We start from the raw sequence: 269,385 nt of genomic DNA on the forward strand, positions 1-269,385 counted from the left end.
CATCCCTTCCTTCCTTCCTTCTGGAGCACCTACTATGTGCTGAGCACTATTGGCGACATGAGATAAAACAGTCACACTTCCCTACCCACACAGAACCACATCCTGGTTTGGGGAGCGAGACAATAAAATAAGTAAGAATCAGCAAGATGGGAGGTGTGCACTGCTACGTGCTAAGGAAAAAAATAAGAACCAGGGAGCAGGCTTCATGTTTTAGGCAGGGTAACCCAGGATGAGGTCCTTTAAATGCCACCCCCACCCCAAGTGGAACACTCTGTTACTTGATCCCATTTTTCAGATGAGGAAACTGAGGCAGCTTGACCAGGAAGTGGCAGCTTGGTGCCAGAGGGTGTTTTCAGGGGTTGGGGGACAGAGTGGAGACACCATGGAGCCAGGGGGAGTGAAGGAAGGGAAGTCTTTCTCCACTTAAAGGTGCAGCCTCTGCCTTGGGCAGATCGGTCTCCTCCTCCCTAAGGGAAAGGCCAGGTTGGCTCATTCAGCAGTTCCTGGTTCCTCCATTCACTAACTGAGCCCCCGGGATGGAGTGGGGTGGGGGGCAGCCTGCTCACCCCAAGTCCCTCTGCCACACAGACATTCCTATGGGGGGACCCCTTTAAGGCTGGCCCTGGGGCAGGCAGGATGACTGCCAAGTTCATTCATCCAGGGGCCCCTGCTGACTCACGCTTATGAAAGTGATTTTCCTGGCCCCGCCCACCGCCCGCCTCTTGAAATACCCTGGCTTGCCCTGGCCTTTCACAGCTTCTTGGATCCCTAAAGGGTAATGAGCCTCTTCCCTCGCCGGCTCTCATAGTGTCCGACCAGACCAGGCCCAGCAGTCTCTCTCGTCCCCTGTAGGTCAGGTGAGTGGGCTGGGCAAGGCATGGGGGTGGGACATGGTAGCAAGTCCTGGGCAGGGGTGGCCAGAGGGCCCTGGAGCCAGGCAAGGGAGCTCCCAGGTGGTCCTGAGAGGAGGCCCACCCTGGCTTCCCAGCCGGCATGCTGCTCCCCCCACCGCCAGGTTCCTCCTGGCCATGCCCACCTCCAGGTGCCTGGCAGCCTCAGCAGGACAACTGCCCTGCTGCCCGCAGTCGGAGCTCACCCTGCCCATGTGATGCTGCTCTTGGCAGGAGAGAGGGAGGTGTGGCCAACTCCAGGCATGCTGCCCAGTGTCTCCAGGCCACTGGGTTTTGAAGCCAGACTGGGTGCTGCCCCTGGGGTCCCGCCTCTTCTGTTCAAGTGGGGCAGCATCCCCCCACCCCGCCCCTGGTACCCGAGCAGGGCCCCGGGTTCCAGGGCCTTGGCGTCTCAGGGCGGGCGAGGGAGGTGCTGAGATCAGGAAGTCTGGGGACCTCAGAGCTCTCGGGGCTCCAGGTGGGGGAGGCTCGGTGACAGAGCGCCTCTTCATCCTCCCCGGCCACAGCTCATGTCACCTCCTTGGTGGCACTGACAGGTATCAAGGGGCTGGATTTGTGTGTGTGGGCCTGGTCTCAGACATCCCTGGGCGACCTAGGCAAGCCACCTGCTTCCTGCTGACCTCCGAGCCTCCCTCTGGTTAGGAAAACCCACCCGGAGAAGTTGCTGTGGAGTCCAAGGGTTGGGAGCTCCAGGCCACCAGAGGTGCTCAATCCACGCAGCCACGCGGGTGTCCCAGGGCCTCGGAGCAGCTTGAGGTCAGTGACCTCCGAAGTACCGGTGCTGCAAACGTACTGGACACACTCTTTGGAAGTGCATGGATTTCCATTTTGTTTATGCTTATCTGTGCTGGTGATTTTGAATCCATTTTTAATGTTAACATTTAAAATCTTCATTTATTCATTTTTTGTTGCTCCTCGCCTGAGGATATTTTTCCATTGATTTTTAGGGAGAGTGGAAGAGAGAGAGAAAGACAGAGAGAAACATCGATGTGAGAGAACCACATCAACTGGTTGCCTCCTGCAGGAGCCCCGACCAGGGCCCAGGAGCCTACAACCCGGGCACGTGCCCTTGACCAGAATCGAACCTGGGACCCTTCGGTCCACAGGCCAGCGCTCTATCCACTGAGCCAAACCGACCAGGGCAATGTGAACTTCTTTTAGATGACATCTGCCCTCTTCAGCCAGAGGGACTGAAACAAAAAGCTAACATTGAACACTGCCCGCCTTGGCTCCACAAGCTGAGAAGCGTGGAAAGAATGGAAACAGGAAAACTTGCAGATGCACTGCCGTGCGCTGGCGGCGTGCCTTCCTCTGAGGTTATGGGAACTTGAAGCTGCTCAGGTCTCTGGGACGTCCGTATCGCTGCACAGGAAATGACCCCTCCGGTCGGCCCTGGGCGGTGACCTCATGTGCACGACATCCAGAAGCCTCTGGGAGTGAGCACTGGAGCTGGAGTCCAAAGCCCTGGTGGTAACGGGGCGCCTGCGCCTCCTGTGACGGGTGATAGGGGTCATCGGCTCCTCCCTGGCGCTGGGAGGATTCAGAGACAAAGGAGGTGAGGGGTGGCCTGCGTGGGCGTGCCAGGGGGCTCGGAGCAGGTTCACATACTCATGTGGGGGGGACGGGGTGTCTAGGTGGTCTCAGCTCTTGGAGAGCAAACTCTAGCTCCATCACCACAGGCTCTGGGACCTCAGGGGCATAGCCTCCCCTCCCCAAGCCTCCGTTTTCTCGTCTGCAAAGCAGTGACTGTGAGGATTGAAGGAGGGAGCATGTAGCAAGGACGACACAGGTGCCCGCTTTGCTGTTACTCCCCCCGGGACAGTGAAGACCAGGAGCGGTGCCCGGTGCCCGGTGCCCGGTGCCCGGGGCTGTTCAGCTGCACCAGGAGAGTGAGGGGAAGAGCTCTGGAGCTACAGCCCTTGCTCCAGGCCGCGGTGGTTACTGAGAAACCTGCCCGCCCAGCTGGGAACGCGGCCGCCTGGCTCCCTCCCGCACCGGCGCAGGGACAGGGCAGCAGGGTGAGCAGGGATGGCGCGTGCGCTGCACTTTCGGCCCGGCAGGGCCTCGGGCAGCAGTGCCACACCCGGTCCCACTGCATTCCGCAGGGAGGTGGCCTGGGCTCCCTCCAGCTGGGCCGGTGTGAGCCAGGGCAGAACTCCTCGCACCGTACAGGCTGTAAGAAGCTTGCTGGGCCTCAGTTTCCCCGTCTGTAATATGGGCGTGATTGAGAGTACTTATAAAGCCCAGTTAAATAAGGATTAAACTAATTAATGGACACAGTGTTTAGAGCATACTTGGCACCAAGCCACTCCATAGACGTACAGAAATGGTAGCCTGTTGTTATTATGAGTGGCAGTGATGCACCCCAAATCCTCTCCTCAGGCACACAGGGAACCAGGCATGGAGACCATGCACCCCAGCGTCAGCTGGGTGCTACCTTTTGTCTCCCCAGGGAGATGCTGGGGGCCAGGAGGCTCACCCCGACAGGAGAGGGTGGCTGTGCCCAGCCCGAGGCCCCAGCTGAGGCAAGGAGCCCTGGGTCATACCTGGGGACAGGCCTGGTCACAGGCAAAGCCTGGGCACCAGTTAGCCCTTGTTTAACATGCTGCTGCAAGACACTGAGAAGCGTGTGCAGCCTCTCTACGCCCTTGTTTACACACCTGTTACACGGGATGGTAGCCTTGGCAGTACTTTCTGCATCCGGTCAGTGTGAGGAGGACTTGAGAAAAAGTCTGCTAAACACCCAGTAGATAGCAAGTGCTAAACGCCCACCCGTTCCTCACACACTTACCTGGATATTGCTTTGTGGCCTCAGGATGGCAGGGCTGCTGGACAGTGGGTAAGGCGGGGCCTGTTAGAGAGGTTGGGGGATGTGAAGTGGGTCTGGATTCTCCAGCACCTACAGCCCTAAGAACTGGGTTTAGGTCCCATTGACTGATTTTGGTCTGTGGCCAGCAGGGAGCGCTGGTGCTCCAGAAATGTTCAGGTTTGTAAGCATTTTCCCCAAACCAAATTACTCTAGGCTTCCAAAGTTCCCCCACCTCCAGGCCAGCCCCTAGGGTATGAGCTCAGGTCTTTCCCTAGTGGCAGATTTTCTGCGAGCAGGAGCGTCACATACCTGACCTCACTGTGTCCCCAACGGCCCATTTTATAGATGAGCAAACAGACCCAGGGAAGTCCAGAAATGGGCCGTGGTCAGCAGCGAGGAAGTGCCTTGCTAGGGCCACATAATGGCTCCAAAGTCCAGCAGCCTACACTCAAGACCTGCAGCTGGATGGCAGGCTGGCGCTATGGCCGCCACGGAAGTGCTGTGCGGGCTGGCCCTCCAGGCTGGGCAGAGGGGGCCTCATGGAAGGTGGATAATAGGCTTCGGGTATTGTTGCTGCCCCATTGGTGAGGTGGGGAGAGTGGATTGAGGCTCAGAGAGGCAGAGGTGACCCTGAAGAATTGGGGGAGGAGAAAGGGCCTGGCTGGAATGGAGCAGGTGTGAGGGAGCCTAAAGGGAGAGAGACTGGCATGTTTATATCTCCTGGGAGGACTTTGGACTCGACCCTGAGGGCCACAGGAGGACACCCTATACTGCAGGTGGGAAGGGACCACATGACACCCAACACTCACCCAATGGCCCCTCCTTCCCTGTGCCTCCAGGTCAGCTGCCAGCGCCAAGCCCCCTATCAGCTGCAGCCATGAGTAACTGGAGGAAAGACCACCTGGGTGCCAGCAGCTCAGAGCCCCTCAAGGTCATCATTATCGGTGAGTGTTGCCCTGGACAGGGGAGGGGCTGCCCTGAGCTCTCCAGGTGCCTCCAGTATCAGCGGTCAAGAGCCAGGCAGGGCCAGACCCGGCCTTTATTTATTTATTTACTTATTCACTTATTGTTGTCTTTAAAGTTGGCCACTGAGCATTCACTCTGTGCCCAGTGCTATGCTTACAATTTTTAACATATACATATATATATATATATATATATATATATATATATATATACACATACATACATATATATGTATATATATACATATATATACATATATGCATATATGATTTTGGAGAGGAAGGGAAAGGGAGAGGGAGAGAGAGATAGAAACATCAATGATGAGAGAGAATCACTGATCAGCTGCCTCCCTCATGCCCCACACTGGTGACTGAGCCCACAACCCAAGCATATGCCCTGACGGGGAACTGAACCATGATCTCCTGGTTCACAGGTCAACGCTCAACCGCTGAGCCACGCCGGCTGGGCTATGCTTACAATTCATGCAGCATCATTCCATGTAATCCTTCTAAGAACCTGCAAGGCAAGGGCAGCGAGGGGTGGGGGCTTGGTCCTCAGTCTGTGCTCTCCCATACCTGGCACCAGGCTGGGTGCTGAGTGAGGGGGAGCACAGCCGAAGCATGTAGTCCTGTCCTCAGGTCTGCAAAAATGGAGGACAGATGGCCCCTCCACCATGCAAACGTCAGGTTGAACCACATGAAATGTGTTCATTTTTGTAAGTCAAAACAGTTGAGCATCAGCAATTCCAAGCCGTTAGTCCTTTCATAGTGTTCTACATCTGGGTACTATTCTGAATAGTGCAAGATAAAGAAAACGGGGAAGATAAGAATAGAAGCGATGTCTTGAGGTAATTGCCCAAGAAATTCCACAGATAAGCTGTGAGATTCATTCAGACTCAGGGGCAGGAGGCCCACAGTGGCTTAGCACCCCTCCTGAGCACCCAAGGCCCCTGAGGCTCATCCCCGCAACCCCTGAGCATACAGCAATCTGTACTATAATATCTCACTTGTCATCTGACCAACAGACAGGACTAGTTCTTAGTTATCTCAGACTCTGGGGGGTGTTGCTGTGTGGCCACAGGCAAGTTAATTAACCTCTCTGTGCCCCAGCTTCCTTCAGTATAAAAGGAGGAAAAGAGTAGCATGTACCTCGCTAAAGTCATTGGGAGAGCTCGGTGGAATAATGCAGACACGTCAGGGACTTGGTACGGCAGCAGCATCTGTCAGTTTATTATTATTTTATTATTAAAATCCCTTAACACAAAGCTTGGCACACAGTAAGCACTGAATAAATGTCAGCGGCTATTACACCTTTATTGTTGCTTAAGTAGTACTGCTCCTAACAGCACCGCCATTGGCACCTGGTAGGCTCTCAACAGTTGTTATTACTTTGTTACTGATAGTCAGTGTGCACGGTGCCTGGCACATGCTAAGGCCTTAATAAATGTTTTATTTTTATGAATGAAGAGTAATTCAGTGAACAAGTCAGATCAAGAGGTAAGCCCTAGGCAGCAGTGACCTTCCATCCCTCTCTCCCCAGGCAACGGTCCCTCCGGCATCTGCTTGTCCTACCTGCTCTCCGGCTACACCCCCTATGTGAAGCCCGATGCCGTCCACCCACACCCCCTGCTGCAGAGGAAGCTCTCCGAGGCACCGGGGGTCTCCATCCTGGACCAGGTGGGCCAGCGCTCCGGCGGGAAGGCACACCCCTCTGGGGAAACTCTCCCAGCTTTCCCATGGCAAACACCAAAGCATGCATTTGTTAGACACAAGCCCAAACCCGGAGCGTGAGAGGCCACAAAATCAGCCGTGGAAACTGTGAAAGAGAAACCAGGGCTATCCTTCGAGACCTACAAATGCCACATCAGCTTGTCTCACCACCCCTAGACCACTGGTCCTAAACGGGGGGCGATTTTGCACCCCAGGGGACGCTTGGCAATACCCGTGGACAATGTCAGTTGTTGCAACTGGAAGGATGCTACTCCTGGCGTAGAAGCCGGAGGCTAGGGATGCTGTTAAACATCCACAACCACAGGGCAGCGCCCACTATAAAGCATGATCCAGCCCCAATGCCAGGAGTGCCCCAGGCTTCCCAGTTCTCCCGCCTCCTGCCCAGCGGGGCTCACAGATCTCCTCCTGGCTCCTTGCCTTCCTGGAGGCCACACATTACCGCCCCCCTCCCTCCCCACTTCAGGCAGCATCGATGCTCCAGGTCACCAACCACCCCACCTGCCACCCTGGCGCTGGTGGATGAGGAAGTAAGCTGGCGCTTGGTCTAGACCAGCGTTTTTCAAGACTCTTTCTCAAAACAGGACACTAGTTCCTCAGTATAATATGCAGAGAAAATGTTCCTACTCACGTACATCTGAGACACTGGATTCGGCAAAGTTAAACAGGCAGAGGGCAGCTGCAGGACTCACAGACCCTGTAACATATGGAGAGGCAGCATTTCCCAGCTTCCCTGGCCACCCTGACACTAGGGTGGGAATGCAGAACCGGCGGCCTTCCTCTGGTGGCCTCTGACCTGTGCCACTCCCTTCCAGGACCTGGATTACCTGTCTGAAGGCCTCGAAGGCCGGTGCCAGAGCCCCGTGGCCCTGCTCTTCGATGCCCTCCTGCGCCCAGACACAGACTTTGGGGGAAACACGGAGTCCGTCCTCACCTGGAAGCTCCAGAAGGAGCGAGCCATCCCCCACGTGGTCCTGGGCCGGAACCTGCCTGGGGGAGCCTGGCATGTAAGTGGACCAGGAGGGGTGCAAGGCGATTTGGGCCGAATCTACACGAAGTCTTGCAGAGACTCCCTCCCTAAGTCAGGGTTAGGACTGTTCCATTTCCCAGCTTTCCTATTAGCTTCCCCCTCCTCCAACCCCCTCCCCTTCTCCTCCTCCTCTCCCTCTTCCCTCTCCCAGTGAGCTCAGGCCCCATGTCCTCCACCCCAAGTGGGTTGGGGGCTAGCAGAGGTCTGGACCAAAGAACCCTTTTCCACACAGTCCATTGAAGGCTCCATGGTGACCCTGAGCCAAGGCCAGTGGATGGGGCTCCCAGACCTGGAGGTCAAGGACTGGATGCGCAGGAAGCGCAGGTGAGGCAGCCCTGGACGCCCATGTGGGCAGGGAGACCCAGGCCCGCCCCCCACATTAGCCCAGGAGCCTGAGGTAAGGGGGCTCCAAGGATCATCTAGTCTGCCTTCCTCTTACTCCGGGGGTTTGGGTGGGGAGACCGAGGCTCCAGTGGGAAGGGACCTGTGCAGGAACACACAGGCAGCGATCTGCAGCGCTGGGTTCACCCCAGGCCTCCTTGTCCAGTGCTCCCTCCCCTCTCCCATGACCCCCTGACTTGGCCTTCCTATAGCATCCCAGTCTCCCAGGAGACAGCCTCCCTTGCCCCCACGCCCTGCCCCCACCCTCCCCAGTCCTCAGGCCTCCCTGAGGCCCCTCCCACAATTCTGAGCCTGGCCTGGAACAACTTCCTTCCTTCTAGGTCAGCTAAAAGGATGCACTCCTTTATTTATTACTAGAGGCCTGGGCACAAATTCATGCACCAGTGGGGTCCCTTGGCCTGGCCAGCAATCGGGGCCATTTGGGGTGGGCCGGTGGGGGGTGAGGGGGTGGGGGTGGGACCACAGGAGGTTGGCTGTGGGAGTGCACTGATCACAAGGGGGTAGCTCCTGTGTTGAGTGTCTGCCTCCTGGTGGTCAGTGCACGTCATAGCGACCGGTCGACCAGTTGTTTGGTCATTCGGTTGCTTAGGCTTTTATATATATAGACTAGAGGCCTGGTGCACGAAATTCATGCATGGGGGTGTGTGTCCCTCAGCCCAGCCTGCACCCTCTCCAATCTGGGATCCCTCTCACAATCCAGGACTGCTGGCTCCCAACTGCTCGCCTGCCTGCCTTCCTGATTGCCCCTAACTGCTTCTGCCTGCCAGCCTGATCACCCCCTAACCACTCCCCTGCCAGCCTGATTGATGCCTAACTGCTCCCCTGCCAGCCTGTTTGCCCCTAACTGCCCTCCCCTGCAGGCCTGGTCACCCCTAACTGCCCTCCCCTGCAGGCCTGGGTCCCCCCCAACTTCCCTCCCCTGCAGGCCTGGTCACCCCTAACTGCCCTCCCCTGCAGGCCTGGTCCCCCCCAACTGCTCTCCCCTGCAGGCCTGGGTCCCTCCCAACTGCCTTTCCCTGCAGGCTTGGTCACCCCCAACTTCCCTCCTCTGCCAGCTTGGTCACTCCTAACTGCCCTCCCCTGCAGGCTTGATCACCCCCAACTGCCCTCCTTTACAGGCCTGGTCCCTCCCAACTGCCCTCTCCTGCTGGCCTGATCGCCCACAACTGCCCTCCCTTGCAGGCCTGGTCTCTCCCAACTGCCCCCCCTTGCTGGCCATCTTGTGGTGGCCATCTTGTGTCCACATGGGGGCAGGATCTTTGACCACATGGGGGCAGCCATCTTGTGTGTTGGAGTGGTGGTCAATCTGCATATTACTCTTTTATTAGATAGGATAGAGGCTTGTGCACAGGTGGGGGCCAGCTGGTTTGCCCTGAAGAATGTCCCGGATCAGGGTGGGGGTTCCCTTGGGGTGTGGGGCGGCCTGGGTGAGGGGCCTGTGGTGGTTTGCAGGCCGGCCACGTCCCCTGGCGACCCAAGCAGAGGCCCTGGTATCTGGGGTTTATTTATCTTCTACAATTGAAACTTTGTAGCCTGGAGCGGAGCCAAGCCTTCTGCTTGCTCAGTGGCGGCAGCCATTTCTGTTGGGATTTATGTATCTTCTATAATTGAAACTTCGTAGCCTTAAGCGAGGCCTGGGCCGGCCAGGGTGTGCAGAAAGCTTGGCTTCCTCCATCGCCAGGGGCAACCCTAGCCTCCTGCTCTTTCCAGCTCCGTGGCTGCCACCATTTCTGTTTGGATTTATGTATCTTCTATCATTGAAACTTTGTAGCCTTGAGTGGAGGCCTAGACCGGCAAGGGCAGGCGGAAAGCTTGGCTTCCTCCATTGCCGGGGAAACCCAAGCCTCCCTCCTGCTCTCTGTGGCCGTAGCCATTTTGGTTGGGTTTATTTGCATATTCGCTCCTGATTGGCTTGTGGGCGTGGCTTGTGGGTGTAGCAGAGTGATGGTTAATTTGCATATCACTCTTTTATTAGATAGGATTACTATTATTTTTTTTAATGCTCTTGCATTAGAAGCACAACCACACTACAGAAAACTGAAAACTGAGAAAGGAATGACTTCTATCCATTGCTGCCACATCTCGGCGTATTTTCTCCCATCTTGTTTCCTCTCCTAAAGCCCAGACTGCACACCTCTGACCGCCCTGGAGGAGGTTAAATCACTGAGTAAATGCATTCCCGCCCCTGCTCATCCTGGGGCGTGAGGCGTAGAGCTGCCCAGCGGTCCAGGCAGAGGATCCCCCGCTGTGTGGGGTCTGCCCGCTTTCCTCCACCCTCAGGGGCTGTGACAGGGCACACGTCACTCCCACCTAGCAGGCACCCAGCCTTCCAGGATTCATCTGGTGGGAAAACACCTAACACACAGTGATGTTTTAACAGACAGAAACTTAAATTTCACTTGTAGGCATGGCCTTTCATATCCCACTTTCCAAATTTAACATTATGTGATAGCATCTCATGTGGCGATCACAGTACTTGCAGCCATCTTTCCACATGGCCACATAACATTCCCCGGGGAGTGGAAGCATCTCCATGGGCTGTTCCGACGTGCGGGGCCTTGTGCTTAGATGGCTGAGCCAAAAAAGCAGGCAGACGCCTCCCTGCCCTCTGGGCTGCCCCATTCCTAAGCTACCGACCACTCATGGAGCTTTCATTCCTTCGAATGTGCCAGTTCTGTAAGAAACACCGTCTTAGGACAGTGCTCTAAACCAGAGAAAGGGAGTAAGAAAGCCCAGGTACAAATCCCAGAGTTCCAGTTTTAGTAGCGGACTAAGAGGGGGGCTGCTGGAGTGGCCTTGGGGGATGTGTTGGCTGTCACTCAGGACTCCTGCTGAGTGAGTTCATCTCTAACAGTAAGTCCACAGGTGGGGAAAGTGACTCCCCTGAGGGCTCGCAGGTAGAAACAGGGAGGAGCTGAGAGGAGCCACAGCTCAACACCAGCCACACTGGCCTGCGGCCACTGCCCCAGAGGAGGTGGTGACAGTGATGATGATGGTGATGGCGATAATAATCAATAGTCCCTGCTGGGGACTATGCCAAGTGCTTTACATGGGTCATTTTTTAAGTCAACTTGTTTACTGAAATATATACACATATAGAAACGTCCACAACCCACATGTGTACACCCGTACTCAAGAAACAGGTCCCATCTCCCCAGAACCCCCTCAGACCCCTCCCAATCCCCCTACCCCGCCCCCCCCCCCGCCCCCTGGAGGCAACCACTGTGTTGACCTGTAACTCCACAGATTAACTTTGGCTGTTTCTGAACTTTATAAAAATGGAACCCTACCACACGTGTGTATGGTATTACTTAGTCCTTAGAGGTATTCATAGTGGCCGACCCTCATACGGCACTTACTGCCTGTCAGGTTCTCTTCTAAGCTCTTTGTTTGTATCATCATGTAACCCTCTCAGCAATGGCACGAAATAGGTGCTGTCACCATTGTCACCCTCATTTTGCAATGAGGAAACTGAGGCAGAGAGTTTGAGGAAGTAGCTCACCAGTGCCAGGGTCAGGGTATGGACCCAGGCCATCTGCCTTGAGAGGCCACACTCAGCCCCACCCTAATAAGATGCTCTATCAGCCCCATTTTACAGCAGAGGAGACTGAGGCTCCAGAGAGACTAAGCCGCTTGGCCAAGCCTTAAGGCTGGTGGGTGGCACAGCCATAGTCGGCTCCAGGGCCCGATGCCAGCCCTGTCCCACCTGATCGAGCCCCGACCCCAGTCCCCTCTCTGTCACTCACCTTCCATGTCCTTCCCCCCAGAGGTCTCCGTAACAGCCGTGCCACAGCCGGGGACATCGCTCACTACTACAGGGACTACGTGAACAAGAAAGGCCTGGGCCAAAGCTTTGTGTCCGGCGCCGTGGTCACGGCTGTGGAGTGGGGAATCCCCGAGCCCAGTGGTTCTGGGGCCCAAGACCCCAGCCCCCTCTTCCAGGTGAGCGGCTTCCTGACCACCGAGGACCAGAGCCAGCAGCCCTTCTCCCTGTGCGCCCACAACGTGGTCCTGGCCACAGGCACGTCGGACAGTCCGGCCCGGCTGGGCATCCCCGGGGAGACCCTGCCCTTTGTCCACCACGAGCTGTCGGCCCTGGAGGTGGCCACCAGGGCAGGCACAGTGACCCCAGATTCGGACCCCGTCCTCATCATCGGCGCTGGGCTGTCGGCGGCTGACGCGGTGCTCTACGCACGCCACTACAACATCCCCGTGATCCACGCCTTCCGCCGGCCCGTGGACGACCCAGGCCTGGTCTTCAACCAGCTGCCCAAGATGCTGTACCCGGAGTACCACAAGGTGCACCAGATGATGCGGGAGCAGTCCATCCTGTCGCCCAGCCCCTACGAGGGCTACCGCAGCCTCCCCGAGCACCAGCTGCTGCTCTTCAAGGAGGACCGCCAGGCGCTGTTCCAGGACCCCCAGGGCCTCCAGAAGGTCTTCGGCCTCTCCCTGGTGCTGGTCCTCATTGGCTCCCACCCCGACCTCTCCTTCCTCCCCGGGGCAGGCGCCCACCTCGCCATGGACCCTGACCAGCCTCTGAGCGCCAAGAGGAACCCCATCGACGTGGAGCCCTTCACCTACCAGAGCACACAGCAGGAGGGCCTGTATGCTGTGGGGCCGCTGGCCGGGGACAACTTTGTGCGGTTTGTGCAGGGCGGGGCCCTGGCCGTGGCCAGCTCCCTGCTGAGAAAGGAGGCCAGGAAACCGCCTTAGCACTCGGCCTGGCATCCTCACACCCAGGCCCTAAAGAGGAGGGGAGATCACCACAGCCCTGCTGGACACAGAGGCCCCGTGAGGGAAGGGGCCTCTCGGAGACAGGAGTAGCCATGAGCTCATGCAACAGGCTCCTCCGATGAAGAGTGGGGAACCCAGGCTACAGACTCAGACCAGAGCTCAGGGTGGGAACTAAGGCCCAGACCTGCAACTTGGGGTGAAAGGTGCCAGTGTGCGCGGGGACCTTCGGGGCCAGCTGAGCGCTGAGCCAGGAGGACTCCAGACTCGCTCCTTCTAAAATCAGGTCCCAAATAAAACCAGCACCTGCCTCTACTCAGTGTCTGAGACATCTGTGCTTGGGGAAGATCCTGGTGCCCAGGAGCCTGCTCTAAGCTGGGGGGAAGCATATGGGAGGAGGCCCTTGTGCTGGGGGTTGGGAGACGAGGGCTGGTGCCCCAAGTGTGGCAGATGTGACCGCAGTGTGTTAGAGAGGGGAGGGGAGGGTGTGTGTGAGGAATGGGGTGCAGCACATTGCTGCCCTTCAGTCAGTCCCTCATGCTCACCATGCTTCCTTCACCTGCCACAGGGCCTTTGCACAAGCAGGTCTCCAGCCCACTTTCCCCTCCTTTCTTTAACCCTCCCTCTTCTTTCCACTCCCTCAGCATGAGAATCACCTCCTCTTGGAAGCACTTTCTGATACAAACCCTTCCATGGGCACCAGGGAAATTACCAGCTCATGGTCCAAGGTTCCACCACTTCATAGCAGTTCCGTTTTAATGTTTCATTTATTTGTGGAATCTGTCCAGCATCTGTCTGCCCAGTCTGCTGTAAGCTCCAGGAGGCCGACGACTCCCATCCCTTTTGCCCATTATTGGGACCCAAGGCCTAGCACGTAGCTTTGGAATATGAGGGGAAGAGGGTGTTCTGGGGAAAAGACTGGTTCTGGAAGGGGAGGTCTGCGGGAGCATCATGCCCCCAGGAGGGAAGGATGGGTGCCCCAGAAGTGGTGGTGGAAGCCCAGGGAGTGGGCACCGAGTCTGGGATCTGGAGCCAGCAGAGGGCGCTCGGGGCTCGTCGGACACCACGCTCCGGCCCCTGCGGCGGCGCCAAGAGGGGCGAGTAGGGGGACATGGGAAGAGGTGCAGCGGGAGACTTGGGGGGGGGGGAGAGAACCCCCCGCACCCAGACCCCCACCAACCCCGCGATCACTGGGCAGCCCCCTCCCTGGCCCGGTCGGGATTCAGCCCCCAGATCGGCGACCCCGCGGGCTACCCTCTGCCGCCGCGCCCGGCCGCTGGGGGTGGGGGGTGGACACAGGGCACGTGGCTCGGGGTCCGGGCGGAGCGCACGCCCGTCCCCGCCCGGTCCCCCGGCGCCGGCCCGTCCCCGCGCTGGCCGCGGCCGCGGGGGCAGAGGGAGGGAGGGAGAGAGGGCGGTGCGGGCGGCGGCGGAGCCGGGGAGGGGGTCGCGCGGGGGCGGGCCGCGGCGGGAAGGCGGGGGTCGGCGGGCTTCCGGGCGGCGGCGGCGGGCGCGGCGCGATGTGCGAGCGGGCGGCGCGCCTGTGCAGGGCCGGCGCGCACAGGCTGCTCCGGGAGCCGCCGCCGCAGGGCCGGGCGCTGGGCGGGCTGCTGCGCTGGGTGGGCGCCAGGATGGGGGAACCCCGGGTGCCGCTGGTCCCCGACGCCCCCGACGCCCCTGACGCCCCTGACGCCCTCGCTATGGACCCCGCCGTGGACCCCGGCCCCTGCCCGGGCCCCGCCTCGCTGCGCGGGGGCACCGCTGTCATCCTGGACGTGAGTACGCGCGGGCCGGGACCCCAAGCCCCATCCTTCCATGGGAGACCCCTAACGCCGCCCTCCTTCGTTGCCACCGGGACCCGCGGGGCCCCCTCTTCCTTGAACAGGGAACTCCCCAGCCCATCCCCCTCGGCAGCGCGGAGCAGGTACCGGCCCTTCTGCGTCCCAGAGCGTGAGCTTCCAGCCCCTCCACATTCCCATCCGTCTCCATCCCGGTCCAGTCTCGTCCCTCGACCTGAACGCACCCCCTCCTTACATCCCCTCCCTCACCTTCTAGGGATTCCCATCCTCTCGGAGCCCGGATCCTGGAGCCCCCTCGACCTGACCACCATTCCCCTACTTTGTCTTGGCCAAATCCCCATCTTTTCCCAGCCCTGCACATCATCCTTCACCCCATTCCTTCCCAGGACAGGAGCCCCTGACCGTCCCCAACCCCCTCCTGCTCTCCATCCTGGGTCCCTGCCTGAGTTGCTACTTTCCTGAGACCACCGTTCTCTTCCTAAGCCCCTGTGTTCTCATCCCCAAGCCCCTTTCACCCTGCACCCGCTCTTTGCAAGCACAGCCCACTCCCCACCTCTGTCTTTGCTTCTCCTTTCCAGAGAGTTAGAACCACCCCCAGGGAGCCCTGAGTCTGGGCCTTTCTGAGCTCCATCACCACCCCCATGCCACTCTGAGACCCCTCTGTCCATTCCAACCCCCCTCTCTCGACTTCCCCTCCCCCATACTCTCTGGAACCCAAAATGCCTTCCTGCGGGAAGCCTGCCCCCACCTCCCACTCCCCAAATGAGAGGGAGATTCTGTAGGGTGGGTGGCAGGGGATGGGGAGGTGGGGTGCCTGGAGGCCGTGGAGGGGCTTCCTGCGCATGTCCCAGCGAGGGCCCCTGGCAGGGCGGCTGGGTGTTCTGGGAGGGTGTGTGTGTGTGTGTGTGTGTGTGTGCGCGCTTGCACTTGTGCACGTGAGCACGAGTGGATTTTCTCTCTCCTTTCCTGGAACCCACAGCTGGCTCTGGGCAGAGAGGGCTGGGCAGGGCGGGGAAGGTGGATCTTTGCTGGGAGTGCTTGGGGTCCTGGTGCTGGTGCCCCCAAACACACTCCCACGTGCACAGCCCGACACACCCTGGACCTTCTCTCAAGACCCCAGCAGAGTTGGCCGCTGAAAGCCCTGGGCCCGCCCTGCAGGGTAGACCCCTCCCATTCTCTCCTCTAACAGTCCAGGGGGCTGCTCCAGGGTCCTAGAGTGCTGCCTGCGGGCTCTGAGCCTCCGTGTCCTGTCCTCGTCCGTGAACTGGGGTGATGAGCAGATTGGGGGAGGGTCCGTGCTCGTGCAGACTCTGGAGCCACAGCAGGTGGTCATGTCGTTCACTAACTCCCAGGCACCTGAGGGTGGAACCCAGCCTTGGAGCAGGAGTATGGGCCCTAAGCTGAGGCTTTGAGGGGGGGCCAAAGAGTGCTCCCTTCCGGCCCAGCCACAGTGGCTCCTGCCCAGTACCCTGGCATCGGGGTTCAGTTAAGGAAGGGGCTGATGTCTGAGAAGCCCTCCTGAGCCGCTGCTTCAGTGTGTCGGCCTCGGGGGATAATGGATGCCGCCCCATTGCTTGCAGGGTGGGTCTCTGTCCTTTATCCCAGGGAAGCACCAGAGGTGGGTGGTTGAGGTGATGGTCCTCCACCTTCTCCTTCCATCAGCAGGGCTACCTGCCCCGAAATACCAGGAGGAGGAGTTATCTGGTCTCCAGGCTCAGGCTGGGGGTGGGGGTGGGGGCGTGGGCTGGCCCCTCCTCTTTCCTACCTGATGCGGCAACTGGTTTTCTGAGCTCCTGTCAACCTGCTTCTACTCACTCCCCCGCCCAAAAGTCCCCTCCTGCCTATGGCTGGTCCAGTGGCCAAGCCTCGAGGTTCCTTTAGCAGACAACTCTGCTCAGACTTAACCCAACCTCCCTGGAGAGCTGTGAGGATGCAAGGCCTGTGGCTGTGGCCACGGGACACAAATTCGGGGTGTGCAACTAAGGGTGCGACAGTGGGTGAAGCCCCATGGACTGATGGCACTGGGAGTGCACCCCCAAGCATGTGGACAGTGTGATTCAGAGTGTCCACACGCGTGTGCATGTGTCTGTCAGCGTGGCTGTGGGCAGGCTGGCGGCACAGAAGGGAGAGTGGGCGGCTGCTTCCGCTAGGGTGGCTGGGAGGGCCTCTGCCTGTAACATCCCTCCCTCTCCCACCCTGGATCCCAGCCGGCAGGGTCTCCTCCCTGGGGAGGGAGAAAGTGGGGGCTCAGCTTCCCAGGCCACCTGGGAAGGAGGGGACATCTGTTCTAGGTCAAGAGCCGCTGGAGGGCACCTGCTCTCTGCCCAGGGCTGACTCAACCCATCTCTCTTCCCTGCAGATTTTCCGCCGCGCGGACAAAAATGGTGAGTTTCCCTCCCATGCTGGCCCCTGAATGAGGACCTGGCTCTTTCTGTCCTGATGCCTCGAGGGAAAGGACCAGGGGTAGGGAGTGGACCTAAGGGTTAAGGGGGCAGGTCTCTGAAATCTGAAGGCCAAGTCCTGGTTCTGCTCTGTGCCTCAGTTTCCCCTCTGGACAACGGGACTCCCGTAGTTCCCACACAGCGGGGATGCCATGTGGATTCTGTGAACTGATGTCTGTGATGCCAAGGTGTCTTGCCCATGGGAAATGCTTGGCGCTTTAACCCTTATGCAGCCGGGCTGGACCACCCTGGAAGGAAGCCCCCAGCCTCACTCCAGGCCCTTCACAGGCCCTGGCACACTTCCTCCTCCAGCGGCCTGGTGCGGTGGGTGCTGCATGTTCTAGCCGCGCTGTCGTGGCTCCGAGAGGTGAAGTGACTTGCCCAGGATAGCCCAGCTGCGCTCTGCTGCAGACTCCAGCCCTTTTCCCCACATCACACACCTCCCCGACATGTGAGCAGCACATTGCTTTGCCATAGAATGCCTGACGCTCCCGCCTGCGTGGCGATAACCACGTTCCCCAAGGCCCGAACCTCGCAGGTGTGGCAAAGAGCGGTATAACTTCCTGTAAACGCTGCAGTTATTATTCTCTGGCCCACAGCGACTCTGCGTGGCTTTAACCAAGGCAGTTCCCTCTCCAGGGCTCAGTTTCCCCATCTGAGGTGGGGTGATAACACTTCACCTGTCTCCTTGCCTAGGCTGGTGGGAAAATACAGGGAGGAGTGGGGATGGGTGTTTTTAGGGAAAATTAAGCCGTGCTCAGTGTTTGTTTGCTCATTTATTGAAAACAAGTTGATTGAGGATCAAGGTCTCTGCTGGGGAAAGTGGGAACAGATGGTGCCTGCCCCTCAGGGCCCCGAGCATCAGACCCAGCCCCTCTCCTTCGAAGGCTGGAGTTCAAGGCCACAGCTCTAGCCTGGGTCCCAGCACCCCCTTTCTCCCCGCCCCTGGGAGTTGACCTGCCCCCCATGGTGTGGGGGATGGAACATGAGGTCTTGGGGGGAGAGGTGGTGCGCAGGCCTGGCTGGAAGCCAGTGCCCGGGGTCTCCACCCTTGACCCCCATCCCTGGGAGTGATGGCCCCTCCTGGGCCTCTTGGACCGAAGGACCATCAGAGCAATTGCACATGGAGCAAGGAGAAAGGAAAGAGATAGGGGGCGGGGGGCTTCAGTGGGGCTCAGGAAATGGCGGTGGCATCATGGCCTGAGCAGTGTTAGAGATTAGAGAAGGGGGTTAGAGGCTTGTCCCTGTCGTGGGCCTGGCGCCCAGCACACAGTAGGTGCTTGGTAAGTGCCTGTAGATTTAGGTGATGGGTTTATTCATGGATGCGAGTGTGACTGTGTAGCCCTGGGGTGCAGCAGTGACTGGCTGTGGTCTCCAAGTGGATGTGGGTGTGCGTCCGTGCGTGCGTATGTGGGTGTGCGTGCGTGCGTGCGTGTGTGCGTGCATGCGTGCGTCTGTGCGTGCGTGGTGGGTGGCACCCTGGTCTCCAGGCACAGTCAGGCTTTCCTCACCATCACTGTTCCCAGTCAGAGGCCATGGGCCCGCCCCTGAGCTCAGCGGTGGGCTCTCCGCTTCTCTCCTGCGGGCCCCACACAGGCCCAGCCTGCTGCTCCTCTCGGGGCCTCGAGTCTCCCAGCCACCGCCGTGTGGCCGTGGGGGTGTCACCAGGGCTAAGGTGTGTGGGATGTGGAGCCGGTGGGAGGGAGGCGGGGCCCCTACTCTGTCACAGAGACTGCCTGGGTTCAAGCCCTGGCTTGGCCACTTCCCAGCTTTGCGGCTTCAGGCCAGTCCCCAAACTTTCTGGCCTCAGTTTCCCCATCTGTAAGTGGGGGTGATGGAACTAGCCCCCAGCGCAGAGGGCTGCCGCGAGGAAGGCTTCACCCGAGGAAGCGGTGAGCCCTGAACAGCTGAGGAGTGTGGAGCGCCCTGGAAATGGCCTTGGTTTGCCCACGGTGTTGGGTTCCCTCCTGTGCTGCACAGGCTGCCGACGCCTTTGAGCATCCGGCTCGGAGACTCATGGCCCTTCTCCTGTGGTCTTCACTCTGCTCCTACTGGCATAGGAAGCAGCGAACCCCTTACCGCAGCTGACAATAGCAAGGCTTGGCGAGGGCAAGGGACAGACTGCAGGTCCTCAGTTGCGGGGGGTCGGGCGGGGAGCAGATGGGTTCGGACTCAGCCCAGCACAGTTTGAAGACGTGTGGGCAGGGGATAGTGTGCACGTAGGGTGGGTGTGGGTGTAGACCAGAGACACACAAAGGCTCACGCACACCCCTGTTGATCACAGGCGCACACGGCCCTCCCAGGCACCCAGCGGAGTAAGATGCCGGCGGGGGGGGGGGGGGCGGGCGGGGGGAGATGGAGTGTGGGCTGAGGCTGAGGCTGAGTCTGGAAGGGATGGGCCTCAGGATTACGGGAGTATGAGTGCTGTCTGGTCCGTCGGTGGCTCTGAGGACAGAGATCTCAGAGATGGAGACGGGCAGGGCTCCGAGGGGCGGCCTGGGGGTGGAACCCGGAGGGCAGGCGGCAGGTGCCGGACTGCGCGTCTCTGCGGGGATGCAGACTCCTGGCATTTGAAAGGTCACTGTGACTGGAGACGGAGCTCATGCTAATTGGGAGAGATACCTGCCAACGGCCCGCTGGGTGGAGGTGCCAGGCCCGCTGGTCTAATGGGGGGGGCCTGGTTGGGAGAGGTTGCCTCCCTCGTTAGCTGATCTGGTTCATTAGGGCTGTCGGGGGCACTGAGGTAAATGTCAGCTTGGAGACTTTGTGCTCAGGAGGCGGGGCCCTCCCTGTCGCTCTCCTGAGTGCAGACAACAGGGCACCTGACAGGCAGGAGGGTGTGAGGGCAGGAGACCCCCAGCTGTGCCACGGCAGACAGGACGAGTCAATCCTAGCTCCCCTTCCGCTGAGTCCGGACTTGGCCTCGGCGTCTCCATGTCGCCCGGTGGCCGGAGCTCTTGCCACAAGACCCTGCCCCACATTGGGTGAGAGCATCGCCTCAGGAGCCAGATGGCCTGGGTTCGAGTTCCAGCTGTGGGGCCTGGGCAAGTCCCTTGACTGCTCTGTGCCTCGGTTTACAGCTCTGTGAAATGGGGGTGTGGTGAGGACTGAAGGAGTGAATACGCAGCAAGAGCCCCATGTGTCGGCCCTGATTCTGCGCTGTGGTTCCTGGTTTTATCACCAATCTTGCCAAACGGAACTTGGAACGTCTCCTCTTGCCCAGAGGACAAAGGCCCGCAGCTCAGAGTTTATTTCACAGCTGGCATCACACGTGCTTGGTTTCTGGGCCTTCTGAGTGGGAGTGTTGGGGGGACTCTTATGGTTTGAAAGTTACAAACTCATGCTCCCTCTTTGACACTGAAACCTGAGCCGGGATGGCAGAGGCATGGGGACCTTGCCCTCCCCGCTAGGCACCCCAGGCACCAGCGCTCACACAGCTCACACGTTAGTATCCTTACTCTCTTGCCCCTGACACTTGATGGGGAGGGAAGTGAGGACAAGTGTGAGGGTCTCCCTCTCCCCAGCTTGTCCTTTAGCTCCACGTTGAGCCCACACAGAGCTGCTGGGAGCAGAGACGGGAGCTCCGGCGCCTTTAAAATGTAAGGAAACTTCGCTCTGGGCTCCCGTAGGCAAGCTGTGCCCTGCACGAGGGCAACTGCCTAACCGGAATCGAGAGCCTCAGACCCAGCCTGCACCCGTTCGCAACCATGTGCCCTGACACTGGGCAAGTCCCTCACCCCCAACCAGGAAAGGGCATCTCTTCCTAGTCCACCCAGAGGTGCCAGGTGGGCCTGCTGGGCCTTGATGGCAGCCTGGCTGGAAGCCATGGGAGGGGGTCTGCACAGGGGGCTGGGGCTGGGAAGTGTTGTGGGCCTGCCGTCCTCCCTGACCGACACGGCCGCCCACAGGCATGGCTCCTTTAAGAAGAGCAGGCTCGTTGAGGGGGGTGCTGGCTGCAGGGTATGGAGAGCAGTTTTCAGGCCTTCTCTCAGCAGGTGTGCCCGGGTGGGAGGAGCTGAGGGGGGACTTGAGGGCTGTTTCTGTTGGAGCCTCAGGTCTGCTGTGAGCCCCTCCTCAGAGGCCTCTCTGCCCCCATCTCAGCTTCTCTGCCAGATGCTGTGCCAGGGGACTGCAGGTGAGAGCAGAGGTGAGGGGGAGGGAGGAGAGTGGGCGGACAGGTGGCATGCCTCAGCCGTGGTGCCCCTCACAGAGCCCGATGCCCTCCGCATCCCAGAGCCACAGCTCCCGGCCCCAGGGTGGGCGGGCCAGCGCTGGGCCCAGGCCAGGCACCTCCTTTCCTCGTGGTTTGGCACCTTTAAGGCGGCATCTGTGGCACTGGGAGAACTCATGTCAGCCCATTCAAAGGTTCGGGCCAGACGCTTGCCGAGTGGAGTGGATGGGGCACCGTGGGGAGGCGTCTTTCCTCTCCCAAAATCAGGATGTGGGTGCTGGCGTTGGAGATAATTTAAATGTGGGGAGATTATCGGGTGTTTGGACGGGAGAGAGAGACCATCAGACTGCCCGCCTTTGGACCCACCTCTTACAGGTGTGGTAGGTGTGGCGTGACTGTGAACAGTGCCAGCCCAGGTGGTCAGGCTGATCCGCTTCCAGGAGACTGCCTGGCGGGGCAGGTGCTTGCTGTTGGTTGAATTCCTGCAGAGTGAGTCCCAGCAGACAAGCTGTTTCTTGTGTGTTGGATTGAGGATTATCTTAAATAGGTGTGGGTCTGTGGTTTGGGAATTCACTGCATGAGTCAGTAATTCTCCGTGAACTGGCGTGTACTGGCTAATTGGGGATGCGCTGACCGGACTTCTCCGTTCGGTTGGGAATTGTCTGGATTTGGGGATGTCCCGTCGCTCACACCAGCTGCTCTCCTTCCTCTGCAGACGATGGGAAGTTGTCCTTGGAGGAGTTCCAGCTCTTCTTTGCAGACGGCGTCCTCAACGAGACGGAGCTGGAGGGTCTCTTCCACACCATCGACTCCGACAACACCAAGTGAGCGGCCCCGTGCTGGGCCGGTGCCCTGGGCCGGGACGAGGCACCTTCCCTCTGCCCAGGGCCAGTCCCATCGCCCACCCCTGCAGCCCCCCAACTCCTTAATCCAGAAATCAGAGGCCCAGTTGGCAAGCTGGTCTCTTCTGAGCACATGTGGCTAAGCCAAGAGAGACCCTAGATTTTGCAGAAATCACACTGGATGCCGAAGGGAAGTTGGTGGCTCCGTCGCCCTTCTGCTAATTCAGCCCAGTTCTGCCCAGACCTGGCGCTTTATTCCCGCCCCAACACGAACACTGTCATCTTGTTCTCACTGGGTCCCCTCTGAAACCAAACTCTAACTAAATGCTCATCCTAACTCTATTTCTTTATTTTACTTTATTATTTTTAATATATTTTTATTGATTTGGGAGAGGGAGGGAGAGAGAGAGATAGAAACATGATGAGAGAGAGGATCATTGATCAGATGCCTCCTGCACACCCCTTATTGGGGATCGAGCCCACAACCCGGGCATGTGCCCTTGGCCAGAATCGAACCTGGGACCCTTCAGACCGCAGGCTGATGCTCTATCCACTGAGCCAAACTGGCTAGGGCTATTTTTTTTTTTTTTAAATCCTCACCCGAGGATATTTTTCCATTGTTTTTCTTTTTAGAGAGTGGAAGAGAGAGGGAAAGACAGAAATATCGATGTGAGAGAAACACATTGATTGGTTGCCTCCTGCATGTGCCCCTATGAGGGCGGAGCCTGCAACCAAGGTACGTGCCCTTGACCGTAATCAAACCGGAGACCCTTCAGTCTGCAGGGCAATGCTCTCCACTTAGCCAAACCGGCTAAGGCCTAACTTTCTTTTCTTTTAATTACAGTTTACTTTCAATATTAGTTTGCATAGGTTTCAGGTGTACAGCGTAGTGGTTAGAAAATCATATACTTTACAAAGTGTTCACCCCAATATTTCCAGTATCCAGCATCGTTATCACAGTATTATTGATTGTATTCCCTACGCTTCATCTCCCCATGACTCTACTTCTTAACCTGAGTCCCACTTCTGACTCTGCCTAATTAAACCTCTTCATCAACTCAGTCATGACCCTGACCCCATCTCAGAATCCACCTGAACTCCTGGCCCAAGCCACCCCTGAATCAGGAGCAAATGCTGCTTCCCCTGCTCCTCCCCCGCTTAATTCCACGTCCTCCTTTCCCCTGGGTTCCCCTTCACCCCACACCCGGTCACCTTCCTCAGGCCCACTTCCGGGATGAGGACCAGAGTTCCTGGCGGGGAGGGGGGTGCCTGGGGCAGATTCAATAAGTTGGGGTCCCCGGAGGCAGGCTACAGATGTTGAAACAAGGAGCTGCCCCCAGGCTCATCTGCAAGAGACCCTGCGCCGTGGCAGCCGGGACCAGAGGCCGGGGCTGAGCGTCCTGAGGCGGAGGCCGGGGCCGGGGCCGGGGCAGGTGGAGCCGGTGTCGTGTCCAGGGAGGCGCCTGAAGGAAACAGCTTCCTACACAGACTCCAGAGAAGGGCGTTGTGCCTGGATCCAGGCGGGGGTGTCTGAGGGGGTCCTTTCCGCCCAGGAGCTTGGAAGGGCTGAGACCCATTGCTTATGCATTCTCATTGGGTCCCTCTGTGTTGGGCCAGCTGGGTGGGGAGAAAGAGGCGCAGGTTTTGTGCTTTTCACCTTGCGAGCAGGTGAGTGGGGAGCGAGCGGAGGTCTTCCCGTTGGGGAAGGTCCATCTCTCGAGGCCTGGGTGTTTTCTCTGGCGCCCCCCAGAGGCAGCTGTGGGCTTTCCCTCCTGGGGGTGCTGGGTAGGCTTTCTGTCCAGAGCCGTTCCCACAGGTCAGAAGGCTCGGGGAAATGCTAGTTTAAGCACAAGTAATCGGGCTTCCTTTCTACAAGACTTGTCAACACTTTTACTAGGACAGAGAATCAGGGAACCTCCAGGACGCTCGCACAGCCTCTGACCCTGGGTCTAGTTCAGTGGTCGGCACACTGCGGCTCGCGAGCCACATGTGGCTCTTTGGCCCCTTGAGTGTGGCTCTGCCACAAAATACCACGTGCGGGCGCACGTACAGTGCGATTGAAGCTTCGTGGCCCATGCACAGAAGTCGGTTTTCAGCTCTCAAAAGACATTTCAATCGTTGTACTGTTGATATTTGGCTCTGTTGACTAATGAGTTTGCGCCCACTGGTCTGGTTGGTCTGGACCTGGGCCTTGCCTGAGCCCCATCCCGGTCCCCTCAGCAGGCAGGTGTGCACAGGCGCCTTTCCCCGAGGCGTGTGGTGGGGCCTGGGTTGGGAGGGTTCAGGTTCTAGGCAGGCCCCCCCTCTCAGTGAGGGGACTGGGGCCCAGGAAGTGAAGGTTTCCAACCTGCACAGACACTGGGTCCCTGGGCGCCCACTGGGCACTCGTGCGTCGCATCTGTGTTCCCAGGAGGTTGCGCTGCTGCACCTGCGCCTGCTCAGCCTCCTCCTGGAAGGACAGGACCCTTCTCCATCCAGGCTGTAGGAAGGGGGTGCAGCCTGGGGTTTGGGGTTAGGGTGAGGACAGGACCCAGGACCCAGCAGGCAGGAGTGCCCAGGGCAGCGTGTCACAGGAGAGCTTGACTCAGCCTGTAGTAGTCATCCCCTCCCTTTCGCCTCCTCCCTTTTCCTGCCCCATCCCGGTCCCATCTGCTCACGATGTGGTCAGCAGGCTTTGGGAGAGGACACGGCAGGAGGTGTGGTGAGGGGCTCAGATAGACTGAGGTGCCGACGGAGCCCTGCTTGATCCTTCGGAGGGGTCGGTGCCATTGACCTGCTGCACCCTCACCGGTAAAGTGGGGCTCGCGATGCCAGAGCATGAAATGAAGAGAGAAGGCACCAGGCGTTGCACCAGCTGCGTGGGCCGGGCACGCTGTGGAGGGCGGGCAGGAGGATGGGACCCGACAGGCCGGCTTCTGAGTCCCCCTTCCTCTGTTCTCTCTCTGCAGCCACGTGGACACCAAGGAGCTGTGTGGTAGGTACCGGGTTAGGCAATGCAGGGACCAAGAGGTGTGGAGGGAGGGGAACTGGGGAGCGGGAATAGGGGGCACGGGGGGGATTGGTGAAAGGGGCAGAATCCTCCTGTGACCCCTGACCTTTGCTCTCTCCTACCCCAGATTACTTTGTGGACCACATGGGGGACTATGAGGACGTCTTGGCCTCCCTGGAGACCTTGAACCATTCTGTCCTGAAGGCCATGGGCTACACCAAGAAGGTCAGCAGGTGTGGGTGCCCCTGGGGTTCCAAGCTCTGGTTTCAGATGTTCTCTGGGGCATCTACACCCACGGGTGCCTGGGTTTGTGATGACAGGTGTTGGCTGGGCCTGGCTCTGGGCGGGCTCTGCTTGGGTCTCCTAGAGGGAGCTGAGGGACTGTGAGGTGAGTAGAGCAGCTCCATGAATGGCCCTGTCCACCCAGTGTCTCATCTGTGGTTTGGAGGGTGAGACCGTTTCCCAGCATCGGGCGTGGCCCTCGGATTGGGTCCTGGGAAGGGAGCAGCAGGCAGCCCAGCCCTCGGGCCGTGGACGAGTGTCGCGTAGCAGGGTTACGCGAGGGGAAGGGGAAGGGCGGGTTCACATACGACCTTGACCGAGGAACCGGATGGTGTCTGGTGTGAGAACACGTGCCCAGGCCTGAAGCCGTGAGCTGGGCAGAGGGACCCCTGTGAGTGCGGACCCCTCCGTGTCTCCGATGTGGCTCCAAAGTCTCTGCCTTTGGTCCTGTCTCCTCGTCTGCGTGTGTGACCTGGAGGAGGAGAGGGGCAGGGAGATCAGGCCAGGTGTGGGCTGGGGGTCACTGCGCCTTCTCCACGTAGCTCAGATGTGGAAATATACCAGTATACCCCAGCAGCCCACCCCACCCCACCTTCATTTCCTGCCTGAGTCTGTACCTCCACTGGCTGGCGGCTTGCAGAGGGGACGGGTGGGCGTGTTCTTTCTGCATTCAGGGAGAAGAGGCGCAGAAATTTCCTGAGGACCCGCGATGGCCAGGATTAAACACTCAGTTTAATCCTCACAGCGGCCCCACGGGTGGCTGCTCTCACTCCCCCATTTCATAGCTACGGAAACAGGCTCAGAAAGGTGAACCCTGCGGAGTGGCAGCCAGACAGCCAGGCCAGCTGGCTGAAATGAGAGGGGAAACTGAGTCAGGGACCTGTCAGGAGGTACAGAGCACAGCATGGGACTTCAGGCTGCCCAGGGGTGACTGGGGTGTTAGCCAGGAGTAGGGGTGGCCTCTGGGGTACACTGACCAAGGCACGCAGGGAGGGAGCTTGGAGCAGGCCATGCTCTGAGGGACACCTAGACACCCAAGGGCTTGCAGCGACCCGTGGGACCTCAGAAAAGGCCAGCCCCATCTGCTGGGTGGAGGCAGGGAGCTAGGCTGATAAAGTCAGCCAGACCTGCCTGAAGGACCCAGAGCCTGTCACTTTCTTTCTGAGCCTCAGTTTCTCCATCTGTGGAATGGGAGCATTCCCTTTGTAGGATCTTTATGAGGATTGCATGAAGTAAGGAAGGTCTCTAATTCATAGGGCCTGGCACAGAGCAAAGGTGACTAGTTTTTATTATTAGGCTCCTGTTGTATGCCCAGGCACAGGTAAGACCATCCTGTACGTTCTTCAAATGCTGCTCCGTCACCGCTCTGCAGAGTATTAGAGAATCCCTTCCTTCCCGGAGCCCGAAATAGCCACGCCTAACCCCGGGCCTCCACCACCCACATCCCAAAGTCATGCTGTTTTGAGTCTTGGTGTTTTTAAGTGTCTTTTAATAACACGTAGAAGCGACTCCTTTTCATGGTTCGTCGTGTAGACTGTGTGATATTTGAAGGTGTCAAGGCAGGCAGTGGGTAATGGGGAGCAGGGGAAGAGCCCAGACTGAATCTGAGTCGCCCAGAGAGGGCGTCGCCGCAGCCCTGCTCCCAGCAGGCACTGCGCCCATGCGGGACTCCTGCCTGCAGCCCCCTCCTCCAGCCCAGCTTTCTCACGCGTGAGGGGCCCGTTCTCCGCAGTGTTGCCGAGAGCTGTGATACATTCACAGCTGCTTCTTGGTCTTTGGTCATAACTTCAGGGATGTGACCCGAGCCTCCACTCAGGAGAGGATTTTAGCGTTGACCTGGACTGGTTTGGAGGTTTTACTCAGAAACCACGCACTCTTGTGCAGTGCAGTCCTGGGACGCGTTGTGTGGTGGTGGTGACAGCGGGTTGTTGCCGTGGTGACTGGCATTTCCTTTTCTTGCGCATTTTCTAGCCGATTCGTGTGTAGAAATGCAGCTCATTATTTCAGATGCACCCGTTGAGTTCAGTTGGCTCGTTGGCTTTTGTTGCTACGCAGCGGGAGCATCAGCTGCGAGCCGCGGCGGCCGCTCCCTTTCTGAGGCGTTCCTCCTGTGTCTCCGTGCGTCCGCTGGCATTGGCCCCAAATCCTAAAACGTCCGAGTGGTGCTACGTCAGGCACCCTCGTTTTGCTTCTGATTTCCACGTGCATCTCCCTAGCATTTCGCCACTAATTACTATATTAATACCAGCTCTTACTCTAGGATCCCTGCAGCCCGCTCAAAAATTATTTTTGCGTTCCCTTCGTTAAATACTGTCCTCGGAGGTGGTAGTGAATTTTCTGAAATGCCTTTTTCGTCTTTTAAAAACGATGGTATGCGTTTTCTTAAGCTGTTGATGGGGTGGATTCTATTATTAGCTGCTCTCCTATTGAACAGCCCTTAGCTTCCTCTGATCAACCCTCAATGAGGCATTATTCTTCTATCACATTGCTGGATCCTGTCACCAGCTGAGCATTTATCTCTGTCTCTACTGGGACTTGAGAATCGATGATAGTTTGGAAATGAACTGTAGGTGGCTTTGAATCAGTTTCTCTAACAGAATTATTTTTCTGTTCGAAAATAGAATTTATCTATGAGGCTTGGATCCAGGTACTGAACAGGAGAGGCGATTGTTTTAATAGTTAGGTTAAGGTCAATACTAGTTTTAGTTAAATTTTCTTTCCATTGAAGTTTTTAGAGAGAGTGGAAGGGAGGGAGGGGGAAAGAGAGAGAAACATGGATGTTAGAGAGACATGTTGATTGATTGCCTCCCACACGCACCCCAACAGGGCTGGGAATCGAGCCTGCAACTGAGGTACATGCCCTTGCCTGGAAATCGAACCCATGACCCTTCGGTGCCTGGGCCAGCACTCTAAGCACTGAACCACACCAGGGCAAGTTTTTTTACTTTTTATGTCCATTTTAGTATAGTTTTGAATAAAACTATCACAGACATGATCAGTTTTATGGGAAATTATGCGTTGTATATTCTTAGGATTAAAAAAAAAAAACTAAAACATTGACATAAACCAGGCACTTAATGCAGAATAAGTTGAATAAAACATCTGAAATAGCTCAGTTCTTGTTTCCATTTTTGTCCTACATTGCTACATTTTAAAAACCTATATTTGACAAAGTTTTCTGCCATATTTTCAGTTTTTATCATTTTTTTCTTCCTCCCATTTCCTTAGGTTTGTTGTTATTCTTTTTGACATGTGAACTGCAGTGCTTAAACTTTTTATAATAAAGTTTGAATTTAAAAATTTACCTTTGAATGACATTTTCACTGCAACCATAGATTTGAATGTTATTCTCTAACAGGCTGCACCCTCACTTATTACATGGTGTTAGGATAAAACTGAGTGGTAAGGTTTCCACCCTATTTTTTTAATGTGTTGTGATTTCTTTTTATTTATTTACTAGAGACCCGGTGCATGAAAATTCATGCACTGGAGGGGTGGTCCCTCAGCCTGGCCTGCCCCCTCTCACAGTCCAGTAGCCCTCAGGGGCGGGAGGTGACCCGGTGATCAGGGGAAGGCGACGCCCCCATCACACCTCTGCTGCTGCCACTGCCGGCAGCACAAGCCTCGGCCGGCCCTGGTTACCTGAGCCTTGGGTGGCCCTGGGCGGCTGGGCAGCCACCATCTGAGGCTTGCCTGCACCTCGGGCCGGCCCTGGGCAGCTGGGCAGCCACCATCTGAGGCTTGCCTGTGCCTTGGGCCAGCCCTGGGAGGGCTGGGGGGCTGAGGGGACTGGGGGACTCCAGAGGCAGGCACGTGGAATGGCCAGACCTTCCTGGGGTGGGCCCAGCCGTACTGCGCGCCTGCCACCCCAGCGGGACGGAGGGGACTGGGTGCCACCATCTTGTGGCTTTGGGCGCCACCATCTTTGAGGGCGTGGCAGTCCATTAGCATATTCCCTCCTTATTGGTTGTGGGCACCGCCATCTTTGTGAGGGCATGACAGTCAGTTAGCATATTTCCTCTTTATTCGATAGGATTTTTAATCTTCAACCATGGACATGTTTTTAATTGATTGAGAGAAAGAGAAACATCGATTGTAGTCTCCCATAGATGTCCCTACCAGGGATCAAACCCGCAGCCTTAGGTATATGTCCTGACTGGGAATTGAACCCTCTGGTGTATGACGACACTTCAGCCTACTGAGCCACTCAGCCAGGGCGTGCTGTGATGTCTTCATAGTGTATTATTTAATTTACTAGAGGTCTGGTGCATGAAATTCATGCACTGGGGGATTCCCTCAGCCCAGCCTGCACCCTCTCCAACCCCATAGGGATTGGGCCTAAACCAGCAGTCGGACATCCCCCTCGCAATCTGGGAATGATGGCTCCTAATTGCTCACCTGCCTGCCTGCCTGCCTGATCGCCCCTAACCTCTCTGCCTGCCTGCCTGATCACCCCTAACTGCCTCTGCCCTCGGCCCCCACCACCATGGCTTTGTATGGAAGGAAGTTGGACGTCTGGAAGATGGCTGGTCGACCCAGTCTAATTAGCATATTACCCTTTTATTAGTATAGATTTTTATACGTATCTTATGGATGCTTGAGAAGATGTGGCTCATACTTTCAGAATGTACAGTTTGAAAATAGCTATCCTTGTTATGAAATTTATGCTGTTAAAAGACAACTTTGCAAAAAAAGTAAAATCGTGTTTCTGGGACAAATATAAAATGCACACATGTCCAAGATCTTATTTAACTCATTCATTAGTGTGAGAACCGGTAAGATGTTACAGCTCGTTTAAAGGAAAATTCAAGCAGCACACACCGTGTATGTGGGCAGCCAGGAGCTCTGAAGGGGTCTGTGAGGAAGTGTGAGAGCGGTCAGTGTCCTCAGGGCAGCAGCCATGATGTGCTGCAGACAGAATCATGTGTTTCTGTGGATGAGAACTTATGCATCATTATCACATTTTTTTTTTTGTCTTCAAGTTTTAGAAGTAGCTCCAACCAAGGGAAGATATCGATAAGCTGGAAGGTATATAGACGAGGAACCCAGTCATCTTTTCAGCCCATTGTAGAGACTTGTACCCTTTTTCCTGTCTTTTGCATCCTATTTATTTTTGTCTAACTTATCTGTCCTGCGGGATAATGATGAGCTCATTTTTCACACTACATTGTGTTTTGTCATATATCTTTATATGTTTAATGTTTTTCTATGTTTTTGCCCATGTTGCTTGATACCTATAGAACTTTGGTACAATATTTTAATTATAAAAATGGTACATATTCAACAGGTACATTTTAGGAAGTAGAGGAGAGTATAAAGAAAAATTTCAAGTCACTTCTAATTCCCATTGTCCCTAATTATTATTAACATTTTAGTTTATTACCTTTGAGACTTTTTTCCATGTGTATTTCTTTAATATATTTAATATTGTCCTGGGTATTAAAATTTTATTTTCTGCTTTTTTTTAACCTAAGATTTTTAACACTTTCCCCCTTAAAACTGTTCAGAAGCATTAATTTAAATATTCTTATTTAAATTTACTTACTATTCCTCTTTGGTTGGGCATCTTAGATTTCCAGGTTTTGGATATTATGAATAATATTGGGACATAAATATTTTCATTATTTCTTAAGGATAGATTATCAAAAGTGGAGAATCACTAGGTCAAAGATATGAGCAGTGTGAGGCTCTTGATGCAAGGCAGAATTGCTTTATGAAGTGGTGGTACCCGTCTGAATCCCCGTGGCCAGCTGAGGGCCATCCTCTCCCACTGCTCAGGGTTTGATGCTGTGTCCTTGTTAGGCGTCGTGCCTTTTGTCATCACATGCCTTCCCTTCCGTGGGCTCCCTCCTCACTTCCGTCCTACGGCACAGTGATGTCGCAACTCCCCCTGTTCATCTCAAATTTGGTTGCAGTGTCTTAGCACAGACCTCCTGGGTTCTCTGGTCTGCAGGCGCCTCTGGGGCTGAGTCTCCACAGGGGGATTTGGCTGCTGCTTTGTTATGATCTCTCTGGTCTGACGGCTGCCAGCATCCTTTATGCTTCCCTCGTGTTTATGCTTCCTCCTTCTCTGGCATTTTACCTTCCGATGGTCCGCTTTGTTTATAGCACTGATTACGATTTCAAAGGTGAACATTCTAGTTTTCATTTCACTAGTGACTTCTAAAACACACATTTTTAACATTTGTAACTCTTTAAAAATAATTTTAATCATCGCCTGAGGATATGTTTTCATTAATTTTAGAGAGCGGGAAAGGGAAAGAGAGAGAGAGAGAGAGAGTGAGTGAAAGAAAGAGTCATGTGAGAGAAACATTGATCAGTTGCCTCCTGTACACGCCCCAACCGGGAATGGGACCCACCACCTAGGTGTGTGCCCTCACTGGGAACACGTCTGGGGTACAGGACAGTGCTCCAACAAGCCACCCAGCCAGGCCTCTAATTCTGTCTTTAAACCTCGCTGATAACAATAGTTCCTATTCTCTTTTATGGAATTAGGGAGATTTTTGGGATTTTCCATTGTTTTTCCAGACTTTCACACTTTGTTCATTTAATCAGTGTAATTAAAGTGTAATGATTAGTGATTACTCTTTTTCCTTCCTGACTTCTGACTTAACTGCTTCATTTGGTGGGTGATCACCTTCACCTCACATCCTCCCTATTGCTGCATTCTTTTTTTTCCCTTTGTTCTTTTTTTTATTTAATAAATCTTTATTGTTCAGATTATTACAATTGTTCCTCTTTTTTCCCCCGTAGCTCCCCTCCACCCAGTTCCCACCCCACCCTCTGCCCTTACCCCGCCCCCCCGCCACTGTCCTCATCCATAGGTGTACGATTTTTGTCCAGTCTCTTCCCACACCCCTCACACCCCTTTACCCCGAGAATTATCAGTCCACTCCCTTTCTATGCTCCTGATTCTATTATATTCACCAGTTTATTCTGTTCATCAGATTTTTTATTCACTTGATTTTTAGATTCACTTGATAGATATGTATTTGTTGTTCATAATTTTTATCTTGACCTTTTTCTTCTTCTTCCTCTTCTTAAAGAATACCTTTCAGCATTTCATATAATACTGGTTTGGTGGTGATGAACTCCTTTAGCTTTTTCTTATCTGTGAAGCTCTTTATCTGCCCTTCAATTCTGAATGATAGCTTTGCTGGGTAGAGTAATCTTGGTTGTAGGTTCTTGCTATTCATCACTTTGAATATTTCTTGCCACTCCCATCTGGCCTGCATAGTTTCTGTTGAGAAATCAGCTGACAGTCGTATGGGTGCTCCCTTGTAGGTAATTAACTGTTTTTCTTTTGCTGCTTTTAATATTCTCTCTTTGTCTTTTGCTCTTGGCATTTTAATTATGATGTGTCTTGATGTGGTCCTCTTTGGATTCCTTTTGTTTGGGGTTCTGTGCGCTTCCTGGACTTGTAAGTCTGTTTCTCCAGATGGGGGAAGTTTTCGGTCATTATTTCTTCAAATAGGTTTTCAGTATCTTGCTCTCTCTCTTCTTCTGGCACCCCCATAATTCGGATGTTGGTACGCTTGAGATTGTCCCAGAGGCTCCTTACACTATCTTCATATTTTTGGATTCTTTTTTCTTTCTGCTTTTCCAGTTGAGTGTTTTTTGCTTCTTTGTATTTCAAATCTTTAACTTGATACTTGCGATCCTCTAGTCTGCTGTTAGGTCTCTGTATAATATTTTTTATTTCAGTCAGTGTATGCTTAATTTCTAGTTGGTCCTTTCTCATATCCTCGAGGGTCTCGCTAAATTTATTGGCCTTTTCTAGAAAATTCTTATAACCATGGTTTTGAACTCTATATCCAGTCATTTGCTTTCCTCCATTTCTTTCATTTGTGATCTGTTTCTTTGTCTCCGCATTTTGGCTGCTTCCCTGAGTTGATAGAGTGGCTTTGTGTGGTAGGTGTCCTCTAGGGCCCAGTGGCTCAGCCTCCCCAGTTACCTGAGGTGGACACTTTTGGTGCACCCCTTTGTGGGCTGTGTGCACAGTCTTGTTGTAGTTAAGCCTTGATTGTTGTTGGTATCACTGGGAGGAATTGACCTCCTGGCCAATTGGCTGTGAGGATCAGCTGTGCCTACGCTGGGAAAACTTCTGTGCTGGAGACACCCTTATGAGACAAGACTTGCAAAAGCCTCTGTGCTCAGCTTGGATGGGGTGGAGTCTCAGGGCGGAGCAGACAGCATTGGTTTCCCATCAGCCCTGCCCTAATAGGCCCCTGTGTCTCAGTGTCCCGTGGTAATTGCTGCAAGCACCTCTGAGAGAAAGCCGCCCTCGAGTTCTGCCCACTGCCAGACAGTCCAGTTTCTCCCCGAATGAGTCTGGGTCCCCAGAGTCTCACCTGGAACTGGAGTTCAGCGCAGTCAGGAGCTTTTGTCTCCCTCCCTCTTGAGAAAGCCAGCCGCGCACTCAGTTGCCAGTCCTCTCCACGCGTACATCTCAGTACCTCTGCCTCCTGCAGCTCCTCTGAGTCTCAGTGTGCTTTTCTCTTTCCTTCTAGTTGTAGAATTTCCACTCAGCCAGCCTTCCTGTGGTTCTGGATGATGTCTGTTTTGTCTTTTAGTTGTAGTTTTGAAATTGTTGTGCGAGGCAGCAGTTTAGGTGTTTACCTATGCCGGCATCTTGGTTTCTCCTCCCTATTGCTGCATTCTATCTCTGATGCAACCTAGATGGTTTGGGAGAAATTCCTGGGCATTCTTTGCAGGAAAGGTGCTCATCTGGTCAGGTTTCATAGATCTGCAGATTTCCGAATTATCTCCCTATTACTCTGCAAATGAGGAATTTGTCCATGTGATGCAGAGTTCCTAGACCTGACCCTTCTCCTCTGGAATATGGAGCGGCCTCTCAGCTGAGACATCAATTGTGGAGGCGAAATGTGTAAAAGCTGCATTTTTACTCCTTTGAAAATAACTTGTCTTTGGAATTCATCTAACCAGTTACATTTACTGATCCCTGACCAGACACACCCTCAGTCCCTGGTCTGGGTGCTTCTCACCCACTCACTTTAGCTCATTTTTCTGTTTGATGACTCTGGCAGCCTTTCTCTGTGTTTACACTTTTTACCACGGATCTTCTTGTTCGTTTGTCCAGGGCCCATTGATCACTGGGTTGTGAATTCACTTGTCTGCCGGGAAGGATAATCAATCATTGCAATGCATTAGGCTACCAGAAGCTCACCTACTAGTACTTTCTGCCACAAATTCATTCCCTGTCAGGGCCTCTCTCCAGCGTGCCGGGTCTGGTGGAGGGTCCGGATGTCCACCCCCCACACCTCCCCATCTGTGTGCCCCTCCTTTCAGCCTCCCTGCACCCCATCCCTCTTCCCCTGCTCCCTGCCTCCATTTCTCCATCTGTCTCTAGCCATGTTTCCTGTTGTGCAATTATTGCTAATTAATTCCAAGTCAGAGTGATGGATGGTTTCATTTGCTTCCTTGTTTCCCTTGCCTTGCCTGAGGAGGCCGGGCAGAGATCCAGGGTTCCCTGGGGCAGGTGGCTCTGGAAGGTCAGGTCTGCAGAGGCGGCGGGAGAGCAGCGCCGGGGATTGGGGACCAGCGTCTCGCAGCACGACGTCATTTTGATTGTTATCGTCCTTGAGTGACCCGGCTGAACCAGAGTGCTCTCCCTTCCACTTTGCAGCCAAAAGCAACTCAACTGGTTCCAGAAACCTTGAGAAATGTCTTAGCTGCAGGCTCTTAGCAAAAGTCTCACATTTCAGAGCAAAACTTGTAGAAAACCTTCCTCACCCACCTTTTCCCCGATGTCTCTCCTTGAAGCCTGTCTCCCTCCCTCAGCTTCCCCCCGACTCTCCTCTCGCCCTCCCTCTGAGACTGAGGCTCGGGCACCCTCTTTGGGGAGTCAGTTTAAGCTCTCTGGGTGCTTTTGATTCTCATCTATCCTTTCTCTGATTAGCGGTGTGCAGGCCCAGGAGCCCAGAGAGTCGTTCTCGGAGAAGGAAGGGGGAGAGGAGGTTGTGAGTTCTTCTCCCCTAATGCTTTATCTCTGTCAACAACAACATCAGGAACAATACCACTAATCATCATCACTACCACCATCATACCACCACCACCACTGTCACCACCCTATCATTACAACCATCACCACAACCACCATTGTCACCGTCACCACCATTATCACAACCCTCACCCTCACCACTGTCACCATCATCACCACCACCACCATCATATTACCACAACCACCACTGTCACCACCATATTATCACAACCATCACCCTCACCACTGTCACCATAACCACCATCATCATATCACCACAACCACCAATGTCACCACCATATCATTACAACATCACCACAACCACCATTGTCACCATCGTCACCACCACCATTATCACAATCATCACCCTCACCACTGTCACCATCACCACCACCTCCATTATCCAACCATCACCCTCACTACTGTCACCATCACCACCACCATCATATTTCAACCACCACTGTCACCATTGTCACCACCCCTATAATCACAACCATCACCCTCACCACCATTACCATTGTCACCATCACCACCACCATCATATCCCCACAACCACCGCTGTCACCATTGTCACCATCCTCATTATCACAACCATCACCCTCACCACTGTCACCATCACCCTCACCATCATCACCACCATAACCACCACCATCACCACCATTATCATCACAACCATCACCAGTCACTACCGTCACCACCACCATTATCACAACCATCACTATCACCACCACCACCACCATATCACCACAACCACCACTGTACGATTGTCACCACCTCCATTATCACAACCATCACCCTCACCACTGTCACCATCACCACCACCATCATATCACCACAACCACCGTCACCATTGTCACCACCACCATTATCACAACCACCACCTTCACCACTGTCACCATCACCCTCAACATCATCACCACCATAACCACCACCATTATCATCACAACCATCACCATCACAACCATCACCATCACCACCACCAACTTTATCATAGTAGCTACTGTTTATTGAGTATTTGCTTCCTGCTGAGGCCCTGTGCTGAGCATTTTATGTACATGTTGTCACTTAATCCTCACCATGACCTTGTAAGATAGCTACTACAGTGACTGCTGGTATGGCTCTAGAGGTCACAGAGCTAGTAAGAGGTGAAGCCAGGGCTCAAACCTTGGCCTGAGTCCATGCCCCGGCCTTGATCCAGGAGCTCGATAGCCTCCAAGATACAGAAGGCAGTAGTGGCGTGGGCTTCCCCCTTCCCACTGTAAGGCAAAGCACGGACCCCAGGTGCCCCTCCAATTGGGCCAGACCCCACACCCACGTTCCTCCCCAACCCTTAACCCTGGCTGTCCCTTCTCTGCCCTCCACAGGTGTATGAGGGAGGAAGCAACGTGGACCAGTTTGTGACCCGCTTCCTCCTGAAGGAGACGGCCAGTCAGATCCAGTCGCTGCTGAGCTCCGTGGAGAGTGCAGTGGAGGCCATTGAAGAGCAGACCAGCCAGATCCGGTGCGTCCAGGGGCCCTTGCAGGGTCACATGGGGTATGCCGTGCACGTACCAACTTGCGACTTGGCTAGGGATATTTGTGTACTTGAGAGCTGGGTGACTTTGGGCAAGCTGCTATACCTCTCTGTGCCTCTATTTCCACGACTGTAAAGTGGGGACAATTATATACCCACCTCCTTAGTGCCTGTGAGGACTGAGTGAGATATATATGCTTAGAAGAACGCCTGGTGTGCGTGCAGTACCTACATACGATGCATACAGTTACGACTGTTTCTCAGACTCTCATCCATTTTACCACGTCCCCACACCACTCACATTATTCTTTACCCAAGACTATTCTATTGCTTGACTTACTTTTGAAAACTGGAGGTAAATTTTGGAACCTGTATGTGGTTACCATAATTGGAGAATGTGCCATAAACGAAGTCGCTGTCCAACAGCACCTGCTGTCAGCTGGAATCCTGAGGCCGGCTCCCGCCTTGTCAGAGGCTGGGACACCGTCCAAGGCACGGGGACAGGGTGGCACCGAGTCACTTTCTCAGGAGGATTGAAAGAGAGATGGAGCGATGGTTATTGAAGTATCATTTAAGGCCTTGTTTGCATGTCCTTGAAGCCATGGACAAGCTTCTGGGGGTCCCCCCCTTTCCTGGGGACACTGTGAGGTGGTTAGCCTAGAGGAGGGGTGTTCTCCTGTCTGGGCAGTGCCAGTTCTGGGCTATGAGTCCTTGCATTTACTGTCCCGAGTTGAGACAGACTTCTCTTTGCCTGCTCTTTCCAGAACAGCTGATGTGCCCGGCAAAAAGGGGAAATAAAGGCATGCAGATAGACACGAGCAAGGGCCAGGTGTCTGGTCCAAGCATCACTGACCCTTGAATTTCCGTGTGTGGCCGCGGGTTTCCCGGGCAGAGGCCTGGCGTGGCAGGGTGTTGGTTGCTGTGTGGGGTTGGAGTGTCTTACAGTCGGTTGGTGAGGAGCTGGTCCCAGTAAGGTGTGATTGCAAAGCTGCTCAGTGATACGGTTCCCGAAATGTGTCTGCTCGGAACACCTGCAGCCAGTCACCCGGGAAATGGGACATGCAGGTCCGGGGCCCCGGCCGGGCCCCCCGAGTGGGATCCCTGGGAGCTGAGCCCAGAGCTCTGCACTCGTGATCGCTCTCGCGCTTCTGAGGGTCCCGTTAGCCACAGCTCTGGGCGCCGACACTGAGAGTTCCTTCGTTTTCTGTCACTGTCCCGATTAAAACTTGCCGTCTCTGTCCTGCTGTAGAACAGATACGATTGCTGCACTTTGCTCGTTCCATCTCGTCTGCCCCCATTGGGGCCTCACTTTGGAATGTCGGTGGTGGGGTGGGGTGACACGTCTCGTTGGGAGACACATCTCCACACACACTCCCACTCTGGCCCCAAACCTCAGCTAGTTCAGCTCCCCTGGGCTGCAAGTCCCCATCCTGCTTCCGGCCCGGATGAGGTCAGTTCCCGGAACAAGCTGCGGGTTCAAACCCTGCCGCCCAGGGACTCCGCTGCCCCGTTCAGGGTCCGAGGGCCACATTTAATTGGCTGCTGGTTGTAGAGCCCCCAGGATCGGACCTCAGAGACTCCGCCAGTCTTTCTGGCACTGCAGGCGGGGGCGGGGGGGAGGCTACCCTCTGCAGGGGGCTTGTGAGCTTGCAGGTTCACAAAGACTTGACCGCACAAGGCAGCACTGCCCAAGGCCGAAGAGCTGAGACCGCGCGTGGTGGCCGTCCACAGGGAGCATGCGTGTGCTGTGTGTGGACACGCGTGTCAGTGTGTATTTGTATGCCTGTGGTGAGTTTCCCAGCATCTCTTCGCGCATGGGTGTTCGACCTTTGCCAAGCATTGGTTGAGTCCCTGCTGCTGTGCCAGGCACAGAGTTTGGTGAGCTGAGTGTGCCTGTCAGGGCATGCGGGGGCTGTGCACGTGTGGACACGTGTGTGCGTGGTGGGGGTGGGGACAGGCGGTCAGGTCCCTCTCTAGGACCTGCTGTTCTGTCATATGCCTCCTCTCGGCCAGGTCTAAGGCTCCCCTTTTCAGAGAGAGTACAAACCCAGCCCCCTCCCCCGCCGCCCCCATCTCTCTCTCTCTCTCTCTCTCTCTCTCTCTCTCTCTCTCTCTCTCTCTCTCACACACACACACACACACACACACACACACACACACACACACACAGACACGGCACCACGTTGGCTCCTAGTGAAGCAGGCAGGGGGTAGGGAGCTGTGAGCCACTGGGTGGGGGCGGGGACCTGGAACCGAACCTCCTGGGAACAGGGCCTGGGCTGAGGCCTAGAATGGGGCTGAGTTCATATCTCGAGTCAGTCCCTTGGGCTGCGTGGTCTTGGCCAACTCATTTCCTCCTAAAACAAAGGCATGAGGCCCACTTCACGGGGACGGGCTCCATGGGGCGAGCTGCACGTCTCAGCCCTCAGTGGGTGCCTATGTTTGTCAAAGTTGCAGAAGTGCTCAGGGCCCTACGGCCTCCCTCACCGTGTGTGTCTCTCCCACTCGCACTGCAGCCAGAACCACGGCAAGCCCAGCCCTGGCGTGGTGCAGACCTGGTATGGAAGCCCCAGTGCCCCCTGCGTCCCCAGCCACAAGCTCATGGCCACAGAACGAGAGAGGAGCCTGCCTTCTGGTGAGAGCAGGCGGTGGCCCGGACTGGGGGCATTGGGTGGGGTCCTGGGAGCTCCCCTGCCCAACATGGGTGTCTCTGTTCCTCTTTCTCAGTCACCTCAGACCCCAAGGAGGAGGGCCTGGAGGCCCAGATCAGCCGTTTAGCAGAGCTAATAGGACGGCTGGAGAGCAAGGTAAGGTCGCGGGCCCCCACCTCCATCTCTCCATTCCCCAGACCCCGGGAGGGCTGGGTTAGGCCGAGAGTTTGGGGCAGAAGTCAGGGAGCCTGGGAAAGGCATCACCCAGTGGAGCGTGGAGATGGAGACTGAGATAAGGACAGACCCCAGACTGTGCCCAGTGTGCAGGCTCAGGGAGAGGGGCCTGGGGGGAGGAGGAGCTGTGGGGTGGGCGGGCACAGGAGGGGCATCGCAAGGAGCAGACAGTAGCCAGCAGCAGCGTGGGTGGAGGGGACAGAGCCTCGGGGAGCTGCAAGGGCCTGAGGGATGGTGACGGCCCAGGAGAGATGAACGGTCTGAATGGCCAGCAGCGTGTGAGCTTTCAAATACGACATGGCACGTCCACAGATAATAGAAGACTCGGCCTTACAGAGACCAGGTCATGACTCAGTAGGCACTCCCAGTGCGCTGTACCAGTTTCCCGGGGCTGCCACCATCACGTGCCGTGCACAGGCTGTGCTTAAACGTTTATTCTCTCGCAGCTCAAGGCTACAAGTCTGAGATCCGGGGGTGGGCAGGGATGCTTTCTGCTGAGGCCTCTCTCCTCGGCGTGCAGACCGCTGTCTTCTCCCCAGAAGACACATGGTATCCTCACATGGTGTCCCCTCCTCTCATAAGGACACCAGTCATACTGGATTAGGGCCCACCCTGTGACCTCATTTTTACTTAAATACCTCTGTGGTGACCCTATCCCCACATGTAGTCACATTCTCAGGTCCTTCAATTTGGGGAAGACACAGTTCAGCCCATAACATTGACCATTGCTTGGAAGAAAGAAAACGGGTTGCCTTCAGGTTTACCAATGGACTCAGATATCAGACGGCCCTGTTTGAAGCCTGGCCACTCCACTTAGCAGCTGTGTGACCTTGGGCCAGTGACCTACCCTCTCTGAGACTCAGATTTCTCCTCTGACAACAGAGAAGAAAAACAGAATAGCACCCTCACAGGGTTGTGCTGAGGAGTCAAGATAACGATGTCTTTAATGCCTTAGCACAGAGCCTGCTGTGAAGCTAGTATGTAACATTAGCAATGCTAGCGTTTATTATTGGTCGTTCTGGTGCTAAAAACTATAGAGATGTATACACCACACCCATCTATCTACATAACCCAATCATCTCAGAGCCCTGGGTTGCAGCAATTTTACATTTCTCTGACTTTTCTGAATTTCTTACATCTTTTGCAGAAGGGCAAAAAAAAAGTACTTTGATGGGTTTGGGGGTTGGTTCTGAAGTATTGGTGGGGGCAGGAGGAAGCCTTGGGGGGCAGAGGGAGGCCTAGGTGGGAAGCAGGGAGTTGGAGGAAGTGGCAGCAACCCCACCTGCAGGGCTGAGGCCCAGGTGGGATCTCCCCCTCTTAGAGGGAGCTGCTGGGTGGGAGCCAGCGGTTCGGTGGACCCAGTGGCCCGGTTGTCATAACAACTCCTCAGGCTCCCGGAGAAGGAGGCTCTTTGAAGTTTATTTTTAGCGCCCTGGTCTCCTTAACAACAGGCAGGGGCAGGCTGGTAACCGCTGAGCACCTGGGTGTCCTGGAGACGGGGCGGGGCCCTGCTCGCCGGCCTCTGATTGGCCCAGGTCCCGAGTAGGAGCCAATCCAGGGCCTCCTCCGGGCCCGCCCTCTATGAGCCAACCAGAGCCACTCCAGGTTCTGCCTGGGCCTGGAGGGTGGGGCAGACGTGGGTGCCACTGAACCTCTCCCACCCTCCCCTCTCCTCCTCCTCCTGTGGCCCTGCCTGCTGGGAAAAGCCACAAAGCCAGTTACAACCCCCGCCTTCTAGGAGCCCACTTAGAAGGTTGTAAACCAATGGAAACGGATTAGCCCCTGGCGGACACCTTGGCTGCCCACTAAGGTGTACACCGCTTGTCTAGAAAGTCAGCACCCTCTCCAGGACCAGTGGTGTAATTTACAGGGTCTCGTGCAAAATGAGCGTGCAGGACCCCTTGTTCAATTAAGAATTTCAAGGCGGTACCTGCACAGGTCACAGGCCAACACATCTGCCAGTCTGTTTCCTTAAAAACCAGCGATGGCACACACGTGCTCTGAGAGAGGAAAGACGCAGCTGTCCTCTGGGGAGGTGGATAAGGATAGGCACAGAGGTTTACTGGGGTGCCCACGTTAAAGGGAGCAGAACCAGGAAGAGAGAGGCCCCAAGTTCAAATCCAGGCTCAGCACCTAGCCAGTTTGTGTGGCCTCTGGAGCCCAGGACTCTCTGCTAAGTAGTGATCACTGAGCATGCCTGAGCGTCCTGGCCCTGATGTGGACGCTAGCATGTGGCCATAAACAGCATGCACGGGTTCCTGCTCTCCTGGAGCTTACAGTGGGGCAGGGAGTCTGGGAGTTAAATAAGGTGTATTTGTAAAGCATTTAGCCCAGGGCTGCGGAAGGCCAGTGAAAACAGACACCCCATTTAGACCATTCAATTCAAGGGGCATCAGGGGTTAAGATTGGGGGCGATTTGTAAGTTGATGGGGAATCTCAGGGCTATTGCCAGCAATTATGGCAAAAGCCCGGCATCTTGGATTCGAGAATCTTGAGTCCCATTGCTCTCTCCCCCAAGGCACCCTCCTCCCCCTACCGCACCCCCCCACACCGCCGGAAAATGGAGTCTCCTTCATGGCTTCTGCAGTAGATTTGCTTGGTCTCTGTGGCTCCCAGTGCCCCCAGATGCCAGGGCCAGAAGGGATCTCCCCCACTTCCTGTGGTTGGCCTCCCAGCCTGACTTCCTGGGTCCCCTCTGAGCCAGCACTGTGCATGGGGGGTGGAGTGAGCCCTGTCCAGTGAGGCCTGGCCCCTGGAAGCTCCCACTAGCCTGAGGACTCGAGCCCCTGGGACCTTGGTGTGGAGGGGCTGGAGCTCTGCAGTGGCCCTGGGTACTCTGGTATGATCGTGGAGATCCTGGAGGCCTCCCTGATGGAGGTGGCCTTTGTCTCCAGCATCACTGTATGCTTTGTTGTTTCAGACCCTCTGGTTTGACCTGCAGCAGCACCTCTCAGATGAAGAAGGCACTAACATGGTGAGGACCCCCTCCCCTGAGGCCTCCCTTCCCGCCTGGGGCCCAGTCCCTGCCTGAACCCAGGACTCAGGATACAAGCGGCTCAAAGGCCCTGCCACCCCATCCCCAGGGAGCACATGGGGGAGATGTGGCCCAGCACTTGGGCCCTCCCCTTCCACAGGTGTTCCTTGAGATACCAGGGCTTTGGTAAAAAGGCTTGGCCTGGAACCAAGTGATCAACAGGATAGGGACATCAAAACGCTGATTTGATTGGAAATGAATGTTGCTGGTCACTGGTTTGTTGCATCTCAGCCCTGGATGCCTTGCAGGCAGCCCAGCACCTCCGAAGAGCCTCTTGACACACCCTGCCTGTTTTTCAGCATTTGTGGGCCTACTACCTGCATTTGGATTTTTAGAATTCTTGTTCCTTTTTAGCCAGTGTTCATATGTAAGAATGGAAAGCATGTGTGCATGGGGTTTTGTTTTATTTTGACCCAATTGTCCTGTCTTCTCAGGAGGGAGGTGTGGGGAGGCTGGGGTCCTGTGGGGAGAGGGCTGTTAGGGAGCCCGAGGAAGCTCACTCACCCTGCACCCCACAGCATCTGCAGCTGGTCCGGCAGGAGATGGCCGTGTGCCCTGAGCAGCTCAGCGAGTTCCTGGACTCGCTGCGACAGTACCTGCGGGGCACCGCTGGAGCCAGGAGCTGCTTCCAGTGAGTAAGCTGTGGGCGGGGTGGAGGACAGGGCAGGACCTCCGAGGACAACCCATACCCCCGGGAAAGCCTAGCAGGGCGGTTAGGAGAGCGGGTCAAGTCCTAGCTGAGGCTCTTCCCCACTGTGCAAACGTGGCGAGTGACTTCATCTCCCAGGCCTCAGCTTACTCATCTGTAGAATGGGAGCACTGACTGGACCCACTCCCTGTGGCTGTTGGAGGTGTAAATGGAATAAGGAATGGGAAGGGCTTAGGCCAGTGCCTGCTGAGCAGTTGGGGCTGCGTAACATCAGCGGCTCCTTTTACTATGTGGCTGCCCCTCAAGGCCTCACCCTCTGGTCCCTGCTGCTGAGGCCTGCATTGCTTCTCGGCAGAGCTGAACCAGGTGGCCGTGGCCATATCAGATTGGGCCACAAAAGACAACAGCCCTCACCCTCACCCTCACCGGGGGTGGTCCCAGAGGGCTGTTGGCACAAGTCGCTGGGCCCTCTCCTGTCCCAGGCCCACCCATCTGTGCCCAGGAAGTAGCCGTGGCCTCTGTGCCATTCTCTGCCCCAGTCCTCCCTGTCCAGTTTGCCTTCTGCACCCTGAGAGCACGCGCCTTCACCCTCTCCCTGGGGAGCCAGCTGGGGTGCAGCGTGAATCAGGCGCTGCTGTTATTGAACATGTGGTCTAGGTGGCGGGAGAGGACAGAGGAAGAGGGGTGGTTCTGAAGGGTGATGGGTGCTGTGGAGGCCAGGAAGCAGGGTCCTTCCAGAGAAGGAAGGGGCTTTGGGGAGGGGAGAGGCTGTGTGTGCACTGAGGCCTGCGTCTGGAGCATTCAGGCAGCAGAGTCTGAGGAAAGGCAGTGTGGGCTGGAACCAGCTGGTGCCACTGCCTGGGAGGCAGCAAGGTGCCATGTTTGAGAACAAGCAGGTATGTCTGGACAAGGCGACAGAGCGAGGGCCCGGGGTGGCGGGCAGGACGCACTCCCGCGCTGCTCGTCTGGAACACAATGGACCGTATTGGAGATGTGCAAGCAGAGTGAGACACGGGCTGGCCTCTTGTGTGCAGCAGGGGCCAGGGAGAGGCCCTGGGGTCACCCAGGGAGGGGCATGGCCTTGGCACGACATGGTTAGAGCTGGGAGCTGTTTTGGAGAACAGTGAGGGGTGTGGAATGGAGACAAGGCGGCATCTGAGATTGTCTGGCTTCAGAAACTCGATAGAGGTTGGTGTGTGATGACCTTGAGGAGTCAGGGAGGTCAGGCGTGCTGGTGTGGGAGAGTCACGTTAAATTCGAGATGCCGCGTAGGAGTGTGGAGATCCTGGGAGAGGGCGGGCTGGGAGTGGTGGGCATGCAGATGGCACCAAAAGCCACAATAGCAGTGTGCTCACGGCGGCGGGGGATCAAAGGGCCCAGGGCTGGGTGGGGTGGGGCGGAGAGGGGCCTAGCTGCCCCTCCTCTGCACACAGGCAGCACGCAGTAGGGCTTCATACTCTGTGTCCTTCCTGTACCCCATGCCAGCCTGCTGTGTTTTCCTGGCCATCCAGAGACACCCCCCCACCCCCAAAACCCAATCAGTGCCTCATTCTGCTGCAGCTACAGACTTAGACGCACCAAGCTGCTCCGATGACCTTCATCTGTCGCAAAGGCAGGCCCATAAGCAGCGCTTTCTGGATCTGGCGAAAGGCCATGGCTACATCTGATCAGTGGGCGGCTCGCATCCCCAGTCCCCCAGGCTCTCATCAGATTACAAGCCCGCAGGCACCTGTAATTTTAGCTGGAGCCTAATGAACTAATGATACTATTAGCAGCCTTGTTTCCCTCCCTGCATCTGTCCTGGTGGCGAACCTGGGATTGCCTGTAATTACACAGCAGCCGCCACCATGACAGCTCTCCTCCGAGGGCTGCGGGGTTCTGTTCTGCTGAGCGTGGGAAAAAGAGAAGCAGCTGGGGGCAGGCAGGAGGCCAGAGGGGTGGTGCTAGCGCTGATATAATCGTGGCGGTCAGCCCTCAGTGCCCCCAGCTCTGCCGCGTTCTGGGAAGCACCCCCAGTCCTATGTGAATCAAGGTGAGTGGGCTGCTGCTCTCACAGAGGCAATGCGGGAGTGACTGGGCCTGCAGGACCCCCGACCCAGCGGGGCCCTGCCCCAGCCTCAGTTGGCCAATTCTGACCCACAGGGTTAAGGATTAAATGAAGGCGATTATGAAGGAGAAAATAAATATTCAGCCTTTAAAATGACATCTCATTGTAATTCATTCAACAAACATGAATTGGCCACTGTCTGGGGCCAGGCCTTGCTCTGGTGATGGGACAGGTGCTGGCCCGCAGGCTCTGGGTTGTTCCCGTCAGAAAGGCAGCAGCACTGTGGCTCACGGCCTTGGGCGGGTGGCAAACTGGGTGCCCCAGCTTCTGCCAAGCTCTCATTTCCAGGGTCTGAGGGTATCCCGTAGCCTGGCTCTGGGGGTTTGAGGGCAGTGGTGGGGGACAGAGGGATGAGGGAACTGAGTTCCAGAGGAGGGCAGCCCAGGCTAATCCTGCCTCCAACCTCGCCCCTCCCCTTGCAGCATCGCCGCTGGGAGGCTGTCGGACGGCTTCACCTTTGTGGTCTACGAGTTCTGGGAGACAGAGGAGGAGTGGAAGAGGTAAGCACACAGGTCCACTAACACCAGCCCCTCTCCTTGTCCCAGACAGTGTAGAGGGGAGGGTAATGTGAGCCCAGTCCCAGCAGCACCCACCACCCAGAACGCTGGCCTCACGGGCTTCCTGTGCCCTGGAGCCAGTGGGAGGCAGCATTTCTCAGTGTAGGGTGTGACCCCCTCAGCTGGGTCCTGAATGCAGGGCCCTGGGATCTGAGGCCAAGACCACTCCTGTTTGAAAGCTGCTGCCCCAGCGGGAAAAAACCCAGGAAAGCTGTCTCATTAACGATGCTCACTGAGGCAAGAAACAGGCTCTTCTCCCTCCCAAACCTGCCCCTCATTCTCTCGGGCCCCACAGATCAGCCTTCCTGGGGCCTCGCCTTCTTATCTTCACATGATGGCTAAGCCCACATCAGGTGTGTAAGCCCCAGCCTCAAGGGCTCACCAGTGCCCCATGGGTTACAGGCACCTGCAGAGCCCCGTGTGCAAGGCGTTCCGGCATGTCAAGGTGGACACGCTGAGCCAGCCGGAGGCCCTCTCCAGGATCTCGGTGCCAGGTAGAGGGCAGGTGGGGGGAGGTCTGGGATAGCACTAGGGGTGCCCCAGTGCCCATAGGAGTAGCAGCCTCCGCCAGGCACAGAGGGCTAGTTAAGCAAGGGCAAGGCCCAAATCCTCCAATGACCCTTTATTCTGCCCCCTTAGCTGCCAGGAATTCTAGTCCACAGATGGGTGCTCAACATCAGTGCCAGGTGCGCAGAGGGTCCGAGAGGTGAGGAGGGCAGAGACACAGGTTGGCCTACAACCTTGGAACAACAGGAGAGGCCACAGGACAGGGCCTCAGATAAGACCGGAGGCCGAAGTCACTAGGGAGGTGGGCCCAGAGCCCATGTGTTGTGGGTCTGTGCCAGAGCCCTGCCATGGGCCCTCCAGTCCAGGGCAGGCCCCCACCTTCACAGCCCCACTGCCATCCCCTCCACAGGCCTGTGAGTCACAGCCCAGCACCCAGTGTGGGCCCGGGGGGAGGAGGGATGTGCTGCCCTTCACTGCAGCGCCCATGGGACACGGGGAAGGGGCTACAGGTCCCCAACAGCCTTCTCTGCTTAATGTCTCTCTCCTGCCCCTCACTAGCTGCCTGGTGCACGGTGGGCCGAGACTGATCTGCTCCCCAACGCCCTGCGGACGAGCCTGGCACCCTCCCTCTCTTCTTATAAAGGTCACCCCCCTCTTTTCTAGAAACTTTGGTATATGAGCGGTCTTTTCCATATACTTCCAAACAAGAATGTATTTTCCCACTGTTTGAAGTGAAGGCGAACCCCTTCCCCGGCCTCCTCACACCCCCCACTACACCGGCCTTCTCTGGCCTCACTCCTCCCAGGCCACACCTCCGCCTCTTCCACTCCCGGTCTACATTCCTCTACCTGGTAGGAGTCAACACCCTGTAGTGCCCAACCTAGGCCTGTGCCAAGTCTGCACACAGCCGTAGCGCCCACGTAGCCAGTGCCATGCTAGGCGAACAGCCGCCGCTGGGATAAGCACAAAATAAACTGCCGTTGGGAACAGTCACGTGCTGTGCTTCTACTTGTTTTCTAGTGATAACAGCTGGAGGGGTGAAGCCATTGGGATGCATGGGGCCCTCATTAGCCATGAAACCTGGTTCAAGGCACCCTGAGCCTCGGTTTTCTTATCTGCAAAATAGAGGCACTAACCCTATGTTGACAAATAAGTCTGTGCCTGGCACCAAGTCAGGGTCCTCCAGACCATCCCCAGTGCCCGCCGTTCACTAGGACTCATCGAAGCCACGAGACCACGGTCACAGATGATGGCAGCAAAGGGAAGCGGCAGGCGTGCGGGACAGGTCCAGGGCATGCTGCCTCCTCTGGCTGCCTGCAACCTTGACACCCCTGCCACCTCCTCATAAGGTTTGCTGTCGATGGCTCACACAATAGCAGTAACACAACATGGGTTTGTAGGAAGAGTGAAATGCTAATTCTGGTCCCAGCGGTGCATCTCTGAGCCAACTTTCCTTGCAACCAGCCCCTCAGAGCCTCTCTTCCTCATCTGTAAAGTGGGGAGAAGACCCCTACTCTGAAGATAAGGAACTGCCTGGCTCATGATGATGCCACTGCACTAGGCCCTGCTGGCGGCATCGGCAGGCATAAGAGCTGCCCCCAGCCCACCTCACCCAGAAGCTGGGACTGTTCCAATCAGCTCAGCTATTTAAAATACTACTCACAGGGGGCTGAGGCTGTTCGGGGTGCAACTGAGGAACACTGCCAGCTGGGCATGTTCCATTTCTTCCACACATCACACCGCCCGCCCGAGCTTTCCCCACGTTGTAGCATCTCTGCTGATTGCAGCCCACAAGCAACTTAGAGCCTCCTCGATTCCGAGTGGGTGGAAATAGGCTCTGAAGAGAACAAATTTCAACCCTAAAAGGTATGCGAGCTCCCACTTAATTTACACGACGGAGTCAGGCACTTGGGAGACAGTGACTCCCTCGGTGCTGCCTACGCCATCCTATGATCAGCAGGTGAGAAAATGGAGACGGAGAGGGCAAGCAACTCACCAAAGGTCACACAGCAAGTATTTCCAAACCCAGAGCTATCTATCCCCGATCGGGTATCCTAACCCTTGCACCACACAACATAGATATGTGGGGAGAAACAGCTCCAGATGAGTACGTTAAAATCCCAGTCAGCTTCCTCAAACAGTTAAAGACGGAATTACCATATGACCCAGCAGTTCCACTCCTGGGTATGTCTGTATGTACGGCACCCAAGAGAATTGAAAAGACGCATTAAAGCAAATGTGCACAAATGTTCCTGGCAGCACTGTTGCCAACAGCCAAGAGGTGGCAACAACCCGCAGGCTTACAACTGCAGAAGGAGAAATAAACGGTGCTCGATCCACACAATGGAATATTATTCCGCCACGAAGAGGAAGGCAGTTCTGACACGCTGCAACACAGATGAGCCTTGGAAACATTCTAAGGGAAAGGAACCGAACACAATGACCACAGATGTGTGATCCCATTATACAAAGTGTCTGGAAGACAAACCAATAGAAACAGACTCTTGGTTGCCAGGGGCTGGGGGAAGAGGAAGTAGGGCGTGACTGCTAATGGGCGTGTGGCTTCTTTGGGATGGTGGAAATGTTTGGAACTAGACACAGGTGGTGGTTACACAATGTTGTGAATGTACTAAATGCCACTGAATGGTACACTAAAGTGGTGAATTCTATGTTACACAAATCTCATCCCAATTAACAAAAAAAATCCAACCAACTCACCTGCCCAAACAGAGAAGTGTACCACCTGCATTCAGTGGCCGCTCCACACCCTTCCCATGTCCAGTCAAACCCCTAACCTTCCTCGGGAGGCACGAGGCAATCCTGAGTGGGAGGTGGGCACCCCGGGCTGTGTCCCTGCACAGTTACCTGGGGCACCTGGGCACGTGGAAAGGTGCTTCCCCAGGAGCCTCGGAGCCCCTGCAGCCCACGTCGTTCCGAGAGAACTAGTCACCTAGACTACAAAACGCCCCTTGGCCATGTGCACATTCGTTAGGAGACATGGAGGTCTCTACTCAAGCACAGGTGTGACCACTGACCAGGAACTTGTGACAGGCCAGGCTCTGTGCCATGGGCTTTGCAGGCATGTCCCAGCTCCCCGTCATGGCCATCCTGGGCAGGTGTCGGGAGAATGAAGAGGACTCAACCAAGGTTCTGGAAGGAACAAGGGAAGAGGGGGGCTGCTCACCGGGACTGAGGAAGGATGCCCAGGCTAAGGAAGAGGGGGACAGGACTGGGAAGGGGCAGACAGGCAGCTCAGGTCCTGGACTCAGAGCCCATGCGTGAAGTCCAAGTATGTCCCTCAGCCCTTCCTTCATCTGGCGGCTGTTGGAAACTTGGGGGCACCACTTAGTATTGGAGCAGGACAGCCCACGGGAGAGCCCATACCTTCTTTTCCTAGGTCTGACATCAGAGGGGGTATCCCAGCGTGCATTTCTTTGACTGCATTGTGTTTTTGCATTATGATGGCTGATTTGAGGCTCAATCCTATGAGGATCACATCTATATCTGTCACAGGAGAAACAATCGTCCCCAGTGGTAATGTTTGTCACCCCTTATACAGTATCACCTCATCTCTTTGTAGCGTTTAATGTCATTCCACTTCCTTCCTGATGTGCTTTCCTGCTTTTGGGTGAACTTAGCGTCCTCATGTTTCCCCTTTTCCCTTGGCTGCCAGGAAGCTCAGTGTTTACTTGCCTATGTCAACGTAGGTTTTCTGGAAATAAAACTACTGTTTGGCTTCCCCACGAGCTGCTGTAGATACAGTATCACCTTTAATCCTCACAGTAAGCCCACATTGCATCATATAAATAAGCATGTTCCATTTTGCTGGTGGAGAAACTGATTCTTAGGTTTGTAAACTTCCCAAATCTTGAGATATTAAATGTTTAAAACTTAGTAGTCTAACTCCAAAGCCAATTCATACACTGGCACAACCCTTACCCATCCTGCTTTGTTCTTCTCTATGACTCTCTGAATGGCCCCAGCACAGCCCAGCAGTGTGGCCAGCACCGAGGCACTTTCAGGAAGCACGCAGGGTGCCACCAGTAAGCCACTGGCCATCTAGTCTCACTGCCAGCACTGGGAGGAGAAATGCTCCTTTAAGCAGTTCTGCCCTGACACACGTCCTTGTCCGGGAGGACACGGTGGCCAATGAACACAGGCTGTGGCAGGGTGAGGGGGGATGGGCACAGGGTCCTGTGTCCCCTGCCCTGGGTCAGAGTCTCCACCAGCAGCCAGAGTGGAGGAGGGCAGAGGGTCCATCCCTGCCCATGGGGTCAGGCACAGCAGTCCCCACCCCCTTGGCCATTCGAGGAGCGAAGTGGAAAGGAAACAGATGAGGGAATTTAACCCAAAACTGGTCCCGACTGTAACTCTGTACCTTCAGGACAGGCAGCCTTGATTTTTCCAAGCCTCAGTTGCCTCACCTGTGAAATGGACAGGTTTGAAAACGTTATGCTAAGTCAAAGAAGCCAAACACAAAGGCCACATAGTACATGAGTCCATTGCATGAGGCGGCCAGACAGAAATCCGTGGAGACAGCAGATGTGTGGTTGCTGGGGACTGGAGGGGTCGGGGGGGGGAGGGGAGTGGCTGCTGGCGGTGCAGGGTTTCTTAGGGGTGATGGATTGGAATTGGACATCAGTGATGGCTACACGACTCTGCGTCAATTAACACCCATTGAATTCTACACTTCAAAGGGTGAATATTTTAGTATGTGAATTATATCTCAAAAAAATTAATGCAGGTGGACAAGCTGGAAAAACACACAAAAAAACGGTTCTATCACCACTGCCCTCTCATGGTCACATACACATTGCACGACACACAGAGAACCTACCCTGCGGGAGGTGTCCTGGGCCGTCAGCCCCACACTGCTGGCTTCCGTCAGACGTCCGAGGGGGAGGAGTGGCCTGAATCCAGCAACATGCCAGGCCTGTGCAGGGTCAGCACCTGGGGGAGCCGCTGGACCTCCCCACCCCATCTCCTCTCCCCTCCCTGGCCCCAGGGCAGGCCCTCCATCCCTGTCTTCAGTCGCAGGTGTGACGCCTCACTGAAGAGCTAGTCTGGGTTCAGAAGGGTCTGCTTGGCTTGTAGGCCCTTCAGGTCCAGCCAGTGGAGGAAAGGGCTCTCCCCATTGGAGCGTGGGCCAGGGCCAAGGCTGTGTGGCCAGTTCTGGGCATTCATCGCCTTGGGCATCTCCCACATTCCCTGTGCCCTGGCCGAGGACCAGCCTGAGTCCACCTCCATGTCTAGTGGATGCCACCAGAAATCCCTTTTGGGGCTGTGTGCTACCCTCACCCTGTCTTTGGTCCTGGTGCCCCAAAGCAGGGATGTCTGGGCCTCAGCCCCCTGAATTGAGTTGTGTATCCCAGAAATATTAAGTTCTGTCCCTGGAACCTGTGAATGTGACCTTATTTGGAAACAGGATCTTTGAAGACCATAATTAAGTAACTTAAGATGAATTAGGGTGGCCCTAATCCCATGACAGCATCCTTACAAGGGGAGGAAAATTTGGAAACAGACACAGAGGGAAGAAGGCCATGTAGAGAGGAAAGCAGAGATAGAGGGATGCATCTACAAGCCAAGGATTGCTGGCAACCCCCGGAGCTGGAAGAGGCAGGAAGGATCCTCCCCTAGAGCCTTCAGAGGGAGCGTGGCCCTGCCTACACCTTGACCTCTGGACTATGAGAGAATAAATGCCTGCTGTTTCAAGCCACCAGCCTGTGGTCATTTGTTAGGACAGCCCCGGAGACTGAAGCACCCCCTTACCATGGACCAGAGACCCTCAGACAAGCAGAAGTCTCAATGAGCACCTGAGAAGGCAGAGGTACCAGTTTCTCCAGCATCTTTATGATGGGATTACATGGGTCTCATTTGGGGAACAGGGAGCCGCACCAGGGTGGCCCAGGGAAGCCCCCACCTGCCCAGGGTGGCTGCCCCTCATAGGAGCTCCAAGAGGGCTGTCACCGTGCTCTGCCCAAAGATGAAGGTGCCGACGAGCACGGACACTACTCCCCAGACCTCCAAGCAGCACCTGCCAAGTCAACAAATCCACGTCAGCACGCATGCCTCGGGAGTTTTGCATAGACAAGCCAAGCACAAAGAGAAAACATTATTTGAAGCCCAGTAGAGTCATCAATTTGGAAAAAAGTCCGGGTATCCCTCCCCTGCCTGTAGGGATGGGTTTCTGAAACAACAGGAAAGAAAGAACCTGAGGCAATTAAAAAACCTCCACCTGTCCTCTCATAACCTCAGTCCTGTTCAGTTTTTTATCAAAGCCAAAGAAATGGGAAGAGAGAGACACTAGTCTCAAACTCCCTGTCGATCCCTGTTCCTTTTGGGGTGGGAGGGGCGAAGCCCTCAGAAATAAGGGAGACGAAGAAAGCCCTATGTCACACGGGATTGGAACAGTGGCGAGGGGATGAGCGTGCAGGAGGCAGAGGTGGTAGAACTGGCCGCCACCAAGGCCACATCTCGAGCTTCATAATGTAACCGAAAGAGAGGGCGCAACAATGAGATGAGAACGATGATAATAAGATCTCCACACAATGGCAGGGCCGCCAGAGATATTTCTGGCCCCATTAACAAAGGCCACGAGGACCCGTTGTCATGGAAAGACCATCTCTAGTCAAGCAGTGTCTCAGAACGGCAATTTGGTGCCATAAACATCCACCCGTCAGAGCGGGAGAGCGAGGTGATCATGACGGGGGCCGCAGCGCTCTCAGAGCAGCTCTGATGGATCAGAAGGCCCTAAAGCAGTTCCAGAATTAAAAATATTGTGAAAGCCCATCACTAAACTATTGTGAGCAGCAGGACTTCAAAGGGGTTACAGGAAGGGCCGTGCAGGGGCCACCAGACCATCGGGCCAGCCCTAAGCCCAGGCAGATGTAGGCACATCCAGAAAAACCCTTCACCCAGAATGGTGGTCGGCAAACTCATTAGTCCACAGAGCCAAATATCCACAGTACAACGACTGAAATTTCTTTTGAGAGCCACATTATTTAAACTTAAACTTCTTCTAACACCACTTCTTCAAAATAGACTCGCCCAGGCCATGGTATTTTGTGGAAGAGCCACACTCAAGGGGCCAAAGAGCCGCATGTGGCTCGCGAGCCGCGGTTTGCCGACCACTGACCCAGAAGAAAACAAGCCGAGCTAAGCTTTGTGACGGCCAAGCTTGGGGAGTGGGAGACAGAGCCCCGGCCTGCAGGTGGGACCCAAGGCCATGGCTGCTATGACTTACGAGCGTCTGAACTGGGCTGAATGGTGGTCCCCTAATTCACATCTACCTGGAACCTGTGAATGTGACCTAGAGTCTTTGTCAGGAAGACCCTGAGTCCACATAAAGCTCCAACCACAGGCCACAACACTCAGAGCTGAAGGGAAAGATAACAGGCCATGTGCTGCCGGCCTGGGTTCGAGTCCTGGCTCAGACTGCCTCTCCCTGTGTGCACACGGCCCTACCCCCATTGCCAACAGTTTTCTCATCTGCAAGACGAGGGGTCTCCCTGGCCCCTGCAGCACTCACATCCTCCTCACTCAGGGCCCTTCCAGTGCCCACGTTGCACCCTCACTGGGAGACACTTACTTGACTCGTGGTCCTATGGGCTCGGTGCCGATGGCACAGATGAGGCACAGACCTGCAAAGGAGAGGGGGTCCCCGGCTCTTCATTATGGAACCTAAAGCAGCCCTGAGCTCTCAGAGCTCAGCCAACACCCAGCAGGGACCCGAGAGGCCAGCTAAACTGTTGCTCAAGGCCCCCTGGCTCACCCTGCTCGGGGTGAGGGGCACAGTGCTGTGGCTGAGGCCTGCTGTGCGTCCCAGCTCAACATCTCCCTGAAACCTGGGCCCCTGAGCCTCAGTCTCACAGATGACACTGATGCACAGCTGCGTGCCAGGGTCTCTGTGAGATGTTCAGGGCCACACTCGGGCTGACACCTCAGATGAGTTCAACAACTGGCAGCTTTTCCTTCCTTTCTCTCCTTTTTCTTTGTCTCCGCTCCCCCACCTTCCCCCCGCGCCCGCCCCCCCCCCCCCCCCGCAATAATTCTGCTGGGATTTGAAGCCAGACAGCTCTGCCTAAAGCTCCATGGCATGTCCCTATCCCAAACCTGTCCCCACCAGTCCTTCCCAGCACGAGAAACAGCTGGAGCTAATGGCACCACCCAGGTCATGGGCACCGAGGCCGACGCGTGTATCTTTCAGACCCCAAATGAGCATGACTGCGGCAGCAGCTGGACCAGGAGGCCAAGGGGGCATGCTGACCGCAGCACTGTCATGTGACAGTGCTTCCCAGAGCCGGGGCAGCCGGGCTGGGTTTCCGCCCTGAGACCACAGAACCTCCGTCCGGGGCTCCTCCTTGTAGGCAGAAGGGCTTTAGGGCGATGCAAGTGTGGCCCGGAGGCCTCGGCCTCCACGGTTCACCCTCAGGACATTTCGAGATTCACTAACATTGGGAAAGTTTCCCACGAAATTGTCAGAAACTGCCTTCCAGGTCGGGGGATAAGGTGGGACAAAGATTTCATGGGTGCCTTTGGACCTTATGAATGTCATATAATTGAAAACATTTTTAAGAAATAAAGTCCTGCAGTGAGTGGCAGCAGTGGGAGGTGGACTTGGGCCTGCTACACGCTCGCCATGCCACCGGGAGGCCCCCAGGCCTCGGTCCCCATCTGCAGGTGGGAGTAACAGAGCCCCCGTCAGGAGGTCAGGAGTGTCAAGGGCACAGAGGTGTTTAATGAGGGAAGGTCTATAAAGCCACCAGCCCATGCCTGGCCAGGAAACAGGGCTGGGAACCATCCTGTCTACACAGGGCTCCTGCCTCCAGACCCCTGACCCCCAACACAGGGACTCCCTGCTGAGAGGAGCGGCGGGGGAGGGGGGGCGGGGACGGGTATGGGAGCCGGGGAGAGACAACAAGCAGGCAGGAGGCCCGGGAAGCGGCACCTCACCTGGGAAGATGAAGATGAAGAAGGAACTGATGCCACCGATGATGCCGATGATCTCGCTGAGGTCCGGCAGGAACAGGGCCATGGCGAGCGTCACGGTGACCCACAGGACAGTCAGCAGCCCCGAGGGGTTGGCCAGGGCCCTGGGCCCACAGGCCTGGCAACAGCTCCTCCTCCAGAAATCCTGCATCACCGACCTGGAGGCCACGCCAGCACAGGCACACACGGCTCCGGGCTCTGGCCCTCACCTGCCTGCCTTCGGGCGCCTAGAGCCCCACCCCATGCGTGCCCGGCACACCTGGCAGGGCTCCGGTTCCACACCAGGGGCTCTATTCCCCAGGCACCGCGCCAGCTCTCGGGGGTCAGTCCGTGTCAGGCCGCCGGCAGCGAGGGGCCACGCAGTGGGTGGTCAAGGGCCGGCTGGAGACCAGGCTCCAGTGCTGACGCTGCTCCCTGTTGATGCTGGGCCAGTGACCTATTACCTGACCCGTTTACTCCTCTACGAAGCAGAGATGATGGCCGTCCCACAACACACTGGCTAGCAGTGCCTGGCGCAGCTAAACCATGATCAGTATCCGTGCCCTGCGCCGAACACACCCACCCCGAGCCAGCTCACCTCCCCAGGAAGAGCACAATGGGGTAGACGGTCACAATGGAGATGGCGAAGAGGACTCGGGCCACGATGATGACCCCGTCGTCACCGGGGTAGGACATCAGGATGTCGGCAGAGACTTCAGTCCCGAAGGTCAGGAAGCCATACATGCCTGGGAGGGAGGAAGGTGGGGCAGGGAGCTGATTAGAAAAGGCTGGGCTCCTCCCAACTCTGATACACCCACCGGCTTCTACCACCTGTAAGGCTTTTCCTAGGAGCCGACAGAAGGTTCTGGAAGAGTTCTCTGTTCTGCCATTTCCCAAGGTGTTCCTGTCCTCAGCCTATGGAGACTCTGTTCCTCTGACTCAAAACTCCCACTGGGCAAAACTACCGCGAACCCTTCTTCCAAATAGCCCACGAGGGGCCTGGTCATGGAGTGGGCACTGCAGGGGCACACAGCGCTCTGAAAACGGTATCAGTGCCTTTCATGCCCGTCATCCCACTCCGACAGCACCTACAGAAAGCCACCGGCAGTGCACTCACTTTCCTGATGGGGAAGACCAAGACCCAAGGTGTCAACCATTGCCAGAATCACACAGACAGCACAGAACTGGGCACAGGGCACCAGGCCCCTTGCCTGCAACCCAATGCTGCCTCTCACAGCCTAGTCACCTGCCCTGCCCTGAGACACCCATCTCTGGCCAAGAGCTGTGGCTCACTTTAATCTCATGATCCTACTGGCCCTCGACCTGAGCCATCTGGATGTGACTCTCAGTGACCAGGTCATGGCCCTCCTACGCAGGGTCCACAGCCTGACAGGGACCTCCCTCGCTTGGGGAGAGGTCGCCCAGCAAGTTTTTTTTTTTTTTAAATAAATCTTTATTCAGATTATTACAATTATTTCTCCTTTTTCCCCCCCATAGCTCCCCTCCACCCATTTCCCACCCCACCTTCTGCCCTTACCTCCCCCCCACTGTCCTCATCCATAGGTGTATGATTTTTGTCCATTCTCTTCATGAACCCCCCATACCCCTTTCCCCCTGAGAATTATCAGTCCACTCCCTTTCTATGCCCCTGATTCTATTATATTCACCAGATTATTCTGTTCCTCAGGTTTTCAATTCACTTGATTTTTAGGTTCGCTTGTTGATAAATATGTATTTGTTGTTCATAATTTTTCTCTTTACTTTTTTCTTCTTCCTCTTCTTTAAGAATACCTTTCAGCATTTCATATAATACTGGTTTGGTGGTGATGAACTCCTTCAGCTTTTTCTTATCTGTGAAGCTCTTTATCTGCCCTTCAATTCTGAATGATAGCTTTGCTGGGTAGAGTAATCTTGGTTGTAGGTTCTTGCTATTCATCACATTGAAAATTTCTTGCCACTCCCATCTGGCCTGCATAGTTTCTGTTGAGAAGTCAGCTGACAGTCGTATGGGTGCTCCCTTGTAGGTAATTAACTGTTTTTCTCTTGCTGCTTTTAATATTCTCTCTTTGTCTTTTGCTCTTGGCATTTTAATTATGATGTGTCTTGGTGTGGTCCTCTTTGGATTCCTTTTGTTTGGGGTTCTGTGCGCTTCCTGGACTTGTACATCTATTTCTTTCACCAGGTGGGGGAAGTTTTCGGTGATTATTTCTTCAAATAGGTTTTCAGTATCTTGCTCTCTCTCTTCTTCTGGCACCCCCATAATTCTGATGTTGGTACGCTTGAAGTTGTCCCAGAGTCTTCTTACATTATCTTCAACTTTTTGGATTTTTTTTTTTGCTTTTTGCTTTTTCGGTTGAGTGTTTTTTGCTTCTTTGTATTTCAATTCTTTGACTTGATTCTTGTGTTCCTCTATTCTGTTTCTGGGTCTCTGTATAATATTTTTTATTTCAGTCAGTGTATGTTTAATTTCTAGTTGGTCCTTTTTCATATCTTCGAGGGTCTCGTTATATTTATCGGCCTTTTCTAGGATATTCTTAAAAAGTCTTATAACCGTGGTTTTGAATTCTATATCCAGTCGTTTGTTTTCCTCCATTTCTTTCGTTTGTGATCTGATTCTTTGACCCCGCATTTTCACTGATTCCCTGAGTTGGTAAGGTAGATATTTGTGCTAGGTTTCCAATATGGCCCAGTGGGTCTGCTTCCCCAGTTAACCTGAGGTGGACACTCTTGGTGCACCCCTTTGTGGACTGTGTGTACAGCCTTGTTGTAATTAAGTCTTTATTGTTGTTGGTATCACTGGGAAGAATTGACCTCCGGGCCAGTTGGCTGTAAGGATCAGCTGTGTCTATGCTGGGAGAAGTTTGGTGCTGGAGACAGCCTTATAGGATTAGACTTGCCAAATTGCAATAGGCTCTGTGCTCAGCTTGGATGGGGTGGAGTCTCAGTCTTGGCTTCCTGTCAGCCTTGCCCTTGCGCGCATGTGCGCTTTCAGTCCTCCGCCTTCCCCGGTTCCCGAGTCTCCACCCGAGAGTCCAGACTCCCCCCACAAGAGCGTGGGTCCCCAGGGGCTCGCCTGGAACTGGGGTTCACTGCAGTCAGAACTGGGGCTCAATGCAGTCAGAATCCTCTGACTCCCTTCCACTAGGGAAAGCCTGTGGCAACTTCCGCAGCCTTTGTGCGCACTGGCCCGCGCGCGCCTTCAGACTTCTGCCTTTCCCAGCTCGAGTCTCCGCCCGAGAGTCCAGACTCCCCCCGTAAGAGCGTGGGTCCCCAGGGGTTCGCCCGGAACTGGGGTTCAGTGCAGTCAGAACTGGGGTTCAGTGCGGTCGGAGGCTTCCTTCCCCCTTCCACCAGAGAAAGTCAGCCAGGCTCTCAGCCGCCCTTCCTCTCTGCGCGCACAAAGCCCCTTTGCCGTACCTCCAATTCTCTGTGAGCTTTTCTTTTTCCTTCTAGTTGTAGAATTTTCACTCAGCCAGCTTTCCTGTGGTTCTGGATGGTGTTCGTTCTGTCTTTTAGTTGTAGTTTTGAAATTGTTGTGCGAGGCAGCAGTTTAGGTGTTTACCTATGCCGCCATCTTGGTTTCTCCCCAGCAAGTTTTTTGAAATCATGGTGTCCAAGGCACCTGACACATTCTCTGCAGCCCCAGGGCTTCCCAAGTCAGAGGCCCCAACAGGCAGACGCAACAGCCAGGCTCTGGGCTGGAGGAAGGCGCCCAGAAGTCAGCCTGAGCCTGGACCTGGGCAGTGCCGTGGGCATGCAGTGACCTTGGGCAAATCACAGCCCCTCTCTGAGCCACACTGCCGCCACCTTTGAAGACCCTTCTGCGTATAGCACAGGTTTGTGAGCACCCGAATCCATCGAATCCATGAGAGCACTTTGCAAACTGCTACCCAGATGTAATGCGATGATGACCATTGTTATCACTGTCCCATCAGGCAGCGGCAGGCGGGGGCACAAAACAGGGAGGGGCCCTGGAGACAGCCAGGCCAGGGTTAGGGTCACAGCTTTGCCACCTTGTTTGGAGACCTTGGCCAACCCATGACCCTGCAGGCCCTGGACCTTCTAAGCCTCAGTTTGCTCATCTATAAAGTGGGGACTTTCCTAGGGTGTGTTAAGGATTAAATGAGAGAAGGCACCCGAACTGCATAGCGCTGTGCTTTGCACACTGTAAGCTCTCTATAAATACTCATTATTCTCATTTCTCCTGCCAATCCCTACCCCAGTGTCCCAGGCAGGGCCTTACCTGTCAGCGAGTAGACAAGGCAGCAGGCCAGCAAGGACAGCACAGAGACCAGGGCCCAGTGGGACAGGCGCTGGTTGCGCATGCTGCAGTAGATGGAGACGGCAGCTTCGTGACACTAGAAGACAGGCGGGTGCAGTGGGTAGCTGGGCATTGGACTCACCCAGAACAATCTCAAAAGTGTCAGTGGCCCAAAATACCGGAAACCACCGAATGTCCACCAGCAGTAAGAGGCTTAAGTGAATCACTAGATATTCATTTGGTGGAATATTACATGGCAATGAAAAAGGATGAACACACTATGCACCTCAACAAGACAGGACCCCACAGCTTTGATGTTTTTGCAAAGGAAGCCAGACACGAAAGAACATTTTCCTGTACGTGAAGTTCGAAGTACAAGCCAAAGCAGCCCGAACAGGGGCCATCCTGGGCGTTGTAGGATATGGATGCATCCCTGGCCTCGACCCACTGGGTGCCAGGAACATCTGCCCCCAGTGTTACAACCAAAAATGTCTCCGGACAGTGCCAAACTCCCACTGGGGGCGGGGCACAATCACCCCCACTGAGAACCACCACTTATGGCGACACAGGCAGAACGGTGGTGTGGGTGGGCTGGATGTTACTCGCTGGAAAATGTCTCGAGGGGCCTTCCATAAAAGCTGGCGATGTTCTCTATCCTGACTGGGGTGGTGCTGCACAGAGCACACAGACTTGTGATTCGTATGTTTCACAGTATGACTGTACCGTCATAAATTTAACATAAACTACACTTAGCCCATGCCAGGAGCCCACCTGTGCGGGGCGTTGTTCCCTGGGCAGTCCTGGGCAGGGTGTCTCACAGGCAGCCAGGAGGCCCTGACGCGCAGGCAGGGCTGAGAGGCGCCGTTGTATCTGGACGTGCCCTGTGGGTTTGGGACCTTCCCAGGCTCCTGAGTCAGGGTTCCCACTGTCACGTCACATGCTCACTCACTTCTGAGTAAAACCAAACGTGCTGATCTACTCCTGCCCACTCTCCAGGCTTGGGCCCACTCCTCTCACTCACTGAGCAAGGCCCACCTGTCCTGCGTGACCCCAGGGCCTTTGCTCCGGCCGTTTCCTCTCCCTGGGCTTCTCTCCTGGCCGGGCAGCTCCTTCTCACGCCTAAGGAAGCCCCCCAGGCAGGCCAGGTTCCTCTCTCACGTGTTCTCCCCGCCTTACTCCCCCCACACAGCAAGTTTGGGTTTGCTTGTTCAGCATCTACCATCAACTTCCTGACATCAAGGACCACGTCTGTCTTGCTCAACCCAAGCAGGGAGCCTGGCCCACCGCAGAGGAATGCTCCAGGGGTTACTCGCTGACCCATCCCTTTAAGTAACCCACCCAGCAACAGGGAGGCAAGCTTTCCGGGACTCAAATCTTATCAGTCTGACCCAGTGCAAGTCTGGGTACCACACAAACTAGCCCAGCGTGGTCCCCAGTGAGCTCACATGTACCTTCTAGGACAGACTAGCCTCGGGGCACCAGTGCATCTTCAGCTTTCTTTCCCGGGACTTCTCTGACCTCACAGGGGCCCTCAATCCCTGGGGACCCTCAACCGCGGGGTAGGGAACTCCGTGGACCAATGCTCCCCCCTCCTGTCTCCCAAACTCAGAGATGGGGAAATGCTTGGCGGGGTCTGGACGAGCCTGCCCTTCTTTCTGTTTGTCCTAAGATTCCTGGGTCACGTTTCTCTTGGTTTCATAGGGAAGCTACAACAGGTCCTCGGGGATGGGGAGGGGAGGCTGCCCTGCTGGAACAACCTGTGGGAGGGGCTGGCTGTGCGCAGGCTCGCCACTCGCCACTCGCTGAGACGGGATGCAGGGCAGAGGCGCCCACGCTGGCTAAGAAGTGGAAACTGCCTGGTGTGCGTGGCTGAGGAATGGATAAGCAAACGGTGGAATATGACTCAGCCATAAGAAGGAACAGAGCACTGACACATCCACCAGGTGGATGAGCCTCAAGGACACGATGCTGTGAGAGCTGTCACAAAGGACCAGCGTCCTGGGATTCCATTTACGTGAACCGTCCACAGCAGGCAGGCAGAGACAGCAAGGAGACTCACGGGTGCAGGGGCTGAGGGAGGGATGAGGGGGGTGGGGTGACTGGTAACAGGGTCAGGGTTCTTGGGGAGATGAAATGGCCTAAAATTGACTGTGGTGATGGTCGCACAGCTCTGTGAACACACCGCACCCCTGGATCTTACACTTCAGGTGGGTTAAATGCATGCTCTGTGAGTTCTATCTCAAGAAAGCTGTTGTTTGAAAAACAGCAATAGAGAAGTCCCAAGTGCGGCCGGGATGGCAGGAGCAGAGCCCGCTGCACCCACGCTGCTCCCGCAGGCCCCTCTACCAGCTTCGTGCAGCTGGTGGTGGGGCTGCTAAATGTGGGGGTGGTGTTTGAACCAGGCCAGGGCTCCTGAGGACAAGGAGACCTCCCCTCCTCGCACGGCCCTCCAGCCTTGCCCCCTCTCTCCCCATTTCCTGCCCTCATCCACACAGACTCTCCCAGCCAGACACTACCTCTGGCCTCTGGCCTCGGCCCCACCCCCACCCTGCAATTCACATCTTTTCCCAAATCTCCACCCTGCATCTGTGTCCCTGGAAACCTCAGCCAGGCCTCGGTTGCTAGGAGAATGGAATGCGGGAGCTGAGGCAAAGGTGAGGGGGGCACCCCCGGGGAAGCATCTGAAAAGCAGCCCCCAGTGGGAGCCTGCCACACCATATGGTGCTCAGACACTGGAGAGAGGGCCTACATCCAGACAAACAGCTGACAGCAAAATCACTGCTCTAGATCTTCCAAAATATTGGGTGTGCAAGAAAAAATGTGAGAATGTCTTATAAATGGCTTGCTAAGCCCCAGAAGTGATACCATCAACTCATTTATAAGAAAGAGAAATGGAAATGTTTCAAGATTTTTTTTCAAAAATGTTTCTCAAAGAAAATGCAAGATGAAGAACAGCAACAGGAGCCAGTTGGTGGCTAAGGGAAGAAAAAACTCAGGGTAGGAAGCTGAGATATTGTCACTCCTGAACCACCTCCTCTGCCAACTCGACGTGGCTTTGGGGTGGTTTTGCTATTGGTGTGGTGGGTAGGTTGTTAGGAGGCAAATCTTTCCCAAAATAAACAATGGAAGAATGGAGTCAGCTGCCACCTGCTAGGAGCCTGGAAAACCCAGAAGGCAGGGAGCAGAGCCCACGCTCTCCGCCAAACCCTCCAGCACCCCAGGGACCCCACCTCGCAGAGCCCTTTACAGCCCTGCAGCCCCACCAGGCATGCTCTCCCCCTCCCCCCTCTCCCCCTCAACTGTGCTGTCCCCTGTAGCTGCACCGCCCTCCCCTTCACCTGGCGCCTCCCATACATTCTTCAAGATGCCTTTCAGACATCAGTGCCTGAAAGAGGGTGTCTCTGGCTCTGCCCGCCCAGGGCTGTCAGAAGCCCCTCAGCTGGACTGCACACAGAGCCCATACTCAGTCCATGACTCTGTCAGACATTCTGCCCCGTACCCCCGCCACACAGCCCCCTGCACACCTTCCAGCCCCCGGCCTCCACGCCTCCAGAGGCAGGATGCTTCCTCGCCGAGGCCCCTGGGACAGAGATCTGCTGAGGACACGGACAACTCTGGGTGTCCTGGCATGGCGACAGTCCTGCGAGGGTTTTACAGACGGAGGGACAGGTGCTGAATTTCCACTCTGCTGCTGCTGCTGGCTGCCAGTGGGGGCCGGGTTCCCCAGTTCAACAGCAAGTCACACCTCACTGAACCCAGATTCCAACACACGCACAGTCTCCGGAAGACAGCCCATCACATCCTGGAACAAGCCTTCACCCCTCTCTCCTGCCAGGGAGGCCACACTCTCCCACGGGAGCAGGGAGTCACCACAGCCCGCCCACGCTAAGCTCGCCAACACAGAGCTGAGCTTACCTGAAAGCCAAAGCAGATGGTGGGGAAGACACTAAACACAGAGGTCCAGGAGGAAGGACTGCAATCAGACAAGAACAGGTGTTGGTTACAAAAAGCTAACTTCACAGGCACGTTCAACTTGAAGATGAGTCTTAAAGACCAGAAAGGTGTCACTGAGCATGACTGTAGAATGTATTTTTAATTATTGTGTCCACTCCCAGGAGATGGAAAGAGAGGCATGCTCTGTGTTGCACTTTCTAATTACATTTGAGCTGACATTTTGGTAACTTGACCTTCTCTGGGCCGGCAGAACTTGGAAAGGGCATGATGAGCAGGAACTCCCAGCTTCCCTCTGAGGCTGCCTGTTCCCGTGAGGTTAGGGCTGGGGAGCACAGGCAGCCTCCATCAAATAGACCCCAACAGTGCAGGGATGGTTTGACCTCCATCAAACAGACCCCAACAGTGCAGGGATGGTTTGACCTCCATCAAACAGACCCCAACAGTGCAGGGATGGTTTGACCTCCATCAAATAGACCCCAACAGTGCAGGGATGGTTTGACCTCCATCAAACAGACCCCAACAGTGCAGGGATGGTTTGACCTCCATCAAATAGACCCCAACAGTGCAGGGATGGTTTGACCTCCATCAAATAGACCCCAACAGTGCAGGGATGGTTTGACCTCCATCAAACAGACCCCAACAGTGCAGGGATGGTTTGACCTCCATCAAACAGACCCCAACAGTGCAGGGATGGTTTGACCTCCATCAAACAGACTCCAACAGTGCAGGGATGGTTTGACCTCCATCAAACAGACTCCAACAGTGCAGGGATGGATTGACCTCTTCCCAAACTCCAACAAGGACAGAGGTGTGCATGGGCAGAATTTTCAAAACGGTGGCCCTCAAGCTTCCTTTGGCAAGCAGCTCTACGTTAGGAACGTATAGTGAAGTGGGGTGTAAATAACACCTGCTACAGAATCAGGGTTTCCTGGTTGTGCCAGAATAATGGCCCCCAAAGAGGCCCATGTCCGAATCCCAGCAACCTGGGAATAAGTGAGCTGACAGGTGTAAGGGAAGGACTCAGGTGGGAGGTGATCCTGGTTATCTAGGCCCAAGGTGTCACACCAATCCCTGAGATGAGAACCTTTCCTGGGGGTGGGCAGAGGGGGCTGTGACTACGGAGATAGGGTCAGAGAGAAGGAATGCTGCTGGCTTTAAAGACGGAGGCAGGGCCATGAGCCACGGAGAGTGAGTGTACCCTAGAAGCTGGGCAAGGCCAGGAAACAGATTGTCGCCCAGAGTCTCCAAGAGGAATGCAGCCCTGCCAACACCTGGACTTTAGCCCCGTGCGGCCCATTTTGGACTTCTGACCTCCAGAGATGAGAGAGTAAATCTGTGCTGTTTAAGCCCCCGAGTGGTGGCCGTTTGTTACAGCAGCCACAGGACACTTGCACAGTGGTGACTCCTGTTCCGTGCTGCACACGGCGGACTTAACCCTGAAGGCTGCTCATGGCGCCTCTCCACCAGGCCGGGCTTCCCACACTTTCCTCAACAGCCAGGCTTCCTGTTCACCACCAGAGTGCCCAGGTAGGCACGGCCCCATATGCCTGCCTACATCCCTTGGGCCCACATGTGCAGGCCCCGGGAAAGAGACAGTCTGAGCTCTAGCCTGAGTCCCCAGAGCACAGGACCTCCCCTCCCCGATTCGAGGCTGCAGATTAGCAGTGAGCCTGGCCCTCTCCTCATTGGTTCTTCCTTCTCTAAGAGATGTCCATCAGCATAAACAGGGGCCGGGGCCTCTGTCCCTTATAACTCATGCCCATTCCTCTCCTCCCCTCCTCAGAAGAACTCTTTCCTGCCTCCTTCCTTCTCTCCTGAATCCAATCCACCTGGGCCTTCACTCCCTCTCCTGCCCTGACCAAGTAATGCCACCAGCAGCCTCCAAATCGATGTCCAGGGCTCAGTCCATTGTAACCAGGAGCAATATTTGGTAATGATCATACCAACTTTCTGAAATTTTGTTCACTGACACCTGGGACCCACCTACTATTTTTTTTTAACTTTAAACATCTTTATTCCTTTCCTGTTTTAACACTAGCTTTTTTTAAAAAAAATTTAATAAATCTTTATTGTTCAGATTATTACAGTCCACTGTCCTCATCCATAGGTATACGATTTTTGTCCAGTCTCTTCCCACACCCCCCACACCCCTTTACCCCAAGAATTGTCAGTCCACTCCCTTTCTATGCTCCTGATTCTATTATAGTCACCAGTTTATTCTGTTTATCAGATTTTTTATTCACTTGATTTTTAGATTCACTTGTTGATAGATATGTATTTGTTGTTCATAATTTTTATCTTGACCTTTTTCTTCTTCCTCTTCTTAAAGAATACCTTTCAGCATTTCATATAATACTGGTTTGGTGGTGGTGAACTCCTTTAGCTTTTTCTTATCAGTGAAGCTGTTTATCTGCCCTTCAATTCTGAATGATAGCTTTGCTGGGTAGAGTAATCTTGGTTGTAGGTTCTTGCTATTCATCACTTTGAATATTTCTTGCCACTCCCGTCTGGCCTGCATAGTTTCAGTTGAGAAATCAGCTGACAGTCGTATGGGTGCTCCCTTGTAGGTAAGTAAGTGTTTTTCTCTTGCTGCTTTTAATATTCTCTCTTTGTCTTTTGCTCTTAGCATTTTAATTATGATGTGTCTTGGTGTGGTCCTCTTTGGATTCCTTTTGTTTGGGGTTCTGTGCGCTTCCTGGACTTGTAAGTCTATTTCTTTCTCCAGGTGGGGGAAGTTTTCGGTCATTATTTCTTCAAATAGGTTTTCAGTATCTTGCTCTCTCTCTTCTTCTGGCACCCCCATAATTCTGATGTTGGTACGCTTGAGATTGTCCCAGGGGCTCCTTACACTATCTTCATATTTTTGGATTCTTTTTTCTTTTTGCTTTTCTGGTTGAGTGTTTTTTGCTTCTTTATATTTCAAATCTTTGACTCGATTCTTGCGATCCTCTAGTCTGTTAGGTCTCTGTATAATATTTTCTATTTCAGTCAGTGTATGCTTAATTTCTAGTTGGTCCTTTTTCATATCCTCAAGGGTCTCGCTAAATTTATCGGCCTTTTCTAGAAAATTCTTATAACCGTGGTTTTGAACTCGGTATCCAGTCGTTTGCTTTCCTCCATTTCTTTCATTTTTTTTTTGTTTGTTTTGTTTTGTTTTTATAAATCTTTATTCAGGTTATTACAATTGTTTCTCCTTTTTCCCCCCATAGCTCCCCTCCACCCGGTTCCCACCCCACCTTCTGCCCTTACCTCCCCCCCACTGTCCTCATCTATAGGTGTATGATTTTTGTCCAGTCTCTTCCTGAACCCCCCATACCCCTTTCCCCCTGAGAATTATCAGTCCACTCCCTTTATATGCCCCTGATTCTATTATATTCACCACATTATTCTGTTCCTCAGGTTTTTATTTCACTTGATTTTTAGGTTCACTTGTTGATAGATATGTATTTGTTGTTCATAATTTTTATCTTGACCTTTTTCTTCTTCTTCCTCTTCTTTAAGAATACCTTTCAGCATTTCATATAATACTGGTTTGGTGGTGATGAACTCCTTTAGCTTTTTCTTATCTGTGAAGCTCTTTATCTGCCCTTCAATTCTGAATGATAGCTTTGCTGGGTAGAATAATCTTGGTTGTAGGTTCTTGCTGTTCATCACTTTGAAAATTTCTTGCCACTCCCGTCTGGCCTGCATAGTTTCTGTTGAGAAATCAGCTGACAGTCGTATGGGTGCTCCCTTGTAGGTAACTAAGTGTTTTTCTCTTGCTGCTTTTAATATTCTCTCTTTGTCTTTTGCTCTTGGCATTTTAATTATGATGTGTCTTGGTGTGGTCCTCTTTGGATTCCTTTTGTTTGGGGTTCTGTGTGCTTCCTGGACTTGTAAGTCTATTTCTTTCTCCAGGTGGGGGAAGTTTTCAGTCATTATTTCTTCAAATAGGTTTTCAGTATCTTGCTCTCTCTCTTCTTCTGGCACCCCCATAATTTGGATGTTGGTGCGCTTGAGATTGTCCCAGAGGCTCCTTACACTATCTTCATATTTTTGGATTCTTTTTGCTTTTTGCTTTTCCGGTTGAGTGTTTTTTGCTTCTTTGTATTTCAAATCTTTGACTTGATTCTTGTGATCCTCTAGTCTGCTGTTAGGTCTCTGTATAATATTTTTTATTTCAGTCAGTGTATGCTTAATTTCTAGTTGGTCCTTTTTCATATCCTTGAGGGTCTCGCTAAATTTATCGGCCTTTTCTAGAAAATTCTTGAAAAACCTTATAACCGTGGTTTTGAACTCTATATCCAGTCATTTGCTTTCCTCCATTTCTTTCATTTGTGATCTGTTTGTCTCCGCATTTTGGCTGCTTCCCTGAGTTGATAGAGTGGCTTTGTGTGCTAGGTGTCCTCTAGGGCCCAGTGGGTTGGCCTCCCCAGTTACCTGAGGTGGACACTCTTGGTGTACCCCTTTGTGGGCTGTGTGCACAGCCTTGTTGTAGTTAAGTCTTGATTGTTGTTGGTATCACTGGGAGGAATTGAACTCCTGGCCAATTGGCTGTGAGGATCAGCTGTGTCTATGCTGGAAGAACTTCTGTGCTGGAGACACCCTTATGAGACAAGACTTGCAAAAGCCTCTGTGCTCAGCTTGGATGGGGTGGAGTCTCAGGGTGGAGCAGATAGCATTGGTTTCTCATTAGCCCTGCCCTAATAGGCCCCTATGTCTCAGTGTCCTGTGGTAATCGCTGCAAGCACCTCTGAGAGAAAGCCGCCCTCGAGTTCCGCCTGCTGCCAGATAGTCCTGTTTCTCCCCGAATGAGTCTGGGTCCCCAGATTCTCGCCCAGAACTGGAGTTCAGTGCAGTCGGGAGCTTTTGTCTTCCTCCCACTTGACAAAGCCAGCCGTGTACTCAGTTGCCTGCCCTCTCTGCATGCGCGCCTCGGTACCTCTGCCTTCTGCAGTTCCTCTGAGTCTCAGTGTGCTTTTCTCTTTCCCAACCATCCAGTTTCACCCCATATGAGTCTGGGTCCCCAGAGTCTCGCCTGGAACTGGAGTTAAGTGCAGTTGGGAGCTTTTGTCTCCCTCCCGCTTGAGAAAGCCAGCCGTGCACTCAGTTGCCAGTCCTCTCCGCACGCGCATCTCAGTACCTCTGCCTCCTGCAGCTCCTCTGAGTCTCAGTGTGCTTTTCTCTTTCCTTCTAGTTGTAGAATTTCCACTCAGCCAGCCTTCCTGTGGTTCTGGATGATGTCCGTTTTGTCTTTTAGTTGTAGTTTTGAAATTGTTGTGCGAGGCAGCAGTTTAGGTGTTTACCTATGCCGCTATCTTGGTTTCCAACACTAGCTCGGAGACACCTACTATTTTCCTCTATCCTGGTTGAATACTGTCCCCCCAAATTTACATCCACTGGGAACCTCAGAGTGATGCCTCATTTGGAAATAGGTCTCTGTAGATGTAATTAGTTAAATTAAGATGAGGTCACAGAGGAGTAGGTTGGGAGCTAATGCAATGATGGGTGTCCTTATAGGAAGGGAAACAGACACCCAGGGAGAGGCCGCATGACGATGGAGGCAGAGACTGGAGCAACGCATCCACCTTTCAGCCAGGGACCACTGGCCACCCCAGGAGCTGGACGAGGCAGGCAGGGCCCTCCCCTGGAGCCTCCAGAGGAAGCCTGGACTGCCCCACCTTGATTTTGGACGTCTGGCTTCCAGAACTGAGAGACGATAAACTCTTTTTGTGTTAAGCCATCAGGTTTGTGGTCATTTGTCACAGCAGCTCCAGAAAGCTAACACATCTGACTCCCCACCCCTCCGCAGCTCCTCCTCCTCCCCTGACCTCCCAGTGCCAGACAGAGCACTGTGGGTTCTGAGTATACCACCTTGCCCAGCTCCGGGCCTTAAATGCCATCTCTGGGCTGACACCAGCCACATTTCTCCCTCCAGCCCAGCCTCTCTCTCCCTGAACTCCAAACACAGGTCTGACAAGCTACCTGTACCTTCATTTAGGCATTCAAAGCCGACTCCAACATCACACCTTCTGCCTCTCCCCCAGCTACCTGCTCCTCTCTCCTCCTCTGTCCTATGATACAGCACCACCATCATCCCAGTGCTCAGGCCAAAGCTCAGAGCCATCCTGGACTCCTCTCTCTCATGCTCTACTTCCAAGCTGTCAGCCAGGAGGGGCCACATAATTTGCGGGGCCCAGTGCAAAATGAACATGGAAGACCCTTGTTCAACAATGATGAAGAACGTTGGGATGGTGGCAGCAGGGCATTAAACCAAGTGCAAGGCCCTTCTGAGCGCAGCCCTGGGTAACTTCATAGGTCACATGCCTGCGGAGTTGGCCTGTCACCCAAAGATCCGATTTCAAGCCCCTGCTGTGCTCACACCCTGAAGCAGCTGCCCAGCAAAACCCTTCCTTAGTGAAGCTCTGAGTCCCCACAGGACACCCGCCCCCACTCCTGGCCTTGCTCAGGCTGGTTGGGGTCACACTGGCCTCTGTCACTCCTGCTCCCTCTGCCTAGGCATCGGCATCTCGCCGGCCAGTTCCACTGGCTCCAGGCTGTGGGGACACTGCTGCGAAAGCCCAGGAGCCCCAGGTGGAGCAGGCTTAGAGCTGTGTTCCTTGGCCTGCCCCTGGTTCTTACTAACCACAGCTGTGTCCGTTCTGGAGCGGGAAGGGGCCTTCGCTGGGACCTCAGGCATCAGAGACACCAAGGATTTCTCTGAGAGGAGCGGGGCTCTGTGCAAACAGTGGGGGAGAAGTGTCCTTCCTGCAGGATCCCCTGCAGCACCCCGGGAAGCCATGGAAGGCCATCCCCTCAGACTCACCTCAGCGCAGGACGGGGCTCACGAGCAAGGCCCTGGGGCCCCAGGTAGTACTGTGCCACGATGACCAGGGCCAGGTAGCAGGCGGCCAGGGTGCCTAGGAAGCTAACACACAGACAATGCATGACCACAAACACAGTGGGGTCTGAATGCGGCTCTGCCCACACGGGCAAGGTGCCAGGCAGTTCTCACGGCTCTGCACCTTGGATCCCCATCTGCACAGTGGGGATGATGGAAGATCTTTCAGGCAGGAGTGTGCCCAGGCCCAGGGTCAGATTGGGCCAGTTCCTAACTGGCCGCACCTGCGAGGCTGTGATGACCACTGACACCCTGTCTCTCCAACAGCCACACAGCCTCGGATGTGGCATCTAAGTCAGGACACTGGCTATGGGGAGGAGGACCCCTGACTCAGTTGGGTGTGACAAGAGACTGAGGGCTGGGGCACCTAGGGGCTCTAGTCCCCTACCCACTGTTTCTCTGTTTCCAAGGTAAGATGTCCATTGTTGCTCTGAACACAACAGGGAAACACAAGTTGCAAATTTGCATGAATATTTTGCCAGACTCTTCTTTTTTTCTTCAAAAATATACATAAGGCCACAGATTACAAAATGAAAAACAGTATGTGTATGTCTGTCTCTGTGCCTGTGTGAACGCATGCGTGGGCATATGAAGTTTGTAATAGTTAAATAAAACAGCAGCAGCAGGTTATGCCATTATGGTAGTTTTCTCTTCTGCTTCTCTTTATTTCCTATCACACACATATGTTACTTGTGTAATTTTTAATGTTTTCCCCCTTCTCCAAATGAGAAGGCCAATGCTAACAGCTCCCCTGGCAGAGGCGGACAGAGCCCCCCCAAATACCAACACCAACCACAGTGGGGACCCAGTCAAAGCCACTGCCCTGCCAGGAAGCCTGAAGCCCCGTACCTCGTGACTTTCTGGAACCCGATCTCCCTCGGGGCGGACAGGGGCAGGATGACCAGCATGGAGAGCAGGGTCAAGGTGAAGCGCTGGTCAGCATACCAGGGCTGCAGGGCGGGCGGCGCACTGGGCAGGAGGAAGTCACACACTGGTGGGAAGGTGGAAGGAAGAGGGGGCCGCAGTGAGCCTGTGACTCTCACCCAGCAGTCAGAGCCCTGCCCGGGCTCTCAGCTCTCCATCCCTGGCAGGGGTTGCCATGGGCACTGCCAGCCCTGTGAGTCTAAAGGGATGGGACAAGTGTGATGGGGACCCCATCATGTGCCACCACGAAGGAATGATCTGGCTGCAGAAACTCATTCGACAGATGCTCACTGGGCTCCTACCAGCCAGGCACTGATCCCCGTGCTGGAATCCAGACACAAGTGAGACAAATGACCTGCCCTGAGGCACCTGGGCCCTTATGTTCTTGTAACAACCTTTGTTTCTGCTCAGGAGCTCAGTGGGTGTGTGGGTTTAGCAGGGGCCAGGGTGGCTTTTTGGTGCTGGGCAAAGCCATGTTCTCTGTCATCGCTGCACAACAAGCTACCCCAACATGGCCTGGTGCGCTCACTTGATTATCTGCCATGAGCAGGATGTGAAGAATGAGATAGGGCTGAGCTGGCTTCTGTTCCATGTGGAACCCATGGGGGTCACTTGCGGGTATTTGGCTGGTGGGAGGGCTGGTCTGGAGAGTTCTCGATGGCCTCTCCACATGGACCCCCTAGTCCATGGCAGCTGGGGGCTCCCGGAGACCCAGGGAGAAATTGCCCATCCTTTTAAAGGCCAGACCTGGAATCGGCATGGTGCCACATTTGCCATACTCTACTGGGCCAAGACGCCACAGAGCCCACCTCTCAGTGGAGGGAACACTAAGAACCTGGGACTGTTTTATTCCACCACATAAGATGGAGAATTTGTAGTTCGTATCAGAGGCAAGACAGATGGGTGGGGGAGGGGAGAGGAAAGGGGAGATGGCAAGGTGGCTTGAGGCTGGAACCTGTGGGGTGAGAGGGCCCCTACAACCCCACTGGGGGGTGGCTGAGAACTGACTACTCGCACTGCCCTTTCTTTGTCCTCACCAAATGCTCAATAAAGCCAGCCATGCAAACAAATGCCTTATGAGAATAGCTTACTTCTACTGCAATGACGCAAGGCGACGGTTCCACATCGAGGTCACTGTACAGAGATGCCCATGCAGGAGGAGGAAGCAGGTTTTCTGGGCCAGAGATGCCAAGAGAATGCATGCACCAAAGCTGCAGAGATCTGGGTGCATGTCAGAGCCCGCGTGGGCAAGCCCTTCCACTCCACTGATCTCCTGCAGCCAGAAACCCAGCTCTGACGCCATGGATACTCTGACTCCTGCCTGAACCCGCACTTCCTGGGACATTCCTTGACGCCCTCAGTACCAGTCACTTAGAGTCAACTCATCTGTACCCAATACATTCAGTGACTTCCCCAACCTCTAGGTAGTCCTACTCCTGAGAAGCCTGGACTTGCTCCAGAAAGACCCCGCACCGCCCGCCCCCCCCCCCTCCGGCCCCGGACCACCCAAATACCTAACCAGAAACACACACACAATGTCCTCTCCTCCCCAGTCTCCCCGCCCCCCCCCCCCCCCCCCCAGAACCATGTGGCCTGTATCTAATCAACTCTAATCACGCTGGGCTCTACAGCTGAGCCTGCACGCAGCTTCAGAATCTTCCTCACACGGCGTGCTACGGCCCGGTGACCCGAGGCGAAACTGATGTGGCCTCGACTTGCCACTTGGAAGCAGGGCATTCTGTACTCATTTATCCACCGTAGGCTCAGATCTACCAACCTCAATGCTTTCTGGGTAAGAGAGCTGCCCCAAACATAGAAGCCTCTAATCTCAGCACCCCAGAGCCAGGGGCCTTTTTATTCACAGTTGAAGTGACAGAGAGAACAAACCAAAGAAACATCAAAACGTCAGAGCGAAATCTAACCATATCAATAATTACATTCCAATTAGAAGTCTGTCTGAGATCATCAAGATGATTTAAAAAAAGAGCCCGACCCGACCATACGCCATCTATGAGAAATGCATTGAAAAGCCCATGTCAGTATGGTTCATGGAGCATGAACGGGAAGGGACGTACTGCATAACCATTAATCTGAAGGCAGCTGGAGCGCCTACATTTACAGTAGAGAAGGGTGATTTAGTGACCAAGTATCACCAGGGACAAAAGCGGGTATTTCATAACAATAAAAGGGTAGTTTGTGGGTGCCTATGACGGAGCTTCAAGGACCATGAGGTGAAACTGGACAGTTAAAAATGAGAAACAGATAAAATCTGCAACTGTGATTGCAAGTTTAACACCCCCACTCAGACGAATAGAATAACTAGACCCAAAAAGTCAGCAAGGCTATGAAGCCTTGGAGAACCTTGACCAGATGGAGATTTCCAGAACACTGCACCCCACACAAAATGCTCACCAACACAGAACATGTGGGGCCCACAGAGAAGTCTCAAATACCAAGAAGATGGAAATCACCAAGTGTGTTGTCTGACCATGATGCAATTAAGATAGAACCCAAAAAGGTATCTAAAAAAAGTCCCAAATAATTAGAAATCAAACCACACATCGTTAAACATCCTGTAAGTCAAAGAAATCACAGCAAAATTTAACAAATGTTTTGAATGGAACAAAAATGAAAATAGAACATATCAAAATTGATGGGGATGCAACTAAAGCTGTGCTTAGAGGGAAATTGTTAGTAGGGAACTAGAGGCCCAGGTGCATGGGGTTTAGTTTCCAACGTCCCAAAACTCAAGGTGTTATTGGTTCTTTCCCACAGGGGCTTCTTTGCAGTGGACCCCACTAGACAGCCAGCCACAGCCTGTCCCTGCCCCCCGCCAGGACTCTCCTTGTGCTGGTAATTACTAATTCCAAGTCTCCCTTCTCCAGGGCGTTAGGAGCTCAGGGGTGGTCTCGGTCTCTGCTGTCCTGCTCAGTGTCCCCGTCCTGTTCAAAACCAGGAGCCTCAGGGGGCATAAGGAGCACCGAACCCTGAGGCCACCCCACCTCCAGTGCAAGTACTTACGCTTCTCCAGCTGGTCCCCGATCACCCTGAGGAAGGCCACGGAGATCATGAGCAGGTTGACGATGAAGCAGGCCTCACACAGCTTCCCGATGGCAGGTCCACACAGCCTTCCAACCACGCCCTGGTAGGTGGCCTGGCCACTGACGGAGGCGGCATAGCCCAGGATGACCAGCCCACTGATCAGGAAGACCAAGGAGACCTGCAGAGCAGGACTGTGGGCAAGGGTGCTCCCAAACGCCACCACCCAGCCAGCTGCCCCTGGGGACTTGGATATGGCTCCCTCCACTGGGCCTCTCACCTGTAGAAGTCACGCTGCCTACGGCCTGGGGACCCTCCACCACCCTGAAACTAGAGCTGCAGGGCAGGTGGACCTTGCTGGCGGTCAGTCTGGCGGTCAGTCTGGGATTCATACCACTCTGACCAGATGGACAAATGAGGTATCAGAAACCCAGATGGTGCTAAAACTGCACGGGCTACATGTATACAAGGGTTATCACCTGAAGAGGCACAACAAATGCACCTCTATCAAGACACAGAACATTCTACCACCCTGACGTGCCCTCCTGTCTTGTCCCAGTCACTTTATGCCCCAACCCTGTCCCCAGAAACCACTGATCTAATACTTTTCTACTTCTACGTATTTTGGTATCTGGCTTCTTCCTCAGTGTCATGCTTGTGAGATCCAGCCACACTGGTGATCACATGTTGCTCCTATTTTTGCCGAGTGCCACCCTCTGTATGGGTGCAGTCACAGTTGCTTCTTCCAGCCTGCTGCTGACAGGCACCTGGTGGTTCTTCGTTTCTGGCTGCCGTGAATAAAGAGCTGAGCACCCAGAACAAGTCCTTTGGAGGACATGTTTTGTCTTGCTGGACATGCACTCAGGAGAATCGCTGGGTCATAGATTAGACCTGTTTTTGACTAAGAAATTGCCAAACTGCCTTCCCAAGTGCCTGTGCCACTGGACACCCCCATTGGTGCATGGGAGCCCCACTTGCTGCATGGACCTCAATGGTTTTGAGCCTCTGCAAGACCAATGGCTACCTGTCCCAAACTGAACTTGGTCTCCAGGCCTCCACACCCCTGCCTGGAACTGGGGAAGAAGAATGCTGAGCTGGGACATGCTCAAAGAGCACACGGCCCTGACAAGCAGATTAATTCTGTGTTACTCCAGATGCCACAACACAGCTGCTGAGGAGGAGCATCTAATTGGACTGTGGGTGAGGAACTTGGAACTTCTGAGCTGGGAGGAACACACTGCTCCCTTCGGTCCCTGAACCTTTGCCCACACTGGTTCCTCTGCCTGGAATGCCCTCACGCCTCCACCACTTCCCCTAACTGGGGAACACCTAATCTTCCCCCTCCTCTCCAAGGCCATTTCCCCCAGAAAGCCTCCCTGACACTTCACCCTAAGGTGGACTCAGCCCCCCATCTCAGGCTCTCATAGAACTATGCCTTCTTGGATACGCTATGCCTGCCGTGGGCTGAATGGTGGTCCCCAGAAGACAAGTTCACACCCTCACCTCCACCACCAGTGCAGGTGACTTACTGGGCAGTCTCTGCAGATGTACTTAAATAAAAAGGGATCTCTGCAGATGTAATTAAGGACCTTGAGATGGGGTCATCCTTGACCATCTGGGTGACCCTGAAATCCAATGACAAGTGCCTTAGATGAGACAGAACAGAAGACATAAAAAGAAGGCTCTGTGATGATGGAACAGAGGCTGGAGTGATGTGGCCACAAGCCAAGGGATGCCTGGGACCACCAGGAGCTGGAAGAGGCAGGAAGGAGGGAGCAGAGCCCTGCTGACAGACTGCGTTCACACTTCTGTGTCCAGGATTGTGAAAGGATACATTTCTGCGGTTTTAAGCCACTCAGTTTGTGGTCCTTGGTCTAGTAGCCCAAGGACATATGCTTACAACTGAACATATACTACAGGGTCTCCAACATCTCTCACCCAGAGCCTCTAAGCCAGGGGTGGGCAAACTTTCTGACTCGAGGGCCACAATGGGTTCTTAAACTGGACCGGAGGGCCGGAACAAAAGCATGGATGGAGTGTTTGTGTGAGCTAATATAAATTCAAAGTAAAGGAGCGGAGGGGAGAGCAAGAGAACCCTCTGCTCTTTCGGCTTCGCGGGCCAGATAGAACAGCCGAATGGGCCGGATCCGGCCCGCGGGCCGTAGTTTGCCCACGGCTGCTCTAAACTCTGTGAACACTGGGGCTGGGCATTTTTTGTTCACCATTTAGTCCCCAAAGAAGTGCCTGACACATAGCAGGCACTCAGTAGATAGGTACTTGAGGATGAAGGGAAGGGGGTGGGGGGAACGCCTCTGCCAGTGAGGCATTCGCGAGAGGGACCCTGATAGACAGCAAAGAGCCCTTATTGCTCATGCCCAGGCTCCGCCTCTGGAACTTCTGAGAGTCAGGTTCATTAAATCTTAGTAATCCTCCAATGCTAACGGGTCATGAGAGACCTACCACCTCTCGCACCACTGACCTCCTGGTGGTGGGAATGTTTAAATGTTCCCCGAGTCCAAGTTGGCCTCTTGCAAAGGGGCCAAGGTAGAAGTCTCCCAAGAGGATGGGAGAGGCGGGGAGGGTCTGTGTGCCCATTACCAGTCTGATTCCTTCGCTTGTCTAGGGTTTCAATTTATTCACGCCTTTAGACCACACTGTACAATGTGCAAGTCATACTAGCAGCCTCTATGTCACCAGGAGCTCATCAGGATGCACAGCCTCAGACCTGCCCAGCCCTGCTGAGTCAGCATCTGAATTTCAGCAAGGTGCCCAGGAGTGCTGCAGGGGTGTGAGGAGTGGGGGCCACAGCTCTGCTTCACAGCCCTGCCTGCCACCCTGAGACTGTGCTCAACCACACCCCTACATTAATTCCTCATTGTCTGAAAGGACAGCCTTTTGTTTTGTTAATCCTCACCCTAGGACAGTGGTCAGCAAACTGCAGCTCGCGAGCCACATGTGGCTCGTGAGCCACAGTTTGCCGCTCTGTTGACTAATGAGTTTGCCGACCACTGACCTAGACTCTCGATTCCAATAATTACAGGCTGTTGTTGTTCCTTGTGATTAAGCCCCTATCCCAGTGGTCGGCAAACTCATTAGTCAACAGAGCGGCAAACCGCGGCTCGTGAGCCGCATGTGACTCGCGAGCCGCAGTATGCTGACCACTGCCCTAGGATATTGTTTTCCATTGTTGTTTTTTTTAGGGAGAGTGGGTGGGGAGGGAGGGAGGATGGGGGGGGAGGGGGGAGAGAGAGAGAGAAAGAGAGAAACATTGATTGGCTGCCTCATGCACCAGCTCCAACCAGGCTGGGGAGAGAACCTGCAACCCAGGCACCTGCCCTTGACCGAGAATTGAACCCATGACCCTTCAGTGCGAAGGCTAACACTCTAACCACTGAGAACACTGGCCAGAGCTGAAAGGGCAGCCTTTCTGTTGCACCCATCCAAACACAGTTATGTTGACCTCTCTGCACATGGGCAAGTTCTTCCATTTCCACTAGGGCACAGTGCAATGTCACCCCCTCAGAGTCCTCTGACCACCTGTCATGTTGCCCCACCCTCTGTCATGTGACCCTCCTAACACTACCCACCATGTGAAATATCTTATTTGATATTTCAAGTATCTTGCATCCAGCCCTGTGGCCTACACACAGAACGGGACCATTAAGAACAGGACCATTATCAGCTGGCTGCCATGGAAAAGCATTTGGGATGCCTGTCAAGGAGCTTAACACGAAACACGGGCTCCTGGCAGCTAGGAAAAGAATCATTGCAAACAAAATGAAGCTGCGCTAATTAGTGGTTCTTCTCTGCTACAGCCGCTCAGCCCTCACTTCCTGGATAGGGAGCTCAGCTGGAAGGCAGGCCTCTGATACAGCAGAGGGCCTGGCCCAGCTCGGGTGGGGTTGTCCCAGCCAGTCCTGGTCCTGACCCGATCTGAATGTGGACCTGAGACCAGTGGGCAAGTGAGGTCAACTGGCCAGGCCCGTAGTCAGTAAACTCATTAGTCAACAGAGCCGCAGTTTGCCGACCACTGGGCCAGGCGATTGCTCAGAGACCGAGTGTTCTCAGCGCTTTCCCAGCAGAGATGTTAGGTTCATTGGATCCATGTGTTGCGCCTGGCAGCAGACTGGGCAGGTAGAGGATGTTGTGTGCCCAGGTACAGTTATCTTCTCCCCTCCTGAGCTCAGCGGGCAGAAAATCAAACCCCACAGATGTAGATAGTTTCTAAGACAGGCAGCTCTGCTGAGGATGCCGCCTGGATCCTGCCCGGGGAGCCCCCCCAAATCGCTTCCCAGGGTCTTACCAGCTCTATCAGAAAGGCGGGGGCCACCCCACCAGCCTTGAGGAAGGCCCAGGGGAAGTTGAGCAGGCCGGCCCCCAGCGCAGATTTCAGGAGGATGAAGACAGCGCTCAGTGAGGACAGACCGGGGCTGGCGGTCACAGGCTTTTCCAAAAGGCCTCTGCTTCCAGGAGTCTGTCCCTCCATGGCTAGAAGCAGCAGAAGGGTGGAGAGAGGAGACAGTCTTCACACTTTTTTTCCCGTTCATAGCTGGTATCGTTCTCTGGCTGTGAAAGGTCTCTCCCCAGTTGACCCAGCTATCACATCTCCCTCTTCCTGCACCTCTGCTGCCCTTTTCCTTGCTTCACTCATTGGCCCATCACTTCTCTTCCTCGCTGCTTTCCACCTCCAGAAATGTCGCCCCTGCCCCTCCCCCTCTAGCTTTCTACCAGCTTATCCTCATTCCTGCTCTAACTAAACCAAAGGACCCCTCCTCCCTCCCTCTTCTTCTAAACCTCTAACTCCTTCCTGCCCGTAACAGCCCTTGGCTCACTCCCCCCACTTCCCCCACCTCTCTGACAGCCCTAGTTCTTACCACCAAGTGCAAACTTCAAGGTGAGAGACAGTCCTTGGCCACCTTGGACTCAGGTTCACTCCAGGTGGTTCCACTGCATTTCTTGGGCCCAGAGGGGTGGAAGAAGGAAGATTCCAGCTCTGCAAGGATGGGTCATGAGTGAGTCGTGAACTAAGGGAGTCCTAAAGAGGTTTGGGTCATGTCCCAAAACCTAGGGGAGCAGGGCCATCTGTCCCAAGAACTTGCAGCTTCTGAGACTTCTGGCCTGAGGAAGTCTGAAGGCTCCCTCCCCTCCTCCCTGTAGGCGGGGCTTTACCGGACTGCAGTGGGAGAGGGAGCTCAGCTGGGAGAGATCAAGGGGCACACCTGATCTCATGCAGTGACCTGGGTCAGTTTCTCCAATGGTTCCTCCCTCCATGCCTGAGACCCCCTGTATGAGGGGGGAGGAAAGAGCTTGGAGCACAGCATCTGTCACCTGTTAGCAGTGATCTCCCCAAGCCCATCTGCACAGGTCTGTGTGTTGGCCTCACAGGGGGTGCAGGAAGCTGTAGACGAGGCAGGCAGAGGCCCAGACAGGCAGCAGGTACTCCGAGGAGAAGCTCTCCATTGACTGCACAGAATCAGCTGGGGGTCTTGTTAAAACGCAGATTCCTGTTCATCCCATCTTGAGAGGAGTGGAGAATCACATTTCTCACAAGCTCCAGGAGGCAGGTGCTGCTGGTCCCCGGGCCACCCTTAGAGTAGAGACCACCCACATGACCCCACACATTGTCAGCTAAGATGGCAGAGTATAAAAAATAGCCCTGTTCCAGAAAATGCAGGCCTAGGGAAGTCAGATCTTGAATTCAGATGTGACTGTTTATCCCTGGTACCCAAGGCTCAAAACCCTGTGTGAGGGTGTGTTAAAACACAGATTGTGGGGCCCCATCCCTAGCATTTCTGATTCAATGGGTCTGAGAATCGCCTTTTCTAACCAGCTCCCAGATGGTGTTGATGCTGCTGGGCTGGGGACCCCACTTTGAGAACCGCGGCCTCATGTTAAAAACATCTTCAATGCCAGAGCCTCACCCAATCAGCCCTTATCTGTGGGACACCAGATCCGCCCCACACTTTTTCTCCATGAAGTTTCTAACTGTGTCACTTCCTTGGGGCCCACTCTCTTCATACCTTTTCGGGCTCCGCACAACAGGTGGTCAATAAACGCTTGACCTGCAGTGTGGCCGGCCTCCCAGCATGCACCAGTGAGAAGGGAGCAGGATTTTGGCCGAGGAGCTCAGAGCTGGGCCATGTCTCTGGCCGTGTTTACACTGACTCTAGGGGAGCAGTGCTCATTGTGATCCAGTGCTCACCCAATCCCAAGGGGGTGCTGCACAGCTCACAGAGCAGGAACTGGGCTCAGGCAGGGGAAGCCAGTGGCTCAAAACGTCATCACTGGCGTCCTGGCCAGGTGGCTCGGTTGGTTGGAGCATCGTCTGTACACCAAAAGGTTGTGGGTCCAATCCCTGGTCAGAGTGCATATGGGAGCCAACTGATTGACGTTTCTCTCTCTCTTCCTTCCTCTCTCTAAAACAAAAGTAAAAAATCAATGAAAGAAAAGGTCATCACTGGCAAGTGACAGGACAGGGTTTTAGCCCTGGGTGGGTGTCATCCCAGCCTGCAATGCCATCCTGTCTCCCACACCATGCCCTGACCCTGACAGTGCCCTGGACAGGAAGGGCTGACAGAGTGAGTGAGTGAGTGAGTGAGTGAGAGAATAGATGGTGGGATGAGTACACAGACTCCAGAAAAGACAAAAGGAATATCACATACTTTCCCGGACAGGTTAATTTCCTGAGTCGGCTGTCACAAATTATTCTCACTGGTCTGGAGGCGAGAAGTCTGAAGCCCAGGTGTCAGCAGGGACACGCTCCCTCCAAAGGCTCTAGGGGAGGGACCTTCCTGTCTCCTCCAGCTTCTGGGGGTTCCACAGGTTTCTTAGCTCACTCAAACCTCTGCCTCTATCTTCAAGTGGCCTTCTTCCTGTGTCTGTACCCTTTCCTTTTCTTATACGGATAGTGGTGATTGGATTTAGGCTCCCTCAGATAGTCCAGGATGATCTCATCTCGACATCCTTAACTACACCTGCAAAGACCCTTTTTCTAAATAAGATCACATTCAGCCCTAGCTGGTTTGGCTCAGTGGATAGAGTGTCAGCCTGCAGACTGAAGGGTCCTGGGTTAGATTCTGTTTAAGAGCACATGCCTGGGTTGAGGGCTCGATCCCCAGGAGGGGGCGTGCAGGAGGCAGCAGATCAATGATTCTCTCTCATCATTGATATTTCTCTCTCTCTCTCCCCCTCTCCCTTCCTCTCTGAAATCAATACAAATATATTAAAAAAATAAATAAGATCACATTCACGGCTCTGGGGCACGAACGTAACTTTTAGGGGTCACCATTCAGCACACCATACCCCACAGATCTGGGGTCTGATTGTGCTCTCAACCATTCAGTCAGACAGTAATTCGACAAACACGGATTGATTGATTGAGCACCTACTGCATGCCAGGCCCTGGGGATTCAGAGGAGAGGGAGTGGACCACAAGACTCCAGGAGGGAGGGAAATCGGGAGGAGCTTCTTAGAGGAGGTGCCAAGAGGGAAGACATTGAGGGGGGGAGTGGCGAGTGCCTGTTCGCAGGCTCAGCCCAGGGAATGAGCCAATGCTCCTAGGAAGGCCGAGGTGTTCTGAGGTTGGGGTTCCTTGGGTGGAGACCCAGGTCAAGGCACCTGGGAAAGGACTTTCTTACTGCACCAGGGTCTGAGGCGGGCGTGGGGCATGGTAGGGAGGGAGAGGCTGTGGCAGCAGGTGGAGGCCTGCAGCAGCAAGGCTGGTATAGGCTCTCCCAGGCCTTCCAATGTAGCCCCACCTTCTACTTTCTCTCCCAAAACTGCCTCAAAGCAGAGAGAGCAGCGGCTGTGGCTTTGTACTCCTTAATCTCAGCTCCCGCACCTCCCTGTCCCTGCCTGGGTCCCTCATTAGCTGCCCATTAATGTGCATGACTTAGAAATTGGCCACTGGGCTGTGAAATTCCACTCAATGGGAAAACCTCTTAATTCTGAAGGGCTTTGATATGATCTCTCTGCCAGCATCCCAGGGCTGGGTGACCTTTTCGTAGCAGCAAAGAAGCGCCCTGTGGGGCCCATCTGCGTGGGCGGCAGGTGCTCCCGTGCACAGGAAGGCAGTGAGGTGGCATACGGGTGCCTTAGGATGAGGCAGGTGGTGGCTTAGCCCAGCGCCCGCCCACACTCAGGAGCCATCTTCCTTCTCCGGTGTCACCCTGAGGGGAGCAACTGTCATCAAGGGTTGTTCTCTCCGTCCCTCTTTTCCTACTCCTCAGAGTACGATGGGTCAGAGACAGGTTAGAAAGTTCCAGGAGAAAGTGACCTCAGCTTGTTTCCCAAGAAGTGGATAGAAAGTTCTGGAGACAGGTCTCAGGAGCCAGAGTGCCTGAGACTGAAGGGTGACCTCGTCACTCCCTGACTGTGACCGGGGCCTCGCTGGTCACCTGTGAAACGGGGTGGTAACACTGCTACCCTGCAAAGCTCATGGGAGGGTTCCATGAGAACGCTCATGACCCAGAAGTAGGCATGCCTATTAGCTGTTGTTGAAGCAAGGGCACATCACATTCCATTTCTGACACTTACGTGTTTTCCCTCTGCCCGATTCTGAGCCTCGAGAGCAGCGTTCTGACCCCTGGCCACACAAGAATGCCCAAAGACCTCTTTAACTGCCAATGCCGGACCCACCATCAGGGCTGCAGATGAAGTTGGTTGGGCAGGTGGGCTTCGAGTTTCTGTGAAGCTCCCGGGACATGCTAACGTGCTGTGCAGCACGGCAGTTCTGAGCAGGCAGGGGCCCTGTCTGACCCCGTCCCTGAGCTCGCAGTCCGCTCTTTTCCCTGCAGCTTTCTGTCCGGCCTGGCCCACTGAAGGCAGCTTAATAAAATGCTGTTGGAGTAAACCAGACGCTAAAGGGGTAAAGCCTCAAGGTCTTCAGATGACAGGAACTATGGACTTTTAAAGGCAACTCGATCTGTGGCCGTTAACCAGGAGGGACACAAGTCCTCCTGCGAGAGACATGTGACAGCTAAGGGACAGGGAAACCCAGCGTGGTCAGCTGAACAATGGCCCCTGAAGATGTCCTCGGCTGAATGGCATGGCAAACGGGACTTGGTAAATGAGAGCAAGTTAAGGATCCTGAGATGGGGCGAGTGTCCTGGATGATCCAAGTGGTCCTTAAAACAGGAATGTAGGAGAGGTCAGAGGTCAGAGAGGAGAAGGTGAAGTGATGACAAAAGCAGAGGTTGGAGTGATAATAAAGAAAGGGGTCGCCCTGGCTGGTTTGGCTCGGTGGATGGAGTGTCAGCCTGCAGACTGGGGCGTCCTGGGTTTGATTCCGGTCAAGGGTACATGCCCGGGGTTGTGGGCTTGATCCCCAGTGGGGGTCATGCAGGAGGCAGCCGATCAATGATTCTCTCTCATCATTGGTGTTTCTGTCTCTCCCTCTCCCTTCCTCTCTGGAGTCAATAAAAATATATATATATTAAAAAAAGAGAAAGAAAGGGGTCACAAGCCAAGGCATTTGGGAAGCCTCCAGAAGCTGGAAAAGGCAGGAAAACAGGTCTCCTTTGGAGCCTGCAGGGGGAGCATCCCTGCTGACACCTGATTTTAGCCCAAGGAGAATTTTTGGACTTCCCACCTCTAGAACTGTAGGAGAATCCATGTGTCATTTTATGCCATAAATTTGTGGTGATCTGTCTCAGGAGCAACTGGAAACAGACACACCAGCACCCTGAGCTCCCTACCCAGGGGACTCAACAGTAGGGGTCTCTTCTGCAGAGCCCAGTCTGGAGACTCCAGGTGAGACACGGCCCAGGGCATGGGCCTTGCCAAGTCCTGCTGTCCCCTCCCTATAAAGAGGGGCTGGTGCCAGAGCTATGACCTGAGTCCTGCTCTGGGTGAAAGAGGGTACTTGCACCTGGAAGGATAAGGCAGTGTCTTCAACGTTGCGATACTGACCTTCCTCCTGCTCACTGCATCCTGAGGACACTCCATGGAGGTTTCAGCGGCTGGAGAGGCAAAGTCATAGGCCTGGAGGAGGGCCAGCTCTGGGCACAGAGCCCCTGCAGGGGCATCACCTGGGTCCTGACCCCCAGGGAGCCTCTCCAGGTCTCCAAGCCCGGGGCTTCCATCTTGCCGGTTCACAGAATTCCCTGGGAAAACTTGGTGGCAAAATCCGTAGAACATAATATTCACCATTTTAAAATGGACATTCAGTACATTTGCAATGTTGTGCAACCACCACCACTATCCAGTTCCAAAAATCTTCATCTCTCCCAGAGGAAACCCATACCTGCAGCTATTCTCATCACCCCCTCCCCCAGCCCTGAGCAACCAGGTATGCCTGTCCTCATAGATGAGCTCATACACTGTGTGGTCTTTTGTGCCTGGCTCCTTGTACTTAGCATAATGTTTTTAAACTGGTCCATTTGACAGGTGAGCAGACACAGTGCAATGGTTGCTGGGCAGGTTCACCAATGGCAGGGACCATTCCCACTCCCTCAGGTTCCTCGAGCACAGGGCTTGTTCCTGTAAGAGCACAAGATGGACAAGTGCACGTACAGGGAAGGTCTCACACCTGCATGTCCCGGGCACTGGGTGGGGCTGAGGTGGTGCAGCACCTTCAAGCTCCTGCAGTCAGAGCCCCTCCTAACTTTCCAGGGAGAGAGAGCTTAGTGGTGAGTCCTGGGGCCCAACCTCACACCCGGCTCCTCTTGGTTCCCAGGGCCCCCATGGTCTATCTATGATTGCTATGGGTTGGTCACTTGTTTTTTGTTTTTTTTGAAGATATACTTGTTCACTAGGACAATGAGAGTACACGCCAGAAGAAAAGGTTCCCTGAAGCAGAGACTTGGCTTGGCCCAGGCCCACAGCCTTCAAGTACATCTGTCACCAAGATCTACCATTGACAGGGGCTGACATAACTGAGTGCTGGCGTGCCAGCATGTGACTGTAGGATGGCACAGGGCCTGATCAGTGAAGGCCCACGAGCAGGAAGTGGCCAGGCTGGAACTGGACCCAGGGCCACAGCTGCAGTTCAACACCTATGCCCTGCACGGTAACATCCTCTCTAGAACACTCCTCCCAGGTGGGCCAGGTACCCCATGGCAACCACCTGACAAGGCCTTTCTCCTTGGACAGCGCTCCCATGACTCTACTCTGTCCCAAGACCCCCTGTCCAGCCATCCTCCCAATGTGTCACTGTCCCTAAAATGAGGCAGACACGGACGTCATGCAGATGCCAGCAGGAGGGACAGAGGTGAGCACTCAGGCTTTGTGCCAATCCTGCCTTCACTGCTCACTGTGGATTCTGGAAGGTACTGAGCCCAGCTGCCGCTTCCTCTGTGAATGGGGCCAGTGATGCCTACTCGCCCATGTTGGCGCACAGGTGAAATTAGTGCACATACTACACGTAGCAGTGAGTCTGGCTCCCAGCTCCTAACAGTACCAGACAGGGAAGGAGCCGCCTTCGTTTCTGTTACTCCTCTATTAACACAGCCTCTTTGGCAGGCACATCACACTGCTGCCCGTTCCAGGCACCTTTTCTCTGCCCCAGGGCTTCGACACTGCACAGAGCTGCTCTTTATTCAAAGACCAACCAGCCTTTACGCATTGCTACTGAACTTCACCCTGTTAGATTATCCCTCATGCAGGTTCTCTTCTTGGAGCTGCAGTAACCACAGGTCCCTAAAAATCTTGCTATCTTAACAACACCCTTCTGTTCTTGACTTAGCCTTACTGTCTGGGTGTCTGTGCTTGTCCTTATCTGTCTTCTCCTGTCCCAACTACATGACCCTACAAATGTGCACCGGGACAAATACGCCATGAGTGTGCTTGCTCCTGGGGTTGGCAGGGCCACCTCATCTAAAGAGCAGGACCCGTCTCTGCAGTGAGCGAGTAGAGCAGTGAGCAGCCTCGGCTCAGGGAAGCGGGGAGGCAGGAGAGCCAGTCCCGAAGGCAAGTGACACATGTAGACATACACCTCGGGCAGGAACAGGGGACACCCCGGGTCCAAGCACCATCATTTGGAGGTGAGGCATCCAAGTTCGAGAGGGACTGGTGAGCCGGAGGCTACAGCCAGCAGGGACTACGAACTCAGTGCTGCATGGGACTAGAACTTCATTCCACAGTCACCCCGCTACTGTGTTTGGATAACTGTACGACAGAGATGGAGAAGCTTTGCCTACTTTACACAAAACTTTCTCTAATTCAATCATTTGCCAACATTAAAACGGGAGGTTTCACAGATTTCAGGCTTCTCTAGAAAACTTAAGATGTGCTGTCCCTGAGACAGGGCCTGGGCGCTCCAGCCTGTACCAACCCTGCAACCTGCTGTTTTACTCTGGGGCCATGTCCTCATTCCCCTGTGGGACAAGGATGGGCCATGACCCTGGCTGAGGAGGGTAAGCAGGGGGACCAGAAGGCTCCATAGCAAATAGTGTGCAAGCCCTAGTTTTGATACATGGGAGCGACACTCAGATCCACAGCCCATCTCTAAGGGCAGCACGCTGTAGTTCTCAGGGGTGTTTGGAATGGAAAAGCTTTGTGGGCCCTCAGCAATTTCTCCAAAGCCTCAAACCAATAGCAGCCACAGAGTGCACTTAAAAGTGCAAGGTCACCAACATGACCTGCTGAGGAGAACCCATTACAGGAGCTGAGCCTTAATAGTTGCTCCCTCATCCCTGGGCCTTTTTCTCCCCAGAACTTCATCAGCACCTTGATCCCACATGGCCTCTACCACCTCCTTTCCAGTCAGTCCATCCTCACCTGTGATATGAAGGCTGATGTTCAGCCAGTCGACATAAAGACTGGTCAGGCAGGGGTTAAAAAGAGGTTGCCTTAGACTGGTTTCTTAGAAATGCCACCTAGTAGATAAAATGGACTTCATCAAAATGAAAAAAATTTTATGCCTCAAATGATACCATCAGGAACGTAAACAAAACAGACAGAATGAGAGAAAAGACTTGCAGTCATGTGTCTTTGGTAAGAGATTTGTATCTAGAAAATATAAAGAACTCTTACAAGTCACTAATAAAAGAGCAGCCCAATAAAAGAATGGGTAAACGCTCTGAATACACATTTCTCCAAAGAAGATATACAAATGGCCAGGAAGCACATGAAAAGTTGCTCAACATCATTAGTCTTTAGAAAAATGCCAATCAAAACCACAATGAGATACCACTTCACACCACTAAGATGGCTAGAATTAAAAAAGATGGACAGTAACAAGTGTTGGTGAGGATGTGGAGAAACTGGAATCTTCATCCACACTGGTAAAAATGTAAAAAGAGGCAGCCACTTTGGAAACAAAGAGTTCGGCAATTCCTCAGAAACACAGACACAGGAGCTATATGATTTTACTCCTAGGTATCTACCTAACAAAAATGAAAACCTATGTCCACACAAAAACTTGTACACAAATGCTCAGAGAAAGCGTTACTCACAATAGCCAAAAAGTGGAAAAACTCAAATGTCCATCAACTGAGAAATGGATAAACAAAACAAGGTCTATCCATTCAATGGAGTATTATTCCACCATAAAAAGGAACAAAGTATTGACTTGCTCTCATGAGTCTTAAAAACATGCTAAGTGAAAGAAGCCAGTCACAAAAGCTGTATGTTGTATGGTTCCATTTATATGCAATGTTCAGAATAGGCAAGTCCATAGACAGCAAATTGGTGGTTGCCATAGGCTTTGGGGGAGGGAATAGAGGTTGACTGCTAACAGGGTTTCTTTTGGGAGTGATGAAAATGTTCTAGAATTATGGGGGTGATGGGTGCATGACCTTGTGAATATACTAAAAACTACCGAATTGTATGTACACTTTAAAGAGGAGATTTTTATAGTACGTGAATTACATTCAACAAAAATTAACAGGCTAATCACCCAAGAGAAATGGGACAGGAGAAAACAGAGCCTGTGACACAATCCCTTTTAGCTTCATACAGGTAATGCATATTTATTGAAAATTTTCTTCACCGACAATGGTGAAATCAAGACCCCAAATTACAAAACATGATGGCAGTTGAGACTTATAAAAATAAAGCGAAGGTCTATGTTTCACAGATCTGTGCAATTGCCTTCAAATCTCAGTCTGTCCTTTCATCAAAAAGGAGATCACGGAATCTGTGTTATTCCTCATGATGGAATAGTAAAAAACTGCATTCCGTTGACAAAAAAAAAATAGCTTTGCTTCCAAATAGCACAAGTCTTTAAAGTGACTTTTCCCCAACAATAAATATAGAAAATAGCCGTAATGAGCAAATCTTAGCTTGGTCAGAGTTGTGTCGTTGTTTAACAGTATATCCTCCCTCTCGGGCTGGAGACCCCGGACCGCCTTTAATGTCCTCCAAGTCTTTGGTGCATGCAGCGGCTGGATGAAGTCCACCTGAGGCTGATCCACAGAATCCCTCCTGAGGGACCCTGGCCCTGGGACACATTGAGATGTACACGAGCCTCCATGCATCACAAGGGGAAGCCTTTTTAGAACAGCCTCTCGGACCCTTGCAGCTGAAGACTAAGGCCCTGTAAGCAGGCGGCTCCTCTAGAAATATCCCAGCTCTGCCTGCCCACCAAGACTGTCAGGAAAGGCTCTCTCTGGCTCTCACAGTCAGTAGTCTGACGTCGTCACACAGAAGGGGTCTTGGGTGGATGAACCTGCTGCATGAGCTGTGGGCGCTTCACCCTGGGTTTCCTCCGCTTCGGCCTGCTTTTGGCCTTGTTGATTTGTACCACAAAGAAGGCCAGGACCACCATGGCTCCCAGGAAGGCAAAGACAGGAATGGTCTGGCCCACCTCCTGATTGTAGCGGCCAGGCATGATCCCTGTAAGGGGACAGCGGTGAATGATCAGTAACACCACAGCCTCTTCTCCCAGGAGAGGCAGGCTCATCAGGAACAAAATGCTAACTAATTTCATTAGCTGGGCTTGCAGGGCAAACATAATTTTTAAACCTTAGCTAAAGTAACCCAGGGAATTAGTAGAGAATGAATCAAAGCAACCTGCAGGTGCGTTCTCAGATTGGCAGCTTCTAAGTGTGGGTGTGGGTGTGCGTGTGCATGCCTATGGGGGAGGGGGGTACAGGGAGGTCTGTGCTCACCTCAGACAGAGACCAGAACTGTCCTTTCTCCTGTCACAGACACTCTATAATAGGGCTGCCCAGAGCTGCTTTTTGTTCAAAAACAATGGAAGATGGATAAGTATGGATGCTGGGGAGGAGAGAGGGTGCTTCCTTCCTAGCTGAGTGGAAGGAAGAGAGAGGAGGCCAGGCAGGAAGTTAAAGATGGCTGGCTGTGTGTGCCCCAGCCTCCTGGGAAAGCCTTGCATAGTTGGGACACGTGGTCAGAAACTAAGAGTGGCCACTGGAGAACCCTCGCTTTATAGTTAGAATGACTCTGTAACTCAGGAATGCTGGGGTTCAAAATGACAGTCTTCAGTGCATCCCAGGACCTGCAGGCAAGGCCCTCCGAGGCTTGGCATCACCCACAAAGCTCCCAGAGTTGAACTGAATGGGCTGTGGTGCCCCTTTCGGATCCCCTGAATTTCTGGCCAATTCCTGGAACCAGAAGAAACCCCACGTGGGAGATGTAAACCCTTGGAGGAGCACAGGCGTTTCCAGAGCGAGAGCGCCGCCTGCTCACTGCGGAAGTGACTTGGTACCAACTGTCCCAGGTAAGGGAGAACCTGTTCCAGACAGACCAGTCAGGCCAAAGCCATTATCTGGAGTGGGTACACTGGATGTCACTTAGGGTGAAGGGACAAAATCAGATCAGACCCAGTGAGGTCTGACCCACGTGGAGTAGGGCAGAGAGTTGGTAGAGACCTCTGGGCTGAGGGCTCAGGGCCCAGGGTGGATATAGCCGCTGGCTTGGACAAAAAAACCAGCTGATGACAGGCATCCCCTGCAGTATATTTTGTTTGTAGAACCTAAATAAGAATCTGCAAGTTACTCTGTTGGAAAAATTTCAAGTGTAATACTGAACTATCATAAAAGAAATTCAAATCTGAAAATCCATGAAGAGTTTTCTGAGAGAGAGGATAGTGTGCTACTTTCTTAGGCCTGCTTATGGCCTTATTGATTTGTACCACCATAGCTTTCAAGAAGGCAAAGACGGGAGCCATCCACCCCACCGCCTGGAGAGAGAGCCTTTGGACAACTGCAATGTGACTTAGCACAGTAAGGAAGCACCTGAGAACTGACCTCCAGGAATGTCCCAGGCACCACTTTCTCCGGGAGACAAGGGCCTCACTTGAGGGCGATTCGATCGAAAGTTGGGTAATACCACTTTGTCCAGGTCGATGGAGAGTAGCTTCTGATGTTTCCAAAGATTACTTTAGGAAAATGGATTAAAACAAAATAAAAATAAGCAACTGTACTACCCTAGGAAGCTTACCCAATACCTAAGAAACAAAAAGTGATTTAAAGAGAAATTTGAAATGATGTCCATCTACATCAACCTCAATGCAACTGTGTAACAGCTGTAGAGACAACTTCCAGGTTGAGACAGAAATGTCAAAATCAAGTCCATACCCATGAGGTTTTCATATCTGAGCAGGGAGCGTTTCTGCTGGGTTTATAACACTGCAGCCTGGGAAATTTAGAGCACTGGGAGAGGAAGCACCATGTTAACCTCTGAAAGGTGCTCGTAGCGGGCAGGAGCTAAACCAGGGCTTCGTGGCCACAGACAGGACTACAGGCACCTGAAGGTCTCTGCCACGAGACACTGAAGGCGAGAGCTATTTTCAGATGAATGCAAACCAACGCAGCAAAGGTGGCTACACTGGTGCCGGAGCCAGACTCTGTTTCTCCTTTCAAGGGCACCATCATCAGGAGGGAGAATAAGGCAGACACAGGAACCCAGGAGTTGAGAAAGGCTAATGGGGAGAGCATCTGCCTTGCCCCTGGACCAGGACAGTGAGGAAAGGAAACACGAGCTGTGAAATGTGCTGGATTCGTTACAGCAGCGCTACTATTAATTCTGAGATCAGAAGGACTTGTTCAGGCCAATATAACTTAGACCTGAAGCACAGAGAGGCTGACATGCTGCCAAGAGCAGTAGAGAGCTTGGGAGGACACCCAGATATAAGAGCAAAGAGTGCAAACAGAAAAATGTGAAGACTGTTCTGGCCAAAGTGAGGGACAGAATGAAATATGTTCGCGAATTATGAATTCCTACTTTTCTGCTTATTCATTCCCTTACTTTGGCCAAGTAAAAGCAAAGGTGTTCAGTTCTATCAGCAATCAAGGTGAGGTCAGCAGAAGCTGCAGACACTAGGTCTGTGGAGAGGGTTTCTGTACAGGAAAGAGATAAACTACTATCGTGTACTTCCACCTGGGTGCCTGCCTGAAAAATGCCAATGAGTATTACAACCTTTCTATTTTGTATGATATAAATTTTCACTTCAGGCTCAATCAGTCTGAAAATTAAACTGACAGTGTTAAATTATAGAATCAATGACATTTAAGCTTTATGACTCTGTAGCTGAATATATACGGAGCTGCATTTTAATTCTCACTGGTGATATCCTGTTCTGGAATTTAATTATCTGGTGATGGCACTTTATAGTTATGCAACTGTGGTAACAGTACACGACGCTACCATTGAGAATTTTACAGTGTTCTGATGGAGGGAGCTCCCAGTGGGTGTGACACGCATGCCACTGCTCTAAGAACCCCTATGCTCAGCAAAGACACGGAGAAAAAGAGCTTATGTTTCAGAGATGGACCTGAAACAGGCACTCGGCATTGACGATGGACACTGGGCCTTTCCAAGGGCTCTGGGCAGCTGTCTGACATTATCCAAATCTCTTCAGAGACTCAATGCAGGTCTAGGTCTCTGAGGACTGAGATTAATATTCAACAAGATTTGAAATGTGAGCTAAAGGTGAAGCCTTGTGAGTGTGTGAGGAAGGAATTCCTGAGCGAGAAGGTGAAAATCACATTCTAGGAGCTGCACATTATTGGCACCTTTGATGGGCCAGGTTGGCGTTGATGGATGGGCAGAGACTAAGGATGTTGTTATCCGTTTCTCAGAGCCCTGACCAGCATCGTGAAGAATAATTGAGTTTTGGGAACTTTAGCTGACAACAACTGTCCAATGAGTATGAATAGCTGATCACAGCTGGAATTAAAGTCTGGTCAGAATGATAGATAATGGTGCGTTATAAATAGATGACATGTAAAAATGGAATCTTTTCAGAAAATTTTAAATGACGGGGTGCTAACAAGAATGGAAAAGTACCAGTAATTACAGCTTCAGAAGGAAAACTGCTGATGGGAACACAAGGTGATGATGCTATCATCCCACTGTTTTCTATGGAGCACGCTTAACAAGGACATATGGTCAGTGAGTGCTGAACCGTGCTGCTGCTCATGACAGCAGGAGAGCAGAGGCGGCTCCGAGGCCTTGTACAGGCCTCCTCCTTTTGGTAGCTTGAAGCATAGATGGTGGTCCTCTGTCCCCTGCCACATGCCCCCTGGCCACACCGACATCTGTATACACCGAGACCCAAGCAAAGTAGGCAGCCTGGTGGGTGAGAGAAGGCAGAAGCCTCCCTAGAGGGAGAAGCTGCCTGAAGGGTGTGGGGGAGCTCCAGCCGCCAATGTGCGTGCGGTGTGCTGCCTGTCAGGGGAAGACCGTTTCTCACAGCACCACTCAAAGGAGAGGGAGGGGGAGGACTACCCCATGTTCTATGCCCGGGACATGGGCCCCTGTTTCACTATGCCAGGATCCTCAGTCAGGAAAAGCCCCATTCTCGTTGACAGAGCAAGATACTGTCCATGGATAACTCAAACTGGCTTCCAAAAAGAAATGACGCAAGGTCAAGTTCGACAGTAAGATAGAGAAGCAGGCAGATCAATGTGCACCACACACAGAAGTGTACCCACAATGACCCTGTTGTGGTAGGAGGTCACTTTACCAGGCACAGGGAGAACGGCACAGATGCACATTCAGCCAAGCTACAACCAAGGACCGGATCTACCATAAGCAGTCCCAGTCCCTTGGGCATGACAAAAGAAAGGACGCGTCTGTATTTCAGAATCAACATTGCAAATAGGGAGGACTCAACCCCTGAACCCCAGACCCAGAGCTTCTGTTCAAGTTAAATCACTATCGGATCACAGCTTTTAGAGCAAGAATCGACCAAACCTAAGGAAATGCTAATTACCCAAAGTACTTCTTTATGCAGAATACCACCAGAGAGCACAATTCTAAAGGTCACTAATTTAAATAACTACCACAAAGCAACAAGCTAGAAGATTTGACAAAAATGCCAGTAAAATTCCATTCTCTTATTTTAATAAAGGTAATGAATCACAAATCCTGCAGAAGGGGTGGAAAAGCACAAGAAGACACTAACCTGGGAGCTGTCTCATTTAAAGGCTGTGGCTTGGCCCACGACAGGTGTGGGCAGGCGGGCAGAGCACGAGGCTCCGGGCCTCCCAAACGGGCCTCCAGGACCTTGGAATACCGGTGCAGGTGGTTCCCTAGGTGGCGTCAAAGGACAGCAGGAACCGATCGATGTTATGAAAATGCCAGGGGAAAAATGAAGCTTCATTACTTATCTGTCTGCTTTCCTGCCAACGTGCCCACTGTGTGCTCTGTTAACCTGTCTTCCAGGTGCTTCAGAAATAAGACCTGACTGGGGCCACCCGGTGATGTGTGCTTTGCTGAAGGTGAGTAAACAGAACAGCCATTCGCTTTAAAGTGGTCACGCGGTACGCCTGCAGTGGCTGAGCAACCTTCACTAACTGTAATTACATGTACCAGGCTATACTTGAGGAATCTAACCAACAGATACTCTTCATAGAAAACTCTTTCTCTTTTGAAGTATTTAATTTTCAGGCCAAAAAAATCTGTATCTTCAAAGTTCAAACTACTTTTATCTGTGCTGTCCAATACTGTAGCCACTGGCCATATATGGCTATTGAGCAACCGAAATGGGGTGTCACATATTTAAATAATACTGTGGTGTACTAGGCTAAAGTATTTTATTAAAGTGAGTTTCACCTGTTTCCTTTTACCTTTTTAATGTGGCCCCTGGGAAATTCAGAATTACGCCTGTGGCTCACACTGCACTTCTGTGGACAGCGCTGCGAGGATCACAACATTCGGGCCACGAGAGCACGCAGATCAGCCCTGCCTGCTGTACACCACGCGGGCGAGGCCGCAGGTCCCACGGAACCTTCTCTTCAGGCTCCACTGCATAACCACTGGTGGCCTCGAGCAGTTACTTGAATTCCCTCAGCTCCTGTTTCTTCATTGGTGAACTGGAAAGAATACTATCTATTTTCACAGGGTTCTGAGAGGACCCAGTGAGGGAATCTATAAAGCACCCCAGGCCCGGTGCCTGCTACCTAGTGAGAGCTCAAAAACACTGGCTATTACCTGATTGGCGTGGCTCAGTGGTTGACTGTCAACCTATGAACCAGGAGGTCACGGTTCGATTACTGGTTAGGACACATGCCCGGGTTGTGGGCTCAATCCCCAGTGTGGGGTGTGTAGGAGGCAGCTAATCAATGATTCTCTCTCATCATTGATGTTTCTCTCTTTCCTCCCATCCTCTCTGAAATCAATAAAAAACAAAACAAAACAAAAAAACGTTGGCTGTTCCTCCCTGGGGTGGAGCCAGGATCTTTGTCTGTGAGAGTGGGATGATAAACATCAACTTGGAGCACTGTGAGGACCCAGGAGTGAGCATGGGAAAGCACATGGCACCTGAGGGCCTCAGTCCATGTCCCTTCTGTTCACAGGAGAATGACCCTGTCTGCAGGTTAGAGCCACTGGCCCCTACTCTGTCCACAGTTGTTAAGAAAAACCACCAGAGGCACCCCTAACTGGCTCCATTTTCTGGCAGGCATGACTATTTCCTGAAACAGCCTGAGCCAAGCTTCACCCAATCCCCCCGCACTGAGCACCTGTCAGCCCACTCACCTTCCATCCTCTCTGGAGGGGTCGAGCCCGCCCCGCTGGGAGGGCGCTGCCGGTTCCCAGAATGACTGAGGCTGGGAGGTGTCACCCCATACGACGTGTACTGAAGGAGCGCATCCAGAAGCCAAAAGCAGTCTGTGGGTTCAATAAGCATACTGCTTAGGAATTAGATTTTTTTAAAAAGGAATTTCTACAGGAAAATAAAAGTCCCCAAAATGAGGGGGTGGGGAATGAGATGGGAGAAGATTAGATCAGAATAAGCCTTATACTTGAGAAACGTGCATTGTCCACAGTCAGCGCCAGCCACAGAGGACAGCAAAAAACACGACCTGGCGTGGGCTTCACGCCCTGCCCCAGGGCTCGGGCAGGGCAGCAACAACAGGCACTGGCTGGACAAACTGTTAGAGCACCACTGGGCTTTGGGCCCTCACAACGAGGACAGAACACAGCTCATTCAGGGATGGCGAGACCACATGACACCCACTGAGAGAAGAACCACCCACAGTCCAGGCTCCAGGCAAGAAGAGAGGAGAGTAGGGTGCTGCCTGAGGCTGTCCTGGGGGAAGGACCCTGATTGTGAGGGCAGAGCCAGGACCACCTGTGCACTCCACAGGGACGTGGCTTTAGAGACTGCACTATGAGTCAGTGGGCCCAAACCACCAAGTTTAAGATCAGAAAATGCTCAGTGATTCTGGGAGACACCACAGGGAGTCTAGGTGCTGGGCTGTGACCAACACTCCCATCAGAGCCATGTGGATGGCCCCTGTCTATCTGGAGACTGAGACACTGCTGTCTCTACTCCTGGGATCACCACTTCAGCACTGTACTCCCCACAGTGGCCACTCCAAATCCCATCAACACCAGCTTGACCAGACAAGACTCACAAGATGACCCACCCAGGAAGCACTTCTCCCACTGAGAGCACCTCTGGTGGAGTGCTCAAAGCCCTGAGGGTCCTCTACACTCCCTTCTGAAGTTTAAAGACCAGGACAGTTCTCCCAGGCATTGAAAATTTTAATAGAGTCATACCAGGAGACTTCAGGTCTTAAAAAAGATCTCTGTGGAAATAAAACATTAATCTTCTTTTAACTGTGACTCTAATCTTCATTTTTTATTTTTAACAAGACCAATCTGATACTAAGGATTTATATAAAATGCTAAGAATTTAGTCAACTTCAATTTTAAGTCAGAGGAGAAGTGCACCATACAACTCCCAATTCATGCCCTCGTGGCCTCATTCTTAACGGCTAAGCCTGTTCACTGTTCGCCAGTGTGACAGTGTAACTCCTCACCCTCCCCTCCGCCCAGTTCTCCAGTTAGAAGATTAGGTTTTAATCTCGGTTTTGTCATCATCCCACCAGGCAAAAAGATATAACATTTTCACCATTTCACTTCCTCCTTTACAAAAAGAGAAAAATAAACCGTGTTCAAGCTCGAAACCCCAAAATTTGGAGGATGCATAGAGAGATGCTAAAAAAGAGGAGGGTTACTAAGGATTACTCCCTGCCTCTCTGCCCTCAAACCACATTCCTGCTAATGAACCCAACACTCCCCACTGGTGACCTGGTTTGGAGGTGGGTCCAATCCAAGAAGGGCACCTGCATGGCAGTGCCATTAACGTACAGACCCCAGAGGGGGAGCCAGTAGGGCAGGCCAGGTAAGCCAACAAAGGGTCTCTCCACTGAAATTCAGTGGTCTTGGCACCTACTGGACTCAGGACAATGGACATGGAGGGGAAGGCAGTGGAGGCAGTAAATGAATGTCATTTTGCTTATTAAATGCACCCAGACTTATATACTTACTAGAGGCCTGTCTGGTGCATGAAATTCGTGCACTTGGGGGGGGGGGGGTTGTCCCTCAGCCCGGCCTGCACCCTCTCCAATCTGGGACCCCTCGGGGGATGTCCAATTGCCGATTTAGGGATCGGGCCTAAACCGGCAATCGGACATACCTCTCACAATCCGGGACTGCTGGCTCCCAACCACTCGCCTGCCTGCCTGCCTGCCTGCCTGATTGCCCCTAACCACTTCTGCCTGCCAGCCTGATCAAACCCTAACCACTCCCCTGCTGGCCTGATCGACGCCTAATGGTTCCCCTGCTGGCCCGATTGCCCCCAACTGCCCTCCCCTGTGGGCCTGGTTGCCCCCAACTGCTGTCCCCTGCAGGCCTAGTCCCCCTCAACTGCCCTCCCCTGCAGGCCCGTTGCCCCCAACTGCCCTCCCCTGCTGGCCTGGTTGCCCCTAACTGCCCTCTCTCCTCTGCAGGCCCGGTTGCCCCCAACTGCCCTCCCCTGCTGGCCTGGTCACCCCTAACTGCCCTCCCCTGCCAGCCATTTTGTGGCAGCCATCTTGTGTGAGGGCATGATGGTCAATTTGCATATTACCTCTTTATTATATAGGATTAAAATAGTCCAAGCAATCAAAGCAGCAGGAACTTCCCTAACTACACCTCTCATGAGCAGGTTTCTGTTAATTTAGCAGCATCTCATCCATGCTTTTCCAGGGACAAGGAGGAGAAAGGATTTGAATATCAAAGTCATGAAGCACAATCTACTTTTCAGCCACACCACCAATTCTCACCCTTCTGTCGGTGACTGTCATCTAAGCAATTGGAATCTCCGTACAAGACAATCCGGCCTCCGCCCTCAACTGGAATCTGATAAAGCCCCAAAATGGGGACATTTTCAACAACTGCTGTTTCCTGCTTTAAAACCTCCAATCCTGAAACACAACAAAAACAGCAATGAAAAAATTTATTGAGGAATAAATTATTTTCCAGTTGCCACTTAACTTGACATGTGACAAAGAAATCACAGCAAAACCCACTCTTCCATCACAGCAGTGCAAACTTTCAGCATAGAAAAACAAGGCCTCAAGTGCCACTAATTTGGGTTTTAGCAAATTTCACTTATATGTGTATATATGCAGGATGTTCCCAAAAATGTATACACATTTTGAATAATTATTAATTCCAATGAGTTAAATCTGAAAAGAAACATTGGAATTAATAATTATTCAAAGTGTGTATACATTTTTGGGGACACCCTATATATCTATATCCATCCTCTTTCATTTTCACTTGAAATGGTGGTAATAGTATTTCTAATTTTAAAGGTTTCACTTTTCCTTTTTTTATTAAAAGCACAAACTTTTGTCCTGTCTTATCCTGCTGAAAGGCTTATGTACTTGGACCACATCCACTTGGGGCAGCTGGCCAGGCAGTTATAGATACATCTACAGACATTGTCAGATACTGATGTCCAGTTTCATGTCTTACTACTGAAAGCTAGGACAAACATAACTAATTAAAAAATATATGCCCACAATATTTTAAATTTAGATTTAAGATATTTGTTATATTAATCCATAAATACAAATGTTCCAGAGCAGAGCCTTCTTATCTCTGCCCAAACAGATGGCACAATTTACAATGTTTAATGAATCAAAAAGTCAAAAATGCATAAAATGCCACAGGCAGCAACTGCCAGTGACATCATCGCATAATCTAGGAGTCTCTAGCCCTGAAGCAAACATGTTCCCTGGCACTAGATGACGCACATCTTCATCAAAAGACAGTATTTACCACGTTGGTAACATCTAAAATGTCTGTGGCTACAAAAGCGCAGTATTTCCTGCTCTCTGTGTGTAATTCCACTAGGAACTGAGTGGGAGACAGCAAGGTGTTCTTGGTGGAGAGGGAGACAGCACAGTACAACAGATGAGACGGGGCGGTGGCGGTGGGGGGGGGGGGGTGGTGTATACTGTGTGGCCTCCGGGTTTCACACAGTTTTGTTTTTCACAATAAGATCCTTTGTGATCCAGCATAACCCAGATTTTCAAATTCCTTCTGTGTCCAAAAGATTATTCAACTTAAAGCCTGTGTGAAGATAAAAATCCCCTTAAAAAGGATTTCAAGGCAATTTTTAATTTTCAGGCCACCAGAACCCCAAAATGAAGTACGTACCTTTAAATCTACTTTTGATTGCTCTCCCAACAAAACAAGACACTAGCAGCCGGCCACAAGACCACTGCTGTCATCCCTGTTTCACCCCTACCAGAAATGACACTGCCCTGTGAGAAGCTGATTTCAGAAAGAATCACTAACCCATGGTAAACTGTGCCAAGTGACTGGGAGACATGATTATTTATGTGCTTAAAGTTAAAATATAACCCTATGAACACAGACTTATTGATTGATCTTGCCTGGATGAAGGGAAAAAGCCCTTCCAGGTAATACAAAAATAAATTTTATCTTGCAGTTGCAAATAAGATGAGTGAGAAATACTTCCTGCCTTCTCATCATTTTCAACTAATGAAACTGTTTCTAACTTCCAATTATAGAAAATGGCCAACTTTACATGAAGGGGCTTTCCATTCTGGAATTTAAAAAAATATCAACTTGCATGAGAAAATGAATCCTTCCTGTAAATTTCCATAAGCCTGTCCTGTTGGGCACAGAATAGTCTCAAACTCTTGGCCGAGGTGAGAGAGACTGGAGTGCGGGGCTGCAGGAAGACTGCCGGACACCAGGGCAAGTAGATGGCTTCCTGCCTTTGGGAAGGTCAAGGCAGTCCAGGTTGCCCTGGCTCCTCTCTGCTCCCCTGGTATGCTCAGGGCACTAACACAGTGTCTCAGATACTAAAGTGAGGGGAACTGTATCATTTGCCTTCTTCGGTGATGCCTCGCTACAATTAAAGAAACGAAGTTGAACTCCCCTGGCAATGGGCAAGGAGACACCTGATTGGTGGTGTTGCTCTTATATCAATCAGGGGCAAAGCAGACGTACAGTCCTTAGTTCATCCTTGCTTGATGTTTGTGTCGGTGGCCAGAGCTGTTTTATGCTGAGGCACGTAAAATTGTAATTCCTAGGTCTTGGAGGGGAACAGATCAGAAACACTGGTATCATAATAAGTAGATTATTGTTTTTTTGTTAATATATCTATTTGCTTTGCTTTAATTGTGGATTACCTATAGCAAAAGCACTTTTTCCCATTTTATTTATTTACTTATTTATTTATTGTTTAAAATATTACAAATAGTAGTACATATGTCTTCTTTTTTTCCCCATTGACCTTCCCCCGGCCTCCTAAGTAGATTATTAATATTAACTGAGACTTAGGAGGGGATGGAGTTTTAAAGTTTGTGGAGCTGTTGTGATCATTCTAGTAACTTCTAGATAACAGTAAATAGGTAGTTCTGGCACAACTCCATTAAGAGTGAACATGACACCTAACAGCTTTTGTGGACATGGATATATATGTCACTCTGCACATAAAACTGGATGCTATGAGAATAATAAATGGGTCACAATTGGCTTTCAGAAAATTGGGTGGGGTTCTAGTATGGTAATACTGGAATTATTTCAGAGGGCAGTTACTGTGAATCATGTATTCTCAGGAGCCAGAATGTGTTCAAATCCTGAGTCTCTGACATTTAACTCTCACTGTGGCCTTAGATGCATTTACCCTGCCTGTTCTTGCCTGAAAAGGGAGTTATAATGATAGTGCATATGAGTTGTTGCAAAAAAATAAAACACAAAAAGCACGTAAAATGGGGCCTGGCACAGTATAGCTAATAATATACATGAGCATTATCTTTTTCTGGGTTCAGGAAAAAATAAAAGAAAGAAAGAAAACTGAAAAGGAAGACTTTTTTCTCTTCAGATTCTTAAGGGAATTGTAAGAGAAGACCCTGTAATTAATATTCTTTACCTTCATACAGTTAAAAACATCAAAACATGGTCAACATTTTTCTAAATTTCAGTAATCTGGCAATCATGGAAACAGAATGCTTTATAAATGGTAACACAAATTTTAAGCAACTTTAAAAGTAGTTTTAAAGAATATCTACAAATATTCAACAGCCCCTCTCCTATGGGAAATTCAATTTATTTTGTAGTGGTCAGTATACACATATATTCAAATTATCAGCCAGAGGCTATCTTATCATATCTTTGCATCTCCCAGAGCCTCTACCCAGAAGTCTTGCTTAAAATAGGTACCACATAAAATAATAAATTATAAAAACAAAACAAAACTGCTAATGGGTATGGGGATTTCTTTTGAGGGTAATGAAAATATTCTGGAAGTAGATAGTGGTGATGAATGCACAACTGTGTGACTACACTAAAAATCACTGAATTGCACACTTTAAAAGGGTAAGTTATATGCAATAAAACTGTTAATTAAAATAAAAAGAGAAAGAAGGAAACCAAAGAGCATGTGAACAGCATTCCTTACCTTGGTCTTTAAAAGTGTGTGTTATCACTATGCCATCTTCTGGAAATTTAGCGATGCTGCACCCTGATGCATAATACACTAGAAAACAGTTGTTCAAAGTTATGAGAACATAGAAACATGGAACATTTTATTAACAGCTATTCATTTACCTAAAATGCATTCTTTAGACATTATATGTTTTCTAAACTTGTTTTTAATCTTAGGAGAAGAACTGCTATTATTGCCTGGTGATACTTAAACTAAAAGGAATGAACTTAAAATTGAACTGAAAAAAAAATACTATTAATATAAAGTTTCTGAATAGATTTCAGAAGTCAGAGTTGTCATAGACTTGAAACAACTAAGACAGGATGAGCAGAATCAGTAACCATAGTGCTCAACATATTGTTCTAGCCCAGCTGGTGTGCTCAGTGGTTGAACATGACCCCATGAACCAGGAGGTCAAGGTTTGATTCCTGGTCAGGGCATATGCCTAAGGTGCGGGCTTGATCCCCAGTGGGGTGCATGCAGGAGGCAGCCGATCAATGATTCTCTTCTCAGCATTGATGTTTCTATCTTTCCTTCTCCCTTCCTCTCTCTGAAATAAATAACTTTTTTTTTTTTTATAAAAAGATAATGTTCTAGAAACTAGCTCCCAAAATTAATCTATGGGGAAACGTCTTACATGAGATTTGCAAAGTTATGTCATAAACAGAATTGTATAAATAATCAGGAACCTATGAGGTATTCCCTATTTGGGAAAATACAGGATATAGAGCACCTTACAGGTGGCACTAAAACTAGAGATGCTTGCATAAAATATTTCATTTTGTACATCTGGGCAGAACTAGAGTAGCTAGCACTCTGCTCTCCAGATGTCCTCTGGGAAGACACTGAAGCATTCTCTCCACAGAGCCTCCCTGCTTCAGGAACCACACCACCTCTCTCTGAAACATAGGCTCTCCTAGAATAATGTGCCCTATGAAAACACAAACACAGAACCTTACTGTCATGGCTCGCCAGGGTAAAATCCCCTTCGTACAGGCCATCGCTGAACCCCATATTCCAGACAGACAGAAGTTCATTCAGAGCTGGGATATTGGCTCCCCCAGTGTCTGGCATCCACCACTGCCTGTGAAAGTGACAAGGAGGCGCCAAGAAGGAAGGAACTGAAACACTGTGGATACACTTACTCTTCTCACAACAAAACTGAACTTGCCAGATCCAGCCCAGCCACACTAAGGTTGCAGCTGAAACTATGCCTGTGTGTGAGCAATACTATAACATAAATGCTTCAGCCAGTGTGCAGAGGAAATTTATTTCATAAAATGCAGTCCACATGACATACAGGCACTGCATATAAAGACCAGACCTCGAGGGGTCTGTGAAAAAAAGAGATGACAAGCTTATAAAGTTCATCACAGAAGAAAAAATTCAAACTTTATTACAGGAGTGACATATTCATAATACTTTGGAAATCTTTGATTAATAACTAATTTACTATGTTTTTTTAAATAACAGGTGCTTAGGTGAATTTAAATTCGTACAGATTCAGTAACAGAGCAACAGAAGAATGGAAAAGAACTAAACAGAAATATAAAGCTCAAGTATCTATGATCAACAAGGAATGATGAAGCCTTTAAATTAGTACCTGGAATCAATGAGCATTTTACTGACTTTACAAGCAGCTTTCAGGAACATTGCTACTATGTGAAGAGAAAGCTTTCTTGTAACCAAGTGTCTGAACCTGCATCTGACATCTGAAAAGACCACCAATGGGCCAAAAGGCACTTGAAGTATTTGCTAGGTAGAACTTAATTCCCCAAAAGTGAAATTTCTTATCCAAATACCAACTCATATCAGTACCTCGTGTTTTCATCATAAAACTTGACTTTTCTCATAACAGACGTGTTGTACCAATCACTGAAGACAATGATCGAAAGGCCATTGTCTACGTCCCGCCGCAGTTTGGCAACCTCCTCGGGGAAGTACTCCTCTTCACTGTCCACCATGAGCAAAGTTCCTGAGGAACAAAATGCCAAGCTCTGAGAAATTTCACCTCTGGACAACAGGATGTCACTGTTTCAGAAACACAGTAGTTTACTGGCATCCATGCCGCAAGTTACTAGCTTCTAACATTTTAGTTTGTAGCCCCCGATCCACTTTAGAAGAGGGTGAAAAAGAAAGGATCGGGGCCCTGCAGTACACAGACACCATCTAGCAGTGGCATCTGTTTCATCTGTGATGTCCAACACAAAGATATTTCCCTTACTGCAGAAGAAGCCAAATACAGTGCTAGAGCTTCTTTTAATTAAAAAATAAATAAAATAATAAAAGTACATTCTGACTGTATCGCATTTTAGCTGAACGTGACCACCATCACCACTAATTAGGAATGTGCACCGCTCTGCTTGGTGCCTCCACTGGGACCAGGAGACCCCACACATGTTCCCTTTGCTGGCCTCTCATTTAAACCGTAATTCGCCTTTCAAACGTTTCACAAACACCCCACAGAGAGGAAAGAACATCTGGCTAGCACCCCGTTGTTGCTCACCATATTGGTTAGCGTCAAAGCACGTGAAGGGGGAGCCGAGGACTTCGACAAAGTAGCCCATGCTTCTCAAGTGTTGGTACATGTCCCTGAAATTGGTGTGGATGTGGTCGCCATTCCTGAAAAACAGCAAGCCCTAGCACTAAAATGATCAATCTCTCCTTGTCACAAAGGTAGCCACAGGTTAATTCCTGAACCCGTCACCTCTGCAGGAGCACAGCTCCACCCCCAGCAGGAGTAATAGGAAATCGTGCTCAAGGCACAGGCATGAAGGGATAAAACAAGAAGAAATGCACTGCCCAGCTGGCGTAGCTCAGAGGTTGAGCATCAACCCAGGAACCAAGAGGCCGCTGGCTCAATTCCCAGTCAGCGCACAAGCGGATGTGCAGGAGGCAGCCGATCAACAATGTTTCTCTCTCATTATTGATGTTCCTAACTCTCTCTCCCTCTCCCTTCCTCTCTGAAATCAATAAAAATATATTTAACAAGAAGAAATGCACTGAGGCATCACTTTAGCGGTGGCATACATGTGAATGGTCAGCAACCACCAGCATTTGACAAATTTGGCATGGGAACGCAGACATGCTGGGCCATGCCACACAGAGCAAATGAACTAAGATGGTGACAAACAGTTAATCTTACATCACTACTACTGCTTACCTTTCCATCCTTCATCCTCCTCAACGTGCTCATTTCCCTACTGTGTACTCCGTCAGCCGCCTACCCAAATGCCCCAAGAAACACCCAGGGTCATTCTACCTCCCACTCCCCACCTCACAGCCTGACAGTCTGCCTCCTCAGCAGGGCGGAACCCAGGTGTTCCTCTCCAGGACCATGGCCATTGCCCTCGTGAATCAACTTCTCCTCATTTCTTGTCTACTTGCCTCTGGTCTGAGCCCCTCTAATCCACCTTCCAGAGACATCTTTATAAAGAGCAGCACTGACCTTATGTGGGAACCATGCCAGGTCCCCAGGTAGTCAGGCCCATGGGAGCACAGAGGCCTTGTTATCAATACACCAGAATGGCCAAAGGCCACTCTGGCCATCTGCCTAAATGGGATGTTCAAGGACTCTGAGCCTGAGAATCCTAATAAGGCCAAGGTACCATGAGCAGGTGCAAGGACACATGGTACACTGTGCCCTTCAGTAGCCATATGATTGATGTAACTATTGGCACGAAGCCTTCTTTGTCTAAATAGTGTAAAAGTAGGTTACTGACCAGCTAGTCAGCTGGAGTATGTGAAGAAGTCTGCTACAGAGAGCAGCTGGGCAGGGGAGACAGGAGAAGCTGCTGAGCCAGAGAGCTTAGGTACCGCTACAACACAAGGCAGTGAGTCTAGGGCATCATGCGGCTGCTCAGATACTAGCTGTGGGTACAGAGACTGATGCTACTTTATAGAAAAGATATGTATTAACCAGCCGGTGTCCGGCTGCCTTCTGCATAGACTTTGCTAGGAGGACTGTCTTGTCTGATGGCTATGTGGCCATAGGCTTCTGCAATGAAGACTCATTCTTATACACCCACAACTTCTCATAGCTTCTCTGCCCCGTCACCGGGAATTGACCTGTGTCTCTGACACTTGGCAAAGCAGAGGTAAAGAAGGAACTTGAACTAAATTCCCAACAGTTAGTACAGTGGGCAGGGTTCAAGGAAGAACCAGCCTGGTGTAGTTGGGAAGAATTTAGAAGAATACATGGACTCAGAACAACTCAGTCACTTGGAGCTCGTGCAGGGCTCTGGCTATGCTCTGACACCTTATAAGTGTCCTCCTCAAATCTTTCAATCATTGTTGCTCACCATTTTCAGGGTCAGCCCAGCTGCCCTGGAGGGGCTGTGAGGGGCAGGGCCTGGAGGCCTGAGGAGGACACATCAGGAAGTCTGGCACATGAAGAAGTATGAATAGGCAGCCACGGGAGTTTTAAGCAAACCGTGATAAAATTTATGTTTTTAGGTGACCAGGGCTGCTGAGTGGACAAAGGGATTTAAGGGAGCAAAAATGGTAGCAGTCACTCATCAGGAGGTGACGGATGTCGTCCAGAGGCAAGAGATGATGGCCTGAACAAGAGTGGGAGCAGAGGTGGCAGCCAGACAGGGCAGGAGTCAGGACATGTCTGGAAAGAGGACTAACAGGATTTGCTGAATGATTCAACAGAGGGGAAGAGAGCAATTAAGGATGAGTTCAAGGTTTTTTACTGCAGTTGTGCAAGTCTGCAGGGAGATTCACAGGATGCCCTAAGACTGTGATGAGGACCTGCAAAGTCTGAGGGTTGAGGAAGTCAGGCTCAGTCAGGAGCGACGTCTGCTTCCCACAGGGACAGCGACCCCTAGTCCTGCTGTGGAAGGACAGGGGCGGGGGAAGGGCGGGGGGGAGGCGGGCGTGATGAGGGTTGCGTCTGGTGGCTGCTTACCAGTCCAAAGGGTCATTCTTCATTCTCAGATTATCCCTGGGGAAGTAGCCGGGCGGATAGCGGAGGTTGTGGTACTGGTCCCAGAGAACTCTCTTGCTTCGAGGAGGAGCAGGAATTATCTTCACCTTAATTGGGAGCTTCACTGTTGAAGTCTGTTCTGCACCATTTTTTGACTGAAAAAAATGAAAGAAATTTGAAGTGCCCCTCTTGCTCAGAAGAAACTTTCAGGTTTGGGGGTTTATTTAAAAAGTCGATTCTATTTATCATTTTAACCCTAAATTTGAATACAAGAATTTCCAATAACAAATGTAGAAAGGAACCTTCATGTATCACAATTAATTCCATTCAAGACCTTGAGTTTGAGACTTAAAATTTAAATCACCTTGTTTCTGAAGCTACACAGGATTAACCCTACATTCCCTTTCAGAGAACACGTATTTTTCTATAATCATTCTGAGCTTGAAATTTGGCACGAAATAGTCCTATCTGCTGTTGCTCAGCAACAGGACTGAAGGCACCATCACTCATTGAGCTGGCTTTTAAATTCCATCTGCTGTACAGGCCCTGGAATCACTGATCATGGCCTTCAAGCCTAATCACTGTGCTTCCAATCTGAGCCCATCAGCATTGAGCCTGAGCCCCCTTCCTGGTAGGTGAAGGTGAAAGGTTAAGAAACACAAGCCCTTCTCTGCACGCACTTACTTCTACCTCTGCTGGGGAAGCTACGGTGATCATGACGTGCCCCTGCGCAATGCCTTCCCAGGAAGCCGCTTTCTTGGTGACAGAAATGGAAATGGCCAGGTAGCCTGACCAAGGCCATAACACCGAGGAGTAAGAGAAAGCCACTTCGATGTTGTCTCCATTCTGTGGCAAATAGGGCTGCCAGTCAGGCTGCAGGAGAAAAACAAGCCAAGGCTAAGGTGAAATGCTCAATTCCTAAATTATCTACAGCAGTTTTTGAGAAATACTTCATATTTTAAATAAGGCAAAATGAAATTTGTATACAGATACTAAGCAACCTATAACCAAAGTATCCTATGGGAATGTCTAGAACATCACCCACTAGAAATGTATAGAATCCATTATTTCTGACAGCTTCCAATTTTAAAGAGAATTTTCCCCCCAACCTTAAAAAAAAAAAATAAGGGACACATATTTCTATCACATAAAAGTTGACGTACAACTTTTATGTGATAGAAATATGTACAGATATAGTGAATTTAAATAAATTAAAACTCTCAGGTTGGAGGTTAGATCCCAATTAGTTGTATGCTTAAATAATCACATTAGCCCTAGATGGTTTAGCTCAGTGGATAGAGCATCAGCCTCCGGAATGAAGGGTCCAGAGTTCAATTCTGGTCAAGGGCACATGCCCGGGTTGCGGGCTCGATCCCCAGTAGGGGATGGGCAGGAGGCAGCCAATCAATGATTCTCTCTCATCATTGATGTTTCTATCTCTCCCTCTCCCTTCCTCTCTGAAATCAATAAAAAAAGTATTTTTAAAAAAAGAATCACATTGCCGAAACCGGTTTGGCTCAGTGGATAGAGCGTTGGCCTGCGGACTGAAGGGTCCCGGGTTCGATTCCGGTCAAGGGCATGTATCTTGGTTGCGGGCACATCCCCCGTGGGAGGTGTGCACGAGGCGGCTGATCAATGTTTCTCTCTCAGCGATGTTTCTAGCTCTCTATTCCTCTCCCTTCCTCTCTGTAAAATATCAATAAAATATATTAAAAAAAATAAAGAATCTCAGGTTGAGATTGATTTAAAAAAAAAAAAAAACAAGAATCACATTAAAGGAACCAAATAATAAAATGACATATATGCAAACTGTCCCCAAATTCTGAAGCCAATAATTGGGGAGGTGAAGTTTAAAGGACGCCCAGAGGAAGAGCTGGCTTGCTGTCAGAATGCCTGTCTCTTTAGTCTCTTCCAGGTATGAGGAAAGTGAAAAGGGAAGCATGAGAGAGACCATCTGGAAGAAACATAAATGAGCTCTAACATTCTAATATTTCAAAATTTCAATAACCAGTATTTCAAACTAACCAAAATTATTCATTTCCCTCACAAGCCAGATAGTAACAATACTCCCCAAATGAGTCAGCATATTAAAAAAAATAAAAAGGAGAAAAATATTTATAGGGTATAGCATGCAAATAATGAGGAAAGAAAGGAATTTTTTTAAAAATAGTTTATTGATTTTTTTACAGAGAGGAAGAGAGAGGGATAGAAAGCTAGAAACATCAATGAGAAAGAGACATCGATCAGCTGCCTCCTGCACGTCCCCCACTGGGGATGTGCCCGCAACCCAGGTACATGCCCTTGACCGGAATCGAACCTAGGACCCTTCAGTCCGCAGGCCAACGCTCTATCCACTGAGCAAAACCAGTTAGGGCAGGAAAGGAATTTTTAATAAATGCTCTTGAGATGACAGGTTAGCAATTGAGAAAAAAGTTAATTTTCATCTATCTCATATCACATATCAAATTAACACAGATTTAAAAGCTACACATCTAACAAGCATAAAAGTCAGTAGAAAACGAAATTGAAATTTTTAATTATATCTGTGGAAACATGTTTCTAATGTTTGAAACAAAAGAACAAAAGATCAAAATTCAACTGAATGGAAACGTGAAACATTTACAGAACTTCCATCCCAAAATAAAACCACCACTCACATTAAAAAGAAAATTAAACAATAAATTGTGTAACTTTTTGCATAAAATACAACAGTGGTTAATTTCTCTATGATATGAAGGTCTTCTTGCTCCGATGGATAGGGAAAACCTAAATTCCAGTACAAAAATGGGCCAAGGCAATAAAAAGCTAATTCACACAAGAAAAAATAGAATTAGCATTTTCCAGGTTTATTACCTGGAGATATTCACCTCACAAATTTAAAGTTAAAAGATGAGCAACCTAGAACCAAACCAAATATCCATAAAACATATTGAGATCCATCCATACAATGGACTATTATTCAGCCACAGAAAGGAGTGACGCATTGATACATGCTGCCACACCAATGAACCTTAAAGGCATCATGCCAGGTGAAAGGCCAGTCACAAAAGACCACATATTGTTGGATGCCATTTAAATAAACTATCTAGAATAGGTAAACTCAACGAGACAGAAAGGGTATTAGTGGTTGCCAGGGGCCAAGGGCAAGGAGAATGGGGAGTGACTGCAAATAGATGTTTCTTTTTGGGGTGATAAAAATGTTCTAGAATTATATAGTAGTGATAATTGCATTACTACTGGTGAATACACTAAAAACTGAATTGTGCAATTTAAAGGGGTAAATTTTATGCTATGCAAATTTTATTCCATTTAAAAAAAATCATGGAATTAAAAAAAAAGTACCACCGAGTGCGGACATGGTGGAGACAGCGCCCTCTACAGTCTGAGATGATGTATCTCCTCTTGGAAAGAATTTGGTAGTATGTACCAAGAGCCATAATAATGTCCATGCCCTCTGGATTCCAACCCAGGGAGTTTACATTAAGAAAATAATTCAGAAGAAAGGGAAATCACATATACAAAGATATTCATTGAAATGCTTATATTGGAAAACCACCTATTTTTTGTTCATGCAGGGGGAAATAGTAAGCAAATTATGACTTCATAGTTCTATGTAATATTAAACAACCACTATAAAGTACATGGGTACCTATATACATTTTTTAATGTTTTCAACACAATGAAAACTGAAAAAAAGGATTAAATTTTTGCCTAGTGCACAATGATAACAAAAAATATGTATTTCAGGTAAGAGCTGGAAAAGAGTAGTAAAGAAATAATAGTGGCTATGACCACTATGCTGTGCACCTGAAACTAATACAAAATAATACTGAATGGAAATGGTAATTGAAAATCAAATAAACCAGCTGGTATGCAAAATTTTTAAAAATGCCTATGTTACTGTGCTGGGGCTGAAAGTTATTTATCTGTTCTCTTTCCCTATCCTTTACTGTTGAGATAATGTTTATGCAGTAAATATAAAAAAATGATAAAAACAAAATTAAAAAAAGACCATACTTTCTCGACCTTAAGGCCCATTTGTGCTTATTCTCACAAGTGAGCCTTTAATTATGGGTGGGAAATAATAAAGATAAAGGATCATATGTAATTAGTCGATTCAGAAGCTAAACTCAAGATGCCAAAGTAAAAAAATAGCAAATGGGTTTTACTACTTTATCCCTAACTTGTGTATAAAAGAGTTAGGGGAAAATAAATTACTGCTTCCAATAGCCTGGTACTCGACAAGAGAACCTTTCCTGTTTTATTTTCAGGAGAAAATGCTAAGGCACAAAGGTCTGGGCCAGGTCCAAGTTCACTACAAGCCAGAGAGCAATTTCACCTTGTCTACAATTCTTCCTGTGACACCCATGCCGTTGAGGATCGTGACATTGACGATGGTCGGCATTCCTCCATAGTAGATGGGCTGGGAGCAGTAGGGCCACATGTAGGGACACTCAGTCAGATCTATGTAGCTGGGGCTCAAACTGAAACAAAGAACATGGTGTTAGAGTAGGGCATGTTAGAAAACAACACTGAAGCGACACACTGTAGGAAGAGGCGACAAGGCCCTTAGAAGGGCCACAGAAGGCATCTGGGAACTTGGCTTTGAAATGCTCCCTGCGCTGAGCAGGCCTCTGGGCCAGCTTGCCCAGACTGTCTGCACAAACAACGGATGGAGCAGAACACTTTCTTCCTTCTGCAAGTCTAGAACTTCAATGGCAGTGGCTGTGGCTGGCAGCCCTGGTGAATGCGTTGGACTCAAGAGTCTCAAATCACTGGGGCAAAGACGAACTTTTAAATAAATGCAGCTGTGACAAATGGGTGGTCACTTGGCAAAAGATAAAATTAGATTCATACCTCACACCACACACAAGAATAAACACCAATGGATTACACCACACACAATGGATCAGGGAGTCTCAAGTAAATAAAAGAAAGCAAACAAGTATTAAAAGAAAACCTGGGTAAATTCTCTTTCACCCCAGTGCAGAAAATGGCTTTCTGTGACTCAAAATCCAAGGACAACAACAACAACAGACTAATAAAGTTGGCTATTTAAAAAAAAACTGCCTGGCAAAACACTTCACACAAAATCAAAAGACAACCGACAAACTGAAAAACATCTGCAAATATATATCATCAACAAATGGTTACTAACCTTAATATATAAAAACCCCTTAACAACTGAGGGACAAAAGCCCCGAGAAAAAAAGAGGAAAAGTGAACACACACTTAACAAGAAAAGTGTAAATCTGGCTGTTAACCATAAACAAAAGAGTTCAAATTCACTTATAATTAGAGAAGATATGGAAATTACACCAATATTGAGAGACCATTTCTCACTGATCAGGTAAAGTAACCAGCATGACACAACACTGTGCTGGTGAGGCTCTGGGGAAACAGGCACTCATGCCTCGCTGTGAATACACAGACACAACCCTCTGGAGGGGAATGGAGTGACACCTCACAAAGCTCCTTGACCCAGCAATCCCACTTGTAGGCATTTTCTCCAAAAACACAACCTTCAGCGAAGCTAAAATACTAGACACAAGGTTATTCAAAGCAATAATTTACAACTGCAAAATATTGGGAACAATGTAAATGCCCAAATATAAATAAGTGGGTGAATAAACAATGGTACATCCACACTATGCAGCTGTAAAAAGACAATCTCTATAAATTAATACAGAGCAATTTCCAGGTGCTGTTAAGTGACAAAAACGAAGTGCAAAAGAATATTTGTAGTAATGCTCTCCTTCCTGTAAGAAAGGGGGGGCAAAAGTAGGTTTATAGTTGTGAGTGTGCAAAACAGTCTAGTCCAACATTATTTATTAATTATTGTATTACTTCCTATAAGGACAACTGTAAACCTACTTTTCCCCACCCCTGCATATATGTATCTGCTCATTTGTGCAAAGAGAAATACAAGACAAACCAATAATTGAGACTGTTACCCACAGGGATGGGTGGGGACAACATGGAGAAAATGGGGACAGAGGTTATGAAGGAAAGTGACATTTGTGTGCAGTTCTGACTTTAGAGCCATGGTAATACATCACATACTCAATCCATAAATAGTTGAAATCAATCAGGAAGTGGGGGGATCCAAAAAGAGATACAAACACTAACAGATGAACTCAACTGTATTAAAACTGAAAAGCAAAATTAACCTAACTTTGGAAAATATGACTATATTCTGTAAAGCTAGATAAAAAAAACTATACATAAATAATGTACTCTGGTTAATAAATTTGCTTTTTTTTTTTTTGCAAGGGCAAATACTAGGACTGAGCCAGTAAGTAAACATATGGGTAATGAGAGCCACGTTTCTTGCTGTTGGAGAGGACTTACAAATCAGGAGAGGAGACTAGACTGAGAACCGTGGTGCTGGCTGGGACCAGGAGAAAGATGAACTCATGTTTTTAGTCTATCTACAGATAGATATATCAAGAAACAGGTACAGATGTGTGAGTACATACAGACAACAGACATTTCTTATCTCTGCTGGAAAGGCCTAGAAACAACTATGAGCACAGCTGCGAGGAGCACACCGAGTGCCCAGGTCTTGGTTTCTAAATACCACTCTTCAATGAGAGGACCCAGGCTGCTTGGAGAAAGAACTGAGACTGAGATTGGATATGTAAATGCTATGCTGCCAAAAAGTAAAAAAAAAAAAGTGCTCAAAAAAATGATGGAGACATCGAAAAAGACACAGGAGCCAACTAGAAGATGCTTCCACAATAGCCAAATCTGGGACAATTTAAACAAGAAAACGTACAATGATACTGGATTGTAACCCACAGAGTCAAATATCTGTATTTCCATACTGATATAAATAATTGAATAAATAAATGGGAAAGAAGAGATAGTTCTTCCTTACAGCAGAATTCCATTGAATGAATGAGAGAAATAAAGTCACCATGAGGCTGAAACCGGTTTGGCTCAGTGGATAGAGCGTCGGCCTGTGGACTGAAGGGTTCTGGGTTCGATTCTGGTCAAGGGCATGTACCTTGGTTGCGGGCACATCCCCAGTGGGAGGTGTGCAGGAGGCAGCTCATCGATGTTTCTCTCTCATCGATGTTTCTAACTCTCTATCCCTCTTCCTTCCTCTCTGTAAAAAATCAATAAAATCAATAAAATATATTTTAAAAATAAATAAATAAATACAATGTGGGATGCTAGACTGGATCCTGGGCCAGCAAAAGGACAGCAGTGGGACAATGGTGAAAATTGAATGCAGTTTATACATTAATCAATGGTAATATATCTTTTAATTTCCAGGCTTTAAGGCTTATACTACAGGGTGGGGCAAAAGTTGTTACAGTTGTTAAGATGGAAAATATAATAATGTATAATAATCCTATCTAATAAAAAAGTAATATGCAAATTGACTGTCACTCCAACACACAAGATGGCTGCCCCCATGTGGTCAAAGATCCTGCCCCCATGAGAACACAAGATGGCCGCCACAAGATGGCCAGCAGGGAAGGGCAGTTGAGAGGGACCAGGCCTACAAGGGAGGGCAATTGTGGGTGATCAGGCCAGCAGGGGGGGGCAGTTGGGAGGGACCAGGCCTGCAAGGGAGGGCAGTTGGGGACGATCAAGCCTGTAGGGGAGGGCAGTTAGGGGTGACCAGGCCAGCAGAGGAGGGAAATTGGGGGCGACTGGGCCTGCAGGGAAGGGCAGTTGGGGGGGACCCAGGCCTGCAGGGGAAGGCAGTTAGGGGTGACGAGGCCTGCAGGGGAGGGCAGTTAGGGGCAATCAGGCTGGCAGGGGAGCAGTTAGGCATCAATCAGGCTGGCAGGGGAGTGGTTAAGGGGTGATCAGGCTGGCAGGCAGAAGCGGTTTGGGGCAATCAGGAAGGCAGGCAGGCAAGCAGTTGGGAGAGGGTGCACCACCCCCGCGTGCACGAATTTCGTGCACCGGGCCTCTAGTACAATAATAAACTGCTTCACATACAACTATAAACATACTTTTGCCCCAACCTATATGGTTATATAAGACTAGAGGCCCGGTGCATGGATTCGTGCACCAGTGGGGGTCCCTCGGCCTGGCCTGCACCCTCTCACAATCGGGGACCCCTTGGGGGATGCCGGAGAGCCGGTTTAGGCCCAATCCCGCAGGCCAGGCTAAGGGACCCCACTGGTGCATGAATCCGTGCACCAGGCTTCTAGTCCTATCTAATAAAGACAGAATATGCAAATTGGCCGTCACTCCACAACGATGGTTGCGCCCACAGCCAATAAGGAGGGAATATGCAAATTGACGCAACAAAGATGGCAGTGGCCAGGCTGGGCCGCTTGTGTCGTCGCCACAGGCAGCACACGCACACAGGCGTGGAGTGGCTGGGGCGGGATGCCTGCTATGGAGGGGGGGGGCGCATGGAGGGAGCTACAGGAGGGTGGCAGGGCCAGAGTGAAGGCGGAAGGCGGTGGCCAGAGCGAAGGCCCGGGTCCCGGAGGGAAGCCGGTGCCGGCAGCCAGGGGAAGGCCTATTCTTGCACAAATCTTCATGCATCGGGCCTCTAGCATGCATATAAGATCTTCGGTTAATCTCTTCCTGCCCTCCCCCCTCCCCGCTTCACTCTGAGATTCATCAGTCTGTTCCATGTTTCCATGCCTGTGCATTGAGCGTGTCATAGCTACCAGTCAGTTGGCTGGTCGTTTAGGCTTTTATATATATAGACTAGAGGCCTGGTGCATGAAACTCGTGCACACAGGGTGGAGGGGGCCTCAGCCCGGCCTGCACCCTCTTCAATCAGAATTCCTCTCGCAATCTGGGACCACTGGCTCCTAACGGCTCACCTGCTTGCCTGTCTGATCGGCCCTGACCCCTCTGCCTGCCTGCCTGATTGGCCCTGAACCCTCTGCCTGCCTGCCTGATCGCCTGTAACCATGTTGCCTGCCTGTCTGATGCCCCTAACCGCCTCTGCCTGCCTGCCTGATTATCCCTAACTGCTCTCCCCTGCCAGCCTGATCACCCCTAACTGCTCTCCCCTGCCAGCCTGATCGCCCCTAATTGCTCTCTCCTGCCAGCCTGATCCCCTTAACTGCTCTCCCCTGCTGGCCTGATCCCCCTAACTGCTCTCCCCTGCCAGCCTGATAGCCCCTAACCGCTCTCCCCTGCCAGCCTGATCGCCCCGCCACTTTGGCTTTGTCTGGAAGATGTCCGGTCTATCCAGTCTAATTAGCATATTACCCTTTTATTAGTATTAGGGAGAGTTGGGTGAAGGATTTATGGATCCTCATATACTATTTTTGGAACTTTGCTGTAAATCTAAAATCATGTTAAAATAAAAAGTAAAATTTCTTTACCAAAAACACATAACCTCAAGCTAATCATGAAAAAGTATCAGATAAACCCACACTAAGAGACTGTCTATCAAATAAGTAACCGCACTCCCAAAGGGTCAGGGGTAGGCAAACTTTTTGACTCGAGGGCCACAATGGATTCTTAAACTGGACCGGAGGGCCGGAACAAAAGCATGGATGGAGTGTTTGTGTGAACTAATATAAATTCAAAGTAAAGGAGCGGAGGGGAGAGCAAGAGAACCCTCTGCTCTTTTGGCTCCACGGGCCAGATAGAACAGCCGAACGGGCTGGATCTGGCTCGTGGGCCGTAGTTTGCCCACGGCTGAGTTAGAGTCATGAATGACCAAACTGTTAGAGGCCAGAGGAAACCAAGGAGACATGACCACTAAATGCAATGTGGGGAACAAAGAACATGAGAGAAAACCAGCGAACTGTGAACAAAGCCTGCAGGTTAATGACAGGATAGCATCAGTGCTCATTTGTTAGTTTTATCAGTTAAATTATGGTCACCTAAGATGCTGGCATTAGAGGAAGCTCAGCAAATAGTATATGAAAACTCTGTATACTATTTTTACAAATTTCTATAAACCTATGGTTATTTAAAAAAAAAAATTTAATAGGAAACCATTATTTTAAACCATTCATATTAAAAAAAACAGAAAAGCCTTAGCTGGTGTGCTTTAGTGGTTAGAGTGTTGGCCCACGCACCGAGAAGGGTTGCAGGTTTGCTCCCCACCACTCATCAAGGTGCGTGCAGGAGGCAAACAATCAACATGTCTCTCTCCCATCAATGTTTCTTCAATGTTTCTCTCTCTCTCTCTCTCCCTCTCCCTCTCCCACTGCTGAAAAAAATATCCTCATACAACAAAAAATACACTGAGTAGCCAGATTATTATGATCTCTGAACGCATAATAATCTGGCCACTCAGTGTGTGTGTATATATATGTATGTGTGTGTGTGTGTATACACACACACACACACACACACACACACACACACGAGGCCCAGTGCATGAAATTCGTGCATGGGGGTGTGTGTGTCCCTCAGCCCAGCCTGCACCCTCTCCAATCTGGGACCCCTCGAGGGATGTCCGACTGCCCGTTTAGGTCCGACCCAGGTAGGACTGGGCCTAAACGGGCAGTTGGACATCCCTCTCACAATCCAGGACTGCTGGCTCCCAACTGCTTGCCTGCCTGCCTTCCTGATTACCCCGAATTGCTTCAGCCTGCCAGCCTGATTACCCCCTAACCACTCCCCTGCCAGCCTGATTGATGCCTAACTGCTCCCCTGCCAGCCTGTTTGCCCCTAACTGCCCTCCCCTGCAGGCCTGGTCACCCCTGACTGCCCTCCCCTGCAGGCCTGGTCCCCCCAACTGCTCTCCCCTGCAGGCCTGGGTCCCCCCCAAAATGCCCTTCCCTGCAGGCCCGGTCGCCCACAACTTCCCTCCTCTGGTGGCCTGGTAACCCCTAATTGCCCTCCCCTGCAGGCTTGATCGCCCCCAACTGCTTTCCCTTGCAGGCCTGGTCCCTCGCAACTGCCCTCCCCTGCTGGCCTGATCGCCCACAACTGCCCTCCCTTGCAGGCCTAGTCCCTCCCAATTGCCCTCCCCTGCTGGCCATCTAGTGGTGGCCATCTTGTGTCCACATGGGGCAGTCATCTTTGACCACATGGGGCAGCCATCTTGTGTGTTGGAGTGACAGTCAATTTGCATATTACTCTTTTATTAGACAGGATAGAGGCCTGGTGCACGGGTGGGGGCCGGCTGGTTTGCCCTGAAGGGTGTCCTGGATCAGGGTAGGGGTTCCCCTGGGGCGTGGAGTGGCCTGGGTGAGGGGCCTGTGGTGGTTTGCAGGCCAGCCACACCCCACAGCAACCCAAGCGTAGGCCTTGGTATCTGGGATTTATCTATCTTCTATAATTGAAACTTCATAGCCTTAAGCGGAGGCCAAGGCAGGCCAGGGCAGGCGGAAAGCTTGGCTTCTTCCATTGCCGGGGTAACCCAAGCCTCCTGCTCTCTCCGTGGCTGCAGCCATCTTGGTTGGGTTAATCTGCATACTCACTCCTGATTGGCTGGTGGGCGTGGCTTGTGAGTGTAGCAGAGGTACGGTCAATTTGCATATTACTTTTTTATTACATAGGATACACACACATATAGGGGTGTGTGTGTGTGTGTGTGTGTGTGTGTTTTAGAGGCCCAGTGCATGAATTGTGCATGGGTGGGGTCCGGCCAGCCTGGCCAGGGGGAGGGGACATGGGCGGTTGGCTGTCCTACCTGCTGGTCGAACTCCTGGTCGAGGGGACATTTTGCATATTAGCCTTTTATTATATAGGAATACAGAGTGGCCAGATTATTATGCGTTCAGAGATCATAATAATCTGTCCACTCAGTGTACATATATATGTATATGTATATATACACACACACACACACAAAATAAATGAATAAATAAATAAAACAGAACATCAGGAAGTGGACAGCAGTTCAAGTTCTGCCAGCTGACACCGAGTAGAAGTGGCAGAGTGAAGCTCTCCATGGGCTCTGAGTGTTGTATGTGGTTCCGGTTTGGAGGCTAATATTTAGTGCAGAGGGAAAAACACCCTCAGGACCCAGCGAGGAGAAAGGCCTATTCAAAAATTAAACATACTGACCTTGCCTGTGGTTTGTAACTGTTGAGGATTTGATAGGCTCTGAGGAGATCCAGCTTGCCATGGCCTTGCTCAAACATATTGACCCCAGGAAGTCTCCGGGCTGATGCAATCAGGGCCTGTTTCATACTGGCTGGATTCACCAGTTCACGTTTCTGGACTGTGCTGAGGAGGAAAATCATGTATTTACTCATTTTCTCATAAAAAAGTGAAAATCTGATTACTCCTAATTTGCAAATGTGCAAATGTGACCTCCGATCTTGTTCTGTCTATAATGAAAGTTTCTTTGGTAGGGCCTGTGCTAAGATGAAGATACTGTGTGATCATTTCTGAACCAGACTTGGGAGTGATAAGTTATTAGCCTTCCACATGGCTTGTGAGAGCAATGACTCATGGGGCTAGTACCTGTTTATACTAAATGGATCAGAAAAACATATTTTTCCTACTAAGTCGACCTTACAAATTATAGGAGGCAAGACTAGATAAGAGGTAGTGGCTCCTCAGGTGAAGCCAGGAGGAAGAGGACAAGCTGGGAAAAGGAAAGGAAAACATACAGGTCCTAGGAAGGGAAGTTAATGCAGGATGGGCAAGAAGCACAGCATCGGAGTGAAGCCCACTGCCTCCACAGCGAAACCCTGTCTATTTTGTTTTGGAAGCCACTATGTGATGCATCACTCTGGTGGATAAAACCTGATAGGAACATGCAGACTGGAGGCCACCTTGAGAGTTTCATCATCAGGATGCATCTGGACGCACTGAAACTCCGCTCTATTTGGCTAGAAACTTAGTGACACCTAAACAGCATCAACCTCTTAAGAATGCTGGCACTAAGATATTCATTGTTGTATACCTATGTATTATAAACACAAGTGAATTTTAACTTCTAAATGTAGGTAACCAAAAAAGAAAAACTTAAGTTCATAAATCTTTTTATATGGTGGTTGGTCTTGGAATGTAGGCAGGTTTTTCTAACAGGTTTAGAGAGGAAATCTGACATAATGAGAAGAGGACATAAAGTAGGACCGATTCTCAACAACAATAAAAGAACTGCTAAAAGCTCAGCTATAGGTCAACAACCTTCCCCTCTTCCTGCTGATAGAGCAAGACCAAAGGTTAGGCTCTCATTCTTTACGGAGCACCAGGGAGGCCGGAGCACCAGGAGGCCGGAAGCTGAGGAAGCGCTTCCTTGTTGTTGCTCAGTATCTGTTCTGAGCTATTAGTCAGGCCATAAAAATATTTCTGAACTGTCACAGTGGCATTTTCATCTGCTGCAGGGAGATCAGGGAAGTGAAAGCTTTCTTTGACACTGAAAATATCTGCACTTAGAGATGCCACTGGAAATGGAAAACACATCCTCCTCATCTCCCCACTCATTTCACAGGAGGGGGATATGACAGACTGAACAGCGGAGCCCAGAACCACGTTCCTGTTAACCATCATGGCAAGTGGGAGCCGTACACTAGTACTTTTTATTTCATAATCAACAAGAGTGGAAACAAAAGCCATAGCTAGAGAATCCAGAAGCCTAAGGGAGCCAGGTAAATCCACAGTTGGCATGCCCTTCCCTCTTCTTTCACTGTATGTAACATGAGGGTGAGAAAAACAACTAGAAGAGAAAGAGAATGTTTCCAACAGGCATGTGGTTATTTTCCAAGACTACTCTCACCAATGTCAACAATCTCAAGAATTTGGCTCTGAACTATAAGGGAAGGAGGGGAAAAGGAAGAAAGAGAGAAAGACCTACTTTTTATGAAGGATTATTAATAAAACACATCTCTGGCATTGAAGCTAAAATCAACATAAATTTACTTGCTTTTAAAGAGAATTTTAAATATAAAAACATTTAGTATCCTTTGCCTGTTTTAATTTAATTTTAAAATTAACAGAGTATAACTTTGAAAACTGCGGAGTTTTGTGTCATTGCAACACAAAAGCTCAACTAATGTCTCACCTAGAGAGAAATTTTTTTTTTTTTTTTTTTTTTGGTGGGCATGAAGGTGGGGAGGTAAAATACAAAGTAAGTGCTAGCTCCCAAGACATCTTCTTATAATTTTGAGAGTAAGCGTATCCGACTAAGTTAGAGCATGTGAGCATCAATTCTAGTCGACTATCTTTGAGAACTTTCAGTTTCATTAACTACAAAATGAAGGGTTGATCATTAAGCTCCATCCCAACCATAGATAGGATTCAACAAGACAAAGAGCATAAGTCAATACACAGAGAATCTTCTCTCTCCCAAAGGAGTGGTGACTGCCAGTCCCACTGCCTGGTTTGACAGCTCCTTAGCTAACAGAGAACATTAAAAAGTGAATCCCCCAGGACATGTCATAGAGGATATGGCACGGAAATACCTCACTTTTTGATCCCTGCCTGATACACACACTTGTTTGGATATACTAGATGTACCAGTTAATAATGTGGATTTTGTAATCAAAGAAAACATGATAATTTCAAGAGAAACAACAAAAGTGCTTTATTCAAAGCAATGTCCATCACTAGCTACACATTTCCCCCATCTTTAGGTAATTTGTGGACACTGTCCCAATAGAACTTTTTTTGTTTTGAGGCAAACGATTCAGAGACCCAATTTTTCACTTCTTCGTATGTTTTGAAGTGCTGCTCAGAAAGTGTGTGTGCCATCGATCGGAACGAGTGGTAATCTGAAGGAGCAAGGTCTGGTGAATACAGCGGGTGGGTTAACACTTCCCAGGCAAGATCTTTTAACATGTCTTTAACTGGTTTTGAAGTGTGTGATGGTGCATTATCATGAAGCAAAATTACTTTGCCGTGTCTTCTGGCACATTCTGGTCGTTTCACATTCAAAGCGTGGTTCAAATTGATTATTTGTTGTCAGTAATGATCAGTATTAATGGTTTCACCTGGTTTTAGAAGCTCATTAATACACCACACCTTCCTGATCCCACCGAACGCAGAGCATTGTCTTCTTTCTGAAGCAATTTGGCCTTGCAGTCGATGTTGATGGGTGACCTGGATCAACCCATGATTTTGTGCATTTGGGATTCTCACAATAAATCCACTTTTAATTGCCAGTCACAATTCAATGCAAAAAAGACTTTCTTTCGTGCCGTTGAAACATTTTACTGATGACTTTTCAGTTTTCCATTTGTCTTTCGTTCAGTTGATGTGGCACCCATTTTTCTTCCTTTAAAATCTTTCCCATTGCTTGTAAATGATCTTTCTGCAAGTTGTTTTTGAGTTTGACACGCATCTTATCCAATAATGCTTGTAATTGTTGGTCTTCAAACTTTTTTGGTTGACCTGGACGTTGTCTTTCACATCAAAATCATCACTTTTAAAGAGTTTAAACTAGCATTCACAAGAATCTTCAGATGGAGCATGTTCACCATAAGCTTCCCAAAGTATACGATAACTTCTTCTTCAAAATGATGAATTAAAACTTCCCGCAAATGCTCTTCTTTTTGGCATGAAATTCAACATTTTTAAGCATAAAAATATCTATGATGTTAACACCTTCAGCAAATTTGACATATGAAGTTTTGAAGCTTGTTGTCAATACAACAAAATAGCATACATATCAAATCGCAAATGGCACATATATATCAGCATATATGTAACTCCATCTATTGATAAAATCTGCATTATTAACTGGTACACCTAGTAACAAGTACAGATGTAGCACAAAAATGGTATAAAAGCAAACAAAATGGGGACACTGTACTTTCCACTCAATTTTGTCATGAACCTAAAACTGCTCTTAAAAAAAGTCTTCAAAAAACAAAAACAAAACCAGACTTCAAAGATAAAAAAAGTAACAGGTATTACTAGTATGTCCTTCTGTATTGCTTTATGGTTTAGCATTTACAGAGTGTTCCCTCGTATGTCCACTAACTCACAAGAATCCTCCCTTAAGGAATAAATCCTGACCTCTTTTGTGAAGATGAAGAAACAGATGGAGCAAGGTCACATGATATGCTCTAAATTCTAAGTTGGTGACAAGCAAGTCTCAGCTGGTTTGCTGGCACCACCTTGTCTTTGCTAGGCAATACTCACCTTACTAGCAAGGTGACAGCGCCAGCAACCACTGGAGAAGCCACGCTAGTCCCGGAAAGGGCCCGGCAGCCCCCCTTCATACCAGAGCCCCTCACTCCAGCACCATAGGTGACAATATCAGGTTTCACACGGCCATAGCCTCCTGGTAGCTCCTAGAAATAAAAGGAGGTTGATTTCTACCACAGCATACACACTGGCACATAGAACAGAAATAAGGGTTACTTAAATGGAGTGTAACCTTAGTAAGATACTGGTTTTAGTCTGAAATTCAGGGCAATACAGAAAACAAACTTAAATGGTAAAGTAGAAAATACTATCACTTTTGGAGTGTTTTATAATAACCAGGGTAATAGTAATGCCAAAGAGCAATTAAAAAGTGAATATTTTAAATTTTGTTAGCATGCAAAACTAGAAACTGAAATCTGATTTATTGCTAAATAACTTAAAAATTAGAAATATCTTAGAAAAATCAGACAATTAATACTAAAAATTAAAAGAAAAATTTTCTAAGAAAAATGTACATAATATAACTGAAGACTTTAATCTTCCACCAGAGGGGAAAGAAGAAACCATTCAGAATGATAAATGTAACTGTATGAGTAACAGATAAGATTTTAATGGAATATCCTGAAATTTCATGGAAATTGAGGCAAAATGAGAATTACAATAGGATCTTATATTCTGTAGAAAGAAGTAATCCAACTGAAGTGAAAATACCTTTCGTGGCGGTCAAACATAAATGGACTTGCATCCAGCTATGTGTGACACTGTGTAAAGATACCTTCAACTACAGCTCTGTAAGTATCTCAGGAACATTTCTAAGGGCATGACAATGCATTATAATTCCATGAAAACATTTCCGAGGGAGCCAGAGAGACATCAACTGGTGGAGGTGTTGTTTCCAAGTATTTAGCCATACAAAGAAAGTGCTGAGGGAGTATAGATGAATGAATAGGAAACATATCCCTGGGACTGACTTTCTCAGGGTGGAGTCCACCCGCCTGGCGACAACTGAACATCATCAAGAAGAAGGCATCCAAGTGCATATGGCATGGGCCCACTGAAAATGGTGCCAGGAGAGGTGATGTTCTAGAGGGAGAAGGCTACCCCATAAAGTGGCACCAGGGCAGACAAGGCCACCATGTTCTCAGGAGGCTGCGAGTCTTTTCTGGAACTTCCCAAGACCTCAAAGCTTGGCACCCTTGAGTTAGAGCACTCAGAGTGATGTGACCCTGAAGACCCTGTGGGGTAGGCAAGAGTGCCTATTGCTGCCTGAGGGAGCATCTAACTGACTCCACCGCTGTTCTGATGGGTAAAGGAGGACGAATTAGATGCATGATTAAACCCAGAGTAACTGAATTAATTAACTTGTTGGAGTTATTTCCATTTTGTCCAGCTAAATACAATTACTTCTGCATTAGCAGAGTTGATATTAAATTCTTCTCACTGGCTTCTCATTTCTTAAGACCAAAAAAAATCATCTCACCGAAACCGGTTTGGCTCAATGGATAGAGCGTCGGCCTGTGGACTGAAGGGTCCCGGGTTCGATTCCGGTCAGGGGCACGTGCCTTGGTTGTGGGCACATCCCCAGTGGGAGGTGTGCAGGAGGCAGCTGATTGATGTTTCTCTCTCATCGATGTTTCTGGCTCTCTATCCCTCTCCCTTGCTCTCTGTAAAAAATCAATAAAATATAAAAAAAAAAAAAATCATCTCACCTAGCACCAAGGAGGACTGCTCACCTTCCTATTACTTAGGAAAAGTGGGCATGAATCCAGTTGACCTACAAAGTGAGTCACTCAGAAATAAGTAAAACTGAAGGGGAACCAGGAAACACCACTCAGAACCTGTCCCTGCCGGCTGCACCATAGTCAAGTGGCAGGCCAGATCAACGGGGCCAGGTCTCTTGTCCTCATGACTGGCAAGTACCCACAGACCTGGCTAGGCCATCTACGCACGTGAGTGTTGGGCTTACAAGCTTTTCTATCTGTGCACTTACAAATACACCCAAAGGCAGGCTCTGAGACAAACGGTTCCTTTAGGCACATGAAACAAAGCCTACCCAGGTAGTCATTCCCCTTGAAGAGAAGCGGGCGATGTTATCCTCAAAGTCAATGCCACCTACTCCAATCACATCCATTTGATCAGCAGGATTATTCAGAGTGCTAAATTGAGGCACAAAAACACAAGGAAAGAAAAATAATTTTAAGTGAATAATTCAAAGGCAAATCCTCCCAGAAAAATCTAAGACGGTATTAGGCTCTTCTGTGTCAAAACACGTGGCTGCGATGGACTGCTGCTACTTATAACTGTCCTGTGGAAGGCCAGGCTCACTGCCACCCTCACAATGACCACCCTTTCTTCCTTTCCTCCCTGTCAACGTATCATACTTTGGCCCAAAACTTCCTTTTCCTTCACTACTTTTGACTTGAAGGAATCCCCCTACTCTAACTTCACAAGATTTAACACTATGATAATTCATCACCTACTTATACATTCTCACATCACTTTCAAATTGTTCCAAGCGTATTCATCAGCCTCCCCAGTTAGATCCCACATTCCTCTGGGAAGGAGCTGTAATCACACATTTGCACCTGCCACGGTCAGGAAGTTAGTTTTCAACTGATCGTTTACAGGGTGTTCCCCTTTCCTCACTGGGAATTGTGGAAATGATAACCATTACTCCATAATCTTGAGCTCCTCAAAGGGAAGAGGCAGAGAAAAACCGTGTAATTCTCTTCCATACCTCAGGTGTACTAGATCTGCAAAGAAATTATAGTGAAATAGATAACGACAAAAATGTTTAAACTATTAAATCCAGATGCAACTAAACTATTTGAAAATATAAAACAACCACTTATGAAAATGCATTTCCAAGCTTTATCTATTTGGTAGTTCTGCTACCAAAAAAATGAACTCTGACAATTCAATAACCAAAACTGATTCCAAGTGGCTGCACTGAAATTAGTAACAAGATTTTAGAGCTTGTGCTTTTGACCAGTTATTTAAACCACACTGAATCAACCCTGGCACTGCCTTTTAGCCCACTGGCCAATGACATGCTATGAAGTGGTTGTTCAGATGCACCAACAGTGATATTTTAATGTCTGATGCTAAAAATTTATAAATTTCTATGAAATCAAGGAGCAAAGCTTAGAAGTCACTGACAAAACTTCCCACTGTAGTTGACGCCAAAAAAGCCACCCTCTGACTCTCCCTCTACCTGTCAATCCCTATAATACTTAGTGTGCTTTAAACCCTTAAACTAGAAGGGAAAACATCAAGAAATCTTTGTTGGTGATGAAAGGGGAAGCTGTAGCTGCAGACCCCTGCACCGTGAAGTTTAAGTGTCAAGGGTGCAGGACCCTGAGAGAGCTCACAGCAAGGGGATCTGGAGATGCGAGCATTATTTGCAGTGACTGGCAGCTCCATGCCTGCAATAAGTGACCCAACAATTTGCGTACAATACCGTCATCAAACTACCGGATGCCCAAGCAGTAAGCCAGAACCACACAAGCTGTGCTATCCTGATTACATGCCATTCCCATCACTACTAAGCAGGTGGCAGGTCCAGATCTGTGCAGCTCTATGGGCAGACACAATGAGCAACACAGGGCCCTCCACTCCAGGGTTCTTCTCTAATACACCGGAAACTAACAACTCTTTGATTACTAGCTACTGAGTGTGTGTGACTGCCCAGAGAAGTCACAGGATTTCAGAAGAGCAATTTGTGTCTGGCAAAGTAGTCAGAATGGCATGTGGAGGAGCTGGGAGCCCACAGGTGTGAACAGAAGGAAGGCAAACTAGGAAGCTCAGCAGCAGGAACAGATGATGGAGACTGGAAAAAACATGGTCTCTAGGGAGACCCAGGAGGAGACTGGAGCTGAGGAAGGTATACACACAGTAATGGAAAACAAAGCTGAGCCCATAACTTCAGGTGACAATGGCGAACTATGGCAGAGGGCCACAACAGGCCCACCACCGGTTCTTGTAAGTAAAGTTTTACTGGAACACAACCACAACCTTTCATTTACACATTCCAAGGCTGCCTTCACACTACAAGGGCCACACTACATGCCCGCAAAGCCTAAGTATTGATTATCTGATCCTTTACAGAAAAAGTTTGGCGACTGCAGCCTAGAATATTGAGGAACTTGAAAATCAAGAAGAAAAATTCACATTTGATTAGGCAATAATCCACTGCAAAATCTGGAATAAGAAAACTGCCAGAACATGGATTTTAACAGTAGAAACACACAAAAAAGGAAGAAAACAAAGAGCCACTACTTATAGAGGCCCAGTATTTGTGGTGCTTTCCCTGTCTAATTTTATCCTCCAAACCACCAACTGAGTCGGGTGTCATGCCCTCCTGTGACAGGTGAGGAGTCTGAGGCTCCAAGAGTGAAGGTCCCATAGCCCACAAGGGGCAGGTGGGACTAGTCTGGCTCCACACCTGCACTCTTCCCACAACCCACGTCACCCTTGCAGGAAGAGCTGGGGTGGGAAGAGACTGAAAGGCAGGAAGAGAGGCTAGGACCCCACCTCATAACCGGATGACTCTGAACTGGTAAGGGCTGGCCTTGGGAGGAGACATCAGAAATGGGAGAAGTGGCAAACTTGAGAAACATTCGAAAGGAAAAATAAGAAAACTTGATGAGATTACTTAGAAATTGGTGTTTTTCATGGTAAAATTATAGTTATGCCACCTAATGACTCAAATATTACTGACGACACAGAAAAATCCAATACCCTGGACCCTTTATAAGAAGATCACTGACTAAAGAACTATTGGGTCAGAAACATGACTGCCAATATGCATGGTTTGGGGCCTATAAAAACATTAATTTCACATATTCAGCCTAACTCTATGCCCTGAACCCCTTGCATAAGCTCAGCCAGTCCTCAAGGCCACCTGCTCTCCCAGCAGCACTCCCAGGGATGTGGCTGCGAGGCAGTGAGTTTCTGAGGCCCAGGCACACATCCTCGCTGTGTGCACCATAGACACACACGCATTCGGGAAGGAACACACACATTCGTCTCTACTTCTACCGGGTTATGACACACTAAGGGCAGACTCTGTATTTTCTTTTCCCTTTGTGGTGATCTCAAACTCTTTTTCACTGCACCGAACCATACACATCTTAGTAACCAATAAAAGAGGGTGACAAATCCTACTGCAAAAGAATTTCAGCACAAGAAATTATTTATATACATTACCGAGAGAATAAAAATTGGAGCAGCAGATAAAAATAAAACTGGGATCTCTAAACCAAAGTTTTCTGCTTATGATTCAGTGACTAATGTTCTGTATCTCATGCTGCTTCGGTTCACCATGCCAGCACAACACAAAGGGACTTTTCTGTGACACTGTTCTCTCTGCTTTAACCATGTGATCCCTCTTGTCAACCCCAAGAGCACCACCATCTGTGTCTATTATGTTGTTTTCTCCCATGTTAGTTTCGTTTATTCCTTATCTTTCCTAGAGAGGCAGACCTCTCATCTATCTACCTCCTCACCCCTGTACCGCCTACAGAGTGGGTCTCCATAAATACTGCAAAATCCTTTCATTTTCAAACAGACTGACTTTCCTGATTTTGAAGAAAAAAAGTAAAATAAAAACATTAGGCTTCCAAGTTTCTATTTATAGCAAAGTAAAGGAGAAATTAAACAGAAACAAGACTGGCCTTGAGTTGATAACTACTGAAGCAAGTGGTAGGAACCTGAGGGTCATTACGCAGCCTGCTTTTTTGGTATGTTGAAAATTTATATATGCATTTTTAGATAGATATAAACAGGTATAAGGACAAAAACAGACAGACAACAGTTTTTCAGTTATTTCAGGGGGGAACCACCTCTAAATTCATCCCTATTGGGGATACTTACCCATAAAGAGGCCCATCATTGCCGATAGCAGAAACCATGATTACGTTGTTAGCTGTTAATTCCCACACCTACAAAATTAGAGAGCATTTATTTATGAAAGAACACCACTTTTAAACAATCAATGGATAACTATCAAAAAATAACCACAACTTTGAAAATTAGTCCTAAGAAAAGAAGGGTTCCCCCTGAAAATGTACCACTAGACCCTTATAGGCATGAATGTGTTTGGTAACTGGTATGTTAGCAAGAATAAAAGCCAGGACACAGGACTATGCAGCACATGGAGCAGACACTGGCTTTCCAGGCATGTTCAGAAAACATGAGTTATGTGTTTACCTGAGGAGTCAACAACACACCATGTCCTACTATCCAATGCAAGTCACTAAACCTCACGTCATCAGCCATCTGTCCTTACAAGGCAGTCACCTTGTGGGTGGCAAACCAGCAGCACACCAGGCATGAAGCACTCAGAGTTGGGCTTGTGAAGGGAGCCATTACCAAGTGCAATGTTCTATGCAGTGATATGACCAACCTTGTCGACAAAGGGATGGTCCATGAAGTCAGGGCCGCCGATGCTGAGGTTGAGCACGTCAATCTTCTTTAAGATGGCGTAGTTGAAGGCATCCAGGAACCAGGATGTGTAGGACACCTGGTTAATGTTAAGACAGTCTTTCAGGTGTTTCAGTGAAAGTGTCAAAGTGTACAACAGAGTTTTTAATTTTAAGGGTAAAGTATAAACTCTTAGCAGCATGAAGTATTAACTTAAATTGCAGAAATAAATCCCAAGAATAAATAATGCTCCGAAATGTAAACTCCTACATCCAGAAACTCTAAGACTTCAGCGAGAGAGCATGTTCTGAGGGCACTTACCTCTCCAGGTCTAAAGTACAGCTCCTTATCTTCAAGTACACCTCCCGAGGCAAAACCCCAAACTTCTAACTGCCCCTCTTACAAAACGATTGATCCTAAGACACTTGTATTAAGTCAAGTTTATTAAACTAAATAGTTTAATGTATTTATCTAATAATCTTTATTGCTAAATAAGTTGAAGGATAAATGGCATCAACAGAAGTTATTTCATAGAACTATTTATTTGATGTTCAATTCTTCCTAGTTCCCTGACAGAAGTTAAATTACTTTGTGTATCACCATTTAGGTGTTTCTATAAAATACAAAATTAAGCTTACAATAAAAAGAATGAGTGTAATAATTAAGTATCATGTTTTCTAAAGGCTTTTAAAAATAAGACTACATATTTGTATTTGCTTGTATATGCAAAAGAAATTCTAGGAGGTGGGGTATAAGAAATTAAGAAATCCTCACATGAGAGACGGGGAAGTAAGGGGAGCACCTGCTGGATGGGGACAGGGTTGGGAGATTTACCCTACATTGCCTTTTACACAAATATATAAAACTATGTGCTACCTAACAGAAATTAAATGTTAAAAATAAATACTAGGACCCTCTCACTTTCCTAGAAATCATTTCCTAATGCAGAGTAAGGGAAAAGGATCGTAAATCCACATTGCTCAACATGATGCCAAATGCTGGGCTACACAGGTGACCCTCAAGGTCACATCCAGTAGGGGTGAAAACACACAAACGTGACTATTCTCTCATGCAGAAAGTACTAGAAATGTGCTCAAGATGCAGTGCACAGGAGCCGTAGCCAGGCCCAAAGGAGAGGAAGAAACAGGCAGTCAAGGAATCCCTATGCACAGGTGCCCCGAAGCAGGGTCTTCAGGGTTCCAGTGAGGCCATGAAGGGGTGGGGCAGAAGGGCAAAGCTATACCAAAGGGACAGTGGAGAGACAACATGGCACACGTGGAACATCTGCAGCAGCTCAGCTCGCTGATGTGTTCATTTAAACCAGTATGTATTTTCTGGAGTTTTAATTTTTTACATTTTAATATCAATTCCTTAAGTTTCAGGGGTCCCTCAACACCTACCTGGTTGTTGGTAAAGACCCTGAAAATATGAAGTTCAGCATCTGGAGCAAATCCCTGGCATTCCCTCATGCTGGCTATCACACCTGCCACAAAAGTGCCGTGGCCCAGCCCTGTTGCCCATAAGAAAAAAAGTCAAATAAAAAATAAAGGAAAAAAAAGTCATAAAATTGCTGGTAACGTGTGCCAACGTGCAACATTTCAAACCAATTCAAACAGGCTCATTCTCCAAGTCCTAGTGTAGAACCTCTGTCCCTCAGTACTGTCTTCCACTCAGAGGCCGCACCATACCTGTCTCACTTCTGGATCTAGACAGTCCCGCTCTTTCCCCAATAGGGAGCTTCTCCTCCACCAGGCACCCCTCTCTCTCCCTCAAATACCACCTCCCAACATCCTAAGACATTTAGAAAAGTTTCCACTAAAACAGTAACAACTTGAGTTTGTCTGAATAACTATTGCACACAAACTGTTTAATCACTGATACTCAGAAAAAAATACTTAACTGCTAAAATGGGGGATGGGAGTCCTGCATGAAGCCCACGTGACCAGAAAATGCCTCACACATGCTCTCACCACTGTGTGGCCACCTACCATCGTCCAGCGTTCGCTCGTTGGTCCAGTTGGTTCTCTCCTTCACATTTTTGAAGTGGGGATGCTTCTCACTTAGGCCAGTGTCAAAAACAGCAACCCTTACGTTAGCACCTTGCCCCAAAAAGCAAGCAAGCACAATCAGGTTTGAGAAATCATCATTTTGAATTTTTGTCTATAACACACATCCCTCCTTGTGACCCATGGAGAGCATGTCATCAAGGGCCAAAGTTGGCCCAGAATCCACAAGCTAGGGTAGATGCCCCAGGATCCTGGCTGGGGAACACCATCATCTGCTGCTAAACAAGACTTGAGGATAAACAAAAATATCTCGCTGGACACTCAACTGTCACTAGTGCTCAGGAATGAACCACCTCTCCCCACTCCTCCTCCGATGATGGATTTCCCCTTGCGGTAATTCCCTCCAAGTCTGTCCCCTCATCTCTTTAGAGAGGCACTCACAAAGCACACACCTCTAGGAGCGGGGGAACTATCCTGACTCTTGACAAGGACAGTGACTTATTCACTGCTGCTCATTCATGAGAACAAACTCTGCAGAGAGGAGCTGTGAACACGCACGGCTAATCCCATTTCAAGAAAAAAACACGTTTTATAATATTGAGTCTATTTCAGATACTGGCCAAAAGCCATCTTCACCAATGTGAAATAATAGATGCTATCAGATCAAGAAATTCTAGAGAACATATATAAAAAAAAAGATAATTCTATTGTTTAACAGCTAACAGCTGTAATGAAAGCAATGTCTTTCTGGAATGAAAGTTGTGTTTATGTATCAATACTACCTTAAATAATCAATTACAGTGAGATAACCATCAAAATGCATTGCTTACTTTTAAAAAAGGCACACATAAAATTGGAAACAATTTGGTTTGGGGAATAAAAATGTGTTTCTGAAGATTAGAGAATTTCTTTTGTGAAGGAGTTTTCACCCTCAAAAGATAAAACCAAGCGAACACAATCATTTTAATAAAATGTCAGTCCACCAGGTGTTAAAAGTTTAAGTGTCTCAGGCATTCTGAAAGGCAGGAGGCTGAGGAAATCAGAGGAGAGGTAAGGGTCTCCAAGTCTAGGAGATATGGGGAAAGACACCTAGGCAAACTGTGATGTGCTGGGGGCTAGGGAAATGGGCTTACATTTAAAAGTTAGGGTCCAAATCTTCACATTAGTTGAAATAGAAATTTTCTGCCATGATGAATCAGTAAGAAAAAAAAATCTTGTTGGATGTAAAGGATGTGAGTTTCTTTCATAGGATATGGTCATTATTATTGTTTCCTTTTCTGAAATAAATGATCAAGTGCGACAGCCAATTACTTAGCCATTCTGCACATAGGGCACCACACTGGAATGATAAACTCATTTTCATGAAATTGTGCAAATAATGAAAGTTAACTATCTTAAATCTCATCTCTTTCCCTGAGAGATTATAGAACTTTGCTGAACTACCAGTCAGCTCTAACAGTGGCCAGTACTGTGTTTGTTCATGGATCTGTCATGAGAAAAGAAATGCTTTGCAATCTACCCCGTCTAACCTCAGAAATGGTACAGAAAAACAAGACACAAAAAGTGAACAGAATCAAACAATTATAAAACCAACAGCAACAGATACCCAGCACAACAGGAGTCAAAGATGAGGGGCAGTTGACTGTGTCCAACTCAACAAATAATGAGATGCATAGGTGCATGAGGCCACCTGGCTTCTGTGCTAGGCACTCGAGAGGGGGGCCTCCTGGACACCAGACCCTACCCTGCTTCCAGGTTCATGGCACACACCTGTATATCCCATCTGCCAAAGCACGTCTGCCTGCAGTGTCTGGGCAACCTGGCGTGGGATGGCTCTTAGCAACCGTCGACTCGAATGTCTTCCAGTAGCATGCCAGAACCCAGAGCCCAGGGAGAGACTGGCTCTTCGCAGGGGACGGGACGACTGCCACTTCTGGCTCCATCGGGTTTCGTTACAGGGCACTGTGGGGTCAGCTAGAGCCAAGAAAGGAAAAACACTGAAATGACGCGATACTTGTCAGAGAAAACAATCATTCTAAACAGCAATGATTACCTTCTGAAATCCTCTTTGAAGGAAAATGGGATTCTCTCCCTTTGCTAGAAGGATTTTCTCAATGCAGTTATATTTATAGCCTCTTACTGGCGATCATTTGGTTCCCAAAAATTTTTTTACCTAACATTTTCTAACCAATGTAAGGCAGAAAGATTGATAAAATAATCAATTTTTAAGCAATAAAGTTAATTGTGATAGTAACACTGAAGATTTTTCATCAGCAACTTGTTCTCGCTGAACCAGAAAAAGGGGGAAAGTTGAAGAGAATGGCCACTACTCAATCGTGAAGTTTTACAGCACTTGATTTCTGTGACAGGAAAAGGCCATGTTACCTCATTACACCCATCTCTGGCCAAACATCAATAGGACCTTCTTCCATCTGAATATTTCTCGATATTCTCAGTATGCTTACCTACTAGAATGCCACCTTTCAAAAAGCAAAGAACTATAAAGGAGTCAGGTGCATTTCTGAGGGTGATGGAACTAAATTATATCTTGATTTTGTTGCTGGGTACCTGACTGTACACGTTTATCAAAACTTGCCTAATTGTTAACTAAAAAGCAGGGACTTGACTATCTATAAATACTTTTTTTTAATGCTATAATGAAGGAAAAAAATGTACTTCAACTCAGTCTTAAGAAGAGCAAATCTATAATACTCCTGAAGTTCTGTTTCTAAAGCAAATTACTATAATTTTTATCCTGGTCTTACCAGGCTACACCCAAGAAAGTACAGAGGAACTGGAAAAATATATAGTCATGTCAATTCCACTAAGTAATTATTTGCACAGTCCAACTGCAATTATTCTGTACTAAACTTCCTGTGTTGATTCTGTTCTTTAAGTCAACAGCACAGGACAATACTGGAGGTACTCACTGAAGAATAATATTTAGGACAAGGGAGGGGCCTCTTCTGTTTTATATTAAGTACTGAATTCAGTCTGGCTTTACTCTTTGAGAACAATTTAGAAAAACTGAAAAATATTCAAAAGAAAGCAATTCAAATGATGAGGGACTTGAAATCATGTCATATGAGTAAGTGTTGAAGGAACTAGAGATTTTTATTATCCTGTAGAGAGGCAATTCTCAAGAGGAGATACCATGAATATACTCAAAATACATCTTTAAGTTCTATCTGGTAGAAAACAGGTTAGCTCTGTCTTAGGGCTCATGGGATAGAGCCAGGGATGAGATCCAGAGTAAGACAGGTGTCAGCCTAAAATAAAGCAAAGTCTTCTAACAACAGAGCCACAGGAATAAGTAACATTTAATGTCTACTTACAATACCCTAAAACCTGCTGAGGTCTGTTCACATCCACTATTGCATTTCAGCTTCATAAGAACCCTATGAGGTAGACAGTATTATGTCCTTTTTTAGGATAAGAAAAGTTGAAACAAAGAAAAACTGGTCACTGCACAAAGTCACGAACAGCACTAAGAGAGTGGGCCCAGGGGGAAGTAAATTTTCTCCTAAGTCAAGGATAGTTAAGCACAGCATTAGACAGCCACGGTGGAGAGGCTATAAAGAAGCCTAACCATCACATTCTATGATTACTGTGCTAAAATTTTAGGCATTCCCATGTTTCCTAAAATATTCTGAAGTTTTTTAAGATAAAATAAAAAGAAACAACATACAATATTTAGCTAATTGTACCAGGTTTGATTTGTCTTTATCTTCCTGGATTGTTTTGAGGCTATTGCTTTTTAAAGAGAAAAAGCACCACAAAACATCTGGACTAACAGAAAGAGCTCTGAAGAAGTCAGACACCTGAGACTGGGATGTGGCTGGTCAGACTATGCAAATTAGTTAGCCTTCTCTCCTCTGTGTGTGTTTTTAAAACTCAGAGGCTCTCAGGCCCATTATATGACAAAGAAACAAAAGCAAAATTTCATTTATTTTTCTTCCCAATGAAAGAAATAATAATAGAACTAGACATTTATTACTTCAGTTTATAACAGGAAAAACACACACCTTTTCTTTGCTAATACACATGCTTTGAAAAATATTATGTAATAAACAGGCAATTAATTTTTGAGGATAAACTCTATCTTGACAAGCCCAAGTTGTAAAGGTGTAGGAAAGAATAAGCCCTCGAACTGAAAAGGAAATAACTGAATTCTTTCCATCTTCACACCTGCACAACTTAGGACTGAAATAAACTCAGCTAAGACAGGATCATGCATAGTCAGGAGGCTCTGAGAAAACCAAATGAAACCCAAGGAAAAGACATTTTGCGAGATGCCATGAAAGAAATGAAAACATACTGACAGAAGCAAAATGCAAGCAAGGAGGAGACTCATGAAGACACCAACTTTCATTTCAGAGTGTGAAGGGACATCGCGGCCTCAACGTCTGAAGGCTCTGACACAAACCTGGGTGAAAATTACTCCCAACAGAAACAAAAATCATTATCATCCTCTACTGTAAACTTTGATTTTTTTTTTCCCCACCAGAACAACATGAAAGCCTCTTTTTTGTTTTTTAAATTCCTGCCAAGAAAATGTTCACAATTGAGGAAACCAGATGAGATGACATGGGTGTTCACTATACTATTTTTTAGCTATCCTACCAGTTGAGTTTTCAAAATAAATTCGAGGGTGGAGTATGGGGGAGGTGGAGCACAACATGGGTGAATATGTACATTCTCTCTCTAAATCCAAGTGAAACAGAAATTGATACACATTAGCCTGGATCTCAGTACTCACACTCTGTGTACTTGAGGGAACGAAAGACTTTCCGTTGGGGTGTTACCCGTTTGATGTTTGGATGATCTTCAAGTGTTAACAGCCCCGCTCTCTGTTTTTCTTTTATCTGAATCACCTCAAAATCACTAGGGTAGTCACTGGATGGATTATTTCGAGGAATAATTCTCCAATTGTTTATTTCACTGCTCTTCAGGGCACTTGAAATAAATGAATTTCTAGCTTTGGCTGTAAAGTATCCATTGAAAGCCACAATATATTCTGAAATCAATGACCACAAATAAAAATAAGAATTTATGTACACATATAGATTATATCTACTCTAAAATGTCCCTGGTAAAAGAAAACTTACATATTTTAAAACCCACAGTGAAAAGAGCAGTAAACAAAAAGACTGGTTTAAATGTTCTGGACAGCAGTTTCCAGAACTTTATATTAAAATAATCTGTATGAATCCCCTGATTACAGACTATATTACTCAAAATCAGACACCTGTGCTATTTTTAAAAAAGCAAATATTAACAGAAGTTTGAATATACAGCAAGAAGTACATGTAAGTTTTTCAAACAAGCAAAAGGAACCCAGAGAAGTGAAGGTTCAATTTTATTTTACTGAAAACAGTAAAAAAAATTGGAGATTATACAAGACTAGTTGCTAGTTATCACATCTGCTCACTTGCACTTCAGTACATTAAACATTTGGCACCTCCAAACTCCCAACCCTCACCAGTTACAATGGCATCTGTTCCATGGAATCAAGGTTTAGGAAAAGAATTCAGAACATCCATTTCCTTGCTTCATATAAACTAACTACACTGGGGAAGGAAACTTCAGCAGAGTGAATATAATATCCACGTGCTATGCACTCACCCTATCTGAACTTTATTGTGAAAAGAAATGTGTGTGTTTTTTAATGTTTTTTTTGTGTGTTTTTTTTCCGTAAAACCTAATGTTTAAAGTAAGTTTGAAACAAAAAGGATAGACAGAATCCCTAACATTTAAAAAAATATCATGCCGCCCTAACCGGTTTGGCTCAGTGGATAGAGCGTCGGCCTGCGGACTCAAGGGTCCCAAGTTCGATTCCGGTCAAGGGCATGTACCTTGGTTGCGGGCACATACCCGGTGGGGAGTGTGCAGGAGGCAGCTGATTGATGTTTCTCTCTCATCGATGTTTCTAGCTCTCTATCCCTCTCCCTTCCTCTCTGTAAAAAATCAATAAAATATATTTAAAAAAAAAGAATATCATGCCCGGCTGGCGTGGCTCAGTATCAACCTATGAACCAGAAGCTCATAGTTTGATTCCTGGTCAGGGCACATGCCCAGGTTGTGGGCTCAATGCCCAGTGTGGGGTGTACAGGAGGCAGCTGATCAATGATTCTCTCTCATCATTGATGTTTCTATCTCATTCTCCCACTCCTTTCCTCTCTGAAATCAATAAAAAATATTAAAAAGAATATCATTACCAGATTCCACAACTGTTGAAGAGAATTCCACTTTCAGTGTCAGGTGGGAACAGCCAGGACACGGGGCCTTTTCAAAAGATCTCTTTTCCAGTCTGTCACCCAGATGTTTCTTCCCACAGAGCAAAACCACTAGCAGAAGCAGCCAGATGTTGACAAGCTTCATGGTCAATAAGTGAATATGGTCATAAAATCGCATAAATTCAAATCACACTTTTTTCTTCCTTGATTATAAGTTAATTTTTGTTTCAGCTAAAAGCTGAAACATTACTGATCAGCCATTTTACAGTCTTGTCCAATGTAAATAAAAGTTAAATTTCATGGCCTTTTGTGATTTGGCCTGAAAAGAGGCTTTCATTTCTTTCTTCGTTTCTTCTCCATCTTGGACATTAGGCTTCTGTCATTCTAGCCCAGACAACTGAGTCCTACACTCCATTGGCACCACAGAACCAAAGTCCAAGGGGATGAGCAATCACTCTGCGAGCCAATCTACAAAACAAAACAAGCACAGAGACATTAGTAGCACACTGACAGACTAGTTAGGATTTAGTTATAGGTGCAATTTAGATAAGAGGGTCAGAAAGATATCCCAGTTATAAGGCAAGATAAATGTAAGACACACCACAAAACACATTACTTCACTTTCAGTTACTTCTCATCTCTTTCAGTTTCAAAATAAGAAAGGATAAAATAAGTGAGAAAAATAAAGAAAATTAAGGCTAAGAAAAAACAACAGGAATATTAAGCATATTGGCCCCGATCATCCTGGAAACCAGAGAGAAGGGGAATCATGATACTTTGCTTATCATGTTTTATTTTGCTTCTTTTTAAGATTCTGTATTTTCCTATCATTTGCAACTCTTCAACAGGCATTTTCCCAATCAACAATTTAATTCGCCATAAATTTCAGTAATTTTTCAGGCAAAAGCTTGGTATACACCCTTTCTTTCTAGTGCAAAATTAATACTTAAGAACAAACTAATTTTCATTCAAGTCATGTACTTAATACCTTCTTTAAGAGACACTGTGCTTTGAAAGTACTCAAGTTACACTTCAGATTTTGAAATATTTTCTGCTAATTCTATTAAAGGAGGATCGAAGGGTTTTTACTATCATTTAATTTATTTTACCTAATGCCGCAACTTAAAGAAATTTAACCTGCTAAATATGTTATAACCAGATTACCTCTTCATTAGAAATGAGTGGACAGTGTGAAGTAAGCTGTTGCCAAAGAAAATGTTATGTGAGTGTTAAATTACAAATACCTTTAAAAATATCTGAATGGTTAAAAAGAAAAGATCATTCTTCACAATGAAAAACAGAGCAGCAGTAAAAAACAATGCTGGCTGTAGCATGCCCAGAAAAATCAGTTGCATCGATCACACCAGAAACATAAATAACCCAGCAAGGGGAAGATAAATGAATGAGACAAGATAGGCTCTCTGTTGTCATTTGAAGACTTAGGACAAGGAGTTAGCCCCTTTCAAGAGAGGTCTGTCAAGCTGTTAAACCCATCTTCTATCAGACACTGGTGCTATTGAGTAACATGGAGTTTGTAGTTTCTGGGACTATCCATATGTGCTTCTATAAAGAGGAAAACAATGAGCAAGGGGCAAGAGGCTAAAGAATTTTGATAAGGTCAATAATTAGCACTTTCACTGCTGTAATAACAAAAGATCCTGAAAAGGTCTATCTCTGAAACTAAAGACTAAGTGTGGTGACAAGGAGCTCATCAGATGGAAATGAAACTTTAAAATTTATTTCCATATCAACAGTTAGAACAAGTATGCCAACCACAAGAACAAAGAAATTAAAAACAGACAAGAATAGAAAGACCAAAGAAAATAAGTAGGGGACACCAAAGCCACTCTAACATGTTTCACAGTAGTATGCTTGGGAGTGAGCCCCAACTGTTTTTGTTTATACTAGTACTAGAGACCCGGTGCACGAAATTCGTGCATGGGGGTGTGTGTCCTTCAGCCCAGCCTGCACCCTCTCCAATCTGGGACCCCTCGAGGGATGTCCGACTTCCCTCTCACAATCCAAGACTGCTGGCTCCTAACTGCTCGCCTGCCTGCCTTCCTGATTACCCCTAACTGCTTCTGCCTGCCAGTCTGATCACCCCCTAACCACTCCCCTGCCAGCTTGATTGATGCCTAACTGCTCCTCTGCCAGCCTGTTTGCCCCTGACTGCCTTCCCCTGCAGGCCTGGTCACCCCTAACTGCCCTCCCCTGCAGGCCTGGTACCCAACTGCCCTTCCCTGCAGACCCAGTCACCCCCAACTTCCCTCCTCTGCTGGCCAGGTTACCCCTAACTGCCCTCCCCTGCTGGCCTGATCGCCCCCAACTGCCCTCCCTTGCAGGCCTGGTTCCTCCCAAATGCCCTCCCCTGCTGGCCATCTTGTGCTGGCCATCTTGTGTCCACATGGGGGCAGGATCTTTGACCACATTGGGGCAGCCACCTTGTGTGTTGGAGTGATGGTCAATCTGCATATTACTCTTTTATTAGATAGGATAGAGGTCTGGTGCACGGGTGGGGGCCAGCTGGTTTGCCCTGAAGGGTGTCCCAGATCAGGGTGGGGGTTCCCTTGAGGCATGGAGGGGCCTGGGCGAGGGGCCTGTGGTGGTTTGCGGGACGGCCACGCGCCCTGGCTTCCCAAGCGGAGGCCCTGGTTTCTGGGGTTTATTTATCTTCTACAATTGAAACTTTGTAGCCTGGAGCGGAGCCAAGCCTTCTGTTTGCTCGGTGGAGGCAGCCATTTCTGTTGGGACTTACGTATCTTCTATAATTGAAACTTTGTAGCCTTAAGCGGAGGCCTGGGCCGGCCAGGGTGTGCAGAAAGCTTGGCTTCCTCCATCACCGGGGGGCAACCCTAGCCTCCTGCTCTTTCCAGCTCCGTGGCTGCCGCCATTTCTGTTTGGGTTTATGTATCTTCTATCATTGAAACTTTGTAGCCTTGAGTGGAGGCCTAGGCCAGCAAGGGCAGGCGGAAAGCTTGGCTTCCTCCATTGCCAGTAAAACCCAAGCCTCCCTCCTGCTCTCTGTGGCTATAGCCATCTTGATTGGGTTTATTTGCATATTCACTCCTGATTGGCTTGTGGGCATGGCTTGTGGGTGTGGCGGAGTGATGGTTAATTTGCATATTGCTCTTTTATTATATAGGATTAGACTAGTGGCCAGTGCACGGATTCGTGCACAATGAAAGGAAATTAATTAGAAAAAATATTTTAATATCACTATTCACCCTTTCTCTATAATAGAAGTGTCAGAGATGAAAGAAAATTAGTAAAATATATGAAAATAGTATATAAATTGATTAGTAAACAATAACAACATGATATAACAAAGACATGATATAAAAACAAAAACATGATATAAAAACATTGGTAAAAACAATGACTGATAAATTGATTAAACTTATTCTAATATCTCCCTGTATACCACATTAAGAGTAAAAACACTTTCAGAGTGCTTGACTAATTTCCCTTGTGATGAAGTACTTACAACTTTAATGTCACATGCTCTTTGAACTCAAGAGAAAGCAACATATAACTGACCATGTCCGAAAACAGGTTCAGGTAAGAATATTCCTACTCTGTCTAGAGTTTGTCCTTGTGATTTATTAATAGTAATCGCAAATGCTGCCATCAGGGGAAACTGTCTTTGAATTAATTTAAATGGGAGGCCAGTGTCACACGGGGACACCGGCTTCTTTTGGCTTCAGAGATACGTTGTGCCTAGTTGGTCTTTAAACATATTCTGTCCATGCCGCTGCTTTCTTTCAGCTTCAGAATGTCAACAAAAACAACCAAATTCACAATCAACAATGACAAATCAAAATACACACGTGCGATTGGCGCCAGCGAGAGCTTTATATGTATTGCGCATGCAAGAGTCAACGTTTATTTTTAAATTGCTAGTGTGCGTCATATGTACTGGCTGGCTGGTCGGACAGACAGATGATCAGTGACTTAGCCTTTTATATATATAGAATAGATATTTGTAGTGATGGAGTATCACAGAATATAACTGCATTGAGCATATGTTGTACCTAATTATAGTATTACTGGTCAAAGAAACTGAAGCTAATAATCATTGGTGATGAGTGTTCATGTCATATTAAATTATCTTATAGTTAAAGATTTAAATGGGTCTCTCACTTAAATAAACAAATCTATTAAAACTCTTCTGCCTCAAGGTAAAGAATGTATGACATATTTGGGCTATATATAACACAAGTATTAATTAGTGATACTAGAAGCAAGTCTTAGACCTAACTGTGTCAGATCCACTGTAATTAAATCTGTTCCCCCCAAATTCAATGCAGCCTTATGCAGAAGAGATGGCTGATGTTCTCTTACAGCTGAGGCAGGAGTCTGACTTTAAAAAATGTCTAAGGTAATCAGTTCTCCCCCAAAAAGAAAAAACTTTTTAGGCTTTTGAAAAACAGGACATTGTAATAGCATAAGGCAGTCTACCTTAATTTATTCATTCAATCATACAAGTTTATAGAGTGTTAAGCAAGTTTAAGACACCGCCAGGTACTGCAGAATAAACAAGTATTGTTAGTAAGTGAAGGACACAGTCCTCCAGGTATGATCCACCAAATAGGCCAACCATAACCGCAAACAGCTAAACATGGCATAGGAAAGTAAAGTGTCAAATTGACGCACACGGAGAGTGCCGGGGACACTGGACTGAGGTTCTTCCTGGTGTACAGGAGGCTTCTGTTGATGAAGTGGATGGCAGCTGGCTCTGATGGGAATCTGAACTGGTAGGGCTGGAAGTAGGGAAATAAGGAGGGGCAAGGGGCATCCTGAACAGAGCTCCATCACAGGAGAGGAAAATGCAGGCCATGCACAGAATCAACATGTCATCTGTATGAGGGGAAGGCAATGAGATGCCAGTCTGAAGAAGCTGAAAGATGAGGGGCAAGGACCTCAAGCAGGTATGAAGTCTGAGCCAGAACATCCAGCAAACAACTGGAAATATAGGCCCTCTGCATCCAATGGGGGTGAACTAGCAGAGATAAAACAGGTGGGACTGCTGAGCAATTTTGTTCACTCATCCAACTCATTTACTGAGCAACTCTGAGGAGCCCGGCACTGTTCCAGACAGTAGGAATAGAGCAGCAAACACAATAAACAGAAACATCTGACCTCATGGAGCTGACCTTCCATTGTAGGGAGACGGGCAATATACAAGATAATTAAAACATACAGTACTAAGCTAGTGATAAATACTGTACTATATTTTGAAGGAGAAAAAAAAGAAAGAAGGGGATATGACATTATGGCATGTCAAGGGAGGGGCTGAACTTTTAGACAGAGTGCTCCAGAAACCTCTGAGCCTCTGATGGAAGCGGGAAGCTCATCAAGCCCCGGGAGAAAGAGAACTGCAGGCACCGGGAAAGCAAGTGCAAAGCCATGGGGCAAGGAACATGCCCAACTTGTGTAAAGAAAGGCAAAGAGGCCAGTGTGGTTGGAGCAGCATAAAGGAAGGGCAATCAGAAGGGGAAACGAGATGACAGGGAGGCAGACTAAGGAGGGCCTCGTGGGTCAGAGAAAGGCCTCAGTTTTCACCATGAATGGGAAGGGAACACATGATCAGAGCAGGGAAGTGACACAGGCAGGAGCAGGGAACCAACTGGAAGATGCCTGTAAAGATGGTTGCTTGGGCCAGGGTGGGGCAGGAGAGGTGATGAAGGTGGTCGGTCACATTACAGATGTGACAGCAAAGTTGACAGAATCTGCTGACAACCAGATGTGGCAGGTGTGCAAGTGAGGAGCCAAGGACAAGACCAAGGCCTCTTGCCCCTAACTGAACCTGAGATGGAGAAGGCTACAGGAAAGCTGGTTTGGGAAATACTAGTAGGAGGTGAGTTCTGAACATACGAAATTTCAGGAGCATTAGAGTTGTGAGGCCATGGCTTAGGGCATTAGGGAACAGGGAGGTAAAAAAAAACAAAAAAAAAAACTTTCTATATGAAGAGTGGTCAAATGAAAGAGACCACTGGTTTAGTCATTGCCCAAAAGGGCCACACTAGTGAAGGCCAGCCTACTCTAGTCTCCAAACCCAGCGGGGCTGGAAGGAAGATAGCCTCAAGTAGAAAAACCCTGTGGGATAAATGATATGGTTGGGAATGACAGGGACAAGGATACACCTGTTTTGTTTTTTTTGGATCTAGCTGATCTGCTTATATACGTTAAAGGTGAACTAAAATCTGGGTTTTAAGGAGACACTCTCTTCAAAGAGCTATAGATCATAAGTTATGACAGATACCAAGGTTTCTGTGGTCTCCTAATCCCAGAATAAGAGGGTTTCAAAATTTAAATTTGCTTTGAGGAAAACAAAAAACACCACCAGGGAGCTAGAGGCATGGGCACTAGGGTTGCAACACAGGCCACTTACAACCAACATCTGTGCCTTTGGCCTGTTTGTTTTAAAGATGGCCAGTCTCCACTGCCTCCTCTACTGGGCCTTTAAAGGCACAGACTGCACTTTCCCATATCTGAAGCATCTATTCACATGAGTCTATGGTGGATCCGTCCTGGCTCTCATATATAATGCAAACCCGTTGAGCACTCTCCCCAAGGCAGGCTCCCCACCTACTGGCAAGCAAATAAGGAGCAACAAGTACGTATAAGGTAAGCACAGAGTATATAAACAGAGACACATACAATATGGGGGGAAAACACTTTTAAAAAGACTTCTAACTTTTCCTTTTCTTCCCTTTCTGAATAATTCAGCTGAGGACAAGAAGGTTGGCACTGGTGGAAGTGCAACAGTGGCCGGTGTGGGAAAAATGGAGTCTAAGAGGATCAGAAAGGTGCGTGTGGGGGAGAGGCACCTGGTAAGGGTTGTCAGAGCCTGAATGGGGTGATGGCAACAACAAAAGGAAATTGATTTGATCAAATAAATAATTTACAGGTAGTGGAAGGCAACTTTCTCATTGTCAAAGAATAAAGTCACAAACATGAAAAGGAGTGAAACTTGAATGAACCATGCAGGATCAGACTAAAACTGGAAGTACTGGTATGAACTTAAGGTTTTTCAGGCGTCCTCAAACTACGGCCCACGGGCCACATGCGGCCCGCCGAGGACATTTATCCGGCCCACCGGGTGCCGCTGCCTGTCCTGCTTAGCAGCCGACTCGTCCCGGGCCCGCAGTGCGCATAGGAATTTGTTCATAGTTTTTTTTTTTAAACTATAGTCCGGCCCTCCAACGGTCTGAGGGACAGTGAACTGGCCCCCTGTTTAAAAAGTTTGAGGACCCCTGATAGACAGATGTAGAAACAAATATATGCAAATGTGTGTTTGCATGTGTATACACACATACATTTCCTAGCTTTGTCTCCTGAAAGGACACTGGAGCAGTGACATCCCAATAGGAGGGAGCCCACCTAGTGCCCAGCACTGGTCTTCTAAACACCATTCTCACTAAAAGAAACCAGGCTCTCTGGAGGAGGAGCTAGTTAAGAACAGATGAGTCTGAAACATCTTATTCTAGCAGAAAGGAAGGAAGTGCTCAAAGAATTATGGGGATGTGTCAATGGGATACAGAAACCAGCTTGGGATAATCTGAGCATCAAAATAAATAATGAATGTAACAGATCCTAACCATTGAGTAAAAGAGGAAAACACGAGTCCACAATGACATATATTAAAAAAATAAATTGAAAATTTAAATAATGAGATATTCACATAAACTCGGAATGCCTCCCAACAAAATTCTCATTTACAAAGGGAAAAAGGCTAAGTTTATGTGGAGAAACTTCATTAAGTTAACCAGCAATGGGACACAAGGAACCGGGGCCACTGAGCAGATGCGCTCAAGAGCCCTTTGGCCAAATATGCACAAACTCAATGGGATCATAAGGAAGTATCAGAACCCACACCAAGGGACAGCAGAATATTCATAAGTACCAAGGTAATGAAAGCCAAGGAATGGCTTAGATATGGCTCCAGATTGAAGGAAACTCAAGAAACATGACCCCTAACTACAACTCAAGATTCAGAAATGGGCCCCTTTGCTGTATGGACATTATTGGAACAAATAGCAAAACCTGAATAGGGCCTGCCTATGATTAGATGGCAGTGCTGTATCAAGACTAATTTCCTGTCCTGTTGGCGTGGCTCAGTTGTTGAGCGTCAACCCATGAACCAGGAGGTCACAGTTAGATTACTGGTCAGGGCACATACCGGGTTGTGGACTCGATCCCCAGTAGGGGGTGTGCAGGAGGCAGTGGATGGATGATTGTCTCTTATCATTGATGTTTCTATCTCTTTCCCTCTCTCTTAAATCAATAAAAACATTTTAAAAAGACTAATTTCCTGATTTTGAAGGCTGTGCTATGATTATTTAATAAGGTCCAAGCAATCGCAGGAAATGCCCACTAAAGAATGTGGAGATAATGGGCACCAGGCCTGCAACTTACTTTCAAACGGTTCAAAGAGAAAAGGTTTTATACTGTTCTTGGAACCTTTACATTGTTTCCAAAATATGCAAATAAATAAGTTCTATATTTAGTCTCAGGTGCTAGAAATGCACTGAGAAGGGTGGGAGTACCGAATTTTAAAATGTGGGGAGTGCACTTACAAGCTTCTTATATTAGACTCACTGTGTGCATAACCAGACCATATACCATGTCAAAGAGATTGACACACACATCAACCGTTACACAGAATGATATCCTAACAGATGGGATTGAGCTAGTCAAAGTGAAATTAAAAGTATTTCTCAATCTAAGGAATTGAGAGAACTCCTGAAAAGATCCATCATAAAGTAAATTTCTGTTAAAGTTAACCTCAATGTTTCTATAATCCTATATAATAAAAGCCTACTATGCTAAGTATCCAACTGTTCGTTTGACCATTGGACCAGTCACTATGACACGCACTGACCACCAGGAAGCAGATGCTCCGACTGGTAGGTTAGCTTGCTGCTGGGGTCTGGAGGATCAGGACTGGGCAAGAAGGGCCCTGGAGCCCTTCCGTGGTCCCTCCCCCGCCCCGATGGTGCACTGGTGGGGTCCCTCGGCCTGGCCTGAGGAGAAACGGGCTGAAACTGGCTCTCCAACATCCCCTGAGGGGTCCCAGATTGTGAGAACTCACAGGCCAGGCCAAGGGACCCCACCAGTGCACAAATCCGTGCACCAGGCCTCTAGTCCTATATAATAAAGAGCTAAAATGCAAATAGTCATCACGCTCTCACACCATAACGGCTCCGACACTCAACACTGGGGAGAGAGGAATGGGGACCAGTCAGGCACAAATGAGCTCAGGAGAGAGGAATGGGGACCAGCTAGGCTGCAGCTCGGGATAGGGACAAGCCACCTGCTCCGCAGTCCCGGGTGCCAGCGCCAGTGGCTGCAGCCCGAGAGAGGAACAAGCTGCCCGCCCTGCAGTCCTGGGTGCCAGTGCCTGCAGGCCAGGAGAGGGACAAGCTGCCCACCCCGTGATCCTGGGCGCCAGCGCCAGTGGCTGCAGCCCGGGAGAGGGACAAGCCGCCTGCCCTGCGGTCCCGGGCGCCAGTGCCTGCGGCCCGGGTGAAGCCACCCATTCACCCACGGTCCCCTGTGGCTGCGGCTGGCCTGGGCAAAGCTGGTTGGGGTCCTGGATGCCTGTGGCCAGCCAGAGGCAGGGAAGCCCAGGTCCCGGGTGCCTGCGACAGGCTGGAAGAGAGAATTCTGGGTTCCAGGTGCAGGGCGAGGCAGAGGCAGTTAAGGGCGATCAGGCCAGCAGAGGAGCAGTTAGGAGTGATCAGGCCAGTAGAGGAGCAGTTAGGGGCGATCAGGCAGGCAGAGGGGTTAGGGGCAATCAGGCAGGCAGGCAGGTGAGCAGTTAGGAGCCAGTGGTCCCAGATTGCGAGAGGCAGTCACACATCCCCCCAGGGGCCCTGGATTGGAGAGGGTGCAGGCCGGGCTGAGGGACGCCCCCCCCCACCCCCATGCAAGAATTTCATGCACCGGGCCTCGAGTTTACATTATAAAACTCTAATAACATCTTAACAGACGTAAATTGAGACAATCAGTATAAAATATAATCATGTTGAAGAACTCAACCCAATAAAATGTGTACTCTCATATGCTGCTAGTGAATGTAAAAAAGTTCTTACTACCTTTTAGAATATTTTGCCAGTGTGTATTTAAAAGCCTTAAAGACGAATGTAAAAAATGTTGGTCTAATAAATCCAGTAATAACAATAAAAAGGAATACTTACTGAGCTTTTCTAAGTAATTTGCATGTATTAACTCATTTAATTCTCACAACAACCTGTTACTACCCTCATTCTCAGATGAGAAAACTGAGGCCCAAGGTAGCTGAAAACCTTGCCTGGAGTCACATGGCCAGTGAATGGGAAAGCAGGGCTGGGAACTGGGGAAATCTGGCTTCAGAGGCCACACTCTTAAGAGGTAGGCTACACCGATTTTCTGAAATCTCCTTTAGAAACTCATTGCATATATGTGTGAATCTGAAAGCATACAATGATTTATGTCCAAGGATTATAACTGGGAGAAATTAGAGACCATCTAAAAGTATAATAGGGGACTAGCTAAATAATTATGGTTCATCCATATTATAGAACTAGAGGACCGGTGCACGAAAATCATGCACGGGGGGGCGGGAGGGTCCCCTCAGCCCGGCCTGCGCCCTCTAGCAGTCAGGGAGCCCTCGGGGGGTGTCCGCCTGCCAACTCCCTGGGAATCAGGCCTAAGTTGGCAGTCAGACATTCCTCTTGCAGTCCGGGGCTCTCGCAGTCCCGGACCCCTCGCTCCTTATCGCCCGCCTGCAGCGGAGGCCAGAGAGGCTCTCGCCACCACAGCTGCGCTGGCCAGCCATGAGCCTGGCTTCTGGCTGAGCGGTGCTCCCCCTGTGGGAGCGCACTGACCACCAGGGGGTAGCTACTGCATTGAGCATCATAGCGACCAGTCATTCTGCCATTCGGTCAATTTGCATATTAGGGTTTTATTATATAGGACTAGAGGCCCGGTGCACGAAATTTGTGCATGGGGGTGTGTGTCCCTCAGCCCAGCCTGCACCCTCTCCAATCTGGGAACCCTTGAGGGAAGTCTGACATCCCTCTCACAATCCAGGACTGCTGGCTCCCAACTGCTCGCCTGCCTGCCTTCCTGATTGCCCCTAACCACTTCTGCCTGCCAGCCTGATCACCCCCTAACCATTCCCCTGCCAGCCTGATTGATGCCTAACTGCTCCCCTGCCAGCCTGATTGCCCCTAACTGCCCTCCCCTGCAAGCCTGGTCACCCCTAACTGCTCTCCCCTGCAGGCCTGGGTCCCCCCCAAATGCCCTTCCCTGCAGGCCCGGTCGCCCACAACTTCCCTCCTCTGCCGGCCTGGTTACCCCTAACTGCCCTCCCCTGTAGGCTTGATCATCCCCAACTGCCCTCCCTTGCAGGCCTGGTCCCTCCCAACTGCCCTCCCCTGCTGGCCTGATTGCCCACAACTGCCTTCCCTTGCAGACCTGGTCCCTCCCAACTACCCTCCCCTGCTGGCCATCTTGTGACGGCCATATTGTGTCCACATGGGGGCAGTCATCTTTGACCACATGGGGGCAGCCATCTTGTGCGTTGGAGTGACAGTCAATTTGCATATTACTCTTTTATTAGATAGGATTAGATAGGATAGAGGACTGGTGCATGGGTGGGGGCTGGCTCGTTTGCCCTGAAGGGTGTCCTGGATCAGGGTGGGGGTTCCCTTGGGACATGGGGCAGCCTGGGTGAGGGGCCTATGGTGGTTTACAGGCTGGCCATGCCCCCCGGCAACCCAAGAGGAGGCCCTGGTATCTGGGATTTATTTATCTTCTATAATTGAAACTTTGTAGCCTTGAGTAGAGTTCAGGGCCGGCCAGGGCAGGCGGAAAGCTTGGCTTCCTCCATTGCCGGGCAAACCCAAGCCTCCTGCTTTCTCTGTGGCTGCAGCCATCTTGGTTGGGTTAATTTGCATACTCGCTCCTGATTGGCTGGTGGCTTGTGGGTATAGCAGAGGTATGGTCAATTTGCATATTACTCTTTTATTAGATAGGATAGGATGTTATGCAGCAATTCCCAATTATGTTCCTTAATTATATTCCTTGGGAAAGCTGAATAATGATCCCCCAAAGATGTCCATATCTTAATCCCCAGGACCTGTAAATGTTACTTTATATGACCAAAGGGAGTTTGCTGGTATAATGAAATGAAGGATCGTGCGATGGGGAGATGAACCTGGATTATCTAGGTGGGTCCAATGTAATTACAAGAGTCTTCGTAAGAGGGAGGCAGGAGCTCTGAGCTGGCAGTAGATGTGATGATGAATGAGGCTGAAGTAATCAGAGGAAGAGGTTGGGAGCCAAGGAATGCAGGTGCCTACAGAAACTGAAAAAGGAATTAAGCCCTGCTGACATCTTGACTTTAGCCCAGTGAGACTGACTTCGAACTACTAACCTCCAGAACTGTAAGATACTAAATTTGGGTTGTTTTAAGACAATAAGTCGGTAGAAATTTGTTATAGCAGCAAAAGGAAACTAATATATTTTCCAAAGAATATAGGGAAATCCTCATGACACATTAAATAAAACTGTTAATGTACAATGTGATCCACACTTTGATTTTTATATATGTATCTATGTGCACAGGAAAAAAGAACATGAAAAGAGGTCTACCAAAGTGGTAACACAGGTTCTACATTTCAATGGTATGATACAGGTAGTTATTTTCTTCTTAAATTCTATTCATTCATATTTTTACAAAAAGTGTATGTTACACATTTATAATTAGATAAAATATATTACTTAAATACCTTATAAACCTCATAAAATAGAGGTTTATAAAGTAAATATTATCTAGAAAAATATTTTCTGGTAAAGACAGTGGCACAAAGATTCAAAATATTTAAATTTTAATTTTACATGTAATATAATAAAGCTTAAAAGGGATCTATTTCCTAGGAATTGTTTACTAAAATCTGTGTCTCCCTCCTAAAGTAAGGCTAAGCTTTTAGCTAGTTCATTCTGAACGGGCTTACCATCTGTAGTATCACTTACTCCTAGGGCCTAATTAGGGCTGTTACTGGATCCACTAAGTGTTTACTGGATTTAATATCTATCAGTTCTATATATAGAAGATCTGGTTACCTTTCCATACAAAGGTAAACTCTAAAAGATGGTATTTACATAATTATGGGTTTCCATAATTAAGTATCATTATGCCTCTAATACAGGTATAATCAAAATATATTGGACATCAAATACTGAATGCAAACAAACCAGTTCAAATAATACATGCCAAGAATGAGACTTAATGATATATTTTTAAAGGGAGACAAAGTAGAGGAAATGCATTTCTTGGACAAGCAATTGATCTTGCTGACAGCTAACATTCCATGAAACTCTGAGATTCTTCTACTCTGCATTAAAAAAGAATATAGCTACGATTATAATTCTGGGTATAGCTAAAGTACATCTGAAATTATTTATTTACAAATAATTAAAAAACACAATTCAGATGAGAGGAAATTACTTGTATCACCCAATAGTCATCTAAGTATGTAGATATACCTTGCTTTTAATAAATCTTTATTGAATTAACTCCAGAGAAAACAGAATTATGATTAGGCCATGAAAGGGTACCATTCAGTTCAATTAAAATTTAGCTGTAAAAATACCACTTTTGTAACTAATTGCATAGTTGGCTGTATTAGCATTGTTTAATAGGCTAGCATTTAAGTGATGCCAGACCATACTGTCTTGAAAAAGGTGTGTTCTTACGCCTGATTGAACTGGTTCCTCCTAGCACATTCTATCCACTAGTAAGGGTGGAGGGGGGAAGAACACATATAATTCAGCCCAGAGTCAATAGTGCCCAAGTTAAAAAAATCCGGTCTACACCTCTACACCGTCTTTATTGCCTATTCTTTCACACATGTTGCTCCCGTGTACTATTCTCTTTATCCTCATTCCTCTAGTACTGGCTAGCCACCCCCAAACTCAGTACTTTCCTCATTTTACTTTAAACTCACTTCTTAAGCAAAAAGGCAGTCAAGATTAATAAATCTAGTTAACAGATTTCTGCAGCACATCAAAACTGATGAGGAAAACCGAGAAGGAAAAATCAACTTAAGTGTCTCTTAATCACCTCCTCAGGCAAAACACTGTAAGAGACCAAGGTCCCCTACCCAAACACCAAATAAAGGTCTAGCTTCATATTCTTAATATTTCAAGTCACCAAGAGTTGGAGTTGTCAAGCCTTTCCAATAAAATATAACCAATGTCTCAACTCTCTCCTAGTGCAAAGAGGTAGTTCCAAATTCCCCCGCTCCCAAACCCTGCTTAAAGCACTAATGGGAGTCATGTGCAGTTCACCTAAGTCTTCAGCCCTCATAGTTCTTGTTACTTTAATTATTTGTGCCACAAAAATAAAGAGGCAGCAGGCAAGAACTACCTACAACCAGAATGATAGAAACCGGAATAAAAAAAAAACAAAAACATGTGAATTTGAAGGGAATGCTAAAAACCTCTTGACTAGAAGAGAACCCATGGGTGCTTCAAAGCTCTTCAAGAACTTAATTAGAATTTTTTTTTTCATAGATACAAGCAACTCTTGACTTGATAATAGTTGCTTGGGGAATGCAATGGAGACAACTAGTAGGCAAGAGTCACGCCCCCCCACACACACACCCCTTCCAATGAAGGCCTCTGGCCATATGCATCATACATGGGAACATGAAATAAAATTTTATTTGCAAAAGGTGTTCTGTGTGCATGAATAAACAAAATGTTTTGTATCCATAAAAAAGAATATTACTGTGCCATAAAAAGGAATGATGACACAATCTACAACATGGATGAACCTTGAAAACATTATGCTAAATTAAAGAAGCCAGACACAAGGGCCACGTATGATTCCACCTGAATCAATTAAATATTTGGAAAAGAAAAATTAGAGAAACAGTAAGATTAGTGGCGATCTGGGGCTCAAGTTAGAAATGAATAGTGACTACAAACGGGCACCAGGGATCTTTTGGTAATAGAAATGTTCTAAAAATGGATTGTGGTACAAATCAATGGATCAGTACCTTAAAACAGGTGAATTTTGCAGGATGTAAATTTTACCTTAACAAAGCTCTTACATTAAAAGATAAAAAAAGTTTGGAAGAATCACTGTTCTCCAGGCCCCCCGTTTTCATACATATACAGAATGAGACCTTGAAGTCAGAGAGGCACTTACTAGCACAGTTAAGAGTAAAGGACCATAGAAAACTAAATTCTCCAGAGTTCAACTCAGATCTTATGTCACTCTATCTCTTGGAAGTTTCTTAAGGTAAGTGAAAATATTGAATTCTTGAGGTAAATGTAAATATTGAACTTAATTTGCATACACAAATAGGCCAAGATTCTGAGTGGCTCTAACAAAAACAAAGGGTAAACACCTTAATAAAAATGATGTTGATCTATAACAGTCATAGGAAGCACATCATGACAGGGCATGGCAAGACCTGAAGATCCGACAGGTCTGAAAGGCATTCTGGTTCTGAGTAAACCAAAGAACCTCAGGGGCCCCCTTGCCGACGAGCTTCTTACACTGCATTTTTGAAAATCAGTGGAGCAGTGTGCACAGACTCAGCTAGGGCAAAGAACTGAGGTCACTGAAAATCTGATACCAGAACCCTTCAGGAGTATACCCAGCACTCGGGTATGTTCGGCGGTTGAGGGTCAGAGCCAGAGCCCGGCACATTGTTTCACTCCGTTAAAGCTTATTTCACATAAAGAAAATGAAATTGAGCCAGCTACCACACCGTGTAAACATGCAGAAAAGGCCGGGCAGGGAGAACAGCCGTTTAAGTCCAGGCGGGGTCTGGCGAGCGGAGGGTACTGTTCATTTCCTACCGCCAAGCACGCTGTGTAGCCGGTGTGTCTAAATGCCTAGCTTTACCGCGCGCCCCAGGCCCGCGCCCCACCACCCGGGTCCGCTCCCTGCCGGTCCAGGGTCGCAGGGAGGCCCCAGCCACCGCCACACCGCCACACCGCCAGCGCAGACCCCCATCCTCGGGGCCTCGGGCGCGAGGAGCACCTCAGAACGCGCAGACAGCCGCGCAGATCGGGAGATGCGGTGACTCAGAGAGCGGGCCTCCTGACGTACCTGATGCTGCCTCACACTCGGGTCCGGGGGGCCCAGGATGACGGCTTCTCCGCGGCGAACACACCTCGAGTCTCCATTCGGGGCTGTTTACTCCCAACTCTCGCGAGAATGCGCCATGGGACGGGGAGACCCACGTCTGAGAACACCAGCCCCGCCGGCTATGCGTACGCTGCGTGAGGCCTGCGTGCGCACTCTGAACGCCGAGGGCCGCAGGGTCTGGGCCGGAAGACCGAAAGACGAACGACAGTCTCGCGACGTTTGTGGCCCTGGGGAAGGGGCGGGGCTGTAGGCCGTTTGTCTTGCTCTGCCTTCGTAGCAGTACCTGGCGTGGGATGCGCTGGGCTTTAGGGCCAGGATCTTAGAGAACAGACACAGGCACGAAAACAGTCACGCTGGCCCATGTCCTGGGGACAACAAACCTGACGGAACGGCCCCCATGGCCAGCATTTGCTATAAACGCCTGAAACGGTATCCAGCTCTCTCCTCCTGGGCCCTATAGGTGTCCGGATCCAGAGCCCAGGCGGCACCAACTCTGCAAACCCCTACCTGTTCACCGACAAGGCAGCTGAGAGCAGTCACCTGTGAGTCAGTCAGTTACCTGTCTCACTCCCACCCTGACAGGCGAAACCCCTGCCCCAAATCTTGTCTGCTCCACTCCGGTCTCCTCTCCGCCTTGCCTGGACCAATAATACCTAGCATTACCCCCTTCAAAGAAACAAGTATCAAAAGTTTGCCTTCCCCAAAATGCATGGGTGATTTCAATACTAGGGACCACAGGCTGTTTTCTGTAGAAATGTTGAAGTGGCCTACACTTGGCTTGGGCACAATTGGGGAATGGAAAACATATTTTAGGTAATGTTTATGAAAAATGATGTGCTATGTAATCAGATAAAACTGCTTATGTTTTAACTTTCCACCGCAGCTTGATAATGCTGCATAGGACCAATATGACCAGAAATATCACAGCACTTCACCTTCCCTTTAACAAACTGGTTTAATATAGTGGATACAGAATCACCTGCTAGCTTTTGGGCAAGCTGTACCTCTGTTCTTTATACCTCACTTACCTACCCCCCTAGCCCCCCAAGATACTGATACCTACCTCATAGAAGGAGAGTTAAATAAAACATACAAAGCTTGAGTCATATGTTCAGTAAACAGCGGTGGTTACATCTAGACCAATCCACACCTGGTGAAACAGTCTCCCCCATTTTGAGATCCTCAAAGTTAAGCAGAACTCCCTGCTGCCATGATTAATGCACTTGATCTTAAACTTAACTGTTCTAATTTGAGGTAAATTGATTTTGGCCAGGGTTCTTTTTAAGGGCCCTTTAAGTCACTGTACCATTGAATACATAGCCCAAGTGTCAGGGGCTAAGGTAGGCTAGTGCATTGCAAGCATCCTTGTCATGTGACAGTGAAGCCCAAAAACAGAGAAGTGAAGAATGCTGCCAGCTCCTTAGAACCCTGTAAACTGAAGGGGACTCAGACATGAGACAGATGGCTGAGAAATCTACCAAGAAAGGCTGAGAACCACAGCATCCTGGTCTCCCGGTTTTCCACCACTCCAGGTTCTAACTTCCGAAACCCATGCTTCAGGTGTGTAATAAAGCATTCGAAATTCCGTGGAAGGTAAATCTTTATTTAAACTAAATGTTATTTTAAAGAATAACAGCGTAGCCAATACTGAGACAGAGACACGGTGAGACTGGTCTTTGTTTCGGAGGGCACACAATGTCAAAGACAGAGGACACCACCTAAACCCTCTGGTTCCCAAATGTGACAAGATTTTAAGTAACTTGAGGTTAAAACAAAACAAAAATACTCCTCAATAGAGCTCTCTCTCCTTGCTGTCTTCCTGTCCTTCCCACTCTTTCTTGAACTCACTACAATCTCCCTTTCATCCCCACCAATCAATCTCCATGTTGCTTGACATGAAGTGTGTTAATTTGCTTAATTTGCCAAAGTCAACGATCAAAATCAACCTTCATATTACCTTATCAGAAGAATGAGATGAAGAAACCAACCTAATGTTTTCAAAAGACATGCATACGTACAATTTCCTTGCTTAATTACCTGCTCTTACTGAATTGCATTCATAAATTAAGTTCATAAATTGAGTTTTTGCAATTTTTAAATAATTTTCTATGGGGGGAAAATGTATCCCTCATTCCAGACAATACATTTACAAATATATGGAGCAAAACCTCTTCCAAAGGAAGCAGCAACCACTTTCATTGTTAAATTTTCAGTTCACAGTGTTTTAAAGGTTATTTCCCTTATTCTTAGTAAGAAAATCCATCTAGGTCTGGCCAGCATGGCTCAGTGGTTGAACACTGACCTAGGAACCAGGAGGTCATGATTCAATTCCTGGCCGGGGCACATGCCTGGGTTGTGGGCTCAATTCCCAGAGTGGGGTGCAGGAGGCAGCTGATCAATGATTCTCTCTCATCATTGATGTTTCTATCTCTCTCCCTCTCCCTTCCTCTCTGAAATCAATCAAAATATTTTTTTAAAAAAGAAAAGAGAAAAAAAAGAAACCCCATCTACAATGGTCCAATTATTACTCTAAAATGAGCTCTGGGAAAAAGTAATTTAGAAAACAAAAAACCTAAGGAAGATTCTTGGTTTTGATCTTTCACTAACTTTGCACCAATGAGCTTATTTACATACGTCCTGCCAAGTAAAGAATTTTAAAAACATCACTGACATGGTTTATTTATTCTCATCCTGTAACAATGATTCAATACCTAATCTATAAATGTAAGACATTGCTGTACCACATAACACAGGTATAAATATGGTACTTTTTACATAACATTGCTGCTGCTTATTACATGTCAAAGTTAGGTCAATGTGGCAGGAAATCAAATTTTTCCTAGTCTTAATGACCATAATTGTTGGGTGAGGGAAAAAGTCAAATGTAACCAAATAAAGGCTCCTAAACTAACTCCATCAATATCTTTAGTGTTATGTAGTGCCATTAGTGTGTACGTTTTCACATCTGAATGTCTTCCTTTTATGTGATGAAGGCCTGATCTGTAAGTGGAAGAGCTTCTGAACTGAGTCCATGTCACATCTGGAAATACTGAAGCAATGTCACTGGTAAAACTGAGTATAACATGAGAGCATGCTTAGACCTACTCATAATGGAACATCATCTCAGGAGAAAACAATTCCATAAAAGTCCTGATTTCAAAAATTTACTAGCTTCTGCATCAGTGTCCCAATATTAAATTCCAAATTTTTACTTTGCACACATTGTCATATTCATACAGTGATTTACAACTGTCAAGCACTATGTATGTGGTCCTCAAAATGTTTGGCTTTATAGGACCTGAACCAAAAACATTTCACAGTAGCTTTCAATGCTAACCCATATTGTGTGTGGGGGGGAGCTATGCATAATTATTTTCACACCAATAAAACTATTCACTATAATGCATAAAGTAATTACAAGAACCAAGAATGAGCTTCTAACTTATTTCAACAGATACAATACATATCACACACATTTGTTCATATTTTAACTACTAATTTCATAAATACTTGATGTTTATACCAATAATGCTACTGGAATTAAATAATATTACATAGAAAAGTGTATGAAAACCAGATATAACAAGCTCTAAAGGGCTAAATTTTAGTTATAAAATGGGTCATAGGCTAAGAAATCACTATTTATCCACAATAACTATAAATCAACAGATTACTGACAGTCAGTCATTACACCTCCAAATCTAGGTTAAAAAAACAGAATGTTGTAAGTAATATTACACTTGGCAAGCCAATAGCACAAAATTGGGTAAGATTGTTTAGTATGAGGAGAAAAAATCTATAATTTTAATACCCTGTAAGGTTCCACATTAAACCATCCTGACAAAAAAAAATTTTTAAGTAACTTACCAATAAAGTTGCCCAGATACACACATCCATACACATATGGTTCTCTAATGAAATATCAGTTGAAAAGCAGCATTTTCATACACAGATTGTAGACAACTAGAGCTACACAATATTAACACACACAGGTTTCTACTGCTAATCATACCAGCCACCTTATAAAATAACACTTTTAAATAGTCTTTCCTGATGAACATTTGAAAACCAATACTATAATTCACCTACTGAAATAATTTCCCTTAAAAAAACATCTGAAATTGTAAGAGGTCACAAGTCGCGTTATATTTCAGTATCAGATTGCTGTAGCTCCTAGAACAACATAAACCACACAACTTTTGAACAATTTAGGGGAAAAGCATTGAAATTTGAGTTTCCTCAATCAGTTCTTGTGCCTCAGCCATTATTTACTCTGTGCCATCCATTTGGCCCTTGAGTTTTTCCACAACATTCTCTACAAGTATTATGTTTGCTTTGCAAATGATGAGCCAACAATATGCTAAGTCATCAGTAATAAAAGAAAATACTGAAGATAAATTAAATTTGTCCTTCCAAATGTCAGAATACTGTAGGTTCCCATGAGTTGGCAAAGCTTCCCAAACCATCATCCATGTTCATGGTTTGCAGGATAAGGCCTCCTTACGTAAAGAACGATTGAGAATATTTGCTCCCCACACCCAGAGCCATTCAGGCATGTACTGTGCAAAAAGAAACTAAAAATGGAAGAAAAAAAGGTTAAAAGATTAGAACCCAAAGCCACTGACACTGAAATGTACAGATAAGCATCTTATTTAATCCAACAAATATCACTGATCACTTTAAATACTAAAAAGGAAAAAGACCTTAGGTGCTACTGTACTTAGCACCTCTTTTGCATAAGAACGTATGTTAGACTTATGGGAATAGAAACATGATCACCACCCTTCCATCCCCTTTCTCTGATGAGGATGGACAGACTTACATGCAGTAATAGGATTCCATCATTACTTGATATGAAGTGTATTAATTTGCTTAAGAATTATAAACTCTTTCCAGAAGGAAAGGTAGCTGAAATAGATAAATGCATGTGTGGTTAGTACTATGTGAGAAAACAGGTTTGAGAGGCAGAATGGAGCCAAGTTAAATAAGAAAACTGAATAAAAAACACTAGGATCCTAGTACACTGTCTTGAGGTGATGAGGATGGCTTGGGGATCCAGGGAGTCCAGCTGATGTTGTTCTGCTATCAGGTTCTCAACCGGGGCCATTTTGCTCCCCTCCCCCGGGGTTATAAGGTTACTGGTTGTCACAACTGGAGTCGTGGTGCTACTGGCATCCAGTGGGCAGACGTCAAGGATGGGCTGAACATCCTATAATGCATAGGACAGCTCCACAACAATTATCCAACCCCAAATGCCAATAGTGCTGAGGTGGAGAAACCCTGCACTATAGTGGCAGATTTGTCAGTATAGAAGTTATACTGCGTGAAAGTTCTAACACTTTGCATGTTAAGAAAGGGAGATGGGCAGGCCCCCAGCAAGTGCTGAAATTCTAGTCTAGGCTACCCTGCAGCTCCTGTGAACCACACCAAATAAGGAGGGGGTCCCAGTATGATGAACTGCAGGAAGAGAGTAGGGAACCACAGCTGCTCACAGCAGATTCCACAGAAGCTCCAACCCACCACCTCAGACAGGAGCCCAGTATTTGGCCTGGAGCCATGGGTAACTTTCTGGGAGAAGGACTAAGGTCTCTTTGGACTTCTTTAAACAGCTAGGATTTCGTGGGGGGAAATACTTGGATATTCCTCCTTGGAGGTGCTGTCCTAAAGCAAAAGATTCTGAATCCAAGGAGATGAAAGAAGTCTGACTTTGGAAAGAAGTCAGAGAAGGATCAAGTAGTGTCGCAAACACATAGACACCTGAGACAGACTAGATAACTGGATCCCCCTTCAAAGTACTTTTTTTTCAGTCTTTATTCAGTGGAGAAAGAATCAGCATCTAAAAATTTGCTTGTTTTCAATGTCCATCCATTGCCACTGTCTATTGCAGGGGACCAGCATCAAGGTGTTTTTTGACAGTTTCTTAAGGTGCTGCACTTGGAGATGTCACTGGCTCATCTTGTCTAGCTCATCCCAATGAGGTTTTTAGCATCCTGGGAAGCAGGTGGAAAGAGCTTGGTGGAAAGAGCTAATGGAAGAGAAGGGGAGAATTTCATCCCCTGGGTACTGACAGACAGACTAAAGGGGCTGACTCGTCGCCTATTTCGATAACAACGATCACAGGAAAGAATGCCAAGTCTCTGGCACTCCAAACTGCAGAAGAGTGCCACAGTGAAGAGGAGGAGGGTGCGAGTGTGAGTGTGTTTATGAGAGAGGAGGGGTGAATTTCGGGTTCTGTAAGGCTTTCTGCCTGCTCAGGACTCCTGACCAGTCGGTCCGGGCCTAAGAGTGGAGCTGGTCCTCCTCTGCTACAAAACCCAAAGGGCTCTAACCTCTGACACAGTTGTCAGCCTGGCTGCTGGACCCTCACCCACATCTCAATATGCCGCCTCAGGGCCTTCTCATTTCCACTGAGCTCCACCACTACCCTCAATGCCATGTGTTCTCTTCCCAACAGCAACACACAGCGCATGTGTGAACAAACACATCCAAAGTAGGTAGGAATTCAGAAAAGACCATGGCCCAGTCAGAGAGCTCAGATTCTCCCACTCTACTCCCCTTTCCCCGGAGCTTTCCTATCACCTGGAACACAGTCTCCATGTTCATAGGCAAGAAACTCACTGCTCAAGTTGTCAAATGAATTGTTTTTTCAGCCACACACATACCAGCATGTTTCTGGCCTTTATGTCAAGGATCACAAACAGAAAGCTATAAAGAAAAGGCCCTCCATTTCCTGTCCAGCTTACTATGTGTTCCAAAGTTGACAATTCAATATCGCCTAATGCCACTTCTGGAAATAAGAAATGCTCCCAAATCAACATTAATAACTAGTTAGCAATGAAAACAAGTACATTTGACTCCTTTCTAGCTGTTTTTAAAGCCCAAATCATTTTTTTTAACTTTTTGCTTGCAAATCTTTATTAAGACAACTAACATAATACATAAGATGCAATTGCTACATTATATGAGAGAAAGCAAATATGTCATGGTTGTGAGTCAGTTCTAACTGCTCCTATTCAGAAATGCTGTTTCACAGGCATGTAAGGAAATGAAGACATGTGTAAGGAAGGCTGAGGCAAGGGTCAGGAGTGAGAAAACCTGCTCCCTAACCTCTGTGCAAGCCTTCAAACATAACCTCTATTCACACAAACTTAGAAATGTTCTCTGTAAAATTACTTTTGATGCCCTCTTTGAAGTGGCTTCAAGGGGGGTAATAGATGCGTAATAGGTGCATATGAATGTGCTGAGTGCTGCTACAGAAAAGCCGCACAGCTGAAGGCACCGCAGATTCTCAGGCCCACCATCACGGGGCCTCCTCTCTGCTCAGCCATCCACTGATGGGTCCCCAGGCACCTCACTCCCCTTTCTTCACAAGTATTATTTCAAACCTCACTCTCTCAGCCTCGCACTCTCTCCAGCTCACCCTCACCTCACAGGAGCCATCAGACTAGGTTCCTCAACTGCTAAGTGGACTCCTGGCCTCTCCTCTCTCCTTCTTCATTTTCTAGTTGTTTCCAAAGTTCACATCACTTCCCCTCTACTTGTGCTTTCAGCCTTATTCCCCCACTTCCAGGAATCATACCTCCTTTCTCCCATCTTTAAGCTCTTTCTTCTCCACATACCCCATTCCTCCAGCATTAAATTACTACTCAAGTCACTGCTGATTTGTATAGATTAAATAGCAAACAGAATTCCTTCCTTTGGATCCAATTCACTGCCTGTAGAGCCTTATATCCTCCCCCCCAAAAAATATATATGTTTATTAATTTTAGAGAGAGAAAAAGAGAGAGGGATATAGAAATAGAAATATCAATGATGAGAGAGAATCATTGATTGGCTGCCTCCTGCACGCCCCCTACTGGGGATTGAGCCCACAACCTGGGCATGTGTCCTGACTGACGATCAACCAATGAATGAGCCACACCAGCCAGGCTAGAGCCTTGTATCTTGAGCATACTGTCTCCATGTCCTCATCTTCTCTATACTCACCTACCCACTGCAATGCAGCTGCTCCCTAAAATGCCTCCAAAACTGCTCTCATCAATGTCACCGAGGATTTCCAAGATTCTAAACCCAACAGACATGTGTTAGTCCTTACGCTATGGGCCAGATGGCACCATGTGACACTGATGACTATGCCTTCCACCTGAAAACTCTCTCTCCCCTGGCATCCATATTCCACTCTCCTCCTCTCCTACTGACCTGGCTGGCTGCCTTTCTCAGTCCACCTTCCCTGGAATGCTGGAGTTCCTTGAGTCTCTGACCAGGCCATCTTTTCTTCTCTACACTCTCTCCTTGGATATCACTGACCCCATAGCGTATCATCCAGCTAAACGCTGATGACCAGTAAGCCTATACCTCTGTACAAACCTCTCACCTGAGCTCCCACCTATGCAGCTGCCAACTCTACTTCTCTTAACTATTTCCCAGACCCTCCAAATCCAGCATGTGTAAAACTCTTATTGTTTCTCCAAAGCCTGATCTCTTCCTCTCATGCTACCCAAGTAAGTGGCACCACTGAGGTTCTGAAGCCAAAAACCTGAGAATGTGTTTTGTTTCTTCCTTTCCTTCAACCTACCATGTTCAATCTATCGCCTATCTGGTCAAGAAATATGGTCAGTCCGTCATTCTTATTTAATTCATAACATATAAGACTAACTGGAATAAACAGCACAAAACAAAACTTTACACAGTATGTTTAGCATATCAAACTTCACACAGTAAATTTTTTATAAGCTAAAGACAGAAATTGAAACCTTGACAAAATTTAGATCTTTGCAATCTGAGAAAAATGAAGTCAGAGGAAATAATTATAAAAGCAAGGTCACGCTCTAGCCGGTTTGGCTCAGTGGACAGAATGTCAACCTGAGGACTGAAGGGTCCTGGTTTCGATTCTGGTCAAGGGCACATGCCCAGGTTGCAGACTTGATCCCCAGTAGGGGGCGTGCAGGAGGCACCAGATTAATGATTCTCTCTCATCACTGATGTTTCTCTCTCTCTCTCCTTTCCCTTCCTCTCTGAAATCAATAAAAATATTTTTAAGAGAAAAAAAAGAAAAGAAAAAGTCACAACAGCAGAAGCTACCAGAGAAAACTTCTATGGACAAAACAGCTACTAATGAATCAAATATTTGTTGTAAAACTGAAAAAAAAAATGATAATGTTGAAAATAATTTGAGTAAAAAATGAAAATAGAAAAAATTGGAAAATTTTAACAGTTTTCTATAGAAAACTATTCTAGGAATTAAATTAGCTTAATAGGATTTCTTGACAGAAAAAAAATCTCTACATTCTCCAGAAAAGCCCATCAATGTGAATACAGTATAATTGCAATTAAAATGTTAGTGTTTTATAAATGCAGTCAAAATATCTATTGCATCTAAACATCATCTTTATTATATCTTCATTTCTCAGGAAACTTCATGGTCAGTGGCTTAGAAAATTATTTTAGGTTTCTCTGCTTTTCTCCAGTAATTAAGGACCTGGAAATAACCACTTAAATAAAACTGCTTCTTATTAAAAAAAACTTATAGCCAAAACTTTTGAGAAAAGTAAAAATTCACTCTTGATTTGCTTATCTATTTATTTGGTATTGGTAAAGTTCATAATCTTTATTACAGTCCCTCAAATATCTGCTGATAATTTAAGAAAATTCTGCATATTAAAGAAAAAAGCATTCTAAACTAGGGTACATCTACTTATTATGCCAGATAAAGAGACAAGTGTCTATTATAATAAATCATTATGAGTTCTCTAATACTTAGAATCAGATTTTCAAATATTTAACAAAGTTATTCTTTAAAACACTAACGACCCAAGTCTTTGTCATGCCTGAAGAAAAAAAAAAAATTCTACGCTTCTTAAATGAGTCCAAGAATATACTGAGATTACTGAGATGTGACAACTATGTTACATGCAATAGACCTTTGTGGTTTTATGTCTTCTGATCATATTGTTGACTTAGAGGTACCCACTCAAGCATTACTAGAATGTTTGCATTTTTAAATTCCCATCTAAATTCTTAGTATTTTATACGGCTACCATCTACTTATATTAAAGGAGCACATTTCATCTCTTAGGCGTCAAGTAGGTTAAACTTGAATGCTCTAAATAATCCCACAAAAGAAAATCTAGTGACTTAACCAGAACCATTAACAGTATCAGGTTTGGAGCCAGGTCTTTGAGCATTAGGTCACCTGTCTCCAGGCGTGGGCCATTTCCTAAAAATAAACCCTTACTTTCTTTGCTGAGGAAAAAAAAAAGTGTCAGGTTTAAGAATCAGAATTTGCAATTCTCATCTTTCAGCCGCAGGCTTCAGTCAGATTCCCACGTATCATTTAGGAAGGTTTAAGATTGCATTAACCTAATTACAAAAGTGAAGGCATATTGTTACCTGAATAGAATGGGACCAATATCCTGTGGTCCTTTTCGAAATGCCAAGGGTAGAAACAGCATGATGTGCATATACTTTTGGTGAAGGCACCAACCACGGGTACTTGTGCAGAAAACTGCCAGGGGCAGTCATGTGGGTAGCCACGCAGAATGGGATTAGACTCTGCACAAAGATTCCTTTAGAAGCATATTCATACTGTAATGCTCTGCTGAAGTGGTCTAAATAAGCCTGTTAAAATGGAGCAGAGGGAAAGACTTTTCATTTTATGGAACTTGGAAGAAAATTCAGGAGAAAATGAGGCCTGCTTATTATCATTTCAGGAAAAAAAATACAGCATTAGCAAACATGAGTTGCTGACAAAGAGCTCAACAGATTGGGCCAAACCATTGTAATAAATGTCCTATTGCATTAAGATCTCATTTCTAATCAGGAATACATTACCTTTGAGGCAGAAAAGGCAGCCAGCTGGGGAGTTGGTTTGCAGCAGGAGCCAGAAGAGATAGTGACAACAGCGCCTTTCTTTCTCTCCACCATCCCCGGTAACACTATGTGGACCATCAAACTAGCCGCAGCAATGTTTACATTTATGATGTCCCAGAGCTTGTCCTCGGAGACCTGAGTAAAATACTGAGGGTAGGGATAAAACACGCCCACATTATTTACCAAGATGCCAATGTCTTTGTCTTTCAAGGCTTCTCGAATCGGGTCATAGATCTCACGGCCGTTGCTGAAATCTGCCACTATGATATCGGTCTCCACTCTGTAGGTGTCAGCAATGTCTTTAGCAACCATCTGCAACTTCTCTTGGTTCCGACTAATCAGGATAATATTGAGACCACGGCTTGCTAACTCTTCTGCGTAGGCTCTTCCAATCCCATCTGTTGCACCTACAATACAACCAGGAAAAGTGAGCATACTCATTTCATGGTGAGGTTTTTTAAATACCCCATTTAGCATTTCTGCTTAATCAGAGAAAGAATCACACTAGAAGTAAAGCAAGTTCTAATACTGATTAGTCAAGAACAATGTCATAGTATGAACAATACTTATTATGTATCAAACACTCTCCCAGACACCCTGACAGGTAGATGAAAAGTTATTTTACATTCACCAAGTTGATGAGACACAGTAGGAAACTGTTTTTAAACATATATCTGGCTTGAACATGTGCCAGGAAATGATAAATTACAATGATATTTAAAACAAGAGAAATGATAAATTACGGTATTTAAAACAAGGAAAGCTTTTCTGAACGTGGTAACAGAGAGCAAAAAGGAAAGCAAGGAGTAGGAAGGTGGGGCTGGAGCAATACTGGGAATAAGAGAGAGCAGAATAAGGACAAAAATCAAAGGAAAATTCTTCCAAGGTGATGGCAGTAAGAAAATGTGAACATAATCATAAAAGAATAAGTTGTGTGTTTTTTTTTAAATCAGCAAGTTCCCATGAAATATAGTAACTCCTGGAATAATACACCCAACCTAAAACACAAACAGGAGATTTTAGATTAGACAAGGATTGAAATCCCATTTCTTACCACTCACGACTGCCCATCTTCCATATTGCTTGATCAGATCTGCTCTGCTCACCAGGCGAGGGACAAAGTGCAGCCTGATCAGGCTGTAAAAGTCACAGATGACAGTGATGCTTTTTCTGGCTGTATACCAGGCTCCCACCAAGGCTAGAGCTTCCACGTAGCAATTACACGACCTGGCGATTTCCCTATACAAGAGGTAGAAGCTGTCAACGGCAGCCATGGCAGCCTGCAGGGAAGCGAAACAGAGTTCTGTGCTTAATAAGTTAAAGGAACATGCATAGTCTGAGTGAAGAAAAAGAGCTGAGGACATCAGAACTGAATAATTTTGCATTCAAATAACAGTAATAGTTCAAATCCATGTTGCCCATGGATCCAGGCAAATTATGATCTCATTAACATTTGTAGTTTATAAACTTCTTCTCTTCCAAGGAGATTAGTCAACACAACTACTAAGAGTTACCAAATTCCTACTAAAATTCAGGGACTGCGCTGCATGTTGTGGATACAGAGATAAACACAATATGCTCTGTGCCCTAAAAAAGCTTCAAGCTCAGTATGATAACATGCCCAGACTTTAATTCATATAACAGATGAGAAGGATGTTTATTTCTTTGCTTTATGCATAATCAGCAGGTGAAGAGGGCCTACTGCCCATGTAGACATGAAGAAAAAGAAATAGAAGTAAAATTAAGACATGGCCTTGGCTGCAAAAAGTTTACAATCCAGGTGAGGCAAACTAAGCTTTAATAAACTTTCATATAAATAATATCCAAAAATGTGTATTTGAAAAGAAATACTCCCCCAACTTAAAGAAGTGGTTTTCTCAAATGAGAATGGGGTAAGCCCTTCTCCATCTTACCAGGTTAATTTGTATACCATTATCTTTGACTGCCCCTTATGTTTGAGGAAAGAAAAGTCCAATATAACTTTTACAAGTATCCACATAGCAAACATTTATAGCGCACCTACTATATTCTATGTACTGTGACAGATGCTAAGGACTCAAAGATGAGTTAAATAATTGTACCTAGGAGAAGAGACATTTAACAAAACAGTTTTAAATGCCATATGAATTGGTGTACATATGCCTGCAATTAAAGACAACCTGCAGAGGTAGACAAAGGCAGGCATGACCAAGGGTGATGAACTTCATCCTATACTCAACCTGGGGAGCCACTGATCCAACTGCACTATCAATGAGGGACAAAATATCAAACAGTCTAGAAGAGACTGCAATGAAATTACAGTGAACTCAGATATACACAAGAATAAGGATACAGCATATATTAATACAAGATATATTAATATATCTATAGTAATAAAAGCATAATATGCAAATTGGCCAAACAGCCATCTGGACATCCTTCCGGATGACCTTCCAGACGAAGCCAGGGCTGCAGCCATGGGATCCAGGCAGCCGCCCCGGCTGCGAGGGAGGGATCGAGGTAGCCACTGTGGCTGCGAAGGCCTACTCTTGCACAAATTTCGTGCATCGAGCCTCTAGTATTATATAAAAGAAAACTGATTTTAAGCCAGTGTATATGTACATAAAACTTCTGAGTTTAATCTCTTTTATAGAAATCCCATTAAAATAGAAAAAACAAATCCTGAAACTAAGAAAATACCCAAAAATAGTAGCATAACTTGCCATAAGTGTAAGGAAGAATGAGTGAATTCCCTCCCTTTTTATTACAATGTGAGCTCAACCAAGTTCTCAACTAAGCAGGAGAAAATAACCACAAATAGAATGTGTTTAGCCAAAACCGGTTTGGCTCAGTAGATAGAGCGTCAGCCTGCGGACTGAAAGGTCCCAGGTTCGATTCCGGTCAAGGGCACGTAACTTGGTTGCGGGCACATCCCCAGTAGAAGGTGTGCAAGAGGCAGCTGATCGATGTTTCTCTCTCATCGATGTTTCTAACTCTCTATCCCTCTTCCTTCCTCTCTGTAAAAAAATCAATAAAATATATATTTTAAAAAAAGAATGTGTTTATATAAGAATGACACTGTATTGTGATTAAAAGGCACATAAAATAGTTTAAAATTATTGAATATACCTTAGAACATATATGTTGAATATTAACATTTCTAGTCAAAATTACAAACCAATAGAACATACAAAGGAAATATGACAGAAAACTGAAGAAATAGATAAGCAGTAGGGTTCTTAAATGCCCCACAATAAGGATATAATCTCTTATCAAATACAGAGATTTGTCAAAACTAATCAAATACTAGGCCATGAATTGCAAAAAATAAATGCAAAAAAAATAATCACTTGTACGCACTAGTACTTTTCAAACAAAATGTAATAAAATTAGAAATAATAAAGCTATGACAAAAAGCTATACACTTGGAATATAAAATCTTTTCTTCTAGGTAACAGGTGGGCATATATCTAAGATGTTAAAACAATGTTTCCAGTGAAAAATTAAATACCACATATCTAGATCTAATGGGTTGTAACCAAAGCAATACTTGTGGGAAAGGTAACTGTACAAAGTGTAGATAACAAGGTTCTAACTGAAAAGAAGGAGGTCTGATATGCCTCATGCAACGGCCTCATACTAATGGGAAACTGAATTTCTTCCCCTAAAATACAACTTTTTTTTCAAGAATTTGAAAGATGCCTGACTACAAAGGACTTTCCCAATTTTTTCTGCTCTACTCATTAACAATTCTGGTTTTCCTCTTACCTCCTCCTCCAGTTCTGGGCCTTCTTACGGCTCAGTCTCTTCTTACGGCTAATTTGCGAACAAAAAACAACACAAAACAAATTCCTTTCTTTTGCCCTCATAGCTCAGCTGGGAAAACGTTATATAAAACTAATACCAAAGATTTTTAAAATTAAGAAAATGCAAAAATTCTTATGCCATGAATCCCTGTGTGTGTATACAGAAAAATATTCCCTAATCTAAGAATAAGGAAGGCCAAAAGCATCTGTCTGGTGAAAGGCTTGGCTGGAATGACAACCAGCTCCCGCACCGTTTTTCTTAAGGAACATTCATCAAATGGGACAAACCTGCTCAATAGCTTTGAGAGACATGGCACTCTGCACAAACACCAGGAGCTCAGGACACAATATGCAGGAAGAGGCTGGCCGCCCAGGAAAGCGGGCAGACACGGCCATCCTCTCTCCCTCTCCCCCTGGGCTTCCCCCTGGGCCTCATCTTTCTCTCTGCAAACCACCTTGCTGTGTTCCACCTGCAGAGCACTTGAACTTCCACATGACTGCAGCCACCTGGCATCTCTATTTCAAATTCCTGGCAGAGTGTCTGGCTGGCCCACCTGAGCTCAGGTATTCAGCACTTGTCTTATCAGCTGGCAGAGGTGGCAGGGAGGAAGTATCCTGTGGTATTTGGAAGAGCCCCTTTTAGCCTGTGGTGGGGTAGGTGCTGTAAGAACGAGGAAATGAAACTCTGGTACACCTTTCCCCTGTCCTTCCACCCTAGACACTGCGTTATAACCATTCTGTTTTTGAACTACCCCCAGGAGGCCGAGTTCCTCTAGGATGGAGGCCAAATCTTACTCCTCTGTTTCTCCAGCACCTTCCACAACCTCTGGCACAGAGCAGGAGCTCAACACATGTTTGCTGCATTAGACTTTACTACCCAGTCTCAGCTCAGCTCCCAGGCTGTTTTTCCAGCTAGCTCTCAGTCTCCACACACCATCTTGTTCCCCAACTCCAGAGGGCGCCACCAAACTCCTTTGATCCTTTACAGAAAGAAAAACCTCATGTGCAAAATCCACCAGGGACACCCCCCTCAGGTCCAGCAGGAGAGACGCACCCGCATCAGGGGTGAATTGAGAACAGCGGTGTCAAGGGGCTTCAACCCCAGGTTGGGCCCGCTTCTCAACTCTACCTATTCCCATTATAGCTCCACCATAGACAAATACTTTAAACATCTATTATCATGTCATATTTTTTAAAAATCACAGAGAATCAGAGGGCTGACAGCATTCTAGGTCTGGTCTTCAGCCCTGAGGTACCGAAAGGCAACTTGATCAATCCCCAGAGAATAGCTCAAGTTGGAAAGATCTGACTCACACCAACCAAATTCACAGAAGACTGATAAATTCAAACACCTATGTATGTATGAGTAATAGACAATAGAAACCTAGACACACAGTCACTGATCTATAGGAAAGTCTATGTGGAATCAAACTACGTGTGGGATGCTGAGGACCCGCCCAAGTAAGCCAGGAGTCCCTGCCACCCTGTGTACACAGAATTCATTGAAAGATGAACGAAGTGATTCAATGACATGTGGCGAGGGTGCTCTGAAGGAGGTGTAAGACTCTCCTGGGCAGAGAGGAGGAAAGGCCTAGCACTGTAAAAGGTCCAGCCTGCCAGGAAACAGTGACAAGTTCAAAGTGCTTACAGCACAGGATGTGCACCTAGGACTAGCAGGCGGGGGGGGGGGGGGGGGGGGGGCGGGGAGGAGGGAGGCCAGGTGGTGAAATGCCTTTATGCCAAATGGAAGTGTTTGGCCTTACTCTTTGAGTAAGTCCCTTAGGCCAAAGGTAGGAGCTGATTGGGTTTGCTGTGGAATTTACTGGCAGCAGTGGAGGTGGCTGTAGTAGTGTGGGCAGGAAGTAAGGAGTCCTGAACGCTGGTCCATCCAATAGGGATGAAGCAAGGCTGCATTGAGAGCACATGCCTTTGTGACTGATTCCTTTCTGCTCCTCAGACACACCATTTTCATACATTTGTTCACACCTTGATAGACCATAAATGGAAAATAACAGGAAATTATAAATTCCTTATATTTCCTCACTCTTCTTCCCCACCCTTAAGTACATGATGGAAAATAATGTCTTTTTAATAAAAGAAGAAATCAGGACTTTCCCCAAAGCCACTAAATTCCAGGAAAGCTCATGGAAACACAGTTTTAAAGGAGTATATTACACATTTAAGTCTAGAAGCCGATCAAGAAATGTACAGCTGCATATAACTTGCTTTAGGGGTTTAACTAGTTAATTTCTCTATGGATATTTAGTCTAAAACTTTGATAAATCTGTTACTTAGAAAGCAATATTAAATCACAGGAAAATTCTGGTTCCTTTAAAGTTACCTTAAAAAGGTAACTTTACCTACCTTAAAAGTTATTATAAAGCTCTGTTTTCTTATCTCTACAGAAAACTAAAACATCAAATGAGAAACAGTAAAATAATAAGGAAAACAGTAATTCAGAATGGTCCCAAAATAGGCACTTTTTACTTGGATAAGCTGATATTCATCAGGGCTAGTTCATCACACACTTAAGGGTCTCTAAGTAAACTGTGGACTTTGGGTGATTATGTCAAATGTAGATGTTTATCTTTGGTAAAAAGGTGGCATTCTCGAACTAGCCTGTTTGGCTCAATGGTTGGAGCCTCGGCCCATGGACTGAAGGGTCCTGGGGTTCAATTATAGTTGAGGGCATGTACTTCGGTTGTAGGCTCGATCCCGTCCAGGGGTGTGCCAGAGGCAACTGGTCGATGAGTCTTTCTCACATCAATGTTTCTCTGTCTCTCCCCTTACACTTTTACAAAGTGTCATGGGAAAATTATGGCCAAAACTCCAAGGAGCAAAGTCACCTCCTCAAAGCACAACTGCCGTGGCTGTAACATTAGCCTGACCTACAGTTTAGCTGACTCAACTCAGCAATGAAAGGGCAATCGAATCCACTAAGGCACACCTTGGAGATATTGTGGGTTCGGGTTCACCATATGCCTGTATAAGACCTTTAGGAATCAAGAGTTCTGGGAAAAGTGTCCTGGCTGAGACACAGACATCACCAGGCTAGCCAAAGAAATGACACCTGGGGAGGATAGTAAAAGAACATAAGACAGATTGGCCAAAGTATTTCAAAGAAAATAAAGCAAGTATTATGGGAAGAAGACAAAGCAGCACCAGCAAGGTGTTGTGGTCCTCTGAACAATGGCCCTCAAGATGCCCACAGTCTAATGCTCAAACCTCATAAATAAGCCACCTTGTGTAGCAAAGGGGACTCTGTAGGTGTGATTAAGTTAAGGATCTTGAGATGGGGAGATGATCCTGGATTATCCAGGTGGGTCTAATGTGATCACACTTATCCTTATTAAAAGGAGGAAGAATGGTTAGAGTCAGAGGAGATGTGACGAAAAGCAGAAGTCAGAGAGAGAGATTGATTTAAAGATGCTGGCTGCAGGATTTGAAGATGGAGACAGGGGTCACAGGTCAAGGAATGCAGGCACCTCTAGAATCTGGAGCCTCCAAAGTGACACAGCCCTGCTGACACCTTGACTTTAGCCACGTGAAAGTGATTTCAGACTTCTGACTCCAGAACTCTAAGAGTACAAATCTGTGTTGTTCTAAGCCACTAAGTGTGTGGTTATCTGTTACAGTGCCATAAGATGGATGGATGGATAGATGAAAAGATGGATGGATGAATGGTCAGTCTAATTTTTAGGACAATAAAGAGACAAGCTGAAAATCCTGCAATACCCTTTAACTCAAAACCTTCAAGGGTATTCAGGAACCAGCAAGTAGCCTCGGAGATTCCTATGATCTTCAATGGCGGGTAGACCTGAGGTGGTCCTCGCCATGCTCATCAGCAGCCGGTACTGTAAAACTTTTAGCAAGGCTGCAGGGCTTGGGCTTTATTTTCATTAACATTTTGTACAGCAATCTTACTTCCTTCACATAGTCTGAATCTGCCTTGCTCTCAGCACTCAAATCCTATCTGTCCTTCTAAGAACAGCTCAAGTCCCATTCCTTCTCCCCAGTTCAATCCTAGCACTCACTGACAAGCACCAATGACCCGCCAGGCCCTTGAGGGTACACCGGAGGCCCACACAGTCTTTCCTTTCCTTCCTAGCTCATCGCAGGAACCCAACCTCTGAGTTCATCTCTCTCACCCACATGGCACTTACCACACTGCTCTGCATTCTACTTAACTTGTCTGTATCTTGGTTCCTCAACTAGCGTACAGGGCTTTTGAGAACAGGAAATGTTAACTAAAATTAACTTTTCTGTAATTCAGAAAAATTGAAAAACACACACAAAAGTTGTAAAACATATTACGCACAGTTCAAAGAACAATAAAACAAAACTCCCACATAGAACCCTACTTCACAAATAAAGCCCCATCTGCTTCTGCCCTGATCATATAGCCCCTCCTGCCATCCTGGGGCCGGGGGACCACTTGCCTAAATTACGACATAATCATTGCCATGTTGTTGTTGTTTAATAGTTGTACTATTACCCAGCACGGATTCAATTCTGAAATAATTGTATTCAGTTCTTCCTGGTTTTGAACTTTATATAAAGGAATCCCACTGCATGTATCCTTTGGTGACTTCTTTCACTCAGTATTATTTTCGAGATTCATCCTGGAGCTGTAGGTTACACTTGCACTGCCACACACTATCTCATGGTACAAACACATTATATTCATACTACAGGCCCGGTGCACGAAATTTGTGCATGGGCCGGGGCTGTCCCTCAGCCCAGCCTGCACCCTCTCCAATCTGGGACCCCTCGAGGGATGTCCGACTGTGGGATCGGGCCTAAATGGGCAGTCGGACATCCCTCTCACAATCCAGGACTGCTGGCTCCCAACTGCTCACCTGCTTGCCTTCCTGATTGCCCCTAACTGCTTCTGCCTGCCAGCCTGATCACCCCCTAACCACTCCCCTGCCAGCCTGATTGATGCCTAACTGCTCCTCTGCCAGCCTGATTGATGCCTAACTGCCTTCCCCTGCAGGCCTGGTCACCCCTAACTGCACTCCCCAGCAGGCCTGGCATCCCTAACTTCCCAGGCCTGGTACCCCCCAACTGCTCTCCCCTGCAGGCCTGGGTCCACCCCAACTGCCCTTCCCTGCAGACCTAGTCACCCCCAACTTCCCTCCTCTGCCAGCTGGGTCACCCCTAACTGCCCTCCCCTGCTGGCCTGATCACCCCCAACTGCCCTCCCTTGCAGGCCTGGTCCCTCCCAACTGCCCTCCCCTGCTGGCCTGATCACCCACAACTGCCCTCCCTTGCAGGCCTGGTTCCTCCCAACAGCCCTCCCCTGCTGGCCATCTTGTGCTGGCCATCTTGTGTCCACATGGGGGCAGGATCTTTGACCACATGGGGGCAGCCATCTTGTGTGTTGGAATGATGGTCAATCTGCATATTACTCTTTTATTAGATAGGATAGAGGCCTGGTGCATGGGTGGGGGCCAGCTGGTTTGCCCTGATGGGTGTCCCGGATCAGGGTGGGGGTTCCCTTAGGGTGTGGGGCGGCCTGGGCGAGGGGCCTGTGGTGGTTTGCAGGCTGGCCACGCCCCCCAGCGACCCAAGCAGAAGCCCTGGGATCTGGGATTTATTTATCTTCTACAATTGAAACTTTGTAGCCTGGAGTGGAGCCAAGCCTTCTGCTTGCTCCATGGGGGCAGCCATTTCTGTTGGGATTTATGTATCTTCTATAATTGAAACTTTGTAGCATTGAGTGGAGGCCTGGGCCCGCAAGGGCAGGTGGAAAGCTTGGCTTCCTCCATTGCCAGGGAAACCCAAGCCTCCCTCCTGCTCTCTGTGGCTGCAACCATCTTGGTTGGGTTTATTTGCATATTCCCTCCTGGGATTGGCTGGTGGGCGTGGCTAGTGGGCATGGCTTGTGGGTGTAGCGGAGGTACAGTCAATTTCCATATTAGGTTGTTTTGCTGGTTTTTACTTTACAATTATAAGCAGAAGTGCCATGGACATGTTTATGCACATCCCCTGAGCACATGTGTAAGTTTCTCGAAGAGATAAGCCTAAGAGTCAAATTGCTAGGTCATAAGCCATCCATGTAGTCAAGGAGACACTGCACCAGTGGCTGAACAATGTGCACACCCACCAACAGCAAGTTCACACTGCCTCTTCCCCAAAGGCTGCAATATCCCACAGTTCACCTTCTGCCCACAGGGTGCTGTGAAATGAGATCTCATATGGTTTTAATTTACATTTCCTGATTACTAACAAGGTTGACTGGCATTCTTCTAATGCTTATGTGCTATTTTCTCATCTATGAAATGCCTATTCCTTGCTTTTGCCTTATTTCTATTATGTTGTCTTTTTGTTTCAGAATTGTAAGAATTCTTTCTATATTCTAGCTACCAGTTCTCTGCATGTTGTCTCTTTGTAGTGCATGCAATAAACTGCATGTCTTAATTTTAATGTAGTCAAGTGTATCAATCTTTTTTCTGTATAGTTTGTGCTTATGTTTGACTTCAGAAATCCTGTCTTAGCCCTGGGTTATAAAAATATTTTCCTATATTGTTTTCTAAATGCTTTCACAGTTTTGTTCTTCTAATTTAAGTCTGTAATCATCCTGCAGCTTTATGAAGGTGTAAAGCTGGGATCAGACCCATCTTTAATATTCCTCCTGAGGACCTGGCATGGTGCTATTATACAATATTTAATAAATACTGCCTTACATTAAAAGCTCAAATTTCATTCCTGAGGAGAAAAAAATGTAAGAAGTTTCTCAAATTTTGTGTTAGCACTGTGACAAAGTTACTGTTGGTGTATCATGACGTTTTGGAATTTCCTTACCTTCCTTTGCCAATTTTTAGTAGACCACGAAACTGAATTAATGGGAAACAGAGTAGAAGCTGAGTTAAGTGCTCATTCAAGATCCAATACTCCTCAGTTTCAGGTTTTCACTTGTGAAGTAGGAATTAAAATGATAGCATCTATTCCTAGGTGTGTACCTAAGATAACTGAAAACTTAGGCTCACACAAAACTTGCAGAGCCACATTCATAGCAGCACCATTCACTGTAACTAAAAAGTGAAAATAACCCAAATGTCCATCAACAGATGAATGCATTAAGGAAATGTGGTCTGTACACGCAATGGATAAAAGAATGAAGTACTGACACATGCTACAACCTGGACAAACCTTAAAAATATTATGCTGAGTGGAAGAAGCCAGACAGAAAAGGCCAAATACCATGATTCCATTTATATGAAATGTTCAGAACAGGCAAATCCACAGAGACAGAAAGTAGATTAGGGTTGCCAGGGCACAGTGAAATGGAAAATAGGGAGTGCCCACTAATGGGGTGCAATTTCTTTGAGGGATGGGAATGTTCTAGAATTAAATGGTGATGGTTGCACACTGAATATGCTTCTATGAAAATTATACCTACTTTTACATGGCTAAAATGGTAAATCTTATGCTATTAACTTTTATCTCAATTTAAAAAACAATACCATGCCCCTAGACCCGTGGTCAGCAAACTGCGGCTCGTGAGCCACATGCGGCTCTTTGGTCCCTTGAGTGTGGCTCTTCCACAAAATACCACGGCCTGGGCGAGTCTATTTTGAAGAAGTGGCATTAGAAGAAGTTTAAAAATTTGGCTCTCAAAAGAAATTTCAATCGTACTGTTGATATTTGGCTCTGTTGACTAATGAGTTTGCCGACCACTGCCCTAGACCATTATTGTAGAGATTAAAATCACAAACAACTGAAGACTTCCTGGATTCGAATTGGGGTTCCCAAGCTGGGTGTCTTGAGTGAAGGTGAAGTTACTTCACTTCTGAGCTTTCCTGACATCACCTATAAACATGGGGGTAATAGTTCCTGCCTAAGATTATAACGAGAATTAAATAAGGTCATAGACATAAACCACTTAGAACCGTGACTGAGACACAAGTGATCAATAAGCTTTAGCTATTAGCCACTATAATTAAATGTTCAATGTATTACCTATTGGCTACTTGTGGTGGTCAGGGTTAAAACTGAGAGCTGGGCCTGGCCAGTGTGGCTCACTGGTTGAGCATGGGCCTATGAACCAGGAGGTCCTGGTTGGATTCCTGGTCAGGGCTCATGCTCAGATTGTGGGCTCGATTCTCAGTGGGAGCGTGCAGGAGGCAGCTGATCAATGATTCTCTCTCATCACTGATGTTTCTCTCTTTCTTTCTTTCTCTCTCTCTCTCTCTCTCTCTCTCTCTCTCTCTCTCTCTCTCTCTCCCTCCCTCCCTCCCTCTCCTTTCCTCTCTGAAATAAATTAAAATATATTATTAAAAAAAACTGAGAGCTGCCTTTATGCAGAAAGTGCTTTATTCCTGTTGGCTCACTTTTTCTCTCATCAATTATATAAGGCAGTGTTATAATCACCCCCAATTTACAGATGGGAAAACTGAGGCTTACAGAGGTAAAGTGACATACCAGGAGCTCTCAGCTAAGAATGGGGCGGTGGGAATTCAGATCAAGGTCTATTAAAGTCCAGAACTCTGGCTGGCTGGCCGCCCCACTGAGAGACCCCCAGGTGGGCATCCTGCTGGCATCACCAGGGCTGCAGGGTTTGCTGGGCTGTGTGGGGGCTGCACGTTCCTTTGGGCAGGGGCAGCCTCACTGGTCTCCAGAACCCCTCCTCTCCAGCACCAGTCAGGGTCAGGCAAGCCTGAGCAAAGGACCACCGCTTTGGGAACTGGTGGTGCCCTTTCTTCCAGCGCTACCTTATTCTGAATTACTTCTAACTCAGAACAAAGACAACAAATCCCACTCAAACCAAGTCCTTTGGTAATGAGAATAAAGAAGCACGTACAAAGGGGATGATTTTTCAGAGCCTCGTGGGGAGCACCCGTGTCAAGGTCTGGGGGAGAGGGGGTGCCCAGCGCTTGAGGTGGGTGGGGCCCTAGATTTGCGGGGAGCGGGGGAGGGACGGGCCCAACTGAGAGGGACCTCTGGGGTGCAACGCCGGGGTGGAGTTGGGGAAGGGCGCTGTGGGGCTGGGAACACGGGTCTGGAGGCAGAGATGCTGGGGCGAAGGTTTAAGGTCCGCGAGGGACGAAGGGGCCCGAGGTGCGGGCGACGTACGAGAGCACGGGTCCCGGGGGGCGTGGTAGGGCGCGGAGGGAGAGGAGGGCCAAGGCCCTGCAGGCGTCCAGGGGCACGAGGTAAATCTGGGGTAAGGGCACGGGGGGAAGGGGCGTAGAAGGGGTTGCGGTACCTGCACAGGTGGCGCAGTCTCCGAGCCGCTCCCACCAGACCCGCGTGAACTCCGCCCCCGTCACAGCCACCGCAGCTGCCGCGGGCCGCGCTCCCACGTGACCCGCGCAGGCGCCGGAGGGGAGGGGCAGAGCCGTCGGGAGGTCCGCCCTAGGCGTCCGGGTGTGCGGGTCCGTCCGAGTGCGCATGTGCAGCGGTTGCCGTGGAGACCAAGGAAGCGTTGGGCTGCCAACGACGCGTACGCGAGTGCAGGCGGGGAAGGAAAGCCGGACGTCTCAGGTCCAGCTGGGGCCGTAGCGGCCCGGCCAAACGGGGCTGCCCATTGTTACGGGGTGTTCGCTGTTTCCGGAATAGACATGCACCCTGAGGTCTTGGAGCCCACGGCGGACGAGGGAGAGAAAAAGGACTGCACGCAGGAACCGGGTGTGGTGCCTGGCGTGGAGGAGTCTGCGGGTGACCACGGGAACGCAGGCCAAGGGAGCCGCAAGGAAGGTGCTGACCGCCGCTCCAGGGAGGCGAGGGGGGCGATGGGCTGCGCCCAACACCACACACCTGATCTTCACAGCCAGTAATAACAATAATAATAATAGCGGCCCACACTTATTAAAGGATGGGTGCCACGCGTTCACTGCATTTGAGCCATACACCCGCCCTCTGCAATAGGCACTCCTTTCCCCATTTCACACAGATGAGGAAATACAGATTACCCTCATACAGATTCATACAGATTACCCTCAGTCAGAATAACAGAATAGACTCAGGCGACAATCTGACGCCAGAGCCCAAGTCCTTACCCAACATACCATTCTCTCCCCTCCTAACTTTTTGTGTTTTGAATGTATCCCTTCATTGCTATCACCATTTAAGATCAAAAGATGCCAAAGCAGGACATCTTAATTGAACTCAGTGTCCATTCCAGTGCCTGGCTCATGATAGAACGAGTGAACCAAGAGCTGCGGGTTCTGGGGTTAGCAGGTGACTCCTTGCCAGTTTCCCAGAAATGGGCATAGAAAACAGGTTTCAGCCTCTGCTCTCTCTTGAGTGGGGGCCCTAAGGGAAACCTATTAGTGACTAGATAGAGAGACTACTTGATTTATGTTTCTTTTTTCTAATTAGCAATAATCATGTCTCAGATAAACTTCATTGGCTACGATACTGCCACTGCACAAAGCTTCTCTCATTTTTTGAACCCAGTCAACAAATACACTGAGTGGCCAGATTATTATGATCTCTGAACGCATAATAATATGGCCACTCAGTATGCATGTGTATATATATATATATTAGAGGCCCGGTGCATGAATTTGTGCATGGGTCGGGTACAGCCAGCCTGGCCAGGGGGAGGGGACATGGGCGGTTGGCCAGCCTGCCTGCTGGTCGAACTCCTGGTCGAGGGGACAATTTGCATATTAACCTTTTATTATATAGGATATACACTGAGTGGCCAGATTATTATGCGTTCAGAGATCATAATAATCTGGCCACTCAGTGTATATCTTGAGCATCAACTGTCCAGGCAAGCCCTGTACAAGGAGCTGTTGGAAAGCCATGTTGCTCTGTGGCCAGCCACGTGAGTGGCTTCATATTGCAGCTCTGCAACTGGCCAGCTTTATGGCTCTTGGTCCAGATCTTAATCTCTCTGTGGAGCAATCTCCTTATCTGCAAGCAGAGATATTATTACAAGGATAATTATAATTAGAGGTTCTGTCATAGCAGTGGGTCATTAATAAATCATAGCTCTTGTTATTAATATAATCAATTATGTATTCTTTATTTCACAAACCTTTATCTGTTGTTTTGTTGTGGCTGAGCATTGTATGCAGTGGGAAATGGGGAAGTGCAAGACCCAGACCCGTGCATGGAGGAGAGATCTTCATTCAATAGACTTCACAAACACAGTAGAAGCCAGCGACCCTTAAGATTAAGTGTATTTGAACTGGCCAATTTTGATTGGCCTTTAAAAATATTAAGTGCTCATTTGGATGTGCTCATTTCCACTATTTTTGTTACTTTTATGTTTGTTACTTTTTATGTTTTTTCTTTCGAGAACTTTTAAAAAAGAACAGAGAACATTATACCAAACACTCATGTATTATTATCACTAAGAACTGAAAATGATTAATATTTTTATCAATTCACTTGAAGTCTTTTTTAATTTAAAAAAATCTCAGATAATTTTCTTTTTTTAAATATATTTTTAATGATTTCAGAGAGGAAGGGAGAGGAAGAGAGAGATAGAAACATCAATGATGAGAGAGAATCATTGATTGGCTGCCTCCTGCACGCCCCATACTGGGGATCGAGCCCGCAACCCGGGTATATTCCCTGACCAGGAATTGAACCGGTGACCTCTTGGTTCCTGGGTCGACTCTCAACTGCTGAGCCACACCCAGCTGGGCTCAGATAATTTTCATTAAATTAATTGAGGTGACATTGTTTAATAAGATCATATAGGCTTCAAGTAAACAATTCTATGATACATGATACATGATTCTATAATACATTATCTGTAGCAGGGGTCCTCAAACTTTTTAAACAGGGGGCCAGTTCACTGTCCCTCAGACTGTTGGAGGGCCGGACTATAGTTTAAAAAAAAAACTATGAACAAATTCCTATGCGCACTGCGGGCCTGGGACGAGTCGGCTGCTAAGCAGGACAGGCAGCGGCACCTGGCGGGCCGGATAAATGTCCTCGGCGGGCCGCATGTGGCCTGCGGGCTGTAATTTGAGGACCCCTGGCATATTGCTTTGTGTGCCCACCACCCAAAGTCAAATCATCTTCTGTCACTATATATTTCAGATTGACATTCTCAGCCCCCAATCCTAGTCCCATTCCTTTATCCTCTTCTCCAGAATTTTGTATGGATTCCTTAATTTAATACCTCTCTCTCCCTCCCTCCCTCTACTATATGTGTGTGTGTGTGTGTGTGTGTGTAATGTTCTTAATGCATAGCATTGGTTTGTGTGTTTTTAATTCATATAGATGGTATTCTGTGCTTATTATTAAACTTGCTTTTTTTCATTCTGCAGATGTTTCTGAGAATTAAGCCATACTGGTGATGTAACTAACTCCAGTGCATTCTTTGCAAGGCAGAATAATAATCCATTGTTTTATTTTAACTAGTTCCTATGGATGGACATTTGCACTGTTAACAGTTTTGGGCTGTTACAAATAATGCAGAAATGAATGTCTTTGTACATGTCTCCTTGTTCATCTGTATAAGAGCTTTTACCGAGGACCTACCTAGAAGCAAAAATTCCACGGTCCTTTAAAGATTGTTATTCATTTAATGAGTACTAGTGTTCCATAGTACAAGCAGACAGTTATTAATGATGTTGAAATTGGGAGAACTTTTAAATACATTTCTTGATCTCCATAGACCCAAACACTTAATTTTACAGAAATTAATGATCCTAAGGAAACATGTGCGGGTCCTTCTGACGCATCCTACAGAAGTGAGCAGAAACAAAGCGGTGACAGCAGGTCAGACGGTTGCTTAGCACACCAAAGAAATGACAAGGAAGATCATGGCCCCAGGTATGTGGGCATGGTGCTGTCACTTATAGCACACAGTTACCAAGTAAGAGAGATGGTGTAATCACCCCATTGTACAGGTAAGAAAATGAGGCTCAGCCCTGGTCCATGTTGCTCAGTGATTAGAACATTGGCCCTTGCACTGAAAGGTCTCGAGTTTGATTCCTGGTCATGGGCACGTACCTGGGTTGCAGGTTCGATCCCTGGTCCCTGGGCAGGGTGCATGCAGGTGGTAACCAATTGATGTGTCCCTCTCACATCGATTTCTCTCTGGCTGTCCCTCCCACTCTCGCTCTCTCTTCCTCCCTCACTCCCTACCTTCCTTCCTTCCCCTCTCTCTGGGTAAAAAAAAATCAATGGGAAAAAATATCCTTGGGTGAGGAGGAGGAGGAGGAGGAGGAGAAGGAGAAGAAGAAAGAAAATGAGACTCATGGCGATTAAATAGCGCAATATCTGTAGTATTGGAGTCAGGATGGCCTGCCTCTGTGGCACAACTAATCACGATCTATCAAACTTTAATGCCAGACCTGGAGAGAGAAACATCAGTAGTCATGGATGACACGATATTGAAAGTGTTTTTATTAGAGCACATGTTTCAATTTTTAAGAATGCTGAAAGTAATATTAGATGAGGCCTTGAAAGCTATACAGAAAACCCAAAAAAAACTTAAAATAGCTATCAGGCATACAGGATGTTGTGGATTTAGGGGAAGGAATGGATGTGGTAAACAATTTTTGGAATATGTTTCAGAGCTGATAAACTCAAATAAATTGCTTGTTCGTGTTTCCCATTTAACAGAATGACTAAACACTTCCTGCAGAAGCTCTGCAAGCAGCACAAGCTGTACATCACCCCAGCATTGAACGATACGCTGTATTTACACTTTAAAGGTAAAGCTCTGGCAGAGGCAAAGAGACGCTGATGGCATAACAATTACTTGCAGGGATCATCTGGCGTTCTCAAATTACATTTCAGTAGAAATTTCAGAGAGTTCAGTTATGGAAAAAGCAATAATAGTTCTTTGAAGAAAAAGTCTTACCTTAGAGTTTATAAAGGCGCCACTGGTTCTATGGATACAAAGGAAACACATGGATATCTTTTAAGTTTTCCAAAGATTAATAATTTTTTCAAGCCAGAAGCTAGTTGGGTTGGGGAGAGATATATTGTGTAGGATCGAAGACTGGCACAGAAAACAAAGGGTGAGGGTCAGGGGGTGCCTCTCAGAATGGAGAGGTATAACTAGAGGCATCCCCAAGGGCTCAGGGTTGGTTCCAGTATCTTATATAAACCTAACTTGGGGTTCAGAGACAGGGCTATTCCTTGCATTGATCAAGAGGGATAACTCCCAGCAGGGCTGAATTGGGGATGGCCCACCGGCCTCATCAGACCTCTGTGTTATGTTCAGTAAATGTACTGAGGGCTTCCTGTGTGCCTGGCGTTGCTCCGTTCTAGAGACACACAGAGACGGATGGGCAAAGGTGCCGTTGGTGTCCTGGGGGATGGTGCAGCCACTGTGAGGAGTGCGGGCCAGGGAGGTTCACCAAGGGTCCCCGCAGCACAAATGCCTTCACAGTTTGGAACAACCCCCAGCTAGTTTCCTCACCTCCACATTGTCCCCTCCAAAACTCTCTGCTTAGGGGGGCAGATCCCAGGGGACCAATACTTAAGAGGAAGAAAGAAGAAGGGGACCCAGTAGGTTGGACCAAGTAGAAGGAGTCAGAGAGGTAGAAAGTTGGGGAGAGATATGCCCATGTTAACAACTTATCCCCAAACTTAGCAACTTCAGTTCATCATCTCACATGTTTCCGGGGGCCAGGAATCTGGGAATGACTTAGCTGGGTGGTTCTGGCTCACTCTCTCAGGCGGTCACACTCAAGCTGTCTACGGTTTGTTTTGCTAATCTTCAACTGGGCTCATAAAACTGAAAAATGAATTAAAACAAGACCCACAGTTTGCACTAGCTTCAGGCTTAGCCACATCCTGGTGCTCATAATGTATCTTCACGAGGTTCTCTCTCCCCTTTTCTTGGCCCTGCTCCCCTCTGACTCATTTCGGGCAACTCATCCCTCACCTCCACCCACTCCCAGCCATGCAGGTGGCTGCTGCAGTGCTCGGCGCCCCTTGCCAAGCTGCCACTCCAACATAAAGGCTGCCTTTTTCCAGTGGAGCCAGCCACACTCCCCAGGATTCATCTACGTCGCCCCGAGTGTCTGAGCATGACCAGCCCAGCACGAATCATCAGGACTCTGAGAGCTGGGGGGTGGTGACAAAGAGGGATGTTCCTCAAAACAAAGTAGCAGTACTGTCCCTAGAGGAAGGAGGTGTGGATGCTAGGCAGGGAGGCAAAAACAAGGGCGACTCCTGTGCCTCTTATGTGCACGGAGGAGCTTACTGGACACCCCCTGCTCGCCAGGTTTCGATCGCATCGAGAACTTGGAAGAGTACACGGGGCTGCGCTGTCTCTGGCTGGAGTCCAATGGAATACAGAAAATCGAGAACCTGGAGGCCCAAACCGAATTGCGTTGCCTCTTCTTGCAAGTGAACTTGCTTCATAAAATCGAGAACCTAGAACCTCTGCAGAAGCTGGATGCTCTGAACCTCAGCAACAATTACATCAAGACCATTGAAAACCTCTGTGAGAACGCCCCACGCAGGGTCCTTCCAAATGCCATTATGTCCACCGCTTTCCCTGGGGGGGGAGGTTCTAAAGTTGCATACTGTGGACAAGAAACCTTTTTGTACCATTGTTGTTTACTTCTGCTGACCTCACCTTCCAGCCTGTCTGCCAGTCCTGAGCACGCTCCAGATAGCCCACAATCACCTGGAGACGGTGGAAGACATCCGGCATCTGAAGGAGTGCCTGAAACTTTGCGTCCTTGATCTTTCCCACAATCGGCTGAGTGACCCAGAGATCCTGAGCATCCTGGAGAGCATGCCTGATTTGGTAAAACACACAAACCGTGCATACTTGAATGTTCTTTAGATGTTAAATCTCGAAGGGAGAGAGAGAGAGAGAGAGAGAGAGAGAGAGAGAGAGAGAGAGAGAGAGAGAGAGAAACATCAATGATGAGAGAAAATCATCGATCGTCTGCCCCCTACACACCCCCCACTGGGGATCGAGCCCACAACCAGGGCATGTGCCCGGGATTGAGCCAAGACCTCCTGGTTCATAGGTCGATCCTCAACCACTGAGCCATGCTGGCCGGGCCGCATTCTTTCCCTATTTGTGTTTTTAGCTGGAGTATCTTAAACGCCAGAAGCTATATCATTTCACCCACAAATATTTTAGTGTCTATCTCTGATAGATAAGGACTTTTTTGTTTTTTGTTTTTTGTTTTTTTAGCACAAAGTACTGTTATTATATCTAAAATAATGTAATAACTACATTTAAAATGCAGACCATGTTCAATTTTTCCCATTTGTCTCAAAAATGCATTTTGACCATTGGGTTGTTCAAATCCAAACCAGAACCATGCATCGTGTTTGGATTATTTGTCTCTCAAATTTCCTGATCTCTCACTTCTCACTGTTTCCTTTCCCTGTTTCCCCCACCCAACCCATTACTCTATCAAAGAAACCAGGTCCTTCCCCTGGCATGGGCCACATTCTGGACTTGGTTGATTGCATCCTCGTGGTGTTGTTTAACATGTACTGCTGTACCCAGTATTTCTTGGAGAATGATAATGGAGCCAGAGGCGTCATCATATCCAGATTCAATAATTAACTTAGGGTGTGCTGTTGCATCGCATCACGGGGCATGTAATGTCTGATGGCTTCTCTTTCTGTAATTTTAATATTGATTAATGGGTTCATGTATTGTCAGCCTGACCGAGCCATTATACAGTCCCCATTGGTCTTCCTCCCGATTGTCTCAGCAGCCACTGATGAGCATTGCCTAGACGCGCTACTTCATCAGGAGTCCGCGATGGTCCTTTTCTACTTCCCTTATTCCTTCTGCCTTTATTATTAGCTGGAATGCTTCTACAAAGAAGAACCTTCCCTCGTCAACTAGTGGTTCCCTAGTACTATACAGTTCATACAGAAAAAGCGGGAAAAGTGTCTGCTTCTTTTTTATTGATTGATTGATTTTCAGAGAAGTGAGTCAAGAACCTAGCAACCATTAATGGTGACATTGAACGCGTTTTCTTTTTTGGTATCGTTATGAGCTCATGGATTTATATATACAGTAGTTGATATGATTTAACCCTTGCTATCATTTTAATTTTGGATGCTCAAATGGTCCCATCTTCTGGCCCAGTAGCACCTGTGTCCTTTTGACTCAACCTCAGTGGTCTTTGATGGCTTCCTTGTTTTTTGGGGTGTATGTGTTGCCATGTGTACTAGGAAAAATATTTAAAATAGCACAGAAAGCCCTCGAGCTCACTGCTTACTGCTTAGGGCATGGATAAGTCTGGAAAAGGTGAGTCAATTAAAAGAAAAATAGCTCAGGAATAATTACAGAGGAGACTATTAAAAAGAACTAGTTTAGAATTACTAGCACCTGGTGTTAATATAAAGCTGTATTACATTATAATATTTGTTCTCGCTTAACTGCCATAACAGATTATCGTGGACTTGGGGGCTTAAACAACAGAAATTTATTTTCTCATGATTTTAGAGGTTGGAAGTCCAAGATCAAGGTGTCAGCAGGGTTAGCTTCATTCTGAGGCCTCTCTCTTTGGTGTCTTCTCCCTGTGTCCTCACATGGTCTTTCCTCTGTGCATGTCTGTGTCCCAGTCTCTTCTTTTTATAAGGACCCCAGTCATATTGGATTAGGACCATCACTGTGGCCTCATCTCATGTTAGTCGACCTCTTGAAAGGCCCTACCTCCAAATACAGTCACATTCTAAGGTGCTGGTGGTTAGGACTTCAATATATGAAGCCCATAAGAAAAGCAGTCTGCCTTATAGTTTGTGTTATGATTGGTTTAAAATATCTGCACCCCACGCAGCTGGAGCATACTGCTCCCACCACCGCAGCCCCTCAGGAGGGGTCACTTGGAATATGACAAGAACGTGAAGGCAGTATGAGAATGAAGTTAGGGAAAGGCTAAGCTAGTCCACAATGTATTTACCTTCTCCAACAAAACCCACTTTAGATATGAAAAATATTTCATCAGTTTGAGCAATTTTAAATGGTTCACTCACATGTCTCCTTACCTATTTACCTTCTTTGGGTTTCATAGGCGGAAGAGGAGGTGACAGTCTTTAAGGATGGGGCATGGCATGCTGTCACTGCACATTTCCTTCCCTGTCGAGCAAGGCCCTCGCAGTAAATAAGTGGGCACTTTCCATCCCGTCCCCTTATTCACTGCTCCTTATCTGTCTAGCCGCTGTGTGCTTTTCTTAAAATGGGCCCTGGCTGGGAAGGAGAAAAACAATCAATTAGACTGAGATCAATTTCAGTGGAAGAGATTGTGTGAGCAAAGCTAATGTAGTCACCACTCTTGGAAAGGGGCTTAGGAAATGTTTTATAATGTTGTTCTGGAAGGACACTGAGACTGAGGATCTGAAGTTCCAGAAGAGAAAGGGCTGCCCGTTAATCAGGACAGTTCCGATGGCACAACAGCAATGACACCCTCTGGCTTCGCTAATATAGTCAGCGGGTCATGACGTTGGCACTTCCTTTTTGTTCATTCTTAGAGCACAGCACATATAAAATATTAAAACCACATCTACTTTTTAGCAATTAATTCGGTTCTGCCTGTTTGCTTACAGCGTGTCCTGAATTTGATGGGAAACTCAGTTATTAGGAACATCCCTAACTATCGAAGGACAGTCACTATTCGACTAAAACACTTAACATTCCTGGATGACAGACCAGTTTTTCCAAAGGACAGGTAAGGAAGAGAAAAGCCTTGCGATCACATGTTAATATGTAATAGTTACGCATGCTTATTAAACTTTTTAAAAATTCTGATTTTTGAGCATTTTCACCCATCATTAAATTCTTTGGAAATAGGTTTAATGGTTACATAATTATTTATAACAGAAAATTCTCTATTTTTGAGCGTTTATTCATAGGTGTGTTTTTTTATAATCCTTTGACAAATATAGTTGCATATAAGTCTCTGGCCTCATTTCTGATTATTTCCTTAGGATGGAATTCAAGGAGTTGTATTATTGGATCAAAGAATGTGGTCTGAGCCTTTTTAAAAGTGCTTATATTTTTAATTGTTTTCTAGAAAGTTTGTAATAATTTATAGTGTCACCAGACATTGCCATGTAAAGGAAATCTTTGCCAGGTGAACTGGTGAGTGAAGATGGTGTCTCCTTTTAAATTTGTATTTTTGGATAACTGACGAGGTTGGTTACATTTACCATCTCTGTCAGACACTGATGTTGCCTCCTCTAGAAGCATTCCATTCATGGCTTCCTCCCAGTTTCCTTTATTCCGGGAGGGATTTTTATTGGTTCATAAGAGCTCTTTTTATATGAAGAATAATGAATTCAGGACTGCCGTGTAGATTGTCACCCCTGTTATCTGTGTTTTTAACTGAGATCACTATTCATTCTAACCTAGAATAAAACCTCAGTCATATGGACAGCTTGCAGGGAAGTGCCCTCTGAATTTTGAATGACACGGCATTTTAAAAGAAATGTAGCTGGTGAAATGTTTTTAAACTCACAGATTTAAGTCAAACCAACAAATATTTCAAGTAGAAGTGAGAGCCTCCGCTCCAATTAGATGAGACAACAAGAAGACCTGCTTCTGGGGAGTTGGGCAGAGATGTACCCAGTCCCCCAGCCCCCAGCCCTGGGGGTCATGGGGGACAGCAAGTGGAGCCCGCCTGCAGACTTGAAAGCCCGGCTCTGCAGCCAAGAGTCATGTCCCCTTAGGTGCGCTCACTAACCTCCGAGCCTCACGTTCCTCCTCTGGAAAACGGGGACGATACGACCACAGGGTCTGCGTGAGTACCTGGGAGTAACACCTGGGACATGAGCAGGTACCGGGCGCATAGGAGTGAACCAATGGGCTCAGCTGTGGCTGAGAATTCTGAGCCCCACCCTGAAGTAGCACTGACCAGCGGAAAGTGTAAACAGGGATGCGAGACAAACCTTCACAGTGAGATCTAGCCCCTGTACAGTGTAGCACGAATCCAGTTCCGGAGTCAGTCCACCTGCGTTTGAGTCCTAATGCCACCACTCACAGCTGGTCCTGTTGGGCACTTGCTCTTCCCTCTGCCTGGGACATGCATCACAGGTGTTGGCAGGTGCCTGCTTGCCTGTTGTCTTATTAACATCTCCCATGAGCCACCACCCTATCTATAGCCACCACCCTATCTAAACCAGTGTGTCTTCAGACTGGTTTCTTTCCGTAGGACACAACAGCCTTTGACATGCTGGTTCCCTTGTTAAGGGTCTGTCTTTCCCCATAAAAGGGCAGCTCTAACAGAGAACAATATCAAATCCTATGTTACTGCTGTAACGCCAGCCCCTAGAACAGTTCACCCATTTAAAGTGTACAATTCGGTGGCTTTGAGTATATTCACACAGTTGTGTAACCACCACCACCATAATCAAATCTAGAATATTTTCATTCCCCTAAAAAGGAACCCTTATTCATTAGCAGTCCCTCCCCATTCCCCCTCTCCAAGCTCTTGGCAATCACAAATCCACTTTCTATCTCTGTAGATTTGCCTATTCTAGGCATTTCCTGGAAATGGAATCATACACCATGTGGCCTTTTTTGATTGGCTTTTTTCACATGGCAAAATGTTTTCAAGGTTCACCCACATTGTAGCAGGTGTCATTAATCCATTCCAAAATAATACTGCAACATAATATTCTATTTGGATGCGCCACCTTTTACATATCCATCAGTTAATGGCCATGTGGGTCGTTTCCATTTCTTGGCTCTTGTGACTAGGGCTGCTATGAATTTTTGTGTACAGGATTGTGTGGACATTTGTTTTCAGCTCATTGGGGTACACACGTGGGAGGAGGATTGCTGGATTATGTGGTAAACTCTGTGTAGCATCGTAATTTCCAAACTGTCTTCCCAAGGGGCTGCACCATCTTGCATTCCCACCAGCAGTGGACGAGAGCAGCTGTTGCTCCACATCCTCACCAGCATTCGGTGCTGACAGCGTTTTGGATTTTAGCTATTGTAATAGGTGTGTGGTGGGCTCTCCTTTTAATTTGTCTTTTTCTACTCTCGTATGATATGGACATGCTTATTTGTCATCTATATATCTTTATTCATTGATTTAAATCCTCGCCCAAGGTTATGGTGTTTTGTTTTTTTTAATTGATTTTACAGAAACAGGGAGAGAGGGATGGAGGGAGGGAAGGGGGGAGAGAGAGAGAGAGGGAGGGAGGGAGAGAGAGAGAGAGAAAGAGTGAGAGAAACATCAATGTGAGAGAGAAACATCAATTGGTTGCCGAGAGAGAGAGAGAGAGAGAGAGAGAGAGAGAGAGAGAGAAACATCAATGTGAGAGAGAAACATCAATTGGTTGTCTTGAGAGAGAGAGAGAGAGAGAGAGAGAAACAAACATCAATGTGAGAGAGAAACATCAATTGGTTGCCTCCCATATGTGCCCTGATCGGGAATCGAACCCACAACCTTTTGGTGCATGGGACCACGCTCCAACCAACTTTGCCACACCAACCAAAGCAACCTTTGACCATTTTAAAATTGTGTTATCTTTGTGTTAATGAGCTGTAAGTTTCTTTATATGTCCTAGGTACAAGTCCCTATCAGGTATCTGATTTGCAAATATCTTCTCATGTTCCGTGGGTGGTGGTTTTACTTTTTCTGTGGTATTCTTTACATTACAAACATTCTAATGTTGATGGAGACCAATCTCCCTATTTTTTCTTTTGTCAGTTGTGCTTTGGCATCATATCTAGAAGGCTGGCAAACCATTCGACTTTAACGATTAAAAAGTACATGTGTTAGCTTCTGTCCTTATGGTCACATGTCCCATGTGGCTTTGGTGTGACTTTGGGGAAAATAAACAAGTTTGGTGAAACGGTGTTTTGAATTTGCCTTTAACCTATGAAAATTCAAACCTCACTGATTTCCGCTTCTTTTTCAAATCCTCTAAACAGAGCTTGTGCAGAGGCCTGGGCTAGGGGCGGGTACGCGGCTGAGAAAGAAGAGAGACAGCAGTGGGAGAACCGGGAGCGGAAGAAGATCACAGACAGCATTGAAGCCTTGGCGAGGATCAAGCGGCGGGCTGAAGAGAGGAAGCAGCAGATGGAGAGCCAAGAGAAGGGTATGCGTCCACCTGAGAAGGCCCGGAGCTCTGCTCAGATTAGCAATCCGTGCTGTCCAACTCGCAGTCTGTCATCGCTGGGATATGGGGGCGGATTTTTGACCATTTACTCACAGACCTGCTGATCCATCTGCACTTGCTCTTCCCCACCTGCCTGGGGCAGTGAAAAACCCCAACATTCATGCAGTTTCAAACCACTTTTAGTGATTAAACTCAATTTGTTAAACTAGCCCCAGTTTTCCAAGTTAAATGGTGTATTAGCTTTCTATGACTGCCTTAACATGGCAGGTGACAGGAAGTCCTGGGCTATGAAGACGTCTGTCATGGAAGCCTTATTAGGGCATGAGCGTGGTGGCGGGGGTTGTAGGATAAGTGCAGAGAGCTGAAGCCCCAGGGTTGGACAGACCTTCTGTGCAAATCACCTTTATAAAAACTGAGTTGGAATTCACATAACAAATTAACCATTTAAAATTTTTTTATTGATTGTTTTGAGAGAGAGAGAGAGATATCAATTTATTGTTCCATTTATTTATGCATTCATTGGTTGATTCTTGTATGTGCCCTGACCGGAGATCGAACCTGCAACCTTGGCGTGTCAGGACAACACTCTAACCAACTGAGTAATCCAGTCAGGGCCAAAATTAACCATTTAAAAATGGCATTTAGTACATTCACAATGTTGCACAACCAGCTCCTCCTCTATCTAGTTCCAGAACATTTTCTTCACCGCAGAATAAAACCCTGAACCCATTAGAAGTTATTCCTACTCCCCGCTCCCCCAGCCCCTGACAGCCACCAGTCTTTCCAGACATTTCATATACATGGAGCCATACCGCATGTAGCCTTTTGCGCCTGGCTTCTTTCACTTAGCATGACGTTTCTGACGTTCCTGCACATTGTAGCGTGATCAGCGCTACATTCCTTTTTATGGCTTCACCTTGACAATTCAATTCTGTCCCTTTTGAAGGGTGGTGCAGATCATTTTCCCTCTGTTTAGCTGGATGATTGTATGAAACCTGCTAGACCCTTGAAAGATTCAGGGCCACCCTACTCCTGGCTTGGCTGGACCAGGGCAGGCCTGGGAAATGTTCTTGGCCCCCACAGACTCCCTTCTAAGACGTTGGATCCTCTCCCTGTCTTGCCTTCACCCTTGCCCCCTTTTCAAGACTCTATCTGCTCCTAGGTTTGGTGTAAATGAACCCCCCTCCCTGTCCCACCCAACCTACTGCCCCTAGTCCAAGGCTCAGAGCCCCCTGCCCACACCAAATGCCCCTGGCCAGCATTTGGTGGAGGCTTTTAACAAGTGAGTGAGTCCTGGGTGTGTCCCGGCCCAGCCCCTGCGGGACCCTGGGGATGGTGCTCAGAGCACCTTAATGAGTAAGCAGCCCCTTCCTTGTCCTATGCCCAGTAGAAAAGCAAGTGTCCATGTATGTTTCTAAATGGCATGTATTGTTTTTCATGTAATTACAAAACGTGAGTGCACTGCATGAAGAAAAGCACAGGAACAACATAATCACAGCAAGGATCCCTCAGTGCTTAGTGTGGGTAGTTCCTGGCTTTCCCCCAGGCGTGTAACATATGTGTTTTATAGAAAGTGGCATAATTATATTGCTTTCTGCCTACTCCTTTGAATTAGCATAATATATTTTTCATAAAATATACTCTCTCCTACAGCATGTTTTTTTTTCTTTTCTCAACTTTTTATTTAGATTTTTTAATTTTATTTTCAGAAAAGCTTAAAGAATAGTAAAGTGAACAGCTATATTGTATCTTTAGGTCAGCTGGTTTTTAACATTTACACACACACACTTTTCTGTTCTGATGAACCATTTGAAAGTAAAGGCAGACACAGTGGCCCTTAAATCCATGTACTTCTGCGTGTATCTCCTAAGAACCTCCTGCACTCTTTCCTTAATGGCTGTGTCCTGTTCCATTGGATGGCTGAGCTAAGTGATCTCGCTCATAGACATTCAGCTCTGTCTATTTAGCAATCATAAAAAGGAATGAACAGGCAACTCTTTACTGGTCCCTGACGGTTCCCTGGGCTCCCTCTCAGCAGTTCACTGCATGTCCCAGGAGACGTGCAGACACCCTGTCCTCCCAGGACATTTCCCAGTTCACCTTTGGTCTTCTGTTGTCCAGGGGAGGTGCCAGTGGCAGACAAGAATGAGGACGTGGATGTCGATGAGAAAGGGAAGGAAGAGCTTCATGAGGATGGGGAAAGGCAGCAGAAAATGGAGCTGTTTGTCAAGACAAGCTTTGAGGCCAAGGATGAGCTCTTCCCAGAAAAGGCGAATGTGTTAGAGGAGCTGCCTGCAGATGTCAACACAGAGATTGAAGACCAGGACCCAGAAGGGGTGCTCCCAGCCGAGGCCCCTCAGCCAGCAACCCTTGGAGCTACCTGGGAAGGTAATGTTGTTATAGGACACCAGAAACACCAGAAAAGGTGTTATCAGACAGCCCCCTGAGTTGAAGGAAGAGGGCCGTCCCCTCCTGGGTTCTTGTTATGCTCATGAGAAAAAATTCAAAAGAGTGACAGACAGCAGCATGGTAGTAAAGCAAGCTAATGTATTAATGAAGCGAAGCAAGCAAATTTATTAAAGAAGCAAGGCAAGCAAATTTATCAAAATACACCTGGCATAGAGCACAGGTGGGCACTCAGCTAATCTGAGTGTGAACTTGGTGGGGGTTCAAGGGGTTTTATACCCTTCTGTCTAAAGATTTCAAGGTTCCTCTGCTGGATATCTTGGGCACAGACTAGATTTCAAGGTCCCCTTTTACTTTGTTGTGGCTTTTTCCAGAATTTATGAGAATACCTGGCAAGTCCCGAGACTGCTGACTTCTTCGTTCAGTGAGTGAGATAAGCTTCCCCACCTGCCACCTTAGCAGTTCCAGCATGATTTAAGCTATGTATTCTCGGTTAGGAAGGGCAGGTATTAACCATTTATTCTCATGTCCTTGGCTGAGGACAATAAGGTCTTGCTGCAAGCTGGCTGCAAGCTGCACAAACTGTTTGGCCTTGTTTAATTTTCTTGTCTCAGTTTCCCTATTCCACTTGCCCAGGAATATTCCTAGCTTCTTGCTATCCCATTACAATGTGATCAGAACAACCCAGATGCTGGCTCGGGGCAGCACTCCCAGAATCGCAGCCTCTGAGTCATGCATCTGTGGTCTCAGGGCAGGTTTCCACTGCTGGTTGCTGTTTCTATAAGATAAAGTACACACGTTGTCTCGTTATCTACAGCAGTGCTGTTCATAGACGTATAACAGGAGCCATGACTACATTTCCTAGTAGTCACATTAGACAAAGTAAAAAGAAATGGGCGAAACACTAACAATAGAGTTTATTTCACCCATTCTATCTAAGATATAGTAATTTAAATCAATATAAGATTATTTATGAGATACTTTACTTTTGGGGAGCACTAGGTCTCCAAGTCCAATATGTTTTTGAGACACAGCACATCGTAATTCAAATGCTAACTTTTCAACAGTTAAAGTGAAAGGAAGTCCTACTAATAGAAGGGAGATGTTTTATACTGCTTCAGCTTTTATATTTAATTACAAGTACAAACAATGAAATAAAATGTAAAATACAGTTTCTCAGGAGTACTGGCCACATGCAAGCACTCAGTAGCCATATGCTCTGGCTACATCGTGTGTGATGCAGGTCTAGGGAAAGGAACCCCTGGCAGGTTCTAGCCAAGATCCCCGGGTCCTTCCGACTAACAGATAAACCCAAGACTCGTCTGGGATGCCATCCTATTGCTGTGGTGTCAGTAAGGTTGAGCCAGACCTGGAACTTGTCCAGTCCACAGGGTCTTGGGGGACGGGTCATTCTGTCCCCAGCCTGTGCAGTATTGGAGGTCTGTTTGGGGACTTTGGCTGGTCTGGCCCAGAATAGAAGTTCCCCCAAAACAAAGGTCCCCACTGTCTGGGGGAGGCCTAGAAGAACTGCAGACTTAGGGGTTGTCATATACATACTCCTGCGTCACCACTGCCCAGCCTGTGATTTTTCACAGTGAAATGGTGCCTAGCCTAGCGGCAGAGTTTTCTGTGGGTGAAGCCAGCCGTTGCCTCAGTGAACAAAGGATACATTTCAAAAGGAGTGGGTTAACTGCAGCATCTGTAATTAACAGTTAAGACAAAAGCCAGTTCTCTGTTTATCCCACATGTATGGGCACTCGGTCAGGGCCACAGCTTCACAGGCCGGCTTGTTTAGCCTTCTCAACAACCTTAGGAGCCAGGAGCTATGATCATAACTGCATTTTTTGGGGGGCTGGAAACAGGCTCAGAGAGGTGAAGTAACTTGCTCCAAGTTGCAAAGCAAGGAAATGGTGGAGCCATGTTGTGAGCCTGGGGTCATCCACAGCAGCCACCACGGAGCCCTCGCCTGCTTCCTTGTTTCATCCTAACCTGGTGTCCCAAGGTGGCTCTTTGAATCAAGCTGGACATAGCTAGTGCTCAGGTGGACACACAGGACCTATGTGTAATGAGAAAGTCGGGCCATTAGTCTTTAATGTAATAACTGAAGCCATGAGATTGATGAGAAAGCAGAGAGCAGGGCCCAAGAATACAGTAGCCTTGGGGAGCTTGAAAATCGGCCCCTGGAGGAGGAAGAGGAGCCCCACCTGGACTCCATGTTCATTCCCAGGCAATCTTGAGACCATGTAACAGGTCTCCCTAACACTTGTGCAGTGGGCGGGGCGTGTGCCCTGAGGGACAGGCCGTCCAAGAGGGTGGTGGGTTCAGCCCTTTTAGACAGGGCTATGAAACTTGCCTCTCCAGCTTGCCTCTTCTCTGGCTCCCCAGTTGGCCTCTCATGCTATTGCCTTTCTCATTGCCCATCAATCACGCCTTTTCCAAGGTTCCTGTGTATTTATTCTGCATTGATTCCTGGCTGGCACGTCCATCTCATCGAGTCATCTCCAGGTTCCAGCAGGGGGCAGCTCTCCCCTTTTCCCTTCTCTTTCCTAGACATGGCCTCTCCTCATCTGGGGATTCTCACAGCTTCGGTCACAGGGGCTGGCCTTTCAGACCAAGGTTTTGTCCTTCCTCTGCTCTTGGAATCCACCTTGACCTTGGCCTTGTTGCTCTGACTGCTGCGTATAAAACTAACTCCAAGATTAATAACTCTTTATTGTTGTTCCTTAGAATCAGCTCCCCAGACCGTGGCCACCGAGAATGCTTTGGGTACAGAGCCTGTTGCACATGGAGATTTGGAAACCATCACGCTGAAGATAGAGGAGAAGCTCTTCATCGCTGTATGTAAATAGTTGCCTGTGGAGATAAGTATCTGTTTTACAGCCAGTGAAGCAGGTGATCAGATACAAACCCTTCAAAATTCCTACTCCCCTAAGTGTGGTCCTGACAGACCAGCAGGCTTAGCACCCCTGGGAGCTGGTTAGAATGCAGAATCCCAGGCCCCACCCAGACCTGCTGATTTGAATCTGCATTTAAAAAAGATCTTCCCTAGGGAGTTCACACATTGCACATTCAAGACTGAGAAGCGCTGGCCCAAATGATTTCCCTTGATTTGTTTTCCCCAAAGAAGTTACACTGCTAAGCCATTCCGTCCAGCTAGCCTTATACATAATGGCTGAGAAAGTTACATTTATCATCAGAGCCTCTAATCTCCTCGGACAGCTGCCCAGCAAGTGGCTGATGCCATCTTCTTGTCCTGTGGCTGCTCCAGCTTTCTGATGTGGCTGGTTGTCCAGTGTCCGATCCCCTGATGCCTGTTCAGTGAGGGGCAGCCTGACCTTCTGATTATCTCAGCCTCATGAACCCTCTCTTTCCTGAAGCTCTGTTTTGATAAGTCTCAAATGCTTCGGCCCAAGGAATGAGCACCATGAAAACGCACACATTTTGTCACACCCCCCAGGAATGAGAGTTTGGTGGGGCAAGTAGTGGGGAGGCATTTCTTGAGCCTTTAGCCTCACACCTGCCTTACCCTCTTGGACTGCCTGTCCCTCAGGGCACACGCCCCACCCACTGCACAAGTGTTAGGGAGACCAGTTACATGGTCTCAATTGCCTGGGAATGAACATGGAATCCAGGTGGGGCTCCTCTTCCTCCTCCAGAAGCCAATTTTCAAGCTCCCCAAGGCTACTGTATACTGGTGCTCACTGTGCTCACCTGGAAGGACAGCCTGCTTCTCTGCCCATGAGTGAGCTCCTTCCGTTTAAACCCCTGGGCACAACTTTGCCCCCTGCCCATTCTCTTGATACATTTCTAAACTGTGTTTCATTTCTAACTGCACAGTTGCACGTGGCTCAATAAGACAAACTGAGTGGGTTTCTAGTTTTCTGGGCCTATGTATACTAAGAAACAAAACTGGGCAATTAATCTCTAGCATTTGAGAACCGACTGTATACAGGGCATACAGCTAACACTTATTGTTCTTACCATTTATCTGGCACTGTTCTAAATACATCTTGTATTGATTGAATTACCCTTCCAATAATGCTGAGAGATAGCTACTATTCTCATCCCTATTTTACAGCTGAGGAAATTGAGGAACAGAGAGGTTAAGCAACCTGCCCATGGCTACACAGCTAGGCAACAGTAGAGGAGAATACCATCCCAGGCAGTCTGACTCCAGAGTTCAGGAATGTAACACATGGTGCTGCCTGCCTCACATGCTGGACCAGTTGCTAGAGATAAAGACACCAGAAACACAACACAAAACAAAACACAAAAGCCCTTCTAGTTTGGGGGAGGTCCAAAATATACGCATTTTACGGCACTGATCCCTGAGACTAATTTGTACATAGAAGGTGCACTTGGTTTGGGCTCCATCATGTCCGCCTAGATAACCTGGCTGTATCTCTAATGACAAGGTTGAGTGAAGAAAGATGTGGAAATTCTTCAAACATGCCACACCTTGCAAATCTCATTCATGGATCAGGTCCTCATACTTGAAGTAGCCACACGTGTGTGTTTTGTCAGCGTGCACGGGGCTGCCTGAGGGGTTGGTCATTCCCCACTTGCCCTCCATGCTTTGCTTGCACCTGACCCAGGCTCACTGCACTGTGTGGCTGCACCTGCCTCACCTACCAGGTATGCCCTCCTGGTGACACGGGCTCATTTGCTCTTTCAGGACCTACCTGACTTGGAAGATGTTGATCCAGGAGAATCTTTGGAAGACAAGGACAAGGTTATAACACAGGTTTTCCCCAAATCATCATAATTCCACTTTCCCTTCCATTCTTGCCGTTTACAAAGCATATCACTTTAATTCGAAAGTAAGATGCTTTTTGTGCTTAAATCATTGCACACCTGCTCTATTTTCACCTTTCAAAAGGAAATGCAGCTCTTGGCTGTTGCCCCCCTTCTTTAAGGTTTTATGATTAATCACTGGGGTTTTCTTGAACGTATTTTATTACTGATCTTTAATCACCATGTACTCCCTGACATTTTTCTGCTCTTCTGATGTACTTCTATGTCCACCTTATATAGCACTACTACAGCAATAGAGAGAGAAGGAAAGGAGAAGTGGGGAGGAAGGAGAAGTGTATGAGGCACAATGGGGAGATCTCCCAATCTGACCTGACCCTGGATAGAAGTGGAATTAGCACTGGGCATTTTAGAGTGATTCCAGTGACAGCAGAAATGTTCAAAGACATCTTTTTTAAAAACAGATGTGCTTTCCGAAGATCACAACCATCTCGGGCTTGAGTGACGACAGTGATCCTGAACTGGACTACACCTCGCTCCCCATGCTGGAAAGCACGTCCACACACACCCTTTCAAACATATTCGCAATCTCCAAGGACACCGCCAGGAAGGCTGAGGCGCCCTTTACACGCATATTTAAAGAAGCAGCAGAGAGGGACTTGGAGACCCAAAGTAGGGACACCAAGTCCCCGCGCCCGCTGATTCAGGAACTCAACAATGACGAGCCTTCGGACCAACCACCGACACCCCCAACCTGCAAAAGGGACGCTGTACCACCCCCTTCTAGTGAAGGATACGATGACCTACCTTCGGCTTCTCCTCCAGGTAATGCCGCCCTACTCTCAAAAGCACAGGGGCTGACAGCTTTGCCAGTGGGGAGAGGAACTGTTGCCCACCCCAACCCCGTGGGAGATAGCCCACCGGGCCTTTGCCCAACAATCCCACGTTCTTGGAGAGGGTCACTCTTGACTGAACATGGAAGTGGCTGTGATCACATTCCTAACTCTATGCCTCTTTGAAGCTACCCTTCCGGTTGCTGGCCTGGGCCGAGAAGCTGCCGAGCCAAGTCATTCCCAGGCGGGTGGCATTTCCGGGCTCCTTAGGGGCATGTAGATCTTGGCAGTCATGTTCAGCAGGTGTAGATGGGGCTGGGGAGCCTGTTTTCACCTTTCCTCACCATCCCAATCCTCAGCCTTTCCAGACCACGACTTCTAAGGGAAGGAGGGGACCGGTGACACCACAGCTGGGAGTGTGGGGATGCAGGCCTGACTGTGGCCCCTCCATGGTGAAGGTCCAGAATCGGGGCAGGATGGGCGAGACAGTGCTGGGCGGAAAGGGAGGTTGTCCAGGCAGGAACAGTGTTGAGCAGCTGACTGGGTGGGTCAAATGAAGCCACAATCTGACATATTAGCCTGGCCTGGTCCTGGGGCCCAAGCCTGTGACCAGAGAGATGCCGTTGTGGGGGTGCTGGCCGCTGCTTACTGATCACATACTGGTGGGTATTTATTCAGCAACTGCCTTGGGAACACAAACCAGGGCGTCTGTTGAACCTAGACAATTCCTGCTCTTCCTCGACACTCTCAGGTGCCAGGTTTCTCTGGACGCCAGCTTGCGTGGCTGCCTCTAGGCCTGCCTGTGGGAAAAATGAAGGGGTGGCCTTATTTCCCAGGAGCACTGAGCCACCTTTCCTCTTAGGAAACAGCACTGAAAAGGAGGAGGTGCGGTCTGAGACGCAGCCTGAGGAGCCTGCAGTGCCCAAGGCGGGGGAAGGACAGGAAGACATTGAATTTGGCTTGGACTGAACCCCAAGGTGGCCCCTCTGCCCTTGTACTATCAGGGAGCCAGCAGCGAGGTGCAGGTCACCCCCTGGGCTGGGCTCCCCTTCCTTCCTGCAATTCCTGAAGGTGCTCTGGGGCCTGGGCTGCAGCGTGTACTGTTGCACGACTCATCCCTCTTATGCTCCCCCCCAACCCCCCCAGTGTTGGGCAGTACTATGTTCCTTGTTCTCAAAGCATAACTCATTTCCCCCGTTACTTGTGGTATAAATTGTACAACCGCCAATGTCTCATTTAAACATTAGAAACATTTGAGTATTCATGTTAAGTAATGTGTTGTCAAATTATTTAATATCTGTGTGAGTGACGTGAGCCATTTCATCAGATACCCTGAGATAAGTCCATTCCTCCATGTGTGATTAATCTGGAGCAGATCCGAGTTCTGTGAAATTTCAGGTGGGTGTTTTCCTCACAGGACAGCACAATCTCCCACCAGCTACAGAGCTTTGGGGAAATAAACGTTATGCATTAGACATAAAAAGCAACGTAAGTGAATACCTCCAAGTCCTAGAAACTTTATCATTCAAAACTCAGGCGACAAGTTTATTCAATCCCTAAAGATGGGTCCAAAGTGTCTCCCTCTACAAAACATCAGCTCCTGGGAGAAACTGCGTAGCACACGCAACCGAGCCCACAGCAGCTGCCCACACCCACTGAACACCAGGCACCAGCAGCTCCTCAGTGTCTCATTTCACTGTCCCAACCACGGCGAGGAGCTGACTAGGGGACACGGGACACAGCCTGCATGAGGCGGAGCCCAGGGCCTGACTGCAGCCCCTGCGTCAAGCACAGTGCTGCCTCCTGACGACAGACCTCAGGACAGGACCGCTGGGGCCATCAACCTGGCTCTGGAAGTATCCCCAGGAAAAGGAGAAACTACGGTTTTGTTGTTCCTATTCCTACTACTTGGCTCCAAATCACGTTTGGATGTCTCCCATCACAGTGGCAGTCAGGAAGCAGGACTGCACCCTGAGACTGTTCCGTCTCCATTTCCGAAGTTTCAGTCACAGAAGGCATAGCTGGTCTGGGACCAGGGGCTCCCCAGTAGTGGGGTGCAGCTTCCCGATCCCTCAGAAGCCCATGCGTGGCTTCTTCCGTAGTGGCTGAGAGCCAGAGAGGACGCGCACCTGCTGCCTGGAGGGGGTGGCCCAGATGCTGGAGGTCTGGGAGGAGGGCACAGTGGCACCTCCTGGGGTGTCCCTGTGGGGTGGCAGCTCAGCTGTGCAGTCCCGGAGGGTCCGCTGTCTGGAGGGGGTGGCCTGGGTACTGGAGGTCTGGGAGAGGGACGTGGAGGCACCTTCTGGGGTGTTCCCTTGAAGAGGTAGCTTGGCCATATAGTCCCGAAGGGTCTGCTGCCGCTCTGAGGGGATGCCCTGGGCCCACAGATCCTGGGTCAACTCCTGGGAGGGCAAGGTCACTGGGGACCGAGGCCTCGACACAGGGGACGTCCAGTCTGGGCTGTGAGGGGGGCTGGTGGCACCTGAGAGGTCCAGGTGGCCGCTGAGCGAGGAGAAGGTATTGGACAGCTGCATTCGGCGCTTGGGCCGCTTCAGCTGCCTCCCGGGCTTGGAGGTCCTGTCCTGCTGCTGCTCCCACCAGGCAGTCACCGGGCCTTCCCAGGCTGCCTCCAATCGCTCACTGAGTTCATCCTTGGGGCCCGGCTTCGGGCCCGGCGGTGGCTCTGCTGTGGGAAGCGAGCCCAGGTCCCTCTGCTGCAGTAGCCGCCCTTGGGCCATGGCCGCCCGGAGAACCTCTGGCACTTTCCCTTCAACCTTCTGCTGCTCCTTGAAGCCCAGCAGACGGCGGTGGGAAAAGGTGGGTGCGGCCCACACAGGGGGAGCCGGTGGCACCTTCAGCAGGGCCTTCAGCCACCTGCGACAGCAAGCAGTGGCCTGGGGGCTCCAGGAAGCCGTGGGGGCATGGCAGTTGGGCCCGGGGTCACTGCGAGGCCTAAGGTCTTCCCGGAGGTGGAGGCGCTGGTGGAAGACATCTCCAGCCGCTGAGAGTTGGAAGAGTGACAGGACTGGTGTGGAGGAAGAGGGTAGGATGGTGGCAGCCAGACCTGAAGACAGAAATGACAGTGACTCCAAGTGAGCCTGGCAGAGGTGCAGCCCCCCAGACTCACTCCCTCATCCCAGCATACCTATGGTTGGTGCTTGTAGACGTTCTTGCAGTTGCCACTGACTCCTGGGCTCCAGCAGGGGGAATGCAGAGAGGGAGTCGCTCCTGGAAGGGAGAGACTGGGGGGGCCCTGCCAGCCGGGGTGTGGAGGCCCCCTCCCCTGGAAGAAGGACAGGCAGCTGAGGTCCTGTCCAGGCTCCAGCCCTGCCCATCTTCCACGCCCCTCCTGCCCTCACTGGACCTCACCTGTGATGTGCAGCAGCTGCAGCTGCCCGCCCTGGCCTCCGAGGAGCAGCGGCCTGGCGCAGCCAGGGCGGGGTGGAGGCAGCAGCCGGGCCAGCAGGAGGGCCGAGGGGAGGCTGTGGTCCCACTTCAGCATGGGCACCAAGGGGAGGCGTTCATCCATCAGGTAGAGTGAGAACTGGAGGCCCAAGCAGAAATGAGACAGAGGGACATAACTGAGATGGAAAAGAGGGTCTGATGTGGCCCCATGTGGCTCTCAGGATGAGTGCGAACCCCCAAGTGGTCATGCACTGTGTCTGGCCCTGACCTCCTCTCCACCTTCACGTGCCCAAACCCACACAGGAACATTTTTCCCAAGTGGGCAGCACCATCTTTCATCCTGATAGCACAGCTGGGAGAAGGGATCTCAGGAGAGGTGTGGAGGAGCCTCGTCACATAGAAACCCACCTGGCTTTTACCCAGCCTTCTCCTGACTCACCAGACCCTGGAACCCATGCTTGACACACCTACTAACGCCGTGTGTCTGTGTGTGTGTGTGTGGGGGGGGGGGCACGCAGTGTGGTGGGGGCCAGACCCTCAGGAACCCTTAGACCTCCTCCCCTTTCCTGAGCACAGGGGGAATTGTCCAGCTTTGCAAAGACTGCTCCCCACTCCATGCCTTTCCTCCTCACCTGGCCCATCTCCACTGGCCCCTCAAAGCCCTGCTCAGATGTCACCCCCGGGAGGCTGTACCCACCCGCCAGTTAGCACGTTTCAGCCACAGACTCATTAGGGTTTTGTGATTCCTACTTCACCTGCAGTTAGTTGTCCCAGGACCCTCTCTAGTAACTGGCTGAGACAGTGCACGAGGGACAGGAGGGGGAAGGTGGCGCTCACCTGGGTACAAATGAGATGGAGTGTAGGCTGCAGAGAATCGGAGCCGCACTCCCCCAGGTACTGGGTTAGCAGGACACGTTCCCCTTTCTGGCATGATGCTTCTGCACCCACACGGAAAAGCAACAAACCACAGCCTGGCGGGCCCTGGGGAGAAAGCCAGGTCAGCCCTCCCACAGTCTGAGGTTTAGGGCACCACCAATCTATTGGATTCCCTGGCCCTGCTGCTTTTCATGCCCTGGGGGAGGTCCCCTGCCAGCCCCCACCCCATGTATTTGCACTATCCCACTGCTGAGCCTGTGACAATCCCCCAGCCCTCACCTGAGTATCAATAATTTTCACTCCAGTGCGGTCACCCACAGTTAGAACCCGAGGGTGGGCGGTGAAGTCTGCCCAACGCCAAGGAGACGGGTCCCGAAACACAAGGGTCTCAGGATCCTTGTAGATTTGCCGAAGCCTTGGGGAGACATGGGTGGGGGGATAGGCAGGTGGGTTGGGAGATGCGTGGCAACCTGGCCCTGAGTCCAGAACACATTGTTTGGGAAGTATGGGTTGCAGTTCAGGGGGAGCTGTTTGTGGGGTGGAAGGTTTTTGGGGAAAGGGCATTACCCGTCGTGGGGTGTCCACAGACAGACGGCTCCCGAACGGCTGCAGACAACCAACTCGCCGGGCAGGTGAGGGCTACAGGGCATAAGTGTGATTAGTGCTATGCCACCCCCTTCTCCCATGCCTATCTCTTTGCCAACCAGCCCAATTCAGCCCCCTACCTGAGGTTGATCCCTGTGGCCCCCTTCTCAACCTTTAGCACCTGGAGGGGGGCTGGCTGCCCCTGCCTGCTGACCTTCCACAGGGCACAGTGGTAATCAGAACGGACAGCCAACATAGCTGAGGAGGGACGGAGAGGGTCAGGGTCAGGCAGCAGGTCAGGGTCAGGGTCAGGCAGCAGGTCAGCGGGGAGGGAAGTAGCTAAGGGTCTTACATTCTCCCTGCACGGTGCAGGTCACCACCTGCCGGACAGGTCCCCGGAGCTGAATGTGGCCAGGGTTCCCAAGGACCCGAGGGTCGCTGCCTGGGGTCAGACGGACCTCTTGGAAATCTGGGCCTCTCGCTAAGGATAAGTGCTATGAGCTTGGGTCACTGCAGGGCCCCCCAACTCCTTGCCCTTCCCCTGGACCATGCCAAGAGCCTCCTCCACCAGAGGGAGCTGGCTGGGATCCTGCCCAGCAAGAAAGGATACACAGCTTGTCCAAGGCACCTCCTGCAGGGTAGACCAGCTGCCTGACCCGGGGTGTCCTTCCGGGCAGCCAGGCCAATGCGCCTCCAGTGAAAGCATCGTCTAGGAGCAGCTGCTCCCACCGCATCGCCAGCTCCTCATATAGCAGTTCTCCCAGGAGGTTCGACACTGACTTGCCCAGGATTGGGTCCCCGAGGATGGAGAACCGGCGCTGTCGGTGGCTGAAGTAAGCCCAGGGACACCTGGGGACAAGAGGATGGCAGAAGGATCAGGCTGTAGCGGTGATGAGGAGAACTGGGTACCATCCCCAGAGAGGTCAGGTGCAGTAGACACATTTTTAATCTACCTAGAATTTCTTCCTATAGGAACCAACCCACCCTATTCCCGTGGCCTGGCCACTCAAGTACTCCATCACCCCAGCCATGGTGATTGGCTCACAGATGGGCACAACACCCAAGCCAACCAGCAACACCCTTCCTGGGATGTCTAATGGTGCCTCTGGAAAAGTCACTGGCTCTTTCCTTGGAATCATAAGCCATCTTGCTGCACTTGGAAACTGCCTAGGAATTAAGCCAGGCAGAGGCAAGTGGATGAGAAAATAGAGACAGAGCCCTGTTTCACACATTATTTAAAACTTTGGATGCAGCCGTGCCTGCAGCCCATGAATTTAAATTCCCATATCCCCTTAGGCTAGTGGAATTGGGAGTTTTGTATCAGTATCATGGCTCCTGGTTACACAGGGTGGGGAGCAATTGTAATGGAAACTTGGATCCATCCATATCTAGTACCTTCCATATCCTCACCACCAGCTATGTCTACCCACCCCATCCTTTCTCACTAGCCACTTGCCCCCAGGGCTGGTGTCCACCGAGGTCCTCGAGTATCCTCTTCACACTGACCACTGTCTTCTTCTTAGAGTAGCTCTGCGTGGAAAGGCCTTGTCAAGCTTGCACCCTAGGGCTCACCCTGATGTGAGATGTGAAATGGGAGCCCCTCTCCTGGCCGACCAGGGTTACTCACCCGTGCTCCCTCCAGTTTGAAATTCTCCAGCATCAGTTTCCCCAGGGAGGCAAAGGCTATGTCACCATGGTCCCATAGGAACCGGCTGAACTGTGGGAGGAGAGGACACCAGGTCATTAGGCACAGCTTCAGTCACACAGCACTGTCCACTGTGGGGCCACTCACCTGTTCAGTAACGTCTAGCACAGCCTGGGGCTGTCTCCGGAACTTGGGACTTCCCCGGAAAAGCAGGTCCTGGGCAGTTAGGCCAGGGTCCCAGGGATCTGAGAGAAGAGTAAGGTTGGGGAAGGGGTCAGTCCTGGGGACTGGGAAGAGCCCAGAAGTGGGGCCACATGTCCCAGGTGACTGGAGGGTGGAGGGCATTAGCGGGGAGAGGGAAGGCTCAGGGAGGAGGGAGGGATGGAGGACAGAAGCAACAGGGGAGCAGCTTGGGAGAGGACCCCCAAGGACCAAAATCCTTACCTGGACCAGGAGGCAGCAAGGGAAGGGGTCCAGGGGTGTCGGGCTCCCAGAGCAGGCCCTTGGCCAAGTGTGGCGCCCCATTCTGTGGAAACGCGACCATGACAATATAGCATGAGTGCACTCCCAGGACAGGCACTGTCGCCAGCACTTGTCTTTTATTAACATAATCTTCACAAGGAGCTTGCTGAGTTGGTACAATGATCATCATCACTTTACTGATGAAGAAATGGAGGCACAGGGAGGCTGTCACTTGTCCCAGACAACAGCCAGTCAAGAGAAGGGCTGGGTTTGAACCCAGAAAGCCTGACTACAGTCTGTGCCTTTGACCTCCAGGCTGCACTGGCTCTCAAAGGTGCCCCCTGAACCATTACTGGCTGACCTGAATCCTACCGGATTCTCATTTCCACTCAGGACATCTCATGGACTTAGCTCAGACACCCACAGGCCACCCCATTCCCCACTGCAGGGCTGGGGATGGCTCAGCTCAAACACACAGGAGATGGAAGAGTTGACAAGCCTTGTCCGGGAATCAAACCGGCAACCTTTAGGTGCGCGGGACAATGCCCAACCAACTGAGCCACACTGGTCAGGGTGGCTAGTGGTTTTAATATAATACTTATTATCTGGCAATAGGATACCAGATAGTAAGTGCTATTATCTGACTTAAGTCCTTCCTCGTCGAGGAAGTCCCACTATACCCTCCCCAGGACTCCACCATCCCTTAACTTTCATACCCACTTGCTTCTGCTTGGAGTAAGCCTTGGCCGGCCTGTCTCCAAGTAGCAGCCAGGTGGTTTAGGCTTCCAGGGAAAGAGCTGGTGCCCTTCCTGTCCCAGAAGGTCTCCCCTCTCCTCCCCTCCCCGCCTCATCCCCACTGTGCTGTCTCAGCATATTTTTGGTTTCGTTCAAAGCTATTATCACACTTCATAATGATTTTGTCCTATGGACTGCTCACTTGTCTATTCTTCCTCCATCTAACCCGAAGTTCCACTGGGGCAGGGATAACATCCGACTTATTCATGTTGGAGTCCCAGGGCCTAATGAGGTATGTGGCACATGGTAGGGGCTGTTCAATGAGTATTTGTTGAGCAAATAGGGAAAGGAGAGTCTGGGGAGAGGTAGGAAAGAGCAAGCCAGCAGCTCCTGCTCAGTAAACCCTCTGTAGATGGTAGGTCATCCCATGGACCCCAAAGGAGGGGATTCCGGCTCAGCCTGTGTCTTGGCAGACATGCCACTCTATACTCCTGCCAACTGGTGTAAATGCTAGAAAACAGAGGCCAAGTGAAGTACCCACCCTGGAGCCGCAGGGCTCTCCAGCCCTCCTCACCTCGGAGTTCTGGGGCAGGGACTCTGGCAGGGTCAGGGCATCTCTCCAGCTGCACATGAAGGACATATCAGGGACATCGCTCAGACCAAGGGGGCCGGTCATAAACAACGTGGGGCGGAGGGAGCTGGGGAAGTCCATCCTGGAAGACACGGGCCTTTTCAAAGGCCTGAATCTGACCGACAGCCTCCAGGGTTCCTGGGAGAGTGAGTGAAAAGGTTACCAGTTTGATTCCTGGTCAAGGGCACATGCCTGGGTTGTGGGCTTAATCCCTGGTAGGGGGCATGCAGGAGGCAGCTCTCACATCATCGATGTTTCTTTCCATCTCTCCCTCTCCCTTCCTCTCTCTCTAAAAATCAGTAACTATTCTTTAAAAAATAAAACCAACTAACCAACCATGATGGAGGGGATGGCAATGGGCCAAGGGTGTGGATTTAGCCACAGTAGCTAGGAAAAGCCTTGTTGATAGGGTGGCGTTTGGCACAGCCTGAACAAAATGAGGGAGAGAACCTCAACTAGGAAGACAGTTCCTGGCAGAATAAATAGCAAGTGCAAATGTCCTGGGGCAGAAAGTATTTGAGAAATAACTAGGAAGCCATTGAACGAACAAGAAGAGTGGTAGGGGATAAAGTCAACTTCTATCATTGCTGTTGGTTTTCTAATTACATATTTGTAGACTACCCATGCCCTATACTCCACACTACACTCTTAATACTAACTCAAGTTTCCCCAAAGCCAGGGACTGAGACTTATTTCTCTGTCAAATACAGTTCCTTCCAGAAAATATACTATGTGTTGAATAAAAATAAACTTAGTGGAAGAGCTTTGCTAAATACAAAGTGCTCTAGAAGTGTAAGTAGCCACATCATCCCTCTTTTTTTAATTAACATAAAAAATAATAGCAGTGCTCCCTTACTGACTGCAAATGTCTGCCAGGCATGGCACTATATATTTTATTCTTCTATTTGCCCTATTTTGGAGTTCAGGAAACTGAGGCTCAGGAAAGAGCCACTTGCCCAAGGCCAACAGCTTGACCCCCCATCCGATTCAAAGTCCAGGTTCTGCCCCCCATCCATCCGATTCAAAGTCCAGGTTCTGCCCCCCATCCATCCGATTCAAAGTCCAGGTTCTGCCCCCATCCATCCGATTCAAAGTCCAGGTTCTGCCCCCATCCATCCAATTCAAAGCCCAGGTTCTGCCCCCCATCCATCCGATTCAAAGCCCAGGTTCTGCCCCCCATCCATCCGATTCAAAGTCCAGGTTCTGCCCCCATCCATCCAATTCAAAGTCCAGGTTCTGCCCCCATCCATCCGATTCAAAGTCCAGGTTCTGCCCCCCATCCATCCAATTCAAAGTCCAGGTTCTGCCCCCCATCCATCCAATTCAAAGTCCAGGTCCTGCCCCGCTACTCTCTGGTGCATCCAAAAGCAAACAATAGCCTTGCGGACTTAGGAAGCAGATCTTTCCCCTTGGAACTGCCACTGCATTTTATCAATTTATCCTGTGAGCTCTGTGCACCCATGAATCCTCATGACCATGCAAAATACCTGGCACAGTAAATACTTGTCAAATGAATGAATATGTTTCTCTGGCATGTCAGCCTCATTCTGATTGTGGCTCATATGTAATGTCTTAACCCTTCCACTAGACTGCAAGCTCTCTGAGGGCCAGAACCGTATCTGATTCATTCCTGAGTTACTGGTGTGTCTGGCTGCTGCTGTCATTCTCTTTTCCAAACCCAGAGCGGACAGTGGCAGGAACCAAAGAGGTGCTCAGTGAGTCCTTGTGAAAAAACACTGGCTTCCATAGGACGGACTGTACCAACCGCAAGTTAAGGAGCAACCAAGCCTCCCAGAGATGCCTGCACCCCTGATAAACCAGCGCACACACCACGTCTCTAGTTCCGGGGCTCCAGTCACCCCCACCTCCTCTAGGTTCTCCCTCACCAGGCTTCTTTTCACCACAGGGCCTCTGCACACCATCTGCTTCCAATGAGTGCCAGCGCCCTTCCTACCCACCTACAAACCCTACTCACCCTTCGGTTTCAAGCCAGGAAGCCTCTCCCAGTTCCCTCAACCTTATCCTCCCACAATACCCTGCATGCTTCCCCCAGAACACGCTGGCTATGGGCAACTACATATTTAAAGATGAAGCTGTCTGATTAAAAGCTGCTCTAATAGTCCCCATGGGAAAGGGTCTTATTTATCCCCAGTGCCTTGGTATTTGCTACACGATAACCATCCGTACAAGTAAGCTGAAGGAACAAACCCAGGAATAAATGAACGAGGGGCCTAACCGCTTCAAACAAACCCAGGCGGTATGAGGGCGTCGGTGGAGTCTACGACCTCAGAAGAGCCCCCAGACAAGGCAGCCCCACTTTCCAACCTCACCATGGCTCTCAGGTTCCTTCGGACCTCCAAGGCTGCATCACTGCCACGCGGGACGCGGCAAAAAGTGAGCCCGTCGCAGGGGATGGGTGAGGGGATCCGGACGGTCCATCCCCTCACCCCCCTACTCTCCCCCTCCTCCACCAGGCCTCCACCAGGCCTCGGAATTTCCACAGCAAGCGCAGTCTACCGGCTCCTGCCACGCTTTACATCTGTAGAATGTAAAGCTAGAGGCTAATAACCCACTCTGCAGATGTCGGGTGACTCGTCCCAAAGCCACACCGCTCCCGGCGGTGGACCCGCGCAGAGGGGATCGAGCTCTCCTGACCCCCCTCTCCCTGCCCCTCTCTCCCTGCCGTCCCGGCGGCGTGCGTACTCAAGTGGCCCGGACTTCGCCGCGCTCGTCTGGGAAATGGGCTTCCACGTGACGCTCACCCGGCCCTCGTGACACAGAAGAGCCCAAAAGCAGCACCGTAGCTCGGGCAACCCTCTCAGGATCACACCCACAGCAGCGCTAAATGGTCTTCCGGGCCGGGACGGAAGAGCTCCCTTCGAGGCAGAAAGTCCCGCCTCCCAGCCTGACCTCACAGGCGTCCTAGAGCGCCACCTCCCGGGCGGAGGGGGAATGGGAGTGCCGGCAGGACCCTGGGCAGTAGAAATACCTAATCTTAAATCCCAATAGTGAAGGCCATTCCACCTCTGCTTAACTAACCTCCTATTCCTCAGGATTCTTGTGAGTATTAAACTAGTTCACTCAAAAAACACTTACTACGCACCTACTATGAGCCAGGCACTGGATTACTCAGTAGGAATCTTAATGATTGTCCTTATACCCTATGAAGTAGGCTTTACAAGTAGGGAAGTCATTTGGAGCCAATGGAATAAGCTCAGTCTGCATCTCCATAGTTCTGGTGAAAATGTAGTGGAAGGATATTTAAACCTGTGACTAAAAAATTTTTGGACAGTTTTTCAAAAATTTTCAGGTATGTATACAAAAATATTGAAGGCTATTTTTATTAGTTTCCTTTTGCTGCTGTAACAAATTACCACAAATTTAGTGGCTTAAAACAATACAATATTGTAAGGTTCTGGAGGTCAGAAGCCTGAAATGGGTCTCACTGGGCTAAAATCAAGGTGTCAGCATGGCTGTGTTCCTTGCTGGAGGCTCCAGGGTAGAATCTGTTTTGTTTTTGTTTTTTTGTGGGTTTTTGTTTTCTTTTGCCTTTTCCAGCTTCTGCAAGTTGCTTGCATTCCTTGGTTCATAGCCCCCATCCATCTTCAAAGCCAGCAATGGCCAGTTGAGGCTTTTTCATGATGCCATCTCTGATTCGGATTCTTCTGTCTCCTTCTCCCCCATTTAAGGACCCTGGTGATTACATTGGACCTACCCAGATAATTCAGGATAATTTACTTATCTTAAACTCAGCCTATTAGAAACCTTAATTCCATCTTCAAGCTTAAGTCCCCCTTGCCATATAATATAACCTTTATAGGCTGTGAGGATCAGGTCCTGGACATCTTTGAGGAACCAGTATTTTACTTACCATTTTTATAAGACATCCATCCAGCTTCTGCACTGGGAGGCCCAATCCATTTCTTCCTCTCCTCCTTCTTTTCTTTCTCTAAACAAGCTGTCATGTCTCCTTTTGTTACTTATATACTGTATACTTAACATGCAGTAAAGTGCACAAGTCTTAAGTGTACAGCTCACTGAGTTTTTACATACATAATAAACCCACGTAACTATCACCCAGCTCAAGACAGAGAGCATTTCCATTACTACAGAAAATTCCCTCATCCCAGTCAATAGCCCCTTCAAGAAGTGACCTCGATTCTGACTTTTATCACCATAGATTAATTTTGTTTCAAGAAATTAATATAAATACAATCATGCAGAAGTTACTCTTTTTAGTCTGGCTTTTTTTCATTCAACATGCCAATGAGATTTACCCGAGTCGGGCATACAATGGTATTTTGTTTCTTTTTTAATTACTGCCATTGTATGAATATATCGCCATTTGTTCATGCAATTTCCCGTTGGTGATGTTTCTAGGTTTGGAAACTGTTCAAATATTTTTGGGTAGCCATCATTTCATTTCTGAATACCTGCTGTGCTGGTGTCCTATCTCCTAGGCCTAATTCTTCACTCTGAACCCCACCCCAAAACCAGAATTGTTCTTCCTGGTGCCAATCCCTGAACTGTAGGAGGTTGAATCTACCCAGCCCCCCACCTCTGCTCTCCCCAAGTCATGCATTCCTGGTTCCACCAGGAACCATTTCTCATATCCCCCAGTATCCACACCACCACAATCCTGTTAGCACTGTCAGTCCCAAAGGTAGCAATCCGCAGCAACAATGTGACAAGTCTTACAGACTGTGAACCGAGTTATTGGTACTGTTTCCCCAGTCACTGGCTCCTGTAAGACTCAGTTAAATTTTCGGATCCCTTCAAGCAATTGTGTTGTATCATAGCAGGCCATATGTAAATTGTCTTCATCCCTAATTTCACCTTATTTTTGTTATTTCTCCTTCACCCCTAGTCCTCATCTTAAAGGATTATTGCCTATGGCATTTTTATAAGCCAACTCAAAATCCCTTTGGAAGGAAAAAAGGGTAGGGTACCAAATGTTTAATTTTGGCTAGAGAGCACTTACAGTTGGCTGCAGGAAGGCGAACAGTTCACAGTTTAAAAATGTAGATCCTAGCTCTAGCCAGTTTGGCTCAGTAGGTAGAGCATTAGCCTGCGGACTGAAGGGTCCTGGATTTGATTGCCATCAAGGGCCCATGCCCCGTTGGTAGGGCTTGATCCCCAGTGGCAGGGTTGGGGTTGGGGTTGGGGGTGGGGGTGGGGGTGGGGGTGGGGTTGGGGGTGGGGGGTTGGGGGCGGGGTTGGGGGTTGGGGGTTGGGGGCGGGGTGGGGGGTTGGGGGTTGGGGGTTGGGGGTTGGGGGCGGGGTGGGGGGAGGCGTGTGTGGGAGGCAGCTGGTCTCTCTCCTCTCTTCCTCTCTGAAGTCAATAAAAATATATAAAAGTAAAATAAATTAAAAAATGTACATTCTAAAGATGCCCCAGGACTGCTTCAATTGAGAACACGTTCATTTATCTGACGAGGACCTCCAGGCTCAGCTAAGTGGCTCGGGGCGGGCTGCTGTGATGGCTTTGGTTTCAGGACATTCGTGCGCAGGAGCCAGGTGGGACACTGGACTTGGGAGGGGGGGCAGGACCACCCCAGAGCAGAGTGCACCCAGACCCCGCCCCCAAGCTCTGTCCCGAAGTGGAATCCACATTCAGGCCACGACTGTCCAGGAGACCCGCCATGCCTGTAGCTGGGAGCACTGTCCGCCTCAGCTCTGGGCTCTCATTGGCCAGCAGCAGGCGGGGCTCTTGCAGCGCAAGCGCACTGTACGCTGCATCACGTGCCCCACACGTGGGAGGTGCCTGGGTCGTGTAAAAGGGCACGAGCGGCAAAATCGGCCCACTGTCCTCACATCCGGCATGGCCTCGCCGGCCAGCACCGCACCTGGCGCTGATGACGGTGGCCGCAGGAAGCTCCGCCTGGCAGCTTCGTTGCAGATCAGCCCCAGGCGTCCTTGCGCCAGCCGGGGCCAAGACTCCTGGGAGCCGCCGGTCCCCAGCATGGAGGACAATGAGGGGGGTGGGCAGGCCCTGGCCTCCGCTGCGGGGGTCGGTGGGCTCTTAGGAAGGGCCGGAGTCGGAGAGCTGGGGACAGCTCAGGCACCGGAAGACTTGGGGGGACAGATGGGAAGTTTCCCGGGGGTCTCTATCCCCCCTGCAGGGCTCGCTGGGGACTTAACGAAGGCGGCCAAACAGCTGGGCCTGCAGCTCAAAGATCTGCCGCCTGGCCAGGCCGTGGCCTTGCTCACACAGTACGCGGCCAACCTGGGAGTCTCCCTGATCTTCCGAGAGGACCAGACGGCAGGTGAGGCCCAGTGGCCTGGGAGGGCAGCACGTCCCAGGCCAACTCCAGATGAAACAAGGGGAACCTTGAGCCTGAGCCTGGGACCTGAGACCGAACCCTGATCCCCGCCCCCCCCCCCCTCACCCCTCACCCCTCACCCCTCACCTCCCACCTACACACACGGCTGTGAGCAGCATGGTGCTAGGACCACCAGCTACATTGAACATCTAACTGGCAGGTCTCGGCAGGGTGAACATTATCCCCATCTGAAGCTTGTGGAGGTTAAAGGACGTGCCTCTCTACCTAGCCTTTGAGCAAACTTTTTTTGAAGGCCGATTACATGCAATTACAGTTGCCATTCCAGCATTGGAGATACATTGGAGGCCAGCCCCTGACTTAAAGACGTTATCAAACAGCTTGGTAATGGGAACACTGCCTAGGGATATAATCGTTACTACGTCATTTTCTCTTCCTCAGTGCATCCGCCTACTCCTGAATCAGACAGACACACAGAACAATACGCCAGCTCCCAAGTTCAGGTTCCCAACCATAAGCCAGTGCATTCTTAGTTTCTAAGGAGATAGCAAAAGAGTCATTCCTCAAACTGTTGGAACCTCTTGTAAAACTAAGAGAACCCCAGATGAACAACTCAGAACGAGATAAGGTATTAAAAATGTATCTGGGATTTGTTTTAATCAGGTATGGTAGGACAGCAGACATGAAAATGATTGTCATGAAAGAAGTAAATACAGATCCTAGAAATGCGAGGCACAGCTCACCTACACAGGGTTATGTGGGAAGGGATCGGGATGGGTCAGGAGGCAGAAGGGGGAGGGGAAGAGCAGGGCCCAGCGCCTTTACTGGAGTTTTCTCTGGAAGGAATGGTCAGGCAATGTAGGTATGCTAAGTAAGGTTAGGATTGAGTAAGGAGGCGAGACCCTAAGTTTACGGGTTCTGGTGGTCCCTAGTTGTGTGGTGTCTGGCCCTAGGTGATTTAGAGTATGAGGAATATTAGCTCGAGTAAGAGTTTGATGGTTGGGGTGTGAGGTCTGGATTGGTTAGCTTCTCTATCAGAGGTGTGCTCACAGGGGAGTCATTTGCTATCTCTAGGATTTTGTAGCTCTAGAAGCGGAGGTCACTACAGGATCAAGGCCCAAATGCCAAAGCATCAAGAACACAGAAAATAAGAAAATAGATTCAACACAGAGGATAATAGCTAACATTCATGAGTTCTGGCTGGTGGCCCAGGCACCTTCACTCACTGAGTCCTCACACTATGTAAGGGCGGTACAGTACTGTTACCACCATTCTAAGGTGGGCAGACAGGCCAGAGGCTGTAGCTGCAGGGCACAGTGTGAACCCAGGAAGTCTGTTTTCAGAGCCTAAGCCAGCCGTGGGCAAACTACGGCCCGCAGGCCGAATCTACCCCGGCTATTCTATCCGGCCCGAGGAGCCGAAAGAGTGGAGGGTTCTCTTGCTCTCCCCTCTGCTCCTTTACTTTGAATTTATATTAGTTCACACAAACACTCCATCCATGCTTTTGTTCCGGCCCTCGGTCCAGTTTAAGAACCCATTGTGGCCCTCGAGTCAAAAAGTTTGCCCACCCCTGGCTAAGCCCTTCCCTTCCCTTCTGCTTAAGGGACTCTATTCATTGTTTACATGGTTAGGCACGGTTTTTAGTCACTTATTTTTATCTTTTATTTTGACAGAATTTCAAAGAATAGTATAAAAGAACTCCCGTAAACTCTTCACCCAGCTTCTCTACCTTTGCTTGTGTGTGTCTCTTTCTCTCTTTTCTATATATTTCTTTACACAGAAATATCCACATTGATTTTTTTCCTGAACAATCTGAAAGTTAATTTACCCCTTAAATACTACAGTATTTCCCAAGAACAAGGACATTGGCTTTATAACTACAGTACAGTGATCTAACTCTAGAAATTTAATGTTGATAAAATACCATTACCTGACTACCATTCAGATTTTGCCAGTTGTCCCCAAAATGGCCTTCCCCCCTCCCCCAAACCAGCATGAACTATCATAAGTAGGTGTCACGCCTGTTTAACCTCCTTTGATCTGAAACAGTTCCTCAGTCTCTTTGTCTTCAGGGCGTTGATGTTTTGAGGAGTCTGGGCCAGTTGTTCTGTAGAATGGGGTTTGTCTGTTTCCTCAGGCTTGGGTTCAGGCTACACATTGTTGGCAGGTGCGCATGGGCCGGACATCCCATCAGGAGGCCTGTGATCTGTTTGTCCTACCACTGGCAGTGTTAGCTGGGAGGGCCTGGCTAGAGTAGTGTCCAACAGGTGTCTTCACTTGCCTTTGTGCTTAACCAGTCATGGGGGGTGAGGGGAGTGGGGTGTGAGGGGCAGCATCTGGAGATGATTTAAATATCTTGTTCCCTATAACACCGTTACCTCATTTTTAATAATGATTGTTGCCAGATTTGTTTACTACTGTGCTGGCTGCTGTGTGTTGGTTTTCTGATGCCCGCCTTCCTTCTGCATCTACCAGTTGCATTCCTGATGCCCTTTTAAAGTAGGTGAATCTGAGGCTGGTGAGCAGTGCTGAGATGGGGTTCTCTTCTAAAACAGCAGTCCTTTTGGGAAACAGTTTAGCAGCAAGTACCAGCAACCACCATGAACTGACATAAGTTTATGCCCTTCAACCAAGTGATCCCAGTTCTAGGATTTTCATGTCTCTTTTGTGTCATAAGTAACACGTGAAATGATAGGGTTTGCTAGTTGAAACTTTCAAATGTAGAAGAAAACTAGAGCCAGTGTCTGCGGAAAGGCAGCGGGTGCTCTGTGCTCAGGGCCATCATCCTGAGAGCAGCAGGGCCCTGGATTTGGGTCCTGGCACACGGCCTGCCCTTTGTAAAACAGAGTCTTACAGACCTGTTTCAGAGGGGCTGGTGAGGATCCTCTTGAGTGATGATGGCCCAGTACTCAAAGGCACGCAGGAGCTGGCAGCCTGTCTCCTTCTCGGCTGACCACCAGGGTGTCCGATGTCAGAGCTGCGGCTCAGGTGGGGCAGATGTCCCAGAAAGAGCCCAGGATAGACAGGAGGTGCAGGGCACCACTTCACAGCCGCCTCCTTCCCTAGACCCCTGCTTTTCCTTCTCTGTGTGTGCGGAACTGGATGGGGTGGCCTGCCCTGTGGGCATTGCCAACAACAAGGAGGAGGCCAAGCAGCAGGCGGCTCTCTCTGCCCTCAACTACATCCAGAGCCAGCTGGAGGGCCCAGGTAAGGGGTCAGTAACCGGGTGATTGAGCCCCAGCTGGGGTGGGGGCTGAAACCCTGTGCGCATGCGCATGTGTGTGGGTAGGCTGGGTTGCTGCAGAGGCCATCTGGGCATTAGGACCAGGCCAGTAGGGAGCTGGGGAGGGGCATGTGAACTGATCCTTGCACTAATGTCCTTTGAAGCCTGCCCATCCAGGGGGCAGAGCCTGCTAGAGGGGCAGCCAGGAATTGGTTTCAGGAAGATGACCCCACCCAACAATGGAACCTCTTGGCTTCCTGAAGGACAAAGGAGAAGAGGGCAGACCTTGGCACCCATGGCGACCCATTCCCTTGTCTCTCTTCCAGAGTCCCCAAAGGCCCCCAGCAAGCCTTCACCACCCAGCGACCTGAGTGTAGGTAGGTGGGCCCCTGTTGACCTGACCCCTGTGGTGAGGGGAGGGGCAGGGCCTGTGGGGCCCCCACCTCTGCCCTCTCCCCCATGTGCAGAGAACATCCTGACCCATGAACAGCGCTGTGCAGCTGTGGTCAGCGCTGGCTTTGACCGCCTGGTGAATGAGACCTCACCGTACTGGGCCTGTAAGGGGACTGTGGCTGCTGTCATCCTGGAGAAAGGTAGGGGTTGCCCCTCACCACCCCCCTCCACCTCAGTCCCCATGGGCCCTTGCCTTGCTTAGGCTGGACTGTCTCTGCTTTCTCCTCTCGCAGAGGTCCCGGGTGCCAGGAGCCATACCAAGGAGATCTACAAGCTGGTGGCACTGGGCACGGGCAGCAGCAGCTGCGCTGGCTGGCTGGAGTTCTCAGGCCGGCAGCTCCACGACTGCCATGGCCTGGTCATTGCCCGCCGGGCCCTGCTGAGGTGAAGGATGGGCCAGGGGGACACCCTGCGGTGGCCCGGTCAGGAGCGGCATCTCCCAGCTGCGCCTTTATTGTCTCTTCCAGATTCTTGTATCGGCAGCTCTTGCTGGCGACGCAGGGTGGTCCCAAGGGCAAGGAGCAGTCTGTGCTGACCCCCCAGCCTGGGCCTGGGTTCCCCTTTGTCCTCAAGCCCCGGATCTTCATACACTTCTACATCAGCAATACCCCCAAGGGAGCTGCTCACGACATCTAGTATGTGGGAGCCCCCATGGAGTTCCTTGGGGTAATGGGTTGGGAAGGGCAGTGTTGGGTGGGGTCAGAAGAGCGGTCCTGATTGTGGTGTCCAATGTCCTGTTTCCTCCCCTGCCTCTGCAGCCTCCCCCCACCGCCAACACCACCGTCAAGGTCCTTTGAGAGCGGCCTGCTGCACAGCGCCCCCTTCCGCCTGCAGGCCCACATCCGAGGGGAGCTGAAGCCTGTATGCTACATGTCCCCCACGGTCCGGGACACCCACGTGGGCTGCCTCTCAGCCAGTGACAAGTTGTCACGCTGGACCGTGCTGGGGGTGGGTGGCGCCCTGTTGGCCCACTTCCTGCCTCCCCTCTATGCCACCAGCCTAGTCCTGGGTGAGGACCCTGAGGGGCCTGAGGGTGGAAAGTGGGCTCTGGGTGGGCTATGGGAGAGGGTGGTGACTCAGACCCTGTCTGTGCCTTCTGCTTCCCTAGCTGACCCCTGCCACGACCCCCCCACTCTGAGCAGTGCCATCCACACCCGGCCCAACCTGGACAGGGTCTCGGGATCATGCCTGCCACCTCCCTACACCCGAACCATGCTACACCTGTTTGCGGGCCCTCCCGTGGCTCCTTTGAACCCCACCTCCAACACCTGCCATGACCTAAGCCTCAACTGGAGCCTGGGGGACCCTGATGTCGAGGTTGTGGATGTGACTACCGGACGTGTGAAAGCTGAGTGAGAAGGGCCTGTGGGGGGGTGATGAAAAGGCCTGGTGGGGAGGGATCCTCATTCCCCTGCTGTGGGATAAGAGCACGCATCTGGTTACAGGTTGGGTTCTAATCCCAGCACAGCCTCTTACAGCAGTGTGACCACGCAGGGCTTCTGTCACCAACCCTGAGGTTGTCATGGCATGAAAGATGGTGTGAGGGCCATGGTGCAGACCTGCTAGTTCAGTCCATCTTTTCCCTTCCCTGATCTCACGTCCTTTTTCTCCACCTCCAGTGCTGTCAGAGGGCCGCCCTCCCGCCTCTGCAAGGCAGCCTTTCTCCGGGCCTTCCGCCAGGCTGCCCAAGCTCTCGGCAAGTCCCACCTCCTGGCCTTGAAGACCTATGAAGAGGCTAAGGTCAGCTCCTTCCCTGCCCTCCAGCCCTCTATCTCCTGCACCCCTAGCAAGCACCCTCTCTCCACCCCTCTCATCTCCCACCCTAGGCTGGGCCCTACCAGGAAGCACGCCAGCAGCTATCCCTCCTCCTGGAACAGCAGGGCCTGGGGGCTTGGCCCTCGAAGCCATTGGTGGGCAAATTCAGGAATTGAAACACTTCCCGGGGCTGAGGTCCTGAGCTGAGCTGGACACCACTGGAGGAATGCTATTTCTGGGGGAGGGGTATGGTTGGGGGAGAATGGTGGGTGCATAGCATGAAGTTGGGATTGGAGGGAGGGGCCTGCCTGGTATGGTGGAGCAGTGGGGACTGCTGCAGATTTGGGCTTGAATAAAGAAGCTCTTTCTTGAATAAAAAAGCTGTTTCTGGTCCTCCCATGTGTTGTTGGCTGTTTTGGAGGGAGGGGTAGCCTGAGGTCCTTTTATTTGTGAAGAGAGAAGCCCATGGGATCCTCTCCTCACAGAACTGCTTTTTCGCTGCACCAGCCGTGGCTCCCCCTGCCTTCCAGCCTGTGTGCTTGGGGAGGCTGAGGCTATGCCGTGTTGGTCCAGACCAGTGGTCGGCAAACTCATTAGTCAACAGAGCGGCAAACCACGGCTCACGAGCCGCAGTTTGCCGACCACTGGTCCAAACTATTGGCAGAGGTGTGGGAGCATATCCTCTTCAGGTGTGATGGAGGCTGCACCCTCCCTCCCTTTCCCAAGGCTTGACCTGGGACAAGTGGTAGAGAAGGGAGGTGCCTACTCTTGGGCCCCCCTGCCTCTGGTGGAGCAAGCCTCGTGGGTGTGAGCACCTGTGTTGAAGGGTGCCTGGATGGTGTGGGCAATTGGTCCCCAGTCAGGAGGGGAGGCGGGGCCCGGGCAGAGAGCAGCCCCAGTCCCTGCCCTTAAGGTCCCCTGGGTTTCTGCAAGCAGATAGGGCCTGGAGCCCTGCGGGTGTACTGGAGTGAAGAGTGTCCCCCAAATTCGTGTTTACTTGAAACCTGTAAAAGTGACCTGACAGAGAAACAAGGTTTTTGCAGGTGTAATTAGTTAAGGTGAGGTCATACTGGATTAGGGTGGGCCCTGAATCCAATGACAGGGGCCCTTAGAAGAGGAGATACAGAGACACCTGGACGGCCATGTGAAGAGGGAGGCAGAGATGGAAGTGATGCTGCCAAAGTCAAGGAATGCCTGGAGACACAGGAAGCTGGGGCAGAGGCATGGAATGACGTTTCCTCGCCACCAGCCCTTCCAGCACTTTGAGTTCAGACTTCTGGCCTCCAGAGCTGTGGGAAAAGAAATGTCTTGTTTGAAGGCACCCAAATTGTGAGACCCTGTATGGCAGCTCTGAGAAGCAAAGCCTCCCGCCAACTCTGCACAGTAGCTGCGTTTCACAGCTGAGGAGACTCACAGGGCAGCGGGGACTTCCAGAAGAGCACGGGTCAGGTGTGGCTGCAGTTCTCACACAGGCATCTACTTCCAGCCCTCAGTCCCAGTCACTGCCTGGGCTGCTGCTGGGTTTGCTTCGTGACCTTGGACAGAACCCCAACCTCTTTTGTAAAAAGAGAACTGGATGCCAGTTCCTAAAGTTCCCTCCTAGCCTTGATGTTCTCACTTCTGCTCTTTCCTGGCCAGAGGTGAGAGATGCAGCGGGTGAGGAAGTGGCCAATGGGAGGGCGGGAGAGGGGAGTCAGGCCGGAGGAGCCAGACGGGTGTTGGGGAGTGTGCATGTGCAAAGGCCTGGAGGAGGAGCAGGGGGAGGGAAGTTTGAACCAGGAGGGAGGGTCTCAAAAGCCAGGTGAGCACTGGTTTTCTGTTTGAGCAGCTATTGACTATTTACTGTTTAAAACAACTTCTAAGGCCAGCCTTGAAATGATGTTTCTTGTGGTTATGTTTTTCAGGGATGGAGAGGATTTTTAAAACTCCTAAACCTATTGATTAGCTCATTTATTACACATTATTTTCCCCAGGAGATAATTTAAGTTGATTTACTTTTTGTGCTGCAAGGGTGACTACAACCGAATCTAGAAATATAACAGCCATTCAAACTGCACTTTTATGCAATGAGCCTTTTGATATTCATTAATCACATAATCACTGGGTAAACAAGTTTTTCAAAATGACATAAACTCTGCTGTGTTCTGCCAAGGAAGTTATATTTGTCCCCACTTTGCATAAATCTGCCTGTCCATTCCTTTCCTCCCCAGACAGTCCCCATTACACAGTATCCGCTCAGTTCCCTTGACTCAGCTTATTTCCTCCTGCAGGGTGATGACGAGCACTGCTTTTGCAGTGGAGAGTCTGTTAGTGCCTCCTGGCCTGATCCCCTCTGGGTGAAGTGTTGCCAACACTGGCATACTGAAATCAAGAGGAGATGCAATCTGGCTGGGCACAACTCAAATGCTGCTTGCTCCAGGAAGCCTGTGCCAGCATTCCCCTGTTCTGTTCCCTGCAGCGCTGAGCCCTGGGGAATCTCCTGGACCCCGGGCACCCGCTACACCATGCAGTCCCTCTGCCATGTGTGGTCTTCACCGCTGAGCAGCATTGTCTACCCGGGAGCCCCAGGGGCCACTCCACCTTTCCCAGCCTCTGTTTTCCCACCTGGCAAATGTGAGTCAGTCACAAATGTGTAGCCACAGCATTATGGACAGATGAACTGGTCCGTGGGCCCAGCGCTGTTCCTGGCTCTTGGCAGTCCTCAGTCAGTGACTGCCATAGTCCTGTATGCTCTCAGCTCCCATCCCCTCCTGTGGGGTCTCCCACATAGGAGATGCCTGGCAGACAAGCAATGAATGGAAAAGTAGTGATTTATAGGATTTCCTCTTTATAGGAAGGGGTTAGAGGGAGAAAATAGTAACCCTGTTCTAAAATACGAGTTTTAGAAGACATTTTGAAAATTTCCATTTTATTGTGCCCTTTTTTTCTCTGCCCTGTAGAAGCAGTCAGTAAGACCTAGGGCAGTGGTCGGCAAACTCATTAGTCAACAGAGCCAAATATCAACAGTACAACGATTGAAATTTCTTTTGAGAGCCAAAATTTTTAAACTTAAACTTCTTCTAACACCACTTCTTCAAAATAGACTCGCCCAGGCCGTGGTAGTTTGTGGAAGAGCCACACTCAAGGAGCCAAAGAATCGCATGTGACTCGCGAGCCGCAGTTTGCCGACAACGGACCTAGGGAAAACGTAGTGAGAGTCTAGAGAGAGAAGGTCTGCTCTGTAAATTGTCCCTCTGCTTCATGTTCCGTGGTGAAATGACAGTTTAAAAAACCTTTGGGTATGCCCTGGCCAGTAGCTCAGTTGGTTAGAACATTGTCCACATACACCCAGGTTGTGTTTCAGTCCCCTGTCAGGGCACATACAAGAATCAACCAATGAATGCATGAATAAGTGGAACAACAAATGGATGTTTCTCTAAAATACACACACACAAAAAAAAAAAAAAAACACAAACAAACACTGGCCAGTGTGGTTCAGTTGGTTTGGTATTGTCTCATACACTGAAAAGTTGCCGGTTTGATTCCCAGTCAGGGCACATGCCTGGGTGCATGTTCGATCACCAGTTGGGGGGTGGGGGAGAAGGGCGTGCAGGAGGCAGCCCATCAATGTTTCACTCTGATGTGGATGTTTCTCTCTCCTTCCCTCCCTTTCCCTTCCTCTCTATCCTATCTAATAATCCTATCTAATAAAAGAGTAATATGCAAATAAACCATCACTCCGCTACACCCACAAGCCACGCCCACCAGCCAATCAGGAGTGAGTATGCAAATTAACCCCAACCAAGATGCCTGCGGCCACGGAGTGAGCAAGAGGCTTGGGTTTCCCCGGCAATGGAGGAAGCCAAGCTTTCTGCACACCCTGGCCTGCCTAGGCCTCCACTCAAGTCTACAAAGTTTCAATTATAGAAGATAAATAAATCCCAGATACCAGGGCCTCCACTTGGGTCACTGGGGGGCGTGGCTGGCCTGCAAACCACCACAGGCCCCTCGCCCAGGCTGCCCCCACCCTGATCTGGAACACCCTTCAGTGCAAACCAGTTAGCCCCCACCCGTGCACCAGGCCTCTATCCTATCTAATAAAAGAGTAATATGCAAATTGACTGTCACTCCAACACACAAGATGGCTACCCCTATGTGGTCAAAGATCCTGCCCCCATGAGGACACAAATGGCAACCACAAGATGGCCAGCAGGGGAGGGCAGTTGGGAGGGACCAGGCCTGCAAGGGAGGGCAGTTGGGGGCAATCAAGCCTGCAGGGGAGGGCAGCTGGGGGGGGACCCAGGCCTGCAGGGGAGAGCAGTTGGGGGGACCAGGCCTGCAGGGGAGGACAGTTAAGGGCAAACAGGCTGGCAGGGGAGCAGTTAGGCATCAATCAGGCTGGCAGGGGAGTGGTTAGGGGGTGATCAGGCTGGCAGGCAGAAGCGGTTAGGGGCAATCAGGAAGGCAAGCAGGCGAGCAGTTGGGAGCCAGCAGTCCTGGATTTGAGAGGGGTCCCAGATTGGAGAGCGTGCAGGCTGGGCTGAGGGACACCCCCCCACACACACCGTGCACGAATTTTGTGCACCGGGCCTCTAGTAAACCAATAAAAAAATAACAACAACATTGGGTACATGCTAAGATGCTGTGACAAAGCCACATACTCTGGCTTTCATTAAAATTTATTCTTCACAATAGTCTAGAGGTGATCAGTCCTTGGATGACTGTCCACCATCCTCACCTCAAGAGAAGGTGGCCTCCACTCAAAGGACATGACCCAGAGGTTCCCCACATCTCTCTGCTCACGTGCCCATCAGTCCACACTTGGTTACATACCACACCTAGCTGCAGCAGTGGCTGGGAAATGATATCTAGCTGCAATCTGGGTGGGTTCTATTACCAAAAGGACGGAGGTGAGAATGGCATTAGCAGTGGTCAGTGGGCTTTCCCACATGGAGCCGGGAAGGACCAGGCACTGCAAGGAGCACCACACAGCCAGGAGGGGAGCACAAGCAGACACCACACAGGCTGCATGTCCAGCACCACGTTATGGAGCCCTGCCCTCTGTCTCCTATTGGTCCCTGACCTCACCTCCTTCTCACTCCATCAATTCCCCTACACCAGATGTGGTGTACCTCAACCCATCCGTTAAAAGACCAAACACATTCCAGCTCAGGACCTTTGCACTTGCTCTTCCTTCTTTCCCAAAGCATTTCCTCCAGAGATCCACAGGCCTCACTCCCTTCACTCTTTCAGGATTTACTCAAATGTCGTGGCTTGGAAAGGCCTTGCAGGTCACCCTTGACAAAATTGCAACCCCTCACTCTGGCAGTCCCACCCCTACCCTGCCTATTCCTTTATTCTTTGTCTGTTTTGTTCCCTGCCTAACCCCCCATGCCTGGAAAAGTGTCTAGCTAGCATAATAAAGACTAGTTGATGCGTGAATAAAGAATGAATTTGGGAAAATGTCAGCATGCCCTGCTGTCACTATGGGGCCTGGCAGCCCCGTGGATCACAGCCTCAACACCTCAGCCCCTTTCCGCAGCCTCACCCTGCCCAGTGTCCACCTCTGACTCCCTAGATTCATCTTGCTGGCTTATCCTAGTGCTCTCCAGGGTGAGCCTAGAGTTGGTTACTTCACTTTCTAAAGATCCCAGTGTCTTTAGCTCAGACACAGGAATTAAATGCGAGCATTTGTATATGCATCTGAGAAGTTTGATGGGCAGGCAGGCACAGCCTCCTTGTGGATGAAACTGTCAGCTTTGCTGTTCACCACCTTGTCCTGGGACTGATATGGTGGCTGGCATGCGGGGGGCACTTGGTGAGATAAGGGGAAAGGAACCTTCCTGGGAAGGGAGGGGCACTTGCATTTACTGCCCACCTACTGTGTGCCTGGCCCTACCACTGAAGGTAGAAATGGGCTGGGGGTGGAGGCTGGTGACTTTTAGACACGTTTATAGGACTGAACAGTGATGGTTCTGGGTCATGATGAAAAGGAAATAAGCTCATTGCCTAGAGTAAGTGTCTGCTGACAAGACGTCACACATGGACGTTGGCCCTGCTCTGGGTGAGCTGGTAATGGGTTTGCGTGGACGTTTTCCCCATGGAGATTTGCTGTTGTACTTTGGGTACAGATTGGCTCTCCCCTAGACGGTGGGAGAGCCAGGCTCCTCACCCCACCAGGGCTAGTGGCTAGGGGATGTCTGGCCCAAGAACGACTTTGGAAGCTTCTACAGGAAACGAGCACTTTGTGGGGTGCAGGTGGAGGGGTGGACCAACTGCTGTGACACACAATCCCCCAGTGTCAGTGGCTTACACAGGAGAAGGGTTCTCTTGCTTGTACAATCCACTGATGCAGGTGATCAGCATGCAGAAGTTCGGGATGCAGCTACTTCCATGTTCTGGCTCCATTGCTCTTAGGGCTGGGCCGGCAAACTTCTGCAAAGCACCAGAGTAAATATCTCCAGCTTGAAGGCCGTAACAGTCTCCGTTGCACGACTCAGCTCTACTGTTGCAGCCCAAAAGCTCCATAGGCAATATCTGCGTGAATGGGCCTGGCTGTGTTTCAGTAACACTTCACTTACAACACAGACACCGGGCTGGATGTGGTTCACCAACCCTGCCTTTGCGCTTTGAGTATTCCTTGAGTCTGCATGCAACTTGCGGGAGGGAGAGTGTAGAGGATCATGCAGGGGTGCTTCCACATTCCCATGACCAGAACTGCCTTCCCTACCTGCAGGGACTGGAAGAGGAACCAGATGTGGCAAATCCATGGCAACCTCAGAAGCCTGATCAAATTCGGCTTCCATGTATGGTTACTCCCACGCTGCCCTCTTCCTTCCTAGGACTTACCCGACTGTTTCCTTCTGGACTTATCTGTGGTCTGCCTGCGGCTCTCCCTTCTCCCATCCCCCTCACGGCAAAGGTGAGTCATGAGTCGCACATTCTCCCTGTGACATCTAGAGCAGGCCACCAGGGGCAGGGCCGGGCTCTGTGCAGCCTCAGCCAAGCTAGTTAGCATCTGTCTTGCTAACTACTGTCCCACTGAGCTAGAACAAGGTCTGGCACATGGCAGGTACTTAAGAAATACTGCCCCAGAACCCAACAACTGCCCCTCCTGACTTCTGACTTGGTGGTGGCCCTGGGATAGGAGACCCCTGATCCCAGCCACCTCTCATTTGGGGGATCCTGTCACCTCCTCCCACATCCCAAGGTCAGCCCCATTAGGCCCTGCCATTAGACCTGCCCCAATATACCAGAGAGGCCACAACATCACTTCTTAATATTGTTTAATGTTCTCTTGGTGTCGGGGGGGGGGGGGGTGCTCTCCAGCAGATTAGTTAGGAAGGTGCCCAGTGAAACTGAACTTACCAGGGGATCTTATTTCAAGCTGGTCGTTGGCAGAATACCAGGGAAGCCTTCGGAACAGCAAGATTGGCTAATTTTAGCTCAGGGCGCCCGAATTTGTTCCCTTTTCCTTGGCTCCATTCCCCTTACAGCAAAGGTGAATGACTATCACACATTCTCCATGTGACGTCTAGAGCAGGCTGCGCTGAGGCAGGGCCCGGCTCTGTGCAGCCTCAGCCAAGGTTGCTTCAGACAACGGAGGAGCCACAGGGCCCGGGAGACAGCCTGTGGCATCCTTGGTTTCATTCTCTTTTTAATCAACGTGTTCCTGGAGGTGCCCCTTGGGTAGATGTCAATGCTGGATGAGTCCTGGCTTTGCCCCCCCTCCCAACCCGGCTGTGTGACTTGCCACATTAAGTCCCCTCCCTGGGCCTCTGTGTCCACAACTGTAAAATGGGCAGATTGGGTCTGGTGATCCTAACGGTACTTTTAGATCTAAGAATCTATGACACAGGCATTCCTGAGCTGGCAGGGTCCCTTCCTGGTGGCAGGTGAAAAGGGGTCACCTGCTCTGAGTCTCAGGGACTAGCTCACCTTCGGGGCAGACAATCCCTTCTCACAGAGGCAGCCCGAGGTGACCTGCGCACACCTGGCCTTCAGTCGGGTTCTGTCTGGCCTGCACATTTTGTTTCTTATTTGAGTAGCAGCTCTCCCTCCCTTTCTCGCTCTCCACTCCCTGCCAGAGTCTCCTGGGGTTACCTCCTAAATAAGGGGCTCATCTGTCACTGGAGAGAGCATGGTGTCCCCGGTTGTGATACCCAGAAAGGGACACAACCTCACGAATGCAGCGCCTGTCCGGGAATGCACAGCCTCGATCCAAGCACGAGGAGACATGGAGCAGTTCTATTACTAAGGAGGGTGTATATGCATCCAGAAGCTCAGTGTCATCTACGTCAAAGAAAGTCTGGGGACAGGTTTAGATCACAGGAGACTAAAGAGACAGGACAAGTAAATGCAATAAATGCAACTAGTCTTTATTATGCTAGACACTTTTCCAGTATCCGATCCTACGCTGGACCCTGTCCTGCCGGGGAAAGGCTAGCGAGGATATTATTAGGTAAGCTGACAAAATTGGAACAGACAGTAGATTAGATTAAACTATTGCATCCAAGTTAAATGTGCTGACGTGGATGATTGTACGTCGTTTTACAAGAGAATCTCCTTAGGATCGGGCTTTCCTGGGCTCCCCATCTTATAAAGAAGGGGCTGGTTTACTTCAGAGCTTTTTATCCTTTCATTTTGAAGGAGAATCATGCATTCCTTTGAGAATCTGATGAAATCTCTGGACACTGCACTTTGAAACAACGTCACATACACATTCTTTGTTGCGGGTCATCTCCAGAGGTCACAGAACCTCAGGGGCACTCTCAGCTAAGAAGCCTTGGACGGGTGGTCTGAGAGGCCTTCAGTTACCACATCCTAAAGTTCTGAAAGCAAAGGGCATGACGCAGTCAACTTACTCTCACATGGCCAGAAAAGCATGCCTGCATGTATAATAAAAAATAGAGAGAGAGAAAACTATAAAGCAAATGAGGCAACATGTTTTAAAAAGATGTATATTCAAGTGTTCTATGTACTATTTTTGTTCTTGCAACATTTTTGTGTGTGTGAGTTTAACATCTTTTTCCAAATAAAATGTTAAAAAAAATCACTTGCCTGCCTGGCCAGTGTGGGTCCATGGCTGAGTGTCAAGTTATGAATGAGGTCACAGTTCAATTCCTTGTCAGGGCACATGCCTGGATTGCAGGCTGGATCCCAATAGGGGGTGTGCAGGAGGCAGCCGATCAATGAGTCTCTCTCATCATTGATGTTTCTGTCTCTCTCTCTCTCTCCCTTCCTCTCTGAAATCAATAAAAATATTCTTTAAAAATCACTTGCCCGGTGCCTAAATATCATTCAATAAGTGGTGCCCATTATTAGCATTTCACTGTGAGGATGAGGCAGGGAGTTTAATGCTGGTGAGAGGGGCAGGCAGCTGGGGCAGGAACAGCCATGCAGCCAGGTGCTGAGGGGCATGGGGTCGGGGTGGGGTGAGGAGCTCAGGTGGTGTGGGTAGCAATGTGGCAGGCAGCTGTTTTACAGAGATGTCAGTGAACTATTTAAAGTTGAACTACTCACTGATTTTTGCTAAGGGAGCAATTCTATGGATAGTCAGTGGCCATGGTCTGCTTTTCCTCACCTTTCTCCTTGTTTCTTACCTGCCCCTCCATGGTATAAATGCTGCAATGAACTGTACTTCCCAGAATCATAGACTGTCCATGCTGGGAGGGACTTTAACCACCATCTCATCCACCCTTTTCATGGGATCAATAAGAAGAGGAAGTGAAATCAATTTCCAGGTCCACCGTTATACAATGAAGGAAGGGGAGAGTTGGTACCCAAGATATCCCAAGACAACCCTATTTACTCCACTCAGGAAAGCATGGCGGAGTGTTGTTATAATCTTGTCTTGGTTATTTTCTTTGAGGGTTTGGGTACAGTGTCTTACAAGCCTCAGAGCTGCAGCATGATATACTACAAAGAGTGTCCCGCTGGGAACCAGGAGACTTGGACTAACTAAATGAACTGGCTGTGTGGCCTCGGGCAGGTGGCTTTTTCTCTCTGAGCCTTGGTCTCTCCATCTTAAAATGCAAGAGTTGATCTACGTAAGAACTTTTTTATTCTTTTTGTGGGATCATGGATTCCTTTGAGGACCTGACTAAATCAATGGACCCTATTTCAAAGCTGTGCACTTGAAATGCATAATCTCCAGAGGTTCACCGATCCTCTCAGGGAAACTCTCTGCTTTGGACAGGCCTTCCAGTTACCAATTTCTCAAGTCCTAAAAGCCGTCAAAATAGAGTCAGTGGGTAGAGCCCCACTTGCATTGCATTGAAGAATTAACCCATCCATTCCCAAGTCACTCTTTAGGCTCAACTCTGGCTAGAGAGATGTTGAATAAACATTTTAAAGTTCTCTCTTAGAGATGTATCAATGCAACATGAAATGGCTTGAAGTAAAGGCCATCTGCTCTTTGCCTTACAGCTGGCAAATTTCTCCCTTTGGTTACAGTTACACCCATTGGCCCTAGATAAAACAAGCCCTTCTGGCAATTACAGACTCCTTCCAGCCAATAGGGGTAAAGACTGCCTAGCAACTCGCTTGTCACCCCTATGACATCCAATCAGCATGAAGGAAAGTCTGCTCCATGAGGCCAGACTAGCCCCCCAGAACATTGCTGGGAGAAAAAACAGACCATTTAATTAAGCCCCACGTATGAGCAATTGATTCCAATTTTCCACTTCTAATTTAGTAGATAATGTCCACTGGGTGTGTACTAAGAAACTATAGAACCTTGTAATGTTGGTGATGAGCTCACCTATTTTTCTTTGAGTCCCTGCACATTTTTGTTAAGATACCTGGTACGTGGCACAGAGGAAAATGGAGATGCCTGGGTGGAAGCCAGTGCCAGTGATTGGCAGAGCTGGAGCGAGTCACTCATGGGAGGTGCCATTGAGATCTCTCCCAGGTGTGCTTTGCTGGGAAACAATAGACAAGATGCCAGGATTTTCATCCCCGTGTACCAGGAAGAACTCATAAGAGGTGGGCCCTCTTATCTCACCTGAATTACTCAATTGTTCTCTGTTCCAAACTGGTTTTCCCACATCCCATCCGATCATCTTCATCCACCCCTGCAGTCCACTCACATCACTTCTTCCTCCAGTATTTCCAACATCTCTTTTCCATTTACCAAAACTTCCAATTCCTCTGCACAGCACCCACAGCCCACCACCTTCTCACCCCACCCCACCTTTCCAGCTTTGTCTCCCAACATCTCTCCATACTCAACCCTTCCTGTGTCTCCATGAAGAACCTTTGTGAGCCCGATGCTCAGAATTCATTGCTCTTTCCTCTCTGGTCTCACTCAACGTGCACTGCTTTTATCTCGAATGACTTGGTCCTACATCTGCCTCCTAACTGGATGTAAAGGGCCAAATTTGGTAGTAAATGAATGGGTAAATCAATAGATACATTTAAATATAAGCTGAGGATGCCTGTTCTCTGGCATCAAGGGCTTGGTCCAGGGGCCCGGCAAGGGGCAGATCCTAAGGCTGCCCTTGTTTCCACGCTGTGTCCATGGTGGCTTAGTGGAGGGTGGGAAGCCTAGTGCTGGAGGGACCAGCAGCAGGAACAGACCTCTCAAGGGACAATGCAGAACCCCACAAGAGTTCGCCTTCAAGGCCAAGGACTGGATAGTTGGAGAAGGTCCCACCAGGAGTCCAGTTGGCCAAAGAGGTCCTGCTGTGCTGGCAAATGGCACTCCTGCCCAGGTCCCAGGCAACTCAGGAAGGATGGCAGGCTTGCAGCCACGGTGCCATTTAACGCAAAGAGGCCAGTCTGTCCTCTTGGATAAGAGCTTCCAGAGCTGGGGGAAGGTAGCTACACTAGAAAACCATTGGTAGCCGTGAGCAGAACTGGTTTGCAGTGACTGGACCCTCCGCTCCAGTTCCTGGCGCTGGGGTGGCCCAGGAAAGAGGGTCTTCGGGGATAGATGGATGGAACTCTGTAGGCTCAGTTCACAGGAGTCTGGAACCCAGCGTGGGGTGCTGGAGACTGCTGGGAAGGAAATGAGAATATAGACTGACTTAACCTAGCAAAACTAGATGTGTTGAGGGAGGGGCAGGGAGAGGAGAAACGATAAGTGACCTGGATAAGGTCAGCCTGGATCGTGGTGGCCAGGAGGCTCAGGAATCACAACCACCCCAGTTTCGGCCTTGAGCCCCTCTTAGCTTCAGGAGCTACCCCCGAGCTCTGGAAACATATCGCCATATGGTCTATGGCGGCTGTTCTCCAGCCCATGTCAGCCGAGGCCCATGAATGAAGTCCTGGATTGAAGTCCTGGCGTGTTCATGGGGGTTTGGAGCTAAATGTATTTGATGGGGGAGGTGGGTCCCTCCAGGATCAGGTCGTCCACATCACTCAGGAGTTCGCGCTCACTGGCTGTGGCGGCATTTTGCAGGTGGCGGAGGCGGGCCTGGAGCTGCTCTTGCTCCTTCTTGAGCTCCAAGTAGGAGTGAGAGAAGGTGTGGAAGATGGACGTGGCTGGGAAGGCCATGATGAGGATCCCACTCAGGATGCTGCTGAGGGCCACCATCTGGCCGGGCACGCTGCGCGGGACCATGTCTCCGTAGCCCACCGTCGTCATGGAGATGATGGCCCACCAGTAGGAGGCCGGGATGCTGGTGAACTCCAGGACCCGCCCGGACTCGTTCTCGGCCACGTAGACCAGAGGGGAGAAGAGGGTGATGGCCACGCAGAGGAAAAGGAGGAGCAGGCCGAACTCGCGCGTGCAGCGGCGCACGGTGAGGCCCAGCGTCTGCAGCCCCAGCGAGTGGCGGGCCAGGCGCATCACGTAGAGGATGCGCAGCGCCCGCAGCACGCGCAGCAGCAGCCCCACCTTCTCCAGGTAGAAGCTCCCGCCAGGCCGCTCATCGTCCTCCCGGGGCTCCTCGGACACCACCAGGGACACGTAGTAGGGGGAGAGGGCCAGGATGTCGATGATGTTCAAGGGCCCTTGGAAGAACTGGCACTTGTTGCGGGCCTGGACAAACCGCAGACAGAACTCCAGGGAAAACCACGCCACACAGATGGTCTCCACGATGAAAATGTGGTAGCACTTCTGAGAGCACTCACCCTGGAGAAGCGACAGAACGCAGGGTAGATCGGACCGCAACAGCACTGGAAATGGGGGAATGACCAAGCCGAAGGGTGATTCCATATATCTATATGGACAGCAATATACATAGATATATGTGGAATATTGATATATTGAATGTTCATATAGATATCGGTTCCACATAGAGATTCTACGTATTAAATATATTCTATATATTCTATATGTACTATATACTCTCTCTTTATTCTCTTTTGTTATTGTTGTTAATACTCACCCAAAGATATTTTTCCACTGCTTTTTAGAGAGAGTGGAAGAAAGAGGGAAAGACAGAGAGAAACATTGATGTGAGAGAAACACATCGATTGGTTACCTCCTGCATGAGCCCCGACCAGGGCCTGGGCCGGGAAGGAGCCTGCAACTGAGGTGCATGCCCTTGACCGGAATCGAACCCAGGAGTCTTCAGTCCGTAGGTCAATGCTCTATCCACTGAGCAGAACCAGCTAGGACTTTATTCTATACTAGAGGCCCGTTGCACGACATTCATGCAAGAATAGGCCTTCCTTCCCCTAGTTTTACTCCCAGCCGCTTGGGAGCCAGCAAGTCCTCGCTTCTGTCCGGAGCACCACTCCTGTAACTCCCTCCGCCGCCCCCCCCTCTCCCCTACATAGCAGGCGTCCCGCCCCTCCCACCCGCTCAGTGCCTGCATATGCAAATTAAACCACCGTCTTTGTTGGGTTAATTTGCATACTCACTCTGATTGGCTGTGGGTATAGCAGAGGTAAGGTTAATTTACATGTTTGTCTATTATTAGGTAAGATAGTATCTGTTTATCTCGATTGAGTTGTGCTGTAGACTTAGTTGTCCACCAAAGCCCCCTTTTCACATAGTTATCAAGTTGTGGCTGGGTGCGTGGCTGCTCAGCTGGACCAGAGACTATCTTTCCAATCTCCCTTGCAGCTAGGTGTTGCCAAAGAACTAAGTCCCCACCTGTGGAATGTGAACAGAAGTGAGGCATGCCACCTCTGGTTCCAGAACTTAATATGCTGGTGTGAATTCCTGAACACGCTTTCTGCCTGTGAGTCAGGACAACCCATTTGGCCCTGCAACCTAGCTTGGAACCAGTAGATTGGACCAATGCCCCAGGGAGGATGGAGCATCAGGGCTGGCAAAAAAATCTGGGTCTCCGAATGAGAGCTGCCCACTCACCTTGATCCCTCTTTGTGAGAGAAATCAACTTCTATTTTGTTTAAAGCCATTCCATCTTGGGGCCTCTTTGTTATAGCAGCCAACCTTCACCTTTCCCTGTATAAGCCCCTCTTGTGCACCAGGCATGTGCACAAGTGCCATCACTTAAGCCCCACAGTGATGCTGTGAGCAGGCAGCACAACCTCATTTTATGGCCCAGGACATGGTTCTGAGCAGTGAAATGACTCACTTACATAGTAGATTGTCTCTTAACCCATACACTCTATTTTGTAACTCCTTTGCCTGCCATCCCTCATCCATTCATCCAACAAAACTGTCTAAAGTGCTCATCTTGTGCCAGGCCCTGAGCTAGCCTCTAAGTGGGGTAAAGTACTAGGGAAGCAGATGTTGTTTCTGGGGGGTTGGGGCTATGGGGCAGAGAGGACTCCTGTGTCCCTAGAACGGCCCTGGTGACATGGATTGCAACTGTTCACACAATTGTCTAGGAGATCCCAGCTAGGTGGGGGCTGTTGTGGATTCATTGCTGTGCCATTCACACTCCCTACCTTTGGCTTCTAACAGAGTCCCACCAGCCCCCCTGCTACTCCAAGTGTGGTCCTCTAACCAGAAACATCCCCTCCCCTGGGAGCTCATTAGAAACACAGAATCTTGGGCCCTTCTCCATCCCTGAGGAATCAGAATCTGCATTTTAACAAGACCCCGAAGTGATCTGTAGCACATTAAACTTGGTCCTGTGCAGTGGTTCCTAACCTGGGCTGCAGAGCAGAATCACCTGGGGAGCTTTGAAAAGAATCCTGACATCTGGGCTGGGACCTCAGAGATTCTGTAATTGGTCTAGGTTTGAGCCTGAGCAATAGAATTTTCCAGGAGCCCCATTGATGATTCTAATGTGAAGCCAGAGCTGAGAACCTGACTCTAAATTATATATACTTACGATGGATGAGTAAATGAATGACAAAGCCAGTTGCCTGAGTGAAAAGCAAAATGTTGACAGCCACAGTTTTCTTTGGATTAAAAAGCTCTGAAGTAGAAAAAGAAATTATTTCCAGCGCCTGGGCACACAGGACAACTAAATTGAAATGCCCTTTATGTCTGTCCGCCGGAGAAAGAAAAACAGGCTGGTCTGTTCCGCTCGTTGTCTGCCTGTCCAAGGCTGGGCTACTTTCTCTTGACCTGTATCTGGTCAACTGAAGGGGTGGCAGGTGGTGGGAATGCTGCTGAGGGTGTGGGGTCCAGAGTGTCTGTGACCAGGTTCAAATCCGTCACTTCCGCTTACCCGGGCATGTCATTTAGTCCCTCTGGACGTGCAGTTCTCTGCTCCAGAAGTTGTGATGAATGGAAATGATGTGTGTAAAGCAGGTAGCAGGCTGTGGCACCTGCAAACACACTATACTACCTTTATGACATGAGTGACTGGGCACAGACAAAGCCTGCCTGGTCAGTTAAAGGTAGCCATATCCTCCTCCTATTGCTGGATTCTACGGGAACCTGAGGACATTCTCCAACATATTGGGAGGCCTTTGCCATGACTGCCCAGTTTCTTAGGATCCTGGAGGGCACAGGAGTTTAGGATCCTGATTCATCAATCCTGCTACAAATTTGCTGTGTGACCAAACAGCAGTCACTACCCCTCTCTGTGCTCCAGTTTCCAATGAAGAGGTTGGAACAGAAGCAGTATCTATCGAAGCTGAATTAGAACCCCGTGCATCAGAATCCCCAGGGTGCTTGTTACAAATGCAGATTCTTAGGGCCCCATCACAAAAGCAAAACCCTGCCCTGACTGGTTTGGCTCAGTGGATAGAGCGTTGGCCTGTGGACTGAAAGGTCCCAGGTTCGATTCCGGTCAAGGGCATGTACCTTGGATGCGGGCACATCCCCAGTAGGAGGTGTGCAGGAGGCAGCTGATCGATGTTTCTCTCTCATTGGTGTTTCTAACTCTCTATCCCTCTCCCTTCTTCTCTGTAAAAAATCAATAAAATATATTTAAAAAAAAAAAAGCCAAACACTGGGTTGGGGTCCAGGAATCTGAATTTTGGCAAAACCCGCTGTTGACTCGGAGGCACCTGGATGTTTTTCAGACTCCGGGCCAGATTCTCCCTACAAGGCCTCTTCCCTCGCTGAAAGTCTGGGATTTTTCCTTCTGGCTTAAGAGCCTGCGGCAGCTGGGAATAACTAAGTGTTCCAGGCCAGTGACCCAAAGCTCAGGAAGGTGACTCCTGAGAAGGCTCTGTGGGTCCTCTCTCTGCCCTGTGCTGGCGATTGGATATTCAAGGCACGCACCAGCCACTTCCTTCCCGCGGCCTGGCCCTGCTGTGCTGGCCACCTCCCCGCACTGCAGCAAGCGCTTGCTCTGCCCAGTCACCCCCTGCATTGCCGCTCTGCTCCGCATCCTTAAACCAACCTCCCAGCCCTGGTCCCAGAGAAACGCCCGGTTAGCAGCCAGCAGAGGGGCAGCAGGGATTTGTGGGGCTCCAGCTCAGGAAATTATTCCCAGGCAGGTCAATATTGGAAGGGAAATAGACAGAAAGGGGGAAAAAAGTAACTTTTTTCTCTCTGAGGAAGTTTCCGTTGTGTGTGGGTTGTTTTTTTTTATATAATAAATATTTTAATTGATTTTTAGAAAGGGAGGGAGGGAGAGGGAGAAAGGGGGAAATGTTACTTTTTTCTCTCTGAGGAAGTTTCCATTGTGTGTTTTTTTTTTGTGGTTTTTTTTTTTTTTTTGGTTGTTTTTTTTTTTTTACAATAAATATTTTAATTGATTTTAGAAAGAGAGGGAGGGAGAGGGAGAGAGAGAGAGAAACATCTATGTGAGAGCAAAACATCCACCGGTTGCCTCCGGGGACTGAGCCTGAAACCCAGGCATATGCCCTGACCAGGAACCCAGGCATATGCCCTGACCAGGAATGGAACTGGCAACCTTTCAGTGTATGGGACGACACCCAACCAACTGAGCCACACCCGCCAGGGCTCTGGTTGTCTTTTGGAGGTGAGGCGAACAACTCATCCTGGATTGCCCAGAACTTTCTGCATTTGAGCACGGAAAGTCCGAGGTCACCAGAACCCCCTCAGTCCTGGGCAAACCAAAATGGCTGGTCACCCTCTTGGGGGGTCTTGCCACCAGCAGGAGTGAGGAGTGCTCTGCTTCCCTCAGGCAGTGAAGGAGAACGTGAGTCAGCTGCTGGAGGTGTGAGCGATGCAGCCACGTGGGCGAATCTCACAGACAGGATGTAGGGCAAGACAAGCCAGATGTATATCTCCATTCATGTGAAGTTCAAGGACAGGCAAAACTCATCTAGGGTGGGCAACATCACCCAAACAGTAGCTGCCTCTGGGTGGGTAGTGATTGACTGTGAAGGGACATGAGAGAATTTTCCGGGGTGATGGGGCCATTCAATTGTTAAGTTGTACAGCTAAATACATTGTGCTTTTTAATGCATATGCATTTTACTTATAAACTGTAAAATAATAACACAAATGATAATAAGCAATTGGGAGTAGGGAGGGGATGAAGAGAAAGAGAACAAGGGTGGAGATGTGTTGCTGGTCAGTGTGGCTCAGTGGTTGAACACCAACTTATGCACCAGGAGGTCAGTTAGATTCCCAGTCAGGGCATATGCCCAGGTTGCAGACATGGTCCCCAGTAGGGGGCGTGCAGAGGCAACCAATCAATGATTCTCTCTCATCATTGATGTTTCTCTCTTTCCCTCTCCCTTCCTCTCTCCGAAATCAATAAAAACATTTTTTTTAAAAAGAATGGCAGATGTGGACAATTGTGGAAGCTGAGTGCATTATACTTGGGTGCATTATATTATTCTGTTTACCTTGCAAATGCCTAAAATTTTCCATCATGAAAAGTGTTAAAAAAACCAAACTGGGTCAGAAATCAAAACTACAATGAGATAACTACCACTCCACACTCATTAGGATGGCTAGGATTCTAAAGACAAACTATAACAAGTATTGGAGAGGATGGAGAAATTAGAACCCCAAACATTGCTGGTGGGAAAGTAAATGGTACAGCTGCTGTGGAAAACAGACTGGTGGCTCCTCAAAGGTTAAGCGTGCATTTGCTATCTGGCCCGGCAATCCCACTCCCAGGTGTATACATGAAGGAACTGAAAAGAGGCATCCACACCAAAACTTGTACATGAACATCCATAGCAGCATTATTCATTATTCATAACAACCCCAGAGTGGAAACAACCTAAATGCCCATCAACCGAAGAATGAATAAACAACATTTGGTGTCATTCATGCACCAGGCCTCTAGTTCAGCCATAAAAAAGGATGAAGTACTGATCATGCTTTAACTTGGATGAACCTTGAAACCCTTATGCTCAGTGTAAGAAGCCAGACACAAAAGGCCAGATATTGATTGTATGGTTCTATTCATATGAAACGTCCCGAAAAGGCAAATCCATGGAGACAGGAAGTATGTTGGTGGTTGCCTGGGCCTGGGGGGTGGGAGGATGGGGGATAGCTGGTGCGTGCAGAGTTCCTTTGTGGGATGATGAAAATGTTCTGAAGTGAGATAGTGGTGACGATTGCACAACTGTATACTAAAACCCACTGATTGCACTTTAAAAGGATGAATGTTATAGGATGCGAATTTAACTTAAAAAAGAAACCAGGGTCAGACCTGGGTAAGGGGGCAGTAGGCAGGGGTCCCTCAGACTTGCCCCGATTTATTGGCTCCAGAGTCGAGCTGCGCTGAAGGACTCTGGGGTCAGAGGGTGAGCAGGGCTTTCTGAGGGCAAAGCCACTGTCCCTGGGGTCCATCTGGGCAGGCTGCCACAGGATCAGTGAGGGCCGGTTCTAGAAGTTCCATCTGGGAGGGACTCGGCTGAATTCTTGACCTTTGAGCTTCCTGCTCAGCCTCTGTCTCTCACAGCGATGCCTGCCAGCTCCCCTGGGAGCACGGCCAGATTCAGGCAGTTCTCACCTCCTCTGCAGCTCCGCGCTGCCCCCACAGCTTCTCCCTCAGCTCAGACCTTCCTCCCTCCTGCCCGTGATCACCGCCCCCCTTGCCTCTGGCCCTGGCCTCAAGTCTGGGCTGATTCCTCTGACACTTTTCTGGGCCTGGCTGTGCCGATTCATTCCTCTCCCTGGCGTCCCCCCTCCTCTTTGCCATCGCTTGCCTCCTTTACAAGCCTTCCGGGACACTTCTTACTCCCCCTTTGCCTGAGCCAAACCCCCTCCCCAGTCCTCCCCATCCCCTGTATTCCCTCCTCCCAGCTGCCCCTATCCCCAACCCTGGGAGGGGGCTCCGGGAGTGTGTGGAGCTAAGCAGATGGGGACTAGGAACTGGGCACCGAGGGGGGAGCATGACTAGGCAGGAGGAGCAGCGTGAACTACAGACTCAGGAAAGGGGGCCCCATCCAGAAAACGGAGACACTCAACGGGGAGAAGACGGAGAGCAGCAATTGTGCTGGAGCTGGGGAGGAGACGCTGGCTCCAGCGCGAGGCTTTTTATTAAAAGGCGGGAGGCAGAAATTGCAGCCCCAAAGTCGAGCTGCACCCACAGGAGGAGGGCGCTGGCCATATTCCCAATGGGACTGGCAGGCATGGCTGTGAGAGACAGAGGGTGAGGGGAAGGCTCCAAGGTCAAGAATTGGGCCCAGAACCCCTCCCAGAAGGAACCTCTAGAACTGGCCCTCACTGACCCTGCAGCAGTCTCTCAGCTGCCCTTGGAAACATGGCCAGATTCAGCCACTTGTCACTCCTCTTCAGCTCAATGCTGGTCCCACAGCTCCAGGGGCAGCTCAGACCTCCCTCCCCCTTCCCCCCTCCCTCTCTCCCTTCCCTCCCTCCCTCCCTCCCTCCCTCCCTCCCTCCCTCCCTCCCTCCCTCCCTCCTTCTGCCTGTGATTTCCCCCACCTGTGCCTCTGGGCAGCCTGCTGCAGGTCCACTGGGTCCCCAGCAGTTCCACCTGGTCTTTTAAAACATCTCTCTGTGCCTCCTTCCCCGGCCCTGCACCTTAGCGAGAGGCCTGAGCCACAGCGCAGGATGTGAGGGCCAGTGAGAAGCAGAGCCCTCGGGGTCCCACCCTAAGCCCCACCTGGGATCTGGGACCCAGGGCACTGTGCACAGCTGCAGTCTGGTGTGTGCACCAAGCAAACCTCGGGCACAGGTGGGAGGAGAAATGAGCAAAGGCTGCCAGGCAGGTAGAGAGAGCAGGTTTGTGCCTGTCACCACTGCGTCCCCAGCACACTGTGTCCCCAGCACTGAGCAGGCCCTCAGGGAAGATCTACGATTGCATGAAGGATGGCAATGGGCACTGGAAACAGAAGATATTTGAGTCAACTGGCCGCTGACTTTGCCGCCGCCATTTGGGTTCGGTGGAGCTGGGAGAGAAGTTGATGAGCAAAGCAGATGAGCAGGTGGAAGGGGTGTGAGCTGAGTCCCAAGCGGTGGGCAAAAACAGCGGGGTTCGCTCTGTGCCAGCACATGATGAATAGGATCGTGCAATCCTGTCACCACCCTCTGGTAGGTGTTATCGTTATCCACGCTGACAGGCGAGGAAACAGAGGGACTCGTCCAAGGGCAGGGCCAGGGCGCGGCCGAGCTGGGATGTGAACCCAGGACTAGCAAAGCAGAGACCTGGCTCCTTTCCATGATGAGATACTCTGTCTTCAGCTGTTGGGATGTCTCAGGAACAGCAAAGAGGAAGAAAGAGGTCGAGAGAGGAGGAATGAGTGTTCGACTGCAGCTGACAGTGACCTGCAGCTTCCCCAGAGGGAGGGAGGGTGCTCTGACCAGCAGACCTGCCCGGCAAGGGCTGAGGCCGTGTGGAAGGGCGCTGAGTGAATGACAGAGTTGACAGTCTTTGCAGAGGTCATGGGCAGAGGGAAGCAAAGAACCTGGGAAGCTGCAGCACTCATCACCAAATGGAAGGATAAGCAAATCGTGACATAACAGTGAAGTATTATTCAGCTACAAAAAGGAGTGAGGTACTGGCATGCTACATATTATGCTAAATGAATGAAGCCAGACACCAAAGGCCACGGATTACACGATTCCATGTAAATGAAATGTCTGGAATAGGGAAATCCATGCAGACAGAAAGCAGATTGGTGGTTGCCAGGGGCTGGGGGTGGGGTGGGTTGGGGTAGAGGGATGGGGAGTGACTGCCTAATGGGTACAGGGGTTTCTTTTGGAATTTGACAAGGGTGTCGACTGCACAACATTGTGAACGTACTTAATTGCCACTGTATTAATTGTTCACTTTCAGATGCTTAATTTTGCCTGGCCAGTGTGGCTCAGTGGTTGAGCGCCAACCCACGAACCAAGAGGTCGATTCCTGGTTAGGTCACATGCCTAGATTGCAGGTTTGATCCCCACAGTGGGGGATGTGCAGGAGGCAGCCGGTCCATGTTTCTCTTTCATCAATGTTTCTATCTCTCCCTCCCTCTCCCTTCCTCTCTCTCTAAAAATCAATAAAACTTGTGATTTCCTATTAACTAGTACTGAATAAGTGAATAATGACGATGACAGCTACCTTTTATTGAGCACTTCTTATGTGTCAGCATCATTCCAACTGTTTACACATATAACTCACTGTCACCCCTTAGGAAAGGGCTAATCACATCCCCATTTTACAGATGTGGAAACTGGGGCTCAACAAGGTTGACTTTTCTGAGGTCAATGAGGTCATAAAGGGGGGCGGGGACCTAAGATTCAATCCCAGAGTGTTTGTGGTCTGAACCATCGCACCAGACAGAGAAGCACTTCACAAGGTCTGGCTGCCTCCGAAATGCTAAGTGCTACGGAGGCCAAGGATCCGGACTACAGGCAGAGCGGCCCAGCGTTGGACGCCGGTTTTAGAGCCAAGCAGAGGTGATGCCAAAGTGATCAAACTTCCCTGAGCCTCAGTTTCCTCACCTGTAAAATGGGGGCAGCCATGTATCCACTTTGCAAAGCTGCTGCAAGGACTCGGTTTGTTCTGTCAAATGCCAGCCTCATGAGGGGTGACTAATGAGCATCGTTCTTTCATCCCTTCAGAGATGAGCTCCCCGGGGGAACCCAGCAAGGTCCGAATGCTTCCAGAGGTGCTTGGGCACTTGGCTTGGTCCTTTCTGTCTATGCTGCCTCTTCGCTCCTCCATTTGCAATTTGGGGCACAGACCTTTTACCCCAACTGCTAAGTTTTCTCTAAGGGATGTTGCTGCGAGAAGTTAGAAGAGAAGGGAAAAGGAAGACTGCGTTCTTCGGGTGTCTTCTAACTCTCCATCCAAGCCAGCGTTATACTTTTCGAGTCTGATGGGGGGTTCTGTGGGTCATAGCCAGGTGGCATTAATTCATCTGAGTGGGCGGTGCTGGGGCCCCCGGGGACCGCTGGGGCCCCGTGCCTACCTGCACAGCCTGTCCCCAGAAGCAGCCTGCCAGCATGGCCAGCACCACCCTCAGCTCACTGCGTTCAGACTGACACCCTTGGGGGCAAAAATGAAGCACCAGGAATGTGTGGCAGGGAGAGAACATCTTTTTATGCAAATGGAAGAACATTAGAACCCTGTCCTCAGTTCCGGCTCTCTAAATTGTTATTATTATCAAAGCAGGGAAACAGGCACCCTTCTTTTGAGGGCCGCGCCTCCCAGCCTCTCTTGGGGCAGCACAGAAAGGCGGCTTCCCAAGGTGACACCCTTTTGCCAGGAGCAGAAATGGCAGCCTGATTGCTCCGCTCAGACTTGGGGCTGCCTGCTCTGCGGCCTCTTGCCCACCTCTCATTTGATTTTCCGAGTTTCCATTAAACTAAGCTTGGGTTCACAGCCTGGGTAATTTTCAGAGCAGTGGGCTTTGAAAAGACCTTGTCCCCCTGCACTGTCTAAATCCTGGCCCCCTGGCAACCCCTAAGAGGAACAGGCTGGTGGAAATCCGGGGCCCCTCCCCAGCTACTGGGATCAAGGCCACCCTCTGGGAATGGGGGACAAAGGCCAGTTATCTTGCCCCGCTCTTCTCACTGCAGTGTCCACGTGTAAATATTTCTGTGAACAGGCAGGATCTTAAATCACATGATACCGTGCTGAAGAATGAAAAAATGCCTACGATTGGCGCTATAGTCCCCTATGGGGGGAGGAGGGGGAGCTGTTAAAAAGTTGAACATTTTGGTTTTTTTTTTTTAGGACTGAACATGTATAAGTTGAATAAGGTATATTTTATTAAACAAATAATTGCTGAGAGCCTACTCTGTGTGAGGAACCGGCTGATTCTCCATCTAACTCCTCTCTATCTGGAAAGTTCTCTGATCCTACCATATTGCCATGGAATATATCTTTAAGGGAAGGGAACTTTCATCGACTAACAACAGTTATGAGTCATATATAGGGTGCACTGTCTTATGTATGTGTTTCCTTTATGGGCTCCCTCCATCTACTATAATGTAAGCTTATAAGTTAGGGTGATGGGGAGCCATGGAGGAGTATAGAGCTGGGCAGGAGCAACATTTTAAATTAGGAATCAACCCAAGTCCCAGTTTGAAGCTCTCCAATACCTTCCCAACAACATGTTAGATTCTCATCTCATTTCTCAGACCATCTGACCCCCTGGGGGGCTAGGAATCCCCATGGCTCGTGGAAAGAGAGTGCAGGAGTAGGCAAGGGAGTTTTTTGCTCTGGCCTCCTGGAGCAGACACATAGGTTAGCTCATCTCCCAGTTCCCCACCCAGCAAGAGTGACTGAGAGCGCAGGAGTGAAGTACGAAGCGGGAAAACCGAGGGCGGAGTATCTCTACCACCATTGGCATATTTACTCTGCAACTCTGAGCAAGCTAAGTACCCTGGGCCTCCGTTTCTTCACCTGCAAATGCAGTTGGGATGCCCACTGAATGATGGCTCAAGAAGGCAGGGGTGTGTGGCCTGGCATAGTGCATGGCACAGAATAGCTGCTCAATAAATCCATGAGAGCCCAGAACGTGTAAAACTTCACAGAAATGTTACCCATTTTACGGAGAAGGAAACTGAGGCTGAGAGACATGAAGCAGTTTGCTAGTGGCCACAGAGTCAGGAGCCGTGAGAACAGGGGTGGCTTTGTCCATGCCCAGGGTTCACTCTCAGAAGCAGGGCCACCTCATGACTCCCGTGGCCCAAGGTACTTGGCCTTTGTGGGCCTCTTCCTCCAAAAGATACATTAAAGGTTCTCTTTTACAACCGTGCTGGTCTAAGCATGAATATATCCGTGCTGGATAATATTCATTTCCTCCCTTATTTTCAGAGACATTAAAAAGTTTTCATGAGCTCTAAGTCTCGTGGGCCCTGGGATGGTGCCTGAAGGAGAAATGGACCCTGGTCAGAAGCCACTCACCTTGTCCTCCTCGGCCCTCATGTCGGGCATGGTGCTGACACACAGGCTGACCGCTGTGGTGGCCACGAAGAGGATGGACAGACAAGCAAAGACCTTCCCGGGCAGCCCCGACTGCGGGTTTTCCACCATCTCCCGCAGCCAGTTCATGCAGAGCCCGCAGCGCGAGGTGTCCACGGCGGGGCCGCACGCCTCTCTCTGGCGCTGCAGGGACTCCTCCTCCCTGCGCAGCTCGGCCAGTTCCTCCAGCTTCTTGAGCAGTTTCCGCAGGCAGCACTTCTCCAGGTTGGCCTCCTCGATGCCCCAGTAGGCCAGCTCCTCCTGGAAGGACAGCACGCACATCTCCCGCAGGAGGGCCAGCTTGCCGGCCGCCAGGAAGCTCACGATCATCCCGAAGGCGCTGGGGCTCCTGTCGAAGAAGAACTCCTGGTTGTCCTCGTCGTAATCGTCGCAGAGCTGCGCGATCTCCTCCTGATTCCGGCAGAACTTGAGCTTGCTCAGGCGGCTCAGGGGGAACTCGTCCAGCGTGCTCCAGGGGAGCACATACCGCCTGCCCCCCACGTTCACCAGGATCTCCTTCTTGAGGTCCGCCGTGGGGGAGGCGTCCAGCGCGCCCACCTTCCGGGCCCTGCGGTAGTAAAGGCCCTTGATGGACGGTGGCTCCACGGAGCCAGGCAAGAGCTGACTCAAAGGGCTGCAGGAGCTGGAGTGATGGTGTCGGGGGTGCAGGCCCCTGACTCTGGAAGTGATGGGCATCGCTGTAGATGTCCTGGCAAGAGCAAGAAAGCCAGAGAAATCAGTCACAAGGCAAATCTGTCCTAGTTGGTACAGACATTTTCTCATGCTTACTTTCCTGCCACTGTATCTGCATTTTTCATTCTTTTCATCTGCCATCTAACACAGATTTGTTGTGTTCACTGGGGATCTTTCAGTGAACAAAGGGAGACGATGCCATCCCTTCCTGGTGAAGCATATATTTATCTCTCAGAAAAATCTCCCTGGAATACACATTCATTACACGGACTGGGACTTGAGGAGCTGGGTCCTGAGCTGGACAGTCAGAACTGTGCCACTTCTAGGCTGTGTGGTCCTGGGCATGTACCTTAACCTCTCTGATCTTAGCATCGTTCATTCTATGACAAAACTTGCATCAACCTTGCAAGGTGCAGTTGGTAAAAACAGAGCTTAAGTGTGTAAGAGGTTCTCAAGTTCACTGCCAGGTTCTGACCCCTGATGGACTGCCACCACAGGTGGATTTCTCAGGCACTCTAAGCCCTTTGCTTCATCTACGCAGCCAGGGAAGTTTGAGTGCCCACCTCATGGGGCAATATGAGGGTTACATGCAATAATACACAGGAAGTGTATGTTAAGAACAGTTCCAGATGCTTCGGACAAGCCAGGCACCTTGTACGTGCTTCCCTATATTAACTCATCTCAACAACCCCATGAGGTCGACATTACTATTTCCATTTTACATAGGAAGAAACAGAGGCACAGAAGGGTATGGAAGAAGGAATGTGACCGTGGTTAACGTGGCATCTGACTTTCAGGAGGAGCTCTACGATGTCACCTTATCCCTCTTGCCTGCCTTCTCGTTTGGAGGTCTGTACACTCCATGATGGTGCCCCTCCATGTATGTAGGGTGCTTGTCTCAGCTACTCTTGTTGTGTGACCTTGAGCCAGTTACTCCCCCTCTCTGGGCCTCGGTCTTGTCATCTGCAAAATGAGGGGGCCTCTAATGCTCTCTCCACTTCAGACCTATGTGGGGCACTTGATTTAGAATAGAGTTTTAGATTTAGTCCATGCCTTTGTAAAATCACCCCCATAATAGTTATTCTCAGCATCCTGCAACCGTTTCCTATGCTTTTCATTGCATCTATAACCTTACATTCCAAGATGCACTCCAATCAAGAGAAACACTCGGCCGCTGAATGGAAATAAAAGTTCCTCTCAATTTCAGATCCAGTTGGATTCCGGCAGACGGTGAAGAGTTGAATCACAGCCTATGCATTTCACACTTGCTCTCCACACCACATTAGGTTATTCTGCATGCATTACTTCGTTTACAACATATGGACAGAGGAAGATGAGCAGCCTGCAGAGAGAAGAGTATTCTGAAATCCAGGGAGCCCTTCCCAAGTGCTTTTATTTTCCTGTTGCAAAAAACTAAGCCCCAGAGAGCTGAAGTGATTCGCCCAAGGTCACACAACGAATCCAAACCCAACCCAGGGCTCTATCTCTCAACCTGGGGGTCTTTCTAGAACCCCCAAAACTGCACTTTCTGCATTCACGGCACAACCCCAACTTTGCAATCCACTGCTCCCCGAAACAGCCGGCACACAGAGCTCCTTCCAGAGCAGGGGAAAGGTGGTCACTCGAACAGCACTCTGGCCAAGGATGTTTCAATGTTCTGTCAACACCCACCCCTGCAGCAAACAATAACTTCTTCCCCTAAAGTTTAACTCACCCTCCTGTCTCAGGCAGCCGGTTCCCAGCTGTTTCTCCGTTCACCAAGAGGAGCCCATGTCTCGATGTCCCGGGAAGAGACAGGCTCGTGGTGGAAATGAAGGGAAAGAAAAGAAAATCCCAAACACGGCAGTTTCTGGCAGAGTTAGTTTTCAACCTTCTTCCCCTGTCTCTTCCAGAAACCCGAAGTCCGTTCATTCTGCATCTCTCTCTCCAGCAGCTGCAGAACAACCCTGGGGGCGTAGGGTGGGGATTTTAAGAGGACACAGAAGCCCCTCTCCCCAGGAGAGGTAAAAGTCTGAGGGGTTCATGCTGTGGGGGAGCTGGTCCAGCTGTCCTGCTTCAGCTGCGGGCTCTGCACTCCGGGTCCCACCGGACAGCCAGTGTGGTCCTGCAAGGGGCGGGGGACGGGGGTGGAGAATGGGAAGGGCTTAGGAATAATCTCTCCATCAGCCAGGCAGCAGGCTGGAGCAGCAGCAGCAGCCGCTGCTCTGCCAACCGCCTGGAAAGCTAGGAGAGCTGTCTTCCCTCCCCTCCAAGGAGGAGCATAACTCGGAGGGAGCAGAGGACAACTTGGGGCCAAGGCATCTGCAGCTACCTGTCCCTGGCACCCTGGAGGCTCCTTGGGGGGAGGGGGAGTGCTGATGACGAGCAGGTTCTCAGCTAGAAGCTGCAGGAGGAACTTTTTGCTGCTTTGAACCAGCCCGGGTCTGGGACAGGTTCAGAGAAGCCCAGCCTCCCACCGCTGGGAGTTCAGGAGGATGCATGATGGACCAGGAAGAGGTGTGAGCCTGGAATCACATACACCTGTATCCCTGGCTCCAACGTGAATGGCTGGGTGACCTTGGGCAGGTGACTTAATACCTCTGAGCCTCATTTTCTTGTTCGCAAAAAATATGAGAATGAGAGGGGCTTGGGGAGGGTCATGCAGAAGCAGGGAGCAGGCCCCTCTGTGGGTCTGGCGGGTGTGCTCGTGGTGAGGAGGAAGAGGAATGGTCTTTAGGGTCTGGTCCTCGCCTTGGCTCTGCACTACTTTGCTGTGTGTCCTTGGTCCATCACTGTACTTTTCTGGGCCTCAGTTTTCTCACTGGTCAAGTGAGGACAGTCCAAGAAGTGATGGATGAAATGGCAAAACCATCTTCTCATGTAGGTGCTCACTGTACAGTGGCTCTGCTTAATTTTCTTAAGAGGTTCTGAGGCCCAGACTCTTGGCTTCCAAAGGTAAGTTGTCATTATTAGCTGTGCTTTGCGGACAAGGTCTGGAGGCCTAGGGAAAAGGCCTGCTCAGGGTCACCTTGCTGGTTGGAATCTGTACTTAAAGAGACTTTGCGTTCTGATGCAAGGATCGGGGAGGAAATGCTGAGCTTGAGCCTGCCATGCCTCCTGGAGAGGGTAACAGGGGCTGCTGGCCTCACTGGGCAACCTGTGACCTGGGCTATGGGGACAAATCCACATGCGATCAGAGAAGCTGATCGAATGGAGGTGGTCTTGGGCAGTGGTTCCTTGAAAGCTGAGGGCTCTGTAACAATGATTGAGGAACTGGGATGGAGGATGACAAAAGGGAGGATGCAGGCATGAGCTGCCCTGCCTCCCTATGTCGGCTCCACTCTGATCAGTTTCCCATAGCAGGTCTATCAGTGTAACCCAAACACTAGTAAATGCTGTGGCCCAGGCTCCACACTCAGCCCATTCAGAGACCCCAGCGCACCTGTTAGTAAGGGAGCCGCTCTTCCTCCTTCCCCTGACTCCCCAATTTTCTCAGACCCCACAGCTGTGAAAACATTGACCAGACTCCAAAATGATCTTTCCAGCTCATGCTGTTCCCCATCACCGCTCTGTCCTCCCACATTTCTCAGCTCTTTACTGTTTATCTCGACTTAACCTCTGGCTAAATCTCCTCCAACCTGTCCCCCTCCTCTTTGGATCTGGAGTGCATGGGCTCACATCAAGAATTTACCACTTCCTGGCTGGGTAACCTTCAGCAAATTTCTTAACCTTTCTGTGTCTCAATTCCCTCATTTGTGAAATGAAGATGATAGACTGTACCTATTCATTTGTTATGAGTATTAAACATTTAAATCAATTTGTATTTATAAGGTGCTTAGAAGAGTGTCTGGGATGAAGCAAGTCCAGATTAATTGCTTGCTGTTATTATGAATATTCATTATAACAAATTTAAGTTACACAAGAAAGATTTTGTTTGAAGAAAGGAGTCTGCTGTTTAAAAAAAGTGTTTTAAGCTCCTGATAACTCATTGAGGAACTGAGACCCAGAGGAGGGTGGAGAATTGTCTGAGCTCTCCTGGCCAGTCAATGGCAGGGCCAGGCTCAGGTAGGACTCACAGTCCAGTGCTCTTTCCCCAGCCCCAATGCCTTCTATTAGCACTGTCACTTTGCCCAGCTGTTTAGCCTGGTGTCTAGACCAGCCTTGGGCAAACTACGGCCCGCGGGCCGGATCCGGCTGTTCTATCCGGTTCTCTTGCTCTCCCCTCCGCTCCTTTACTTTGAATTTATATTAGTTCACACAAACACTCCATCCATGCTTTTGTTCCAGCCCTCCGGTCCAGTTTAAGAACCCATTGTGGCCCTCGAGTCAAAAAGTTTGCCCACCCCTGGTAGACCCATCAGCCCTTGACCCAAGCATTCACTGAGCCCTTCCACAGGGTCTGGTAAAGTTCCAGTCACCTTTAAGCTTAAGGCCACTGCCTTCTTGTGTTCCTCCCTTTTGTCTGCACTTGACCTCATCTAACCAGGGAAAGGAGCCCAGCCTCTGGCCCTTTCCAGCATCCTGGGAGTCCAGGATACAGGCCAGCCCAGGCCAGCCCATCCTTGCTGTCTTTTGAAGGACTGCTGCTTGCCATGCATTTCTGATAAAGGGCTGGGCCACAGTGACATGTATGAGTTTCCTAAGGCTGTTGTAAGAAAACACACAGATGTATCATATTGCAGTTCTGGAGGTCAGCAGTCCAAAATGGGTCTTAGGGGGCTAAAATCAAAGTGTTGTAAAATCTGCATTCCTCTTATGGAGGCTCTAGGGCAGAATCCATTTCCAGCTCTTAGGGGCCACTCGCATTCTTTGGCTTGTGGCTGCATTACTCTAACTTCTGCTTCTGTCCCCGCCTCTCCTTCTCTGGCCCTCTTGCCTCTCTCTTATAAGAACCCTTGCGATTACATTGAGCCCACTGGATTATCCAGGATAATCTCTGAATTGTAAAATCCTTAATTTAATCACATCTGCAAAGTTCCTTTTGCCATGTCAGTGACAATTGCAGGTCCCAGAGATTAAGATTTGGACACTTTTTAGCCCAGTGAGATCCATTTTAGTCTCCAGGACTGTAAAATAATAAATTTGTGCTGTTTTAAGCTAATTTGTGATATTTACTATGGCAGCAATACAAGTTATGACTGGGTGTGGGGCAGGCAGGTCACACATCAACCATCAGAGATGCTTGTAATTTGTTGAGGAGAAGGTCCTGCCTTGTCTATATAGTCAGGCATCCCAACACCTGCTTCTAGAAGTTGGGATCCGTCCATACATCCAACAGACATTTATTGTGCATCCACTCTGCTGTGGCTGTTGCTCACTAGCTGTGTGACCTTGGGCAAGTCACCCTTCCTCTGTTTGCCTCAGGAACAATGGAGTAATGACAGTCCTTATTGTAAGGAATAAATGAGTTAATGCGTGGAAAGCACTGATTTCAGTGCCTGGCACCTGGTAAATGCTCAATTAGAAGTTACTATTTTAAAAAATAAAATAAAATAAATTACTATTTTCATCATCACTGTCATTTATTATTATAGGAGCTCAAATCTCCTGGTAATGGAGATGAGAAGAGCTGGAGTAGATCCCAGGGTGCTGTGAGTGAGTAGAGGAGGCAGTAAATGATGGTGTGCTGTTAAATGACAACAATTGGCTTTCTGGGGAAGAAAGAAGTCCTGGTTATAGTGTTTGCCAATTACTGTGGTGTAAATACTCCTACCACAACCAGTTTCGTGCTAACAACATAACACCCCGAATGCTGAGCAGGGAAGAGGTGCTAATGATTGGCTCTTGGAAGCCTGTGCCAGGCAGCTCCATATATTACTACACACTAGGGAAGCTAGGGCCATGCTCCCCAAGGCAGGACCCTGGGTAAACCTTGGTGTGTGAGTAGTGGGTACGTGAAGCAAGGAGCAGAGATGCAGATGGAAATAAAAATGATGGGCTTCTCTACCTTGCTAAGAATTGTGGACTTTACACTGGTCTGGGAGAGCCACTGTTGATTAAAGCTGTAGTTCTCCACCCTGGAACCTTCTAGCATCACCCTGGGAGCTTTTTTTAAAAAAACCTCTAATGACTGGGCCACATTTAGATCAATGAAATTAGGTTTGGGGTTTGGGGACCCACACATAGGATTGCTTTGAAATTTCCCCAGGTGATTCTAACATGCAGCTGAGGTTGGCAATGGGTGTTTGGAGTCAGGAGTGACGTGACCAGGTATGCATTTTCCAGAGCTCACTTTAGCTCGTTCAGACATTGCTGGAGGCAGTGTCAATTGGCACAACCCTTTCAAAGGGCGATTTGGCACTATTGGTCCACATATGATATGCAGATGCTCCCTGGTTCACAATCACATGTCTAGGAATTTATCCTGCAGACATGCTTGTGCGTGTGCACAGACATATGTATAAAGATATTAATTGCAGCATTGTTTGTGATAGCAGCAGATTGGAAATGCCTGAAATATGGTTGAATAAAGGCCGGTCATAAAGGAGAGAGAAAACTGCAGCTGTTAAAAAGGAGCAGGGAGTTTGTACATACTGATGTGGAAGGGCCAGCAAGATGCATGAAGTGCAAGGTGCAGAACAGATCACACTGAATGAGCTGGTTTGTGTAAAAATAGACATGTGTGTGTGTGGGGGGGGGTGCATGAAATATTCATTTCTGAAAAATGTAAAAAAATGTAAAAAACTAGAAACTGAGGTTGCCTCTGGGGAGGGAAACTGAGGAATTTGGGAAGGGGTAAGAGGGAGAGGGAAATTTCCTTTTCTCTATCATTTTATGTTGTTTAATTTAAAAAAAACTGGGGCATGTATTGATTCAAAACTTTTTTAAAAGTTAAATTAAAAGGCATCCTGGTGCCAGGGCAGAAGAGGAGCCAGCCTTGAAGGAAGAGATGAATTATCAGACCCGACTGAAGGTCTGAAGGTGATATGGACGTGAAGAAGGCAGTGGTTTGGGGTGTGCTGGGGAGGATGGGAACGAAGCTGAATAGACAGAAGGAATCACACGGAAGGTGCTAGACAAACAGCGTTGGTGGACCCTGCTCTGCCTTTAGTGTTTTAGACTTAACCACATCCCTTCAGGGAGATTTGGTTAGCGGCCAAGGCCACAGACTCCACGGGACTGATCTGATCACAGTCCTTGGGCCCCTGGGGTCATTTAACATGAACTCATTGGGGAAACCAAGGCAGCTCAGTAATTTTTATGAAGCACACTTGGATCATTTACCACTGAGAGTCTCAAAGTCAAGGTGCCTCCAGGAGCCAGGCAGATGATGCAAGATAGACTGGTGGGGGTTGTGGCAACATGGGGAGCCCAAACCCCTGACTCACAAAGGAGGAATGTGGGTCCAATGTTGTGGCATCTTTACATTTTGAAAAAAGAGCTGTGCTCCTGATTTTATGCTAAATCTCTCAAATTTTAAATGTTGCTAACTAACTCAAAAATTTATAAAGCACCATAGGGCTGAACATGTGCATATTTGATGACCCAGCAATTCCCCTCCTAGGTGTATACCCACGAGAAATGTGCACATATATGCACCAGAAGGCACAGTTAGAAGGTTGGCCATAGCACTGTTTCCTAACAGCCACATATTGGAATGGTAAACAAATTGTGTATATTCACACAATGGAATATTATTCAGTAGTGAGAATACATATACTACAACCGTTTGCAACAACATGGAAGAATCTCATAGTCATGTTGAGTGAAAGAAGCCAGATATAAAAGGGCAGATGGGTGATTCCATTGATGTACAATTCAAAAGCAGGCAAAACTAACCTATAGAGATAAAAGACAGGAAAACAATTATTTTGGGGGGTGCATAGTGAGTTCTGGGGGCTGGTTGTGTTGCTTGATCTATTTCATGTGGAGGCTGATTACCCAGTGTGTTGAATTTGTGGATGTGACATGTACTTTAGTATGCATGTTGTATTTAAAAATTTAAAGTGGGTTTTATGGTTTTGTTTTATTTTTTTTTATTTTATTTTTTTATGTTCTGATATGCTTTTTTTTATATAAATCTTTATTCAGATTATTACAATTGTTTCTCCTTTTTCCCCCCATAGCTCCCCTCCACCTGGTTCCCACCCCACCTTCTGCCCTTATCTCCCCGCTACTGTCCTCATCCATAGGTGTATGATTTTTGTCCAGTCTCTTCCTGAACCCCCCATACCCCTTTCCCCCTGAGAATTATCATTCCACTCCCTTTCTATGCCCCTGATTCTATTATATTCACCAGATTATTCTGTTCCTCAGGTTTTTTTTTTTTTTCTAAATATATTTTATTGATTTTTTACATAGAGGAAGGAAGAGGGATAGAGAGTTAGAAACATCGATGAGAGAGAAACATCGATCAGCTGCCTCCTGCACACCCCCCACTGGGGATGTGCCCGCAACCAAGTTATGTGCCCTTGACCGGAATCGAACCTGGGACCTTTCAGTCCCCAGGCCGACGCTCTATCCACTGAGCCAAACCGGTTTTGGCTGTTCCTCAGGTTTTTAATTCACTTGATTTTTAGGTTCACTTGTTGATAGATATGTATTTGTTGTTCATAATTTTTATCTTTACTTTTTTCTTCTTCCTCTTCTTAAAGAATACCTTTCAGCATTTCATATAATACTGGTTTGGTGGTGATGAACTCCTTTAGCTTTTTCTTATCTGTGAAGCTCTTTATCTGCCCTTCAATTCTGAATGATAGCTTTGCTGGGTAGAGTAATCTTGGTTGTAGGTTCTTGCTATTCATCACATTGAAAATTTCTTGCCACTCCCATCTGGCCTGCATAGTTTCTGTTGAGAAATCAGCTGACAGTCGTATGGGTGCTCCCTTGTAGGTAATTAACTGTTTTTCTCTTGCTGCTTTTAATATTCTCTCTTTGTCTTTTGCTCTTGGCATTTTAATTATGATGTGTCTTGGTGTGGTCCTCTTTGGATTCCTTTTGTTTGGGGTTCTGTGGGCTTCCTGGACTTGTAAGTCTATTTCTTTCACGAGGTGGGGGAAGTTTTCTGTCATTATTTCTTCCAATAGGTTTTCAGTATCTTGCTTTCTCTCTTCTTCTGGCACCCCCATAATTCTGATGTTGGTACGCTTGAAGTTGTCCCAGAGTCTTCTTACACTATCTTCAACTTTTTGGATTTTTTTTTTCTTTTTGCTTTTTCGGTTAAGTGTTTTTTGCTTCTTTGTATTTCAATTCTTTGACTTGATTCTTGTGTTCCTCTATTCTGTTTTTGGGTCTCTGTATAATATTTTTTATTTCAGTCAGTGTATGTTTAATTTCTAGTTGGTCCTTTTTCATATCTTCGAGGGTCTCGTTATATTTATCGGCCTTTTCTAGGATATTCTTGAAAAGCCTTATAACCATGGTTTTGAATTCTATATCCAGTCATTTGTTTTCCTCCATTTCTTTTGTTTGTGATCTGTTTCTTTGACGCCACATTTTCACTGCTTCCCTGAGTTGGTAGGGTAGATTTGTGTGCTAGGTTTCCTATATGTCCCAGTGGGTTGGCCTCCCCAGTTAACCTGAGGTGGACACTCTTGGTGCACCCCTTTGTGGACTGTGTGTACAGCCTTGTTGTAATTAAGTCTTGATTGTTGTTGGTATCACTGGGAGGAATTGACCTCCAGGCCAGTTGGCTGTAAGGATCAGCTGTGTCTATGCTGGGAGAAGTTCGGTGCTGGAGACAGTCTTATAGGATTAGACTTGCCAAATTGCAATAGCCTCTGTGCTCAGCTTGGATGGGGTGGAGTCTCAGGGCGGAGCAGACAGTCTTGGCTTCCAGTCAGCCTTGCCCTTGCGTGTGCGCACCTCCAGACCTCTGCCTTCCCCGGCTCCCGAGTCTCCGCCCGAGAGTCCAGATCCCCCCCCACAAGAGCGTGGGTCCCCAGGGGCTCGCCTGGTACTGGGGTTCAGTGCAGTCAGAACTGGGGCTCAGTGCAGTCAGGAGCCTCTGACTCCCTTCCACTAGGGAAAGCCTGTGGCAACCTCCGCAGCCTTTGTGCACACTGGCACGCGCGTGCCTTCAGACCTCTGCCTTCCCCGGCTCCCGAGTCTCCACCCGAGAGTCCAGACTCCCCCCACAAGAGCGTGGGTCCCCAGGGGCTCGCCCGGAACTGGGGTTCAGTGCAGTCAGAACTGGGGTTCAGTGTGGTCGGGGGTTTCCTTCCCCCTTCCGCCAGAGAAAGTCAGCCAGGCTCTCAGCCGCCCTTCCTCTCTGCGCGCACAAAGACCCTTTGCCGTACCTCCAATTCTCTGTGAGCTTTTCTCTTTCCTTCTAGTTGTAGAATTTCCACTCAGCCAGCTTTCCTGTGGTTCTGGATGGTGTCTGTTCTGTCTTTTAGTTGTAGTTTTGAAATTGTTGTGCGAGGCAGCAGTTTAGATGCTTACCTATGCTGCCATCTTGGTTTCTCCTCGGGTTTTACGGTTTTGTTTTAAACGACGAATGCCATGGAGGTCCAAATGAGATGTATTAGAGGTCTGGATTCAGTCTTGGGTTCCAGTTATGATCAAGTTAACACATGAATGGCTTTGAAGTGGCCAGGCTTTCAAAGCTGCTCCAGTCTGGAGCCTCCTTTTTTTTTTTTTGGTCAGATACCACTGAAACCTGAAGTTACACTCAGCGCTGTGTCTTTACCTGGACCGTGGCCCCCTCTTCCCTCCCTCACTTCCTCTTGGAAGCCCGAGGACAGAGGAAGGTCAGAGGTGAAGGTTTGCCCTACCATCTCCCATTTCCTTTCTACCTTCCTTTTCTGGGGGAGAGAGATTGTTGGATCACTTACAGGTGCTTCAGCTTTCTGATAAAAAATATTGCTCAAGATGTAATTATCCCCAGTGAAAGAGGCAAGCTCCTTCTGAAAGCGAGTCTGTTCCTCGGGGCAGAGGCTGTGAGCTGTCAGGGACAGCCGCCGCTGCAAAGGGGTGTCTTGTGTGTGAATGTCTGGCAGCTGAGCTCTGGAAGCGGTGTCCCTTTATTGGAGAAGGGATCACCCTCCAAGGAGACCAGCATTTTATATTCTGATTGGGGGATTACAGAGTGGAACACACACTGGGGTCTCAGCTGCCCCCCCCCCCCGCCCCGAGGTGCTTGTAGCTTTTTAGTCTGACTTTAATATATATATATATTTTTTAAAATTTATTTTATTGTTTTTTTACAGAGAGGAAGGGAGAGGGATAGAGAGTTAGAAACATCGATGAGAAAGAAACATCGATCAGCTGCCTCCTGCACACCTCCTACTGGGGATGTGCCTGCAACCAAGGTACATGCCCTTGACCGGAATCAAACCTGGGACCTTTCAGTCCGCAGGCCGACGCTCTATCCACTGAGCCAAACTGGTTAGGGCTAAAAATATATATTTTTATTGAAACATCAATTGGCTGCCTCCTGCATGCCCCCTACTGGGGATTGAGCCCTGAAACCCTTGACTGAGAATCAAACCAGCAACCTTTTGGTGCATGAGACGATGCTCAACCAAGTGAGCCACACCAGCCAGAGCTATCATACAATTTTTTAAACAAGCAGAAAAATTATAAGATTAGTAAGATGAATATCTCTATTCACTGCCTAGGCTCATAATTACTAGCATTTTTTTTTATATTGACTTTATACATGAATATACATATTTTTTTCTGAAACATATCAGTAAACTGCAGACACTGACAATTCTTTAGCAAGGACATCCAGAAAAATAAATATAATTCTCTACATAACCACAAAACCATTATCACATATAACACAATTAACAATAATTCTCTAATATCCTCTAGTACCCAGTCCATAATAAAATTTTCCCGTCTCCAAATGAGTTGTTTTTCAAAAAAAGCCACGGTCCACATAAGGACCACATAGGACATTTGGTGACTATGTTTCTTTACTGTCCAACAGCCCTCTGCCCCCTCCCAGCACCTTCTCTCCCCACCGCCACTCCATGGCATTGGCTTTTAAAGTGATCAGGGCAGCTGTCTTACAGACTGTCCTCCTTCTAGATTTATCATGTTGTTCCCAGGTCCACCTCTCTCCCCTCTGTTTCTGGAAATTAGGTCTAAAGTATTGAACACACTCAAGTTAAACAGTCTGGACAAGGTTGCTTCGTAGGGGGGGATGCTAGGAGCTCACGATGCTTGGCTGTCCTCAGGGAAGGACACTGAGATGCATGGCTGGGTTGTGGTGGCCACAGCAGACGTGTCGTGTTAAGCATGGGTGAGGAACCTTTTTCCTGCCAAGGGCCCTTTGGATGCTTATAACATCATTCGAGGGCCATACAAAATTATCAACTTAGAAACTAGCCTGCCAACTTTAGTCAAACATTTAATTAACTCACCCCTAAAGCCTTGGCAGGTTCAGACCAAATGACTTCTTGGGCCTTATACTGCCCCGCGGGCTGGACATTCCCCATCGCTTCACAATTAGCAAGCATGAGTAGGAGTGTGAGCAGCCCGACAATGACAAAGGCATTGGGGACTGAGCGAAGTGCAGGGCTGAGAGCTGAAGTGTCCAGGCTGGGGCACATCTGGTCAGTAGGGGAAGGCTATGGTGACCCCGAGATTTCTGGTTTATGTGGCAGAGCAGGAAGAGGGCAGTAACCTTAATGGAAAGCAAGGGAGGAGGAGAGGTTTGGGGAAAGAGGATGCCACCCGCTGCAGGTATTTGGGAATCTGAGTCTGAGTCTAGAGCCCAGAGAAGAGCTCACGCATGAGTCTCTTTATTATTTTTCATTGAATTTAATGGCGTGACACTGGTTCACAAAATTGTATAGGTTTCAGGTGTACCGTGTGTCCTTGCAATGCCACACTGCAGCCTTGACTAACAGGCCTGCCCGGAGTTATTTATATTCAGTTCTCTAAGGAGCTGTGCCTTTGTGCGATTCATTTGACTCTTCATTAGGGCCCACATTCTGAAGTGAGCATGCTGCCTTGCAAATCCGTGGCTGGTGCAGACGAATAGGATTTCTGGGAGGAGAGACACGTTATAGTTTTGCTGCCCTGCAGAGCACTCACCAGGTTAGTGTCTCCCCCAGCAATCTCACCCGACTCCCTGTGGTGCCTGTAAATACGGGGACCTCAGTGCTTCTCGGACCAGCTTCCCCATCCTGTTGGCTCCCTCGTTAGGGAGCACACAGTAGGTTTTCACTTGTGTTCATCCCATATTGGTATGCGAGTCCTTTTTTAAAACTTTGAAAATTGTATTTTGATGCCCTATTCTAGCTAAACACGCCTCCTGGAGACCCAGGCAGGAAGGTCAGTGGTACTGTCTGTATCTTTGGGGGATTTTTTGTTTCAATATTCATATGGTGTCTCAGATACAAGCAGAGAAACCCCTGAGCTCAGCTCAAAGCCTGTTAAGGTCAGTCCCCATTCCCAGGTACCAAATTCTGTTCCAGGAATCTGTTGCTCTGAAACAAACCATCGCGAACTTAGTGGCATAAAATAATGACCACTTACTATGAATGGAAGGAAAAGAAGACTCGTGGGTTCTGTGGGACAGGGATTTGAGCAGGGCACAGCAAGGAGCATGTGTGGCCACTCTGTGATGTCCGGGGTCTCTGCTGGATGACCCAGAAGCTGGGGTGGCTCAGACATCTGGGGCTGGAGGGGCCACTTCCAAGATGGTCTCTTCAGTCACATGTCCGGCACCTTGGCAGGGATGGTGGGAGGCTGGACTCAATGGGCCAGTTGGCCAGAGCGCCTCTTGCTGGCCTCTCCAGCATGGTGGCCTGAGCAGGTGGTTGGACTTACAACATAGTGGCCAAGTGGGAGCTGTGTGGTCCTTTATGACTCAGCCTCAGAAGTCTCATGGTGTCCCTTCTGCTGCCCTCTACTGGTCAAAGCAGTCAGAGGCCTGCCTATGATACTCAGAGTGGGGAGATACAGCCCCACCTCTCAATGGGAAGAGTGTCAAAGAGTTTGGGGTCACTTTAAGCTGCGACTGCTCCTTTACAATTCCCTTCCTCTTTGGCCATTTCTGATGATTTGTAACAACCCACATCTTATAAACCATGAGGCTTTGTCAGAACCAGGGTAAGGGCAGACCTTCAAATCCAATCTTTATCTCCAGTTCCAACCGTCATCTTCGGGGTTTTTATCTAGTCATGATAGCTTCCTTTTCTTGGGGGTGCGGCTTCCTGTAGGGTATGCCCAGGGAATAAACACAACAGGAAATGTGCCTGTTGGCATGAGAGAATGTCCGTGCTGTGTTTGGTCAGTGAAGAAAGCAAAGGAAAACCAGCAGGGAGGAATATCTGTGAAGGGGCTGAGTGGTTGCCTCTCACTTCTGCCATCTCTTCAGCCACAGGAAACAGAAGTCATCAGGTCCTCTGCACCGTTGCTCATTAAAAAAAAAAAAAGGAAAGAAAACTAAATTCATGGAAGGTTTAAGACCTGAGTTCGGTTTTGTTGTTGCATGTATACCTTTTTCTCTTTTATATACAAAGCTCAGGCGTCATGTAAAGATTAAGCTTGCAGGCTCTGGAGTCAGTCAGAAAGGTCAGTTATTTCAGTGTCTAGCTTTGTAGCCTTAGGCAAACAACTTGGACTCTCTGAAACTCAGTTTCCTCATCTGTAAAATGGGGCTAATAATAGGCCAATAGTACCTACCTCACAGGTGGGATTGTTGTAAGGATTAAATAACACAGTGCACGTAAAACAGTTAGCATAGTGTTCAGCATAAAGCAAGCAGTCAAGGTTAGGAATTAGTCTTAGTGGTATTATTAATAATGTTTAAAAATTATTGTTTCTAATATTCTGATAATAGCATCGTGTGTGTGTGTGTGTGTGTGTGTGTGTGTGTGTGTGTGTTTTATCAGGAATATAAACCCAGTGTTATTGCTAGAAAAATCTCATAATTTGCTTTCACACCTTTTAAAAGCTGTTTGTTCCAGATATATTCCGCCTTTATGAAAGTTTTGAAAATCTAGGGCAGCGATTTCCTTAGAGGGAGCGAGAAGGTCACCAGGAAAGTGTACTGTCCTATAGATCTTCAGTCTTCTAGTATAAGCATTTAATCAGGCAAGACTGAGAAGCTAAAAGCAATAGAATAATTGACCTGATTTCTTTTTAATGCAGAAGCTTCGTCCTCTGCTGGAACTCAAAAACATTCATTATCCTAAAAGAAAATGTGTGACTTGTTTTGCTGTCAGCAGAACTTTTGTTTTTGGCGCTCAATAGCTTTCTAGCTAAAAAATAGGAAGGACAGACAGGACTGTCAGCTGTGTATTTAGAGCAACACGGACGAGGGAACAGTGGAGAAGTGGGGTGATGGTCTTATCATTGCAGACAGAGTGGAAGCCCAAGAGCGGGCAGCGCTGTATTGTGGGAGCAGGGCTGCCCTGGGCTGAAGAGGGCTCCAATCTCACCAGGCTGCGGAAGTTTGTCAGTTATGCTCCTGACATACAGGCTGGCGTGGAATAGGCAGACAGGAAGCACTGGATGGATGGATAAATAGGGGAATTGTAAGAAATGGGAGACACTTTGCTGACCTCCGATCTCCTGGGGACTATGCTGGAAGCTAGAACCAGAACCCCAAGGAAAGGACACAATGTGTTCGTTTTTCTGCATCCGATGGAGGGCTTACCCGGACAATGACCAGACTATTTATTAATGACTTACCATCTCTCACTTGGGGTTATAGAACATAAGATTTTTTTTCCAAATAATGTTCCCCATTTTCTAAATCTCCTACAATGAACATGTGTTGTTTTCATTTATTTGTACAAAATGAATGTCTATGTAAAAAGATTCCAAATGCATACTCTCCTCAACAAAGAATCGCTGTTTCCATCTTGTCGTGTATATTGTTCAACATCTTTCATAGGAAATGCTTGAGGGCTTGTCGTATTCTTTTCATCGTGACCTCAGTTAGGCCTCCCAACAACTTTGAGATGGGGCTCTTATTCTGTCTTTCCCTCCCTGCTTCACATTGTCTTTTTACAGATGAGGAAACAAGCTCAGAGAGGTTAATCAACTTGTCCAAGGTCACACAGCAGTGAGGGGAGGGATGCGGGTCAAACGCCTGAATCCATGCCCTTAAACACTCTGCTGTACATTTTTGTAAATATAACGTAAAAAAATTAATTTGAAAATGTATTTTCTGTGACCTATAAGGTGAATTTAGTTTTCTTTTTCTTTTCTTTTTCTTTTTTTTTTTTTATGAGCAACGGTGCAGAGGACCTGATGACTTCTGTTTCCAGTGGATGAAAAATTGGCAGAAGTGAGACCACTGGCCCAGAGGGGCCTTCTGAAACCCGCTGGGAACCAGGCTTTTTTTATTTTATTTTATTTTATTTTATTTTATTTTATTTTATTTTATTTTATTTTATTTTATTTTATTTTTCAACAAAAAGAGGGCAAGATCCCTTTGTTTTGTTTTGTTTGTTAATCCTCACCCAAGGGAACCTGGGCTTTTATGAGCACCATGGAAAACACAGGCCTGGTGGATCAAAAAGATCCCCGTGTAGAGGATATGCTAAGTATGGAAGATCCCCGTGTAGAGGGTATGCTAAGTATGGAAGATCCCCGTGTAGAGGATATGCTAAGTATGGAAGATCCCCGTGTAGAGGGTATGCTAAGTATGGAAGATCCCCGTGTAGAGGATATGCTAAGTATGGAAGATCCCCGTGTAGAGGGTATGCTAAGTATGGAAGATCCCCGTGTAGAGGGTATGCTAAGTGTGGAAGATCCCCGTGTAGAGGGTATGCTAAGTGTGGAAGATCCCCGTGTAGAGGGTATGCTAAGTATGGAAGATCCCCGTGTAGAGGGTATGCTAAGTGTGGAAGATCCCCGTGTAGAGGGTATGCTAAGTGTGGAAGATCCCCGTGTAGAGGGTATGCTAAGTATGGAAGATCCCCGTGTAGAGGGTATGCTAAGTGTGGAAATAAACGTATGGGTGGGCTTTGGGGCAGGGACGGCCTTCTCGCCCTGGCACAGCAGGCTGCCCTTTGTCACCGTGAGGCCCATGTCAGAGGAACTCTCCAGGCCCTCCTTTGCCCCTGTTTGCCGGATCAGCCCTGGTGCACTCTGTGGCCCCCACCACAAAGCACATGCCACAGAGTGCCCTTGGGCAGGTCTCTCTCCGGTGGCAATGCAAGTGGTGAAGAAAGGATAGCAGCCTCTAGCGAGGTGTGCACGCCGCCCGCTCGGCCAGGACCCTGCTGCCCTGGCTGAGTTCTGCTCCAACTGCTCAAGTGTGAGAGGAGGCTAAAAGGCACGTCCTTAAGTCTCAGACCCCAGTGCCCAGCCTGTCCTGTCTTTGTCATTAGGAACGCCTTTCCAGAGGGTCACAATCATGTTGATACCTTCGGGCTCTATTCTTCAAGCTGTGAGGACAAAATCTAATTTCTCTGTAGTCGGAGTTTAATTGCTTTCTGTTGTACCTCCTTACTCTGACTGCAGGTGTCGAGGTCTTTGAAGATTAAAATATGAAAAGAAATTAATTATTTAAAGAAAGGCATTTGAACTTGAGACAGAATAAATGTCGATTAAAATCCAGGAGGTCCAAATTGTTAGGTACCGGTGGCATGGTCTTCATTGGAAAGGCCAATAGCACGAAACCTAACACGTTCTAACTTACAAACGTGCACCACGTGTTTCACTCTGACTTGATCGGGCAGGTCTCTGATACGGACGTATCACTCTAATGGCACAGGTAAGGACACCAGGGCCCAGAGAGGTTGAGTGCCTAGCGCAGGGACACACATCTTCAAAAAAAAACTAGAGCAAGAATGAGCCCAAGTTCAAAGTCTATGACTTTTAGGTCCACTATTCCTCTGGGTCTGGTTCGATAGAATTGATATCTTGGTTCATGTAGAAAGTGTCCATGAGGCTCTGTGACTCTGGTTTGTTCTATTGATGATGTAATGATTTGAGGCTGAGAAACAGCCATTTGCAAATGTATTTAGAAAGAAAAATAAGTCCCATTGTGTCGATGGGGGTACTTAAGCTATCAGAAATTACACAGAAGATTCACTATTGCTTTCAGCAGAGTGCGGGCTGTTAGTTATTGAATCCATTGATATGACAGCACTATAATGAGGCAATTGAATGGGTTTCCACAGCTTAATTCTGATCCTTGTGAATGCAGAGAAGCCAGATTTCCATTTGAGGGCAATATCATCAGGCCTGATTGTCTCCCCAGCTCACAGTTATTAAACGCCTGGGGTTGATGTAGTTTTAGAGGATGAGATGGTAAGTGTCGCTTAATGGGGTAGAGTTTGCAATTGTGGTTAAGCACAGGGTAATTGGATAGACCCAGCTCAGCCTCCTGCAAGCTGAGTGACTTTGGGCATAACGTCTCTCTTCTTGCTCTGCCACCTTGTCATCCCAATGGGAAAAGAGTCGTGTCTGCAACATAGCAGTGTGGTTGGTATGGTCTGCTGGGTGCCTCCTGGGTTCCTAACAAGCAATCAGTAAAACATCCACCGCTATCACTACTGCAAAATGTAGTGGGTTGTGCGCAGGTGTGCGCGCACGTGTAAGTGCACGTGTGCATTTTAAGGCCATGGGAGACGCTAGAAAGAAAAAATGGGACCCAGAGACCACATTTCTTGTTTCAATACATCTCTTTGATGACTTGGAAATCCTGGGTAAGTTGTTTAATTTCTTTGAGACTCAGTTTTCCCCATCTATAAAATGGGCTTAATCTAGATTATCTGTAAACTTCTTGTTTGTATAAGCAGCAATTTTCAACCTTTTCCATCTCATGGCACATATAAAGTAAACACTAAAATTCTGCGGCACACCAACAGTATATTTTTTGCCAATTTGAAAAAAAATAGGTCTAATTTTGATTCATTCACACTGGATGGCTATTGTTGTATGGCTGTTGTCATATTTTTTATTTGACAATCTAAGGGAAAAGAGGTCAGTGCCTCTGACTAAATAGTCAGGTATTGCATGTTTTAAAAATTCTTGTGGCACACCAGTTGAAAATCGTTGGTATAAGACATTCTTAGAGTCTGTAATTCTTTTTCCATTTCATACAGATGGCAAAACCTCACCAGTGGGGAAGGCACAGGTTGGCTGGGTGGGAGTGGAAGGCAATAGGGATCGGTGGGAATTGTGGTGAACTGAGCTCCTTTTGAAGGGGTCCCCAATACTCAGGAACAGCTGATTACTGCCATGTAGGAGAGTAGGTTCCACACGGCCAGCTTTCCCTGTTTGCTCAGGAGAAGCTGGAAATACAGATTTTCATATAAAACGTTGCCATTTTAAAATGTTAGCAGCTAATTTAAAATTGTCTGAGTGTCAGATTCAGACATGGTCTGCTTTTGTGGCCTCTGAACCAGCCATATCGCCAGGCCAGCATCACTCCCAGGTGAGATCACCCTGAGGACTAGGTGAACATTGTTTTATTTTAACACCTTCTTTTTAACACTCAGACCCATATACTAGGAGTTTTGAGAGCTCCAAACAGGAGATGGAAAAAGTCCCTATTCTGAAAGTGATTTTATATGTTTTAATAGCTCCCTGTGCGCAACGTGGTTAATCATATCATCCTGCAGGGCCCTCTGCCAGACAACTGAAAGGTCCTGGTGCCCCCAAGTCTTTCTCAGACACCTGAACCCCACCATTTGTGCTGGAGGCTCCACCCTCCTTGGACCCAAGTATAAACCTTACCATTTTAACCATTTTAAGTGTGCAGTTTTGTAGCACTAAGTACATTAACATCATGGCGCTACCATCACCATCATCCATTTCCAGACTTTTTTTCACTGTAAAACTGAAACTCTGTCCCCATTAAATGATAACTTCTCATTTTCCCCTCCTCCCAGGCCCTGGCAATCACCATGCTATTTTCTGTCTCTATGAATTTGACTACTCTAAGTATCTCATGTGAGTGGAATCATACAGTATTTGTCTTTTTGTGATTGACTTATTTCACTTAGCACCATGTCTTCAAGTTTTATTTGTGTTGTAGCACGTGTTCGAATTTCCTTCCTTTTCAAGGCTGAATAACAGTCTATTGTGTATAGACCACATTTTATTTATCCATTCATTCATCAGTGGACAGTCGGATTGCTTCTACCTTTGAGGCTATTGTGAATAATGCTGCTATGAACATGGGTGTGTAAATATCAATTTGTGTTCTTGCTTTTAGTTCTCTTGGTATATACCCAGAAGTGGAATTGCTGGGACATATGGTAATCCTATTTTGAATTTTTTAGGAATATCCATACTGTTTTCCATAGCAGCTGCAACATTTTTACATTATTTATAGCAATGCACAAGGTTCCAAGGTTTCTGAATGGTCCCATCTTCACCAATACTTGTTACTTTCTGTTTTTTGCTTTTGTAATGGGTGTAATGGGGTATTTTTTAGGGCTCAAATAAGGTGAAGAGGGAAATAACATGAGGGACCTGGGATATATGATGGAGTCCTTGAGAGGAAGCAGTGTAAGCCACTCCGTCACACACAGCTGCGCTGCCCAATAAATGCAACTAAAATTCCAGTTCCTCTATAGAACCAGCACATTACAAGTGCTCAGTAGCCACATGTATTGGCAGGTGGCTGCCATATTGGACAGTGCAGATCTAGAACATTCCATCGTGACAAAAGGTTGCATAAGACAATGCTGCTATGGAGTTTACAAAATGCATGCACACAAATATATCTACTTTTATATTTGAGATCCCAATATTGGCCCTAGAGGGCACAGTGAATTGATTTGTCATGCAGCCTCTGGGTGGCAGAATTGAAAGCAGAGCCCCCAAGATTCCTGGGCCAGTGTCCCATCCCATGTTCCCTTCCTCTCACCACAGGTGCATATGGAACATGAAGGGCAGGTGGTGCGTGGGGGTGGATGGTGGAAATTGATTATAAAGGGTTCCAGCTCACAGCATTTCCCAGAATTCTTTTTAAAAATGAGTCGTGTGTTTATTTCCTGTGTGCTCTGCTAATATTTCTTGCCTAGTGGTTTATTAAAAGTAATGGACCAGATGCTCTAAGGATTATCTCGCCCTCATGCCTGGTGGCTGACAGCCTTTGGCTTTAATCAAGTTCCTGACTGCAGCGAGCCCAGGAGATTCCATGACCTCCTATAGCCATTTCTCTCTTCTTCCACAGTAATATAATGTCAGCTGGGCACATGGCCACTCAGAGTAAAGACTACATTTCCCAGCCTCTCTTGCAGCTAGCTGTGGCCATGTGACCAAGTTCTGGCCAACAGGATGTTAGTGGATGGTCATCTATTTTAAGAGATGACTGGCAGGCATATGCCCTCCGCCTTTCCTTTCTTCCTTCTCCCTTCCTTCATACTGTTGTCTGCAGCTGCCGCTGGGAAGAGAGCAGTGGGTGATGAGCTGGAGGAGGGTGGAGCCAGGACTGAGGGCCTTGTTCCCACCTCGTCTCCAGGAGTCTAGCAGCTCCTGAGCACAAGGTCAAATGTTAGGGATGAAGGAGTGGAGCAGAGCCACCATGTAGCTCTGAACTGCTACTGTTTGGCTTTTTCTGTGAAAGTAAACCAAGCTGCTGTCTAATTGAGGTCACTATTATTTGGGGTCACTGTTACTTGCGGGCAGACCCAAGCCTAGCTGATAAGCCAGGTGCTGACAGTGGCTAACTCTATGTCAGGCCCTCTCTATAAACCATTGACCCTCAGAACAACCTTTATCAATTAGGGGTTCTCAACTGGGTATGATTTTGCCTCCCAAGGGATATAGGCAATGTCTGGAGACATTTTTGATGGTCCTGACCAAGGGGAGTGTGGTGTGTGTGTGTGTGTGTGTGTGTGTGTGTGTGTTACTGACATCTAGTGGGTCAAGGCCAGGGATGCTGCTAAACATCCTACAATGCACAGGACAGCCTCCACGACGAGAATGACCTGATTCCAAATGTCAGCAGTATTGAGGTTGCAAAGCTGGTTTTTGTTTTGTTTTGTTACAAATAAGAAAATTGAAGTCAAAAGGCATGTCCCTTGTCTGAGGTGACACAGCTTATACGTGGCAGTCAGGACTCGGACCCAGGCGGTCTCAGTAGAAGGTGGGGGTTGGTACGCACATGAGACAAGGCATGGGAGGCATTCAGTATGTCCCCCAAACACCCTGCACTCTCTGAGGAAATGGCATTTGAGCTGAAACTTAAATGATAAGGGGACAGACATGCAAACGTTTTTCTTTTTTCTTTTTTTCTTTTTCTTTTTTTTTTTTTTTTTGCATTGGAAGAAGAGCATTCTAGGCGGAGGGAATAACAAGTAAAAAGGTTTTGTACAGGAATGAGTTTGGTGTGTTTGAAGGGCAGCAAGACCAGTGGGGCTGGGAAGAGGGAGGGAGGGAGAGAGCAGTGGGTGATGAGCTGGAGGAGGGTGGAGCCAGGACTGAGGGCCTTGTTCCCACCTCGTCTCCAGGAGTCCAGCAGCTCCTGGCTCTGCCTCTCACTATAAGAGTGACCTTGAGACTGGTCTCCTCCCCTTTGGGCGCCCCAGTTTCTTCCACTGTACGAATGGGGGGTGGTAAAGCCCACATGCCTGTGGTGAGCCCAGCGCAGCACAGCACTGTCCAATCAGGGTCCCAGAGGCCCTGCTGCCCAGATTGAACCCGTTAGTTGCCAAACCATGGGGAATGGCAGGGAGAGATCATGAAGGCTGGGGTGGGGGGACACTTGGGGGCTGCGGGGGAGGGAGTATGCTCATTGGTATGGAAAGACTTCAATGCGCCAACAACCTACATGGCCATTCCGGTGCACATCGGCCGCCTTTCAGCTTGAGTAGATGCAGAGATTGCTCAGGTCTGGAGGGAACCGGGCCTCCTTCGGAAGAAGGACTCTGAAGAGCTAGTCTCCTTTAACTTCCAAGTTATCCCACCCACTTCTATCCAAGGGGGTTTAAAGAAATTCAAACACATCCACCATTCAGGTGGAAGGCTCAAGGTGAGAGGTGATGCCTAATGAGCTCCACCTGAGACCCGGAGCTTTGCCGGAGCTCCCATTTCATCCCCACAGCTGTCCTGGGAGGCGGGCTTATCATTTGCCCCATTTTACAGGTGAGGACACGGAGACCCAGAGAGACTTGGAACCACTTTCAGGGTTTTGCAGCGGGAAGTGAATTCAGGAGTTTGTTTACACGACCGCCCCATGGGGGAGAGATCTGGCCTTAAAGAGCATTTGGCTCACTGCTGTTGCTCTGTCGGCCTCAGCACCTGAAGTTCACCAGGGCAGAGACAGACACATTGCGTTTGTTTCCCGCTGACTTGCACCTGGACTCCAGGGCCCTGCCTCCCCATTTGCACTCGCTGGCTGGGTCCCTAAATCAGCACCAGCCCCAGGGTCTTTGTGCCCCTCCTCCACCCTCCCTGGCAGGGCTGAGCTGCCTCTGGATTAGGGAGGTGCTGATGATTTGATATCTCAACCTAGGGATTTAATTGATCCCCCAGCTCAGTTGGAAAAATTTCCTCCCTCTTATAGCTGTTTTATCTTTCAGCCCCTGATACCACTTTAATTATACTTAGGTCTCATCAGATGCCTCAAAGGAGAGAGAATTAAAAAAAGTCAAGACATCAGGACCAGAATGAGTTTCCTTCCTAGACCATTTGGAAGGCAATTGCTGGTTATTGCCTCGAATCATCAGCTTTCACCTGGAGCCAGGCAGGTGTCCTCTGAGACCACGGGAAATGAACAATGAGGCGCCCAGAAGCTTAATCTTCTCAATGGTCATAAGCCTGGGTTTATGGGATATGACATCCTCCAGCCTCCCATTTCTCCTCTCGGGCCATCGGGCCCCTCCGCGGAAATGGTGCCCTGAGACTATTCACCCCTCCACAACGTGGTTAATGGAGCATGAGACCATTTCACAATTTAACTAGAACAGTGGTCGGCAAACTGCGGCTCGCGAGCCACACGCGGCTCACAAGCCGAGGTTTGCCGCTCTGTTGACTAATGAGTTTGCCGACCACTGACCTCTCGATTCCAGTAATTGCAGGCTGTTGTTCCTTGTGATACGCCCCTTAGCCTTTGGCAGAAGGACACCGCCAGTGTGGCACAGGCTTTGTGAGTTTCACAGGGTGAAAGCTATATTATTTTTTTTTTTTTACTTTTAATATAAACTACTTTCATAAAATAAAAGACTTTTTTATGTTTTGCTTTTAATATGAAATACAATTTTAAAAACTTGACCTTAGTAAAATTGGGAAACCGTAAGTCAAAACAACATATGGTTCAAAGACCGTTTCAAGGGGGAACACAGTCATACAGCTGTTTCGTCGCTGGTGTGGCATCCCAGAGCCCGGCCATCCGAACGCAGCTTCTCAGGGTTTGGACGAACACAACAGGCCTTGCCATTTCCTGGGCTGGTGTTCCACCTTAGCCGTATGAGTTCCAGGATAAGAAACCATCATCAACCTCTTCAGCAGTCGATGTTGACCAATGCGAAGGGCTTTGGTGAAAGGGGATGGGCCCAGGGAGGTAAGTCTGATCAGAAACAAGATCAGCAGCAGTGATAACTCACACCTACTGAGCACTCCCAGGCCAGCCTCCTGCTTCCCGGGCAGTATTTCCCTGATCCTCCCAGCAACCCAGGTGAGAGAGACTATGGTTGCCCCATTTTACAGATGAGGACATTGAGGTTTGGAGGCTCCAACAACTTGCCACGAATACGGACTCTGCCACGACGTTGCTCTGTGACCTTCCTTGGTGGAGTTCCTACGTGGCTGTAAAATATAGTGGCCAGATTTGACCTTGCCCCCAGGTAGAATGTAGCCTGCAGGAGTGTTTTCAGTTGGCCCTCGCAGTGCTAGCTACCCACCAATCCTTGTCACAAGCTCCAGACGAGGCTCTACCTTTGAGAGGTGAAGAAAGGATTTGGGATTTTATTCTGAGGATAGCAGAGGCCCACAGGGCAGAGGCCTGCTAGAACCAGGTTCATGCTCAACTGAGCCCTGGCTGGCCACAGTGGGGGTGAGTGGAAGGAGCAAGGATGGGGATGGGGCAGTGAATATAAGGGCCTTTTGCCTCATTCGTGGTAGTAAGAAAGGGTGGTAGAGGGGCCTGGGAGGGCTTGATGCTGCAGGAGCAGGAGTTCTTGACACTTGGCATTTGATGAGGTGTGAAAGCTGAGGGAGAGGGCACCTCCTGGGTTCCTCCCAGGTCTCTGGTCTGGTGATGGGGTGGACCCTTCAAGGGCATGGATAACATAGAAGGGCCAGCTTCGGGCAGGATGTGATGATGGCTCCAGTTGTGAGGATACTGTCTTTGAGGGACAAGTGGAACTTCCGTGCCATGACAACTGAGCTTCAGGAATGAGGGACATTCCCTAAATGGAGAGAAGGTATAAGAGTGTGCTAGGTCTAGAGAACAGCATGCATGGATGCCTGGAGGCCTGGGGGAGCAGGATCTGTTCTTAGAATAGGGAGGAACACTTCATATGATGCCAACACGGGGCGTTTAAGTGACAGAGGAAGGATGAGAAATGAGGCTGGTGAGTTAGTTGAGGGCCAGGATGTGAAGGACTTTGAGCGACCTGGAATTTGTACCTTTTCTCTGAGCCACAAATTGCTCCCTGCTGGTTTTAAACAGGTAAGTGATATGAGCAAGTTTCTTTTGTTTGTTGTTGTTTTTTTTTAGAGGAAGACCAGAGCACAGAGGGACCCCCGCTGGTGGTGGGAGACCTTAATGCTAGCGCTTTGACCTGGGATTAGCAAGCCCTGTGATAAAGCCGCTAAGTCAATATCAGGGTGTGGGGAGCCAGCATCAGGTGGGGAGTTCATTAAATATATATATTTGATGATGAGTTAAGAAGATTATGGAGTCTGGTTCCCAGGATTAGAGGCACAAAGAGCCTGTTGATTTCTGTCACTTGGCAACAAAAGTCCTCGTCAGAAAGATGTAGAGCAGCCAGTCCCCTTCAAACACAGATGGGAAGGGTTTAACCTCAGCAATATCTATCCAGCTTAATCTAGGAGCCACCTCTTAGAGCATTCTTACATCTGTCCTTCCTCCCTTCCATCATTCACCATTCACCCATCCATTCATCTTCTGTCTTTCCTTCCATCTCCATCCTTCCATCCACCCTCCTTTCACCCATCTAGTCTTTCATCCACCCATCCTTCCATCCACCCATCCTTCCATCCACCCTCCTTTCACCCATCTATTCTTTCATCCACCCATCCTTCCATACACCCATCCTTCCATCCACCCATCCTTCCATCCACCCATCCTTCCATCCACCCATCCTTCCATCCACCCAT

General features: G+C 49.0%; 9 protein-coding genes across 16 annotated transcripts; 4 read left to right on the forward strand and 5 right to left on the reverse strand.

The window, feature by feature from the left end:
* The first annotated feature begins 752 nt into the window (after positions 1-752).
* OSGIN1 (oxidative stress induced growth inhibitor 1) lies at positions 753-12,893 on the forward strand. 2 transcript variants are annotated; one of them, XM_080644644.1, is made up of 6 exons: positions 753-857; positions 4,560-4,664; positions 6,226-6,362; positions 7,229-7,420; positions 7,676-7,767; positions 11,613-12,893. In XM_080644644.1, the coding sequence occupies exons 2-6, from the start codon at positions 4,598-4,600 to the stop codon at positions 12,559-12,561; spliced, it is 1,437 nt and encodes a 478-aa protein (XP_080500770.1). In that variant the 5' UTR covers positions 753-857; positions 4,560-4,597; the 3' UTR covers positions 12,562-12,893. The 2 variants fall into 2 exon arrangements, with proteins under 2 accessions (XP_080500770.1, XP_080500771.1); XM_080644645.1 differs by having other exon boundaries at positions 797-848.
* A 1,134-nt stretch (positions 12,894-14,027) lies between these two features.
* NECAB2 (N-terminal EF-hand calcium binding protein 2) lies at positions 14,028-47,345 on the forward strand. Its single transcript, XM_080643753.1, has 13 exons — positions 14,028-14,354; positions 16,738-16,762; positions 21,706-21,814; positions 24,781-24,806; positions 24,949-25,046; positions 36,468-36,604; positions 39,132-39,250; positions 39,343-39,422; positions 42,421-42,474; positions 43,053-43,165; positions 45,713-45,790; positions 46,250-46,341; positions 46,913-47,345. The coding sequence occupies exons 1-13, from the start codon at positions 14,100-14,102 to the stop codon at positions 46,939-46,941; spliced, it is 1,215 nt and encodes a 404-aa protein (XP_080499879.1). The 5' UTR covers positions 14,028-14,099; the 3' UTR covers positions 46,942-47,345.
* A 4,949-nt stretch (positions 47,346-52,294) lies between these two features.
* SLC38A8 (solute carrier family 38 member 8) lies at positions 52,295-78,865 on the reverse strand (the record flags this gene model as incomplete). Its single annotated transcript, XM_080645187.1, has 10 exons — positions 52,295-52,388; positions 53,943-53,994; positions 55,307-55,500; positions 55,920-56,067; positions 59,565-59,679; positions 63,498-63,555; positions 70,342-70,443; positions 71,266-71,407; positions 74,362-74,560; positions 78,683-78,865. The coding sequence occupies 10 exons, from the start codon at positions 78,863-78,865 to the stop codon at positions 52,295-52,297; spliced, it is 1,287 nt and encodes a 428-aa protein (XP_080501313.1).
* Positions 78,866-87,944: 9,079 nt separating this feature from the next.
* On the reverse strand, positions 87,945-153,453 carry MBTPS1 (membrane bound transcription factor peptidase, site 1). 4 transcript variants are annotated; one of them, XR_013959159.1, is made up of 24 exons: positions 153,236-153,453; positions 137,101-137,586; positions 135,642-135,899; positions 132,653-132,856; positions 130,865-130,975; positions 130,277-130,386; positions 128,860-128,976; positions 128,328-128,395; positions 124,507-124,609; positions 122,448-122,599; positions 118,419-118,580; positions 110,797-110,941; positions 107,142-107,330; positions 106,440-106,612; positions 104,034-104,149; positions 103,346-103,502; positions 102,487-102,611; positions 101,501-101,578; positions 97,842-97,982; positions 95,266-95,397; positions 94,356-94,601; positions 93,692-93,818; positions 90,531-90,661; positions 88,267-89,154 (listed from the first exon to the last, which is right to left on the reverse strand). XR_013959159.1 is itself a non-coding variant. In XM_080643679.1 (23 exons), exons 2-23 carry the CDS (start codon positions 137,294-137,296, stop codon positions 88,958-88,960), a joined length of 3,192 nt encoding a protein of 1,063 aa, XP_080499805.1. In that variant the 5' UTR covers positions 137,297-137,586; positions 153,236-153,453; the 3' UTR covers positions 87,945-88,957. The 4 variants fall into 4 exon arrangements, 3 of the variants coding, with proteins under 3 accessions (XP_080499805.1, XP_080499806.1, XP_080499807.1); XM_080643679.1 differs by lacking the exon at positions 94,356-94,601 and having other exon boundaries at positions 87,945-89,154; XM_080643680.1 differs by lacking the exons at positions 94,356-94,601; positions 135,642-135,899 and having other exon boundaries at positions 87,945-89,154.
* Positions 153,454-154,856: 1,403 nt separating this feature from the next.
* Positions 154,857-177,261, reverse strand: HSDL1 (hydroxysteroid dehydrogenase like 1). Its single transcript, XM_080644357.1, has 5 exons — positions 177,140-177,261; positions 165,198-165,423; positions 164,105-164,550; positions 163,664-163,891; positions 154,857-157,848 (listed from the first exon to the last, which is right to left on the reverse strand). The coding sequence occupies exons 2-5, from the start codon at positions 165,415-165,417 to the stop codon at positions 157,750-157,752; spliced, it is 993 nt and encodes a 330-aa protein (XP_080500483.1). The 5' UTR covers positions 165,418-165,423; positions 177,140-177,261; the 3' UTR covers positions 154,857-157,749.
* Positions 177,262-177,494: 233 nt separating this feature from the next.
* DNAAF1 (dynein axonemal assembly factor 1) lies at positions 177,495-198,875 on the forward strand (the record flags this gene model as incomplete). Its single annotated transcript, XM_080645188.1, has 12 exons — positions 177,495-177,630; positions 180,540-180,675; positions 181,471-181,562; positions 183,086-183,307; positions 183,450-183,616; positions 186,391-186,512; positions 189,728-189,894; positions 192,037-192,303; positions 195,049-195,158; positions 196,997-197,053; positions 197,538-197,898; positions 198,769-198,875. 12 exons carry the CDS (start codon positions 177,495-177,497, stop codon positions 198,873-198,875), a joined length of 1,944 nt encoding a protein of 647 aa, XP_080501314.1.
* Positions 198,876-199,178: 303 nt separating this feature from the next.
* Positions 199,179-207,189, reverse strand: TAF1C (TATA-box binding protein associated factor, RNA polymerase I subunit C). 3 transcript variants are annotated; one of them, XM_080645343.1, is made up of 14 exons: positions 206,189-207,189; positions 204,862-204,943; positions 204,565-204,662; positions 204,400-204,489; positions 204,229-204,302; positions 203,383-203,621; positions 203,125-203,241; positions 202,913-203,030; positions 202,755-202,826; positions 202,467-202,602; positions 202,149-202,292; positions 201,276-201,450; positions 201,052-201,189; positions 199,179-200,970 (listed from the first exon to the last, which is right to left on the reverse strand). In XM_080645343.1, exons 1-14 carry the CDS (start codon positions 206,324-206,326, stop codon positions 199,979-199,981), a joined length of 2,613 nt encoding a protein of 870 aa, XP_080501469.1. In that variant the 5' UTR covers positions 206,327-207,189; the 3' UTR covers positions 199,179-199,978. The 3 variants fall into 3 exon arrangements, with proteins under 3 accessions (XP_080501469.1, XP_080501467.1, XP_080501468.1); XM_080645341.1 differs by lacking the exons at positions 204,229-204,302; positions 204,565-204,662; positions 204,862-204,943; positions 206,189-207,189 and having other exon boundaries at positions 204,400-204,488; XM_080645342.1 differs by lacking the exons at positions 204,229-204,302; positions 204,400-204,489; positions 204,565-204,662; positions 204,862-204,943; positions 206,189-207,189 and having other exon boundaries at positions 203,153-203,241; positions 203,383-203,405.
* Positions 207,190-212,066: 4,877 nt separating this feature from the next.
* On the forward strand, positions 212,067-218,133 carry ADAD2 (adenosine deaminase domain containing 2; the record flags this gene model as incomplete). The annotated part of the gene is given in 10 exon segments (XM_080646109.1): positions 212,067-212,511; positions 215,593-215,733; positions 216,076-216,126; positions 216,217-216,401; positions 216,405-216,586; positions 216,670-216,837; positions 216,961-217,211; positions 217,311-217,554; positions 217,822-217,942; positions 218,029-218,133. Coding segments are annotated over 10 exon segments (1,893 nt in total).
* Positions 218,134-229,153: 11,020 nt separating this feature from the next.
* Positions 229,154-245,433, reverse strand: KCNG4 (potassium voltage-gated channel modifier subfamily G member 4). Of its 2 annotated transcripts, XM_080643720.1 has the most exons (4): positions 244,961-245,090; positions 244,382-244,588; positions 242,497-243,262; positions 229,154-231,014 (listed from the first exon to the last, which is right to left on the reverse strand). In XM_080643720.1, coding segments are annotated over exons 2-4 (1,539 nt in total). In that variant the 5' UTR covers positions 244,384-244,588; positions 244,961-245,090; the 3' UTR covers positions 229,154-230,243. The 2 variants fall into 2 exon arrangements, with proteins under 2 accessions (XP_080499846.1, XP_080499845.1); XM_080643719.1 differs by lacking the exon at positions 244,382-244,588 and having other exon boundaries at positions 244,961-245,433.
* Between the last annotated feature and the right edge of the window lie 23,952 nt (positions 245,434-269,385).

This window comes from Plecotus auritus (genome assembly GCF_963455305.1).
Source record: "Plecotus auritus genome assembly, chromosome: 10".
NCBI classification, from domain to species: domain Eukaryota; kingdom Metazoa; phylum Chordata; class Mammalia; order Chiroptera; family Vespertilionidae; genus Plecotus; species Plecotus auritus.

Excerpts from the sequence above, each read along its gene's own strand:
- MBTPS1 (XM_080643679.1), bottom strand. The coding sequence starts at position 137,296 with ATGCGATTTTATGACCATATTCACTTATTGACCATGAAGCTTGTCAAC. Across the intron at positions 118,581-122,447 it reads GCTGTCACCTTGCTAGTAAG|CACAGTCCAGAAACGTGAAC; the intron begins GTGAGTATTGCC and ends TTTCCTCCTCAG. Across the intron at positions 93,819-95,265 it reads CCCTCCAGAGAGGATGGAAG|GGAACCACCTGCACCGGTAT; the intron begins GTGAGTGGGCTG and ends GACGCCACCTAG.
- OSGIN1 (XM_080644644.1), top strand. The coding sequence starts at position 4,598 with ATGAGTAACTGGAGGAAAGACCACCTGGGTGCCAGCAGCTCAGAGCCC. Across the intron at positions 6,363-7,228 it reads GGGTCTCCATCCTGGACCAG|GACCTGGATTACCTGTCTGA; the intron begins GTGGGCCAGCGC and ends ACTCCCTTCCAG. Across the intron at positions 7,421-7,675 it reads TGCCTGGGGGAGCCTGGCAT|TCCATTGAAGGCTCCATGGT; the intron begins GTAAGTGGACCA and ends TTTTCCACACAG.
- TAF1C (XM_080645343.1), bottom strand. The coding sequence starts at position 206,326 with ATGGACTTCCCCAGCTCCCTCCGCCCCACGTTGTTTATGACCGGCCCC. Across the intron at positions 204,303-204,399 it reads TCAAACTGGAGGGAGCACGG|AGCTACTCTAAGAAGAAGAC; the intron begins GTGAGTAACCCT and ends CTTTCCACGCAG. Across the intron at positions 200,971-201,051 it reads TCTACAAGCACCAACCATAG|GTCTGGCTGCCACCATCCTA; the intron begins GTATGCTGGGAT and ends TTCTGTCTTCAG.
- KCNG4 (XM_080643719.1), bottom strand. The coding sequence starts at position 245,157 with ATGAACGGACTTCGGGTTTCTGGAAGAGACAGGGGAAGAAGGTTGAAA. Across the intron at positions 243,263-244,960 it reads CGGCTGCCTGAGACAGGAGG|GACATCTACAGCGATGCCCA; the intron begins GTGAGTTAAACT and ends TGCTCTTGCCAG. Across the intron at positions 231,015-242,496 it reads TGAGGGCCGAGGAGGACAAG|GGTGAGTGCTCTCAGAAGTG; the intron begins GTGAGTGGCTTC and ends TCGCTTCTCCAG.
- HSDL1 (XM_080644357.1), bottom strand. The coding sequence starts at position 165,417 with ATGGCTGCCGTTGACAGCTTCTACCTCTTGTATAGGGAAATCGCCAGG. Across the intron at positions 164,551-165,197 it reads AAGATGGGCAGTCGTGAGTG|GTGCAACAGATGGGATTGGA; the intron begins GTAAGAAATGGG and ends GTTGTATTGTAG. Across the intron at positions 157,849-163,663 it reads ATTGGTCCCATTCTATTCAG|TTTCTTTTTGCACAGTACAT; the intron begins GTAACAATATGC and ends TTCCATTTTTAG.
- NECAB2 (XM_080643753.1), top strand. The coding sequence starts at position 14,100 with ATGTGCGAGCGGGCGGCGCGCCTGTGCAGGGCCGGCGCGCACAGGCTG. Across the intron at positions 16,763-21,705 it reads CCGCCGCGCGGACAAAAATG|ACGATGGGAAGTTGTCCTTG; the intron begins GTGAGTTTCCCT and ends CTTCCTCTGCAG. Across the intron at positions 45,791-46,249 it reads ACAGAGGAGGAGTGGAAGAG|GCACCTGCAGAGCCCCGTGT; the intron begins GTAAGCACACAG and ends CATGGGTTACAG.